The sequence below is a fragment of the Pongo pygmaeus genome, chromosome 22 (assembly GCF_028885625.2).
Source record: "Pongo pygmaeus isolate AG05252 chromosome 22, NHGRI_mPonPyg2-v2.0_pri, whole genome shotgun sequence".
NCBI lineage: Eukaryota > Metazoa > Chordata > Mammalia > Primates > Hominidae > Pongo > Pongo pygmaeus.
Window position 1 is genome coordinate 9555537 of NC_072395.2, and position 288358 is coordinate 9843894.

Here is a 288358-nt window from a genome sequence, read left to right on the forward strand (position 1 = left end):
TTCCATTCCACATTCCATTCCAATCCATTCCACATTCCATTCCACGTTCCATTCCATTCCATTCAACATTCTATTCCATTCCATTCCACATTCCATTCCATTCCAATCCACATTCCACTCCATTCCTCATTCCATTAAACTTTCCATTCCTCTCCATTCCTCATTCCATTCCATTCCATTCCCCCTTCCATTCCATTCCACATTCCATTTTATTCCATTCCATTAAATTCCAAATTCCATTCCACATTCCATTCCATTCCACTCAACATTCCATTCCTTTCGGTTCCACATTCCATTCCATTCCATTCCCTTCTTCCCAATCCATTGTACGTTCCATTCCACTTTCCAATCCATGTTCCATTCCATTGCATTCCACGTTCCATTCCATGTTCCGTTTCACATTCCATTCCACGATCCTTTCCATTGCATTCCACTTTCTTTTCCATGTTCCATTTCACTATCCTTTCCATTGAATTCCACATTCAATTCCCTTGTGTTCCACATTCTATTCCATTCCATTCCACTTTCCTTTCCATTCCACATTCCATTCCATTCCATTTCATTAATTTCCAAATTCCATTCCACATTCCATTCCTTTCCTGTCAACATTCCATTCCATTCCGTTCCACATTACATTACATTACATTGCAATCCATTCCATTCCATTCCATTCCTCTCCATTCCATTCTACATTCCATTCCACATTCCATTCAATGCTCCATTCCATTCCGTTCCACCTTCCTTTCCATGTTCCATTTGGCGTTCCATTCCACGATCCTTTCCATTGAATTCCACGTTCCATTCCATTCCATTCCATATTTCATTCCACATTCCATTGAATTCCACTGCACATTCCATTCCATTCCACATTCCATTCCATTCCATTCCTTTTCATTCAATTCTAAATTCCACTCCACTTTCAATTACATTCCATTCCATATTCCATTCCATTCCAATCCGTTAACATTCAGTTCCATTCCTGTCCACATTCCAATTCATTCCATATTCCATTCCATTCCATTCCACATTCAATCCATTGCATTCTAATCCATTCCACATTCCATTCCACATTCCATTCCATTCCTTTGTACATTCCATTGCATTCAATTTCACATTCCATCACACTCCATTCCACATTGCATTCCATTCCATTCCATTCCACACTTCATTCCATTCCATTCAATTCCACATTCTCTTCCATTCCATTCCATGCTGCATTCCATTCCATTCCACATTGCATTCCGTTCCATATTCCCTTCCATTCCATTCCATTCCAAATTCCATTCCATTGCATTCCGTTCCACATTATTCCACTTTCCATTCCATTCCATTCCACATTTCATTGCACATACCATTCCACACCACATTCCATTCCATTCCATTGCATTCCATTCCATTACACATTCTATTCCATTCCATTCTGCATTCCATTCCATTCCATTCTTTTCCACTCCATTACACATGGCATTCCATTCCATTCCATTCCGCATTCCATTCCATTCCATTCCGTTCCAATCCATTCCACATTGCATTCCATTGCATTACGTTCCGCTTTCAATTCCATTCCATTCCACATTCCTTTCCATTCATTTGCAATCCATTTCACACTCCATTTCTCATTCCATTCCAATTCATTGCACAATCCATTCCACATTACTTTCCATTCCATTCCAATCCATTCCAACTCCATTCCACATTCTATTCCATTCAATTCCACATTCCATTCCATTCCATTCCACATTCCATTCCACTCGTTTCCACATTCCATTCCATTCCTTTCCATTCGACATTCCATTCCTTTCCATTCCGTTCCATTCCAGCTTGTACTCCATCCCATACTATTCCACATTCCACTCCATTCCATTCCGCATTCCATTCACATTCCCCTTCTTTCCTTTCCACTTTCCATTCCACCTTCTGCTCCATTCCATACCATTCCATTCCATATTAGACTCCATTCCATTCCATTGCACATTACATTCCATTCCATTACATATTCCTTTGCATTCCATACCACAATCCGTTGCATTCTATTCCACATTTCACTCCTTTCCATTCCTATTCACATTGAATTCAATTATATTATACATTCCATTCCATTCCATTCCACATTCCATTCCATATTCCATTCCACATTCCATTCCACATTCCATTCCTTTCCATTCCACATTCCATTCCACATTCCATTCCATTCCATTACAGTCCACATTCCATTCCATTCATTTCCACATTGCATTCCTTTCAATTCCACGTTCCATTCCATTCCATTCTGCATTCCATTACATTCCATTCCATTCCATTCCATATTCCATTCGATTCCATTCTACATTCCATTCCTTTCCATTCCACATTCTGCTCCATTCCATTTTACATTCTGCTCCATTCCATTCCATATTCCATTCCATTCCAATCCACATTCAATATATTTCCATTCCACATTCCATTCCATTTCACCCCACATTCCATTCCACATTCCCTTCCATTCCATTCCACATTCTATTCCTTTTTTTGTCCATTGCATTCCACATTCCATTCCATTCCATTCCATTCCACATTCCATTCCGTTCCATTCCACATTCCATTGCATTCCGTTCTGCATTCCATTCCATTCGTTTCCATTCCTTTCCATTCCACATTCCATTCCATTCCATTCCATTCTTCAGTCCATTCCATTCCATTCCACATTCCATTCCATTCAGTTCCATTCCATTGTACATTGCATTGCATTCCAATCCATTCAATACCATTCCATTCTATATTGCATTCCACATTCCTCTCAGTTCCATTGAACATTCCATTCCATTAAATTCCATTTAACATTCCATTCCATTCCACATTCCATTCAAGATTCCGTTCCATTCCATTACACTTTCCATTCCACATTCAATTCCATTTAATTCCACATTCCATTCTGTTCCGTTCCATATTGCATTCCGTTCCATTCTACATTGAATTCCATTCCATTCCGCATTCCATTCAAAATTCAATTCCATTCCATTCCACATTCCATTCCTCTTTCCATGTCCCATTCCTTTCCATGTTCCATTCCACGTTCCATTCCAAGTTCCTCTCCACGTTCCACTCCACATTCCTCTCCACATTCCATTCCACTCTATTCCACATACCTTGCCACATTCCATTCCACGTTCAATTAAACTTTCCATTCCACCTTCCTTTACACGTTCCACTCCACGTTCCAATCCATCATCCATTTGACTTTCCTTTCCACGTTCCACCCCATGTTCCACTCCACCATCCATTCCATACCATTCCACATTCCATTCAACATTCCTTTCAACGTTCCATTCCATTCCATTCCACATTCCATTCCATTCCATTCCACGTTCCATGCCATATTCCATTCCATTCCATTCAATTCTTCATTCCACTTGGTTACCTTCCACATTCCATTCCACATTCCTTTCCATTCCATTGCACCTTCCAATTCATTCCATTTCATTCCACATTTCATTCCATAGCATTCCACATTCCATTCCATTCCATTCCACATTCCATTCCTTGCCATTTCAATTTCCATTCCGTTACTTTCCAAAATCCATTCCATTCCATTCCACATTCGATTCCATTCTATTCCATTCCCCATTCCACTACATTCCATTCCAAATTCCATTCCACTTTCCATTCCACATTCTATTCCACATTCCATTCCATTCCATTCCTCATTCCCTTCCATTCCATTCCACATTCCAATCCATTTCATTCCACATTCCATTCCATTCCATTTCATATTCCATTCCATTCCATTCAGCATTCCATTCCACGTTCCATTCCACCCAATTACATAACCTATTGCTTTCCATTCTATTACAAATTCCATTCCATTCCATTACACATTCCATTGCATTCCATTTCAAATTATATTCCGTTCCATTCCATTCCGTTCCATTCCACATCCCATTCCATTCCATTCCATATTCCATTCCATAAATTTCCATTACATATTCCATTCCACTCCATTCCACGTTCCGTTCCACATTCCATTCCACATTCCATTCCATTCCATTTAAAATTCCATTCCATTGCATTCCATTCCATTCCACATTCCCTTCCATTCCATTCCTCATTCCATTCCATAACATTCCATTCCACATTCCATTCCATTGCATTCCACGTTCCATTCCACGTTCCATTCCATTGCATTCCACTTTCGATTCCACATTCCCTTCCACATTACATACCTTTCCATTTCACCTCCCATTCCACATTCCATTCCTTTCAATTCCATTCCACATTGCATTCCACAGTCCATTCCACGTTCCATTCCACGTTGCATTCCATTCCTTTACACATTCCATTCAACATTCCATTCCATTCCACTCCGCCTTCCATTGCACATTCCATTCCGTTCCATTACACATTACAGCCCATTCCATTCCATTCCATTGCACTTTCCATTGCATTCCACTCCACATTCTTTCCACATTCCACTTCATTGCATTCCACATACCATTCCACATTCGATTCCACATTCCATTACAGATTGCATTCCACATTCCACTCCAGTGCATTCCATTCCTCATTCCATTGCATTCAATTCCACATTCCATTCCATTCCATTTCAAATTGTCTTTCCTTCAATTCCAGCCCATTCCACATTCCGTTTCATTCCCTTTCACGTTACATTCCATTGCATTCCATGTTCCATTCCATTCCGTACCATGTTCAATTCCACATTCCATTCCGTACCATGTTCCATTCCACATTCCATTCCACTTTCCATTCCATTCCATTCTGCATCCCATTCCATTCCATTCCACTTTGCATTCCACATTCTATTCGATTCCATTCCACTTTCCATTCCACATTCCATTACATTCTGTTCCTCATTCAACTCCATCAGTTTCCATTCAAAATTCCATTACATTCTATTTCACTTTCGATTCAGTGTTCCAATCCATTTCATTCCATTCAATTCCACATTTCATTCCAAATTCCGTTCCATTCCATTCCACATTCCATTCCACAATCCATTCAATTCCATTCCACTTTCCATTCCATTGCATTCCATATTCCATACCACATTCCATTCCACATTCCAGTGAATTCCATTCCACGTTCCATTCCATTCCACATTCCATTCCACATTCCATTCCTCATTCCCTTCCATTCATTTCCACATTCCATTCCATTCCACATTCCATTCCACATTCCATTCCGCATTCCATCCCATTCCATTACATTCCATTCCATTCAACATTCCATTCCATTCCATTCTACATTCCATTCCATTCCATTCCACGTTCCTTTCCACATTACATTCCACTTTCCAATCCATTCCATTTCATTCCATTCCATTCCAGTCCACATTCCATTCTATTTAATTCCATTCCATTCCACATTGCCTTCTATTCCATTCGACTTTCCATTCCCTTCCATTCCACATTCTGTTCAACATTCCATTCCACCTTCAAATACACTTTCCATTCCACGTTCCATTCCACATTCCACTCCATTCCGTTCCACATTCGCTTCCACATACCATTCCATTTCATTTCACATTCCATTCCATTTCATTACACATTACATTCCAATCCGTAAAATTCCACATTCCATTACATTCCTTTGCAGATTCCATTCCATTCCATTCCACATTACATTTCCTTCCACATTCGATTCCATTCCCCATTCCATTTCATTCCATTCCACATTTCATTCGATTCCATTCAATTCCAGTTTCCATTCCATTCCATTCCGCATTCCATTCCATTCCATTCCACATTGTGTTCCACATTCCATTCCACATTTCATTGCATTCCGTTCCACATTCCATTACATTCTAATCGACATTCCATTGCTTTCCATTTCTCATACCATTCTATTCCATTGCATTCCCTTCCATTCCACATTTCATTTCATTCCATTCCACATTCCATTACACGTTCCATTCCACGTTCCATTCGACGTTCCATTCCACTTTCCTTTCCATTTTCCATTCCTCATTCCATTCGACATTCCATTCCACATTCGATTCCATTGCGTTTCACATTGCGTTCGCTTCCATTTCACATTCCATTCCATTCATTCCACATTCCATTCCCCATTTCATTCCATTTCATTCCATATTCCATTCCCCTCCTTTCCACATTCCATTCCACACTCCGTTCCATTCCATTCCATATTCTATTCCCTTCCATTCCACATTCCACTCCATTCCCCATTGCATTCCATTCCATCACAAATTCGATTACATTGCATTCCATTCCACTTTCCATTCCAATCCATTCCAAATACTATTCCACTCCATTCCACATTCCTTTAGATTCCATTCCATTCCACATTCCATACCATTGCATTCCACATTAATTTCCACATTCCATTCCACATTCCATTCAATTCCATTCCACATTCCATTCGATTATAATCCACATTCCTTGCCATTCCATTTCACATTCCATTCCATTCCACATACCCTTCCACATTTCATTCCATTCCATTCCACTCCATTCCACATTCCATTCCGTTCCATTAAATATTCCATTCTGTTTCCATTTCACATTCCATTCCATTCCATTACTTTCCACATTCCAATCCATTCCTTTCCATTCGACATTTCATTCCACATTAAGTTCTATTCAATTCTACATTGCGTCCCACATTACAATCTATTGGTTTCCACATTCCACTCCATTCCATTCCACATTCCATTCCATTCCAATGCATTTCACATTCTGTCCCATTCCATTCCATTCCATTCCACATTCCATTCCATTCCATGGCATTCCACATTCCATTACATTCCCTTCCACATTCCATTCTGCATTCCAAGCCATTCCTTTCCACTTTACCTTGCACATTCCATTCCATTACATTCCACTTTCCATTCCAAATTCCATTCCATTCAATTCCGCATTCCATTCCAAATTCTATTCCATTCCATTCCACATTCCTTTCCACATTCTATTCCATTCCATTTCACATTCCATTATATTCCATTCCACTTTGAATTCCATTTCATTCCAGGTTGCTTTGCATTCCTTTCCACGTTCCATTCCACCTCTCTTTCCATCTTCCATTCCACGATCCATTACACGTTCCATTCCACGTTCCATTCCATTCCATTTCATATTCCATTCTACATACCATTGCATTCCAGTCCACAATACATTCCACATTCCATTCCATTCCCTTCCACATTCGTTTCCATTCCATTCCACTTTCCATTCTACTCAATTTCCAACTCCATTCCTTTCCATTCCATTCTATTGCGATCCATTCCACATTCTATTCCACATTCCATTCCATTCCATTCCGCATTCCATTGCACGTTCCATTTCACGTTCCATTCCAGGTTAAATTCCACGTTCCTTTCCATGTTCCATTCCATTCCATTCAACAGTCCATTTCATTCCGTACCACATTCCATTCCATTCCATTCCACATTCCATTCCCTTCCATTGCATATTCCATTCCTTTCCATATTCCATTCCATATCATTCCAAGTTCCATTCCGTTATATTTCACGTTCCATTCCATTCCATCTCACATTCCATTCCATTCCATTCCACGTTCCATTCAATTCCATTCCACATTGCATTTCACATTCCATTCCTTTCCATTCCACGTTAGTTTCCATTCCATTCCACGTCCCATTCCACATTCCATTCCATTCCATTGCACATTCCATTCCCTTCCATTGCATATTCCATTCCATTCCATATTCCATTCCATATCATTCCGAGTTCCATTCCATTATATTTCCTGTTCCATTCCATTCCTTCTGACGTTCCATTCCATTCCATTCCACGTTCCATTCAATTCCATTCCACATTGCATTTCACATTCCATTCCTTTCCATTCCACGTTAGTTTCCATTCCATTCCACGTCCCATTCCACATTCCATTCCATGCCATTCCACATTCCATTCCATTCCAGTCCATTCCATATTCCATTACCTTCCATTCCATTCCATATTCCATTCCATTGCATTCCATTCCACATTCCATTCAATTCCTTTCCATTCCATGTTCCATTCCATAGTCCATTCCATTCCATTCCACATTCCATTCAATTCCTTTCCATTCCACGTTCCATTCCATAGTCCATTCCATTCCATTCCACTTTCCTTTCCATTCAATTCCACATTCCATTCTATTCCATCCCACATTCCATTCCATTGAATTCCACATTCCATTCCATTCTATTCCTTTCCACATTCCGTACCATTCCATTCCATATTCCATTCCATTCCATTCCACGTTCCATTCCATTCCAGTTTCCTTTCCAAGTTCCATTCCATTCCATTCCACATTTCATTCCATTCCATTCCACATTCCATTCTGTTCTATTAAACATTCCATTCTCTTTCCATTTCACATTCCATTATATTCCATTACATTCCGCATTCCACTACAGTGCTTTCCATTCCATTCCACATTCCATCCCACTTTCCTTTCTATTCCATTTCACATTCCATTCCAATCCAATCCACATTCCATTCCACATTCCATTCCTTTCCATTCCACATTTCGTTCCTTTCCATTCCACATTCCATTCCATTCCACTTTCCATTCCCCTTCCCATTCCATTCCATTCCACATTGATTCCCAAATTCCAATCCATTGCTTTCCAAATTCCATTCCATTGTTTTCCACATTCCATTTCATTCCATTCCACATTCCATTCCATTCAATTCCAAATTCCATTCCAAATTCCCTTCCATTCCATTCCATTACACATTCCGTTCCATTCCACTCCATTCCACTCCACATTCCATTCCCTTCCATTCCATTGCACATTCCATTCCATTCCCTTCCCCATTCGGTTCCACATTCCATTCCATTCCTTTCCATATTGCACTGCACAATCCATTCCTTTCCACATTCCATTCCATAACATTCCACTTTGCATTCCGTATTCCATTCCATTCCATTCCACATTCCATAGCACTCCATTCTACTTTCTATTCCATTCCATTCCAAATTGCTTTCCTATCAATTTCACACACCATTGAATTCCATTTCCTTCCACATTCCATTCCATTCCATTCCACATTCCATTCAATTCCTTTGCATTCCATTCCACATTCCATTCCACATTCCATTCTACATTCCGTTCCATTCCACTCCACATTCCATTCCATTGCATTCCACATTCCATTCCACATACTATTCCATTGTTTTCCAACTTCCATTCCATTCTATTCCATTGCATTTCACATTCCATTCCATTCCACTCCACATTCTATTCCATTGCATTCCACATTCCATTCCACATACTATTCAATTGTATTCCAACATCCATTCCATTCCATTCCATTGCATTTCACATTCCATTACATTCCATTACATTCAATGGTGCATTGCATTTCATTCCACATTCCATTCCTCTGCATTCCCCTTTCCATTCCACATTGCATTCCATTGCATTCCATATTGCAATCCACTTTCCATTCCATTCCATTCCACATTCCTTTCCATTCTATTCCACGTTCCATTCCATTCCATTCCATTCCACATTCCATTCCATTCCATTTCTTATTCCATTCGACATTCCATTGCATTCCATTCCACAATCCATTCCACATTCCATTCCATTCCATTCCACATTCCATTCCTCATTCCTTTCCATTCAATTCCATTCCGTTCCAAATTACATTCCACATTCCATTCCATTCCATTCCACATTCCATTGCACGTTCCATTTCACGTTCCATTCCACGTTCCATTCCACGTTCCAATCTACGTTCCATTCCGTTCCATTTCACTTTCCAATCTACATTATATTCCATTCCATTCCGCATTCGTTTCCTTTCCTTTCCATTCCCCATTCCATTCCATTCCATTCCAAATTCCACTCAAATTTCCATTCTATTCCATTCCACATTCCATTGCGTTCCATTCAAAATTCCATTCCAGATTCCTTTCCATTCTATTCCAAATTCCATTCCATTCCACATTCCATTCCATTCCATTCCACATTCCATTCCACACTCCATTCCACTCCATTCCACATTCCATTCCATTCCATTCCGCATTCAATGCCATTCCATTCCACATTCCATGCCATTCCATTCCATTACACATTTCATTCCATTGCATTCCAGTTTCAATTCCATCCCATTCCACATTCCATTCCGTTTCATTCCACCTTCCTTTCCACTCCATTCGAAGTTCCATTCCATTCCATTTCACATTCCATCCCTTTCCATTCCACGTTCCATTCCATTCCATTCCACATTCAATTCCTTTGAATTCCACATTCCATTCCATTCCACGTTCCATTCGAGATTCCCTTCCACATTCCATTCCATTCCTTTCCACATTCTATTCTACATTCCGTCCCACTTTCCATTCCTTTCCATTCCACATTACATGACATTCCACACTCCATTCCACATTCCAGTCCCCATTCCATTCCATTCCATTCCACATTCCATTCCACGTTCATTTCAACGATCTATTCCAAATTCCATTCAATATCATTCCACTTTCCATTCCACATTCCATTCCATTCCAGTCCAGTTTCCTTTCAACATTCCATTCCACATTCCATTCCACATTACATTTCACATTCCATTCCGTTCTATTCCACATTCATTCCACATTCCATTCCACATTCCATTCCACATACATTTCCACATACCATTCCATTCTATTCCACATTCCATTCCACAATCCATTCCACATTCTATTCCATTACATTCCACATACCTTTCCACATTACTTTCCGTATTCCATTCCACATTCCATTCCACATTCCATTCGACACTCCAATCCACATTCCATTCCACATTCCATTCCGTAACATTCCACGTTCGTTTCCACATTGCATTCCAGATTCCATTCCTTTCCATTCTACATTTCATTCCAAATTCCATTCCATTCCATTTCACATTCCATTCCGTTCCATTCCACATTCCTTTCCAAATTCCATTCCACATTCTGTTCCATGTTCCGTTCCATATTCCTTTCCACATCCCTTTCCATTCCATTCCACATTCCATTCCATTCCATTCCACATTCCATTTTACATTCCATTCCATTCGATTCTACGTTCATTCCACATTCCATTCCACATTCCTTTCCACCTTTCATGCCATTCCATTTCACATTCCATTTCACATTACATTCCACATTCCATTCTATTTATTTCCGCATTCCATTCCAGATTACATTTAACGTTAGATTCCTTTCCATTCCACTTTCCATCCCACGTTCCCTTCTACTTCCCATTCCATTTAATTCCACGTTCATTTCTACAATCAATTGCATTCTATTTCACGTTCCATGCTACATTCCATTCCACATTCCTTTCAATATTTCATTCCGTCCATTCCACATTCAATTACAAACTCCATTCTACTTTCCATTCCACAATCCATTTCGTTCCATTTCACCTTCCATTCCACATTCCACTGCACATACCTTTCCGTTCCATTCCACATTCCTTTCCACTTTCCATTCAACATTCCATTCCATTCCATTCCACATTCCGTTCCACAAACCACAACATTGCATTCCACATTCCATTCCATTCCATTACACATTCCTTTCCACATTCCCCTCCGCATTCCATTCCGTTACATTTCACTTTCCATTCCACATTCCATTCCACGTTCCATTCCACGTTTCATTCCATTCCTCGTTCCACTATATTCAATTCCAGGTTCCGTTCCACATTCCATTCCATTCCCTTCCACATTGTGTTTCACATTCGTTTCCACATTCCATTCCACATTGCTTTCCATTGCATTCCTCATTCCATTCCACATTCCATTCCACCTACAAAACCAAGTTCCATTCCACGTTCCATTCCATTACATTCCACGTTCCATTCCATTACATTCCACGTTCCATTCCACGTTCCATTTCACATTCCATTCCACATTCCATTCCATTCCATTGCATTCCACATTCCATTCCACATTCCATTCCACATTCCATCCCATTCCATTCCACGTTCCTTTCCACTTTCCATTCCACGTTCCATTCCACGTTCCATTCCATTCTTTTCCATGTTCCATTCCATTCCATTCGACATTTGTTTCCACTTTCCATTTCACATTCCATTCCACATTCAATTTGACATACCATTGCATTCCCTTCGACATTCCATTCCACATTCCTTTGCACATTCCATTCCATATTCCATTCCATTCCATTCCACGTTCCTTTCCACTTTCCATTCCACATTCCATTCCATTCCATTCCACATTCCATTCCACATTCCATTCCACGTTCCATTCCACGTTCCATTTTATTGCATTCCACATTCCATTCCATGTTCCATTTCACATTCCATTCCACATTCCATTTCGCATTCCTTTCCATTCCATTCCATTCCACATTCCATTTTACATTCCATTCCACATTCCATTCTACATTCCATTCCACATTCCTTTCCATTCCATTCCACATTCCATTTCACGTTCCATTCCATTCCATTCAACATTCCTTTCCACATTCCTTTCTATTCCATTCCACATATCATTCCTTTCAATTCCACTTTCCATTCCATTCCACTACACACTCCATTCCGCATTCCACTCCATTAAATTCCACTTTCCATTCGACATTCTATTCCATTCCATTCCATTCCACATTCCATTCTACTCCATTGCCCAATCCATTCCACATTCCTTTCCACAGTCCTCTCCACATTCCATTCCATTCCACTCCAACTTCAATTCCACATTACATTCGATGACTTTCCATTCCACTTTACATTACATTACTTTCCATTCCACTTTGCTTTCCATTCCATTCCAATCCACATTCCATTCCACAGTCCATTCTATTCCATTCCATATTCCATGCCTGTCCATTCCACATTTCATTCTATTCCATTGCACATTCCTTTCCACGTTCCATTCTACGTTACTTTCCTCTTTCCATTCCTCATTCCATTCCACATTACATTCCACATTGCATTCCACATTCCATTCTACATTCCATTCCAATCCACATTCCATTCCATTCCATTCCACATTCCATTCCACATTGCATTCCACATTCCATTCTACATTCCATTCCAATCCACATTCCATTCCATTCCATTCCACATTCCATTCCATAACACATTCCATTCAATTCTATTAAACATTCCATTCCACGTTGCATTCCACGTAACATTCCACATTCCATTGAATTCCGTTCCACATTCCTTTCCACTGTCCATTATACATACATTTCCACATTACTTCCGTACCATTCCACATTCCATTCCACATTCCATTCCACATTCCATTCCATCTTCCTTTCAAAATTCCATCCCAGATTGCATTCCATTCCATTTCACCTTCCATTCCAAATTCCATTCCATTCCATTCCCCAATCCATTCCATTACATTGTAAATTCCACGCCACATTCCATTCCATTCCATTCCACATTACATTATACTTTCCATTACATTCCATTCGACGTTCCATTCCACATTCCATTCTATATTCCATTCCATTCCATTCCACATTCCATTCCACATTGCATTCCATTCCTTTCCACATTGCATTCCACATTGCATTCCACATTCCATTCCATTGCATTCCATGCTCCATTCCACGTTCCATTCCACTTTTCATTCCATTCCATTACACATTGAATTCCCCTTTCAATTCCTCTCCTTTTCACGTTGCATTTCACATTCCATTCAATTCCATTCCACATTCCTTTCCGTTTCATCGCAAATGCCATTCCACATTCCATTCCATTCCATGCCAGTCCACATTCACTTCCATTCCATTCCATTCCAGTCCACATCTTCTTCCATTCTGTTCCGTTCCACTTTCCATTCCAATCCATTCCACATTCCATTCCATTCCATTCCATATACAATTACACATTCAATTCCATATTCCATTCCACATTCCATAACATTCTATTCCACAAATCATTCCATTCCATTCTTTCCATTCCACATTCCATTCCATTCCTTTCCACATTCCATTCCACTACATTCCACATTCCATTCCACATTCCATTGCCTTTCATTCCACATTTCACTCCATTCCATTCCACTTTTCATTCCACTTTCCATTCCACGATCCATTCCATGTTCCATTCCATTCCATTCCACATTCTATTCCACATTCCATTCCGTTCCATTCCACGTTCCATTTCACAATCCATTCCATTCCATTCCACGTTCCATTTCACATTCCATTCCATTCCATTCCCCGTTCCATTCCACATTGCGTTACGTTCCATTCAATTCCATTCCACTTTCGACTCCACATTCCATTCCACATTCCATTGAATTCCATTCTACATTCCATTCCACTCCATTCCATTCCATTGCATTCCACATTCCTATCCATTCGATTCCATTCCACATTCCTTTTCCTTACATTCCACATTCCATTCTATTTCCATTTCACATTCCATTCTATTTCCGTTTCACATTCCATTCTATTCCACATTCCATTTCATTCCATTCCAAATTCCATTCCACATTCAATTCCATTCCATTCCACGTTCCATTCCAATCCACTTTGCATTACTTTGTGTTCAATTGCATTCCACATTCCATTCCAAGTTCCATTCATCTCCATTCCACTTTCCATACTATTACATTCTACATTTCATTCCACTTTCCATTCCATTCCATTAAAGATTCCATTCCACTTTCTGTTCATTCGATTCCACATTCCATTCCATTCAATGCCACATACCATTCCATTCCATTCAATTCCACATTCCATTCCAAGTTCCATTCATCTCCATTCCACTTTCCATACTATTACATTCTACATTTCATTCCACTTTCCATTCCATTCCATTAAAGATTCCATTCCACTTTCTGTTCATTCGATTCCACATTCCATTCCATTCAATGCCACATACCATTCCATTCCATTCAATTCCACATTCCATTCCACATTCCATTTCATTCGATTCCTTATTCCATTCTATTTCCTTTTCACATACCACTCTATTTCCATTTCACTTTCCTTTCCATTCCACATTACTTTCCACATTCCATTCCATTACACTCCACATTCCATTCCACATTCAATTCCATTCCTTTCCAGGTTCCATTCCATTCCACTTTGCATTCCGATCCGTTCCATTCCAATCCACATTCCATTCCACGTTCCATCCTACTCCATTCCACTTTCTGTACTCTTCCATTCCACTTTCCAGTCCATTCCATTCCACGTTCCATTCCATTCCACATTCCATTCCATTGCACGTTCCATTCCATTCAATTCCACGATCCACTCCACGTTCCATTCCACGTTCCATTCCACGTTCTATTCCATGTTGCATTCCATTCCATTAAACGTTCCATTACTCATTCCATTCCACATTCCATTCCATTCCATTCCACATTCCATTCCAAGTTCCATTGCTCGTCATTCCACGTTCCATTACATTCCACTTTCCATTCCATTCCATTCCACGTTCCATTCCATACCATTCCACGTTCCATTACTTATTCCATTCCAGATTCCATTCCATTCCATTCCACATTCCATTCCACATTCCCTTCTGCACTCCATTACGTTCTGTTCCACATTCCATTCCATTCTACATTCCATTCCATTCAATTACACATTCCATTACATTCGATTCCATTCCATTCTATTCCACATTCTATTCCACATTCCATTCCATTCCGTTCCATGTTCCATTCCACAATCCACTCCACATTCCATTCCATTCCTATCCATTCCATTACACGTTTCATTCCACGTTCCATTCCATTCTATACGGTTCCATTCCTCATTCAATTACATGTTGCACTGCATTCTATTCCACTTTCCATTCCATTCCACTCCACATTCCATTCCACATACCTCTCCATTCCTTTCCACGTTAGATTCCATATTCCTTTCCATTCCATTCCACATTCCATTCCATTCCCTTCCATTCTACATTCCTTTCCATTACATTTCAACTTCCATTCGGTTCTAATTCATTCCATATTCCATTCCACATTCCATTCCATTCCATTCCACATTCTATTCCACATTAAATTCCATTCAATTCCACATTCCATTGCATTCCATTCCACATTCCATTCCATTCCATTCCACATTACATTCCCTTCCATTCCACATTCCATTCCCTTCCATTCCACATTCCATTCCATTCCATTGCATTCCAAATTCGATTCCATTCCATTCCACATTCCATTCCACATTCCATTCTCTTCCATTCCATTCAAAGTTCCATTCCACATTCCATTCCAAATTCCATTCCATTCCATTCCACATTACATTCAACATTCCATTCCATTCGACTTTCCATTCCCTTCCATTCCACATTCCATTTCATTCCATTCCACTTTCCATTCCACGTTCAATTGCACGTTCAATTACTCGTTTCATTCCATGGTCTGTCCATTTTCCATTCCATTCCATTGCACATTCCATTGCATATTCCATTCCATTCCATTCCATATTCCATACCATTCCATTCCACTTTTCATTCTATTGCATTCCACTTTCCATTCCACGTTTCATTCCTTTAAATTCCACGTTCCTTTCCAATCCACTTTCCATTACATTCCATTCCACATTCCATTCCACATTCCATACTACATTCCCTTCCTTTGCATTCCACGTTCCATTACACATTCAATTACACAATCCTTTCCGTTCCATTCCACATTCCATTCCATTCCATTCCACATTCCATTACACATTCCATTCCACATTCTATTCCTCTTTTCATTCCAAACAATTCCACGTTCCATTCAAAGTTCCATTCTACATTCCATTCCACATTCCATTCAACGTTAAATTCCATTACCTTCCACGTTCCATTCCCCATTCCATTCTATTCCGTTCTACGTTCCTTTCTACATTTTTATCCTTTGCATTCCACGTTCAATACCACTTTCAATTCCAAATTCCATTCCTTTCCATTCCACATTTCGTTCCATTCCAATCCACATTCCATTCCACTTTCCATTCCATTCCATTCCACATTGCTTTCTACGTTGCATTCCACATTCCTTTACACATTCCATTCCATTCAATTGCATATTCCATTCTACATTCCATTGCATTCCATTCAACATTCCATTCCACATTCCATTCCACTTTTCATTCCACTTTCCGTTCTTTTCCATTCAACATTACATTCAATTCAATTCCACATTCCATTCCATTCAATTGTATTGTACGTTACATTCCATGTTCCATTCTACGTAATTTGCATTCTATTCCACTTTCCATTCCATTCCATTCCACATTCCATTTCACATTCCATTCCACATTCCATTTCACATTCCGTTCCACCTAACTTTCCATTCCATTCCACAATCCATTCCTTTCCATTACACGTTCCATTTCATTGCATTCAACATTCCATTCCACCTTCCGTTTCACATTAATTTCCATTTCACATTCCATTCCGCATTCCATTCCATTCCATTCACATTCCATTCCAATTCATACCACATTCCATTACATTCCACATTCTATTCCACTTTCCATTACATTCCATTCCTCTGCAAATTCTATTCAATTCCATTCCACATTCCATTCCACATTCGATTTCACATTCCCTTGCACATTCCATTCTGCATTTCTTTCCTCAATCCATTCCATTCCATTCCACATTCAATTCTATGCCATTCCACTTTCCATTCCATTCCATTCCATGTTCCATTCCATTCAATTCCACGTTCCATTGCATTCTGTTTAACATTCCATATTCCATTCCACATTCCATTTCTCATTCCATTCCCTTCTTTTCCACTTTCCATTCTATTCCATTCCACGTTCCATTCAATTCAATTGCACGTTCCATTCCATTCTATTCCTCTTTCCATTCCACATTCAATTCCACATTCCTTTCCACATTCCATTCCCTTCCATTCCACATTCAATTCCATTCCATTCCACGATCCGTTCCATTCTATTCCACATTCCATTCTATTCCATTCCATTCCACATTCCATTCCATTCCATTCCACATTCCATTCCATTCCATTCCATATTCCATTCCACATTCCATTTACCTTTCCATTCCTCATTCCATTATACATACCATTCCACCTTCCATTCCACATTCTCTTCCACGGTCCATTCAATTCCTTTCCACATTCCATTCCATTCCATTCCATTCCGCATTCCATTCCATTATATTGAACTTTCCGTTCCATTGCATTCCATCTTCATTTCCATTCCGTATTCCATTCCACATTCTTTTACGCATTCCACTCCGTTGCATTCCACAGTCCTTTCCATTACCTTCCACGTTCTGTTCAATTCCATTCCACGTTCCATTAAATTTCATTCTACTTTCCATTCCACATTCCATTCCATTCCATTCCACATTCCTTTCCATTCCATTCCATGTTCCATTCCTTTCCATTCCACATTCCATTCCATTCCATTCCACAATCCATTCCATTTCATTCCACTTTCCATTCCACGGTCCATTCCATTCCATTCCATGTCCTATTACATTTCATTCCACTTTCCATTTCATTCCATTCCACAATCCATTCCACATTCCATTTCATATTACATCCCACATTCCATTCCACATTCCATTCCACATTAAATTCCACATTCTATTCCATGATCCATTCTATACCATTCCACATTCCATTACACTCCATTCCATTACACTTTACATTCCATTCCATTCCACATTCCATTCCATATTCCATTCCACATTCCATTCTGCATTCCAGTCCCTTGCATTCCACACTCCATTCCCTTCCCTTCCACGTTCTATTCAGTTCCATTTTACGTTCCATTAAATTCCATTCCACGTTCCATTCCATATTCCTTTCCATTCCATTCCACCTTCCATTCCACCTTCCATTCCACATTCCTTTCCATTCCACTCCACATTCCATTTCACATTCCATTCCATCCCATTCCACATTACATTCCACATTCCAGTCCATTGCATTCCACATTTCATTCCACATTCCATTCCATTCCATTCCACCTTCGATTACACGTTCCTTTCCATTCCATTACACGTTCCATTCCACTTTCCATTCCACGTTCCATTCCACATTCCAATCCACATTCCATTTCACATTCCATTCCATTCTATTTCACGTTCCATTCCACATTCCACTCCATTCCATTCCTCATTCCATTCCTCATTCCATTCCACATTCCATTCCACAATCCATTTCACATTTCATTCCATTCTGTGCCACATTCCATTCCACGTTCCATTCCATTCCTTTCCATGTTCCATTCCACGTTCAATTCCATTACATTTCAGATTCCTTTCCACATTCAATTGCACATTCCATTTCATATTTCATTCCATTCCATTTCACATTCCGTTCCACATTGCATTCCTTTCAATTTGACCCTCTATTCCACATTCCATTCTACATTCCATTCCTTTCCATTCCGCATTCCTTTCTACATTCCATTCAGCATTCTATTCCACATTCCATTACACATTCGATTCCACACTCCATTAAAGATCCCATTCCACATTCCATTCCGTTCCATTCCACATTGCTTTCCACATTCCATTCCACATTCCATTCCTTTCCATTCCACATTCCGTCCACATTCCATTCAATTCAATTTCACATTCCATTTCTTTCCATTCCATATTCCTTTCCACATTCCATTACACATTCCATTCCACATTGCGTTCCACATTCCATTCCACATTCCCTTCCATTCCATTCCTCTTTCCATTTCACATTCCATTCCACCTTCCTTTCTACGTTCCATTCCAAGTTCCATTCAACTAAATTCCACGTTCCATTCCCTATTACATTGCATTCCATTCCACTTTCCTTTCCACATTCCTTTCCCCATTCCATTCCATTCCTTTCCATTCCACATTCCGTTCCATTCCATTCCACATTCCATTACACGTTCCTTTCCATTCCTTTCCACGTTCCATACTACGTTCAATTCCACGTTCCATTCCACTTTACAATCCAAATTCCATTTCACCTTCCATTACATTCCATTTCACATTGCATTCCACATTCCACTCCATTCCATTTAACTTTCCATTCTGCATTCCATTCCACAATCCATTCCACATTCTTTTCCATTGCATCACACATTCCGTTCTACGCTCCATTGCATTACATTCCACGTTCAATTCCACATACCGGTCCATTTTATTTGACATATTATTCCACCTTCCATTGCACATTCCATTTCACATTACATTCCGTTCCAACACACATTCAATTCCACACTCCATTCCACTTTCCATTCCATTCCATTCCATATTCCCTTCCATGATCCATTCTCCATTACATTCCACATTCCATTCCACGTTCCATTAAATTCCATTCCACATTACATTCCATTCCATTCAACTTTCCATTCCACGTTTCATTCAACGTTCTATTCCAAATTCCATTCAATATCATTCCACGTTGCATTCAGCATTCCATTCCATTCCATTCCACTTTCCTTTCAACATTCAATTCCCCATTCCATTCCATATTACTTTTCACATTCCATTCCTTTCCATTCCACATTCATTCAACATTCCGTTCCCCATTCTGTTCCATGTTCCATTCCACATACGATTCCATTCCATTCAATATTCCATTAAATTCCGTTCCACATTCCAATCCACACTCCAATCCACATTTCATTGCACATTCCATTCCATTCCATTCCACATTCCTTTCCACATTCCATTCCACTTTCCATTCCACATTCCATTCCATTCCATTCCACATTCCATTACACATCCCATTCCATTCAATTTCTTATTCCATTCCACATTCCATTCCACATTGCATCCCATTCCATTACATATTCCATTCCACAATCTTTCCATTCCATTCCACATTCCATTCCATTCCATTGCATTCCACTTTCCATTCCATTCCACAATCTTTCCATTCCATTCCACATTCCATTCCATTCCATTGCATTCCACTTTCCATTCCATTCCATTGAATTTCACATCCCATTCCATTCTATTCCACATTCCATTCCTTTCCATTCCATTCCTCAATCCATTCCACATTCCATTCCACATTCCATTCCACGTTGCATTCCACGTTTCTTTCCATTCCATTCTACTTTCCATTCCACGATCCTATCCATTCAATTCCACTTTCCGTTCCATGATACATTACATTATATTCCACTTTGCAATTCACATTCCATTCCACATTGCATTTCACTTTCCTTTCCACATTCCATTCCACATTCTTTTCCATTCAATTCCACGTTGCATTCCACGTTCCATCCCACATAACACTCCATATTCCATTCCATGTTCCATTCCATTCCATTCCACATTGCATTCCACGATCCTTTCCACATTCCATTCCACATTCCATTCCGTTCCATTCCTCATTCCATTCCACCTCCCATTCCACATTCCATACCTTTCAATTCCACGTTCCTTTTCACGTTACATTCCACTTTCCATTCCACGATACATTCCATTCCATTCCACATTCCATTCCATTCCATTCCTTATTCCTTTCCACATTCCATTTCACATTCCATTCCACATTCCATTCCACAATCCATTCCATTCCATTCTACTCCACTTTCCATTCCATTCCATTCCTTATTCCTTTCCACATTCCATTTCACATTCCATTCCACATTCCATTCCACAATCCATTCCATTCCATTCTACTCCACTTTCCATTCCATTCCATTCCATATTCCATTCCTTTCTATTCCAGATTCCATTGCACTTTCCTTTCCACTAGCCTTTGCGTTCCTTTCCAGATTCCAATCCACACTGCATTCCACATTCCACTCCACATTCCATTCTGTTCCATTCCACATTCGTTTTCACATTCCATTCCACATTCCATTCCATTCCATTCCACATTCCTTTCCACATTGCATTCCATTCCATTTCACATTCCATTACATTCCATTCCACATTCCTTTCCACATTCCCTTCAACATTCCATTACATTGCAATGCACATTTCATTCCATATTCCATTCCATTCCATTCCACGTTCTATTCCATTACATTGCATTGCACATTTCATTCCATATTCCATTCCTTTCCATTCCACATTCAATTCCATTCCATTCCACAATCCATTCCGCTTAGTTCCATATTCCATTCCACATTCCATTAAATTCCATTCCACATTCCATTCCACGTTCCATTCAACGTTCTGTTCCAAGTTTCATTCAATATCATGCCACGTTTCATTCCGCATTCCATTCCATTCCATTCCACTTCCTTTCAACATTCCATTATCCATTCCATTCAACCTCCTTTCAACATTCCACTCCTTTCAACATTCCTTTATCCATTCCATTCCACTTCCTTTCAACATTGCATTATCTGTTCCATTCTACATTTCATTCCGTTCCTTTCCACATTCCATTCCACATTCCGTTCGTCATTTCATTCCATTGCATTCCACATTCCATTTCATTGCATTCCACATTCCGTTTCATTCCATTCCACATTCCTTTCCATATTCCATTCCATTCCATTTCACATTTCATTGCACCTTCCATTCCACATTTCATTCCACATTCCATTCCGCTTCGCTTTCCACATTCCAATCCTCATTCCATTCCAAATTCCACTCCACAATCCATTCCACATTCCGTTCCATTCCATGCCACATTCCATTCCACTTTCCATTCCATTCCATACTATGTTCAATTCCGCATTCCATTCCATTACATTTGACCTTCCAATCCACATTCCATTCCGTTCCATTGCACATTCCATTTCACACTCTATTCCAGTCTCTCTTCCACTTTCCATTCCTTTCCATACCACATTCAATTACACATTACATTCCATTGCACTAGTCATTCCATTCCACATTCCATTCCAAATTCCATTCCACGTTCCATTCCGTTCCATTCCACAATACATTCCACAATCCATTCCACATTCCATTCCACATTCCATTCCACATTCCATTATGTTTCATTCCACATTCCATGCCAGACTACATTCCACAGTATATTCCACATTCCTTGCCATTCCATTCCACATTCCTTTACACATTCCATTCCGTATTCCATTCCACATTCCGTTCCACATTCCGTTCCACACTCCATTCCACATCCCATTCCACATTCCATTCCGTTCCATTCCACATTTCATTCCATATCCCATTACATTCCATTCCACATTCCATTCCTCATTGCATTCCATTCCTGCCCACATTGCATTTCACATTCCATTCCACATTCCATCCCATTCCTTTCCACGTAACATTCCACGTTCCATTCCACTTCCCATTCCGTTCCATTCCACTTTGAATTCCACATTCAATTCCTTTCCATTTCACGTAGCTTTCCACATTCCATTCAGTTCCATTCCACATTCCTTTCCATTTCATCACACATTCCATTCCACATTCCATTACATTCCAATCCACATTCTCTTCTATTCCATTCAATTCCAGTCTACATTCTATTCCATTCTATTCCATTCCACATTCCATTCCAATCCATTCCACATTACATTCCATTCTACTCCATAAACCATTCCATTCCATTACACATTCCATTCCATTCAATTCCATTCCACATTCCATTCCACATTCCATTTAACGTTCCATTCCTTTCCATTCCACGTTGCATTCCACAATCCTTTCCAAATACCATTCCATTTAATTCCACGTTCAATAACACAGTCTATTCCATTCCATTTCACATTCCATGCTACATTCCAGTTCACATTTCATTACACGTTACATTCCTTCCATTCCACATTCCATTCCACACTCTATTCCACATTCCATTGCGCATTCCATTCCGTTCCATTCCATATTCCTTTCCACATTTCATTCCACATTCCATTCCACATTCCATTCCATTCCATTCCGCATTCTATTCCACAACCCACTACATTACATTCCATATTCCATTCTATTCCATTCCACCTTCCTTTCCACATTCTATTCCACATTCCATTCCATTACATTTTACGTTGCATTCCCCAATCCATTCGACATTCCAGTCCCCATTCCATTCCATTAAATTCCACATTCCATTCCACTTTCCATTCCATGTTCCATTCCACATTCCATTTCATATTCCATTCCACGTTTCATTCCATTCTATTCCAAATTATATTCCATTCCATTCCAAATACCTTTCCATTCCGTGCAATTCCATTCCACATTACATATCATTCCATTCCATTCCACATTCCATTCCTTTACATTACACATTCAATTCCATTCCTTTCCATATTCCATTCCATTTCATTCCATTCCATTCTGTATTCCATACCATTCCATTCCATTCCACATTCCAGTCTTTCCCTTCCTCATTCCATTCCATTCCTTTCTACATTCCATTCCTTTCCACATTCCATTCCATTACATTCTACTTTCCATTCCACATTCCATTCCCTTTCATTCCACATTCCATTCCATTCCATTCCACATTCCATTCCACTTTCCATTAAATGATCCATTCCACGTTCCATTCCATTCCATTCCAGTTTCTATTCTGCACTCCATTCAATTCCATTCCACGTACCTTTCCAGATTCCATTCCATTCCATTGCTCGTTCCTTTCACATTCCATTCCACATTCGATTCCACGTTCCAATCCACGTTCCATCCATTCAATTCCACGTTCCATTCCATGTTGTATTCTGTTACGTTCCACGTTCCATTCCACATTCCATTGCACATTCCATTCCACTTTCCATTCCACATTCCATTCCACTCCATTACACAATCCATTCCACGCCATTCGAAATTCCATTCCACTTTCCATTCCATTGCATTCCACTTTCGATTCCACATTCCATTCCATTCCATTCCACATTCCGTTCCACATTCCATTCTACTCCATTCCGCATTCTATTCCACATTCCATTGCATTCCTGTCCACATTCCATTTCAAATTCCATTCCACATTCCATTCCATTCCATTCCACAATCCATTCCACATTCCAATGCATTCCAGTCCACATTCCAATCCACATTCCATTCCATTTCATTCCATTCCATTCCACATTCCATTCAAGTCCAGTCCACATTCCATTCCACATTTCATTCCATTCCATTCCACATTCCATTCCATATTCCATTCAATTCCATTCCACATTCCATTCCACATTCCATTACATACCACTCCAAATTCCATTCCACGTTCTATTCCACATTCCATTCCTCATTCCATTCCGCGATGCATTCCGTTCCGCTCCATGTTGCATTACAGATTCCATTTCTTTCCATTCCACGTCCCAATCCATATTCCATTGCACATTCCATTTTATCTTGCATTCCACATTAAATATCACGTGCCTTTCCACGTTCCATTCAACGTTCCATTCCACGTTCCATTCCATACCATTCAACGTTCCATTCCACCTTACATTCCATTCCATTCCACGTTCCATTCCACCTTACATTCCATTCTGTTCCATGTTCCATTCCACATTCCATTCCCCATTCTATTCCACATTACTTTCCATTGCATTCCACAATCCATTCCATTCCATTCGACATTCAATTCTATTCAATTCCACATTACATTCCACCTTCCATTCCATCCAATTCCATATTGCATTCCACACCATTCCATGTTCCATTCCACATTCCATTCCACAGTTTATTTCTCATAGCATTCCACATTCCATTATTTTCCATTCCACATTCCATTCCACATTCCATTCCATTCCATTCCACATTCCTTTCCGCATCCCATTTCACATTCCATTCCACATTCCAATCCATTCCATTCCACTTTCCATTCCACATTCCATTCCATTGCATTCAACATTGCATTCCATTCCATCCGACATTCCATTCCACGTTCCATTCCACATTTCATTTCACGTTCCATTCCGTTGCATTACACTTTCCATTCCATTCCGTTCCACATTCCAATCCACATTCCATTTCACCTTCCATTCCCTTCCATTCCACATTCCATTCCATACCTTCCCACATTACAATCTTTTCGACATTCCATTCCACATTCCATTCCACTTTCTATTCAATTCCATTCCACGTTCCATTCCAATTTCCATTCCATGTTCCATTCCATTCCGTTCCACGATCCATTCCACATTCCATTCCGTTCCATTTAATGTTTCTTTCCAATCCATTCCACTTTCCATTCCATATTCCTTTCCACATTCCATTCCACCTTCCATTCCAGGTTCCATTCCGTTACATTCCACATTCCATTCCACGCTGCATTCCACATTCCATTCCACGCTGCATTCCACATTCCATTCCACATTCCAGTCCATTCCTTTCCACATTCCATTCCACATTCTATTAAACATTCCATTCCATTCCTTTCCACATTGCATTGTATTCCCTTCCACATTCCTTTCCACATTCAAATTCATACCATTCCACATTCAATTCCATTCCATTCCACATTCTATTCCACATTCCGTTCCACATTCCATTAAATTCCACATTCCATTCTACATTCTATTCCACTTTCTATTCCACATTCCATTCCACATTCGATTCCATTCCATTCAACATTCGATTCCACATTCCATTTCACATTCCATTACAGATTACATTTCATTCCATTCCACATTCAATTACATTGCATTCCATTCCACATTCCATTCCACGTTCCATTCCACGTTCCATTAATCTTTCCATTCCACGTTCCTTTCCATTCCATTCCACATAACGTTCCACATTCCAATCCATTGCATTCCACTTTCCATGCCACATTACCTTCCACATTCCATTCCATTCCTTTCCACATTCCATTCCACATTCCATTACCCATTCCACTGCTTTCCATTCCTCTTTCCATTCCACATTCCATTCCACTCCATTTCAGAATGCATTTCACATTCCATTCCACTTTCCATTCCAAATTCAATTCCACATTCCATTCCATTCCATTCCTCATTACATTCCAATTTCCATTCCACTTTCCATTCCACGTTCCATTGATTTCCATTCCATGATCCATTCATTCTGTTCCATTCCACATTTCATTGCACTTTCCATTTCGCATTCCATTCGACATTCGATTACACATTCCTTTCCATTCCATTCTACTCTGAATTCCATTCCATTCCACATTCCATTCCATTCCATTCCATTCCACATTCCATTACATTCCATTCCAAATTACAATCCTTTGCACATTCCATTCCACATTCCATTCCACGTTGCATTCCATTCCATTCCACGTTCCATTCCACGTTCCATTCCACCTTCTATTCCACATTCCATTTCACATTCCATTCCATTCCATTCTATTCCTTTGCATTCCATTCCACATTCCTTTCCATTCTATTGCATTTCATTCCACATTCCATATCATTCCATTGCATTCCACATGCCATACCTTTCCAATTCACATTCCATTACTTTCCTTTCCACGTTCCATTCCATTCTATTCCACCTTCCATTCCACTTTTCATTTCAACTTCCATTCCTCGTTCCATTCCACGTTCCATTCCACGATTCGTTCCATTCCAATCCACAATCCTTTCCACATTCCTATCCATTCCATTCCAAATTCCATTCCATTTCATTCCAAATTCGATTCCACATTCCATTCCATTCCATTCCATTTCACGTTTCATTCCACATTCCAATCCATTCCATTCCACATTCCATTGCACATTCCATTCCATTCAATTCCTCCTTCCATTCGACATTCCGTTCCATTCCATGCCACAATCAATTCTACATTCCATTCTTCATTTCTCTCCACATTCCATTCCATTCCACTCCTACTTCATTTCCACATTACATTCCATGACTTTCCATTCCACTTTCCATTCCTTTACTTTCCATTCCACATTCCTTTCCATTCAATTCCATTCCACTCAATTCCATTCCACATTCCATTGTATTCTATTCCCCATTCTTTTCCATTCCTTTCCACATTCCATTCTGTTCCTTTCCACATTCCATTCCACGAAAAATTCTACGTTACATTCCAATTTCCATTCCACATTGCATTCCACATTCCATTCTACATTCCATTCCATTCCACATTCCAATCCATTCCATTCCACAATTCGTTCCATTCCACTCCACATTCCATTCCATTCCATTCCATTCCTGATTCCATTCCATTGCATTAAACATTCTATTCCACGTTGCATTCCACTTTCCACTCCATGTTCCATTCCATTCCATTCCACGTTCCATTCCATGTTGCATTAAATTCCGTTGCACATTCGTTTCCACATTCCATTACACATACCTTTCCACATTACATCCATTCCATTCCACATTCCATTCCACATTCCATTCCACTTTCCATTCCATTCGATTCCACATTCCATTTAACCTACCATTCAAAATTCCATTTCACATTCCATTTCATTCTATTCCACATTCCATTCCTCATTCCATTCCATTACATTCCACAATCCACTCCACCTTCCATTCCACATTCCATTCCATTCCATTCGACATTCCATTCCACGTTCCATTCCATACCCCATTCCATTCCATTCCCCATTCCATTCCATTCCATTCCACATCCCATTCGACATTGCATTCCAATCCTTTCCAAATTGTATTCCGCATTGCTTTCCACATTCCATTCCATTCCACGTTGCATTCCACGTTCCACTCCATATTGCATTCTATTCCATTCGAAATTCCATTCCTTTCCATTGCACATTCCATTGCATTCACGTTCCATTCCATTCCTTTACACTTTCCAGTCCATTCCATTCCACATTCCATTCTACATTCCATTAAATTCCATTCCTTTCCAAATTCCATTCCGTTCTACTAGTCATTCCATTCCACGTTCCATTCCACTTTGCATTGCACATTCCATTTTAGGTTCCATTCCACGTTCCATTCCATTCCATTCCACATCCCATTCCACATCCTATTCCATTCCATTCCATTCCATTCCTCATTCCGTTGCTTTCCATTCCACATTCCATTCCACATTCAATTCCATTCCACTTTCCATTCCATTCCAATCCGCATTCCTTACAATTCCATTCCATTCCATTCCACATTCCATTGTATTCCATTATACATTCCATTCCACATTCCATTCTGTTCAATTGCACATTCCATTCCACATTCCATTCCACATTCCATTCCACTAAATTTCACACTCCATTCCAATTCATTCCAGATTCGTTTCCACATTCCATTCCACATTCCATTCCACATTGCGTTCCTCCATCCATTGCACATTCCATTCCATTCCATTCCACATTCCAATTCCCATTCCATTCTGTTTCATTCCACATTCCTATCCGCATTCCATTCGACATTCAATTCCACATTCCATTCCGCATTGCATTCAACATTCCATTCCATTCCATTCCACACTGCATTACATTCCACTCCACTTTCCATTTCGCATTCCATTCCACTTTCCATTTCACATTCCATTCCCTTCAATTCCCCATTCCATTCCATTCCATTCCACTTTTGATTTCACATTCCATTCCATACCACTCCATTAACATTCCATTCACATTCCATTCCCTTCAATTCCCCATTCCATTCCATTCCATTTCACAATCCCTTCCATTCCATTCCACATTCCATTACACATTCCGTTCCGTTCCATTCCACATTCATTCTATGTTAAATTCCACATTCCATTCCACTTTCCATTCCACATTCCATTCCAGATTTCATTCCATTCCATTCCATATTCCATTCCATTCCACTGCACATTGCATTCCATTCTGTGTCATTCCACGTTGCATTCCGCATTCCATTCCATTCCTTTCCACATTCCATTCCGCCTTCCATTTAACGTTCCATTCCTTTCCATTCCACGTTCCATTGCACGTCCCAGTCCATTTCATTCCACGTTCAATTCCACAGTCAATTCCACTCCATTTCACGTTCTATGCTACATTCCATTCCATATTCCATTCCACCTTCCATTCCGTCCATTCCACATTCCATTCCACACTCCATTCCACATTCCATTCCACATTACACTCCGTTCAATGCCACATTACATTCCACACTCTATTCCACATTCCATTGCACATTCCATTCCTTTCCATTCCATATTCCTTTCTACATTCCATTCCACATTAAATTCCACTATTCATTCCATTCCATTCCACGTTGCATTCCACAACCCACTAAATTCCATTCCACATTCCATTCCATTGCATTCCCCATTCCTTTCCACATTCCATTCCACTTACCTTTCCCTTTCATTTCACATTCCATTCCTCATTCCATTCCACATTCCATTCAAGATTCCATTCCATTCCTTTCCACATTCCATTCCACGATCCATTCCACGTTTCATTCCATTCCATTCCACGTTCCATTCCACGTTCCGTTCCACATTACATTCCATTCCATTACACATTGCATTTCACGTTCCATTCCACATTCCATTCCACATTCCTTTCGATGCCATTCCTCATTCCATTCCACGTTCCATTCCACGTACCCTTCCACGTTCCATTCCACGGTTCATTCCATTCTATTCCACGTTCTATTCCAGGTTCCATATCAGAATCCATTCCACATTTCATTCCATTTCATTCCATTCCACATTCTATTCAACATTCCATTCCACATTCCATTCCATTCCATTCCACATTTCTTTCCATGTTCCATTCCACGTTCCATTCTGCGTTACTTTCCATTACATTCCACGTTCCATTCCATTCCATTCGACATTCCTTTCCATATTTCATTTCACATTCCATTCCACATTCCATTTGACATACCATTGCATTCCCTTCCACATTCCATTCCACATTCCTTTCCACATTCCATTCCATTCCCTTGCATATTCCATTCCACATTCCATTCCATTCCATTCCACATTCCATTCCACGTTCCATCTCATTCCATTCCACATTGCATTCCACGTTCAATTTCACATTCCATTCCACATTCCATTTCACATTCCATCTCATTCCATTCCACATTGCATTCCACGTTCAATTTCACATTCCATTCCACATTCCATTTCACATTCCATACCTTTCCATTCCATTCCACACTACATTCTACATTCCATTCCACATTCCTTTCCATTCCATTCCACATTCCATTCCACGTTCCATTCCATTCTATTCCACTTTCCATTCAACGTTGCAGTCCACATCCCATTCCACTTTCCATTCCATACCATTCCACTATTCATTGCACTTTCCATTCCACATTCCATTCCATATTCCATTGCGTTCCATTCCACATTGCATTCCACTTTCCATTCCATATTCTTTTGCATATTCCTCTCCATTCCATTCCACATTCCATTCCATTCCATTCCACATTCCATTCCACATTTCATTCCACGTTCCATTACCAGGTCCATTCTATTCCATTCCACTTTCCATTGCATTCCATTCCACGTTCCTTTTCATGCCGTTCCACATTAAATTCCACATTCCTTTCCACATTCCATTGCATTCCATTCCACAATCCATTGCACATTCCATTTCATTTTCCTTTGCACATTCTTTTCCGTTCCATTCCACATACCCTTCCACAATCCATTCCACATTCCATCCCACATTCCATTCCACATACAATTCCATTCCATTCCACGTTCAATTCCACATTACATTGCATTTCGCTTGACATTCCATTACACATTCCATTCCACACTCCATTTCACATTGCTTTCCATTCCATTACACTTTCCCTTCCACACTCCATTCCACATTCCATTCCACATTCCATTCCACATTCCATTCCACGTTCCTTTCCGTTCCATTCCACATTCCATTCCACGCTCCTTTCCACATTCCATTCTGTTCAATTCCACATTCCATTCCACACTCGAATCCACATTCCATTCCACACTCGAGTCCGCATTCCATTCCACATTCCATTCCGTTGCATTCCACATTCATTTCCACCTTCCTTACCGCATTGCATTCCACATTCCATTCCACATTCCAATCCACACTCCATTCCACCTTCCATTCCACATTCCATTCCGTACCATTCCACATTGCTTTCCACTTTCCATTTCACATCCCATTCCGTTGCATTCCACATTCCAATACATATTCCATTTCATTGCATTTCACATTCCATTCTGTTCCATTGCACATTCCTTTCCACATTCCATTCCACGTTCCTTTCTGCATTCCGTTCCACATTCCTGTCCACATTCCATTCCATTCCATTCCACATTCCAATTCATTCCATTCCACATTCCATTCCATTCCATTCCACTTTCATTTCACATTCCATTCTGTTCTATTCCGCATTCATTCCAAATTCCATTCCACACTCCGTTCCACTTTCCATTCCACATTCCATTCCATTCCATTCCACATTCCATTCCATTCCATTCCACATTCCATTTCACATTCCATTACACATTCCATTCCAAATTTCATTCCATTCCTTTCCACTTTCTATTTCATATTCCATCTAACGTTCCATTCCTTTCCAATCCATGCTCCAGTACACGTTCCATTCCACGTCCCATTTAATTTCATTCCACGTTCAATTCCACAGTCAATTCCATAGTCAATTCCATTCCATTTCACGTTCCACGCTACTTTCCATTCCACCTACCATTCCGTCCATTCCACAATCCATTCCACACTCCATTCCTCATTCCATTTCACATACCATTCTGTTCCATTCCACATTACATTCCACATCCCTTTCCTTGTTCCATTCCACATTCCATTCCATTGCATTCCACGTTCCATTCCACATTCCATTCCACAACCCACTAAATTTCATTTCACATTCCATTCCATTCCATTCCACATTCCTTTCCACATTCCATTCCACATTCCATTCAATGACATTTCACATTCCATGCCACATTCCATTCCACATTCCATTCTTTTCCTTTCCACGTTCCATTCCACGTTTCATTCCATTCCATTCCACATGCCATTCCACTTTCCATTCCACTAAATTCCACGTTCCATTCCACATTCCATTCCATTACATTCCACGTTGCATTTCACATTCCATTCCACATTCCATACCACATCCAATTCCATTCCATTCCTCATTTCATTCCATTCCTCATTCCATTCCACGTTCCATTCCATGTACCATTCCATGTTCCATTCCATGTTCCATTCCACGTTCCATTCTATTCCTTTCCACTTTCCATTTCTCGTTACTTTCCACACTCCACTCACCATTCCATTCCACGTTCCATTCCATTCCATTCCACTTTCCATTTCTCATTACTTTCCACACTCCACTCACCATTCCATTCCATTCCATTCCATTCCATTCCAATTTCCATTCCACATTCATTCCACATTGCATTCCATATTCCATTCCTTTGCACTCCACGTTTGTTTCCACGTTCCATTCCACATTCCATTCCATGATCCATTCCGTTCCATTCGACCTTTCTTTCCAGATTCCATTTCACAATACAATCCACATTCAAGTTGCCATACCTTTGCATTCCCTTCCAAAGTCCATTACACATTCCTTTGCACATTCCATTCCATTTCATTCCATTCCACATTCCATTCTAAGTTCCATTCCATATTCTATTGCATTCCACTTCACATTCCATTTCATATTCCTTTGCACATTCCTTTCCATTCCATTCCACATTCCATTCCACGTTCCATTCCACATTCCATTTCACATTCCATTCCACGTGCCATTCCACGTTAATTTCCACGTTCCATTCAATTCCATTCCACGTTGCATTCCATTCCAATCCACCTTCCATTTCATGCCCTTCCACGTTCCATTCCACATTCCATTTCGCATTCCATTCCGTTCCATTCCATTCCATTCCACACTCCAATCCGTTCCATTTCACATTCCATTCCATTCAATTCCACATTCCATTCCATTCCATTCTATTTCACTTAAAATTCCATTCCATTCCATTCCACATTCCATTGCATTCCATTCCACATTCCATTCCACTTTCCGTTCCAAATTCCATTCCATTCCTTTTCACAATCCATTCCACACTCCATTCCACATTCCATTCCACATTTCATTCCGTTCCATTCCGCATTCCTTTCCATTTTCCATTCCACATTCCTTTCCATTCCATTCCACATTCCATTCCGTTCCATTCCACATTCCATTCTGCATTCCATTAATTTCCATTCCACATTCCATTCCATTCCATTCCACATTTCATAACTTTCCATTCCACTTGCCATTCCACATTCAATTCCACGTTGCTTTCCACATTCCATTCCACTTTCCATTCCACGTTCCATTCCATTCCATTCCATGTTCCATTCCACTTTCCATTCCACATTGCATTCCACATTCCATTCCCAGTTTCATTCCATTCCATTCCACATTCCATTCCACATTCAATTCCATTACTTTCCAGAATCCATTCCACATTCCATTCCACATTCCATTCCAATTTCCATTACAATTTCTATTCCATTCCATTCCGCATTCCATCCCATTCCATTCTATTCCATTCCACACTCCATTCTGTTCCATTCCACATTGTATTGCATCCTCCATTCCACTTTCCATTCCACATTTCTTTCCATGTTCCATTCCACATTGCATTCCACATTGAATTCAACACTCCATTCCACAGTCCATTCCCTTCCATTCCACATTCCATTCCACATTCCATTTCATTCCATTCCACATTTCATTCCATTCAACTCCACTTTCCATTCCACATTCCATTCCATTCCACTCGACATTCCATTGTACTTGCTACTCCATGCCTATCCACGTTCCATTCCACGTTCCATTCCATATTCCATTCCACTTTCAATTCCGCATTCCATTCCGTTCTTTTCCACATTCCATTCCACATTCCATTCCACATTCCATTCCAAATTCCATTCCATTACATTGCACATTCCATTCCACATTCTATTCCATTACATTCCACATTCCATTCCACAATGCATTCCACATTGCCTTGCATTCCATTCTTTATTCCATTCAACATACCTTTCCATTTGATTCCACATTCCATTCCATTCCGTTTCACATACCATTCCCCATTCCATTCCACATTCCATTCCCCATTCCATTCCATTCCATTACACATTCTATGGGGCATTCCATTTAACGTTCATTTCACATTCCATTCCACGTTTCATTCCATTCTCTTCCACAATCCATTCCATTCCGTTCCACTTTCCATTCCATTCCATTCAATTCCCTTTCACATTCCTTATGATTCCATTCCGTTCCACATTCCATTCCTTTCCATTACACATTCCATTCCATTCCATTCCACATTCCATTCTATTTCATTCCATTCCATTCCACATTCCATTAAACATTACCTTCCCTTCCATTCCACATTCCATTACATTCCATTCCACATTTTATTCGACGTTCCATTCCCCATTCAGTTCCGCGTTCCCTTCCACGTTCAATTGCAAGTTCCATTCCACGTTCCATTCCATTCCATTTCAGATTCCACTGCACATTTCATTCCATTCCATTCCATATTCCATACCAATAAATTCCATTCCATTTCACATTCCATTCCATTCCACATTCCATTCCACATTCCATAAAATTCCATTCCACATTCCGTTCTGCATTCCATAAAATTCCATTCCACATTCCATTCCATTCCATTCCACTTTCCATAACTGTCCATTCCACATTCCATTCCACATTAAATTCCCCGTTGCATTCCACATTCCATTCCATTTCATTGCATTACTTTCTACATTCCACTACACATTACAATCCCTTTCATTCCACATTCCATTACATTCCATTCCACATTTCATTCCACGTTCCATTCCACGTTCCATTCCGCGTTCCATTCCACGTTCCGTTCCACGTCCGATTAAATTCCATTCCAGATTCCACTGCACATTCCATTCCATTCCATTCCATATTCCATACCATTAAATTACATTCCATTCCACATTGCATTCCATTCTACATTCCATTAAATTCCATTCCACATTCCATTCCCTTCCATTCCATATTCCGTACCATTAAATTACATTCCATTCCACATTCCATTCCATTCTGCATTTCATTAAATTCCATTCCCCATTCCATTCCTTTCCATTCTAAATTCATTCCACATTACATACCACGTTTCATTCCAAATTCCATTCCACGTCCCATTCCAGCTTCCATTCCATTCCACTCCACGTTACATTCCATTGCATTCCAAGTTCCATTTAATTCTGTTCCACATTCCATTCCACATTCCATTTCAAATTCAATTCCACATTCCATTTCTCATTCAATTCCCTTACATTCCATTCAATTCCACTTTCCATTGCTTTCCAATCCACATTCCATTCCTTTGCATTCCAAACTAAATTCCATTCCATTCCACGTTCCATTCAATTAAATTCTACATTCCATACCATTCCATTCCATTCCACATTCCATTCTTTCCCTTCCAAATTCCATTCCATTGCTTTCCACATTCCATTCCATTACATTCCATTCCACATTCCATTCCATATTCCATACCCTTTCATTCCACACTCCATTTCACAATCCATTTCACATTCCATTCCATCTTCCTTTCCACATTGCATTCCACCGTGCATTCCATTCCATTCCACATACCATTCCATTCCATTCGACATTCCATTCCACGTTCCATTCCACGATCTATTCCACGTTCCATTCCATTCCATTCCATGTTCCATTCATTCTGTTCCATTCCACATTTTATTCCAACTTCCATTTCGCATTCCATTCGACAATCCATTACACATTCCTTTCAGTTCCATTCCATGTTCTATTTCATTCCATTCCACATTCCATTCCACATTCCATTCCATTCCATTCCACTTTCCATAACTTTCCATTCCACATTCCATTCCACCTTCAATTCCCCGTTGCATTTCACATTACATTCCACCTTCCATTGCATATTTCCTTCTGTTCCATTCCACATTCCTTTCCACATTCCATTCCACATTCCATTCTACTTTCCATTCCATTCCATTCCACATTGCATTCCTCTACTCACTACATTCCATTCCACATTCCATTCCATTCCATTCCACATTCCTTTCCACATTCCATTCCACATTCCATTCCAGGACATTTCACATTACATTCTACATCCATTCCACATTCCATTCCATTCCATTCCATTCCACTTTCCATTACACGTTCCATTCCACGTTCCATTCCACGTTTCATTCCATTCCATTCCACGCCCAATTCCAAGTTCCGTTCCATTCAATTCCACATTCCGTTCCACATTCCATTCCATTCCATTCCACATTGCATTTCACGTTCCATTCCACATTCCGTTCCACATTCCTTTCAATTGCATTCCTCATTCCATACCACGTTCCATTCCAAATATCATTCCACGTTCCATTCCACATTCCATTCCATTCCATTCCATTCCACATTCCATTCTATTCCATTCCATTCCACATTCCATTCAACATTGCATTCAACATTCCATTCCATTCCATTCCACATTCCATTCCACATTCCAATCCATTCGATTCCACACTCCATTAAACTTTCCATTCCACATTCCATTCCACGTTCCATTTCACATTCCATTACCCACTCCTTTCTATATTCCGTTTTACATTCCTTTCCATTCCATTCCAATTTCCTTTCGACGGTCCATTCCATTCCATTCCACTTTCCATTCAACGTTCCATTCCACATTCCATTCGACTTTCCATTCCTCTTTTCATTCCACATTCCATTCAACATTCCATTCCCTTCCTTCCCATTCTATTCCACATTCCACTACATTCAATTCCATTCCACATTCCATTCTATTCCATACCACATTCCATTCAATTCCATTCCAGATTCCATTCCATTCCATTCCATATCCATTCCATTCCCTTCCATTCCATTACACATTCCATTCCGTGTTCCATTCCCTTCAAATCCACATTCCCTTCCAGTACATTCCACATTCCATTCCACTTTCCATTCCACGTACCAATCCACATTCCATTTCACGTTCCATTCCATTCCATTCCACATTAAGTTCAATTCCATTCCACATTCCATACAAATCAATTCCATTGCATTCCACATTCCATTCCATTACATTCCACTTTCCATTCCACATTCCAATCCATTCCATTCCACATTGCATTCCATACTCCATTCCACATTCCATTCCACATTCCAAGACATTCCATTCCACATTGCATTCCAGTTTCCATTCCACTTTCCGTTCCATTCCATCACTCTTTGCATTCCACATTCCATTCCATTCCTTTCCACATTCATTTGCATTCCATTCAACTTTCCATTCCACATTCCATTGCATTCCATTCCACTTTCGATTCCAGATTCCATTCCATTCCATTCCATTCCACATTCCATTCCGTTCGTTTCCACGTTCCATTCCTTACCATTCCACTTTCCACTTCATTCCATTTCACATTCCTCTACACATTCCAATTCACATTCCATTCCACATTCCATTTCACATGCCGTTTCATTCCACTCTATTCCATTCCACATTCCATTCAATTCTATTCCACATTCCATTCAACATTCCATTCATTTCCATTCCACATTCCATTCCATTACATTCTACATTCCATTCCATTCCATTCCAAATTCCATTCCTTTCCATTACGTTACATTTCACATTTCATTCCATTCCATTATATTCCACATTCCATTCCATTCCTTTCCGCATTCCATTCCATTCCATTGCATTCCTAATTCCATTCCACATTCAATTCCATTCCATACCACATTACATTCCTTTCCATTATACGTTCCATTCCAAAATTCTTATTCCATTGCTTTCCATATTCCATTCCTCGTTCCATTCCATTCCATTCCACATTCCGTTCCAACTTCCATTCCGTATTCCATTTCACATTCCATTCAATTCCATTCCACATTCCACTCCATTCCATTGCACATTTCATTCCACATTCTATTCCATTCCATTCCACATTCCATTCATTATCCCATTCTATTCCATTCCTCATTGCGTTCAACATTCCATTCTATTCAATTCCTTTCCATTCCACATTCCATTCCATTCCATTCCATTCCACATTCCATTCCATATTTCCTTCCATTACATTCCACAATGCATTCCATTCCATTCCACATTCCATTCCATTCCATTCCACATTCAATTCCATTCCATCCCACATTGCATTCGATTCCATTTCATTCCATATTGCATTCCATTCCCTTCCACATTCCATTCCATTCCATTGCACATTCCACTCCATTCCATTCCACATTGCATTCCATTTCATTCCACATTCCGCTCCACATTGAATTCCACTCCATTCCGCATTCCATTCCATTCCATTCCACATTGCATTACACATTCCATTCCACATTCCATTACATTCCATTCCACATTGAATTCCATTCCATTCCACATTCCATTCCATTCCATTGCACATTGAATCCCCTTCCATTCCTTTCCACGTTTCATTCCATTCCATTCCAGATTCCATTCCATTGCATTCAACATTCCATGCCATATTCCTTTCCATTCCATTCCATTTCACATTCCATTCCATTACATTCCACATTCATTTCCATTACATTCCACATTCAATTCCATTCCGTTCCACATTCTGTTCCATTGCATTCCATTTTCCATTTCACTCCATTCCATATTCAATTCCATTTCATTCCATTCCTTTCCACATTCTATTATAATCTTTTCCACATTCCATTCCATTCTACTCCACATTGCATTCCATTCTATTCCATTCCAAATTCCATTCCATTCCGTTCACATTCCACTGCATTCCATTACACATTACATTCCATTCCTTTTGCAATCCACTGTCCATTATACCTTCCAATCCATTCCAATCATCTTTCCATTCCACGTTCCATTCCATATCCTATTCCATTCCATTTCCCATTCCATTCCTTTCAATTCCACATTCCATTCCACATTGCATTCCATTTATTTTCCACATTGCATTCTACTTTCCATTCCACATTCCAGTCCATTCCACGTTACGTTCCACGTTGCATTCCATGTCCCATTCCATTTCCTTCTACGTTTAATTCCACGTTCTATTCCATTCCATTTCACGTTGGATTCAACATTCCTTTCAATTCCATTCCACATTCCATACCATTCCATTCCATTCCATTCCATTCCACATTCCATTCCACATTCTACCCATATTCCTTTCCATTCCATTCCACATTCCATTCCATTCCATTCCACATACCTTTCCATTTCATCCTGCATTCCATTCCACATTCCATTCAATTGCAATCTACATTCTGTTCCATTCCATTGCATTCCAGTCCACATTCTATTCCTTCACATTCCATTCCACATTCTATTCCATTCTATTCCATTCCACATTCCATTCCATTCCATTCCGCATTCAATTCCATTCAATTCCATATTCCATTCCATTCCGTATTCCACTCCATTCCATTCCACATTCCATTCCATTCAATTCCACATTCCATTCCATTCCATTGCACATTCCATTCCATTCCATGCCATTCCACGTTCCATTCCATTCTGTTCCATATTCCATTGGATTCCTTTCCACATTCCATTCCACATTCCATTTCACATTCCATTAAATTCCATTCCATTCCACATTCCGTTCCATTCTATTTCTCATTCCACTCGACGTTCCATTCCAATTTCCGTTGCATGTTCCATTAGACGTTCCATTCCACGTTCCATTACACGTTCCATTGCATTCCATTCCACATCGCATTCCACATTCCATTCCATTCCATTCCACTTTCCTTACCTTTCAATTCCATTTCATTCCACATTCCATTCCGTTCCTTTCCACATTCCATTCCACACTCCATTCCACATTCCATTACCCATTCCATTCCGTTCCATTCCACATTCCTTTCTACATTCCATTCCACATTCCATTCCATTCCATTCCACATTCCATTCGACAACCCACTACATTATATTCCACATTCCATTCCATTCCGTTCCACATTCCTTTCCACATTCCATTCCACATTCCTTTCCATTATATTTCACATTCCTTTCCCCATTCCATTCCACTTTCCAGTCCCCTTTCCATTCCATTATATTCCACATTTCATTCCACGTTCCATACCATATTCCATTTCATATCCCATTCCACGTTTCATTCCATTCTGCTCCACATTACCTTCCATTCCATTCCACTTTCCATTCCATTCCGTTTAATTCAATTCTACATTCCATATCATTCCATTCCATTCCACATTCCATTCCTTTCCATTACACTTTCCATTCTATTCCATTCCACATTCCATTCTATTTCTTTCCATTACATTCTACATTCCATTACACATTGCAATCCCTTCCATTCCACATTCCATTCCATTCCATACCACATTTCATTCCACGTTCCATTCCACGTTCCATTCCGCGCTCCATTCCATGTTTCATTCCACGTCCGATTCCATTCCATTCCACATTCCACTGCACATTCCATTCCATTCCATATTCCGTACCATTAAATTACATTCCATTCCCCATTGCATTCCATTGCACATTCCATTAAATTCCATTCCACATTCCATTCCCTTCCATTCTGTATTCCGTACCATTAAATTGCATTCCATTCCACATTCTATTCCGTTCTGCATTCCATTAAATTCCATTCCCCATTCCATTTCCTTCCATTCTACATTCATTCCACATTACATACCACGTTTCATTCCAAGCTCCATTCCAAGTCCCATTCCAGCTTCCATTCAATTCCACTCCACATTCCATTCCATTCCATTTGAATTTCCATTTAATTGTCTTCCACATTCCATTCCACATTCCATTTCACATTCAATTCCACATTCCTTTTCACATTCAATTCCTTTACATTCAATTCAATTCCACTTTTCTTTGCTTTCCAATCCACATTCCATTCCTTTGCATTCCAAACTAAATTCCATTCCATTCCACATTACATTCAATTCCATTCCACATTCCATACCATTCCATTCCATTCCACATTCTATTCTTTCCATTCCAAATTCCATTCCATTGCTTTCCAAATTCCATTACTTTACATTCCATTCCAAATTCCATTCAATATTCCATACCCTTTCTTTCCACACTCCATTTCACAATCCATTTCGCATTCCATTCCACCTTCCATTCCACATTGCATTCCACAGTCCATTCCATTCCATTCCACATACCATTCCATCCCATTTGAAATTCCTTTCCACGTTCCATTCCACGATCTATTCCACGTTCCATTCCATTCCGTTCCATGTTCCATTCATTCTGTTCCATTCCACATTTCATTCCACCTTCCATTTCGCATTCCATTCGACATTCCATTCCACATTCCTTTCAATTCCATTCCACGTTCAATTTCATTCCATTGCACATTCCATTCCATTCCATTCCACGTTCCATTCCATTCCATTCCACATTCCAATCCTTTCATATTCCATTCCACATTCCATTTCACGTTCCATTCCACATTCCATTCCATTCCTTTGCACATTCCATTGCATTCAATTCCACATTCCATTCCACATTGCATTCCATTCCGTTCTGTTCCAAACTTCATTCCATTCCATTCAATTCTACATTCCATTCCATTCCATTCCACATTGCATTCCATTCCATTTCACATTGCATTCCATTCCATTGCACATTGCATTCCATTCCATTCCATTCCACATTACATTACATTCCATTCCACATTCAGTTCCATTCCAATCCACATTCCATTCCATTCCAATCCATTCCATATTCCAATCCATTCCATTCCACATTCCATTCCATTTCACATTCCTTTCCACATTCCATTCCATTCCATTTCACATTCCATTCCATTCCATTCCACATTCAATTTCATTTAATTCCACATGGCTATACATTCCATTCCTTTATACTTTCCATTCAATTCCATTCCAAATTACATTCCATTCCATTTCACATTCCATTACACATTCCATTCCATTCCATTGTACATTCCATTCCACGATCCATACCATTTCACATTACATTCCAGATTCCATTCCATTCCATTCCACATTCCATTCCATTGCTTTCCAAATTCCATTCCATTCCTTTCCTTTCCACATTCCATTCCACTTTCCATTCCATTCCATTCCTTTCCATTCCACATTCCTTTGCATTCCATTCCACATTCCATTCCAATCCACATTGCATTCCATTCCATTCCACATTGCATTCCATTCCACATTCCATCCCATTCCTTTCCATTCAAATCCAACTTCCATTCCAAATTGCATTCAATTTCATTGTACATTCAAATTCATTCTATTCCACATTCCATCACATTCCTTTCATTGAAATCCAACTTCCATTCCACATTCCACTCCATTCCATTGCACATTCAATTACATTCTATTCCACACTCAATTCTATTCCATTGCACATTCCATTCCTTTCCATTCCATTCCTTTCCAAGTTCCATTCCACGTTCCATTCCACATTCCATTGCATTCCATTCCATATTACATTCCATTCTATTCCACATTCCGCTCTATTCCATTCCATTCCATTCCAGATTCCAATCCACATTCCATTCCATTCCATTCCAAATTCCATTGGATTACATTGCACATTCCATTCCATTCCATTGCAGTTTGCATTCCATTCCATTCCATTCCACATTGCATCTCACTCCACTCCATTCCACATGCCATTCCATTCCATTTCACATTTCATTCCATTCCATTCCACATTGCTTTCCATTCCATTCCATTCCTCATTCCTTTCCACATTCATTTCCGTTCTATTCCACATTCCATTCAACATTCCTTCCCATTCCATTCCACATTCCATTCCACATTCCATTCCATTCCATTCCACATTCCATTGCACATTCCAATCCTTTCCATGGCACTTTCCATTCCAAATTCCATCCCATTCCATTCCCCATTCCATTCCACGATCCATTCCATTCCACATTCCATTCCACATAGCTTTACATTCCACTCCTCATTTCATTCCACCTTCCATTCTGCGTTCCATTCGACCTTCCATTGCATGCTTCACTCCATTCCATTTCACTTTTCATTCCAGATTTCATTCCATTCCATTCCACTTTCAACTCATGCTTCCATTCCAGCTTGCATTCCATTCCATTCCACATTCCATTCCACATTGCATTCCACATTCCATTCCACATACCATTCCATTCAATTCCACATTCCATTTCATATTCCATTCCAGATTCCATTCGATTGCATTCCACATTGAATTCCACATTCCATTCCATTGCATTCCTCATTCCATTCCAAATTCCATTCCATTCCATTCCATAGAACATTGCATTCCATGCCATTCCAAGTTCCATTCCATTCTATCGCATTCCACATTTCATTCCATTCCAGTCCGCATTCCATTCCATTCCATTCCATTCCACATACCATTCCAATCCAATCCACATTCCATTTCATTCCATTCTACATTCCTTTCTATTCCATTCCTTTACACATTCCATAGCATTGCATTCCATTCCACATTCCTTTAATTTTCTTTCTGCATTCCATTCCATTCCATTCTGCATTCCATTCCATTGCATTCCACATTCCATTCCACATCACTTTCCTTTCCATTCCACATTCCATTCCGCATTCCATTCCACGTTCCATTCCACATTCCCTTCTCCGTTCCATTCCACATTCCATTACATGTTCCCTTCCATTCCTTTCCACATTACATACAATTCCATTGCATTCTATTCCACTTTCCATTCCATTCCAATCCACATTCCATTCCACATTCCATTCCATTCTATTTCACTTTCCATTCCATTCCATTCTACCTTCCATTCCATTCAATTTAACATTCCATTGCATTCCATTCCACATTCCATTCCATTTCATTCCACATTCCATTCCATTCCACATTACATTCTATTCCACATTCTCTTCTATTCCTTTACATTTCAATCCTAATTCCATTCAAAATTCCATTCAAATCCATTCCTCATTCCGTTCCATTCCATTCCACATTCCATTCCTTTCCATTTCACATTCCATTCCTTTCGATTCCACATTGTATTCTATTCCATTCCACATTCCCTTCCATTCCATTTCATTCCTCATTCCATTTCATTTATTCCACATTCCATTCCATTCCATTCCACAATGCATTCCATTCCATTCTGTTCCACATTCAATTCAATTCCATTCCACTTTCAATTCCATTCCATTCCACATTCAATTCCATTCCATTGCATTCCATTCCATTCAATATTACAATCCGTTCCATTCCACATTCCATTCGATTCCATTCCATTCCATTCCACATTACTTTCCACATTCCATTCCTTTGCATTCCATTCCTTTCCACGTTCCATTCCACATTCCATTCCACATTCCATTCCATTCCATTCCATTCCATTCCATTTCATGTTCAATTCCATTCCATTCCAATTTCCATTCCATTCCATTGCATGTTCCATTCCATTCTATTCCACGTTCCATTCCATTCGACATTCCATTCTAACCCATTCCATTCCATGATACATTCCATTCCATTCCACGTTGCATTCCATTCCATTCCACGTTCCCTTCCATTCCACTCCACTTTCCATTCCTTTCCATTCCAATCCATTCCACATTCCCTTCAATTCCACATTCCATGCCATTCCATTTCATTCAACGTTCCTTCACATTCCATTCTATTCCAGATTCCATTCCGTTCCATATTCCATTCCATACCACTTTCCATTCCATTCCACGTTCCATTCCATTACACGTTCCATTCCATTCAATTCCACCTTCCATTCTACATTCCATTCCAATCCACATTCCGTTCCATTCCACATTCCATTAAATTCCATTCCATTCCACATTCCCTTCCTCTTTCCATTCCATTCCTTACCACATTCCATTCCATTCCATTACACGTTCCATTCCATTCCATTCCAAGTTCCATTCCACATTCCTTTCCATATTCCATTCCACTTTCTAGTCCTCGTTCCATTCCACTTTCCATTACATAATTCATTCCATTCCATTTCACATTCCATTACACATTCCACTCCATTCCATTCCACTTTCCATTCACATTCCATTCCAATCTATTCCACACTGAATTCCACATTCAATTCAATTCCATTCCGCATTCCATTCCAAATTCCATTCCATTCCATTAAATTTCATTCCACATTCCATACCGTTCCACATTCCATTCCACATTCCATTCCACACTCCATTTCATTCCATTCCACATTCCATTCTAGTCCACTCCACATTTCATAAGACGTTCAATTCCATTCAATTCCACGTTCCATTCCACATTCCATCCCATTCCATTCCACATTCTTTTCCATTCCTATCCACTTTCCATTCCAGCTTCCATTCCATTTTATTCTTCGTTCTATTCCACATTCAATTCCACATTCCGTTCTGCATTGCATTCCACACTCCATTCCATTCCATTCCACAATGCATTCCATTCCACTCCACATTCCATTTCGCATTCCATTCCACATTCCATTTCATATTCCATTCCATTCATTTCCCCATTACGTTCCATTCCATTCCAATTCACATTCAACTTTCCATTCCATACCATTCCACATTCCATTCCATTCCATTCCACATTCCATTCCATTCCATTCCATATTCAATTCCGTTTCATTGCACATTCCATTCAACGTTCCAAACTACCTTCCATTCGAAGGTCCATTCAATTAAATTCCACGTTCCATTCCTCATTACATTCCATTCCATTCCACTTTCCTTTCCACATTCCATTCCACACTCCATTTCATTCCATTCCACATTCCATTCTAGTCCACTCCACATTTCATAAGACGTTCAATTCCATTCAATTCCACGTTCCATTCCACATTCCAATCCAAATTCCATTTCACATTCCATTCCACATTCCACTACATTCCATTCCACTTTACATTCCACGTTCCATTCCACAATCCATTCCACATTCCATTACATTTCATCTCACATTCCATTGCACGTTGCATTCCATTCCATTCCACTTTCAATTCCACATTCCATCCTATTACTTCTGACATAGTATTCCACAATCCATTACACATTCCCTTTCACATTCCATTCCGTTCCATTACACATTCCATTCCACACTCAATTCCACTTTCCTTTCCACATTCCATTCCGTTCCATTCCATATTCCGTTCCTCATTTCATTCCACATTCCTTACCACATTCGATTCCACATTCCATTCCACATTCCATTAAATTCCATTCCACATTCCATTCCATTCCATTCCACATTACATTCCACGTTCCATTCAATGTTCTATTCCGTGTTCCATTCAATATCATTTCACTTTCCATTCCGCATTCCATTCCATTCCATTCCATTTCCTTTCAACATTCCATTCCTCATTACATTCCGTTTCATTCCACATTCCATTCCACATTTCATTCCACATTCCATTACAGTCCATTTCACATTACATTGCATTCCACTCCACATTCTATTCCACATTACTTTCCACATTCCATTCCACATTCCATTCCATTCCATTCCACGTTCCATTCTATTCCCTTCCACGTTTCATTCAACGTTCCATTCCACGTTCCATTCCATATTCCATTCCAAATTCCATTTCACAATCCTTTCCACATTATGTTCCATTCCATGCAACATTCCATTACACAATCCAATCCATTCCATACCAAGTTCAATTCAACTTTCCACTGCATTACATTTGACATTTCATTCCACATTCCATTCCAAAGTCCATTTCACATTCTATTCCGTTCCTTTACACATTCCATTCCACACTCCATTCCACATTCCTTTCCACAATCCATTCCACGTTGCTTTCCATTGGATTCCACATTCCATTCCACACTCCATTCCACATTCCATTCCACTTTCCATTCCACATTCCATTCCGCTCCATTCCACATTCCATTCCACGTTCCATTCCACATTCCATTTGACATTCCATTCCGTTCCATTCCACATTCCATTCCACGCTCCATTCCAAAGTGCATTCCAAACTCCTTTCCGTTGTATTCCACATTCAATTCCCTTCCATTCCACATTCCTTTCCGCGTTCCATTCCACATTCCATTACACATTCCATTCCACATTCCATTCCACCGTCCATTCCACATCCCATTTCACATTTCATTCTGATCCATTCCACATTCCTTTCCACATTCCATTCCGCATTCCTTTGCATTTCATTCCACATACCGTTAAACATTCCATTCCATTCCATTTCAAATTCCGTTCCATTAAATTCCACATTCCTTTCCACATTCCATTTCACATTCAATTCCAATTTCCGTTCCACATTCCATTCCACATTCCATTCCACATTCCGTTCAACATTCCATTCCACATTCCATTTCACCTTCTTTTCCACATTCCATTTCACCTTCCATTCCACATTCCATTTCACCTTCGGTTCCACATTCCATTTCATATTCCACTCCATTCCATTCCCCATTACATTCCATTCCATTCCACATTCCATTCCACATTCCATTCCACATTCCATTCCACATTCCATTCCATTCCATTCCACATTGCATTCCATTCCATTCCCCATTACATTCCATTCAATTCCATGTTCCATTCCACTTTTCATTTGAAGGTCCAATCAATTCCATTCCACTTTGAATTCCACATTACATTCCATTCAATTCCACTTTCCCTTCCACATTCCATTCCACATTCCATTCCTTTCCATTCCACATTCCATTCCATTCCATTCCACATTCCATTACTTTCCATTCCACGTACATTTCCACATTCTGTTCCACATTCCATTCCACGTTCCACTCCATGTTCCATCCATTCAATTCCACTTTCCTTTCCACGTTCCATTCCACATTCCATTGCACCTTACACTGTATCTTGCATTCCACATTACATTCCACTTTCCTTTCCACGTTCCTTTCAATGTTCCTTTCCATGTTCCTTTCCATTCCATTCCACATTCTATTCCACCTTCCATTCCAATCAGTTCCATCATCCATTCCACACCATTCCATATCCCCTTCTGCATTCCATTCCACAATCCATTTCACATTCCATTCCACATTCCATTCCACATTGCATTCCATTCCATTCCACATTCCTTTCCGCATTCCATTTCACAATCCATTCCACATTCCATTCCATTCCATTCCAAATTCCATTTGACATTCCATTCCATTGCATTCAACATTGCACTCGTTTCCATCCGACATTCCATTCTACGTTGCATTCCACATTTCATTCCACGTTCCATTCCTTTCCATTCCTCATTCCATTCCATTCCGTTTGTCATTCCAATCCACATTCCATTTCACCTTCCATTCCCTTCCATTCCACATTCCATTCCATTCCTTTCCACTTTCCAATGCTTTCAACATTCCATTCCACATTCAATTCCACGTTCCTTTCCATTCCATTCCACGTTCCATTCCACGTTCCATTCCATGTTCCATTCCATTCCATTCCACATTCCATCTGACTTTCCTTTCCTTTCCATTTAACTTTCCATTCCAATCCATTCCATTTTCCATTCCACATTCCCCTCCACATTCCATTCCACGTTCCATTCCACATTCCAGTCCGTTCCATTCCACATTCATTTCCACACTGCTTTCCACATTCCATTCCACATTCTGTTCCATTCCTTTCCACATTCCATTCCACAGTCTATTCCACATTTCATTCCGTTCCATTCCACATCAGATTGTATTCCCTTCCACATTCCTTTCCACATTCAAATCCATTCCATTCCACAGTCAATTACATCCATTCCACATTCCATTCCACATTCTCTTCCACATTATATTCCACATTCCATTCGATTCCATTTAACATTCCATTCCACATTCAATTCCATTTCATTCCACATTCCATTCAACTTTCCAATCTACCTTCCATTCCAAGGTCCATTCAATTAAATTCCACGTTCCATTTCTCATTACATTCCATTCCATTCCACTTTCCTTTCCACATTCCATTCCACATTCCATTTCATTCCATTCCACATTACATTCTACATTCTATTCCACATTCTATTCCACATTCCATTCCATTCCATTCTATGTTCCCTTCCACATTCCATTCCACATTCCATTGCCCATTCCATTCCATTCCATTCAACATTATATTCCACATTCAATTTCACATTCCATTACACATTCCATTCCTTTCCATTCCACAATCAATTCCTTTACATTCCATTCCACGTTCCATTCCATGTTCCATTAAACTTTCCTTTCTACATCAAATTCCATTTGATGCCACATTCCATTCCACATTCCATTCCATTCCATTCCACATTCCATTCCACATTCCATTCCTCATTCCACTGCATTCCATTCCACTTTCCATTCCACATTCCATTCCACTCCATTGTACAATCCATTTCACATTCCATTCCACCTTCTATTCCACGTTTCATTCCACATTCCATTCCATTCCATTCCAGAATCCATTCCATTCCATACGACATTCCATTCCATGTTCCATTCCACGTTCTATTCCACGTTCCATTCCATTCCTTTCCATGTTCCATTCATTCTGTTCCATTCCACATATAATTCCACCTTCCAGTTCGCATTTCATTCGACATTCCACTACACATTTCTTTCCATACCATTCCACGTTCAATTCCATTCCATTACACATTTCATTTCATTCCAATCCACATTCTTTTGCATTCCGGTCCACATTTCAATCGTTTCCACATTCCATTCTACATAACATTCCACGTTCCATTCGATTCCATTCCATGTTCCATTCCACGTGCCATTCCATGTTCCATTCCATTCCATTATACAATCTCCTCCAAATTCCATTCCATTCCATTTCACCTTCCATTCCACAATTCCATTACAAATTACATTCCACTTTCCATTCAGTTCCATTCAACATTCGATTGCACTCTCCACTTCACATTCCATTCCAAATTGCATTCCGTTCCATTCCATATTGCATTAAACATTCCATTCTGTTCCATTGCACTTTCCATTGCATTCCATTCCACATTGCTTTCCACATTCCAATCCATTCCGTTCCACATTGCATTCCACATTCCATTCCAAATTCCAATCCATTTCGTTCGACATTCCATTCCACATTACATTCCACATTCCATTCCACATTCCATTTCATTCCATTCCACATTACAATCCACAATCTATTCCACATCCCATTCCACATTCCATTCCATTCTATTCCATGTTCTCTTTCACATTCCATCCCACATTCCTTTCCATTCCATTCAACATTCCATTCCAAATTACATTTCTCTTTCCCTTCCACAATCCATTCCATTCCATTCCACTTTCCATTCCACGTTCAATTCCACGTTCCATTTCATTCCATTCCAATTTCCATTCCACATTCCATTCCATCTTCCATTCCACATTTCTCTGTATTCCATTACATATTCCATTCCACATTCCATTCCATTCCACATAACGTTCCATCTTCCATTCCACATTCCATTCCACATTCCATTCCATTCCATTCCACATTCCATTCCACATTCCATTCCATTCCATACCACATTCCAGTCCACATTCCATTCCACTTCTTTCCATTCCACATTTCATTCCATTCCGTTCCAATCCACATTCCATTCCATTCCATTCCACATTCCATTGCTTTGCATTCCACATTGCATTCAATTCCATTCCATTCCACTTTCCATTCCATTCAATTCCTTTCCATATTGCATTGCATTCCATTACACATTCCATTCTATTCCATTACATTCCACCTTCCATTCCACATTCCAGTCCATTGCATTACACATTCCATTCCACATTCCTTTCCTTTCCATTCCACATTCCATTCCATTTCTTTCAATTCCACATTTCATTCCATTCCGTTCCAATCCACATTCCATTCCATTCCACTCCACATTCCATTGCATTCCATTCCACATTGCATTCCATTCCATTCAATTCCACATTCCATTCCATTCCATTCCATATTCCATTCCACATTCCATTCCATATTACATTCCATTCTATTCCACGTTCCATTCCGTTTAATTCCGTTTCTTTTTCCATTCCATTCCATTCCACATTCCATTCCACATTCCAGTCCGCGTTCCATTCCATTCAACATTCCATTCGACACACCATTCCTTTCCATTCCACTTTCCATTCCTATCCATTCCACATTCCATTGCATTCCACTCCATTCCACATTCAATTCCACAGTCCATTCCATTCCATTCCACATTCCATTCCATTCCCTTCCACATTGCATTCCAATGCATTCCACATTGTATTGCATTCCATTCCATATTCAGTTCCACATTCCACTCCATTCAATTCCACATTCCATTCGATTCCATTCCACATTCCACTCAATTCCATTCAACACTCCATTCCATTCCATTCCATTCCATTCCACATTCCTTTCCTTTCCATTCCATTAAAAATTCCATTCCACATTCCATTCCACGTTCCATTGCATTCCATTAAACATTCCATTAAATTCCATTCCACTTTCCATTCCACATCACATTCCCTTCTATCCGGCATTCTATTCCATTCCATTCCATGTTGTATTCCACGTTCCATTCCACGTTCCATTCCACGTTCAATTTCATGGTCCCTTGCACATTCCATTCCATTCCATTCCTCTTTCCATTGCAATCTATTCCATCTTCCGTGCCATTCCATTCGTCTTTCCACTTCACCTAGCATTCAACGTTCCATTCCAAGTTTCATTCCATGTTTCATTCCACATTCCATTCAATTCCATTCCACATTCCATACCATTCCTTTCCATATTCCATTCCACATTCCGTTCCATTCCATTCCCCTTTTGATTCCATTCCATTCCACGTTGCATTCCACATTCCCTTCCATTATATTCCTCATTAAATTTTACATTCCATTCTACATTCCATTCCTTTCCATTCCACATTCCATTCCACGATGCATTCCATTCCACATTCCACTCCACATTCCATTCCATTCGACGTTCCTTTCCATATTCCATTCCATTCTATTCCATATTCCATTCCATTCCATTCCATATTCCATTCCATTCCATTGCACATTCCATTCTATTCCATTCCATATTCTATTCCATTAAATTTCACATTCCATTCCATTCCATTCCACATTCCATTCCATTCCATTCTATTCCACATTCCATTCCATTCCATTCCATTCCACATTCCATTCCATTCCATTCCATTCCACATTCCATTCCATTCCATTCCATTCCACATTCCATTCCACACTCCAATCTGCGATCCATTCCATTCAAAATTCCATTCCACATTCCATTTCGTTCCATTCCAATCCGTTCCACATTCCATTCCATTCCACTCCATTCCATATTCCATTCCACATTCCATTCCATTCCTTTACACATAGCATTCCTTTCCATTCCACATTCCATTCCATTCCACATTCCATTCCATTCCTTTACACATAGCATTCCTTTCCATTCCACATTCCATTCCATTCCATTCCACCTTCCATTGCACGTTGCATTCCATTCCATTCCATTCCATTGCACATTCCATTCCACATTTCATTCTATTCAATTCCACTTTCCATTCCATTCCATTCCACATTCCATTCCATTCCATTCCACAATCCATTCCATTCCATTCCACATTCCATTCCATTCCATTCCACAATCCATTCCATTCCATTCGACATTCCATACCTTTCTGTTTTACATTCTATTCCATTCCACATTGCATTCCATTCCTTTCCATTCAATTCTAAATTCCATTCCACATTCCATTCCTTTCCATTAAACATTCAATTCCATTCCAGTCCACATTCTATTTCATTCCATATTCCATTCCATTCCATTCCACATTCCATTCCATTCCATTCCATTACCAATTCCATTCTGCGTTTCATTCCCTTCCAATCCACATTCCCTTCCATTCCATTCCGCGCTCCATTCCATGTTGCATCCCACGTTCCATTTCACGTTCCTTTCCATTACTTTGAACATTCCATTCCACATTCTACTCCATTCAATTCCACATTTCATACTGTTCAATTCCATTGCATTCCTCTTTGAATTCCATTCCATTCCACATTGAATTCCACATTCCATTCTACATTCCATTCCATTACTTTCCACATTCCATTCCACGATCCATTCCATTCCACATTCCACTCCACATTCCATTCCATTCCACGTTCCATTCCATGTTCCATTCCGTTGTATTCCACATTCCATTCCATTCCATTCCATTCCGTTGTATTCCACATTCCATTCCATTCCATTCCATTCCACATTCCATTCCACCATCCAATCTGCGATCCATTCCATTCCACATTCCATTCCACATTCCATTCCATTCCATTACACATTCCATTCCACATTCCATTGCAATCTTTTCCAGTTTCCATTCCATTCCACTACATTCCATATTCCATTCAACATTGCATTCCATTCCTTTGCACATAGCATTCCTTTCCATTCCACATTCCATTCCATTCCACATTCCATTGCACGTTGCATTCCATTCCATTCCTTTCCATTGCATTGCACATTCCATTCCACATTTCATTCCATTCAATTCCACTTTCCATTCCATTCCATTCCACATTCCATTCCTTTCCATTCCACATTCCATACCTTTCCGTTATACATTCTATTCCGTTCCACATTGCATTCCATTCATTTCCATTCAATTCTAAATTCCATTCCACATTCAATTCCATTCCTTTCCACATTCCATTCCATTGCATTAAACATTCAATTCCATTCCAGTCCACATTCAATTTCATTCCATATTCCATTCTATTCCATTCCACCTTCGAATCCTTTCCATTCCACTGCATTCCACATTCCATTCCACATTCCATTCCATTCCTTTGCACATTCACGTGCATTTGATTCCAAATTTGATTCCACTCCATTCCACATTGCCTTCCATTCCATTCCTTTCCACACTTCAATCCATTCCATTCAATTCCACATTCCATTTCATTCCATTCCACATTGCATTCCATTCCATTCCACGTTGCATTTCATTCCATTGCACATTGCCTTCCATTCCATTCCATTCCATATTACATTCCTTTCCATTTAACATTCCATTCCATTACATTCCACATTTCATTCCATTCCATATTCCATTCCATTCCATTCTTTTCTATTCCACATTCCATTCCATTCCATTCAACATTCCATTCCATTCCATTCCCCATTCCATTCCACATTCCTTTCCATTCCATTCCATTCCAAATTCTTTTCTATTCCATTCCACATTCCATTCTACGTTCCATTCCTTTGTATTCCACATTACATTCCACATTCCATTCCATTCCTTTCCACTTTCCAATCCATTCCATTCCACATTCAATTCCATTCCATTCTGCATTGCATTCCACATCCCATTCAATGTTATATTCCATGTTCTATTCCACGTTCCACTCCATATTCCATTCCTTGTTCCACTCCCTTCCATTCCACATTCCATTCCACATTCCATTCCATTCCATTCTACATTGCATTCCACTTTCTATTCCATTCCTTTCCAATTTCCATTCCACTTTCCATTCAACATTCCATGCCACATTCCATTGCACATTCCGTTCCATTCGATTCCACATTCCATTCCACATTCCATTCCATTTTCCATTCCACATTCCCTTACGTTCCATTCCACATTCCATTCCACATTCCATTACATTCCGTTCCTCATACCATTCCACATTCCTTTCCATTCCATTCCACATACCATTGTATTCCATTTCCCATTCCATTACATTCCATTCCGCATTCCATTCAATGCCATTCCGTTCCAGTCCATTCCACATTGCATTTCATTCCATTCCATTCCGCTGTCAATTGCTTTCCATTTCACATTCCATTCCATTCCATTCCATTCCATTTCACATTCCATTCCACATTCCATTCCATGCCATTCCATGTTGCACTTCATTCCATTCCTTTCCACATACCTTTCCATTCCATTACACTTTCCATTCCATTCCATTCTACATTCCATTCCACGTTCCAATACACGTTCCTTTCCACATTCCATTCCATTACAATATATTCCGTTCCACTTTCCATTCCTCATTCCATTGTATTACATTCCACATTGTTTTCCAGGTTCCATTCTACATTCCATTCCACGCTCCATTCCACGTTCCGTTCCATTCCATTGCACATTCCATTGCGCATTCCATTCCATTCCATTCCACATTGTATTCCACATTCCATTCCACGTTCTATTCCATTCCACGTTCCATTCCACATTCCATTCCACATTGCATTCCAAATTCTATTTCATTCAATTCCATTCCACATTCCATTCCACATTCCCTTTCATTCCATTTCAAATTCCTTTGCATTCCATTCTACGTTCCATTCCATTCCATTCCACATTCCTTTCCACATTCCATTCCATTTCATTCCACCTTCCATTCCATTCCATTCAATATTCCTTTGCACGTTCCATTCTACGTTCCATTCCATTCCATTCCAATTTCCGTTCCACATTCTATTCCTTTCCACGTTACTTTCCACATTCTATTCCACATTCCATTCCACATTCCATTCCATTTCACTTTCCATTCCATTCCTTTCCACATTCCATTCCATTCCACATTCCATTCCATTCCATTCCACATTTATTCCACATTCCATTCCATTCCATTCCACTTTCCGGTCAACGTACCTTTCCATTCCATTCCACCTTCCATTCCACGTTGCATTCTTTTCCATTCCACGTTCCATGCCACATTCCATTCCACATTCCATTCCATTCCATTCCACATTGCCTACCACATTCCATTTCATTCCTTTCCACATTGCATTCCACGTTCCATTCCATTCCATTCCACATTATGTTTCACGTTCCATTCTGTTCCATTCCACTTTCCATTCCACGTTCCATTCCACGATCCATTCCATTCCTTTCCACGTTCCATTCCACGTTCCCCTACACATTTCATTGCACATTCCATTAACTTTCCATTCCACTTTACATTATATTCCATTCCACATTGCATTCCACTTTGCGTTCTATGCCAGTCAACATTCCATTACACATTCCATTGCATTCCCTTTAAAAATTCCTTTCCATTCCATTCCACATTCCATTCTATATTCCATTCCATTCCATTAATTTCCACATTCCATTTCACATTCCATTCCATTCCACGTTCTGTTCCGCGTTCCATTCCAAATTCAATTCCTCATTCCATTCCTCATTCCATTCCATTCCATTCCATTCCATTCCACATTCCATTCCAAATTCCATTCCATTGCATTCCACATTCCATTCCACTTTCCATTCCACGTTCCATTCCACATTCCTTACCATTCCGTTCCATTCCATTCCATTGCATTCCACTTTCTATTCCACGCTCTGTTCCATTCCTGTACACATTCCATTCCACATTCCATTGCATTCCATTCCTCATTTTATTCCTTTCCGTTCCATATTCCATTCCTTTCCAGTCCACATTAGATTCCACATTCCATTCCACGTCCCATTCCTCATTCCATTACATGTTCCATTCCACTTTCCATTCCATTCCATTCCATTCCTCGGTCAATTCCACTTTTCATTCCAGATTCCATTCCGTGTTCCTTTACACTTTCCATTGCTCTCCATTCCACATTCCATTCCATTCCATATTCCATTCCATTCGTTTCCGCATTCTATTCCAAATTCCAATCCATTCCACTCCACTCTCCTTTCCATTCCATTCCTCGTTCCATTACACATACCATTCCATATTCCAATATATTCCAATCCACATTCATTTTCACATTCCTTTCCATTTCATTCCACATTCCATTCCGCATTCCATTCCACATACTATTACACATTCCATTCCATCCCATTCAACATTCCATTCCACATTGCATTACATTCCACTCCACATTCCATTCCACATTCCATTCCATTCCATTTCACATTCCATTACATTCCACATTCCACTCCAGGTTCCGTTCCATGTTCCATTCCATTCAATTCCAAATTCCATTCCCTTTCATTCCACATTCCATTCCCTTCCATTCCACATTCGATTCCACACTCCATTTCATTCCATAACACATTCCATTCCACATTCAATTCCCGATTCCATTCCATTCCATTCCATTGCATTCCACGTTCCATTCCATTCCACATTGCATTCCACATTCCATTACAGATTCCATTCCACATTCCATTCCATTCCATTCCATATTTCATTCCAGATTCTCTTCCACATTCCATTCCATTCAATTCCACATTCCACATTCCATTCCCTTCCATTCCACATTATATTACAATCCACTTTCCATTCCACATTCCATTCCACATTCCATTCCGTTCCATTCCATATTCCATTCCACATTCCATTACACATTCCAATCAATTCGGTTCCACGTTACATTCCACTCCACATTCCATTCCACGTTCCATTCCATTCCATTCCATTCCGTTCCATTACACATTCCAGTCCATTACATTCTGTTCCATTCCACATTACCTTCCATTCCATTCCACTCTCCATTCACTTCCATTCCAAAACACTGGAATTTCCATTTCATTCCATTACACATTCCAATCCATTCCATTCCATTCCACATTGCATTCCATTCCATTCCACGTTCCATTTCACATTCCAATGCATTCCATTTCACATTCCATTCCATTCCACATTCCACATTCCATTCCACTATCCAAACCACTTTCCATTCCACATTCCATTCCATTGCATTCTATGATATATTCCACTTTCCATTCCACATTCCATACTACGTTCCATTGCTCTTTCCATTGCACGATGCATTCCATGTTCCATTGCATTCCATTCCACGTTGCCTTCCACTTTCCATTCCATTGTATTCCACGTTCCTATACATTCCATTCCACATTCCATTCCATATTTCATTCCATTCCATTCCACGTTCAATTCCACATTCCCTTCCATTCCATTCCACATTCCATTCCATTCCATTCCAAATTCCTTTGCACATTCCATTCCATTTGATTCCATTCCATATTCCATTACATTCCATTCCAAATCACATTCCATTCAACATTCCATTCCACATTGCATTCCATTCCATTCCACAATCCATTTCACATTCCCTTCCACATTCCATTCCATTACATAAGGCATTACATTGCATTCCATTCCACATTCTATTCTATGCCATTCCATATTCCACATTTCATTCCATTTTCCATTCCACGTTCGATTCCACATTTCTTTCCACTTTCCATTCCACGTTCCGTTCCATTCCATTCCATGTTCCATGCCACCTACCATTCCATTCCATTCCACGTTCCTTTCCACATTCCATTCCTTTGCATTCCACATTCCATTCCGTTCCATTCCACATTCCATTCCATGCCACTTTCCATTCCACCTTGCATTCCATTCCGTTCTACATTCCATTCCACATTACATTCAATTCCATTCCACATTCCATTCCATTTCGTTCCACATTCCATCCTATTTCGTTCCACATTCCATTTCATTCCATTCCATATTCCATTCCATTCCATTCCACATTACTCATACCATTCCACGTTCCATTCCACGTATAATTCCACTTTCCATTCCACGTTCTGTTCCATTCCATTCCACGTATAATTCCACGTTCCATTCCACGTTCTATTCCATTCCATTTCACGTTCCATTAAATGTTCAATTCCACATTGCATTACTTTGCATTCCACATTCCATACCATACCATTCCATGTTCCATTCTATGCCATTCCAGTTTCCATTCCACATTCCATTCCATTCCAATCCACATTCTATTCCATTTCATTCCCTTACAGTCCACATTCCATTCCATTCAATTCCATTCCACTTTCCATTCTTTCCATTACACATTCCATTCCATTTGATTCCACATTCCATTCAATTCCATTCCAAATAACATTCCATTCCATTCCATTCCAAATACCATTCCATTCCATTCCATTCCACTTGCCATACCATTCCATTCCATATTCAATTCCATTCCATTCCATTCCACTTTCCTTTCCATTCCATTCCACATTTCATTCAACATTCCATTCCGTTCCAACCTATTCCATTCCACGTACCATTGCACATTTCATTCCACATTCCATTCCGTTGCATTCCATTCCATTACAAGTTCTATTCCACATTCCTTTTCACTTTCCATTCCATTCCATTCCACATTGCATTCCTTTACGTTCCCTTCCATTCCATATTCCAATCCATTCTATTCCACATTTCATTCCATTGCATTCCATTCCACATTCCTTTCCATTCCAATCCACCTTCAATTCCATTAAAATCCATTCAATATTCCATTCCGCATTCCATTCCATTCCATTCCAAATTGCATTCCATTCCATTCCAGATTCCATTCCATTCCATTGCATTCCAAATTCCATTCCACATTCCATTCCACATGACATTCCATTCCATTCCACGTACCATTCCATATTCCATAGCATTCCATTCCACACTCCATTCCACATTCCATTCTATTTCCATTACACATTCTGTTCTATTTCCATTTAAAATTCCATTCCATTCCACATTCCCTTCCAGATTCCATTCCATTACATTGCACATTCCATTCCACATTCAATTCCTTTCCTTTCCACATCCATTCCATTCCACTTTACGTTCCATTCCTTCCATTCCATTCCACATTCCATTCCACGTTCCATCCACCTCCATTCCACTTTCCATACTATTCCACTCTGTGTTCCATTCCATTCCACTCCACATTACATTCCATTATATTCCATGCTCCATTCCATTCCACGTTCCATTCCATTCCATTCCACCATACATTCCACGTTCCATTCCACGTTCTATTACATCTTCCTTTCCATTCCATTAAATGTTCCATTAATCATTCCATTCTGCATTCCATTCCATTCCATTCCATATTCCATTCCACGATCAATTCCCTCCATTCCACGTTCCATTACATTCCACTTTCCATTCCCTTCCACTCCACTTTCCATTCCATTCTATATTCCATTCCATTCCATTGCATTCCATTGCTTTCCACATTCCAATCTACTACATTCCATTCCATTCCACCTTCCATTCCATTCCATTCCACTCCACATTCCATTCCATTCCATTCCACATTCCATTCCATTCCATTCCATATTCCATTCCACATTCCATTCCATTCCTTTCCATTGCATTCCACATTGCATTCCATTACATTCCACATTCCAATCCATTTCATTGCACATTCCACTCCATTTCATTCCACATTCCATTCCATGCGCTTTCCATTCCATTCCATTCCACATTCCATTTTGTTCAATTCCACTTTTTTTTCCATTCCATTCCACATTCCATTCCGTTCCATTCCGCATTCAATTCCATTCCACTTTCAAATTCCATTCCATTCATTTCCATTCCACATTCCATTCCATAAAATGCCTTTCCACATTCCTTTCCATTCCATTTCATATTCCATTCCTTTCCATTCCATTTCTTAGTCCATTCCATTCCATTTCACATTCCATTCCTTTCCCTTGCATTCCACATTCCATTCCATTCCAGTCCAGTTTCCATTCCCTTCCACTTTCCATTCCATTTCATTTCACAATCCTTCTTTCCATTGCAATCCACATTCCATTCCATTCCATTCCACTTTCCATTCCCTTCCACTCTCCTTTCCATTCCATTCATTTCCATCCCACATTCCATTCAATACCATTCCTTTCCACATTCCATTCCATTCCATTCCACATTCCATTCCATTCCATTCCACGTTCCTTTCCAAATTCCACTCCACATTGCATTCCATTCAATTACATTCCACATTCCATTCCATTCCATTCCATTCCTTTCCATTCCATTCCACGTACCATTCCACATTCCATTCCACATTCCATTCCAGTCCATTCCACGTTCCATTACACGTTCCATTCCACATTCCATTCCACATTCCATTCCATTCCACATTCCTTTCCACTCCATTACATTGCATTCCACGTTGCGTTCCATTCCATTCCATTCCACATTCCATTCCATTCCATTCCACATTCCATTATATTCCACATTCTATTTCACATTCCAATGCATTTCATTTCTCTTTCCATGCCACATTCAATTCCATTTCATTCCACATTAAATTCCATACATTCCACATTAAATTATATTTCCATTTCACTTTCCGTTGAATTCCATTCCACATTCAATTCCATTCCATTCCACATTAAATTCCATACATTCCACATTAAATTATATTTCCATTTCACTTTCCGTTGAATTCCATTCCACATTCCATTGCATTCCATTCCACATTCCATTCCATTCCATTGCATTGAATTCAATATTCCATTCCATTTGATTCCACATGCCATTCCCTTCCATTCCACATTGCATTCCACATTCAATTCCATTCAATTGCACTTTCCATTCTACATTTCATGGCACGTTCCGTTGCATTCCACTTTGCATTCACCATTCCATTCCCCATTCCATTCCATTCTACATTCCATTCCATTCCACATTCCGTTACGTTCCATCCATTACACATTCCATTCCACATTCCATTCCATTCCACATTCCATACCATTCCAAATTCCATTCCATTCCACATTCAATTCCATTCCATTGGGCATTCCATTCCATTCCATTCCACATTCCATTCCATTCCACTCCGTTATACATTCCATTCCTCTTTCCATTCAATTTCACATTCCATTCCTTTCCATTCCATTCCACATTCCATTCCATTCCATTCAATTCCACCCAACATTCCTTTCCATTCCATTCCATAATCCATTCCATTCCATTCCATGTTCCATTCCATTCCATTTCATATTCCTTTCGATTCCACTACATTCCATTCCACATTGCATTCCATTCCATTTCATTCCACTTTCCATTCAATTCTATTCCACATTCCATTCCATTCCATTCCATTCCATTGCTCATTGAATTCCTATTCCATCCAATTCCATTAGACATTCCATTCCATTCCATTCCATTCCACTTTCCATTCCATTACATTGCATTCCACATTCCATTCCATTCCACTCCACTTTGCATTCCACATTCCATTCCACTTTCCATTCCGTTCCTTTCCACCTTCCATTCCATTCCATTCCATTCCACATTCCTTTCCATTCCATTCCATTCCATTCCACATTCCATTCCATTCCATTTCACCATCCATTCCATTCCGTATTCGATTCCTAATTCCATGCCACATTCCATTCCTTTCCATTCCACATTCCATTGCACATTCTATTCCATTCCATTCCATTCCACATTACATTCCATTCCATTCCACATTCCATTCCATTCCATTCCAGATTCTATTCCACATTTCAATCCACTTTCCATGCTACATTCCATTCCATTCCATTCCACATCATTTTCCGCATTCAATTCCACATTCCGTGACACATTCCATTCCATTCTATTCCACAATCTATTCCACATTCTATTCCACATTCCATTCCACAATCCATGACACATTCCATTCCATTCTATTCCACAATCTATTCCACATTCCATTCCACATTCCATTCCCTTCCATTCCACTTTCCATTCCATAAGCCATTCAATTCCACTCCATGCCACTTTCCATTCCATAATCCATTCAATTTCATTCCCCATTCCATTCCACATTCCATTACATTCCATTCCACATTCCATTCCTCTTTCCAATCCACTTTCCGTTCCACATTTCATTCTATGTTCCATTCCATTCCATTCAATTTCATTCCACATTCCTTTCCTTTCCATTCCTAGTTACATTCCATTCCATTTCGCATTACATTCCTTTGCATTCCACATTCCATTCCATTCCATTCTACTTTCCGTTCCTTTCCATTCCACATTCCATTCCATATTCCAGCCCATTCCATTCCACATTCCAATCCACACTTCTTTCCATTCCATACCACATTCCATTCTACATTCCTTTCCATTTCATTCCATTTCATTCAACATTCCATTACACATTGAAGTCCACATTCCATTCCATTCCACATTCCATTCCATACCATTCCACATTCTATTCCATTGCATTCCATTCCATATTCCATTCCATTGCATTCCACATTCCATCCTGTTCATTAAATTCCAAATTCCATTCCATTCCATTCCACGTTCCATTTGATTCCATTCCATTCCACCTTCCATTTCGTTCCATTCCACATTCCATTCCATTCCATTCCATTCCATTCGAGTCCACATTCCACACCACATTCCATTGAATTCCAATCCGCATTCCATTCCACATTCCTTTCCATTCCTTTCCACTTTCCGTGCCATTCCAATCCACATTCCATTCCACATTCCATTTCATTCCATTCCACATTCCGTGCTATTCCATTACACTTTCCATTCCACATTCCATTCAACATTCCATTCCACATTCCATTCAATTTTATTCCACATTTCATTCCACATTCCATTGCACATTCCATTTCACACTCCATTCCATTCCATTCCACGTTCCATTCCGCATTTCATTCCATTCCATTCCATTCCTTTCCATTCCGCATTCCATTCCACATTCCATTCCACATTTCTTTCCACGTTCCATTCCATTCCATGCCACATTGCATACCATTCTATTCCAAATTCCATACCATTCCTTTGCATTAAATTTTGCATTTCATTCCATTCCGTTCCATATTCTATTCCATGTTCCATTCCAATCTATTCCACATTCCATAACATTCCATACCATTCCAGTCCACATTCCATTCCATTCCATTCCACATTCCATTCAATTCCTTTCCACATTCCATTCCTTTCCATTGAACATTCCATTCCACATTCCATTCCATTTCCTCTTCTACATTCCGTTCCACATTCAAATCCATCTTCCATTCCATTCCATTCCACTTACCATTCCACGATCCATTCCACATTCCATTCCACATTCCATTCCATTTCAATCAACATTCCATTCTACATTCCATTCCGCGTTCATTCCACCTTCCAATCCGTTCAGTTCCACATGCCACTCCACATTCCATTCCACATTCCATTCCACATTCCAGTCCACATTCCATTCCATTCCATTCCACTTTCCACTCTATATTCCATTATATTCCATTCCACATTCTCTTCCACATTCCATTCCACATTCCATTCCATTCCGTTCCAGATTCCTTTCCACATTCCTTTCCATTGCATTCCACATTCCATTCCAAATTCCATTCCATTCCACTCCACCTTCAATCGCACATTCCATTCCACATTCCCTTCCACATTCCATTCCATTCAATTCCACATTCTATTCGACATTCCATTCCATTCCATTCCAAGTTCCATTCCACATTAAATTCCATTCCATTCCACGTTCCATTCCACATTCCATTCCACGTTCCATTCCACGTTCCTTTCCTTTCCATTCCACGTTCCATTCCACATTCCATTCCAGATTCCATTCCACGTTCCGTTCGTTGCATTCCACGTTCCACCCCAATTTCCATTCCATTCCATTTCACTTTCCATTCCACATTCCATTGCACATTCCATTCCACTTTCCATTTCAGATTCCATTCCACGTTCCATTACACGTTCCTTTCCATTCCATTCCACTGTCCGTTACAGTTTCCATTCCATTCCATTCCACGATCCATTCCACATTACATTCCACGTTCCATTCCACATTCTATTCCATTCCATTCTACGTTCCGTTCCACATTCTATTCAATTCGATTCCTCGATCCACTGCACATTGCATACCACGTTCCATTCCACATTCCATTCCACTCCATTCCAACATCAATTCCACATTCCATTTCACATTCCATTCCACATTTCATTCCATTCCATAGTACTTTCCACTGCACCTTCCATTCCACATTCCATTCCACATTCCATTCCACCTTCCATTTCGTTCAATTCCACATGCCACTCCACAATCCATTCCACATTCCAGTCAACATTCCATTCCATTCCATTCCACATTCCGTTCCACATTCCATTCCAGTCCATTCCACATTCCATTCCACATTCCATTCCATTCCATTCCACATTCAATTCCACATTCCTTTCCATATTCCATTCGATTCCATTCCAGATTCCTTTCCACATTCCTTTCCGTTCCATTCCACATTTCATTGCATATTCCATTCCATTCCATTCCACATTCCATTCCACATGACATTCCACATTACCTTCCACATTCCATTCCGTTCCATTCCACATTCCATTCCACATTCCATTGCATTGCAATCCACATTCCATTCCACATTCCATTCCACTTTCCATTCCACATTCCCTTCCACACTCCCTTCCATATTCCCTTCCACATTCCATTCCATTCCATTACATATTCCATTACACTTTCCATTCCACATTCCCTTCCACACTCCCTTCCATATTCCCTTCCACATTCCTTTCCATTCCATTACACATTCCATTACATATTCCATTCCATTCCATTCCACCTTACATTCCACTTTCCATTCCTCTTTCCCTTCCACATTCTATTCCATTCCATTCTACGTTCCGTTCCACATTCTATTAAATTTGATTCCACGATCCATTCCACATTGCATACCATGTTCCATTCCATATTCCATTCCACTCCATTCCAACATCAATTCCACATTCCATTTCACATTCCATTCCACATTTCATTCCATTCCATAGTACGTTCCATTGCACATTCCATTCCACATTCCATTCCACCTTCCATTACGTTCAATTCCACATGCTACTCCACAATCCATTCCACATTCCAGGCAACATTCCATTCCATTCCAATCCACATTCCATTCCATTCCATTCCACATTCAATTCCACGTTCCTTTCCATATTCCATTCGATTCCATTCCAGATTCCTTTCCACATTTCTTTCCATTTCATTCCACATTTCATTGCACATTCCATTCCATTCCATTCCACATTCCATTCCACATTCCATTCCACATTCCCCTCCACATTCCATTCCGTTCCATTCCACATTCCATTCCACATTCCATTGCATTCCAATCCACATTCCATTCCACATTCAATTCCACTTTCCATTCCACATTCCCTTCCACATTCCCTTCCATATTCCTTTCCATATTCCATTCCATTCCATTACACATTCCATTACACATTCCATTCCATTCCATTCCACCTTACATTCCACATTCCATTCCTCCTTCCCTTCCACATTCTATTCCATTCCATTGCACATTCCATTCCACTTTCCATTTCAGATTCCATTTCACGTTCCATTATCCATTCCATTCCATTCCATTCCACTTTCCTTTCCTTTCCATTCCACTTTCCATTCCATTCCATTCCATTCCATTGCACATTCCATAAAATTCCATTCCATTCTGCATTCCATTTGTTTCCATTCCATATTCCATTCCTTTCCGGAATCCATTCCATTCCATTTCACATTCTATTCCATGTTCCATTCCTTTCGATTCCACATTACTTTCCACATTACATGCCACTTTCCATTCCACATTCCATTCCACATCCCATTCCACGTTCCATTCAACTTTTCATTCCACAATCTGTTGCACATTCCTTTCCTCCTTGCATTCCATTCCATTCCACGTTCAATTCCACCTTCCATTCCATTCCATTCCACGTTCCATTCCACATTCAATTGCACATTCTATTCCACGCTCCATTCCACATTCCATTCCACGTTCCATTCCACGATCCATTACAAGTTCTGTTCGACGTTCCATTCCATTCCATTCCAAGTTCCATTCGACATTCCATTGCATTCCTTTCCAAATTCTATTCCACACTCCATTCCACATTCCATTCCACATTCCATTCCGTTGCATTCCACATTGCACTCCACAATCCATTCCATATTCCTTTCCACTTGCCCTTCCACATTCCATTAAAGTCCATTCCACATTCCATTGCACATTCCATTCCATTCCATTCCACACTCCATTCCACATTCAATTCCACATTCCATTCCATTACTTTCCACATTCCATTCCACATTCCATTCCACATTCCATTCCATATTCCATTCCACTTTCCATTCCACGTTCCATTCTGTTTCATTCCGTGTTGCATTCCACATTCCATTCCATTCCATTCCACTTTCTATTCCATATTCCACTCCACATAGCATTCCACATTCCATTCTGTTCCATTAAACATTCCATTCAACATTCCTGTCAATTCCATTCCACATTCCATTCCACATTCCATTCCATTCCATTCCACATTTCATTCCACTTTTCATTCCACATTCCATTCCGCAGTCCATTCCGCATTCCATTTCATTGCATTCCACATTCCATTCCACAGTCCATTCCATGGTCCATTCCACATTCCATTCCCTATTCCATTCCATTCCATTCCATTCCTCATTGCATTCCATTCCACATTCCATTCCATTCCTCATTGCATTCCATTCCACGTTCCATTCCATTCCATTCGAAATTCCATTCCACATTCCATTCCACGTTCCATTCCATTTCATTCCTGTCCATTCCTCATTAAATTCCACATTCCACATTCCATCCCACTTTCCATTCCACGTTCCATTCCATTCCATTCCACATTTTATTCAATTCCATTCCACATTCCATACATTTGCATTCCATTCCATTTTGCTTTCCATTCCCTTCCATTCCACATTCTATTTCATTCCATTCTATTCCATTCCATTTCCCTTCCACATTCAATTTCTCATTCCATTCAACATTCCTTTGCCTTCCATTTCAGATTCCATTTCACCTTCCCTGTCAAATTCCATTCCGCATTCCATTCCATTCCATTCCATTCCATTCCACATTCCACTCCATTCCATTGCATTCCACATTCCATTCCTTTCCAATCCACATCCCTTTCCATTCCATTCCACATTCCATTCCATTCCATTCCACATTCCATTCCACTTTCCATTCCACGTCGCATTCCATGTTTCATTTCCCCCCCATTCCATGTTCCACTCCTTTCCATTCCACATTCCATTCCATTTCATTCCACAATCCATTTCATTCCATTCCACATTCCATTCCATGCTCCATTCCTTTCCATTCAACGTTCCATTGCATTCCATTCAATGTTCCATTCCATTTTCCTTTCCACATTCCATTCCACATTGCATTCCAAGTTCCATTCCATTCCATTCCACATTCCAATCCACGTTCCATTCCATTCCACATTCCAATCCACGTTCCATTCCATTCCATTCCATCTTCCATTCCACGTTCCATTCCACGTTGCATTCCTTTTCCTTCAGCATTCCATTCCATTCCGTTCCACTTTCCATACCTTTGCATTCCACATTCCATTCCACGTTCCACTCCACATTGCATACCATGTTCCATTCCACGTCCCTTTCCATATTCCATTCCTTTCCATTCCACATTCCATTCCATTCCATTCCAAATTCCATTTCGTTCCATTCCACCTTCCTTTGCACATTCCATTCCATTTCATTCCACTTTCAATTCCACCTTCCAGTCCACATTCCATTCCACATTGCATTCCAAGTTCCATTCCATTCCTTTCCACATTCCATTCCCGTCCATTCGACGTTCCGTTCCACGTTCCATTACACATTCCATTCCACATTGCAATCCAAGTTCCATTCCATTATTTCCAAAATCCATTCCACTTTCCATTCCATACAATTCCACGTTCCATTCTACTTCCCATTCCATTATATTCCACATTCCATTCCACAGTCCATTGCCCATTGCAATCCGCATTTCATTCCTCGTTCCATTCCATTTTCAATTCCACATTGCATTCCACATTCCATTCCTTTCCATTCCAAGTTCCATTCTACATTACTTTCCATAACATTCCTGTTTCCTTTCAAGATTCCTTTCCACAGTCCATTCCATTACCTTCCACATTTCATTCCACATTCCATTCTAAATTCCTTTCCATTCCATTCCACGTTCCATTCAGCATTCCATTACATTCGATTTCATGTTCCATTCCATATTCCATTCCACATTCCATTCCACATTCCATTTTACCTTCCATTCCTTGATCCATTCCTCATTCAATTCCACGATACTATGCACGTTCCATTCTACATTCCATTCCATTACATTCCTGTCAATTCCACATTCCCTTCCACATTCCATTCCACATTCAATTCTACGTTCCATTCCACATTCCTTACCACGTTCCCTTACACGTTCCATTCCACGTTCCATTACATTCCATTCCACTTTCAATTCCACGTTAGATTCCATTGCATTCAACTTTCCTTTCCACATTCCATTACACATCCCATTCCATGTTCCATTCCATTTTCCATTCCACTTTCCATTCCGCGTTCCATTCCACGTTCCATTCCATTCAATTCCACGTTGAATTCCACGTACCATTAAATTCCATTCAACTTTCCATTCCACATTGCATTGCACATCCGATTCCACGTTCCATTCCATGTTCCATTCCACTTACCATTGCACGTTCCGTTCCACATTTCATTCCACATTCCATTCCTTTCCATTCCACTTTCCATACCACATACCATTCCACATTCCATTCCACATTCCATTCTGTTCAATTCCACATTCCATTCCACATTACATTGCACATTCCATTCCATTCCATTCCACATTCCATTCCACATTCCAAGGCATTCCATTCCATTCCACTTTGCATTCCACATTCCATTCCACATTCCTTTCCATTCCATTCCACGTTCCGTTCCATATTCCATTGCACATTCTATTCCACGTTCCTTTCATTGCATTCCACGTTCCAGCCCACTTTCCATTCCATTCCATTCCACGTTCCATTCCACATTCCATTACACATTCCATTCCATTCCATTCCATTCCGTTACACATTCCAATCCACATTCCATTCCAAGTTCCTTTCCATTCCATTCCACGTTCCATTCCACAGTCCATTCCGCATTCCATTCCATGTTCCTTTACATTCCATTCCACGTTCCATTCCACTTTCCATTCCATTCCGTACAACGTTCCATTCCACATTCCATTGCACATTCCATTCTAGGTTCCGTTCCCCATTTCATTCCACGTTCCATTCCACTTTCCATTCCTTTCCATTCCACGTTCCATTCCGCTTTCCATTCCCCATTCCATTCCATTCCGTTCCACTTTCCATTGCATTGTTGTCCACATTCCATTCCACATTCCGTTCCATTCCCTTCCGCATTGTATTCTATGTTCCATTCTATTCAATTCCAAGATCCATTCCACTGTTCATTCCACATTCCATTCCACATTCCATTCCACATTCTATTTCACATTCCATTCCACATTCCATTACTTTCTATTCTGTTTTCCATTTCACATGCCATTCCACATTCCATTCCTTTGTATTCCACATTCCATTCCACATTCTTTCCACATTCCATTCCATTCCATTCCACATTCCATTCCACATTCCATTCTATTCCATTGCACGTTCCATTCCACCTTCCATTCCTCGATCCATTCCAAGTTACTTTCTATTCCATTCCATGTTCCGTTCCACATTCGATTCCACATTCCATTCCACGTTCCTTTCCGTTCCATTCCATTCCACGTTCCTTTCCGTTCCATTCCATGATCCACCCCAGTTTCCATTCGATTAAATTTCACGTTGCATTCCACATTCCATTGCACATTCCATTCCACTTTCCATTCCACATTCCTTTCCACGTTCCGTTCCACGTTCCATTCCACGTTCCGTTCCATTGAATTCCACGTCCATTACAGATTTCATTCTATTCCTTTCCACGATCCATTCCACATTGCATTCCATTCCATTCTACGTTCCATTCCACATTCCATTCCACTCCATTTCACGTTCCATTCCACATTCCATTCCACATTGTATTCCACGTTCCATTCCATTCAATTCCACATGCCACTCTCCATTCCATTCAACATTCCATTCCACATTCCAGTCCAAGTTCCATTCCAAATCCCATTCCATATTCCGTCACATTCCATTCCACATTCCATCCCATTCCATTCCACATTCTATTCCACATTCCTTTAAACATTCCATTCCATTCCATTCCAGATTCCTTTCCACATTCCATCCATACCATTCAACTTTCCATTCCATTCCATTCCACATTCCATTCCAATTTTAAGTCCATTGCATTCCACTTTCCATTCCATATTCGATTACATTCATTTCCACATTCCATTCCATTCCATTCCATATTCTATTCCATTCCATTCCACATTCCATTCCACATTCCATTCCACGTTCCATTCCATTCCATTCCACTTTCCATTCCAGCTTCCATTCCACGTTCCATTCCATGTTCCATTCCACGTTCCATTCCATTCCATTCCATATTCCTAACCATTGCATTCGATTTCTTTCCGCATTACATTCCATTACATTCCACATTCTACTGCACATTCCATTCCATGTTCCATTCCACATTCCATTCCATTCCATTCCACATTCCATTCCACATTCCCTCCCACATTCCATTCCATTCCATTCCACATTCCATGCCACATCCCAATCCATTCCTTTCCACATTCCATTGCACATTTGATTACATTCCCTTCCACATTCCATTCCATTCAATTCCACATTCCTTTCCACATTCCATTTCACTTTCTGTTCCATTCCATTCCACGTTTCATTCCACCTTCCATTCGAGGTTCCATTCCACTTTGCATTCGACGTTCCATTCCATACAATTCCAAGTTCCATTCCACATTCCATTGCATTCAATACTATTCCAGTCCACTTTCCATTCCATGCCATACTACATTCCATTCCTTTCCATTCAACATTCCTTTCCACTTTCCATTCCACTTTCCATTCCACATTCCATTCCACATTCAAACCCAAGTACCATTCCATTCCATTCCACTTTGCATTCCACTATTCATTAGGGAATCCATTCCACGTTCCATTCCATTCCATTCCATGTTCTATTCCTCGTTCCATTCCATTCCATTCCACGTTCCATTACACATTCCATTCCATTCCATTACACTTTCCATTCCACATTGCACATTGCATTCCATTCCATTCCACATTCCATACCATTCCATTCCACTACATTCCGCATTCCATTCCATTCCATTCCATATTCTATTCCAGATTCCATTCCATTCCATTCCACATTCAATTCCACATTCCATTCCATTCCATTACACATTCCATTTCAATCCATTGGACATTCCATTCATTTCAATTCCAATTTCCATTCCACTTTCCCTTCCATTACATTCCACATTCCTTTCCACATTTCATTACACATTCCTTTCCACTCCATTCAATTCCACATTCCATTCCACATTCCATTCCAAATTCCATTCCACATTCCATTCCAGAATCCATTCCATTCCATTCTTCATTTCATTCCACATTCCATTCCAAGTTCCTATCCATTCCATTCCACGTTCCATTCTGCTTTCAATTCCACATTCTATTCTACGTTCCTTTACATTCCTTTCCATGTTTCATTCCACTTTCCATTCCATTCCATTCAACTATCCATTCCACATTCCATTGCACATTCCATTCCACGTTGCATTCCACATTTCATTCCACATTCCATTGCACGTTCCATTCCAGTTTCCTTTCCTTTCCATTCCACATTCCATTCCACATTCCATTCCATCCTATTCCATGAACCATTCCCCATTCCATTCCACATTTCATTCCGTTGAATTGCACATGCCACTTCACATTCCATTACACTGTCTGTTGCACATTGCAGTCCACATTACATTCCATTACATTCAACATTCTATTCCACTTTCCATTCCATTCCATTCCACATTGAATTCCACGTTACATTCCACATTCTATTCCACATTCCATTCCACATTGCATTCCATTCCATTCCACATTCCATTCAAAATTCCATTCCATTCAATTCCACATTCTATTCCACATTGCATTACACAATCCATTTCATTCCATTTCACATTCCATTAGACATTCAATTCCATTCCATTCCACATTTTTTTCCACATTCCATTCCACTTTCAATTACGTTCCATTCCACGTTCCATTCCATATTCCATTTCACATTCCATTCCACATTCCATGACATTCCATTCTATTTACCATTCCACATTCCATTCCACTTTCCATTCCGTTGTATTCCCAATTCCATTCCACATTCCTTTCCACATTCCATTACAGATTCCATTCCATTCCATTCCTTTCCACATTCCATTCCTCATTCCATTCCATATTCCATTCCACATTCCATTCCAGTCCATTCCACGTTCCATTCCACATTCCATTCTACATTCCATGCCACGATCTTTTCGATTCCATTCCAAGATTCATTCCACATTTCATTCGAGATTCCATTCCACGTTGCTTTCCGTTCCATTCCATGATCCACCCTGCTTTCCATTCCAAACCATTCCGCATTCCATTTCATATTCCATTGCACATTCCATTCCACTTTCCATTCCAGGTTCCATTCCATGTTCCATTCCACGTTCCCTTCCATTCCATTCCACTTTCCATTACACATTCCATTCCTTTCCATTCCACGAGCCATTCCACATTCCATTCCACTCTCCATTCCACAATCCATTCCATTCCATTCTACGTTCCATTCCACATTCCATTCCACTCCATTTCACGATCCATTCCACGTTCCATTACACCTTCCATTCCGTTCAATAGCACGTTGCATTCCACATTTCATTCCACATTGCATTCCACATTGCATTCCGTTCAATTCCACATGCCACTCCATATTCCATTGCACATTCCATTCCACATTCCAGTACACTTTCCAGTCCAATCCATTCCACATTCCATTCCACATTCCATCCCATTCCATTCCACATTCTATTCCACATTCCCTTCCCCATTCCATTCCATTCCATTCCAGATTCCTTTCCACATTCCAATCCATTCCATTCCACATTCCATTACACATTCCATTCCATTCCTTCCACATTGATTCCACTTTCCATTCCATTCCATTTCAGATTCCATTCCACATTCCATTCCTTTCCATTCCACATTCCATTCCAGATTCGATTATGCTCCTTTCCACTTTCTATTGCGTTCCATTCCACATTCCTTCCACATTGCATTCCACGTTCTATTCCATTCCATTCCACGTTCCATTCAATGTTCCATTCCACGTTCCATTCCACGTTCCATTCCACATTCCATTCCATTTCATTCCACGTTCCATTCCACCTTCCATTCCATGTTCCATTCCACCTTCCATTCCACGTTCTATTCCATTCCATTCCACGTTCCATTCTACCTTCCATTAAAAATTGCATTCCATTCCATTCGATTCCATTCCAGTCCACATTGCATTCAATGCCATTCCACATTCCATTCTATTCCATTCTACGTTACTTTCCATGCACCATTCCAATTTACAGTACATTCCTATCAAAGTTCCATTCTATTCCATTCCACGTTCCATTTCATTCCATCCCACGTTCCATTTCATTCCATTTCATATTCCATTCCGCATTCCATTTCACATTCCATTCCATTCCATTCCATTGCTTCCACATTCTATTCCATTCCAATCCACATTCCATTCCTTTCCATTCCATTTTCCATTCCATTCCACATTCCATTCCAATCCATTCCCCATTCGATTCCATTCCATTACACATTCCATTCAACCTTCCATTCCATTAAATTCTATTCCACATTCCATTCCACTTCATTCAACATTCCATTCCACATTCCATTCCATTTCATTTCACATTCCATTCCAGATTCAATTCCATTCCATTTCACATTCGATTCCATTCAATTCCACATCCCATTCCATTCCGCAATCCATTCCATTCCATTCCACATTCCAAACATTCCATTCAACATTCCATTCCACCTTCCATTCCATTCCATTCTATTCCACTTTCCATTCCATTCCATTCTATTTCACATTCCATTCAATTCCATTACACATTCCATTCCATTCCATTCCACATTCCATTCCTCATTCAATTCCATGTTCGTCTCGACGATCCATTGCATTCCATTCCACATTCCATTCCATATTCAATTCCCTTGCATTTGACATTCCTTTCCATTCCATCCCACTTTCCTTTCCACAATCCATTCCATTCCATTCTACGTTCCGTTCCACAATCCATTCCACTCCATTTCACGATCCATTCCACATTCCATTCCACTCAATTTCACGATCCATTCCACATTCCATTCAACGTTCCATTCCACATTCCATTCCACTCCATCCCACGATACATTCCACATTCCATTCCACGTTCCTTTACACCTTCCATTCCGTTCCATAGCACGTTCCATTCCACATTCCATTCCACATTGCATTCCACATTGCATTCTGTTCAATTCCACATGCCACTCCACAATCCATTCCACATTCCATTCCACATTCCAGTACACTTTCCATTCCAATCAATTCCACATTTCATTAGACATTCCATCCCATTCCATTCCACATTCTATTCCAAATTCCATTCCACATTCCATTCCATTCCATTCCAGATTCCTTTCCACATTCCAATCCATTCCATTCCACATTCCATTGCACATTACTTTCCATTCCATTCCACATTGATTCCACATTCCATACCATTCCATTCCACATTCTATTCCACAATCCATTCCATTCCATTCCACGTTCTATTCCACCTTCCATTAATCGTTCCATTCCACATTCTGTTCCATTCCATTCCACATTCCATTCCATTCCTTTCCAAATTCCATTTCATTCCATTCCACATTCCATTCCACGTTTCATTCCATTCCATTATACTTTCCATTCCACGTTCCATTCCAGATTCCATTCCAAGTTCCATTCCATTCCATTCCATGTTCCATTGCAGTCCATTCCGCGATCCATTTCATTCCATTCCACGTTCCATTCCACATTCCATTTCACAGTCCATTCCACCTTCCATTCCGTTCCATTCCATTCCATTCCATTCCAAATTCAATTCGATTCCATTCCCCTTTCCATTCCATTCAATACCACATTCCATTCCATTCCACATTCCATTCCATTCAATTCCACATTCCTTTCCGTTCCATTACTTTCCATTCCACTGCTTTCCATTCCACATTCCATTCCGTACCATTCTGCATTCCATTCTATTCCATTCTTTCCACCTTCCATTCCATTCCATTCCACATTCCATTCCATTCTATACCTTTGCATTCCACATTCCATAAATTTCCATTCCATTCCACATTCCAATCCTTTCAATAGCACATTCCATTTCCTTTCATTAAACATTCCATTCCATTCCATTCCATTCCATTCCACATTCCACTCCACATTCCATTTTCCTCCATTCCACACTGCATTCCCATCCATTACACATTCCATTCCACGTTCCATACCATACTTTTCCACATTCCATTCCACCTTCCATTCCACGTTCCATTCCACATTCCATTCCACGTTCCATTCCATTCCATTCCACATTCCATACAATTCCATTCCATTCCATTCCGGATTCCATTCCATGCCAATCCACATTCTATTCCACATTTCATTCTTTCCATTCCACATTACATTCAACATTACATTCAATGTTTCATTCTACGTTCCATGCCACGTTGTTTTCCAGGTTCCATTCCATTCCATTCCACGTTCCATTCCACATTCAATTCCATTCCATTCCACGTTCCATTCAACGTTCCATTCCACATTCCATTCCACATTGCATTCCACGCTCCATTCCACATTCCATTCCACGTTCCATTCAACGTTCCATTGCAAGTTCCATTCCACATTCCATTCCATTCGATTCCGTTACACTTTCCAATCCACATTCCATTCAATTACATTCCACATTCCATTCCATTCCATTCCACATTCCATTCCACATTCCAGTCCATTTTTTTCCGCATTCCATTCCACATTCGATTACACTCCTTTCCACTTTCCATTCCATTCCGTTCTACATTCCTTCCACATTACATTCCACGTTCTATTCCATTCCATTCCACGTTCCATTCCACCTTCCATTCCACGTTCCATTCCACGTTCCATTCCACCTTCTATTCCACGTTCCATTCCACCTTGCATTCCACTTTCCATTCTACTTTCCATTCCAGGTTCTATTCCATTCCATTCCACGTTCCATTCCACCTTCCATTAAACATTGCATGCCATTCCATTCGATTCCATTCCAGTCCACATTCCATTCCATGCCATTACACCTTCCATTCTATTCCATTCCAGGTTACATTCCATGTACAATTCCACATTCCAATACATTCCTCTCCAAATTCAATTCTATTCCATTCCGCATTCCATTTCATTCCATCCCACGTTCCATTTCATTTCATTTCAAATTCCATTCCGCATTTCATTTCACATTCCATTCATGCCATTCCATTACTTCCACATTTCATTCCATACCAATCCACATTCCATCCCATTCCATTCCAGTTTCCTTTCCATTGCACATTACATTCCAATCCATTCCACATTCAATTCCATTGCATTCCACATTCCTTTCCACCTTCCACTCCATTAAATTGTATTCCACATTCCACTCCACTTCATTCCACATTCCATTCCACATTCCATTCTATTTCATTCCACATTCCATTCCACGTTCCATTCCATTCCATTCCAAATTCGATTCCATTCCATTCCACATTCCTTTCTATTCCATTCCACATTCCATTCCATTCCATTCCACATTCCAAAACATTCCATTCCACATTCCATGGCACCTTCCATTCCATTCCATTCTATTCCACATTCCATTCCATTCCGTTCTATTTCACATTCCATTCCATTGCATTACACATTCCATTCCACATTCCATTCCACATTCCATTCCATTCCATTCCTTTCCACATTCCATTCCATATTCCATTCCATATCATTCGACATTCCTTTCCATTCCATTCCACATTCTATTCCACATTCCATTCCATTCCATTCCATTCCACGTTCCATTCCATGTTCTATTCCGTATTCCATTCCATTCCATTCAACATTCCTTTCCATTCCATTCCACATTCCTTTCCACATTCCAATCCATTCCATTCCATGTTCCATTCCACGTTCCATTCCACAATCCGTTATTCGTTCCAATCGACGTTCCATTCCATTCCATTCCACGTTACATTGCATGTTCCATTCGATTCCATTCCACGTTCCATTCCATTCTTTCGACGTTCCATTCCACATTCCATTGCAATTCCAATCCGTTCCATTCAACCTTCCTTTCCACATTCCCTTCCACATTCCATTCCATTCGATTCCACATTCCATTCCACATTCCAATCCATTCCATTCCACATTCCATTCCACATTCCATTAGATTCCATTCCACATTCCTTTCCCTTCCATTCCATGTTCCATTCCACTTTCTGTTGCATTCCATTCCACATTCCATTTCAATCCATTCCACATTCCATTTCATTCCATTCCACATTCCATTTCATTCCATTCCACATTCCATTTCATTCCATTCCATTGCATTTTACGTTCCATTCCACGTTCCTTTCAAAGTTCCATTTCATGCCATTCCACGTTCCATTCCAGTCCATTCCATGATCCATTTCATTCCATTCCTCGTTCCATTCCACATTCCATTTCATAATCAATTCCACCTGCCATTCCATTCCATTCCATTCCATTCCACATTCAATTCCATTCCATTCTGCTTTCCATTCCATTCAATACCACATTCCATTCCATTCCATTATATTACATTCCCCATTCCATCACATTACATTCCCCATTCCATCCAATTCCATTCCTCATTCCATTCCATACCATTACGTTCCATTCCACATTCCATTCCATACCATTCTGCATTCCATTCCATTCCATTCCATTCCACCTTCCGTTACATTCCATTCCTCTTTCCGTACCATTCCATTTCATTCTAATCCACATTCCATAAAATTCCATTCCATTTCGCATTCCATTCCTTTCTTTTCCACATTGCATTCCCTTTCGTTAAACATTCCATTCCATTCCGTTCCGTTGCATTCCACATTCCATTCCACATTCCATTCTATTCCATTCCACATTGCATTCGATTCCATTACACATTCCATTCCACGTTTCATACCGTACCTTTCTACATTCCATTCCATATTCCATTCCACATTCCATTCCACGTTCCATTCCATGTTCCATTCCATTCCATTCCACATTCCATACAATTCCATTCCATTCCATTCCACTCTAGATTCCATTCGATGCCAATCCACATTCTATTCCACATTCCATTCTTTCCATTCCTCATTACATTCCACTTTACATTCCATGTTTCATTCCACATTCCATGCCATGTTACTTTACACGTTCCATTCCATTCCATTCCACTTTCCATTCCACAATCCATTCCACATTCCATTCCACGTTCCATTCCATTCCATTTCACGTTCCATTCCACATTCCATTCCACGTTCCATTCCACATTCCATTAAACGTTTCATTCCACTTTCCATTTCAAGTTCCATTCCACTTTCCATTCCATTCCATTCCACGTTCCATTCGACATTCCATTCCATTCCATTCCACTTTCCATTCCATATTCCATTCCACATTCCATTCCACATTTCTTTCCATTCCATTCCACGTTCCATTTGACATTCCATTCCATTTCATTCAACTTTCCATTCCACATTCCATTAAACTTTCCATTTATTTCCATTCCACATTCCCTTCCACATTCCTTTCCACATTCCATTCTACATTCCATTCCATTCCATTCCACATTCTATTCCATTGCATTCCACATTCCATTGCATTCCATTCCGCATTCCATTCCATTGCTTTCCACATTCCATTCCATTCCATTCTACTTTCCATTCCACATTCCATTCCACATTGCATTCCATTCCAGTACACATTGCATTCCACATTCCTTTCCATTCCATTCCATCTTCCTTTCCATTCCATTCCACATTCCATTCCACATTCCATTCCATATTCCACTCCTTTCCGCTCTACATTCAATTCCACATTCCATGCCATTCCATTCCACATTCCATTCCACTCTCTATTCCATTCCATTCCAGTTTCCATTCCATTCTGTTCCACATTCCATTCCAGATTCCATTCCGCGTTCTATTCCACTATTCAATGCACGTTCCATTCCATTCCATTCCACGTTACATTCCACATTGTATTCCATTCCATTCCACTTTCCATTCAACATTCCATTCCACATTCCATTCCATTCCATTCCACATTCCATTCAACATTCCATTCCATATTCCCTTCCATTCTGTTCCATTTCCATTCCTCATTCCATTTCATTTAATTCCACATTCCACTCCATTCCACTCCACATTCCATTCCACATTCCTTTCCATTCCATTTCTCATTACTTTCTGAATTCCATTCCACATTCCATTCCATTTCTTTCCACATTCTCTTCCTCGTTCCATTCCATTCCATTCCACTTTCCTTTCCACATTGCATTCCATTCAAATCCACATTCCATTCCACATTCAATTCCATTCAATTCCACATTCCATTCCATTCCATTCCAATCCATTCCACATTCCATTCCATATTTCATTCCATTCCATTCCACAATATATTCCACGTTACATTCTACATTCCATTCCACATTCCAATCCACGTACCATTCCATTCCATTCCACTTTCCATTCCAGTTTCCATTCCACGTTGCATTCCACTTTCCAGTCCATTCCATTCCACGTTCCATTCCACATTGCATTGCACATTCCATTCCACGATCCAATCTACATTCCATTCCACGTTCCATTCCACGTTCCATTCCATTCCATTCCATGCCATTCCACATTGCATTCCACATTCCATTCCTTTCCATTCCACATTCCATTCAGTTCCATTCCATATTATATTCCACCTTCCTTTCTACGTTCCATTCGACGTTCCATTCCACTTTCCATTTCATTCTACATTTCATTCCATTCTATTCCACTTTCTATTCCACATTCAATTCCACGTTCTATTCCATTCCACGTTTCATTCCACATTCCATTCCACATTCCTTTCCATTCTACTCCAGTCCACCTTCCATTCCACATTCCATTCCATTCTATTCCGCCTTCCACTCCAAGTTCCACTCCACTCCGTTCCACTTTCCATTCCACGTTCCATTCCACTTTCAATTCCACCCTCAATTCCACATTCCATTCCACGTTCCATTCCATTCCATTCCATGTTCCCTTCCACATTCCATTACATTCCATTTAACTTTCCATTTCACGTTCCATTCCATATTCCATTCCACATTCCATTCCGTTACATTCCACATTCCATTCCATATTCCATTCCACATTCCCGTCCACATTCCTTTACATTACTTTCCACATTCCATACCATATTCCATTCCATTCCATTCCACATTCCATTCTCTTCCATTCCACATCCCATTCCATTAAATTCTACATTCCATTCCATTCAATTACATTCCATTCCAAATTCCATTCCATACCATTCCGCATTCCATTCTATCCAATTCCATTCCACATTCCATTCCATTCCATTCCACATCCCATTCTATTCCATTCCACGTTGCATTCCATTCCATTCCTTTTCATTCCACATTCCATAACATTCCATTCAATTCCGTATTGCATTCCATTCCATGAAACATTCAATCGCATTTCATTCAACATTGCATTCACTTCCATTTCACGTTCCATTCCATTCATTTGCCTATTCCATTCCATTCTACATTCAATTCCACATTCTATTCCATTCAATTCCACATTCCATTTCATTCCATTCCATTCCACATTCCATTCCACATTCTATTCCCTTGCATTCTGCGTTCCATTCCATTCCATTCCACATTCCATTCAACTTTCCATTCCACATTCCATTCCACATTCCATTCCTCATTCCCGTCCATATTCTGTTACATTACCTTCCACATTCCTTTCCACATTCCATTCCATTCCATTCCACATTCCATTCTATTCCATTCCTTTCCACGTTCCTTTTCATTCTGTTTCACATTCCTTTCCACATTCCATTTCACCTTTCATTCCACATTTGATTTCACTTTCCGTTCCATTCCATTCCATTCCATTCCCCATTCCACACCAATCCATTCCATTCTGCATTCCATTCCACTTTACATTCCATTCCACATTCCATTCCATTAAACTTTCCATTCCATTCCTTTCCACTTTCCATTCCACTTTCCACTCCATTCCATTTCACTTTCCATTGCGTTCCATTCCACATTCCATTCCACATTCCATTACCTTCCATTGTACATTCCATTCCATTCCATTCCTTTCCATTCCACGTTCCATTCCAATTTCCTCTCCAGGTTCCATTCCACGTTCCATTCCATTCCATTCCACATTCCATTCCACATTCTATTCCATTGCATTACTCTTTCCATTCTGCATTCCATTCCACTTTACATTCCGTTCCATTCCACATTGCATTGCACATTCCACTCTACATTCCATTCCATTCCATTCCACATTCTATTACACATTCCATTTCACATTCCATTCCATTGCATTCCACATTACATTTCACATTCAATTCCTTTGCTTTCCACATTCAAATCCACATTTCATTCCATTCCACATTCCATTTCACTTTCCATTACACTCCATTCCATTGCATTCCACATTCCATTCCATATTCCATTCCTTTGCATTACACATTCCAATCCACATGCCATTCCATTCTTTTCCACATTCCATTCCATTCCATTCCACTTGCCATTCCATTCCACTGCATTCCTCATTTCATTCCATTCAATTCCGCATTCCATTCCATTCCATTTCATTCCACATTCCATTCCATTCCGTTCTATTCCACAATGAATTACATTCCATTCCACATTCCATTCCATTCCATTCCAAATTCCGTTCCGTTCCATTCCACATTCCATTTCATTCCATTCCATTCCATTCAGCATTTCATAGCATTCCATTCCTTTCCACATTCCATTACTTTCCTTTCCGCATTCCATTCCATTACATTCCACATTCCATTCCCCATCGCTTTCCTTTCCATTCCACTTTCCCCTCCACGTTCCACTCCACGTTCCTTTCCACGTTCCGTTCTACTTTCTATTCCATATTCCATTACAGATTCCATTCCCTTGCTTTCCACATTCCATAACATTCCTTTGCATTCTATTCCACATTCCATTCCATTCAATTCCACATTCCATTCCACATTCCTTTCCATTCCTTTCCAAATTCCACTCTATTCCTTTCCACATTCCATTCCACTCCATTCCACATTCCATTCCATTCCATTCCACATTCCATTCCATTCCATTCCACATTCCATTCCATTCCATTCCATTCCATTCTGTTCCATTCCATTCCTTTCTACATTGCATTGCATATGCAATTCTTTTAGATTCCATTCCACATCCATTCCACTGCATTCCTGATTCCTTTTCATACCATTCTACATTCAATTCCACATTCCATTCCGCATTCCAGTCCATTCTGTTCCACATTCTATTCCACATTCAATTACACTCCTTTCCACATTCCATTCCATTCCATTCTACATTCCTTCCACATTACATTCCACGTTCTATTACATTCCATTCCACTTTCCATTCCACCTTCCATTCCACGTTCCATTCAGTTCCGTTCCACAGACAGCACGCAAATAAATATAGCAAATTATTAATTTATATCTCATTGGGTGGGATTTATAAAATTGCAGTAAATACAGTCTTTAATCAACTATAGACTTTTAAAAAAAACAGTTTATATTAGGATTCATACCTTGTTTATCTTCCTTAGTTGCATATTTCTATATTTGCATATTAGCAGATATAAGCTACATTTAAAAATAGTATACATATATTTCTTTTTCTTTTGTAGAGATGAAGTCTCTCTATGTTGCCCAGGCTGGTCTCAAATTCCTAGTCTCAAGAGATCCTCCTGCCTTGGCCTCCCAAAGTGCTGGGATTATAGGCATGTGCCACCATACCAGGCTAGTATACATATTTTTTTAAAATAATATAAATAATATAATATAGTATAATATAAAATAATATGTAGGAGATATCACTCAGAAAACAGGTTTATTGAAAATGTAGGCAAAGATAGTGAGTAAATTAATGAATTCACTTTGGCTAAATCCACTATGTAGGACTCAGCTTGTATAGCCGTTGCTGAGGATGTATAAATTATATTGAACTTGAAGTTGACAGAGTACAAATTATTTTGCATGCATTTTACAGCAAGGACACAGCCTCATCTTTTTTTTTTGGCATTATGAGAATTGAAATAAAGACATTTATATAGGAGTTAAGGAGAAATTGCTTAGGCAGATGGTAAGGATATGGAAGTCCTTAGTAAGGCTTTTCTCTTTAATGAAAAGCAGCCCCAAAACATTTTCTAACAAAGAGCAGTCTGTAAAATTGAGCTGCATTCGAGCTGCAGACATAGACAAGCCAGCTGGGAGCTTGTACGGGTGAATGCCGGCAAAACCTACGGACTAGACACGTTCAAGATGGCGGCCCCATCTTCCCGACAGGAACTACGGACTAGACACCTTCAAGATGGCGGCTGCATCTTCCCGGCAGGAACTAGGATCTACACACGTTCAAGATGGCGGCTCCATCTTCCCTCCTCTTTGTCAACCACATGTGCCGTAAGAAAAGCCAACAAGATGGCTCTGATCAACTGGAAATGCCATTTGATTAAGATGAGGGTGGGGCGACCGGCTTTCCTCACGCCCTCTGTGGATATCATACCTGATGGAACAAATCTTTGAGCCCTAAGTAAATTAAACACGGCCTTCACCAGCCTGCCTATAAAGTCTGCAGAGGTCAGGTGCCTCCCCCATTTTTGGCTCTCTTTCTCTCTCTGTCTCTCTCTCTCTTTCCCTCCCCTACCCTCCTTCCTTCCCTCCCTCTCCCTCCCTTCCTCCTTCCCTCCCTTCCTCTCCCTCCCTTCCTCTCCCTCTCTTCCTCTCCCCCTCCCCCTTTCTCTCTCTGTCTCTGTCTCTCTCTCTCTGTCTCTCTGTCTCTCTCTCTTGCAAGGAGCTGCTCTCGTCCTTTCTTCTGTTGGGACGTGTGTGTCTGACTGTCTTTCTGTCTCTCTCTGTCCCTCTGTCTCTCTCTCTGTCCCTCTGTCTCTCTCTCTGTCTCTCTCTGTGTCTCTCGGTCTGTCTCTCTCTCCCTCTCTGTCCCTCTCTCTCTCTGTCTGTTTCTCTCTCTCTGTCTCTCTCTGTCACAAAGAGCTGGTCTCCTCTCTCCTTTCTTCTGTTTGGACGTGTGTCTGTGTCTGTCTGTCTGTCTGTCTGTCTCTCTGTCTCTCTCTGTCCCTCTGTCTCTCTGTATATCTCTTGGTCTGTCTCCCTTTCTGTCTCTCTCTCTCTCTCTCTGTCTCTCTCTCTCTCTCTCTCACAAGGAGCTGCTCTCCTCTCTCCTTTTTTCTGTTCAGACCTGTGTGTGTGTGTCTGTCTGTCTCTCTGTCTCTCTCTGTCCCTCTGTCTCTCTCTCTGTCTCTCTCTTTTTCTATCGCAAGGAGCTTCTCTCCTCTCTTCTTTGTTTGGACCTCTCTGCTTGTGTGTGTCTGTGTGTATGTTTGTCTTCCTCTCTCTCTCTCTCTCAAGGAGCTGCTGTTCTCTCTCCTTTCATCTGTTCGGACCTCTGGGTGTGTGTGTGTGTGTGTGTGTGTGTGTGTCTCTCTCTCTCTGTCCCTGTGTGTGTCTGTCTCTCTGTTTCTCTCTCTGTGTCTCTCTCTGTATTTCTGTGTGTGTGTGTGTCTGTCTCTCTGTCTCTGTCTGTCTCTGTCTCCCTCTCTCTCTCTTTCCCTCACAAGGAGCTGCTCTCCTCTCTTTTCTCCTGTTAGGACTTCTGTGTGTGTGTTGTCTGTCTCTCTATCTCTGTCTGTCTGACGGTCTCTCTCTGTCTCTGTCTCTCTCTATCTGTCTGTCTCTGTCTCTCTCACAAGGAGCTGCTCTCCTCTCTCCTTTCTTCTGTCCATTAAACTTTTCACTCTTTAACCCATCCACATCTGTCATCTGTCCCTGTCCTCAATTCTTTCTCAGTATGAGACAACGAACTCCAGGTTATATACCCCAGACAATGTAGCTGTTTCCAACACAGGGAGTCTTAGCTAGAAAAAGTGAGTGTGTGTAATCGTCAGCATTTGCTACTGATAACAGAATAAAACAAATTATGCCAAGATATTTAAAGAGGTTTATTCTGAACCTATATGAGCACCTGTGCTCCAGGGTTACATGGTCTCAAGAGATCCTGAGAAGGTATGTTGAGGAGGTCTTGTTACTGTTCCATTTTCGTTTATTTATTTATTTATTTTTTAATTGAGATGGAGTCTCACTCTGTCATCCTGGCTGGAGTGCAATGGCATGATCTCGGCTCACTGTAACGTCTGCCTCCAGGGTTCAAGCGATTCCCCTGCCACAGCCTCCTGAGTACCTGGGATTACAGGTCCCCGCCACCACATCTGGGCATTTTTATATTTACTAGAAACGGTCAGGCTGGTCTTGAACTGAACTCAGTTGATTTGCCAGCCTCGGCCTCCCAAAGTGCTGGGATTACAAGTGTGAGCCACTGCGCCCGACCTACAGTTCTATTGTATATATTTCAGGGAGACAGGAATTGTAGGTAAAATCATAAATCAATACATAGAAGGTATACCTTGTTATGGCCCTAAAGATGAAACATCTCAAAGTGGGTTCCTATGAGTCATAGGTGGGCTTTAGGGATTCTTTAGTTGGCAATTATGTTTTATGTATAAAACATAAAAGTGTAAGGCTGGGCATGGTGGCTCAAGCCTGTAATCCCAGCACTTTGGGAGGGTGAGGCAGGTGCATCATCTGAGGTCAAGAGTTTGAAACCAGCCTGGCCAATATGGTAAAACCCTGTCTCTACTAAAAATACAGAAATTAGCTGGGCCTGTAATCCCAGCTACTTGGGAAGCTGGGGCAGGAGAATTACTTGAATCCAGGAGGTGGAGGTTGCAGCGAGCTGAGATTGTGCCACTGCACTCCAGCCTGGGTGACAGAGTGAGGAAAGAAAAGAAAGAAAGGAAGGAAGAAAGAAAGAAAGACAAAAAGGAAAGAAAGAAAGAATGAAAGAAAGAAAGAAAAAGTAAAGGAGGGAAGGAGAGGAAGGAAAAAGAGAGAAAGAAAGAGAAACAAAGGAAAGAAAGAAAAAACAAAGAGGGAAGGAAAGGAAGGGTAGGGAAGAGAAGGGAGAAGGGAAAGAAAGGAAGAAAGAAAAGAAAGAGAGAAAGACAAAGAAAAGAAAGAAAAAGAAAGAAAGAAAGGAGAGGAAGGAAAAATAAAGAGAAAGGAAAGAAAGAGAGGGAAGGAAGGGAAGGGTAAGGAAGAGAAGGGAGAGGGGAAAGAAAGAAATGAAGGAAAGAGAAAGAGGGAAGGAAAGAAAGAGAGAGAGAAGGAAGGAAGGAAAGAAGAAGGAAAAGGAAGGAAAGAAGGAAATATTTTGTAGACGCAGCGATATTGTTTGGCTGTATCCCCACCTAAATCTCAAATTGCAGCTCCCAAAGTTCCCACGTGTCATCGCACTTACCCAGTGGGCGCTAACTGAATCACAGGGGCAGGTCTTTCCCTTGCTGTTCACATGATATGAAGATGTCTCACGAGATCGGATGGTTTTATAGAGGGCAGTTCCCCTGCATGCACTGCCATGATTGTGAAGCCCTCCTCAGTCATATGGAACTGTGAGTCCATTAAACCTCTTTCCTTTATCTTTTACCCAGTATCAGGCCGGGCGCGGTGTCTCATGCCTGTCTTCCCAGCATATTGAGAGGCCGAGGCAGGAGGATCACCTGAGGTCGGTAGTTCAAGACCTCCCTGCCCAACATGGAGAAACCCTGTCTGTACTAAAAATACAAAATTAGCTGGGCGTGGGGGCACGTGCCTGTAATCCCAGCTGCTCAGGGGGTTGAGGCAGGAGAATCACTTGAACCCGGGAGGCGGAGGTTGCAGTGAGCAGCGATGGCAGCATTGCACTCCAGCTTGGGTGACAAGAGCGAAACTCCGTCTCAATCAATCAATCAATCAATAACCTAGTTTCAGGTATGTCTTTGTTAGCAGCCTGAGAACAGAGTTATATATACAGAGTCTTGCTATGTTGCCCAGGCTGGTCTCGAACTTCTGGGCTAAGTGATGCTATCACCTCAACCTCTGAAAGTGGTGGGATTACAGGCGTGAACCACCACACCCAGCCTCCATGAGTCTGATTCTAACCCATCTCTTTTGTATTTCTCAGTCCTTGTCCACACATCTCATCACACACGTGCGCAGCAAACAGACACGCTGTGTGAACCTAGGCACATCTCTCCAAGAGAACTCTAGTCAACTTGTCGTCCGTGGGACATCGGCTGTATTTCTGTTCCTTTCCTTCTTTTCTGTCTCTTTCTCCTATTTCCCAAAACTCCGTTGTGTTTCTGATTTGTTTACTTCGCTTTCGGCAAAAGGAAAACACAATGGTAAGTGGGGTTTATAAATCTATCTTCGTTATGAAGGGAAGATTGAAACGGCATGGAGGCAAATGAAATTAACCGTGCATGGGACACGCCGTTGATAAAACGCTGATAAGTGCAGAAAGACTGTTTAGAGGGAAACATATGTCCAAAAAAAAAAGAAAAAAAAAGGATCTTAATCATGGTTTAAGCTTATCTGATGGATTTCAACAGAAACACATCAAGTCTAATTGAATGTTTACATGCACTTTTGATGGTTTCTGCATTCTGTGTGATGAGATAACGTTTAAAAAAACGTTGAAACGCAAAGAACTCAAGGATTCTTCTAAAGGGAGAGTGGAGTTTACTACATTCAACATGGACGGCTTCACTTCTGTATTTCAACAGGGTTATCATCTGCGAATTTGGAGATTCTCTGAGAGCTTCACAGCATCCTGGGTGTCAAACTCTTTCAAAATTCATACTTTAAACTATCTGACAACATGGGATTGGGTTTTGGCATTCTCTAGGTCTACTGAGAGAGGTTCTGGAATGCAATTTAACTTTAAATGCCTGCCTATCATCTATCTATCTATCTAACATCTATCTGTCTTTCAATCATCTATCCATTCCTCTCATCTATCTACCTACCTATCTATCTATCTATTCATCCATCTCATCTATCTATCCATCCATCCATCCATTCATCCTTCCATGTATCCATCTATGTATCTATCTGTGTATCTATCTATATATCTATCTATCTATGTATCTATCTATCATCTATATCTATCTATCTATCTACCTGTCTATCTATGTATCTATCTATCTAGTCATCCATCTCATCTATCTTCCTATCTATCTATGTATCATCTATCTACTTACCTATTTTCTATCATCTGTCAATCAATCTATCTATAGATCCAGCATCTATCTACCTTATCTGTTATCTATCTATCGTGTGTCCATCTATCTACTATCACCTATCAATCTGTCATCTACCATCTCTTTATCTACCCATCTCATCATCTGTCTATCAACTACCCATCCATCTTGATCTATCTATCTATCTATCTATCTATCTTTTTTTGTTTTGTTTTTTTTTAGACAGAGTCTCGCTCTGTCGCCCAGGCTGGAGTGCAATGGCACAATCTTGGCTCACTACAAGCTCCACCTCCTGGGTTCACACCATTCTCCTGCCTCAGCCTCCGGAGTAGCTGGGACTACAGGCGCCCACAACCGTGCCCAGCTAATTTTTTGTATTTTTAGTAGAGACGGGGTTTCACTGTGGTCTCGATCTCCTGACCTCGTGATCCGCCCGCCTTGGCCTCCCAAAGTGCTAGGATTACAGGGGTGAGCCACCGCGCCCGGCCCTATCTATCTATCTGTCTATCTATCATCTGTCCATCCATCACATCTCTTTATCTACCCATTCATCTTATCTATTTGTCTATTTATCTATAATCGGTCTATCCATTTCATCTATCTATCTATCTATCTATCTATCTATCTATCTACCAACCTATCATCTATCTATCCATTCATCTATGTATATCTATCTATCTATCCATCTATGTGTCTATCTATGTATCTATTATCTATCTATCCACTATCACTAATCTATCATCTATATATCCACCTATATCATCTATCATCTCTCCAGTCATGTCATCTATCATCCATCTATCTATGTATCTCTGTATGTGTGTGTCTATCTATCAATCTATCTATCTATCTATCTATCTATCTATCTATCTATCTATCATGTATCTATCTATCATGAACGCAAAATATCTGAGACAGGTGTCAATGAATTTAGCAAGTTTATTTTGCCAAAGTTAAAGACACACCCATGAGACGGCCTCAGGAGGTCCTGACCAGAGGTGTTCAAGGTGGTTGGGGCACGGCTTGGTTGTATACATTTTAGAGAGACATGAAGCATCAATCAATATGTGATATTGTAAGTTGTGCATTGGTTTGGTCCGGAAAGGTGAGACAGCTCAAAGTGAGGAGGGGGCTTATAGGTGATAGGTAGGAATTCCCTTGTGGACAGATTGTGAGGGACATACGTGATCTTTGTATCTCTGTAGCGATCTTATTTACGAATAAAATAGGAGGCAGGTTTGCCTGATGCAGTTTCCATATTGACTTTTTCCTTTGGCTTAGTGATTTCGGGGTGCTAAGATTTATTTTTCTTCCTATCAATCAATCTATCTATCCATCCATCCATCTATTCATCCTTCCATCTATCCGATTATGTATGTATGTATGTATGTATGTATGTGTGTATGTATATATGTATGTATCTATCTATGTATCTGTCTGTCCATCCATCCATCTATTCATGTATGTATGTATCTATGTATCTATCTATCATCAATCTATCTATCTATCTATCTGTCTGTCTGTCTGTCTGTCTGTCTCTCTATCCATCCATCCATCTATTCATGTATGTGTGCACGTATCCATCCATCCATCTATTCATCTATGTATGTATGTACGTATGTATCTATCTATCCATCCATCCATCCATCCATGTATGTATGTATGTATGTATCTATCTATCCATCCAGCTATCCATCTATGTATCTATGTATGTGTCTGTCCATCCATCCATCCATCTATTCATGTATGTATATATCTATCCATCCATCCATCCATCCATCCATCCATCTATGTATGTATGTGTGCATCTATCTATCTATCTATCCATCCATCTATCCATCTATGTATGTATGTATGTATGTGTCTGTCCATCCATCCATCCATCTATTCATGTATGTATGTATCTATCCGTCCATCCATTTATTCATCTATGTATGTATGTATGTATCCATCCATCCATCCATCTATCCATGTATGTATATAGGTATCCATCCATCTATCCATCTGTGTATGTATGTATGTATCCATCCATCCATCCATCCATCCATCTATCCATGTATGTATATGCGTATGTATGTATGTATGTATCCATCCATCCATCCATCCAACTATCCATGTATGTATATGCGTATGTATGTATGTATGTATCCATCCATCCATCCATCCATCTATCCATGTATGTATATGCGTATGTATGTATGTATCTATCCATCTATGTATGTATGTGTTTATCCATCCATCCGTCCATCCATCTATCCATGTATGTATAAGCGTATGTATGTATGTATCTATCCATCTATGTATGTATGTATGTGTCTGTCTATCCATCCATCCATCCATCCATCCATGTATTCATGTATCTATCCTTCCATCCATCTATGTATGTATGTATCTATCCATCTATTTATGTATGTATGTGTCTGTCTATCCATCCATCCATCCATCCATCTATCCAAGTATTTATGTATCTATCCTTCCATCCATCTATGTATGTATGTATATATTTATCTATCCATCATCTACCATCTATTTATCTGTCTCATCTATCTTTCTATTTATCGTGTATCTATCAATCATCTATCCACCCATCTCTTGCCCCTTCCCCTGTGTATGTACTTGCGAACTTACCTATCTATGGCAACCAGAGATATTTTACCACCAGGAGATATTTTGCAAATATCTGGTGACAATTTTGGTTGTCACAACTGGGGAGGGGGTGGTCCTGGCACCTGGTGGGTGAAGCCCAGGGTCTCTGCTCAACACCATACAGTGCCCAGGACAGCCCCACCACAGAGTATCCTCCATCCCCAAATGTCAGCAGAGCGTGGGCTGAGAGACCCTGAAATAGACAAGCATTAACTTCTCTCAGCTCTAGATTTGATAACTCTACAAAATGTCTGTTCCCTGACACATTCTCTGATTTTTCACTATTACAGTTCCCCCAAATAGAACGCTGTAACTAACCACAATCACAAATACACTCAGAGCTAAAGCCACTTGGACCCTATTGGAGGAAAAACAGGACCCAAGAAACAATTCCTGGCATCCAGCTGACCCTTACAGGTTTGCTAGGACATTCAGAAGTCACTGTGGCTATCCCCAGGGGCCCAGAGTCATTGTGAGAAGCTCAGAGAAGCTGGAGAACCCACGGATGGCAGCTGGGCATGGGGTCCTGCCTTTGTGCAAAAGTCTTTTATATTCAAATCTCCCTCCATCCCCTGGGCTGTAAAATCCCTCCTCCTGCCAGTAACACAGCTCTCCCTGGATTTACAGCTGCAATGTTTACCACCAGCCTGCTGAGCTCAGAGCTTAGAGCCAGGCTTACCTTTTCAGAGCGAGTTTTCTTTTTTATTTTAATTTTTTTATTATTTTATTTTATTATTATTACGCTTTAAGTTCTAGGGTACATGTGCACAATGTGCAGGTCAGTTACATATGTATACATGTGCCATGCTGGTGTGCTGCACCCATTATCTCATCATTTAGCATTAGGTATATCTCCTAAAGCTATCCCTCCCCCCTCCTCCCACCCCTCAACAGTCCCTGGTGTGATATTCCCCTTCCTGTGTCCATGTGTTCTGATTGTTAAATTCCCACCTATGAGTGAGAACATGCAGTGTTTGGTTTTTTGTTCTTGCGATAGTTTACTGAGAATGATGATTTCCAATTTCATCCATGTCCCTACAAAGGACATGAACTCATCATTTTTTATGGCTGCATAGTATTCTATGGAGTTTATGTGCCACCGAGTTTTCACGAGGCCAGTCTACTTTCCAAGCAGAGACTCTAAGAATGTCTTCTAAGCTCTGCCATAAGTGTCCAAGTGGTTCTTCCTGCCTGCTGAATAAAGACTCACAGCATTGCTGTAGACAAGGAATTTAAGAGACACAAGGCCAGCCATGCCATGCAGGAGGTGGAGTACCTACTCAAAGCTCAGAGATAGGGGTTTTTCAAACACAGTGTTGTTACCAGAAAGGGGTCTTGATCCAGACCTCAAGAGAGGTTTGTGGTTCTTGTGCAAGAAACATTCAGGGTGAGGTCATAGAGTAAAGTGAGAGCAAGTTTATGAAGAAAGTAGAGGGGCCAGGCGCGGTGGTTTGAGCCTGTAATCCCAGCACTTTGGCAGGCTGAGGCACGTGGATCACCTTAGGTCAGGAGTTCGAGACCAGCCTGGCCAAAATGGTGAAACCCTGTCTCTACTAAAAATACAAAAATTAGCTGGTCGTGGTGGGCGCCTGTCATCCCAGCTACTTGGGAGGCTGAGGCAGGAGAATCGCTTGGATCAGAAAGGTGGAGGTTGCAGTGAGCGGAGAACTTGTCATTGTACTCCAGCCCAGGTGAAAGAGCAAGGCTGTCCCCCAAAAAAAAGAAAAAAGGAAGAGAAATAATGAAAATTTTAAAAAATAGCATAAAATGGAAATGTGAAATTTAAAACATATAAATATGAATACATATAAATAAAAATAATATAACACAAATACATATAACGATACATATAATATAAATATAATTTAATTATACTTTAATTTTATTTATATTTTATTTTAATTGTATGTTAAACTTATAAAACATAATGTAATAAATACATAGAAATATAGATACGTATATACATATAATGTACATATAATAAATATAATTTTAACTTTAACTTTTAATTATATTTTAATTATAAAATATAGTAAATACATATAAATACATGGAAATACAAATACATGTATACATATAATATAATGTAAATACATATAACAAATATAATTTTAATTGTATTTATATTTTATTTTAATTATATTTTAATTATCTCATCAAATACAATATAATAAATACCTATAATATATACATATAAATATAAATACATATACACATATAATATAATGTAAATACATATAATAAATATAATTTTAATTTTATTTATATTTTATTTTAATTATATTTTAATTATCTCATCAAATATAATATATCAAATACCTATAATATGTACATAGAAGTATAAATACATATATACATATAGTATAATGTAAATACATATAATAAATGTAATTTTAATTTTATTTATATTTGATTTCAATTATATTTTAAGTATCTTATAAAACAATAAACACATATAATATAAATACGGACATATAAATACATGTATACACATAATATAATGTGAATACATAATTTTAATTTTATTTATATTTTATTTTAATTATATTATAATTATCTTATAATATATAATAAACAAATATAGACATAAATATAAATACATATATAATAATGTAAATACATATAAGCATATAATTTACTTTTAATTTTATTTGTATTTTATTTTAGTTATATTTTAATTATCTTATAAAATGTAAATACATGTAATATAAATACATATAAATATAAATACAGATATACATATAATATAATCTAAATACATAATAAATACAATTTAATTTTAATGTTATTTATATTTTACTTTGTATTTCAATTATTTTATAAAATATAATACATATGCATATAAATATAAGTACATATCAGTATAAAAATGGCTGTGATCATCGCAAGGAAATATCAAATGCCCAGGAGTAAAGTCAATAATAAACACCCTGAGTGACTAGAGAGGCAACTGCCGATCTTGCAGGCACGTGAAAAAATCCTTTGAGTAGAGAAGGTGGGAAATGCAGAAGAGAAACATCTTGAGGTCCCCAAAATCACAAAACTAAAGGGAAAATGGAAGCTGGAAACCGAGGAGGGTAAAGCTGCCTCCCGATCTATTCAGTCACCTCTGACCTGGAGGTCCCCTCGCTGCTTTCAGTTGCCTCTACCTCTCTTGACAGACCTAATATACCTCTTCTATATATATTGATGGAGACCTTATGTCTCCCTAAAGTTTATGAAGCCAAGCTGTGCCCGGTCCCCTTTGGCCCCATGTCACTAGGACCTCCTGAGGCTGTGTTATGGGTGCACGTCCTTAACTTTGGCAAAATAACCTTTTTAAATGAACTGAGACCTGTCTCGGATATGGTGAAACCCCGTCTGTACTAAAAATTCAAAAATTAGCTGGCTGTGGTGGGCGCCTGTCATCCCAGCTACTCGGGAGGCTGAGGCAGCAGAATCGCCTGGATCAGATAGGCGGAGGTTGCAGTGAGCCGAGACCTTGTCACTGTACTCCAGTCTCGGTGACAGAGCTGTCACCTGTGGAGTAACTGTACTAGTGGTTCTCTGTGCCTGCTTAGGAAGCTCAGTAAGGGTACTCAGGAAGCAAATGAAAGAAGGCTTTGGCCAGGTGCGGTGGCTCATGCCTGTAATCCCATCACTTTGGGAGGCTGAAGCAGGCGGATCACCTGAGGTCAGGAGTTCGAGACCAGCCTGGTCAACATGGCGAAACCCTGTCTCTACTAAAAATACAAAAATTAGCCAGGCGTGGTGGCGGGCGCCTATAATCCCGGCACTTTGGGAGGCCAAGGCAGACGGATCACCTGAGGTCAGGAGTTCGAGACCAGCCTGGCCAACATCGTAAAATGCCATCTCTACTAAGAATACAAAAATTAGCCAGGCATGATGGCTCACACCTGTAATCCCAGCACTTTGGGAGGCTGAGGAGGGCGGAACACCTGAAGTCAAGAGTTTGAGAGCAGCCTGGCCAACGTGGTGAAACCCCGTCTCTACTAAAAATACAAATATTAGCTGAGAGCAGTGGTGGACATATGTAGTCACAGCTACTCGGGAGACTGAGACAGGAGAATCGCTTGAATCCTGGAGGCAGAGGTTGCAGTGAGCTGAGATGATGCCATTCATTGCACTCCAGTCTGGGCCACAGAGCGAGACTCTGTCAAAACAAAATGGAACAAAAAGAATGCTTTAAGAAGTGGGTGGATCACAAGGTCCAGAGATTGAGACCATCCTGGCTAACACAGTGAAACTCCATCTCTACTAAAAATACAAAAAATTAGCCGGGTGTGATGGCAGGCACCTGTATTCCCAGCTACTTGGGAGGCTGAGGCAGGAGAATGGTGTGAACCCAGGAGGTGGGCAGTGAGCTGAGATCATGCCACTGCAGTCCAGCCTGCGCGACACAGTGAGACCCTATCTCAAAAAAAAAAGAAAAAGAAAAAAATGTAGAGAAGCCTGTGGTCACGTGGGATGTATAGATTTCATTTTGTAAATATATCACTATTTCCCAAATTAAAATACAGCCTTAATCCCTGCAGAAAATTTCTTTTTCAGGTCTGGAAATCAGTACACTGATTTCCAAAAGTTTCTGCAGAAACATTAGCCTGGCTAACATGGTGAAACCCATCTCTACCAACAATACAAAATATTGGTTGGGCGTGGTGGCAGGTGCTTGTAATCACAGCTACTCGGGAGGCTGAGGCAGGGGAATCACTGGAACCCAGGAGGCGGAGGTTGCAGTGAGCTGAGATCACGCCACTGCACTCCAGCCTGGGCGACAGACCTAGACTCTGTCTCAAAAAAATAAACAAATAAATAAATAAATAAATAAATAAAATAAAATAAAATAAAATAAGAATCCCCTGTCCCTTCCTTTTGTGGTTCAAGACACCGGGTGTGACGTTTGCAATGCAACAGAACCAGGTATAACTGGTGATTCTTTCCACATCCTGGTCATGGAGGTCTTCATACCTCAGAAGGAAAAGTTATCTTTATTTATTTATTTCCTAAAGTTCTCTTTATTTATTTATTTATTTTCCAAAGTTCTCTTGATTTATTTCTTTATTTCCTGAAAACCAGCGAAAATCAGGTCTCAGCAAGAACAGACAAGAAACTCCTTTATAAAGATAATAATCAATGAATGCTGTAAGGCAGCATCCCGTAAACAGACAGACAGATCAGTAACGAGAAGTAACACAAAGGGCCAGGCACGGTGCCTCCCGCCTGTAATCCCAGCACTTTGGGAGGCTGAGGCGGGCGGATCACGAGGTCAAGAGATCGAGACCATCCTGGCTAATGTGGTGAAACCCCGTGTCTACTAAAAATACAAAAAATTAGCTGGGTGTGCTGGCGTGCACCTGTCATCCCAGCTACTCAGGAGGCTGAGGCAGGAGATTTGCTTGTACCCGGGAGGTGGAGATGGCAGTGAACTGAGATTGCACCACTGCACTCCAGCCTGGGCCACAGAGTGAGACTCCATCTCAGAAAATAAAATAAAATAATAATAATAAGTAACACACTGAGAGTTTATGACGTGACAGAGGTGGTTTTTCAAATTTATTCCATTAAAAAAAAAAAAGATTTCTGTGTGTCACAAAATATATACAAAATTAAAGGGAAGTTCAGAGACCACATGGAAAATACATTCTAAACCAAAGCATCATTAGTACACATGGGGCTGTTTCAAATCAAACATGAAGTTTCCCGCAGTGAAAAAGTCAAACGGTACAAGATAAATGGCCGGAATCAAAAGAACACGTTCGATTTCAATAAAGATTACAGAAATACTTTCTTTAAAACAAGGAGACTCCAGTTGAATTTTCTACGTTGCATAATGCTTTTGTGCCCTGAAGGTCCTCCAGAGGCCGCACACAACAAGAACATTTTTTGCTGGGAGAGAATTTTGTTGAAAACTCGGAAGCTTTGAAAATGCCCATTCTCTTGCCTGGGCGTGGTGGCTCACACCTGTCATCCCAGCACTTTGGGAGGCCGAGGTGGGCGGATCTCCTGAGGTCAGGAGTTCGAGACCAGCCTGGCCAACATGGTGAAATCCCGTCTCTACTAACAATACAAAAATTAGCTGGGTGTGGTGTCAGGCGCCTGTAGTCCCAGCTACTCAGAAGGCTGAGGCAGGAGAATCTCTTAGAACCCGGGAGGTGGAGGTTGCACTGAGCCAAGATCGGGCCATTGCACTCCAGCCTGGGTGAGAAGAGGGAGACTGTCTCAAAAATATATATATATAATAAAAATAAATAAATAAATAAAAATAAAATAGGCAGGGCGGAGTAGCTCACGCCTGTAATCACAGCTCTTTGGGAGGCCGAGGCAGGTGCATCACCTGAGGTCAGAAGTTTGAAACCAGCCTGGCCAACATGGTGAAACCTCGTCTCTACTAACAATACAATAATTAGCTGGGTGTGGTGTCAGACGCTTGTAATCCCAGCTACTCAGACGGCTGAGGCAGGAGAATCTCTTTGATTCTCCAACCGGGAGGTGGAGGTTGCAGTGAGCAGAGATCAAGCCACTGCACTCCAGCCTGGGTGTGAAGAAGGAGACTGTCTCAAGAAAAAATAATATAATAAAATAAACAAATAAAAAATAAAATAGGCCAGGCGCAGTAGCTCACACCTGTAATCCCAGCACTTTGGGAGGCCGAGGTGGGCAGATCACCTGAGGTCAGGAGTTTGAGAGCAGCCTGGCCAACACAGTGAAACCTTGTCTCTACTAAAAATACAAAAATTAGCTGGGCGTGGTGGTGCACAACTGTAATCTCAACTACTGGGGAGGCTGAAGGAGAAGAATCGCTTGAAGCCGGGAGGCGGAGGTTGCAGCGGGCCGAAATTGCACCACTGCACTCCAGCCTGGGTGACAAGAGTGAAAAAACAGAAAGAAAAGAAAAGAAAAGAAAATGCCTATCCCATTGGATCCAGGCATTGCATTTTTTACTAAGTGTTACAAAGTCAAAACGAGCAAGGAGAAATCACAGCAAAAAGAAAATTACACAGTGCAAACATGCCCAAAATGAGAAGCATGTCTGTGTGGAAGGAGAGAAGAAGAGAAGATTTGTGGGGAAGAATTTTGTCTTTTTTATTGTGTACTTTAGAGATTTTCTACATGTATGGGTGAAAAATAGATATATGTAAAAATAGAATATGTGAAAAATGGAATAAAATCACGTATATGAAAAATAGAATTAAAAATGACAGGCTGAGTGTGGTGTTTCGCGCTGGTAATCCCAGCACTTTGGGAGACTGAGGCGGGGAGATAGATTGAGCCTAGGAGTTTGAGGCCAGCATGGGCAACAAATAATACAAAATGATAATCTCTACAAATAATACAAAAAAATCCATCCTCCTGCCTCAGCCTCCAAAGTAGCTGGGACTACAGGAGTGTGGAGTCCCAGCTACTTGGGTGTGTTGGCCCACACCAATGGTCCTGGCTAATTGGGAGGCTGAGGCAGGAGGATTGTTTGAGCCCAGGTGGTGGAGGCTGCTGTGAGCTGTGGTCATGTCACTGCACTCCAGCCTGGGTGACAGAGCGAGACTCTGTATTTAAAATAAAACAGCAGGCCAGGCGCGGTGGCTCATGCCTGTAATCCCAGCAATTTGGGAGGCCAAGGCAGGTGGATTATTCGAGGTCAGGAGTTCGAGGCCAGCCTGGCCAACATGGCGAAACCCCATCTCTACTAAAAATACAAAATTAGCCGTGCGTGGTGTCACACACCTGTACTCCCAGCTACTCAGGAGGCTGAGGCAGGAGAATCGCTTGAACCTGGGAGGCGGAGGTTGCAGTGAGGCAAGATCATGCCACTGCACTCCTGCCTGGTCTCCAGAGCGAGACTCCCTCTCAAAAAAAGTTGCAGCGAGAGAGAAGGGAGAGACAGAGGAGCCAGGAGAACACATGAGGAATAGAGAATGGAAGAAAGAGGCTCAAGCTCACACCCTGGAGAAGGAGAGGAGCAGGCTTGGCCATCCAGAACCGTATCCACGTGCAGAGAATGCTGTAGTTACAAGATACGAATAGGAATGTCTTGATCTCCTTACCTCAGTGAACATGGCAATGCATAGTTATCCTATTTATTTATTAATTATTATCATTGTTATTTTGAGACAGTGTCTTACCCTGTCACCCAGGCTCGAGTGCAGTGGTGCCATCTCTGCTCATTGCAACCTCCGCCTCCCAGGTTTAAGCGATTCTCCTGCCTCAGCCTCCGCAGCAGCTGGGACTACAGGTGCGTGCTACTGCGTCCGGCTAACTTTTATATTTTTAGTAGAGGTAGGTTTCACTATGTTGGCCAGGCTGGTCTCAAACTCCTGACCTCAGGGGATTCGCCCGCCTTGGCCTCCCAAAGTGCTGGGATGACAGGTGTGAGCCACCACACCCGGCCAGTTATCCCATTTAAATAAACAATTAAGTGTGCAGCAGTGGATGACTTCAGCAATGAGTTAGAAGAGGACTGAGAGACCAAGAGGAGGTGAAAGAGATTTCATTTCAATTCCTCGTCCACGCTGGCTGTCCGGCCTCCATCCGTCCCTCAGAAGACGATGCTGAAATCCCGTTGTGTCTATGGTGATGGCAGATGGGGAACAGCCAGATTCTCAAGGCGTCCCCGGCCACATCTGTTCCCGTTTTCTCCTCAGCCAGGCCATACCAGCGAGAGAGGAAATGCGGTTTTAATAAGACGGTTCCCCCAACCTATTTCTGAAGGCATTTTGCAGGGTGACCTCAGTGTGGATTGTAAATATAGAATTCATATGTGCTGGGCTTCCTGACTGTAATTACCTATCAAAAGTTTAAGGGTTTCAATGAAATTCTTTATGAAGCATCAAATGGTCTCACGGCGGAATCTCACCCCCACCTCTCCATCTCTATACATTCCTGGGACAGAGAATTGATTCTCACGTTTCATACACAGGACAGACAAGCGTATTTGGTATTTTAATCCCATCCCAAGATGTTTGTGTGGAATTAATTTTCCTCATGGAATATTTCTTTTCTCCTCATGTGCTGGAGAAGAGCTACCCACTACTCTCCAGGCAGTGTGGCAGGAGGAGAGAGAAGGGCTGGCTCTGCAAAATCCTTCATCTTGGCTGGGTGCGGGGGCTCACACCTGTCATCCCAGCACTTTGGGAGGGTGAGGTGGGCGGATCACCCGAGGTCACGAGTTCGAGAGCAGCCTGGCCAACATGGTGAAACCCCATGTTGGGTGAAACCCCAATTTGTTAAAAATAGAAAAAATTAGCCGGGCGTGGTGGCAGGTGCCTGTAATCACAGCTACTCGGGAGGCTGAGGCAGGAAAATCACTGGAACCCGAGAGGAGGAGGTTGCAGTGAGATGAGATCATGCCACTGCACTCCAGCCTGGGAGACAGGGCGAGACTCTGTCTCAAAAAATAAAATAAAGTAAAATAAAATAAAATAAAGTAAAATAAAATAAAATAAAATAAAATAAAATAAAATAAAAAGAATCTACTGTCCCTTCCTTTTGTGGTTCAAGACACTGGGTGTGACGTTTGCAATGCAACAGAAGCAGGTAGAACTGGTGATTCTTTGCACGTTGTAGTCATGCAGGTCTTCATACCTCAGAAGGAAAAGTTCTCATTTATTTATTTATTTTGAGAAGGAGTCTCGCTCTGTCAACTAGGCTGGAGTGCAGTGGCGCGATCTTGGCTCACTGCAAGCTCTTCCTCCCGGGTTGATGCCATTCTCCTGCCTCAGCCTCCGGAGAAGCTGGAACCACAGGTGCCCGCCACCACGCCCAGCTAATTTTTGCATTTTTAGTAGACACATGGTTTCACCATGTTGATCAGGCTTGTCTCGAAGTCCTGACCTCAGGCGATCTGCCCGCCTCAGCCTCCCAAAGTGCTGGGATGACAGGCGTGAGCCACCTTGCCTGGCCGGAAGTCCACTCTTAAATACAGGTGGACTTTCCAGGTTGACCCTTCTGGCTGGTGAACTTACAGGTGCAGCAAATCCCATTATTTCATTCCTTTCATTGCTTAACTCTCCTATTGAGTTCTCAGAGTCCATTATATCATTCTCGTGCCTTTGCGTCCTCATAGCGTAGCTCCTACTTATAAGTGAGAACATAGTGATGATTGATTTTCCATTCCTGAGTTACTGCACTTAGAATCATGGCCTCCAGCTCCATCCAGGTTGCTGCAAACGCCGTCACTTCATTCCTCCCTATGGCTGAGTAGTATTTGGGGTAGATACCAAACTTCCAAGTATCTTAGTCAATTTCAGGGCTGGGACTAGAGTGAGGCATTCATCTAGGGCAATAGATTTATTTCATTATTATTATTATTATTATTATTATTATTATTATCTGAGACGGAGTCTCACTCTTGTTCCCCAGGCTGGAGTGCAGTGGCGTGATCTCAGCTCACTGCTACCTTCGCCTCCTGGGTTCAAGAAATTTTCCTGCCTCAGCCTCCTGAATAGCTGGGACTACAGGCACCTGCCACCAACCCCAGCTAATTTTTGTATTTTTAATACAGATGGGGTTTCACCTTGTCGGCCAGGATGGTCTCGAATTCCTGACCTCTGATGATCCACCGTCCTTGGCCTCCCAAAGTGTTGAGATTACAGGCATGAGCCCGTGACTGGCTGGGCACCAGATTCAAAACCTGAGTCACTAACACAAGTAATAATTTATGGCAAAGATTTTGAAAAATCCAGAAGAATGCCACGAGTCTGCAAAGAACACAGTAGCCACATCTTAAAGAAACAGGTGCAGGTAAAGACAGGTAGAAGTGGCTGGCTGCAGTGGCTCACAGCTGTTATCCCAGCACTTTGGGAGGCCAAGGCAAGGCACGAGGATCGCTTGAGCCCAGGAGTTTGAGACCAGCCTGGCCAATATAGCAAGACCCCATCTCTACAAAAACTGTGACACATTAAGTGGGCATGACGGCATGACCCTGTAATCGGAGCTACTTTGGAGGATGAGGTGGGAGGAGGGCTTGAGTCACAGTGAACTGTGACTCAGCCTCTGCACTCCAGCCTGGGTAACAGGGACCCTGTTTTCTAAAAACAAAAATCAAGAGAAATCCAACAACGGTGTGATGAACACAATGGCAACATTTTATAAGTAGATGGATGCGTGTACATACAGATAGGGTAACTTACTGAGACCTAAGTGAGCTTAAAGAGCGAAAAATAGGCCAGGTGCGGAGGCTCACACCTGTCATCCCAGCACTTTGGGAGGCTGAGGCGGGCGGATCAGGAGGTCAGGAGATCGAGACCATCCTGGGTAACATGGTGAAACACCGTCTCTACTAAAAATACAAAAAAATTAGCCTGGCGTTGTGGCAGGTGCCTGTAGTCCCAGCTACTCGGGAGGCTGAGGCAGGAGAATGTCGTGAACCCGGGAGGCAGAGCTTGCCGTGAGCCGAGATTGCACCACTGCACTCCAGCCTGGACGACAGAGCGAGACTCTGTCCAAAAAAAGAAAGAAAGAAAGAAAAGAGAGAAAGAAAGAAAAGAGAGAAAGAAAGAAAGAAAGAAAGGAAGAAAGAAAGAAGAAAGGAAGGAAGGAAGGAAGGAAGGAAGGAAGGAAGGAAGGAAGGAAAGAAAGAGAAAAAAAGAAAGAAAGAAAGAGAGAGGGAAAAATACCGTGATCCTCCTTTTTTTTTGTTTTTTGAGATGGAGTCTTGCTCTGTCCCCCAGGCTGGAATACAGTGGCGTGATCTCGACTCACTGCAACTTCCACCTCCCAGGTTCAAGCGATTCTCCTGCCTCAGCCTCCCGAGTAGCTGGGATTACAGGCACCTGCCACCACACCCAGCTAATTTTTGTATTTGTAGTAGAGGCGAGGTTTCACCATGTTGGCCAGGCTGGTCTCGAACTCCTGAAATCAAGTGATCCGCCCAACTTGGATTCTCATAGTGCCAGGATTACAGGCATGAGCCACCGCGCCTGGCCAGTGCTGCTTTTTATAATGACAAAACAGGTGACTGTCCCACCTCACAACTCAGCCCTTGGGTAGGGGTTGAGCCCCAAGTAGCTTCATTCACACCTGTCAGAGTCATAACGAAATGTTTCTTATTTTAGAAGCACATTCTCTGGTTTTCTTTTCTGTTTTTCTTTTTTAACACACAAACATATTTTTAATATAGTTCTAAGAGAAGAAAAAGCAGGTCATAAAACTGTAATATGTTTTCCTAATATTTTGTTTATTTTTCATTATTACTATTTTTTATATTTGCCAGCATGTCGAAAAGAACCTTTATTACTTTCTATAATTGCCTCTTATGCTTTGTTACCAGATGCCTTTGGAGCAGGAGCCTCTGTGGCAGGTGTTTCTTCTATTTTAGGACTGGAGCCTTTTTTGTTGTTGTTTTGTTTTGTTGAGAGGGAGTCTTGCTCTGTCCCCCAGGCTGGAGTGTAATGGCACGATCTCGGCTCACCGCAACCTCCGCCTCCCAGGTTCAAGCGATTCTCCTGCCTCAACCTCCCGAGTAGCTGGGATTACAGGCACCTGCCACCACGCCTGGCTGATTTTTGTATTTTTAGTAGAGACGGGATTTCACCTTGTTAGCCAGGCTGGTCTTGAACTCCTGACCTCGTGATCCACCCACCTCAGCCTCCCAAAGTGCTGGGATTACAGGCATGAGCCAGTGCGCCTGGCTGGAGCTGAAGCTTTTTGACCCTTCTGAGCTTTTGGAGCAGGTGCCTCTGTGGATGTAACCATCTTCTCACTCTATTGACAGGTGTTTCTTCTATTTTAGGAGCTGGAGTTTTTGAGTCCTCTGAACTTTTGGAGCAGGCGCTGCCTTCTGGCCTGTGGTTTTCTGGGAAAGAATCTTCTGGGCTGAATCTTCTGGGCCTTCTTACCCACAGCGGTCATCTTTTTTGCTGGAACTTTAGCAGCAGCTCCTGCCACAGCAGCAGGTGCTTTTTTGGAATAAGCTTTCAGGATAGCTGCCTTTTGAAGCTTCTTAACTTTATTCTTGATGATTCTGTTCCTCATTTTCTTTGCCTTCATAACTTTAAAATGATCCAAATCTGTCATCTTGGCTTTTTGGAGAAGCTTTCAGGAGAGCTGTCTTTCGAAGCTTTTTTTTTTTTTTTGAGATGGAGTCTTTCTCTGTTGCCCAGGCTGGAGTGCAATTGCACAATCTCAGCTCACTGCAACCTCCCCCTCCCAGGTTCAAGCGATTCTCCTGCCTCAGCCTCCTGAGTAGCTGGGATTACAGGCATGCACCACTACACCCAGCTAATTTTTGTATTTTTAGTAGAGACAGGGTTTCACTGTGTTAGCCAAGCTGGTATCAAACTCCTGATCTCTTGGTCTGCCCACCTTGGCCTCCCAAAGTGTTGGGATTACAAGTGTGAGCCACCACACTCAGCCGGATAACTTCTTGAGTGGTGATTTCAGAGGTGTTGGCGCATACCCGTGTCGTGTACACCATACCCAATGCATGGTCTTTTATTTCCGGCCACCCCCGAGCCTGTCCGCCAGATTCCCCAAAATCCATATATCATTCTTATGCCTTTGCATCCTGCTAGCTTAGCTCTCACTTATGAGTGAGAACATAGGATGTTGGTTTTCCATTCCTGAGTTACTTCACTTAGAATAATGGTCCCCAACTCCATCCAGATTGCTGTGAATGCCGTTGATTCATTTCTTTTCATTCATTCCTTTTCATGGCTGAGTAGTATTACATTTTATATATACAGTGCTGTGTATATATACAGCACTATATACATAGACATATGTATATATTGTGTGTATATATATTCAGCACTATATATATAGACATATGTACAGTGTGTGTATATATATTTAAACACACATATTGTGTGTAAATATATAAAAACACACACACTATATATATATATGTATATATACCACAGCTTCATAAGCTCCCACTTATGAGAGAGAACAAAGGATATTTGGTTTTCCATTCCTGAGTTACTTCACTTAGAATCATGGTCCCTAATTCCATCCAGGTTGCTGTGAATGTCATTCATTCATTCCTTTTCATGGCTGAGTAGTATTCCAATATATATATAGTGTGTGTATACATATATTCATCACTATATATACAGAAATATATATAGTGTGTGTATATGTATACACACACATTGTGAGTAAATATATATACACACACTGTAAATATATATATACACACAACATATCTATATATATATATACACCACAGTTTCATAAGCTCCCACTTATGAGGGAGAATAAAGGATGTTTGGTTTTCCATTCCTGACTTACTTCACTTGGAATAATGGTCCCCAATTCCATCCAGGTTTCCGTGAATGCCATTCATTCATTCCTTTTCCTGACTGAGTAGTATTCCATTATATATATAGTGTGTGTGTGTATATATATACATAGCACTATATATATAGACATATGTATTTATTATGTGTATATATATTCAGCACTATATATATAGACATATGTATAGTGTAAATATATAGACACACACAACATATATATGTCTACATATATATATATACATACACCACAGTTTCATAAGCTCCCACTTATGAGGGAGAACAAAGGATGTCTGGTTTTCCATTCCTGAGTTACTTCACTTACAGTATTGGTTCCCAATTCCATCCAGGTTGCCATGAATGCCATTCATTCATTCCTTTCCCTGGCTGAGTAGTATTCCATTATATATATACAGAGTGTGTATACATATATTCAGCACTATATATATATAGACTATATATAGTGTGTGTGTATATATATACCCTATATATGTATCTCATATATATCATATATATATATCGAGATATATATCACGTTTTTCTTTTTTAGATGGAGTCTCACTCTGTCGCCCAGGCTGGAAAGCAATGGTGCGATCTCAGCTCACTGCAACCTCCACCTCCCGGGTTCAACTGATTCTTGTGTCTCAAACTCCCCAGTAGCTGGGATTACAGGTGCCTGCCACCACACCTGGCTAATTTTTGTATTTTTAGTAGAGATGCTGTTTCACCATATTGGTCAGGCTGGTCTTGAACTCCTGACCTGGTGATCCCCCCACTTCAGCCTCCCAAAGTGCTGGGATTACAGGGGCGATTCACCACTCCCGACCTGTACCGCATTTTCTTTATTCACTCGTTGCTGGATGAGTCTTGGGGCTGGTTCCATGATTTTGCAGTTGCAAACTGTGCTGCTATAAATGTGCCTGTGCAAGTGTCTTTTCCACATAACGACAGCTTTTCCTTTGGTAGATACCCAGTCGTGATATTGCTGGATGTAATGGTACTTCTATTCTCATTATTTTAAGGAGTGTCCGTGAGCTCTCCTGTCCTAACAAATTTTTAAGTGCAGGAGACAATATTGCTGGCTGTAGGCATGGCACTGTACAGCAGATCTTTAGAATGTAAGGACGTCTGGCCGGGCACGGTGGCTCACACCTGTGATCCCAGCACTTTGGCAGGAGGAGACCAACGTATCACCTGAGGTCAGGAGTTCAAGACCAGCCTGGCCAACATGGTGAAATTCTGTGTCTACTAAAAATACAAGAATTAGGCCGGGAGCGGTGGCTCACGCCTGTTATCTCAGCACTTTGGGAGGCCGAGGCGAGCGGATCAAGAGGTCAGGAAATCAAGTTCATCCTGGTTAACATGGTGAAATCCCGTCTGTACTAAAAATACAAAAGTTAGCCGGGTGTGGTGGCAGGTGCCTGTAGTCTCATCTATTCAGGAGGCTGAGGCAGGAGAATGGTGTGAACCCAGGATGCGGAGGTTGTAGTGAGCCAAGATTGCACCACTGCACTCCAGCCTGGGCAACAGAGCGAGACTCCATGTCAAAAAAAGAAAAAAAAAAAAGAATTAGCTGGGCATGGTGGCGGGGGCCTGTAGTCGCAGGTACTTGGGAGGCTGAGGCAGGAGAATCGCTTGAACCCGGGAGGTGGAGGTTGCAGAGAGCTGAGATTGTGCCACTGCACTACAGCCTGGGTGACAAAGCGAGACTCCATCTCAAAATAATAATAATAATAATACTGATAAAATAAAAAATAAAAAAGAACATAAAGACATCCTCAGGGAAGCATGCATCTCCTTTGCCCTATAGTTTGAGCTACTGACTGACAATCCCTTCTCCTTGCAAATGCTCAACACAGAATTGCTGAGGCCATTGGAACATCACAGAGCGCTCCCTCCATGCTTCATGAATCTTGCCTCTTTCTGTTTCTTTTATTTGTTGTAGAGTTAGCGGAGGGGGGAATCTCACCATATTGCCAGGCTGTTCTCGAACTTCTGGCCTCAAGCCATCCTCCTGCCTCAGCCTCACAAAGTACTCACAGGCATGAGTCGCCGCCACGTGGATGAATCATGCGTCTTTTTACCTGCAACCATATCCATCAACCCTCGTCGGTGTTCGTCAATATTATCAAACATTATTATTGTTATCATTAAATATAAAATAATAATTATTAAATATAAATTAAATATTTAATTTATATTTAATAATATATATAACATTATAATATATATAATATATAATATATATAATATATTATATATTATATATAATATTATAATATATATAATATATAATATATTATATATAATATATAATATTATTTATAATATATTATATAACTATTAAGTGATGATAAATAAATTAAATATTAATTAAATATTTAATTTATATTTAATCGTATTTAATCAATATTTCTATTGATTTATATTTCTATTTTATATTGCATATATTGCAATATGCATATAGTTGCATATCTATTGCATAGATATATATGCATAGCTATATATGCATATACAAATATATGGATATATTCAAATATATGGATATATAGATATATGCATGTTTATATTTTAATTAAATATTTAATTAATATCTAATAATAATCACGAATATTTAATATTAATAATTAAATATTAATTATTAAATATTTAATTAAAATATAGGTATATGCATATATATTAAATGTTGCTCAACATTTTCCACATCTCACAACTTTCACAGCCGATCCAGCCATATGTTGTGATGTCAGGGGACCCGCCCCCAGTATCCCTCTCTTTCATTGCCAGGTGCCCACACCGAGGTGACCCGGGGACCCCCGCTTTCACAGGCCTGGATTGTGACAGAGTCTGAAGCATTCACCATTGGTGGGGCACGCTCAGGTGATCAGTGGGACGTGAGTGTGGAAGGTGGGACAGCCAGGAGACAGAAGATGTCTCCTGTAACACAGCAGGAGCACAGGAGAAAAGAAGGAAAGAAAAGAAAGGAAAGAAAGAAAAGAAAGAAAGAAAGAAAAGAAAGGAAAGAAAGAAAAGAAAGAAAGAAAGATGACACCACAGCCTGGGCATGGTGGTGTACGCCTGTAATCCCAGCACTTTGGGAGGCGAGGCAGGTGGATCACCTGTGGTCAGGAGTTCAAGACAAGCCTGACCAACATGGTGAAACCCCGTCTCTACTAAAAATACAAAAATTAGCCAGGCATGATGGAGGGTGCCTGTAAACCCAGCTACTTGGGGGGCTGAAGCAGGAGAATCACTTGAACCCGGGAAGCGGAGGTGGCAGTGAGCTAGGCATGGTGGCAGGTGCCTGTAATCCCAGCTACTCGGGAGGCTGAGGCAGGAGAATCGCTCGGACCCGGGAGGTGGAGGTTGCATTGAGCTGAGCTCGTGCTACTGCCCTCCAGCCTGGGCGACAAGAGCAAAACTCCATCTCTAAAATATATGATCAAAAAATAATAATAATAAAATAAAATATATGATCAACACAATGTAAATTAGACAATTTATAGTCATACAGCGTCCATCGTGACCTCACCCACAGTGGGAGAGAAAAATTAAAAAAAAAAAAACCGTTTAAGGACGATCCCCATGAAATTGTCAAAACCAGCCGTCTTCTAAATATCTGACTGGGGCTGTCAGAAAACAGACTTCAGAGAAGAATACAAATCATTGTTTTCAGCCCTAATAACAGAGTTCAAAGCTGAGAGGATATGAAAAATTCATCGTGTGTCTACTTGAAACGAGGGATGTAAATTATGACACTTTGTCTATATTTGTACAATATGTTCTCATTGGCAAATACGGGATCCGTTCATTGTTTCGTTAAATTCCTGACAATTCTGTAACAGTTGAAAAAATGGGTGCTTAAATCACTGTTTCCCACTCTAGGACGGCAAGAAAACAAAAATAAAGAAATAAAACAGGGTCAGAGAGAATGAGAGCCGGGGGAATCTTTATCTAAATCAGTTGTTTGGACCGGGTGTGCGGTGGCTCAGGCCTGTCATCCCAGCACTTTGTGAGGCTGAGACGGATGGATCACCTGAGGTTGGGAGTTCAAGACCAGCCTGGCCAACTTGATGAAACCTCGTCTCTACTAAAAATACAAAAATTTGCCAGGCGTGGTGGCAGGTGCCTGCAATCCCAGTTTCTTGGGAGACTGAGGCATGAGGATAGCTTCAACGCGGGAGGTGGAGCTTGCAGTGAGCTGAGATCGGGCCAGTGCACTCCAGCCTGGGCGAACAGAATGAGATTCTGTCTCAAAAAAAAAAAAAAGAATTTCTTGAATTCTTTCTCAAGGTCAGGGTATGTGACGCGAAGCTCTCCTAAATGCTGAGAAGATGCAAACACCGTTTTGGTGCATGTCTGTTATCCCAGCTACACAGGAGGATGAGATGGGAGAATTGCTTGAGCCCAGGAGGTTGAGGCTGCAGTGAGCTGAGATTGCACCAGTGCACTCCAGCCTGGGTAACAGAGGGAGACCCTGTCTCAAAAAAAGAAAAAAAGACATGGAAATAACAGTTGATGAAGAAGATGAGTAAAGCCCACACTTTAGCTTTCAAACTGCTCCAATTTTTTTTTTTTTTGAGACAAAGTCTTGCTGTGTTGCCCAGGCTGGAGTGCAGTGGCGTGATCTCAGCTCACTGCAACCTCTGCCTCCCGGGTTCAAGCAGCTCTTCTGCCTCAGTCTCCCGAGTAGATGGGATTACAGGTGCCTGCCACCACGCCCAGCAAATTTTTGCTTTTTTGGTCGAGACCAGGTTTAGCCATGTTGGCCAGGCTGGTCTTGAACTCCTGACCTCAGGTGATCCACCCGCCTTGGCCTCCCAAAGTGCTGGGATTACAGGCATGAGCCACCGCGCCCAGTGCAATTTTTCCAAAATCTTAAGTCACATGTACCCCAGATGCAAGTACTCATACCTCAGACAAGGCAAGAAATTATGATTTTTCCTGCTGACTAAGATATTCTCGTAGCAAAGTATCCCTTGAATAATATAGCCTGGTTATACCAGTTTGCTTATCTTTTGTATTTTTGAGATGGTGTCTCACTCTCTCACCCAGGCTGGAGTGCCATGGCTTGATCTCGGATTGCTGCAAACTCCGCCTCGTAAATACGATTCTCTGGCTTCAGCCTTCTGAGTAGCTGGCATTAGAGGTGCCCGCCACCACACCCGCCTAATTTTTGTATTTTTTTTTTTGTTGTTGTTGTTTAGTACAGACCAGGTTTTACCATGCTGGCCACGTTGGTCTCAAACTCCTGACCTCAAGTAATCTGCCTGCTTCGGTCTCCCAAAGTGCTGGGATTACAGGTGTGAGCCACCGTGCCCAGCCTCCAGTTTGCATATCTTGCTGATAGGTTTAATTAGCTGAATGAGCCCAATTTGATAATGCAGGTGGGCAATATTGCTTTCCTGCTGCACACAGTGTCATAGATGAAATGACATCTATCCTCGGTATTCAAAGCAGTTGAATACATTCTGGTTTGCAATTTTGACTGATTTGGTAGGAGGTGGGGGCTGAAGAATCTCAATCCAGTGTTTTAGGTTAGTGTTTTTTTTCGTTTCTTTTTGAGACTGAGTCTTGCTCTGTTGCCCAGGCTGGAGTGCAGTGATACAATCTCAGCTCACTGCAACCTCCACCTCCCGGGTTCAAGCGATACTCCTGCCTCAGCCTCCCAAGTAGCTGGGATTACAGGCACATGCCACCATGCCGGGCTAATTTTTGTATTTTTAGTAGAGACGTGCTTTCACCATGATGGTCGGGCTGATCTCGAACTTCTGACCTCTGGTGATCCGCCTGCCTCGGCTTCCCAAAGAGCTGGGATTACAGGCATGTGCCACCACGCCCAGCTAATTTTTGTATTTTAGTAGAGACGGGCTTTCACCATGATGGTCAGGCTGGTCTCGAACTCCTGACCTCAGGTGATCCGCCCGCCTTGGCCTCCCAAAGTGCTGGGATTACAGGCGTGAGCCACCGTACCAGGCCTCTGGTTTGCAATTGTGACTGAGCTGGTAAGAGGTGGGGGCCAAGGATTCTCAATCTATTTTTTTAGTGTTTGTGTTTTGTTTTGTTTTGTTTTTGAGACAATATCTTGCTCTGTTGCCCAGGCTGGAGTGCAGTGGTGCAATCTCAGCTCACTGCAGCCTCCACCTTCTGGGCTCAAGCCGTCCTCCTTCCTCAGCCTCCCAAGTAGCTGGGAATATAGGCATACATACCACATGCAGATAATTTTTTTTTCTTGGTGCAGACAGTGTTTCACCATGTTGCCCAGGCTGGTCTCAAACTCCTGACCTCAAAGTGATGCACCCGCCTCGGGCTCCCAACGTGCTGAGATTACAGGCGTGAGTCACCGCACCCGGCCACTTTTTTCTTTTCCTTTTTTTTAAATAATAGCACAATTGCACAGCTCAAGAGTGCCACAGAAAACACACGTTAAATGCTTTCCACCAAATTTTGACTTTTTATTGCGGTTAAAAATAAACAAGTACCAGAAAATCAGATCTTTTTGTAAAATATTAAGCACGCATTATGCTTAATGTACACAGGGTAATTGAATTTGATTCGAGTTCATTTACTCTTGCCAAATCAAGCCCCACCGAACAGGTTTTAGTTGTTGTTAGAGACTCAGCTTTGAAATGTCCATTTATCTCTTCCTTTCAACTTCTGGATGTGTTGAAGTGGGGAAAATCCTGTGAGTATAATTTACATGTTACTGCTGCTTTCCACGCTAAGGAGTGCCTGATGAATTCTTTATATGGCGCATCTGAAAGCAAACTCTGAAATGAGGCCGGGCGCCTTGGCTCAAACTCTGAAATGAGGCCGGGCGCCTTGGCTCAAACTCTGAAATGAGGCCGGGCGCCATGGCTCACGCCTGTCATCCCAGCACTTTGGGAGACCGAGGAGGGCAGATCGCCTGAGGTCAGGAGTTGGAGACCAGCCTGGCCAACATGGTGAAACTCCGTCTCTACTAATAATACAAACACTAGCCTGGCGTGGTTGTGGGCGACTGTCATCCCAGCTACTTGGGAGGCTGAGGCAGGAGAATCGCTTGAACCCGGGAGGCCAAAGTTGCAGTGAACAGAGATCGCGCCATTGCACTCCAGCCTGGGCAACAGCAAGACTCTGTCTCAAAAAATAAAAATAGTCACTGATGAGCATCGCCTTATTTTCCATTGTTACTGGTTATTGATAAATTCAGGGAAATACTGGTTTTATAATTTTACTGTTGCTAGAAGTTGCGTCTCACTTTATTTGATGATTTGGTGGTCTTGCATTCTTTTAATTTATTCTGGGTTAATTATCTATGTCTATTCTTTCTTCAACTTCAAATTTTGATCTCTGCACAATTTTCTGCAATTTGTTTTTTATTTTTTGTTTTTTTTGTTCTTTCACGCCCCCTATCGTCTTCTTGGGCTCTTCGCCATATTAGTCGTGTTTTATTTTGTCTTTTCTATATCATTCTTTGTTTCATTTCTATTTTTCTATCCTCTATTTCTCTCTCTCTGTTTTCTCTTTTGAAACAGTGTCTCGCTCTGTCACCCAGGCTGGAGTGCAGTGGCGTGATCTCGGCTCACTACAACCTCCGCCTCCTGGGTTCAAGCGATTCTCCTGCCTCAGCTTCCCGAGTAGCTGGAATTACAGGCGCCTGCCACCACGCCTGGCTAATTTTTGTAGTTTTAGTAAAGACGCAGTCTCACCATTTTGGCCAGAATGGTCTCGAACTTCTAACCTCAGGTGATCCACCTGCCTCAGCCTCCCAAACTACGGGTATTTTGTTGCTGTTGATTTTGAGATGGAGTCTCACTCTGTCGCCCAGCCTGGAGTGCAATGGCACGATCTCGGCTCACTGCAACTTCCATCTCCCAGGTTCAACTGATTTTTCTGCCTCGGCATGCCGAGTAGCTGGGATTACAGGCATGCGCCAGCATGCCTGGCTAATTTTTCTATTTTTTAGTAGAGAGGGGTTTCAACATGTTGGCCAGGCTGATCTCGAACTCCTGATCTCTGGTGATCTGCCCACCACAGCCTCCCAAAGTGCTGGGATTACAGCCGTGAGCCAATGCACCCAGCCAAAAAGATATCTTAAAAGATCTCAGCATCTCACCTCACTGTAACCTCCACCTCCTGGGTTCAAGTAATCCTCCTGCCTCAGCCTCCCAAGTAGCTGGGATTACAGGCGTGCGCCACCACGACCAGCTAATTTTTGTATTTTTAGTAGAGACGGGGTTTCACCATGTTGGCCAGTCTGGTCTCGAACTCCTGATCTCATGTAATCCACCTGCCTTGGCTTCCCAAAGTGCTGAAATTACAGGTGTGAGCCACCACGCCCAGCAAAGCTTTTTCTAACTCGATAGCTTGAGAGCTTGCTTTCCTCTTGTTTTTGTGAAGTGCTTAACCCCAGGATTACTTTCTAAAAGATTCTGCTCTTCCCTACACCATTCTTTTTCATTATGGCAAAATACGTATAATGTCATATGCACCATTTTAACTGTTTTTCTTCTTCTTGAGACCACTCTTTTGTGTCTTGTTGTGGTTGTTGTTTTCTTGTGTTTTTTAGAGACAGGGTCTTCTCTTTTTTTTTTTTTTTTTGAGATGGAGTCTTCCTCTGTCGCCCAGGCTGGAGTGCAGTGGTGCGATCTCCACTCACTGCAAGCTCCGCCTCCCAGGTTCACGCCATTCTCCTGCCTCAGCCTCCCAAGTAGCTGGGACTACAGGCATCCAACACCGCACCCGGCTAATTTTTTGTATTTTTAGTAGGGACGGAGTTTCACCGTATTAGCCAGGATGGTCTCGATCTCCTGACCTCGTGATCCGCCCCCCTCGGCCTCCCAAAATGCTGGGATGACAGGCGTGAGCCAACGCGCCTGGCCAAGACAAGATCTTGTCTTTTTGCCCAAGCTGGAGTGCAGTGGCGTGATCACACCTCACTGCAGCCTCCACTTCCTGGGCTAAACGGATCCTCCAACCTCAGCCTCTCAAGTAGCTGGGAATCCAGGTGTGAGACGCTGTACCCTGCTGAGAACAACTTTTTGCATTTTTAAAATTTAATTCTGTGCAATGTTCGTTGTTGCCAACCAAATGTACCCTTTTCCACAAAAGAAAGCATTTTTTTTTCCTGTGTATAGCAATAAAATTTTTTAAGATCGTGGTAGAGCACACATAATATAATCTCTGCCATTTTTGCCATTGTAAATAAGAGTACAATTTGTCTGGGCATGGTGGTTCACATCTGTAATCCCAGCACTTTGGGAGGCTGAGGCAGGCTGATCAGGAGGTCAGGAGATTGAGACCATCCTGGCCCACATTGTGAAACTCTGTCTTTATTAAAATACAAAAAATTAGCTGGGCACGGTGGTGCGCACCTGTAGTCTCAGCTACTCGGAAGGCTGAGGTAGGGACGTTGCTTGAACCCAGGAAGTGGAGGTTGCGGTGTGCCAAGATTGCGCCACTGCACTCCAGCCTGGGGAAGAAGAGCGAGACTCCATCTCAAAAAAACAAAAAGAAAAAAATTAAATATTCTGCAATGTTCATTGTTGCCAACCGAATGTACCCCTTTCCTCAAAAGAAAGCTTCTTTTCCTGTCTATAGCAATATATACTTTTTAAAACTTGTGGTAGAGCACACATAATATAATCTCTGCAATTTTTGCGATTTTAAAGAGTATAATTTGATCGGGTGCGGTGGCTTATGCCTGTAATCTCAGCACTTTGGAAGGTCAAGGCGGGTGGATCACCTGAGGTTGGGAGTTCAAGACCAGCCTGGTAAACATGGCAAAACCCTGTCTCTACTAATAATACAAAAATTAGCCCGGTGTGGTGGTGTGTGCCTGTAATCCCAGCACTCTGGGAGGCCGAGGTGGGTGGATCACATGAAGTCAGGAGTTCAGGACCAGCCTGGCCAAAATGGCAAAACCCCGTCTCTACTAATAATACAAAATTTAGCCAGGCGTAGTGGCACATGCCTGTACTCCCAGGTACTCGGAAGGCTGAGGCAAGAGAATCACTTGAACCCGTGAGGCAGAGGTTGCAGTAAACTGAGATTGCGCCACTGCACTCCAGTCTGGGCAAAAAGAGTGAGACTCTATCTCAAAAAAAAGAAAAAAAATTAAATATTGTGCAATGTTCATTGTTGCCAACCGAATGTACCCTTTTCCTCAAAAGAAAGCTTCTTTTCCTGTCCATAGCAATATATATTTTTTTAATTGTGGGGGAGCACACATAATATAATGTCTACCATTTTAGCCATTTTAAAGTGTACAATTCAGCCAGGCATGGTGCCTCACGCCTGTAATCCCAGCACTTTGGGAGGGCAAGGCGAGTGGATCACCTGAGGTTGGGAGTTCAAGACCAGCCTGGTCAACATGGCAAAACCCCGTCTCTAATAATAATACAAAAATTAGCTTGGTTTTGTGCTGCGTGCCGGTAATCCCAGCACTTTGGGAGGCCGAGGTGTGTGGATCACCAGAGATCAGAAGTTCGAGATCAGCCTGGCCAACATGGTGAAATCCTGTCTCTACTAAAAATACAAAAAATTAGCTGGGCCTGGTGGCAGGTGCCTGTACTCTCAGCTACTCAGGAGGCTGAGGAAGGAGAATCACTTGAACCTGGGAGGCGGAGGTTGCAGAGAGCTGAGATCGCACCATTGCACTCCAGCCTGGGGAACAAGATCAAAACTCTATACCCCTCAAAAAAAAAACAGTACATTCAAATAATTGTGCAACAATTGTCACTAACCACCTCCAGAATGTTTTCATCTTCCCAAACAGAAACTCTCTCCCCATGAAACACCAGTTCCCCATTTCACCCCCCAGCCTCTGCCACCCATAGTTCTAGTTTCTGTCTCTATGAAATCTTTGCCTGTTCCAGACATTTTGGATAAGTGGAGTCATACACTATGGGGTCTCTCCAGTCTGGCTTCTCTCACTGGGCCTGATGTCCTCAAGGTTCACCCATGCCACAGCCAGCGTCTAACCCTCATTCCTTTTCCTGGCTGTATAGTATTCCACTGTGTGTCTCTTCTCTCACTGGGCCTGAGACCTTCCAGGTTCATTCACACTGCAGCCTGCATCTGACCCTCATTCCTTTTCCTGGCTGTATAGTATTACATTGTGTGTCTCTTCTCCCACTGGGCCTGATGTCTTCAAGGTTCACCCATGCCGCAGCGTGCGTCTGACCCTCATTCCTTTTCCTGGCTGTATGGTGTTCCGTTGTGTGTCTCTTCTCCCACTGGGCCTGATGTCTTCAAGGTTCAACCATGCCGCAGCCTGCGTCTGACCCTCATTCCGTTTCCGGGCTGTATAGTATTCCATTGTGTGTCTCTTCTACCACTGGGCCTGATGTCTTCAAGGTTCACCCATGCCGCAGCCTGCGTCTGACCCTCATTCCTTTTCCTGGCTGTATAGTATTCCACTGAGTGTCTATTCTCTTACTGGCCCTGAGTCTTCAAGGTTCACTCACACTGCAGCTTGCGTCTGACCCTCATTCCTTTCCCTGGCTGTATGGTATTCCATTGTGTGTCTCTTCTCCCACTGGGCCTGATGTCTTCAAGTTTCACCCATGCCGCAGCCTTCGTCTGACCCTCATTCCTTTTCCTGGCTGTATAGTATTCCATTGTGTGTCTCTTCTACCACTGGGCCTGATGTCTTCAAGGTTCACCCATGCCGCAGCCTGCATGTGACCCTCATTCCTTTTCCTGGCTATATGGTATTCCATTGTGTGTCTCTTCCTTCACTGGACCTGAGATCTTCCAGGTTCATTCACAGTGCAGCCTGCATCTGACCCTCATTCGTTTTTGCTGGCCATATAGTATTACATTGTGTGTCTCTTCTTCCACCGGGCCTGATGTCTTCAAGGTTCACCCATGCCGCAGCCTACATCTGACCCTCATTCCTTTTCCTGGCTGTATAGTATTCCATTGAGTGTCTATTCTCTTACTGGGCCTGATATCTTCAAGGTTCATTCACACTGCAGCCTGAGTCTGACCCTCATTCCTTTTCCTGGCTGTATAGTATTCCATTGTGTGTCTCTTCTCTCACTGGGCCTGATGTCTTCAAGGTTCACCCATGCCGCAGCCTGCTTCTGACCCTCATTCCTTTTCCTGGCTGTATGGTATTCCATTGTGTGTCTCTTCCTTCACTGGGCCTGAGATCTTTCAGGTTCATTCCCACTGCAGCCTGCATCTGACCCTCATTCGTTTTTGCTGGCCATATAGTATTCCATTGTGTGTCTCTTCTCCCACCTGGCCTGATGTCTTCAAGGTTCACCCATGCCGCAGCCTGCATCTGACCCTCATTCTTTTTCCTGGCTGTATAGTATTCCATTGTGTGTCTCTTCTTTTACTGGGCCTGATGTCTTCCAGGTTCACTCACACTGCAGCCTGTGTCTGACCCTCATTCCTTTTCCTGGTCATATAGTATTCCATTGTGTGTCTCTTCTCTTACTGGGCTGATGTCTTCCAGGTTCATTCACACTGCAGCCTACATCTGACCCTCATTTCTTTTCCTGGCGGCATAGTATTCCACTGTGTGTCTCTTCTTTCACTGAGCCTGAAATCTTCCAGGTTCATTCACACTGCAGCCTGCATCTGACCCTCATTCCTTTTCCTGGCTGTATAGTATTCCATTGTGTGTCTCTTCTCCCACTGGGTCTGATGTCTTCAAGGTTCACCCATGCCGCAGCCTGCATCTGACCCTCATTCCTTTTCCTGGCTGTATGGTATTCCCTTGTGTGTCTCTTCTCCCACTGGGCCTGATGCCTTCAAGGTTCACCCATGCCGCAGCCTGCGTCTGACCCTCATTCCTTTTCCTGGCTGTATGGTATTCCGTTGTGTGTCTCTTCTCTCACTGGGGCTGATGTCTTCAAGGTTCACCCATGCCGCAGACTGCGTCTGACCCTCATTCCTTTTCCTGGCTTTTGGGTATTCCACTGTGTGTCTCTTCTCCCACTGGGCCTGATGTCTTCACGGTTCACCCATGCCGCAGCCTGCGTCTAACCCTCATTCCTTTTCCTGGCTGTATAGTATTCCTTTGAGTGTCTCTTCTCTTACTGGGTCTGATGTCTTCAAGGTTCATTCACACTGCAGCCTGCGTCTGACCCTCATTCCTTTTCCTGGCTGTATAGTATTCCATTGTGTGTCTCTTCTCTCACTGGGCCTGATGTCTTCAATATTCACCCATGCCGCAGCCTGCTTCTGACCCTCATTCCTTTTCCTGGCTGTGTGGTATTCCATTGAGTGTCTCTTCCTTCACTGGGCCTGAGATCTTCCAGGTTCATTCACACTGCAGCCTGCATCTGACCCTCATTCGTTTTTGCTGGCCATATAGTATTCCATTGTGTGTCTCTCCTCCCACCGGGCCTGATGTCTTCAAGGTTCACCCATGCCGCAGCCTGCATCTGACCCTCATTCCTTTTCCTGGCTGTATGGTATGCCATTGTGTGTCTCTTCTCTCACTGGGCCTGAGTTCTTCCAGCTTCATTCACACTGCAGCCTGCATCTGACCCTCATTCCTTTTCCTGGCTGTATAGTATTCCATTGTGTGTCTCTTCTCCCATTGGGCCTGATGTCTTCAAGGTTCAGCCATGCTGCAGCCTACGTCTGACCCTCATTCCTTTTCCTGGCTGTATGGTATTCCATTGTGTGTCTCTTCTCTCACTGGGCCTGAGAACTTCCATGTTCATTCACCCTGCAGCCTGCGTATGACCCTCATTCATTTTTGCTGGCCATATAGTATTCCATTGTGTGTCTCTTCTCCCACTGGGCCTGATGTCTTCAAGGTTCACCGATGCCGCAGCCTGTGTCTGACACTCATTCCTTTTCCTGGCTGTATAGTATTCCATTGTGTGTCTCTTGTCTCGCTGGGCCTGAGGTCTTCGAGGTTCATTCACACTGCAGCCTGCATCTTACCCTCATTCCTTTTCCTGGCCATATGGTATTCCATTGTGTGTCCCTTCTCTCACTGTGCCTGGTGTCTTCAACGTTCAGCCATGCCGCAGCCTGCTTCTGACCCTGATTCGTTTTCCTGGTTGTATAGTATTCCATTGTGTGTCTCTTCTGTCACTGGGCCTGAGGTCTTCGAGGTTCATCCACGCTGCAGCCTGCATCTGACCCTCATTCCTTTTCCTGGCTGTATAGTATTGCATTGTGTTCCCAGAGCAAATTCTGTTTACCTGTTCATCCAGTGATGGACGCCTCGGTTGCTTCCACGTTTGAACTGTTGTGAGTCATGCCGCTAAGAACTTGGGTATAGCAGTATGCTATGTTTTTCTAGGAAAATTTGGAGATGAAAAAAATATCTTCACCCATGAGATCATGTCCTTTGCAGGGACGTCGATGGAGCTGGAAGCCATTATCCTCAGCAAACAAACACAGGATCAGAAAACCAAGCACTGCATGTTCTTTCGCATAAGTGGGAGCTGAACAATCAGAACACATGGACACAGGGAGGGGAATATCACACACTGGGGCCTTCCGGGGTGGAGGGGTGGGAGGGAGAGCAACAGGAAAAATAACTAATGCATCGTGAGCTTAATACCTAGGCGACAGTTTGACAGGTGCAGCAAACCACCATGGCATGTGTTTACCTATGTAGCAAACGTGCCCACCCTTCCCCCATACCCGAGAGCTTAATTTTTTTTTCTTTTTTTTTAAGATGGAGTCTCACTCTGTTTTCCAGGCTGGAGTGCAGTGGCGTGATCTCAGCTCACTGCAAGCTCCACCTCCCAGGTTCACGCCATTCTCCTGCCTCAGCCTCCTGAGTAGCTGGGACTACAGTTGTCTGCCACCGCACCCGGCTAATTTTTGTGTTTTTAGGAGAGATAGGGTTTCACCATGTCAGCCAGGATGGTCTCGATCTCCTGACCTCATGATCCGCCTGCCTCGGCCTCCCAAAGTGCTGGGATAACAGGCGTGAACTACTGTGCTTGGCACCCCAGAGCTTAAAATAACATTTTTTAAAAAGTTTACATAGTACAAAGAAAAAAAGCGTAATTATTTTCACAGTCATTAACTAGAGAATAAGACAGAGACTAATAGAGACACAAAAGTGTTGTGTGATTGTCACAGCTAAGTGGAAACAGGGCTGGTATAATTTGCATCTTCACCTTTTCAAGGCTGGGATTGCAGTGGTCCACGTCTGTGATTTCAGCACTTTGGGAGGCCAAGGCAGGTGGATCACCTGGGGTCAGGATTTCGAGACCAGCATGACCAACTTTGCAAAACCCCATCTCTACTAAAGATACAAAAATTAGCCGGTCGCAATGGCTGCTGCCTAGAATCCCAGCTACTCGGGAGGCTGACGCAGGAGAATGGTGTGAACCCAGGAGGCGGAGCTTGCACTGAGCTGAGAAGGCGCCATTGCACTCCAGGCTGGGAGACAGAGTGAGACTCTGTCTCAAAAATAACATAATATCCGACTCTGAGTTGAACAGTCAATTAAAAACATAGTCCGTAATTTCCCTTCTATCAGAATCTGCAGCCTACGCTTTCATTTCTTTCTTGTCGGCTAGTCGTTCCATCAAGGTAGGACATTTCTCCCTTGCGAACCATGCCCTGTGTTTTGGGCACCCGTAAAATACGTCTTTAAAATCGCTTGAACTCTTTTTATTTATTTATTTATTTATTTATTTTGAGACAGAGTCTTGCTCTTGTCACCCTGGCTGGAGGCCAGTGTCACGATGTTGGCTCACTGCAACCTCCGCCTCCCGGGTTCAAGCAGTTCTCCTGCCTCAGCCTTCCGAGTAGCTGGGATTACAGGTGCCACACCGCCACACCCAGCTAATTTTTGTATTTTGTAGTAGAGACGGGGGTTTCACCACGTTGGCCAGGCTGGTCTCGAACTCCTAACCTCGTGATCCACCCGTCTCGTCCTCCCGAAGTGCTGAGATGACAGGTGTGAGCCACCGCACCCAGCCAGAAAAAATCATCCAAACTCTTTTTAAGGTTTGGAAAGAAGTCCCTGGTTGTCTTCCGAATGTTGGAGCACCACGATGGAATGGAAACCGTCTGTGCCAAAGGCACCCGTCCTCGCTTTTCACAACAAATCCGTCTGGCCTCTTGCTGTGCTCGTGTGCTCTCTGCAGAGAAAGCTTGTTCATCCCGGCTCTTTTCTACTCAGCTCGCATTCAGGTTCCTGCAGAACTGGGATAATCTCTTCTGGAGGAGGGTCTTTTCCAAACCTTTGATCTGCCCTGTTTTATTTATGTCTAGTAATTCCTGTGTCTGCAGAATCGGTGGGGAGGATCAAGCCAGCTCTGTCCTTATCCAACACGTGCAGTCCCCCGTTAGTGCACAAGCCTGGGGTCAGCTTTTTCGGGAGGCGCCCCCCACCGAGTCTGAAGCGGGCATCTAATCCTCAGGCGAAAGAACTTCCCGCTTTTATACACAGGAAATACTGGACCCCGGGTTCTAATACAGTGATCTGTGTCTTTTCCGAGGCTGTCTTGGCGAGGGTATTACTCAGCCTATTAACCGTGTCAATGTTAGGTCAATAATATCTCTCACCTGTGATAACTTCAGCCTGCCAGGCAGAAATTTGCCGTGGTGATCAAAAGACATTCTCCCAAGGCAAACATTGGAAATTAATGTTTTAAAAACCGGTTCTGATTCCAGAAGGAAAGGCTGTTTTAGAAAGACAACCGGCGTTCTAGGGGGAAAAGATGGTCCTCGTTGAAATACACGGATTGTGCATGACAAATACGGAATTGGATGTTTCCAGGAAATGAAGAGAGCTGTTTGGAAAAGTCTGGTAAAGAGGAAGGTTTTCTGTACCAAGAGAAGCGACTCACACGTTTAAGAGTTTATGCAGCCAGGAGACACATGAAAGAATTCTCATCATCACTGGCCATCAGAGAAATGCAAATCAAAACCACAATGAGATACCATCTCACACCAGTTAGAATGGCCATCATTAAAAAGTCAGGAAACGACAGGTGCTGGACAGGATGTGGAGAAATAGGAACACTTTTACACTGTTCATGAGACTGTAAACTAGTTCAACCCTTGTGGAAGTCAGTGTGGCGATTCCTCAGGTATCTAGAACTAGAAATACCATTTGACCCAGCCATCCTGTTACTGGGTATATACCCAAAGGACTATAAATCATACTGCTATAAAGACACATGCACACGTACGTTTATTGTGGCACTATTCACAATAGCAAAGACTTGGAACCAACCCAAATATACAACAACTATAGACTAGATTAAGAAAATGTGGCACATATACACCATGGAATACTATGCAGCCATAAAAATGATGAGTTCATGTCCTTTCTAGGGACATGGATGAAATTGGAAACCATCATTCTCAGTAAACTATCACAAGGACAGAAAACCAAACACCGCATGTTCTCACTCATAGATGGGAATTGAACAATGAGAACACATGGACACAAGAAGGGGAACTTCACACTCTGGGACTGTTTTGGGGTGGGGGGAGGGGGGAGGGATACCATTAGGAGATATACTTAATGCTAAATGGCAACAACTCCAGCTCGGGAACAAAGATATTCTGTGTGTGTTTTTAAAACTTTTTATTTTACATAAAATTGGCAACTAATAATTGCATATTTTTAAGGTGCACAAGATGACGTTTTGATATATGTATCACTGTGGAATAATTACATCAGGTTAATTCACGTATCTGTCACTTCAACTGCTTAATCTTTTTTTAGTAAAAACATGTAAAATCTGTTCTTTTATCAGTTTTGAATTATGCATCATCTATTAACTGTTGCCACCATGCTGGTCTAGAATGTTTTCTTCTGTCACTAGAATGCATCCTTTCTGTCACACTGAAACTTTGTATCATTTCAAAAATGTTTCCCCCTTTTTTTCTTCTTCTTCCTCCTCCTCCACCTCCCCCTCCTCCTCCTCCCTCCCCTCCCCACCCTTCTCTTCCCTCCCCTCCCCTCTCCTGCCCTCCCCTCCCCTCTCCTCCCTCCCCTCCTGTCTCCTCCCTCCCCTCCCCTCCCTTCTCCTCCCTCTCCTCCCTTCTCCTCCCTCTCCCTTCCAATCTCCTCCCTCCCCTCCACTCTCCTCCCCTCCCCTCCGCCTCCGCCCTCCCCTCCCCTCCCCTCCCCTTTCCTCCCCTCCCCTCCCCTCTCCTCCCCTCCCCTCCCCTCTGCCTTCTCCTCCCCTCCACTCTCCTCTTTCCCCTCCCCTCTCCTCCCTCCCCTCCCCTCTCCTCTCTCCCCTCCCCTCCACTCTCCTCCCCTCCCCTCCCCCTCCGCCCTTCCCTCCCCTCCCCTTTCCTCCCCTCCCCTCCCCTCTCCTCCCCTCCCCTCCCCTCTGCCTTCTCCTCCCCTCCCCTATCCTCTTTCCCCTCCCCTCTCCTCCCTCCCCTCCCCTCTCATCCCTCCCCTCCCCTCCCGTTTCCTCCATCCCCCCACCTCCCCTCCCTTCTCCCCCTCTCCTCCCTCACCTCCCCTCTCCCGTCCCCTCTCCTCCCTCCCCTCCCCTCACCTCCCTTCTCCCGCCTCTCCTCCCTTCTCCTACCTCTCCCCTCCCCTCCCCTCTCCTCCCTCTCCCCTCCCCTCCCCTCCCCTCCCTCCCCTCCCCTCTCATCCCTCCCCTCCCCTCTCCTCCCTCCCCTCCCCTCCCGTTTCCTCCATCCCCTCACCTCCCCTCCCTTCTCCCCCGTCTCCTCCCTTCTCCTCCCTCTCCCCTCCCCTCCCCTCTCCTCCCTCTCCCCTCCCCTCCCCTCTCCTCCCTCCCCTCCCCTCTCCTCCCTCCCCTCTCCTCCCTCCCCTCCCCCTCTCTCTCCCCTCCCCTCCACTCTCCTCCCCTCCCCTCCCCCTCCTCCCTCCCCTACCCTCCCCTTTCCTCCCCTCCCCTCCCCTCTCCTTCCCTCCCTTCCCCTCTGCCTTCCCCTCCCCTCCCCTCTCCTCTTTCCCCTCCCCTCTCCTCCCTCCCCTCCCCTCTCCTCCCTCCCCTCCCCTCCCGTTTCCTCCATCCCCTCACCACTCCTCCCTTCTCCCCCCCTCCTCCCTCCCCTCCCCTCTCTCCTCCCCTCTCCTCCCTCCCCTCCCCTCCCTTCTCCACCCTCTCCTCCCTTCTCCTCCCTCTCCCCTCCCCTCCCTCTCCTCCCTCTCCCCTCCCATCCCCTCTTTCCCTCTCCCCTCCCCTCCCCTCTCCTCCCTCCCCTCCCCTCTCCTCCCTCCACTCCCCTCTCCTCCCTCCCCTCCCCTCTCCTCCCTCCGCTCCCCTCCCCTCTCCTCCCTCCCCTCCCCTCTCCTCCCTCCCCTCCCCTCCACTCTCCTCCCCTCCTCTCCATTCCCCTCCCCTCCCTCCCCTCCCCTCCACTCCCCTCCATTCCCCTCCCCTCCCTCCACAGTCCTCCCCTCCCCTCCCGTCTCCTCCCCTCCCTTCCCCTCCCCTCCCCTCCCCTCTCTTCCCTCCCCTCCCCTCCCCTCTCCTCCCGTCCCCTCACCTCTGACTTCCCCTCCCCTCCCCTGTCCTCCCTCCCCTCTCCTCCATTCCCCTCCCCTCCCTCCCCTCTCCTCCCCTCCCCACCCCTCCCCTCCCCTCTGCCTTTCCGTCCCCTCTCCTCCCTCCCCTCTTCCTTCCCCTCCCCTCCCCTCCCTCCCCTCTGCCTTCCCCTCCCCTCCCCTCCCCTCACCTCTGACTTCCCCTCCCCTCCCCTCCCATCTCCTCTCCTCTCCTCTCCTCTCCTCTTGCTTTTCTTTTCTTTTTTCCTTTCTTTTTAGACAGAGTCTTACTCTGTCACCCAGGCTGGAGTGCAGTGGTCTGATCTCAGCTCACTGCAACCTCCGCCTCCCGGGTTCAACCACTTCTCCTGCCTCAGCCTCCCGAGTAGCTGGGATGACAGGCACCTGCCACCACACCCGGCTAATTTTTCTGTTTTTAGTAGAGACAGGGTTTCCCTGTGTTGGCCAGGCTGGCCTCGAACGCCTGAGCTCGTGATCCACCTGCCTCGGGTTACACTTTTTTACATTCCATGTAGAGGTGAGAGCACGCGGTATTTGTCTGTCTGAGCCTGGCTTATTTCCCTCAACATCACGTCCTCCATGTTCATCTTGTTTTTTCAGGCTGAAGACTATTCTGTTGTGTGTGTCACACATCTTGTGGCCTGAGTCATAGAAAACGTTTTCCCCCCAAACCCATACCCTGACCGGGACGCTCCAAGCCCTCTCACTGTGCTTATAGGCCCCACGGGAAGGCTGTTATTGTCTCCCCTACTTTTAGTGTTAAGCATATACAACTGTTGTTTTGCTAAATTTGCCTTTTCTTTCTTTCTCTCCTTTCTTTCTCTTTCTTTCTTCCTTTTCTCCTTCTTTCTCCTTCTTTCTCCCTCTCTTCTTTCTTCTTTTCTCTTTCTCTCTCTCTTCTTTGTTCTTTTTTATTTCTCCCTCTCTTCTTTCTTTCTTCTTTCTCTTTTCTTTCTTTCTCTCTTTCTCTCATTTCTTTCTTTTTTCTTTCTTTCTTTCTCTCTTTCCTATTTCTCTCTCTGTCTCTTTTTCCTATTTCTCTCTCTGTCTCTTTTCTTTCTTTTCTTCTTTCTCTTTTCTTTCTTTCTGTTTCTGTTTCTTTCTCTTTCTCTCTTCTTTCTTTTTTCTTTCTTTCTCTTTTTTTCTCTCTCTCCTTTCTTTGTCTTTCTCTCTTTCCTTCTCCTTTCTTTCTCTTTCTCTTACTTTCTTTATCTCTCTCCTTTCTTTCTCTCTGTTTTCTTTCTTCCTCTTTCTTTTCCTCTCTTTCTTTTTTCTTTCTTTCTCTTTCTTCTTCCTTTCTTTCTCTCTCTTTTCTTTCTTTCTCCCTTCCTTCCTTTCTTTCTGTTTCTTCTTTCTTTCTTCCTCTCTCCTTCCTTCCATCTTTCCTTCCTTCTTTCCTTCCTTTCAAGACAGAGTCTGACTGTCACCCAGGCTACAGTGCACTGGCACAATCACAGCTCACTGCAACCTCTGCCTCCTGGGTTCAAGAGATTCTCCTGCCTCAGCCTCTTGAGTAGCTGGGATCACAGGCACTCGCCACCACACCCAACTAATTTTTTTATATTTTCAATATAGACAGGGTTTCACCATGTTGGCCAGGGAGGTCTCAAACTCCTGGCCTCAAGAGATCCACCCGCTTCGGACTCATAAAATGCTTGCATTACATGAACCACCCTGCCCAGTCCTAAATTTGCTTTTTATGGGGGATGCCTTTGCAAAGGTAGCCTGAAGCAACATTAAGGCTGTTGTACATGAGCTGGTCACATGACATTCTGCGTAAAAGTAGAAGAAGGAAAGGAAAATTGCAATCCTCCAAAGGCTGTGATAACCAAGGGTAGAGTCATATTCCAACACGTGTATGTGGCTGGATTCTCCATCCGTCCCGGAGAGAGGATCAGGGGTCACTGGGAACAAGGTTTATTATGAGACAACTTGAGATGTCTTCCAGCAGGAAAAGGACCGAAACACTCTGGAATAGGATTGCTTGGGGCAGAAACGTCTTCACCAGACCACATGCTTTGTAAGCACCTGGCTGTATGCAGAACCCTGTCCGGGAAACCCTGGGTGAACGGAACACGCTGTCCAGTGGTCTTGGGAGGGCCTCATCTTGTGCCAGCTTCAGCCAATTGGAAAAAAATAAAAGATGAGCCGATTATGTAAGGCCTGACATGGTACTGAGGGCTCTCCGAGCATAAATTAACTTCCCCACACAGCCTGGCTGTGAGGTGGGTAGGAAGGTGGATGGTAAACCTGTGTGCCAGTTTTCTTCTGGACCTCAGAGACCCATGTCAGCAAAGGTCACACAGTGAGCCTGATGGAGGTAGCGTACAAACTCTCAGGCATCTGCCAGGCCCAGTCTCATACTTTGGCAGGGAAGTTTTTATTAAAATGATTAAGGACCGACTTGGTGATCCTGGGAAATGTTGTTGAATAATGAAAGTTTGGGCCTCTGAGTTAATGGTTTAATTATGCGTCTCAGGATTTGCAAAGAGCACAGTAACCTTATGTGTGGGGCGGTTTCTGACTTCCCTTCCAGCCTTTCATTTCTAGAGACAATCGGCCAATTTATACTTAGGGGAAAATGAAGGAAGAGCTGAAAGAATGGCAGAAAGTCCATCCTCCAAGCTCTTCCTGGAAATACAGAAAAGAAAAAGGTGTCCTCAAAAAACACCAGCCCACACGTTGACGTCGGCACCTCCTGCGAGATGAGCCGGGCACATTTATTAAGCAGCCGTTTGGCTGGAAAAATGGCCAGTGCAACTCGGTCTGAATTTCTCTCCTGGGTGTCCAAGGATTAAGGCAGGCAGTGAGGTTGGCAGAATTATGAATCTCAATCAAATTTGTTCTATGACCTGATAGAAACACCAGCGCTCTGTATGAGTCTGTTGTCGAAGTCTAACTTCCAAAATGCAATGCACACTCCCAATCATAAACACAGAGATACAAGTATTCACGAATCATCCCCTGGCTCCAGCCCAGGATTTCTCTAGAGGAGCTAATGGAGGCCGCTCACATTTGTGGGATAAAAAGGTTTGTGATGAACAGTCTTGCCTGGGGCGTAGAAGGTGAGGAGCTGTGTGTGGCTTTTGCGTTTTCCTTCATGATGGAATGTGAATCTTTCATGCTGGCTGGATCCACGTTTTACGAGGCGGAATTTTTAATGTTGAAAGTCAGAAAGGGCTAGATGGTCTTTGGAGTCCCAGTGGGTGAAGTCAAAGTAAAGGAATGTGGTCAAAAAAAAAAAAAAAAAAAAAAAACCTTGATTTTTCTTACCCAGAGGTTGCTAAACGGTGAGTCTAATTTTTTCAAATGAAATCTGATATCAGACCAATTTGGAGTGTGGTTACCTGGGATCTGCCTCCAACGGGCCCACATCACCAGCCCTCATGTTCGGCGCTGAATTTCCATCACTATTCTGCAAGACGAGCTCACGCCAGGAATACTTCCACCTACCCAATGTCTGACTCAAAACTTTGCAGACTAGGAAAGACTCGAAAGTATGAAATCGGGGCCAGGTGTGGTGGCTCACGCCTGTCATCCCAGCACTTTGGGAGGCTGAGGTGGTTGGATCACCTGAGGTCAGGAGTTCAAGAGCAGCCTGACCAACATGGTGATACCCTGTCTTTACTAAAATACAATTAGCCAGGCACAGCTGTGGGCACCTGTAGTCCCAACTACTCGGGAGGCTGAGGCTGGAGAATTGCCTGAACCTGGGAGGCAGAGGTTGCAGGGAGCAAATATCACGCCGCTGAACTCCAGCCTGGGCAACAGAGTGACATTTCATCTCAAAAAAAGAGAAAGAAATGGCCAGGCGTGGTGGCTCACACCTGTAATCCCAGCACTTTGGGAGGCCGAGGCGGTGGATCCCCTGAGGTCAGGACATCCAGACCAGTCTGACCAACATGGAGAAACCCCATCTCTACTAAAAATACAAACAAAATTGATCGGGCATGGTAGTGGGTGCCTGTAATCTCAGCTTCTCAGGAGGCTGAGGCAGGAGAATTGCTTGAACCCTGGAGGCGGAGGTAGCAGTGAGCTGAGATCGCACCATTGCACTCCACCTTGGGAACAGAGTGAGACTCCATCTCCAAAAGAAAAAAAAAAGTTAACATTCTTTCACCCAGATTTCCTAGTGTTTATTTTAGCTGTAACATCCCCTGTAGGAAAAACACCTGTTTCCATCTTTCTAAAGACATATTCCTAAATCCACACTTGGAGAGTTTTACAGAGCTGGAGCTGCAGAGAGGAATAAAAAATCCTGGCTGCGCACAATGGCTCATGCCTGTCATCCCAGCACTTTGGGAGGCCGAGGTGGGCAGATCACCTAAGGTCAGAAGTTCAAGACCAGACTGACCAACATGGAGAAACCCTGTCTCTACTAAAAATACAAAAATTAGTCAGGCGTGGTGGTGCATGCTTGTAATCCCAGCTACTCCAGAGGTTAAGGCAGGAGCATTGCTCGAACCCGGGAGGCAGAGGTTGCCATCAGCCAACATCGTGCCAATGCACTCCAGCCTGGGCAACAAAATCAAAACTCCGTCTCAAAAAAAAACAGAAAGAAAGAAAGAAAAAAGAAAATCAGAGACTCCCTGGCAGATCTCAGTATATGACTCCCCCAGGGTCGCCAGAGCTGACTGCATTAGCATGGCCCTGTGATCACCGGATGAATTGTCTTGGTGGGACAGGTGGCTGGCGTGAGCAAACGGTGTGTCCGCCGGTGCTGACAGGTGAGGTGCAGAGTTACCCACATGGCCAGCCTGGGCCTGGTCCAACAGCAGCAGGGAAGGAGGAGCAGAGCCCAGCTCGGTGCGTTTGGAGGCGGTTACCAGGGAAACCAGGGGACAAGCTTAGACGCTCGGGGACGGCCTCTCCACCCAGGCACGTGGAGCCTCATATTAATCAGCAGCCGGGCAGGAGCTGGCAGCCCCTTACCCAGACGGATACACGCAGAACTGGGGCTCCCGGCGGTCGCTCCTCACGGCTGATATCTGCCCCAGTGGTCGTGTTGAACCGGGACGTCATGTCTGTAGGAAAGGGGGGACGGATGTCTGTCTGGACACGGTGCAAGGTACATCGCTGTCTGAACTTTCCGAAAAGTCAGCGTTTGTGGCTTCAGCTGGAGGCTTTGAAAGGCGAGGGCGTCGGAAGCTTCATCTTAGGGAGCTGTCGTGTGGTATTACCTTGTAGCAGCACCAACCGGCTCTGTCCAGACTGACTTCTCCGGGGCGGGTTTTCCAGGAAGAAGAGCACAGTGACTCTGTTTCCCCAGCGGCTTCCAAGCACTCCTGGGGACCTCTGTTTGTGAGAAGGCCAACATCTGTGTCTGTTTGATGGGCTCGGTGGGATACTCTGATCCATGCACCTGCCACTGGAGCTCTCTCTGCAAACGTTCTATGATGACTTAGGGGAGGCAAAGACACACAGTTGGAGACCAAGGCTGGTTTGTTCTTCAGCCTTTTGACTCTTCATCTGCGGCATCATTGCAACTGTTTGAATATTTTTCAAAAAGTTTATCAAAAACACAGCTGCACTCTGATGAAGATCCCCACACTATTCATAAGGGGAAACATACAGAATCGACCGACGTGTGTTTCATTTGCTTTTCCCTGATGATTATTGATTGTCTTAGTCTGTTTTCATGCTGCTGATAAAGATACAACCGAGGCTGGGGATGGTGGCTCACGTCTGTCATCCCAGCACTTTGGGCGGCCGAGGCAGGCGGATCACCTGAGGTCACGAGTTCGAGACCATCCTGGCCAACATGGTGAAACCCGTCTCTACTAAAAATACAAAAATTAGCTGGGCATGGTGGTGAGCGCCCGTAGTCCCAGCTACTCGGGAGGCTGAGTCAGGAGAATGGCATGAACCTGGGAGGCGGAAGTTGTAGTGAGCCGAGATAGCACCACTGCACTCCAGCCTGGGCGACAGAGCAAGACTCCGTCATAAAAAAAAAAAGAGAGACATACCCGATAGTGGGTAATGTATAAAAAAGAAAGAAAAAGAGGTTGAATGGACTCACAGTTCCTTCCCAAAATCTCACTGCAAAAACACAACGTGGGGATCACTGCAGCAGTACAAATTTTTTGTTTGTTTGTTTTGAGACAAGTTCTTACTCCATCACCCAGGCTGGAGTGCAGCGGCACAGTCTTAGCTCACTGCACCCTCTGCCGCCCAGGTTCAAGCGATTCTCCTGCCTCAGCCTCCCGAGTAGCTGGGACTACAGCTGCCTGCCACCACGCCTGGCTAATTTCTTGTGTTTTTAATAGAGATGGGGTTTCACTATGTTGACCAGGCTGGTCTCGATCTCCTGACCTCATGATCTGCCAGCCTCGGCCTCCCAAAGTGCTGGGATTATAGGCGTGAGCCACCGCGCCCTGCCTAAATGTTTTTTGGTTGGATGGATGGTTGGTAAATCTAGGCTGTTAGTGCACCTGTGCACTGGGTAGTGTACATTGAACCCCAGAGGTAATTTTTCATGCCTCAGTGCGCTCCTGTCTTCCCATCTTCTGAGTCTCCCATGACCACTAGTCTATACTATATGTCCCCGGGTACCCAGAGCATAGCGTCTTCTTATAAATGAAAACATGTGGTATTTTTTTTTCTGTTCCTGAGTTACTCTAGTTGGGAAAGTCATCTCCAGCTCCATCCAAGTTGCTGCAAATGACATTATTTTGTTCTTTTTCATGGCTGAGTAGTATTCCATGGTGTATATGCACCACATTTTTTTTTTTTTTGAGATGGAGTCTCGCTCTGTTGCCCAGGCTGGAGTGCAGTGGTGCAATCTTGGCTCGCTGCAACCTCCGCCTCCCAGGTTCAAACGTTTCTCCTGCCTCAGCCTCCCGAGTAGCTGGGATGACAGGTGCCCGCCACCATGTCCAGCTCATTTTTTTTTTTCTATTTTTTTTTGTATTTTTAGTAGAGACGGGGTTTCACCATGTTGGCCATGCTGGTCTTGAACTCCTGACCTCAGGTAATCCACCCGCCTCGGCCTCTCACATTGCTGAGATGACAAGTGTGAGCCATCTCACACCTGTTTCTTTTCCTTCTTAATGGGCATGTTAAATTGTTCTGCAACAATCCTGACTCTTCTATAGAAGTGTGATGTCCTCAAGAAGGAATTTAGGGAGAGCAATTTCGCTTCTGCACTCTCCGGGAAAGGCAGGTCTGCACAGCTAGGGGGGTCAAGCTCTTGTTGGAAGGAAAGAATGCTCCAAGACGTGCTCTGAACCCAGGAAGAACGCAAACTTCAGCTCTGAAGCATTCCGAGGAGGGCAAGCTCCCACTAATCACCCCGAATTATCCGTAAGGGGAGGCGTTGGGGAGCTGGTAATCCGTGGGGATGGAAGGTAATTACTTAATCAATGGCATTTGTAAATCGCATTATTGGAAAAGAAATTACTCTGGTGATCGAATTACAGATATTTTTCTGCTAATAGCCCTGATTAACTGGCGATGTTAATCTGTCATTTTGAAAGCTAATATTAACAGCATCAATCTCGCCAAAAAAATACACAGTTTATGGGAAATAAAACCGGGTGTAATGGAAAGTACTGCATGTCGGAGGTGCCAGATCTAGGGTGCTGCTGAGTGGAGTGGCCGGGGTCCCCGTAAGCCCTTTATGAGCTGCAAAATACCCTCTGGCTGGGAATGGTTCAGACAGGGCTGACTCTAACAGGCTTAGAGAAGCTGAGGAAAAACACCCAGGGAAAATGCATTTTGAGAAAAATCCCAAAGATTCTAAATAGGGGTCCCCCAGGGAACACCCTGCACGTGTACTTACGCAGTTCACGCTCCATAAAAAGGATCCCCTGGAATTCCAAGCAAGAAAGGATTGAGTTATCCAGCAGACACCCGGTGGGTGTGTTTTACGTCCACTTTAGCCAAATCGATAATCTCAGAGTGAGACTCCGTCTCAAAGAAAAAAAAATTACCAAATAGTGTCAAAAGAATAGCTATGTCTTTTTCAGACAACGATTTGATGCTTCTTTTTGGAAAATTAGCAAGATTTGAGGATGGGGTTTGGATTTGCTCAAGAAATTATTATGGCAGGATCTGGACCTTTAGCAACTCCCTCTCTACTAAAAAAAAAAAAAATTAGTCAGGAGTGTTGGTGGGTTCCTGGAATTCCAGCTACTAGGGAGGCTGAGGCAGGAGAATCACTTGAAAGGGAGTTGATTGGCTGTAAATGTAAAGGAATCCTCCACAATCTGAAAACCGTGGGCTGAACGGTGTCTCCCCTGGAAAGCGTGTTGAAATCCAGACTCTGGTGAACGTCACCTGATTTGCAACATGGTCTTTGATTTGGAAAGTTAACATGATATCCGCAGGGTGGGCCCTGATGCAGTAGGACTGGTGTCTTTCTAAGAAGAGGAGATGAGCCGGGCGCGGTGGCTCACGCCTGTAATCCCAGCAGTTTGGGAGGCTGAGGCTGGGGGATCACTTGAGGTAGGGAGTTGAAGACCAGCCTGACCAACATACAGAAACCTCGTCTCTACTAAAAATGTAAAGTTAGCCGGGCGTGGTGGGGCGTGCCTGTAATCCCAGCTACTCAGGAGGCTGAGGCAGGAGAATCTCTTGAACCCAGAAGGCAGAGGTTGTGGTGAGCCAAGATCACGTGATTGCGCTCCAGCCTGAGCGACAACAGTGAAACTCCATCTTAAAAAACAAAAACAAACAAAACAAAGAAACAAACAAACAAAAAAAAAACAGAAGGGAGGTGAGAACACAGACACACAGAGGGACGACCCTGTGAGCACACAGGGAGAAGATGGTGTCTCCAAGCCCAGGAGAGAGGCCTCAGGAGGAACCAGCCCTGCCCATACCCTGATCTCAGATGTCCAGCCTCCAGGACTGTTGGAGAATCAATGTCTTGTTTCTAAGCCACCCATCCTATGATATTCTGTGACAGCAGCCTGAAATGGACTAAGACTTCTCATAAGAAGAGGAGATGAGGACACAGACACTCACAGAGGGAAGACGCTGTGAGGACACAGGGAGAAGACGGCGTCTCCAAGCCCAGGAGAGAGGCCTCAGGAGGAACAAGCCCTGCCCACACCTGGATCTCAGACTTCCAGACTCCAGGACTATGGAAGAATCAATGTCTGTTGTTTACAATCCACCCAGTCTATGGTATTGTGTGACAGCAGCCTCAAACGGAGTAAGGCATCTCATCAGAAGAGGAGATGAGGACACAGACACACACAGAGGGATGACCCTGTGAGGACACAGGGAGAAGATGAAGTCTCCAAGCCCAGGAGAGAGGCCTCAGGAGGAACCAGCCCTGCCCATACCTGGATCTCGGACCTCCAGCCTCCAGGACTGTGGGAGAATCAATGTCTGTTGTTTACAATCCACCCAGTCTATGGTATTCTGTGATAGCAGCCTGAGACTTACTAAGACATCCCATAAGAAGAGGAGATGAGGACACAGACACACACAGAGGGACGACCCTGTGAGGACACAGGAAGAAGATGGCATCTCCAAGCCCAGGAGAGGGGCCTCAGCAGGATCCAGCCCTGCCAGCATCTTCGCTGGAGGCTTCTGTTCTCTGAAAGAGTGAGAGGAAAGTATTATATCTTTAAAAGCCCGCCAGTGTGTGATAGTTGGTGACGGCCACCCCGGGGAACCAGTGCAACAATCTCTCTGCATTTTGCTTTTTGCATTTTCTCAGCCGACTCTCAGAAACAGAAGCAAGGAGATGCACAAGGAGACACACACCAGCCCTTTTTTTTTTTTTTTTTTTTTGAGAAGGAGTCCCGCTCTGTCGCTCAGGCTGCAGTGCAGTGGTGCAATCTGGGCTCACTGCAGGCTCCGCCCTCCGGGTTCACGCCATTCTCCTGCCTCAGCCTCCTGATTAGCTGGGACTACAGGCACCCACCACCACGCCTGGCCCATTTTTTTGTATTTTTAGTAGAGACGGGGTTTCACTGTGTTAGCCAGGAGGGTCTCGAACTCCTGACCCCGTGATCCGCCCGCCTCGACCTCCCAAAGAGCTGGGATGACAGACGTGAGCCGCCGCGCCCGGCCCCACCAGCCCATCTTAAACTGCATCCATTGTCAGCCCTGGCTGGCCGGGAGTCGTGTTTGGAGAGGTCCCTGGCAAAGGCTGTCGTTGCCATGATCTGCCTACCTGCACTCCCACACCCGAGAGAGGAATGAATGGATGATGTCACCCTCTGCACAGAGCACCCGACATTATCTGTTGGGGAGAAGAGATGGTGTTTCCTTCCTTCCTCTTTAATTTTTTAATTTTTTAAATGTCACCGTGTGCACAGAGCACCCAGCATTATCTGCTGGGGAGAAGATACATTGCTTCCTTCTTCCTCTTTTAAAATTAAAGATACTGGCAGGGCGTGAGGACGGAGTGATGTCTATCTGAGTTAGCTTTACAAAGTGTGCATCTTCCAAAACTCTGTTCATCCTTCTCACAGCCGGTTTCTCCTGTGGTGGATGCTTCCTGCCTTCAAACATCAGATTCCAAGTTCTTCAGTTTTGAAACTCGGACTGGCTGTCCTTGCTTCTCAGCCAGCAGACGGCCTATGGTGGGACCTTGATATCATGTCAGTTCATACTTAGTAAACTCCCCTTTATTTATATATGCATACATGTAAGTATTCCATTAAGAATACCATATATAGGCTGGGCACAGTGGCTCACGCCTGTCATCCCAGCGCTTTGGGAGGCCCAGGTGGGCGGATCATTTGAGGTCAGTAGTTTAACGCCAGTCTGGCCAACATGCTGAAGCCCCTTCTCTACTAAAAATACAAAAACTAGCAAAGTGTGTTGGTGGGTGCCTGTAAACCCAGCTACTGGGGAGGCAGAGGCAGGAGAATTGCTTGAACCCAGGAGGCGAAAGTTGCAGTGAGACTCTGTCTCAAAAAATAAATACATTAATTAAAAACAATGCAGCACCATGAGACTCCTGCCAATGAGAAAGAAATAGATAATCAGGCACGCTGCATGGAGAACACATTAAAACAGTGAGTCACATTCTCTCTGACTCATGCAGCTATGATCACCTGTTCTGGATTGAATCGTGTCCCATACTCGTGGGTATAACCTAATTTGGAAATAGGATCTTCAGAGGTATAATCAAGTAAAGACGAATTCAAGAGCATGAACCCCCATGCAATAGCTCTGGGCTTATTATGAAAAGAGGAGTTGTTTATTGCAGCACTATTTACAACAGCAAAGACTTGGAACCAACCCAAATGCCCAACAATGCTAGACTGGATAAAGAAAATGTGGCACATAGACACCATGGAATACTATGCAGCCATGAAAAAGGATGAGTTCATGTCCTTTGTAGGGATGTGGATGAAGCTGGAAACCATCATCCTCAGTAAACTCACACAGGAACAGAAAAGCAAACACCGCATGTTCTCACTCGTAAGTGGGAGTTGAACAGTGAGAACACATGGACACAGGGAGGGGAACATCTCACACCGGGGCCTGTCAGGGACTGGGGGGCAAGGGGAGGAAGAGAATTAGGACAAATACCTAATGCATGCAGGGCTTAAAACCTACATGACACGGTGACAGGTGCAGCAAACCACCCTGGCACATGTATACCTGTGAAACAAACCTGCACGTTCTGCACATGTATCCCAGAACTTAAAGTAAAATAAAAATAAATAAATAAAAAGAGGTGAAACTTTGAGGAGACATTCTCCAGAGTCTCGTTCTGTCGCCCAGGCTGGAATGCAGTGGCACGAACTCAGCTCACTGCAACCTCCACCTCCCAGGTTGAAGTGATTGCCCTGCCTCATCCTCCTCAGTAGCTGTAATTACAGGTGCCCACCACCACGCCTGGCTAATTTTTATATTTTTTAGTAGAGAGGGGGTTGCACCATGTTGACTAGGCTGGTTTTCAAACTCCTGACCTCAGGTGATCCACCCACCTTGGCCTCCCAAAGTGCTGGGATGACAGGCGTGAGCCACTGCACCTGGCCCTGGTTTTCCTTTTTTTAAATTAATTTTTATTCATTTATTTATTTTTCTTTAGAGATGGGGTCTCACTGTTTTGCCCTGGCAGGTCTCGAATTCCTGGGTTCAGGTTATCTTCCTGCCTGAGTCTCCCAAAGTACTATATTTCTTGTTTGCACATTCCCTTCTACAAATTTTTCTTTCTTCCTTCTATTCACATCAATTTTCTTGGTAGGTCCATGGGAACCTCTTTCAATTGAAATGTCCAGAACCTTCCATAATATTATTCTTGAGCAAATCTAAACCCCGTATTCAAATCTTGCTAATTTTCCAAAAAGAAGCATTATCAAATAATTGTCTGAAAAAAGCACAGTTATTCTTTTGACAGTATTTGGTAATATTTTTTTTTTTTTTTGAGATGGAGTCTCACTCTGTCGCCCACGCTGCAGTGCAATGGTGCCGTCTCAGCTCACTGCAACCTGTGTCTGCCAGGTTGAAGCAGTTCTCTGCCTCAGCCTCCCAAGTAGCTGGGACTACAGGCACCCGCCACCACGCATGGCTAATTTTTGTGTTTTTAGTAGAGACGGGGTTTCACCATGTTGGCCAGACTGGTCTCGAACTCCTGACTTCAGGTGGTCCACCCACCTCAGCCTCCCAAAGTGTTGGGATGACAGGCGTGAGCCACCGTGCCCGGCCAGGATGGTTTTTTGTTTGTTTGTTTGTTTGTGTGTTTGTTTTCAGGTTTTGTAAACTGGAATGAGAGCAATGTGGATATTCATTGACTTCATCTGTCCAATAATTGGCTAATTGTTCCTTTTAGTCCAAAACATCCATTCAGAATCAGATGAATGGCACCCACAAGGCATATTAAATATACAATGTTTTCACCTTAAATAATTTCATTTCAACTCCCTTTACCTTTTGGGTTTTTGTTTTTTTATTTTCCTGGAGGTTTCAGAAATGGTGAGGTGCTGGCCAGCCTGTTCCACTTTAGGTGCTTAAGAGAATCTTTGTTCCCATCACCCAAAAATGTTTTGACATCTCAGGTCTAGACAGATGAATCTTTGCCGTTCTCCCCTGGTGTTTCGTAGATTTGTTAACTCGTTTTCTCTAATAACCTTGACTTTCTATTCTATCTTGTGAGTTTCTAAGTGGGTCCCATAGCATAAGTGGTGTCTCCTCAGAAAAACTAATTTCACTTGGATTAAGTTGTACGTTTTCATCTATCTTCTCTTTCTAAGTACCTGACACCCCGAAGCACGTTTTTCATCTGTTTCTGTAACCTGCCCAAAGTGGTCACCAATATTTTTTGATCAATGAATTCTAACATTCCACCCTGTGTAAAAAAAAAAAGTGTTATATGTAATAAATATATTCACTTTTATATATTATATTCCATTAGAAATATTTATATTCTATATTATATAATATTATATATGGAATAGCTATAAATATTCCATTACAAATATTTTGTATTATATATATTATATATTGTATATATATGTATTTCCATTAAGAATGTTTTATATTTTATATATATATTATTGTATTATATATTGTATATATATGTATTTCCATTAGGAATATTTTATATTTTATATATATATATCATATATTGTATTATATATTGTATATATGTGTATTTCCATTAAGAATATTTTATATTTTATATATATCATATATTGTATTATATATTGTGTATATATATGTATTTCCATCAGGAATATTTTATATCTTTTATATATATCATATATTGTATTATATATTATATATATATGTATTTCCATTAGGAATATTTTATATTTTATATATATATCATATATTGTATCATATATTGTTTATATGTGTATTTCCATTAGGAATATTTTATATTTTATATATATATCTTATATTGTATTATATATTGTTTATATATGTATTTCCATTAGGAATATTTTATATTTTATATATATCTTATATTGTATTATATATTGTATATATATATGTATTTCCATTAGGAATATTTCATAGTTAATATATATATATATCATATATTGTATTATATATTGTATATGTATGTATTTCAATTAGGAATATTTTATATTTTATATATATATCATATATATATATAAATAAACATTTTACATACAACAGGGAGTGAGTCATTTGTCGCCTACCAGACTTTGGTGTGGAATCTTACAGGGAGGTGGTTTTTCTCCTACTGCAGAATTATTGCTGGCAGAGAGGTTGGAGTCCTGGTCATTTATAATGATCCCCTGGGTCCAGTCTCTGATCACATGCAGATGTGGGCCCTGGTGAGCCACAGGCCCTGGCAGGAAAGGCAGTTCTTGAAGGCACCAAAACAGGGGTTTGTCTGCACCAAAGAAGAGCCATCATTGAAGGTCTGGGCCGAGGAGGAGGCTTGGGGGACACAGCCATGAAGAGGAATGCAAGGTGTTTATTCCAAGCGTGGATGGAAGCAAGCCTGTGTCCACAACACCTCAAGTTACCCCAAAGGAAACAAAGACATGTCATTACCTGTGTTCTGGGCACTGTTGCCTGGGACCTCCTTGAGACTATCTGAAATCTTCGCTAAGAAAATGTCATCAAGGATATGGGGGAAGCCAGCCTTCTTTCCTGTAAGCCAGAGAGCGTTGTTATCACAGAAGCATGACCTGCAGTTACTCAAAGGAACACAAAACAGGAATTTACCCCTGCATATGGTGTACGAGAACTTCCCACATCTACAAAACACGAGGATGCTCTCTGTCCTACCTTTTGGGCAAGAAAAAAATGTTGCAGAATGTGGCCGGGTGTGGTGGCTCACACCTGTAATCCCAGCACTTTGGGAGGCCAAGGCAAGCCGATCATAAGGTTAGGTGACCAAGACCGTCCTGGCTAACACGGTCTCTAATAAAAATACAAAAAAAAAAAAAAATTAGCTGGGAGTGGTGGCACACACCTGTAGTCCCAGCTACTTGGGAAGCTAAGGCAGGAGAATCACTTTAACCCGGGAGGCGGAGGTTGCAGTGAGCCAAGATTGCGCCACTGCACTCCAGGCTGGGTGACAGAGTGAGACCCTGTCTCAAACAAACAAAGAAAATTTTGCAGAATGTTAAATATAAAGAAATTATGAAATAAATCTCCATAGAGGACTCCTTTGAATATCTCATTGGACAGATCCAGAAATTGCAAGAAGTAGCAATAAAATGGAGTCTTTTACAGAAAAAAAAAAAAAAATCCAGCCACAAGGACAATGTCACAAATGTAATTCAAAATATATAGACACATTATGTCCTAGAGTGATTGATATGGTTTGGCTGCGTCCGCACCCAAATCTCATCTTGAATTGTAGCTGCCATAATTTCCACGTGTTGTGGGAGGGACCTAGTGAGAGATAATCAAATAATGGGGGCAGTTTCCCCCATACTGTTCCCATGATAGTGAATTACTCTTGGCCAGGTGCAGTGGCCCACGCCTGTAATCCCAGCACTTTGGAGGCCGAGGCAAGTGGATCACCTGAGGTCAGGAGTTCGAGACCAGCCTGACCAACATGGCCAAACCCCGTCTCTACTAAAAACACAAAAAATAGCTGGGTACGGTGGCGGGCGCCTGTAGTCCCAGCTACTCGGGAGGCTGAGGCATGAGAGTCACTTGAACTGGGAGGTGGAGGTTGCATTGAGCCGAGATCACGCACTGCACTCCAGCCTGGGTGACAGAGTGAGACTCCGTCTCAAAACAAAGAAATGAAACCTCTTCCCTTTATTAACTACCCAGTCTGCAGCATGCCTTTATCAGCAGCATGAAAACAGACTAGTACAGTAATTAATATCCTTAAATAGTGATGGAGACATGTCAGTGAGAACTATCAAGAAAACCGGTCCTGTGATTTCTCTCTAGACTGTCCAAAGCAAACCCAGCCATCTCTCCTTAGAACCCAAAGTTAGTTTTAGTTGACATCAGAGGCTTCTTTTGTTCGCTACCACATAACAGCAATTTTCAAGTCCAATTTGCCATTCACAAAAATCGAGTAATAGAGCCATAATGCTTTTCTGATCTGCATTCACATATAGAGTCATCCCCAAAACAGGTGTCCTTTCTTCACAGATCTCCCCAGAAAGACTCACAGATTTCTCCACAGGTTTTCGTTTTTGCTCTAAAACTGCATTTTGTACAGACTCTATTAGATGCATGGCACTGAAAAAATATTTTGCTTTACGTGCCGAGCACTCTTTCTGGTGTTGTAGACATTTCAGCCAAATTGCTCTAACATGCGTTACTGGTGACTTTCGATTCTTTCTCACAGCTTCTTTGGTGAACAATTGGAGGTTTGGGGTTGTGCCCGTCTGTGGAGGAAAAGTTAAACATTAAATTTGAACTCTTCCGGGCACAGTGGCTCACACACCTGTCATCTCAGCACTTTGGGAGTCCGACGCGGATGAATCACCTGAGGTCGGGAGTTCGAGACCAGCCTGACGAACATGAAGAAAACCCGTCTCTACTAAAAATACGAAATTAGCCAAGTGTGGTGGTGGCAGGTGCCTGTCATCCCACCTACTCGTGAGGCTGAAACAGGAGAATCACTTGAACCCGAGAGGTGGAGATAGAGCCATTGCACTCCAGCCTGGGCGACAAGAGCAAAACTCCATCTCAATAAATAAATAAATAAATAGATTCAAACTCAGTTGAACGTGGACACAAACAATGGTCACCAAATCCTGGAACAGGTTGTGTGAGCCCCCTTGAGGCATTCATCCAGCGCTATTTCGGAGAAATCTCTATTTCAATCTATTCCTACACATCAGTTATTGAAAAACAACAGACAATCACAAAAACAAGTTGACCTTCTTCTGTTCCTTGAGCCCAGTCGAGAGGGGCCCTCATGACGGGGCCTCATGCCAAACAACTAGTTACAAAAAGAGCTAGGATCCCAAACCACGCCAAAGCTTCATGAGACCTCTCCTCATCTGTGCATGGATGACTGGCCGAGTCTGGAGCTGTTGCTTCCCAGTCTGGTGGTGAATCCTCCATAGTCTGGTGAGTGTAGCTATCTTTTCCCTTCTCTCTTCTCATTACAATTTGCTTATTATATCAATCTGCTTATTGTGTCCATCTATTTATTATATCATTTGCTTATTATTCTATCATTTGCTTAATTATTTGCTTATTGTTGTTATTACTATTATTATAATTTTCTTGAGACAGAGTCTTGCTCTCTTGCCCAGGCTGGAGTGCAGTGGTGCAATCTCAGCTCACTGCAAGCTCCGTCTCCCGGATTCACGCCATTTTCCTGCCTCAGCCTCCCGAATAACTGGGACTACAGGCACCTGCCACCACGCCCCGAAAATTTTTTGTATTTTTAGCAGAGACGGGGTTTCATCGTGTTAGCCAGGATTGTCTCGATCTCCTGACCTCATGATCCACCCGCCTCGGCCCCGCAAAGTGCTGGGATTACAGGTGTGAGCCACTGCACCCAGCCTATTATTTGCTTATTATATCTGCATTGCCATTGACATGGGATAAAGGTTGTTTACCCCTTCAAGGTATTGCGTGTGTATTTTCTTCTCCCCTCACACGTTTCTTTGCAGAGAACACAGTCTTGTGTGGTGGTTAATGTCATCCACAACCTTAACACTTGCAGTTAGCCTGTGAGTTCTTTGGGGATTAAAATTCTGTCTTCTTCTTGTCTTTGGTTCTTAAAGTTATTTTCTCATCCCTTTGCATTATAGCAAGTAAAACAAAAAATAAAAATGGGTGGCCGGGAACGGTGGCTCACGCCTGTCATCCCAGCACCTTAGGAGCCCGAGGCGGATGGATCACGAGGTCGGGAGATTGAGACCATCCTGGCTAACGTGGTGAAAACCCGTCTCAACTAAAAATACAAAAAATTAGCCGGGCGCAGTGGTGGGCGCCTGTTGTCCCAGCTACTTGGGAGGCTGAGGTAGGAGAATGGTGTGAACCCGGGAGGCGGAGCTTGCAGTGAGCCGAGATTGCACCACTGCACTCCAGCCTGGGTGATAGAGCGAGACTCTGTCTCAAAAAAAAAAAATGGGCATAAGTTTGATGATTAGGAAACAGATGAATCAATTTATTCAGAAAGTGTTGAAGAGTTTCATAACTAGGAACTCTGTGCACATTGCATAAAACTAAGAGATACATTCCTTGCCTTCATGGAGCCCATGGTCTTTACAGGGTGTTGGGCAATACACAGGTAACCACAAAGAAGGGCATGTGACTCTAGCTTGTGCTAAAGTGGACACAGGGGTGGATGTCAGTGGCCACCACAAAGATTCATCTTTGGATCTGATATGGTTTGGCTGTGTCCCCCCCCAAATCTCACCTTGAATTGTAGCTCCCATAATTCCCACGTGTTGTGGGAGGGACACAGTGGGAGATCATTGAATCACGGGCTTGAGTCTTCTCAGAGTTGTTCTTGTGATAGTGAATAAGTCTCACAAGGTTTGATGCTTTGATAAGGGGAACCTCTTTCTCTTGGCTCTCCTTCTCTTCTCTTGTTTGCCAGCATGGAAGACATGTTTTTCCCCTTCTGTCATGATGGTGAGGCTTCCCCAGCCACTTGGAACTGTGAGTCCACTACACGCTTTTCTTTTTTTTTTTTTCTTTTGAGACAGTCTCACTCTGTCGCCTGGGCTGGAGTACAGTGGCGTGATCTCAGCTCACTGCAACCTCCACTTCCCGGGTTCAAGCGATTCTTCTGCCTCAACCTCCCGAGTAGCTGGGATTACAGGTGCCCGCCACTACGCCCAGCTAATTTTTTGTATTTTTAGTAGAGACGGGGTTTCACCATGTTGGCCAGGCTGGCCTCAAACTCCTGACCTTGTGATTCGCCCGCCTCAGCCTCCCAAAGTGCTGGGATTACAAGCATGAGCCACCATGCCCAGCCATTACATGCCTTTCTTTTGTAAATTTCCCAGTGTTGAGCTTGTCTTTATCAACAGCATGAAAACGAATTAATACAGGGTCACACACACATGAGGTTGCAAGATAATCTGAAAAACATCTTTTTCCATTCTTCCCATTGAGTAGATCTCTTCCCAGACTTTCTTCCTCTCATCCTCTTTGCTCCTGTCCTTCCCCTACCTATACCCAACGGCTATGAGATCAGGAGGTCTTCAACTTGGAGAACATTGATTTATACCAACCACAGAAGATGGCACCACAGAGTCTTCTGCCACTGGTAGGATGGCTTTCATGTTTGCTGATTTCTTAGACGTCCACATCACCAAAGCGAACACACCTTTTTTTTTTTGTAATATCAGCTCTGTCCGTGCAGTTCAGGAGGTCTTCAAGGTCACCTACAGGTCTAAAAATGTGCTAGAGAGACTCACAGAGCTCAGAACAGCTGTTAGACTCAAGGTTATGATTTATTACAACAAAAGAATACAGGCTAAAGTCAGCAAAGACTAAAGGCTTACAAGGTGGAGTCCAGGAGACTCCAGGTATGAGATTCCCAGTGTCCCCTCTTGGTGAAAGCATGCAGATGGTCATTAGTTCTTCTAAGACTCTCCTAGGTTCTTCTAATACACTCCTGGAGTATTTCCAATCAGGGAGGCTCCCATGAGTTTGATATCCAGTTTTCATTGAAGGTCAGTCACAGGTATGGCTGATCAACAGTGTGACTAATCTGTCTCCAGCCTCTCCAGAGGTCAACCTGATAAAGGAGGGTGCAGGTCCCCCACCATCAATTACATTCTGTTTTTATTTTGTTTTTGTTTGAGATGGAATTTTGCTCTTGTTGCCCAGGCTGGAGTGCAACAGCACAATCTCGGCTCACTTCAACCTTCGCCTCCCAGGTTCAAGTGATTCTCCTGCCTCAGCTTCCCAAGTAGCTGGGATTACAGGTGCCCACCACCATGCCAGGCTAATTTTTGTATTTTTAGTAGAGACAGCATTTCACCATGTTGGCCAGGCTGGTCTCGAACTCCTGACCTCTGGTGATCCACCCACCTCAGCCTCCCAAAGTGCTGGGATTACAGGCATGAGCCACTGCACCCAACCAATTGCATTGTTAACATGGACTCTCTGGCGTAGCCCTAAGGGAGTAGGTAAGCAAAGATACTCTTATCCAACAAGGGTTTTAAAGCTACCTCCCAGAAGCCAATCAAGTGCCAAATATTTCACTGGGCAAGACAAATCCTTTGCCACATGACCCTAGAAATTAATACATGTGGTAGTTTCCTTCCACAGCAATGATGCATGACCTTAACTTACTTAACTAACCTTGTAGTATAGCATTTGTGCATGAAAACACTGAAGATTGGGCTGGGCGCAGGTGCTTAAGCCTGTATTCCCAGCATTTTGGGAGGCTAAGGCAGGCGGATCACGAGGTCGGGAGATTGAGGCCACGGTGAAATCCCATCTCTACTAAAAATACAAAAAATTAGCTGGGCGTGTTTGCGGGCACCTGTAGTCCCAGCTACTCGGGAGGCTGAGGCATGAGAGTCACTTGAACTGGGAGGTGGAGGTTGCATTGAGCCGAGATCACACCACTGCACTCCAGCCTTGTTGACAGAGAGAGAGTCCATCTCAAAAAAAAAAAAAATTAAAGATCGGATCACAAAGTCAAGAGATCGAGACCATCCTGGTCAACACAGTGAAACCCCATCTCTATCTAAAATACAAAAATTAGCTGGGCATGGTGGCCCATACATGTAGTCCCAGCTCCTCAAGAGGCTGAGGCAGGAGAATGGCATGAACCTGGGAGGCAGAGCTTGCAGTGAGCTGAGATCTCACCACTGCACTCCAGCCTGGGTGACAGAGAGAGACTCCATCTCAAAAAAAAAAAAAAAATTAAAGATCGGATCACAAGGTCAAGAGATCAAGACAGTCTTGGTCAACGGGGTGAAACCCCATCTCTAGTAAAAATACAAAAATTAGCTGGGCATGGTAGCCCATACCTGTAGTCCCAGCTCCTCAGGAGGCTGAAGTAGGAGAATCGCTTCAACCCAGGAAGTGGAGATTGCAGTGAGCTAAGATCGCAGCACTGCACTCCAGCCTGGGTGACAGAGCGAGACTCCATCTTAGAAAAAAAAAATTAAAGATCTGTCTTGATAACCCCCTGGATGCCCCATGAGTGAGGGAGGGAGGGATCTCCTACCCTAAATAGTATCCGATAGCCAGATGCACCACACCCAACACTGCATAGGTGAGATTGAGATCTATCCACAGTTTACTAGTCATAGATGGTTACTGCTGGAGTAAGAGGACACCGTCTGCCATGCAGGACCCTGGGAAGTTTGCATTTGAGAGCAGAGTGAACCAGCAGAAGTTGTAGGAAGTAGACTTTGTAGTCACAAGAGGGTGTGGTGCCCCCTGGTTCCCGTAAGAAGACGTGATTGGCCCCTTGCAGCTCTGAGTAGAAGAGTGTTTGTGCAGCTATAACAAAATATCCAAGACTGGGCAATTCAGAAAGAACAGGCATTTATTTCTTACAGTTCTGGAGGCTGAGAAGTGGCAGATCGAGGTCCCGACAGATTCAGTTTGAGTAATTTTATGGGCTAGGTGAGAGGGGAAATCCATGAGTTTGAAAAGTTCTCATAAGGTATGCCGCATGCTCAACAGGAATGGCTCCCCACCCGTTCAGTTCTGTTTTATCTATTCTATCTATCTGTCTATCTGTCTGTCTGTCTGTCTATCTATCCTCTATCTATCTATCCTCTATCCATGTATCTATCAATCTTTCTTCCCATCATCAATTATCCATCTATCTATCCACCTATCCATTATCCATATATTCATCTATCATCTATCTATCATCTATCTATCTACCCTATATCCATGTATCTATCCTTCTATCCTTCCATTATCTATCTATTATCCATCTATCTATCCATCATCTATATATTCATTTGTCTATCATCTATCTATCTATCCTCTATCCATGTATCTATACATCCATCTTTCCATTATCAATCTATTATCCATCTATCTATCCATCATCTATATATTCATTTGTCTATCATCTATCTATCTATCCTCTATCCATGTATCTATACATCCATCTTTCCATTATCAATCTATTATCCATCTATCTATCCATCATCTATATATTAATCTATCATCTGTCTACATATATCTATCATCTATCATCTGTCTATCATCAATCTTTCTATCATCTATCTATCATCTATCTATATACCTATGTATCATCTATCTATGTGTCATCTATCTATCTATGTATCTATCTATCTATCTATCTATCATCTAGCTAGCTAGCTAGCTATCATCTATGTATCTATCTATCATCTATCTAGCTATCTATCATCTATCTATCTGTTATCTATCTAGCTATTATCTGTCTATTTATCTATGTATCTATCATCTATCTATCTATGTATCTATCATGTATCTATCAATTACCTGTCATCTCTCTCTCTCTCTCTCTCTCTCTCTCTCCCTCTATCTTATCTATTCTAGCTATTCTAGTTGATGGGAGAACTCACTACATGGGGAGCCATTTCTGTTGACTAGGGGGCATATCTTATGAGAACAGAGAAACTCATGGTTAGGTTTTGGGGTCTCCTAAGGCTCTAAGACGTAAAAGCATCAGCACTTGAAACTTTCAGTCTTACAATGTAACAGCCCCTTTCCTTGCAGTAATGAGTAGAACAGTGTCATTATCTGTTTGGGCTGCTGTAACAAAACAACAAAGACTGGGTAATTTTAAAAGAACAAAAATGTATTTCTTACAGTTCTGGAGGCTGGGAAGTCCAAGAACCAAGTAGCCAAGCATCAATTGATTCTGTTGTCCGGTGAGGGCTCCTGTCTGCTTCCAAGATGAAAACTTGTCACTGTTTCCCCTTCAGGGGAGGAATGCTATGTCCTCACATAGCAGAAGGCAGATGAGCAAGAGAAAGCTAAATGCTGTATGAAGCCCCTTTATAAAGCCTTAATCCACCCTATGAGGGAGGAGCCATCATGGTCTAATCACCTCTTTAAGGCCTGTTAATACCATCACTTTGGCCATCAAATTTCAACACTTGCATTTTGAAGGAAATACGTTCAAACCATATCAGACAGAAATTATATGGCCAGCTCTATGGTTCCTCTACTTATGCTAACCATTATTTAAATAAGTAAAATGTATGCTGGCTGGGTGCAGTGGCTCACATCTGTAATCCCAACATTTTGGGAGGCTGAGGCAGGAGGATTGCTGGAGCCCAGAAGTTTGAGGCCAGCCTGGACAACATAGCAAGACTCTGTCTCTACAAAATAAAAATTTTTAAACGAATTAGCCAAGTCTGTTGGCATATGTCTGTAGAAAGAGCTACTTGGAAGGCTGAAGCAGGAGGATTGTTTGAGTCCAGGAGTTTGAGGCAGCAGTGAGCTATGACCACACCACCACACTCCAGCCTGGGAGAAAAAGCGAGACTCCCAACTCTAAAAAAAAAAAAAAAAAAGAGGATGGTGACCTTATATAGGAGATAGATGGTGGAAGGCATTCCAGAGAAGGCAAGCAGTGAGTAGATGTTGCAGGTCCATTCTCAGCCCTGAGACAGGAGGCCCATTAATTTCTTTAGCTGGAATGCATTGTAAAGAAAAGAAAAAGAAGCTGAGAGATGCTGTGGTGTCCTTGTGGGCCTGAGCTGTAGTTTTGTCTTTCTTTCAACAGCAACAGGGAAGGTGTTGCATGGTCTTCAGCAGCTGGGCAATGTTAGCAGGAGTGCCCCCCAATTTCAAGTAGGCCTTCACCACCAAATGGCCTCCACCTCCAAGTTAGTCTCCAACTTCTAAATTGGCCTCCACCTCCAAGTTAGCCTCCAGTTTCCCAGTTGGAGTCTACCTCCTAGTTGGCCTCCACAACCAACTTGGACTCAACTTCCAAACTGGCCTCCACCTCCAAGTTAGCCTCCCACCTCCAAATTGACCTCACCTCCATGTTAGCCTCCAAGTTGAAATTAGCCTCCAATCTCCTAACTGGACTCTACCTCCTAGCTGGCCTCCAACCTACATGTTGGCCTCCACATCCAACTTGGACTCCAACCTCCAAATTGGCCTCCACCTCCAAGTTAGCCTCCCACCTCCAAATTGACCTCAACTCCATGTTAGTCTCCACCTTGAAATTAGCTTCCCATCTCCTAACTGGACTCTACCTCCTAGCTGGCCTCCAACCTACATGTTGGCCTCCACATCCAACTTGGACTGCAACCTCCAAATTGGCCTCCACCTCCAAGTTAGCCTCCCACCTCCAAATTGACCTCACCTCCAAGTTAGCCTCCACCTTGAAACTAGTCTCCAATCTCCTAACTGGACTCTAGCCTCCTAGCTGGCCTCCAACCTACATGTTGGCCTCCACATCCAACTTGGACTGCAACCTCCAAATTGACCTCCACCTCCAAGTTAGCCTCCACCTTCAAGTTAGCCTCCAGTCTCCCACCAACTGGACTGTACCTCCTAGTTGGCCTCCAACCTACATGTTGGACTCCACTTCCAACTTGGACTCCAACCTCCAAACTGGCCTCCACCTTCAAGTTAGCCTCCAACCTCCAAACTGGCCTCCACCTCCAAGTTAGCCACCACCTGCTAGTTAGCTAATTTACCAACTGGGAGATTATCAATCTGCTTATTATGTCTTATTATGCCTCCAAGTTGGCCTCCACCATGAAGTTCACCTTCACTTCCACATTGGCCTCCACCGCCAAGTTGAGTGGCCTCCACCTCCAAGCTGGCCTCTACCTCCAAGCTGGCTCTAACCTCCAAGTTGGCCTTCACCTCCAAGATGACCTCCAACCATCCAAATTGACCTCCAACTTCCAAGTTGACCTCCACCTTCAAGTTGCTCTGAACATGGTTTGGAGAATATATCAATGGATGTATATGAAAGTATTGTGACCAGTGGAGAAGTTGGTGTGGCCACTTGGACGTGATTGATGGACAGGGCTCCAATGGTTCATCAACCCGAGGCTCCTTTCCTTAGAAACCACACTGACTCAACAGACCAGAGACCACATCTAAAGTCTACAGAAGAGCTGATAGCAGGCTCTTTCTGAGATAAACCACTGTCTCAATTTCTCCCCATGTCCACCCGGTTCTGATCATGGTGCCTGGGTAAAGGTAGCCTGCCCTGTGTTTGTCTATTGTCTGAACAATTTCCAAATCACTGCCTCATCTGTAGCTCATTCTCCAAGGTCACTAACCTGTGTCCTGACTGTCCACAAGGAAAGAGTGAGATTTCTCTTTCCGTCCTTGCTCCGTCCTCAAAGCTTGGGCACCTCGTCATATGAACTTTCCCTTTGATGGTCTTTTTGCTTCTTGCACTTCAAATCTGGCGGCCCAGGAAGTGTGGGCTTTGTCCTAGGCACCAATTGTCACATGCCTTCTCCACGCTTAGTAAGGGGTTTTTGTACAATTAACCAGGATTCTCTGATTCCTTCATTCTTTGCACCTTGGAAAAACTGCATGAACACAATCTTATCTGTTCCCAATCTTAACTGTTCTTTGATTCTCTCAAGCTCCTGCATCATTACCTATCTGGCCTGTGGATTTAGCTCTTTGTCTGATTGCTTTGTGTTATTTTTCTTACAGTTGCCTTTTCCATCTGCCCCAAAGACTCAACTCATGAAAGCAAGACGACGAAGAAGGAGACGGATTAGGGCAAAGGCCGGGCAGGGAGGCGGGAGACGTGGGCTTCTTCTAAATAAGGTGTGAGATCTGCTGTAGAAGCCAACTTACCAAGGGGTTTAGGCAATACAGCCAAGCCAGCCAAGATCTCCGGGGCTGTCCTGGGAGTGCTCCCAAACCCGAGGTTGGACTTGGGAGGTCTAGAGAGGAACACCATAGGCTCATGTTTCACTAGCCTGTTGGGACCACAGCTAATTCCACAGCCTTTTGGCTCCTTGGGAGGATATCACACCTCTCCTGGAACCCGAACACTTGCGGCCCTCCCGTGATCCAGCACCACCTCCCTAAGAACCTTTATAAGAAGAAGACATGAGGATCTTTGATCAGCTTCCTTCTTTTGCAGCTGAAAATATATTTAATGTCAGTAAAAGGTCTCATCTATTTTTATATATCTATCTCTGTCTGTCTATGTGTCTAGCTATCATCTATCTATCTATCTATCTATCTCTCTATCTATGTGTCAATCTATGTACTTATCTGTTTGTCTGTCTGTCTATCTATGTATCGATCTATCTATGTGTGTATCTATGTATCTATCTATCTATGTGTCTATTTATCTATCTGTGTATCGATCTATCTATCTGTCTGTCTGTCTATGTGTCTATCTATCTATCTATCTATTGGTCTATCTATCTATCTGTGTATCTATCTATATATATATCTATCATCTATCTATTTATCTACCTATTAGTCTATCTATATATCTGTCAATCTATGTATCTATTTGTCTATCTATCTATCCATCTATTTATCTATCTATCTATCAATTGGTCTATCTATCTATGTATCTATCAATCTATCCTTCTATCTATCCATCCATCTATCCATCTCCATCCATCTATCATATCAATTGATCTATCTATTCATCTATCCTATTGATGTATCAATCTATCCTCCATCTATCTGTCCATTTCTACGCATCTATCCTATCAACTTATCAGTCTATCCTTCTATTTATCTATCTCTCTATGTATCTCCATTCATCTATCCAATTGATCTATCAATGTATTCTTCTCTCTATCCATCTATCTATCTAACTACCTACCTACCTATCTATTTTATCTAATCTATCTATCTGTCCATCTATCTACCCATCTATTATCTTTATCTATCTCTATCTATCATCCATCATTTTATGTCTTTATCTAGCTCTCTATCGATCTCTATCTATCTATCTCTTTCTCTATCTGTATCTATCCATCCATTCTTCTGTCCATTCATCTGTCCATCCATCTGTCTATCTATCTATCTCTATCTGTCTCTATCTATCTATCTATCTATCTATCTATCTATCTATCTATCTATCTATCTAACTATCCATTCTTCTACCCATTCTTGTGTCTGTCTATCTGTCTATCTATCCGTCTATCTATCATCTATCTGTCCATCCATCCATCCATCTATCCATCCATCCACCCATTCATCCATTCATCTATCCATCTATCAATCCATCCATCCATCCATCTATCTTATGCATCACAGCCGGACCATGCAGAAGACAGACGGCTGAGGAATGGGAGCTTCTGGTGAGGTCTGTGGGTGCAGCCATGAACCCCTCCAGTTAATGTGACTGTATTGGGGAGAACTGGCACCATTGAGAGGGAAGTTGTAGCTGTGAAGAGAACAGGACCCAGTGATTGTTGTTGAAGACCATCTGTGCACGATCTGAGGCAGAGCTGGAACACTCAGGTGACGAGTTCCTCACTGAAGGTCAATTTGGACCATCCCAAGAGTCCCCTTGGTAGCACAGAGAGATACTGATCTCCCACAGCAGGTACAAAGAAAGTAAAAGATCAGGAACAAAGTGTGCTGGGACTGCCTGATGTCAAACCCCAGCTAACGGGCAGTATCAGGATATGATGGACACCACCTCAAGACATGGGATGGGGTGTCCTGGAATCTGTACCTTTGAGAGCTTTATTTTATTTTATTTTATTTTATTTTATATTTTATTTTATTTTATTTTATTATTTTATTTTATTTTATTTTATTTATTTATTTTTTTATTTTATTTATTTTATTTTATTTTTTGAGACGGAGACTCACTCTGTCACCCAGGCTGGAGTGCAGTGGTGCAACCTCAGCTCACTGCAACCTCCACCTCCTGGGTGACAGGCCCCACCGGGTAGCTGGGATGACAGGCATGAGCCACCATGCCCAGTCCCAGCTTGGGTTCTGAACCCTTCAACACAGACTCTTTCTGAGAAAAAACAGGCCAGGCACAGTGGCTCACGCCTGTCATCCCAGCACTTTGGGAGGCTGAGGCTATTGGATTATATGAGGTCAGGAATTTGAGACCAGCCTGGCCAACATGGAGAAACCCCATCTCTACTAAAAATAAAAAAAATTAGTCAGGCATGGTGACGGGCGCTTGTAATCCCAACTACTCAGGAGGCTGAGACAGGAGAATCACTTGAACCCAGGAGGCAGAGGTTGCAGTGAGCCAAGATCACACCACTGCACTCCAGCCTGGATGACAGAGCAAGACTCTGCCTAAAAAAAATAAAAAATTAAAAGTAAATAAATAAATATGAAGTTGGCAACTAAAAAAAATCAAACTTGGCCAGGCGCAGTGGCTCACGCCTGTAATCCCAGCACTTTGGGAGGCCGAGGTGGGCAGAGCACAAGATCAGGAGATCGAGACCATGGTGAAACCCCATCCCTACTAAAAATACAAAAAATTAGCCAGGCGTGGTGGCAGGCACCTGTAGTCTCAGCTACTCAGGAGGCTGAGGCAGGAGAATGGCCTGAACCCGGGAGGTGGAGCTTGCATTGAGCTGAGACCCCACCACTGCACTCCAGCCTGGGTGACAGAGCGAGACTCTATCTCAAAAAAAAAAAAAAAAGAAAAAAATCAAACTTTACTAGGTAGGAGAACTGCTTAAAAAACAGAAAAAACCCTACAAATCACATTTTCTAATTATAAAAATATGATCATTTACATGAAAATGCTCTGTCTTACCAATAATGAAGCTTATTAGTTAAAAGAAAAGAAACTGCATATCTGTATATGCACATATGTGTGCGGGCATGTGTGTCTGTACGTGTGTACATATGCAGTTGCCTTCCTCCACCAAAAGGTAAACTTTTGTTTTTTTTTTTTGAGACGGAGTCTTGCTCTGTCGCCCAGGCTGGCGTGCAGTGGCGCGATCTTGGCTCACTGCAACCTCCACCTTCCAGGTTCATGCCATTCTCCTGCCTCAGCCTCCGGAGTAGCTGGGATTACAGGCACCCACCACCTCTGGCTAATTTTTTGCATTTTCTGTAGAGATGGGGTTTCCCCATGTTGGCCAGGCTGGTCTCTAACTACCGACCTCAGGTGATCCGCCCACTTCAGCCCCACAAAGTGTTGAGATTACAGGTGTGAGCCACCGCACCTGGCCTAAATTTTTTTTTATTGGGATAAAATTCGCATACCATGAAATTCCCCTTAACTATCTTGCAGAGAACAGCTCAATGGTATTTAACACTTTTACCATGCTGTGAAACCATCAGTCTATTTCCTTCTAGAACACTCTCTTCAACCCAAGGAGATCCTGCACCCATTATCACTCATGCCCATTTCCTCTCCCCACACAAAGTCTCTTGAAATTTGTGACTTTGTGTGTCTTTCCTCCACAACGACCATTCTCCTTAACTTTTAAAAAGCCATTTGCCCTCTCTTCTTTCTTTTTTTTTTTTTCCGAGACAGAGTCTCGCTTTGTTGCCCAGGCTGGAGTACAGCGGTGTGATCTCAGCTCGCTGCAACCTCTGTCTCCCAGGTTCAAGAAATTCTCCTGCCTCAGCCTCCTGAATAGCTGGGACTACAGGCTCACACAACCACGTCCAGCTAATGTTTGTATTTTTAGTAGAGACGGGGTTTCACCATGTTGGCCAGGATGGTTTTGATCTCTTGACCTCATGATCCACCCTCCTCAGCCTCCCAAAGTGCTGGGATTACAGGCGTGAGCCACCATGCCCTGCCCCCTCTCTTCTCTAATAAGACCCTGATTTCCTTTACAGGATCCTGCCCCAACCCAGGGGATGAACCTGGCAGGTCAATCTGTTCCCCGTTTCTGCTGGCCAAGCTTCAGACTTGATAAAGTGTGTGGGACAAGCAAGGCAAAAGAGGAACAGGGGAAAAACTATCTTTGCCTACGCCCTCCCTTTCTGCTAAGAATGCTATCTTGAGGATGTGATGTCTGGAGCTTCAGCAGCCACTTTGTGACTATGAGAAAACTCTGCTGTGCCCATGCCTTTCCTTCCTACCATGAATGCTCTCTTGAGGGTGTGATGTCCAGAGCTTCAGCAGCCATTTTGTGACTATGAGAAAACTCTGCCATGCCCATGCCCTCACTTCCTGCTAGGTATGCTTTCTTCAGGGTGTAATGTCTGGAGCTTCAACAGCCACTTTGTGAGTATGAGAAAACTCTGTTGTGCCCATGGCCTCCCTTCCTTCTAGGAATGCTCTCTTGAACATGTGATGACCGGAGCTTCAACAGCCACTTTGTGAGTATGAGAAAACTCTGTTGTGTGCATGCCCTTCCTTCCTGCTAGCAATACTGTCTTGAAGGCATGATGTACGGAACTTCAGTAGCCACTTTGTGATTGTGAGAAAACTCTCTTGTGCCCATGGCCTCCCTTCCTGCTAGGAATGCTCTCTTAAGGGCTTGATGTCCAGAGCATCAGCAGTCACTTTGTAAGAATGTGAAAACTGTGTTGTGCCCATGCCTTTGCTTCCTGCTAGGAATGCTCTTTTGAGGGCAGGACATTCAGAGCTCCAGCAGCTGCTTTGTGACTATGAGGCACACTATCAGACTGTGAGGCGTTTCCATGCAGGAGGATGTCATTACCCGTTCTTTATTTGCATTACTGTTCTTTTATTTGCATTACCTGTTCTTTATTTGCACTACTGTTCTTTTATTTGCATTACCTGTTCTTTATTTGCATTATTGTTCTTTTATTTGCATTACCTGTTCTTTATTTGCATTACTGTTCTTTTATTTGCATTACCTGTTCTTTATTTGCATCACTCTTCTTTTATTTGCATTACCTGTTCTTTATTTGCACTACTCTCTGTTCTTTATTTGCACAAACGGCCTAGATTTCTCTGCCTGCATCACTGCAGCAAACACTCTAAGGGACATTGGCAAGAGCAAGAAATATTCTCACTTCACGTCTCCTCAATGCCTCCCAGCCATTTGTGCTGCTGTGATGATAGGTCTGTGGTAACGAATATTCCTTCTCCCCAGGCTCCAGCAGGTACCTGGAACAGGCATTCCTCGTAGTACTTCTGTTTGGTACTTTTCATCTCCAGGAAAGGAGTGGGAAAATCGCCTGCCTAAGTGTAGCCATACAGAGTAGCTAATGAAGTTCTTGCATGAGGGTGTATGGGTCATCAAGCCCCTTTTAAGATTTACATTCCTCCAACTTCTTCTAAAGAACAGCATACTGGCCAGGTGCATCAGCTCACGCCTGTAATCCCAGCACTTTGGGAAGACAAGGCAGGCAGATCACGTGAGGTCAGAAGATTGAGACCAGCCTGGCCAACATGGTAAAACCCTGTCTGTACTAAAAATAGAAAAATTAGCCAGGTGTGGTGGCACGTACCTGTAGGCCCAGCTACTTGGGAGGCTGAGGAAGGAGAATCGCTTGAACCCGGGAGGCAGAGGTTGCAGTGAGCCAACATCTTGCCACTGCACCCCAGCCTGGGTGACAGAGAAAGGCTCCATCTCAAAAAAAAAAAATAGAAACATATAAGAAAGAAAGAAAGAAAGAAAAGAAAGAAAGAAAAGAAAGAAAGAAAAGAAGAAAGAAAGAAAGATGAAAGAAAGAAAGACGAAAGAAAGAAAGAAAGAAAGAAGAAAGAAAGAAAGAAAAAAGAAAGAAAGAAAGAAAGAAAGAAAGAAAGAAAGAAAGAAAGAAAGAAAGAAAGAAAGAAAGAAAGAAAAAGAAAAGAAAAGAAAGAAAGGGAGGGAAAAAAACACACAAAATACCTCCTGCATTCATTTGTTCCAGCGCCAGGCACAATGAGGTGCTGTTAAAATCCTAAGTTATTTCTCTTCCGGCAAAGAAGAGATGCTGACTTATGTTTTATTAGGTAGCTCATAAATTACCTTTTCTTAGGCGACCACAATGCTGACATCTCGTGTGCATTCTTGTCTAGACCAGCGCCTTTTTCCTTCCAATTTCTGTAAGGGGGTCTTTTTTTTTTCCAATGTGCATCGGCCAGCTACTCACTTAAGCAGCTTCTCAGAAACCCTTTCAAGTTCTGAACCGTCTGCTAATAACACAGCCTTCCATCAAGGCTGTGTCTCCAATCATTCTTTCCAACGCAACCATCTTCCTTCTGCTCCCATAACATATGTTTGTAATCATGTAACACTCTCAGCCTGTTGCAGCAGCCCGTCGTCTCTGCAAACCAGAGCTGCTCTTCTGAACGCTGTCCAATGTCATTTACGCCAGATTTTAAATGCATTTTTCCTCTAGCAGTCCTGGCTCTTTTAGGATCTCTCTCTCTCTCTCTCTCTCTCTCTCTCTCTCTCTCTGTTTTTTTCACCTTGTACATGATTTCCTTTGTTTTATGCATGTTGGAAACTCAGACCTTTTTGCAAGAATTCCATTTACCCAGATGCAGACAGCAATCATAAAAGATGATGCTGGCTTTCAGAAAGGAAAAAAAAAATTACAAAAGAATTCTTTGACATTTAGCCATGTCACGACTGATTTTTTTAAATGCAATCATTTTCCATTTGTCTTTAACGCTAGCATTTTTACATGTGGGTTTAAATATTTGATAGATTTATATTTTAAACCTTTTAGCCCAGGTGCAGTGGCTCACGCCTGTCATCCCACCACTTTGGGAGGCCGAGGTGGGTGGATCACCTGACGTCACGAGTTCGAGACCATCCTAGCCAACATGGTGAAACACTGTCTCTACTAAAAATACAAAAATTAGCCAGGTGTGGTGACGGGCGCCTGTAATCCCAGCTACTCAGGAGACTGAGGCAGGAGCATCACTTGAGCTTGGGAGGCAGAGGTTGCAGTGAGCCAACATCTTGCCACTGCACCCCAACATGGGTGACAGAGAAAGACTTCATCTCAAAAAAAAAAGAAAGAGAAAGAAAGGAAGGAAGGAAGGAAAAGAAAGAAAGAAAGAAAGAAGAAAGAACGAAAGAAAAAGAAAGGAAGGAACGGAAAGAAAAAAAAAAGCATACCTCCTGCATTCATTTGTTTAAGTGAAAGGCACAATGAGGTGGTGTTCAAATCCTAAGAGCCGAGATCATGCCACTGCACCCCATCCTAGGCAACAGAGAAAGACTCCATCTCAAAAGAAAGAAAGGAAAGAAAGGAAAGAAAGAAAGAAAGAAAGAAAGAAAGAAAGAAAGAAAGAAAGAAAGAAAGAAAGAAAGAAAAAGAAAGAAAGAAAGGAAGGAGAAAGAGAAAGAAAGAAAGAGAGAGAAAGAAAGAGAAAGAAAGAAAGAAGGAAAGAAAGAAGAAAGAAAAAAACCCAGCATTTCTCATGCATTCATTGGTTCCAGCACCAGGCACAACGAGGTGCTGTTCAAATCCTAAGAGCCGAGATCATGCCACTTCACCCCAGCCTGGGCGACAGAGAAAGACTCCATCTCAAAAAAAAAAGAAGGAGAAAGAAAGAAAGAGGGAGAGAAAGAAGAAGAAAGAAAGAGAGAGAAAGAGAAAGAAGAAAGAAAAAGAAAGAAAGAAAGAAAGAAAGAAAGAAAGAAAGAAAGAAAGAAAGAAAGAAAGAAAGAAAGAAAAGAAACAAAAAAGGAAGAAAAAAAAAACCAACATACCTCCTGCATTCATTTGTTCCAGCGCCAGGCACAGTGAGGTGCTGTTCAACTCCTAAGAGCCGAGATCATGCCACTGCTTTCCGCCTGGGTAACAGAGAAAGACTCCATCTCAAATAAATAAATACATAAATGAATAAAATGACCTACTCTCCAATTGACTTTGACTAGTCTACGTCTTTCTGGGTAGTGCTTTCACTCCTGTCTGACCCTTAGTGAATACCTCTAGGAATCTGTAATCAATATATTTGTAATGAATCACCATCAGCTGTCCATGGTCCCAATGATTCCCATTGAATTTACCTCCAAGGGTGAAGATGCCCATGTTTTCTGAGGGATCTCTTCCTCCTTGTGCCTTCTGCACCAAATCAAAATGTCCAATCTCAATGCTGGGGCTGGGATCATTGATGATTATCACGTGGGTTTCTCACATAGACTGTGGGTTGCATTTTTCTAAAATACATGGTCCAACAGCGTTTAAGGTCACTGTCATTGCCCCTAAACACACAGAGCGAGGCGTAGAACACAGAATCGAATGCACATACGTGCACACACAAACACACACGCACTTCTTTTCCTAACTACATGAGAAAAATCATTCGGTGCTTATCAAAAATGACTCTCCGGCCGGACACGGTGGCTCATGCCTGCAATCCCAGCACTTTGGGAGGCTGAGGCAGGCGGATCACCTGAGGTCAGGAGTTCGAGACCAGCCTGCTCAACAGGGTGAAACCCCCGTCTCTACTAATAATACAAAAATTAGCTGGGCGTGGTGGTGGGCGCCTGTAATCTCAGCTACTTGTGAGGCTGAGGCAGGAGGATCACTTGAACCCAGGACGCGGAGGTTGCATTGAGCTGAGATGCTCAGATCTTTTAAGATACCTTTTTGGCTGGGTGCGGTGGCTCACGGCTGTAATCCCAGCACTTTGGGAGGCTGAGGCAGGTGGATCACCTGAGATCAGGAGTTTGAGACCAGCCTGGTCAACATGGCGAAACCCATTCTCTACTAAAAATACAAAAATTAGCCAGGCGTGGTGGCTTGTGCCTGTAATCCCAGCTACTTGGGAGTCTGAGGCAGGAGAATCACTTGAACCCGGGAGGTCGAGGCTGCAGTGAGCTGAGATCATGCCACTGCAATCCAGCCTGGGAGACACAGCGAGACTCTATCTCAAAAAAAAAAAAAAAAAGGAAAAGAAAAACAAAGGAAGGTGTGATTATGGGAGAGCAGCCTAAACATTGAGGGGAACATCATAAATCCCAGCAGCAAGGGAAGAAAGGCCAGGTGACAGGGCTTTTTTCTGCACAGAAGTAACTGATGCCTGACTCCATTTCTATGAAACGTGCTCAACAGGCAAATCCACAGAGAGGAAGTGAATTTGTGACTCTCAGAGGTTGGGGAGGGGGATGTGGAGTGACTGCTTGGTGGGAATGGGGGTTTCCTTTTAAAGGGAATGAAGATTTTCTCAAACTACATAGAACTGGTGGTTGTACAGCACGGTGAATGTACAAAATGCCCGGTTCGTATAATTTAAAATAACTAACTTGATGTAATTTTTTTTTTTTTGAGACAGAATCTTGCTCTGTCACCCAGGCTGGAGTGCAATGGTGCGATCATGGCTCACTACAAGCTCTGCCTCCCGGATTCAAGCTATTCTCCTGCCTCAGCTTCCCGAGTAGCTGGGATTACAGGCACCTGCCCCCACACCAGTATTTTTAGCAGAAATGGGGTTTCTCCGTGTTGGCCAGGCTGGTCTCGAACTCCTGACCTCAAGTGCTCCACCCACCTCGGCCTCCCAAAGTGCTGGGATGACAGGTGTGAGCCACTGTGCCCGGCTATGTGATGTGTGCAAGTTTTTATTTGATAATTGTGAGTATTTCACACAAACGTGGGAGTACGGGGTATGCAACAAGCTTTTTAAAAAACAGAGGTATGTGATGTGAATCTTTCCTCTATTTTTAAAAAAGCTTGTCACATGTCTCACACTCACAAGTTTGTGTAAAATAGTCACAATTATCAAATAAAAACTTGTACAGGGATATTCATAGCAGTGGTATTCACAGTAGCCAAAAAGTAGAAACAGCCCTACTGCCCATTTATGAATAAATGGGTAAACACAATGTGGCTTATCCATGCAATGCAATATGATAATGGAATATTATGCAGCCTGGAAAAGGAAGAAGGCTCTAACAAAAGGCTGCAACATGAATGCATTTTTGGAAACAGCCCTACTGCCCATCTATAAAGAAATAGATAAACACAGCATAGCTCATCTATGCAATGCAATATTATAATAGAATATTATGCAGTGTGGAAAAGGAAGAACTCTCTAACAAAAGGCTGCAACATGAATGAATTTTTGCAACAGCCCTACTGACCTTCTATGAAGGAATGATAAACACGATGTGGTTCATCCATGCAATGGAATATTATGCAGCCTTGAAAAGGAACAAAGCTCTGACAAAAGCTGCAACAGGAATGAATCTTTGGAGCAGCCCTACTGCCCATCTATGAAAGAATGGATAAACACAGCATGGTTCATCCATGTGATGCAATATTATAATGGGATATTATGCGGCCTGGAAAAGGAACAAGGCTCTGACAAAAGGCTGCAACATAAATGCATTTTTAGAAACAGCACTACTGCTCATCTATGAAGGAATGATAAACACAATATGGTTCATCCATGCAATGCAATATTATAGTGGAATATTATGCAGGCTGGAAAAGGAACAAGGCTCTGACAAAAGCAGCAACATGAATGAATTTTGGAAACAGCCCTACTGCTCATCTATGAAGGAACGGATAAACACAACATGGTTCATCAACGCAATGGAATATTATGCCACCTGGAAAAGGAATGAGGCTGTGACAAAGGCTGCAACATGAATGAATTTTGGAAACAGCCCAATGCCCATCTGTGGATGAATGGATAAACACCACGTGGTTCATCCATGCAGTGCAATATTATAATGGAATATTATGCAGTCTGTAAAAGGAACAAGGCTCTGACAAATGCTGCAATGTGAATGAATTTTTGGAAACAGCCCTGCTGCCCATCTATGAAGGAATGACAAACACACCGTCATTTATCCATGCAATGGAATATTATGCAGTCTGGAAAAGGAACAATGTTCTGACAAAAGCAGTAACATGAATGAATTTTGGAAACAGCCCTACTGCCCATCTATGAAAGAATGATAAACACGATGTGGTTCATCCATGCAATATTATAGTGGAATATTATGCAGCCTGGAACAGGAACAAGGCTCTGACAAAAGACTGTATTATGAATGAATTTTTGGAAACAGTCCTACTGCTCATCTATGAATGAATGATAAACACAATGTGGTTCATCCATGCAATGCAATATTATAATAGAATATTATGCAGCTGGAACAGGAACAAGGCTCTGACAAAGGCTGCAATGTGAATGAATTTTTGGAAATAACCCTAATGCTCATCCATGAAAGAATGATAAACACAGCATCGTTTATCCATGCAATGGAATATTATGCAGTCTGGAAAAGGAATAAGGCTCTGACAAAAGGCTGCAACAGGAATGAATTTTGGAAACAGCCCTACTGCCCATCTATGAAGGAATGGATAAACACCACATGATTCATCCATGCAATGCAATATTATAATTGACTATTATGCAGCCTGGAACAGGAACAAGGCTCTGACAAAGGTTGCAATGTAAATGAATTGTTGGAAGCAGCCCTACTGCCCATCTATGAAGGAATGATAAACACAGCGTTGTTTATCCATGCAATGGAATATTTATGCAGTCTGGAAAAGGAACAATGTTCTGACAAAGGCTGTAACATGAATGAATTTTGGAAACAGCCCTACTGCCCATCTATGAAAGAATGATAAACACAATGTGGTTCATCCATGCAATGCAATATCATAATGAGATATTATGCATCCTGGAACAAGAACAAGGCTCTGACAAAGGCTGCAATGTGAATGAATTTTTGGAAATAGCCCTAATGCTCATCTATGAAGGAGTGATAAACACAGCATCCTTTATCCATGCAATGGAATATTATGCAGTCTAGAAAAGGAATAAGGCTCTGACAAAAGACTGCGATATATATGAATTTTGGAAACAGCCCTACTGCCCATCTATAAAGGAATGGATAAACACAGCATAGTTCATCTATGCAATGCAATATTATAGTGGAATATTACACAGCCTGGAACAGGAACAAGGCTCTGACAAAGGCTGCAATGTGAATGAATTTTTGGAAACAGCCCTACTGCCCATCTATGAAGGAATGATAAACACAGTGTGATTCCTCCATGCAATGGAATATTATGCAGCCTGGAAAAGGAACAAGGCTCTGACAAAAGCTGCAACATGAAAGAATTTTTGGAACAACCCGAACAACCCGACTGCTCATCTATGAATGAATGGATAGACATAGCATGGTTCATCCATGCAATGGAATATTATAGTGGAATATTATGCAGCCTTGAAAAGGAACCAGGCTCTGACAGAAGACTACAACATGAATGAATTTTGGAAGCAGCCCTACTGCCCATCTATGAAGCAATGGATAAATAAAGCATAGTTCATCCATGCAGTGGAATATTATGCAGCCAAAAAAAAAGAACAAGGCTCTGACAAGGGCTGCAATGTGAATGAATTTTTGGAAACAGCCCTACTGTCCATCTTTGAATGAATGATAAACACAGTATGGTTTATCCATGCAATGGAATATTATGCAGCCTTAAAAAGGAGCAAGGCTCTGACAAAGGCAGAGACAGGTTGCAATGTGAATGAATTTTTGGAAACAGCCCTACTGCACATCTATGAATGAATGATACACACAATGTGGTTCATCCATGCAATGCCATATTATAATGGAATATTATGCAGCCTTGAAAAGGAAGGAGGCTCTGACAAAGACTGCAACCTGCATGAATTTTTGGAAACAGCCCTACTGCCCATCTATGAAGGAATGATAAACACAGTGTGATTCCTCCATGCAATGGAATATTATGCAGCCTGGAAAAGGAACAAGGCTCTGACAAAAACTGCCATGTGAATGAATTTTTGGAAACAGCCTTACTGCCCATCTATGAAATTATGATAAACACAATGCAGTTCATCCAGGCAATGCTATATTATAATGGAATATTATGCAGCCTAGAACAGGAACAAGGCTCTGACAAAAGACTGTATCATGAATGAACTTTTGGAAACAGCCCTACTGCCCATCTATGAATGAATGATAAACACAATGCGGTTCATCCATGCAATGCAATATTATAATGGAATATTATGCAGCCTGGAACAGGAACAAGGCTCTGACAAAGGCTGCAACATGAATGAATTTTTGGAAATAGCCCTACTGCTCATCTATGAAGGAATGATAAATACGGCATGGTTCATCCATGCAATGGAGTATTATGCAGCCTTGAAAAGGAACAAGGCTCTGACAAAATCTGCAACAGGAATGAATTTTTGGAACAGCCCTACTTTCCGTCTATGAAAGAATGATAAACACAGTATGGTTCATTCATGCAATGCAATATTATAATGGAATATTATGCAGCCCGGAAAAGGAACAAGGCTCTGACAAAAACTGCAATGTGAATGAATTTTTGGAAAGAGTCCTACTGCCCATCTATGAAAGAATGATAAACACAATATGGTTCATCCAGGCAATGCAATATTATGATGGAATATTATGCAGCCTGGAAAAGGAATAAGGCTCTGACAAAGGCGGTAACGTGAATGAATTTTTGGAAATAGCCCTACTGCCCATCTATGAAGGAATGACAAATACACTGTCGTTTATCCATGCAGTGGAATATTATGCAGTCTAGAAAAGGAACAATATTTTGACAAAGGCTGTAACATGAATGAATTTTGGAAACAGCCCTACTGCCCATCTATAAAAGAATGATAAACACCATGTGATTCATCCATGCAATGCAATATTATAATGGAATATTATGCAGTCTGGAAAATGAAGAAGGCTCTGACAAAAGGCTGCAATGTGAATGAATTTTTGGAAACAGCCCTACTGCCCACCTATGAATGAATGAAAAACACAGTGTTTTTCATCTGTGCAATGCAATCCTATAATGGAATATTATGCAGCCTGGAAAAGGAATGAGACTATGACAAAGACTGCAATGTCAATGAATTTTGGAAACAGCCCTACTGCCCATCTGTGAATGAATGGATAAACATCACGTGATTCATTTGTGCAATGCAATATTATAATGGAATATTATGCAGCCTTGAAAAGGAACAAGGCTCTGACAAAAGGCTGCAATGTTGATGAATTTTGGAAACAGCTCTACTGTCCATCCATGAAGGAATGGAGAATCACAGTATAGTTCATCCATGCAATGGAATATTATAATGGAATATTACACAGCCTGGAAAAGGAACAAGGCTCTGACAAAGACTGCAACGTGAATGAACCTTGAGGACATCATGCTCAGGGAGAAAAGCCAGGCACAAACACAAAAGCACACGTAGTGTATGATTCCCTTTCAATGAAACGTGTTGAACAGGTAAACTCCTAGAGAAAGATAGTGGATTTGTGGGTGCCAGGGCCTGGGAAGGAGAAATGGAAGTGACTGTTTAATGCATACAGGGTGCGCTTTTGGGGGTGATGAGAAATTTCTGGACCTAGAGATTGGTGATGGTTGTACAACATTGTGAATGCACTAAATATCACTGACTCATTGAGTTTAAAACAGTTATAATGCTGAATTTTATATATTTGTATTTTGTCATCATAAAAAAGAGTGTACATTCTGAATTTTCTTTTTTAACAGGTGAGAGGTTGGGTAAAGAATCTTCCAGAATGGACGGACGTGGTGACTCACCCCTGAAATCCCAGTACTTTGGGAAGTCAAGGTGGGCAGATCACCTGATGTCAGAAGTTCTAAAGTAGCCTGGCCAACATGGCAAAACCCCGTCTCTGCTAAATATACAAAAAAATTAGCCAGGTGTGGTGGTGCACGCCTTAATCCCAGCTACTTGGGAGGCTAAGGCGGCAGAATCGCTTGAACCTGGGAGGCAGAGGTTGCAGTGAGCTGAGATTGTGCCACTGCACTCCAACCTGAAGGACGGAGCAAAAGCTCTGTCTAAAATTAAAAAAAAAAAAAAAACTTCCAAATGCTTGCCTTCTCCACACGCTATGTCACTTTTGCTGGTTGACCTAGAATCCATCCTTTTTTTTTCTTTTTTTTTTTTTTCTCTAATGCAATCCAAACATACAAGCTGAAGCTGGCCACAATCGCCACTTATAAACTGTCATTGGTGTAATAGAGTTGAACTTCCATTTTTACTTACTTATTTTCATCATACCCAGAACGATTTATGTGGTTTCACACTTAGATGTCCAAAGGGTGCCAGCATTAAAGTGGTTTGTGCTGAATGCCATTGTAATTCGGAAGGGTTGGGGGCGTCCACTGGGGTAATTGATACTCTAACCCGTAATTGGCACTCTAACTTGAAACACATTTTATTTATAATTTTTATTTATTTATTTATTTATAAAGTAAAATTTTATTTACACAATGTGTTTCATTCACGTTGCTGTCTTTGTCAGAAACCTGTTCCTTTTCCAGGCTGCATAATGTTCCATTATGAGTCCACGGTTTCTGTGAAGGTATCGCCCAAAAAGCCATAACAAAACAAAATGAAGTTCAGAGCCGTCATCAGAGCCCGAAATGCTGGTGTTCACTTTGGCCCCATTAAGAGTCTAAGATGTTTTGGTGGGGAGCCCTGATATTCATTTCTGTGCTGCTGGAGACCTTGTAGAGAAATCTCAGCTTACCAAAGGCCAGAAGAGAAACGGCAGAAACGATTTGACATTCTCTGGCTGGGATGCCTAGAGAATTACGCAATGATCCAGAATCATGTGGGTAAAGAAGGAGTTTGGGAAACTTTTGCTGTTTTTGTTTGCTGTTTGTTTGTTTTTGAGACGGACTTTCACCCTGTCACCCAGGCTGGAGTGCAATGGTGTGATCTCGGCTCACTGCAAACTCCACCTCTGGGGTTCAAGAAATTCTCCTGCCTTAGCCTCCCGAGTAGCTGGGATTACAGGCGCACGCCACCAAGCCCGACGAATTTTTTTTTTTTTTTTTGAGATGGAGTCTTGCTCTGTCTCCCAGGCTGGAGTGCAATGGCATGATCTTGGCTCACTGCAACCTCCGCCTCCCGTGTTCAAGCCATTCCCCTGCCTCAGCCTCCAGAGTAGCTGGGACTACAGGCATGCGCTACTGCACTCAGCTAATTTTTATATTTTTAGTAGAGATGGGGTTTCTCCATGTTGGCCAGGCTAATCTCGAACTCCTGACCTCAGGTGATCTGCCCGTCTCGGCCTCCTGAAGTGCTGTGATTACAGGCGTGAGCCCCTGCAACTGGCCCAGCTAATTTTTTTTTCTTTGAGACAGAGTCTTTCTCTGTCGCCCAGGCTGGAGTGCAGTGGCACAATCTCGGCACACTACAACCTCCGCCTCCAGGGTTCAAGCAATTCTCCTGCCTCAGCCTCCCAAGTAGCTGGGATTACAGGCACCCGCCACCACACCTGGCTAATGTTTGTATTTTTAGTAGAGACGGGGTTTCACCATGTTGGCCAGGCTGGTCTCGAACTCCCGATCTCTGGTGATCCACCCACCTCAGCCTCCCAAAGTGCTGGAATGACAGGCGTGAGCCACCACGCCCGGCCGAGTCTGGGAAGGCTTTGACAAAAACGTCGCTTTTCCTGGGAGTTGGTGGCACTCAATGACTGTTGACAAATTCTGTCAGGGTGAAATTGAGCCAGTTGTCACCTTCGGTCACCAGCAAATAAGCCAGTGTGACAGTTGTCACATCTTCTGTAGGCCTTAGCTCAAAGCAAATGTGGCTTGGTGTTTTCCTGGCCTGGTACAAATCTGACCATCTCCCTGTAAACTCTGCCCTCCTCTTTGGGCCTGAAGCAGACCCTGTCCCTTGTCAAACCTCATAGCAGGCTGGGCGTGGCTGCTCACGCCTACGATCAAAGCACTTTGAGAGGCTGAGGCAGGAGGATTGCTTGAGACTTGAAGTTCAAGACCAGCCTAGGCAACACAGTGAGGTCCCGTCTCTACAAAAAATGAAAAAATAGCTGGGCATGGTGGTAAGTGCCTGTGGTTCCAGCTACTCGGGAGGCTGAGGGAGGAGAATCACTGGAGCCCAGGAGGTTGAGGCTGCAGTGAGCTATGATAATGCTGCTGTATTCCAACCTTGGACAACAGAGCAAGACCCTGTTTTTCTTCCTCAAAACACACACACACACACACACACACAAACTCCTTAGGAATTATGGTTCACATATGATGTTTTTTTTTTTTTTTGAGACAGAGTCTTGCTCTCTTCCCCAGGCTGGAGTGCAGTGGGGTGATCTCAGCTCACTGCAACCTCTGCTTCCCCAATTCAAGTGATTCTTCTGCCTCAGCCTCCCAAGTAGCTGGGATTACAGGCACCTCAGCTCACTGCAACCTCTGCTTCCCCAATTCAAGTGATTCTCCTGCCTCAGCCTCTCAAGTGGCTAGGACTAGAGGCACCTGATACCACGCCCGGCTAATTTTATATTTTTAGTAGAGACGGGGTTTCGCCATGTTGGCCGGGCTGGTCTCAAACTCCCGACCTCAAATGATCCACCCACCTCAGCCTCATAAAGTGCTGGGATTATAGGTGTGAGCCACCCCACCCGGCATTTCTTTTGTAAGTATTTTAACGCTGGTTGTACTCAAGGGCGACTAGTCCATGGAGTCAAGGACGATCAGTACTTTCCTTTGGATTTTTTTACATTTTAATTTTAATTTGTGTAGATTTACCGGTTCCAGTTCCAGTTTTGCTCCACGGATATTGTGCGTGGTGAAGTCTCCGCCTTCAGCATCACCAAAGGTTTTGTTCAGTCTTCAAATCATTGATTCAAGGTACTGTTTAAAACCATTTTTTCAGGATAAATGTTAACTTGTTAAGTAAAGTAAGGCTAAGCAGGGAAAAAAAGGAAAAACACCTTTGGACTCAAAAGAGGCATGATATATTTTATATCGTGTTCTGCCTGATGGAGGGAAATAAATATTTCTGTGCTTGTGCCTTGGAGGACCAGGTGAAGCCCCAGAGTGGACGCCCATCACTGTGTTAGAGGCTGTTTACTGAGGTCCTACTATGTGCAAAGCGCTGAGCGGCACGTTGTGAGGAAGAATGAATGATTTGACCTCTGAAACTCATGTCCCTACTAGGCTAATCCAACACGGGACAGATACAGAAAGGAGATAACGGCCGGGCACGTTAGCTCACACCTGTAATCCTAGCACTTTGGGAGGCCGAGGCAGGAGGATCATGAGGTCAGGAGTTCGACAGCAGTCTGGCCAACATGGAGAAACCCCATCTCTACTAAAAATGCAAAATTAGCTAGGCGTGGTGGTGGGTGCCTGTAATACGAGCTACTGTGGGGGCTGAGGCAGGAAAATCACTTGAACCCAGGAGGTGAAGGTTGCAGTGAGCTGAGATCATGCCACTGCACTGCAGCCTGGGCAACAGAGCAAAACACCATCCCCCAAACGAAAACAGAAACAAAACAAACAAACAGAAACACAGGAGGGAGAGCTCAGCCTTATTCCTGCTAGGGTGACCAATGTGAGTCACGAGGGATCAGGTAAATGGGATTTTGCAGACTGCATAGGAGTTTGCCAGGGAGATTTAGGAGAGTTTGTGGAGAGGGATCAATACTTGCAAATGCTTAGAGGTGTGGTTGTGGGCACCTTTAATGAGAATAGCAGAAAGGGGGTTGTATGAAGACAGAATCAAAGGGAATGTTATTATTTCTCCCAACAAAGCAGGTACCGCCCAAATCAGGGCATTTTTCTTTATCGTTGTTCTTATTTTAATTTGTCCTCCCAGGTTCTGCCGTTAGGACTCTCGGCTCTTGAGCCTTAATTTTTGCCTTCACTTTTATCTTAATAGTTATATATATATTTAAGATGTTAGTTAGGTATTCTTAATACCCCAACACAATTTTATAGTTGATTTTTTTTCATGGGGGTTAGGTAGAGGTCCCTTTTAACACTCTAATGCAATCTGTCCAACCGTCACCAATATATAAACTGAGACATTAAGAATAACGGACACCCATCGCTTCTCCCACCCCATCCAGCCCTCTGCGACGCTACCCACAACCCAAGGTGACCCTGTGTGGAGTTTGGTATCCTTCATTTTCTGAATTTCCTTTGATACTTCACTTTATTGCATTTCTCTATTTTAATTGTCTCTAACTTTATGAAAAGTGTATATCATGCTCTATGTAATTTTTTGAGACCAGTATTTCCCACTGAAAACGTCATTTCAAAGATTCATCCATACTGGATTTCTGCTGTGTCTTCATTTTGGTGGCTCCATAATATCCCAGTGGGTGAATATTCCACAAGTTATGGATGCGTCCTTCTGCCTATGGGCATTAGTTTATTTCCTCGTAGAAACACGAAATGGAAATAGGAATATTTCTATGGGGTATTTTGGGGCAGGGCTACTGTAAACATTTTTAGACATGTTACCTGATGGGCAAATCAAGACTGCCGTGAGACACCCTTTTCACACCAATATTGAAAGACAGGACTAGCTGGATTTCCTAGGCCAACTCGGAATTCCTAAGTCTAGGTGGCGAAGGTGATCACACCCACCTTGTAACTCAGCTCACACCCAACCAATCGGGTAGCAAAGAGGGAGCTCACTAAAATACAAATTAGGCTAAAAGCAGGAGGTAAAGAAATAGTCAAATCATCTATCACCTGAGAGCACATGGGGAGGGACAATTATTGGGATATAAACCCAGGTATTTGAGCTGGGAGGGGGCAACCTCTTTTGGGTCCCCTCCCATTGTATGAGAGCTCTGTTTTCAAGCTGTTAAGTCTTGCAACTGCACACTCTTCTGGTGAATGTTTGTTCCGGCTCGAGCTGAGCTTTCGCTCGCCGTCCACCGCTGCTGAACGCCGCCGTTGCAGACCCACCATTGACTTCCACCCCTCTGGATAGGGCAGGGTATCTGCTGTGCTTCTGATCCAGCAAGGCACCCCCTGCCACTCACAATCGTTGTTCCTGCGTGGCTAAGTGCCCAGGTTTGTCCTAATGGAGCTGAACACCAGTCGCTGGGTTCCAGGGTTCTCTTCCGTGACCCATGGCTTCTAATAGAACTACAACACTCACTGCATGGCCCAAGGTTCCATTCCTTGGAATCCATGAGGCCAAGAACCCCAGCTCAGAGAACAAAACACTTGTCACCATCTTGGGAGTGGCCGGCTGCCATCTTGGGAGTGGCCCACCCCCATCTTGGGAGTGGCATGCCCCCATCTTGGGAGCTCTAAGACCAAAGACCTGCCCGTAATGATATGATTGGCAAAAATGTTAAAAATGAAGCATTCTGACAGTTGCAGATGTTGCCGTAGGTGCCAGAGATTGGCTTTCCTCAACATTGTAGGGTGAAATGTCTGTCTCGACCACCATTTTGGAAAGGGGTTTGGCCTCATCTTAAAGTTGAGAAACACGGGTTCCCCAGCCCAGCAATTGTACTCTGGATGTGTCCCCAAGATGAACTCCAGCCTTTGGGTATTGTCAGACGCACTGGAACTGGAACAACTTTGGCTTGAATAGGGGCTGGGTAAAATGAGGCTGAGATGTACTGGGCTTCATCCCCAGATGGATAAGTCATCCTAAGCCACAGGATGAGTTAGGAGGTTTGCACAAGACACAGGTCACAAAAACCTTGCTGATGAAACAGGTTGCAGTAAAGAAGCTGAATGAAACCCACCGAAACCAAGATGGCAATGAGAGTGACCTCTGGTCGTCCTCACTGCTACACTCCCACCAGCGCCAACACAGTTTACAAATGCCATGGCAACGTCAGGAAATTACCCTATATGGTCTAAAAAGGGGAGCCATGAATTATCCGCCCCTTGTTTAGCATAAATTCTTTCCTGGGGGCTCCAGGCCTCCTCCCTCTCTGGGGGGTCTGGAATGGCATCCCTGGGCTTGTGACCTCATCACTCCAGTCTCCACCTCCACTCACAGGTTTTTGGGTTAGAATATGAAACATATCTTTTTTGGGATACATAGTTCAATCCACTTCAAATGTATCAAGCTCTCTCTGGAGGCTCTAGGGAGGATCCTTCCTGCTTCTCCCAGCTCCTAGGGGATCCAGAGTCCCTGAGCTTGTGGCTGCATCACTCTAGTCTCTGCCTCCGTCTCCAGGTGGCCTTCTCCTGTGTGTCTGTGTCTCCTCTTCTGTCTCTTGAAAAGACACTTGTCATTGCATTTAGGGCTTACCCTACTCTATTCCAGGATGATCTCATCTCAAGGCCCTTCACTTTATCACATCTACAGAGACCCTATTTCGAAATAAGTTCTCATTCCAGGTTCTGGGCTTTCAGATGTGGACAGATCTTTCTGGGGGCCACTCTTCAATCCAGTACAATTGTATCCAGTTCCCTCTGGAGGCTCTAGGGGAGGATCCTTCCTGCCGCTCCCAGCTCCTGGGGGATCCAGCATCCCTGGCCTTGTGGTCCCATCACTCCAGTCTCTGCCTCCGTCTCCACGTGACCTTCTCCTCTGTGTCTGTGTCTCCTCTTCTGTCTCTTATGGGGACAGTTGTCATTGGATTTAGAGTCCACCCTAATCCAATACGACCTCACCATAACTTGACTAAAACTGCGAAGAGCGTATTTCCAAAGAAGGTGATGATCAGAGATTCTGAGTGGATGCGAATTTTGGAGAGGATGCAGTTCCATCCTCTGTAGAGTGTCTTGTGCTGTCTCCAATGTCCTTATCTGCTGGAGACCCTGTGGGCATTGAACAAGGTGGTCCTCCTGCGTCACCACCTCCGGGGTCTTACCTTTCGCCAGGTGTGCCCACCTGGTGGCCGAATGGTGCAATGTGAAATGATCTTTGCTCTCTGCTCCCTCGTCTCTCTCTCTCTGTCTGTCCCTCTCTCTCTCTCTCTCTCTCTCTCTCTCTCTCTGGTTCTCCAGCATGCTGGTCCTGTCCACAACACCTCATCCAGCCGGGTGGACCCCATTCTCATCCACTCAGCAAGGGAGGAAAGTGCTCACGTGAAAACAGGTGAGGATGTGCAGAGGGGCTTCGGAACATGGAGTCAGGGCAAGAGGGTGGGTAACACTGGGAGGGAGCCCACAGCATTCTGTGCTCATCCCTGCAGCTGCCTGGGGGCTTTGTCTGCATTCGCTCCTCTCCACCATCCAGAGCTTCTCACTCTTCCTCCATGTGGTACACATTTTCCTGCCCAGGAGCTGCTCCCTGAGCTCAGGATGCTCTCCCTCTAGATCCCTGCGTGGCTGTCACCTTCCTGTCCACACTTAGCAAGACTCACAGTTGTTTCGTTCAGTCTTTGGGGGCAGCTGTCTCCTGAGCAAGACCACCTCTCTCAAGCCTAGAATGTGAGTCAAGGAAGCAGCCAGGAGCTGAACCAGCAGCACTAAAGCTACATCCGCCTCTTCCCAGGAAACGATAGTTTAGAATCATCCTTGTGCACCTGCCAGGATTTTTAGACTCAAAACATAAAGAAAGAAAAATAATAAGTGGGCTGGACACAGCGGCTCACGCCTGTAATCCCAGCACTTTGGGAGGCCAAGGCGGGCGGATCACCTGAGGTCAGGAGTTCGAGACCAGCCTGACCAACATGGAGAAACCCCATCTCTACCAAAAATACAAAACTAGCTGGGCGTGGTGGTGCACACCTGTAATCCCAGCTACTTGGGAGCCTGAGGCTGGAGAATCGCTGGAACCTGGGAGGAGGAGATTGAGGTGAGCCGAGATCGGGCCACTGCACTCCAGCCTGGGCGACAGAGCGAGACTCCATTTCAAAAAAAAAAAAGAGGAACCGTATTTGCAAACTATGCCTCTCTGAAATGCGTTAATTTTAATATATAAGACACTTAGGGCCGGACACACTGGCTCACGCCTGTAATCCCAGCACTTTGTGGGGCTGAGGTGGGCAGATCACGAGGTTAGGAGATCGAGACCATCCTGGCTAACACGGTGAAACCCCGTCTCTACTAAAAATATTTAAAAAATTAGCCGGACTTGGTGGCGGGCACCTGTAGTCCCAGCTGCTGGGATGTCCGAGGCAGGAGAATGTCATGAACCCGGGAGGCGGAGGTTGCAGTGAGCTGAGATCGCACCATTGCACTGCAGCCTGGCTGACAGAATGAGACTCCATCTCAAAACAAAACAAACAAACAAACAAAAATTCACAAGGTGAGTGAGATGGCTTGGCCCCTGTGCGCTGACAGTCCCTTGCAGAGAAAGCTTTCATGGGATTTTCAGAACCGGTCAGCTGCTCAGGAAGCTCCTCCTGTAGCAGGAAGATGGGGAGGATATTGAAGTAAGACGTGTCCACTGGGAATAGGCCATCAATGCACGCACTTCCATTCCAAGTTCCATTCCATGTTATATTCCACGTTCCATTCCGCGTTCCATTCCACATTGCACGCCATTCCATTCCACACTCCATTCCATTCCATTCCCCATTCCATTCCACATTCCATTCCATTCTAAACTCCATTCCATTCCATTCCACATTCCATTCCATTCCATTCCCTTCAACATTCCGTTCCAGATTCCATTCAATTCCATTTCACATTCCATTCCATGTCATTCCATATTCCATTCCACATTCCTCTCCAATACATTCCATATTTCGTTCCATTCCATTCCTCATTCAATTCCATTCCATTCCATTCCACATTCCATTCCATTCCATTCCACATTACACATTCCATTCCACGTTCCATTCCACGTTCCATTCCACATTCCATTCAATTCCATTCTACGTTGTATCCCACGTTCCATTCCATTCCATACCACATTCCATTCCGCATTTCATTGCATTCCATTCCACCTTCCTTTGCATTCCATTATACATTCCATTCCACATTCCATTCCATTCCTTTCCACATTCCATTCCACATTCCCTTTCATTCCATTCCACATTCTAGTCCACATTCCCTTCCTTTCCATTTCACATTCCCTTCCACATTCCATTCCTTTCCATTCCACGTTCCATTCCACATTCCATTCCATTCCGTAACAAATTCCTTTCCACATTCCATTCTACATACCATTCCATTCGATTCCATTCCACATTCTATTCCATTCCATTCCATATTCCTTCCCATTCCATTTCACATTGCAATCTATTGCTTCCATATTCCATTCCATTCCATACCATATTCCATTCGATTCCATTCCACTTTCCATGCCATTCAATTCCATATTCCATTCCATTCCATTCCACATTACCTTCCATTGCATTCCACATTCCATTCCATTCCAGATGGCATTCCGTTCCATTCCACATTCCATTTCATTACACATTCCATTCCATTCCATTCGACATTCCATTCCATTCCACATTCCATTCCATTCCATTTCACATTCCACTGCATTCCATTCCACATTGTATTCCACATTCAATTCCATTCCATTCCATTCCATTTTCCATTGCATTCCATACAAAACTCCATGGCATTCAATTCCACATTCCATTCCAGTTCATTCCATTCCACATTCCATTCCACATTCCATTCCATTGCATTCCAATTTCCACTCTATTCCATTCCACATTCCATTCCATTCCATTCCAATTTCCACTCTATTCCATTCCACGTTCCATTCCATTCCATTCCACATTCCATTATACTCCATTCCATTCCGTTCCATTCCACATTCCATTATACTCCATTCCATTCCGTTCCATTCCACATTGCATTCCACATTCCATTCCATTGCTTTCCACATTCCATTCCATTCCATTCCACTTTCCATCCCATTCCATTCCACATTCCATTCCATTCCATTCCATTCCATTCCACTTTCCCTTCCGTTCCATCACACATTCGATTCCATTCCATTCCACATTGAAGTCCATTGCATTCCACATTCCATTTCATTCCATTCCACATTCCATTCCATTCCATATTGCATTCCTTTCCATTTCACATTCCATTTCATTCCACATTCCATTCCATTCCACATTCCATTCCTTTCCATTCCATTCCATTCCACATTCGATGCCACATTCAATTACATTGCATTCCACATTCCATTCCATTCAATTCCAATTTCCATTCCATTCTATTCCACATTCCATTCCATTCCATTCCACGTTCCATTCCATTCCATTCCACATTGCATTCCATTCCATTCCACATTCCAATCCATTCCATTCCACATTCCATTTCATTCCAATCCATTCCATTCCATTCCATTCCACGTACAATTCCATTCCATTCCACGTTCCACTCCATTACATTCCAAGTTCCATTCACTTCCATTCCACATTCCATTCCATTCAATTCCACATTGCATTCCACATTACATTCCATTCCATTCTACATTCCATTCCACCTTCCATTCCAATCCATTCCACATTCCCTTCCACATTCCACTCCATTCCAGTCCACATTCCATTCCATTCCATTCAATTACACATTCCGTTCCATTCCATGCCATTCCACATTCCATTCCATTCCATTGCATTCCGCATTCCATTCCATTCTATTCCACATTCCATTCCATTCCATTCCAATACACTTTCCATTTGATTCCATTCCACATTCCATTCCATTCCATTCCACATTCCATTGCATACCATTCCACATTCTATTCCATGACATTGCACATTTCATTCCATACTCCATTCGAATGCATTCCATTCCATTCCACATTCCATTACATTCCATTCCGCATTCCATTCCACAGTCCATTACACATTCAATTCCGTTCCATTCCAGATTCCATTTCTTTCCATTCCACATTCCAATCCATTCCATTCCACATTCCATTGCTTTCCAGATTGCAATCCATTCCATTCCACATTCCATTCCATTCCACATTCCATTCAATTCCATTCCGCATTCTATTCCATTCCTCATTCCGTTCCATTCCATACCATTCCATTCTACGTTCCATTCCATTCCATTCAAAGCTGCATTCTCTTCCATTCCACATTCCATTCCATTCCATTCCACATTCCATTCCATTCCATTACACATTCCATTCCACATTGCATTCCATTCCATTCTACATTCCATTCCAGGTACCGTTCCAATCCATTCCAAATTCCTTTAAACATTCCGTTACATTCCATTCCATTCCAGTCCACATTCCATTCGAGTACATTCCATTCCACATTCAAATCCAAATTCCAAACCTTTCCGTTCCACATTCCATTCCATGCCCTTCTACATTCCATTCCTTTCCATTCCACATTCCATTGCATTCCATTCCACATTACTTTCCATTCCACATTCCATTCCATTCCATTCCACATTCCATTCGATTCCATTCCACATTCCATTCCTTTCCATATGGCATTCCATTCCATTCCACATTCCATTCCATTCCATTCTACATTCCATTCCATTCTGTTGCACATTCCATTCCATTCCTCATTCCAATGCATTCCATACAATTTCATTCCATTCCATTCCACGTTCCATTCCATTCCATTCTACGTTCCAATCCATTCAATTCCACTTTCCATTCCCTTCCATTCCAAGATACATTCCATTCCGTTCCACATTCCATTACTTTCCTTTCCACATTCTATTCCACTTTCAATTGTACATTCTATTCTATGTTCCATTCCATTCCATTCCACACTGCATTCCACATTCCATTCCATTTTATTCCATTCCAGTCCACATTCCATTACATTCCATTAAATTCCTCTTTCATTCCATTCCATTCCACACCACATTCCATTCGATTCCATTCCACATTCCATTCCGCATTCCGTTCCACATCCCATTCCATGCAATTCCATTCTGCATTCCATTGCATTCCATTGCACATTCCATTCCATTCCTTTCCATTCCATTCCATTCCATTCCACATTCCTTTCGACTCCATTCCACATTGCATTCCATTCCATTCCACATTCCATTGCATACCATTCCACATTCTATTCCATGCCATGCCACATTTAATTCCACGTTCAGTTCCATTTAATTCCGCATTCCATTAGATTCCATTCAATGCATTTCCATTCCACGTTCCATTCCATTCCATTCCAAGTTCCATTCCATTCCATTCCAAATTCCATTCCATTCCATTCCACCTTCCATTCCATTCCGTTCCAATTTCCATTAAACATTCCATTCCTTTCCATTCCAGATTCCATTCCATTCCATTCCACATTCCATTCAATTCCATTCCACATTCCATTCCAATCCACGTTCCATTCCATTCCATTACACATTCCTTTCAGCATTCCATTCCACATTCCATTCCGCCTTCCATTCCACATTCAATTCCATTCGATTCCATTCCACATTCCTTTCCATTCCATTCCACATTCCATTCCATTCTATTCCACTTTCCATGCCATTCCATTCATTTCCCTTCCGCATTCCATTCCACATTCCATTACATTCACTTCTATTCCACATTCCATTCCATTCCATTGCATTCCCTTCCACATTCCATTCCATTCCACATTCCTTTCCATTCAATTCCATTCCACATTCTATTCCACTTTCTATTGTACATTCCATTCTATGTTCCATTAAATTCCATTCCACACTGCATTCCACATTCCATTCCATTTTATTCCATTCCAGTCCACATTCCATTACATTCCATTAAATTCCCCTTTCATTCCATTCCATTGCATTCCACATTCCATTCGTTTCCATTCCACATTCCAATCCGAATTCCATTCCACATCCCATACCTTTCCATTCCATTCCGCATTCCATTGCATTCCATTCCACATCCCATACCACTCCATTCCATTCCGCATTCCTTTGCATTCCATTCCACATTCCATTCCATTCCATTCCATTCCATTCCATTCCTTTCCATTCCACATTTCTTTCGATTCCATTCCGCATTGCATTCCATTCCATTCCACATTCCATTGCATACCATTCCACATTCTATTCCATGCCATGCCACATTTAATTCCACATTCCGTTCCATTTAATTCCGCATTCCATTAGATTCCGTTCCATGCAATTCCATTCCACGTTCCATTCCATTCCATTCCAAGTTCCATTCCATTCCATTCCAAATTCCATTCCATTCCATTCCACCTTCAATTCCTTTCCGTTCCAATTTCCAATAAAATTTCCATTCCTTTCCATTCCAGATTCCATTCCATTCCATTCCACATTCCATTCAATTCCATTCCACATTCCATTCCAATCCACGTTCCATTCCTTTCCATTGCACATTCCTTTCCGCATTCCATTCCACATTCCATTACATTCGATTCCATTGCACATTCCTTTCCATTCCATTCCACATTCCATTCCATTCCATTCCACTTTCCATGCCATTCCATTCATTTCCCTTCCGCATTCCATTCCACATTCCATTGCATTCACTTCTGTTCCACATTCCCTTCCATTCCATTGCATTCCCCTCCACATTCCATTCCATTCCACATTCCTTTCCGTTCAATTCCATTCCACATTCCATTCCATTCCACATTCAATTCCATTCCATTCCACATTCCTTTCCATTCCACAGTCCATTCCACTCCTTTCTGGATTCCATTCCATTCCACATTACTTTCCATTCAATTCCATTCCACATTCCATTCCATTCCACATTCCATTCCATTCCATTCCATTCCATTCCACATTCCATTCCATTCCACAGTCCATTCAACTCCTTACCGGATTCCATTCCATTCCTTTGCACATTCCATTACTTTCGATTCCATTGCATTCCACATTCAATTCCACTCCATTCCATTCCTCATTCTGTTCCATTTCATTCCTCATTCCAATCTATTCCATTCCACATTCCATTTCACTCGTTTCCATTCCATTCCATTCCACATTCCATTTCTTTCCATTCCGTTCCATGCCATTCCACAATCCATTTAACATTCCATTCCGTTCCATATTGCTTTCCACATTCCATTCCATTCCATTTCACATCCCATTCCATTCCATTCCATTCCTTATTCCCTTCCATTTCTTTCCATATTCCAATCTATTCCATTCCACATTCCATTTCATTCGTTTCCATTGCATTCCATTCCACATTCCATTCCATTCCACATTCCATTCCACATTCCATTCCACATTCCTTTCCATTCCATTCCACATTCCATTCCACGTTCCATTCCACATTCCATTCCATTCCATTCCACATTCCATTCCACATTCCATTCCCTTCCATTCCACATTACATTCCTTTCCATTCCAAATTCCATTCCATTCCATTCAACTTTGCATTCCATTCCATTCCACGTTGCCTTCCTTTCCAATCCACATTCCATTCGAAATTCTGTTTCATTCCATTCCACATTCCATTCCATTCCATTTCATTCCATTCCACACTCCATTCCTTTCCATATCACATTCCATTCTACATTCCATCAAACGTTCCATTCCACGTTCCTTTCCACATTCCATTCCACATTCCATTCCACCTTCCATTATATTCCTTTCCACATTCCATTCCACTTTCCATTCAGCGATCCATTCCATTCTATTCCACATTCCATTCCACATTCCTTTCCATTCAATTCCTCATTGCATTCCACTTTCCATTCCACATTCAATTCCACCTTCCCTTGCATTCCTTTCCACATACCATTTCACATTCCATTCCACGTCCCATTCCACGTTCCATTCCACTTTCCACTCCACGTTCCTTTCCACGTTCCATTCCATGTTCCATTCAACATTCCATTCCATTCCATTCCACATTCTTTTCCACATTCCAATGCATTCCATTCCACATTCCATTCCATTCCACATTTCATTCCACATTCGATTCCATTCCATTACACATTCCATTCAACATTCCATTCCATTCCATTCCACATTCCATTCCACATTCCACTCCATTTCATTCCACATTCCATTCCACATTCCATTCCATTCCATTCCACATTCCATTCAATTCAATTCCACATTCCATTCCATTCCATTCCATTCCATTAAACATTCCATTCCATTCCATTCCACATTTTACTCTAATTCATTCCACATTCCATTTCACATTCCATTCCATTCCTTTCCATATTCCATTCCACATTCCGTTCCACATTCCATTCCACGCCCTTTCCCATTGATTTCCACATAGCATTGCATTCCATTCTACATTCCATTCCATTCCATTCTGCATTCCTTTCCATTTTATTACCCTTTGCATTCCATTCCATTGCATAAATCATTCCATTCCAAATTCCATTCCACATTCCATTCGATTTCATTCCACATTCCATTGATTTCCAATCCACGTTACTTTCCACATTCCATACAAAATTCCATTCCATTTCATTCCACATTACATTCCACATTCCATTGCACATTCTCTTCCACTTCCCATTAAATTCCGTTCCACATTCCATTCCATTCCACTCCACATTCGATTCCACATTCCATTCCATTCCATAACACATTCCATTTCATTCCATTCCACATTCCACATTCCATTCCACTTCCCATTCCACGATCGTTTCTATATTCCATACGATGTACCCTTCCACGTTCCATTCCATTCCATTACACGTTCTATTCCACGTTCCATTCCGTTCCATTCCACGTTCCTTTCCAGTTTCCATTCCGTTCCATTCCATGTTCCATTCCACGTTCCATTCCATTCCATTCCACGTTCCATTCCATGTTCCATTCCATTCCATTCCATTCCAATCCACAAAAAATTCCATTCCATTCCACATTCCATTCCATTCCTTTCCATATTACTTTCCATTCCACATTCCACATTCCATTCCACGTTCCATTCGATGTTCCATTCCATTTCATTCAACTTTGCATTCCACTTTCCATTCCATTCGATTCCTCATTCCATTCCACCTTACATTCCTTTCCATTTGAAGTTACATTCCACCTTCCCTTCCATTCCATTCCCCGTTCCATTCCACATTCCATTCCATTCGTTTCCAAGTTCCATTCCACGTTCCATTCCATTCCATTCCAAGTTCCATTCCACACTCCATTCCATTCCCGTCCATTACACATTCCATTCCATTCCATTCCACATTCCATTCCACTCCACATTCTATTCCACTTTCCTTTCCCTTCCATTCTACATTCCATTACACATTCCATTCAATTACATTACACATTCTATTCCTCAATGCTTTCCATTCCATTCTACATTCCATTCCAAGTTACGTTCAATTCCATTCCACATTCAATTCCATTTCATTCCACATTGCATTCCATTCCACTTTCTATTCCAAATAGCTTTCCATTCCATTGTACATTCCATTCCACATTTCATTCAATTCCATTCCACATTCCATTCCATTCCATTCCACATTCCACATTCCATTCCAGGTTCCATTCTACCTTCCATTTCACGTTCCTTTCCTCGTTCCATTTCACGTTCCATTCCTCGTTCCATTCCATGTTCCATTCCATTCCATTCCAAGTTCGTTTCCACGTTCCATTCCAGTCCATTCCAAGTTCCTTTCCACGTTCCATTCCACATTCCATACCTTTCATTCAACATTCCATTCCATGTCATTCCACATTCCATTCCACATTCTTTTCCTTTCCGTTCCACATTCCATTCCACATACCTTTCCATGCCATTCCATTTTCCATTTCACATTGCATTCCTTTCCAATCCACATTCCATTCCATTTAATTCCATTCCACATTCTATTCCATTCCATTCTTCATTCTATTCCATTCCATTCCACATTCCGATGCATTCCATTCCACATTCAATTCCACATTCCATTCCATGCCACTCCAGTTTTCATTCTACATTCCATTCCATTCCAATACACATTCAATTACATTCAATTACATTCCACATTCTATTCCATTCCATTCCAGATTCCTTTGCGTTCCATTCCACATTCCATTCCATTCCTTCCACATTCCACTTGTTTCCATTCCATACCAGTCCAAATTCCATTCCATTCCATTCCATTCCACATTCCATTCCATTCCATTCCATTCCACATTCAATTCCATTCCATTCCAAGTTCCATTCCATGTTCCATTAAACGTTCCGTTACATTCCATTCCAAATTCCATTCCACATTCCATTTGATTTCATTCCACGTTCCATTCAATTCCATTCCACATTCCTTTCCACATTGCATTCCATTCCATTCCTGATTCTATTCCACATTCCATTCCATTCCATTCCATTCTATTCCATTCTATTCCATTCCACATTCCACATTCCATTCCACTTTCCATTCTACATTCGATTCTACATTCCATTCGATGTACCATTCCACATTCATTTCCACTCCATTACACGTTCTATTCCACGTTCCATTCCATTCCATTCCATGTTCCATTCCTCGTTGTATTCCATTCTATTCCACGTTCCATTCCACGTTCCATTCCATTCCATTCCGTTCCATTACACATAACATTCCATTCTATTACACTTTCCATTCCATTCCATTCCACATTGCATTGCATTTCATTGCATTCCACTTTCCATTCCATTCCATTCCAGATGCCATTCCATTCCATTCCACATTCCATTCCATTCCATTTCAAGTTCCATTCCATTCCGTTCCATTCCATTTAATTCCACATTCCATTGCATTCCATTTCACACTCCATTCCATTCCAATCCATTCCACCTTCCATTCCATTCCATTCCACTTTCCATTATAAGTTCCATTACTCTTTCCATTCCATTCTATTCCACATTCCTTTCCACTTTGCATTCCATTCCATTCTATATTCCATTCCACATTCCATTCAATTCCATTGCACATTCTCTTCCACATTCCATTCAATTCCAGTCCACATTCTATTCCATTCCTATCCACACCATGCCATTCCATTCCACATTCCATTCCATTCAATTCCATTCCATTCCATTCCACATTCCATTCCTTTCCTATCCACATTCCTTTTCATTCCATTACATTTCATTCCACATTGCATTCCATATCATTCACTGTTCCATTCCACATTGCATTCTATTCCATTACACATTCCATTCCACATTCCATTCAATTCCATTCAACGTTCCATTCCATTCCAATCCACATTCCATTCTCTTCCATTCCATCTTCCATTCCATTCCATTCCATTCCATTCCATTCCACATTCCATTACATTCCACATTCCTTTCCATTCCATTCCACATTCTATTCCATTCCATTCCATTCCACATTCCATTCCATTCCATTCCATTCCACATTCCATTCCATTCCATTACACATACCATTCCATTCCATTGCACATTCCATTCCAGATTCCATTCCTTTCCATATCACATTCCATTCCATTCCTTTCCATATTCAATTCCATTCCACATTCCACATTCCATTCCACGTTCCATTCAATATTCCATTCCATTTCATTCCACATTGCATTCCACTTTCCATTCCATTCGATTTCTCATTCCATTCCACGTTATATTCCATTCCATTCCGCGTTACTTTCCACGTTCCTTCCATTCCATTCCCCATTCCATTCCACATTTCATTCTATTCATTTCCAAGTTCCATTCCACGTTCCATTCCATTCCATTCCAAGTTCCATTCCACATTAAATTCCATTACCTTCCATTACACATTCCATTCCATTCTACATTCCATTACACATTCCGTTCAATTACATTCCACATTCCATTCCATTCCGTTCCATTCCATTTAATTCCACATTCCATTGCATTCCAATTCTCACTCCATTGCATTCCAATCCATTCCACATTCCATTCCACATTCCATTCCACATTCCATTCCACTCCATTCCCTCCCACGTTCCATTCCATTCCATTCCACGTTCCATTACACTAAATTCCATTCCAATTTCCATTCCTTTCCATTCCACATTCCATTCCACATTCCATTCCATTAAATTCCATTGCACTGCACATTCCATTCCGCATTCCATTCCACGTTCCATTCCACTTTCCATTCGACGTTCCATTCCACGTTACATTCCATGTTCTATTCCACGTTCCAATCCACGTTCCATTCCACATTCCATTCCATTCCATTCCATTCTATTCCACTTTCCATTCCACATCCCATTCCACATTCCATTATATTTCATTCCGCATTCCATTCAACATTCCATTCCGCAGTCCATTCCATTCCGTTTCATTCCAGATTCCATTCCATGCTATTCCTCATTCCATCCCATTCAATTCCACATTCTATTCCATTCCACATTCCATTCCATCCCGTTCCATTCCACATTCCATTCCATTCAATTCCATTCCACTTTCTATTTCACATTACTTTCCATTCCATTCCATTCCATTGCACATCCCATTCCACTTTCCATTCCTTTGCATTCCATATTCCATTCCATTCCATTGAATTCCAGTCCACACTGCTTTCCATTCCATTCCATTCCATTCCACATTCCTTTCAATTCCATTCCATTCCTCATTCCATTCCATTACATTCCACAATCCCTTCCATTTCATTCCACATTCCATTCCATTCCATTCCACTTTAGATTCCATTCCATTCCACATTCCTTTCCATGCCATTCCACATTTCATTCCACATTCCCTTCCATTCCAATCCATTCCAGTCCTCATTCCATTCCATTCCATTCCACATTCTACTCCATTCCACATTCCATTCCATTCCACGTTCCTAGCCATTCCATTCCACTTTCCATTCCATTCCATTCCACGTTCCATTACATTCCATTCCACGTTCCATTGCATTCCATTCTATTCCATTGCACATTCCTTTCAATTTCATTCCACATTCCATCCCATTCCATTCCACATTCCATTCCAATCCACTTTTCATTCCACATTCCATTCCATTGAACTTTAAATTCCGTTACATTCCATTCCACATTCCATTCCATTCCATTCCGTTGCAACTGAAATTCCATTAAACTCTTTCCACGTTCCATTTAATTCTATTCCACGTTCCATTCCATTCACCTCCCTTCCACATTCCATTCCATTCCATTCCACATTCCATTCCATTGCATTCCACATTCAATTCCATTATATTCCACATTGCATTTCAATTAACCTTCCATTCCATTTCACATTCCATTCCATTCAATTCCATTCCATTACATTTCACATTCCTTTCCATTCCACATTCCATTCCATTCCATTCCACATTACATTCCATTCAATTCCTCTCAATTCCACATTCCTTTCCGTAACATACCACATTCCATTCCATTTGATTCCATTCCGCATTCCATTCCATTACATTACAATTTACATTCCATTCGATTACATATTCCATTACTGTAAATTCCACATTCCGTTCAATTCCATTCCACATTCCATTCCACTCCATTCCACTTTACATTCCACTTTCAATTCCATTCCATTTCACATTCCATTCCACATTGCATACCATTGCATTCCATTCCACATACCATTCCATTCCATTTCACATTCAACTCCATTCCACATTCCATTCCATTCCATTCCACATTCTATTCCATTCCGTTCCAACTGAAATTCCATTTAACTCCTTTCCACGTTCCATTTAATTCCATTCCACTTTCCATTCCATTCATCTCCCTTCCACATTCCATTCCATTCCATTCCACATTCCATTCCATTCCACGCCAATTTCCAGTCCATTCCATTCCACATTCCATTCCCTTGCATTCCGCATTCAATTCCATTATATTCCACATTGCATTTCAATTAACCTTCCATTCCATTTCACATTCCATTACATTCAGTTCCATTCCGTTACATTTCACATTCCTTTCCATTCCACATTCCATTCCATTCCACATTAAATTCCAGTCAATTCCACTCCATTCCACATTCATTTCCATAACATACCACATTCCATTCCATTCGATTCCATTCCACATTCCATTCCATTCCATTCCATTACAATTTCCATTCCATTCGATTACATATTCCATTACTGTAAATTCCATATTCCGTTCCATTCCATTCTACATTCCATTCCACTCCATTCCACTTTACATTCCACGATCAATTCCATTCCATTTCACATTCCATTCCACATTGCTTACCTTTGCATTCCATTCCACATACCATTCCATTCCATTTAACATTCCATTCCATTCTACATTCCATTCCATTCCATTCCACATTCCATTCCGCTTTCCATTCCATTCCACGTTCTATTCCACATTCCATTCCATTCCAATTTCAATTCCACTTTCCATTCCACGTTCGATTCAACATTCCATTGCATTCCATTCCACGTTCCTTTCCACAGGCTATTCCATTCCAGTACACATTCCACTACATTCCTTTCCATTCCACATGCCATTCCATTCCTTTCTGCATTCCATTCCATTCCATTGCATTGCAAAATATATTCAAATCCAATCCACATTCCATTCCATTCCATTCCATTCCACATTCCATTCCATTCCATTCCACATTCCTTTCCATTCCATTCCACATTCCATTCCATTCCATATTCCATTCCATTCCATTCCATTCCACATTTCATTCATTTGCATTCCATTCCACAATCCATTCTATTCCACATTCCATTCCACGTTGTATTCAATTCCACTCCAAATTCCATTCTACATTCCATTCCATTCCATTCCGAATTCCATTGCTTTTCATTACACCTTCCATTCCATTTCAATCCTCTTTCCATTCCATTCTAGCATTCCATTCAAATTTCTATTTCACATTCCGTTCCATGTTCCATTCCACATTCCATTTGCTTCCATTCCACTTTGCATTCCAAATCCTATTCCATTCCATTCCACATTCCATTCCATTCCACATTGGATTCCATTCCATTCCACATTCCTTTCCATTCCATTCCACGTTCCATTCCATTCCATTCCATTTCACGTTCCATTCCACATTCCATTCCATTATATTCAACATTCCATTCCAGATTACATTCCACAGTCCATTCCAAATTGCACTCCATTCCATTATATTCCACATTCCATTCCATTACATTACACATTCCATTCCATTACATTCCATTCCATTCCACAATCCATTCCACATTCCATTCCATTCTACTATCAATTCCATATTCCATTCCACAATCCATTCGATTCCACATTCAGTTCGATTCCACATTCAATTCCACATTGCATTCCATTCCATTCCACATTCCATTCTACATTCCATTCCATTCCAATCCACATTCCATTCCAGATTAAATTCCACAGTCCATTCCACATTGCATTCCATTCCATTCCATTCCACTTTCCATTCCATTTCATTCCACATCCCATTCCATTCCATTCCACATTCCATTCCCTTCCATTCCATTCCATTACACAATCCATTCCACATTCCATTCCATTCCACTTTCCATTCCATACTCTATTCCACAATCCATTCGATTCCACATTCCATTTGATTCCACATTCAATTCCACATTGCATTCCATTCCATTCCACATTCCATTCTACATTCCATTCCATTCCTTTCCACATTCCATTCCACATTACATTCCACAGTCCATTCCACATTGCAGTCCATTCCATTACATTCCACATTCCATTCCATTACATTCCACATTCCATTCCATTCCATTACATTCCACATTCCATTCCATTCCATTCCACATTCCATTCCATTCCATTCCATTCCATTACACAATCCATTCCACATTCCATTCCATTCCACTTTCCATTCCATACTCTATTCCACAATCCATTCGAATCCACATTCCATTCGATTCCACATTCAATTCCACATTGCATTCCATTCCATTCCACATTCCATTCTATATTCCATTCCATTCCTTTCCACATTCCATTCCACATTACATTCCACAGTCCATTCCACATTGCAGTCCATTCCATTACATTCCACATTCCATTCCATTCCATTCCAAATTCCACATTCTATCCCACTTTCCATTTCGCGTTCCATTCCACGTTCCATTCCAATACATTCCACGTTCCATTCCAAGTTCCATTCCTTTCCATTCTATGTTCCATACCACATTCCATTCCATTCGATTTCACGTTCCGTTTCACTTACCATTCCTTTCCGATCCAATCCACATTCCATTCAAATACTTTCCACATTCCATTCCAGTCGACATTCCATTCCATATTTTATTCCATTCCACATTCCATTCCAATCCGTTCCATTCCACATTCCACTCCATTCCATTCCCCATGACATACCATTCCATTCCACGTTCCTATCCATTCCATTCCACCTTCCATTCCATTCCATTTCACCTTCCATTCCATTCCATTCTACCTTCCATTCAATTCCATTCCACGTTCCATTCCACATTCAATTCCATTTAATTCCAAGTTGCATTCCATTCCATTCCACATTCCAATCCATTCCATTCCACATTCCATTCCTCTGCACATTCCATTCCATTCCAATCCACTCCATATTCTATTCCATTTCACATTCCATTCGATTCAATTCCATTCCACATTCCATTCCATTCCTTTCCACATTCCATTCCATTCCATTCCACTTTGAATTCCACGTTCCATTCCACGTTCCATTCCACGATCCACTCCGTTCCATTCCACGTTCCATTCCACGTTCCATTATACGTTCCATTTCACCTTCCATTCCATTAAATTCCACGTTACATTCAACTTTCTCTTCCATGTTACATTCCATTACATTCCACGTTCCATTGTACTTTCCATTCTATGTTCCATTCCATTCTATTCCACCATGCTTTCTACGTTCCATTCCACATTCCATTCCATTCCACTCCACATTCCATTGCAAATTCCATTCCATTCCATTCCACATTCCATTGTACATTCGAATCCATTACATTCCACATTCCACTCCATTCCATTCCACATTCTTTTCCATTCCATTCCACATTCCATTGCTCTTTCCATTATATTCCATTCCACATTCCCTTCTACCTTCCATTCCATTCCATTCCACATTCGATAACACATTCCACTCCACAATCCATACCACATTCCATTCCATTCCAAGATCCATTCCACATTCCATTCCACATTCCATTCCTTTCCATGTTCCGTTCCACATTCCATTCCACGTTCAATTCCACATTCCATTCCATTCCACGTTCCATTCCCCATCCCATCTCATTCCATTCCATACCCCATTTCGTCTCATTCCACATTCCGTTCTACATTCCATTCCATTCCACATTCCATTTCACATTACCTTCCACAATCCATTCTACATTCAACTCCTTTCCAAGTTGGATTCCACGTTCCATTCCACTTTCCATTCCATGTTCCATTCCATTCCATTCCACTTTCCGTTCCATTCCATTCCACATTCCTTTCCAGTCCATTCCACATTCCATTCCACATTCCGTTCCATTCCATAACACATTCCATTCCACATTCCATTCCACATTCCAATTCACATTCTATTCAATTAGATTCAATTCCATTCCACATACCATTCCATTCCATTCCATTCCATTCCATATTCCATTCCACTGCATTCCATTCCATTACACATTCCATTAGACATTCCATTCCATTCCACTTCATTCCATTGCATTCCGTTCCATTTCATTCCATTGCATTCCATTCCACATTCCATTCCATTCCATTCCGTTCCACATTCCATTTCATTCCATTCCACATACCATTACTTTCCCCATTTCATTCTTTCTATTTCATTCCATTCCTTTCCTCATTCCACTTCAGATTCCATTCCACTATCCGTGCCACATTCCATTCTATTCCATTCCATTCCATTCCATTCCATTCCTTTCCACATTCCATTACACAGTACATTCCATTCCATTCCATTCCACATTCCATTCCTTTCCACTCCACTTTCATTTGCATTCCATTCCACATTCCATTTCATTAAATTCCACATTCCATTTCAGATTCCATACCACATTCCATTCCATTCCATTCCATTGCACATTCCTTTCCAGATCACATTCCATTCCATTCCATTCCACATTCCATTCCATTCCATTCCACATTCCGTTCAATATTTCATTCCAAATTCAATAACATTTCTTTCTATATTTCTTTTCATTCTATTTCATTCCATTCCACATCCCTTTCCATTCAATTCCATTCCAGATTCCATTCCATTCCATTGCACATTCCTTCCCATTCCATTCTACACTCCATTCCGCATTCAATTCCACTACATTCAACATTCCATTCCTTTCCACATTCCATTCCAATCCATTCCATTCCACATTCCGTTCAACACTCAATTCCACATTCAATTCCATTCCTTTCCACATTCCATTCTATTACTTTGCCTTCCACATTTCATTCCATTCAATTCCATTAAACATTCCATTCCAGTGCATTCTACATTCCGTTACATTACTATCCAATCCATTCCACATTCCATTCCACATTCCATTCCATCCAATTCCACATTCCATTCCATTCCATTCCACATTTCATTCCATTCCATTCCACATTCCATTCCGGTACATTTCACATTCCATTGCATTCCACTCCGTTCCACATTCAATTCCATTCCATTTTACATTCCATTCCATTCTATTCCATTCCATTCCACAGTACATTACGCATTCCACTCCTTTCCATTCCACATTCCCTACCACATTATATTCCGTTTCTTTCCACATTCCATTCCATTCTACATTGCATTCCATTCAATTCCTCATTCAATTCCATTACATTCCACTTAATTCCATTCCACATTCCATTTAATTTCTTTCCAAATTTCATTCCATCCCATTCCACATTCCATTTCATCCCATTCCATTCCACATTCCATTCTACATTCCATTCTATTCCTTTCCACATTCCATTCCATTCAATTTAACATTCCGTTCTATTACATTCCACATTCCATTCCACATTCCATTCCAATTTCCATTCCACGTTCCATTCCACGTGCCATTCCACGTTGCATTCCATGTTGCTTTCAACGTTCCATTCCACGTTCCATTCCATTCCATTCCACATTCCATTCACCGTTACTTTCCATTCTATTTCACATTCCATTCCACATTCCATTCAACGTTCCATTCCATTCCATTCCACATTCCATTCCATTCAATTCCACATTCCATTACACATACCATTCCGCATTCCATTCTATTCCATTCCACATTCCATTCCACATTCCATTCCTTTCCATTCCACATTTCATTCCAATCCATGCCATTCCATATTCCATTCCATTCCATTCCTCCTTACTTTGCACTCCATTCCACATTGCATTCTAATCTATTTCACGTTCCATTCCACGTTCCATTCCACCTTCCGTTCCACGTTCTCTTCCACTTTCCACTCCACGTTCCATTCCTTTCCATTCCTCGTTCCACTCCACTTTCCATTCCAGTTTCCCTTCCACTTTGCATTCTAAAATCCATTCCACTTTCCTTTCCACATTCGAATCCATTCCATTCCGCATTCCATTCCACATTCCATTCCACTTTCCATTCCACGTTCCTTTCCACGTTTCTTTCCATGTTCCATTCCCCTTTCCATTCCACATTCCATTCCACATTCCATTCCACATTCCATTCCTTTCCATTCCACATTCAATTCCACGTTACTTTCCATGTTGTATTCCATTCCCTTCCACTTTCCGTTCCATGTTGCATTCCACATTCCATCCCATGTTCCATTTCGTTCCTTTCCACATGCCATTCCACATTCCATTCCATTCCTTTCCGTTTCATTCCACATTCCATTCCATTCCATTCCACATCCCATTCCATTCCATTCCACATTCCATTCCATTACATTCCATTCCATTTCACATTCCATTCCATTATTTTCCACATTCCATTCCATTGTATTCCACATTCATTTCCAATCCATTCCACATTCCATTACTCATTCCAATCCAAATTCCATTCCATTCCATTCCACATTCCATTCCACATTCCAATCAATTCAATGGCACATTCCATTCCATTGCATTCCACATTCCATTCAATTCCATTTCACATTCCCTTGAATTTCATTTCTCATTCCATTCCAGACCTTTCCACTCCAGTCCACATTCCTTTGTATTCCATTCCACATTCCATTCCAATCCATTCCACGTTCCATTCCATTCAATTCCATTCTACATTCCATTAAATTCCTTTCGTTTCCATATTCCATTCTACATTCCATTACAAATTCCATTCCATTCCTTTCCACATTCCATTCCATTCCATTCCACATTCCATTCCATTCCATTCCACATTTTATTCCCTTCCATTAAACATTCCATTCTATTTCCATTTCCATTCCAATCCACTCCATTAAATTCCACATTCCGTTTCATTCCATTCCATTCCTTTCCACATTCCATTCCATTCCACTTTCCATTCCACATTCCGTAGTATTTCAATCCACATTGCTTTCCGCATTAAATTCCATTGCATTCCATATTCCATTCCATTCTGTTCCACATTCCATTCCATTCCATTGTACATTCCATTCCATTCCATTCCACTCCACATTCCGTTCCAATTGATTCCATTAAATTCCACATTCCATTCCATTCCATTTCATTGCATTCCACATTCCATTCCATTCCACTTTCCTTTCCAGATTCCGTTCTATTCCATTCCACATTGCTTTCCACATGAAATTCCATTGCATTCCACATTCCTATCCATTCCATTCCACATTCCATTCCATTCCATTCCATTCCAATCCACATTCCATTCCTTTCAATTGCATTCCACATTCCATTCCATTGCATTCCACATTCCATTCCACATTCTATTCCATTTCATTCCACATTGCATTGCATATTCCATTCCATTCCATTCCACCTTACTTTCCTTTGCATTCCACATTCCATTCCATGTTCTATTCCATTCCATCCCACGTTCCATTCCATTCCATTTCACTTTCCATTCCATTACATTCCACGTTCCATTCCATTTCAAATTGCATTCCATTCCATTCCATATTCCATTCCATTCCATTCCACCTTCAATTCCATTCCAAATTCCAGTCCACTTTACATTACATTCATTCCACATTGTATTTCACAGTCTATTCATTTCCACATTAGATTCATTTCCCATCCACATTCCATTCCTCATTCCATTCCATTCTGTTCCTTATTGCATTCCTCATTGCATTCCCTTTCTTTCCACATTCCATTCCGTTCCATTCCACCTTCCATTCCATTCCATTTCACATTACATTCCATTCCATTGCCTTTCATTTTCCATTCCATTCCTTTCCACATTTCATTTAATTCCATTTCATTGCATTCCGCATCCATTCCTCATTCCATTCCACATTCCATTGCATTTCAGATTTCATTCCAATCCATTCCAATCCACATTCCATTCAATTATATTCAACATTCCATTCCATTCCTTTCCATTCCACATTCCATTCCACATTCCTTTTCACATCCCATTCCACATTCCATTCCATTCCACTTCACATTCCATTCCATTCCACATTCCATTCTATTGCATTCCACATTCCATTGCATTCCACATTCCCTTCCACATTCCATTATATTCCGTTCCACATTCCGTTCCACATTCCATTCCATTCCATTCCACATTCCATTCCGTAACATTCAACTCCATTCTACATTCCATTCCATTCCATTCCGCATTTCATTCTACATTTCATTCCATTCCATTCCATGCCATTCTACATTCCATTCCACATTCCATTCTATACCGTTCCACATTCCATTCCATTCTAAAGCACATTCCATTCCATTCCATTCCATTCCACATTCCATTCCTTTCCATTGTATTCCACATTCCATTCCATTCCATTCCACCTTGCCTTCCCTTCCATTCCAATGTCCTTTCCATTTCATTCCATTCCACTTTCCAATCCATTCCATTCCACCTTCCATTGCATTCCATTCCATATTCCATTCCCTTGCATTCCACATTCCGTTCCACATTCTATTCCATTCAATTCCACCTTCCATTCCATTCCATTCCACATTCCATTCCATTCCATTTCACATTCCATTCCATTCCTTTTCACATTCCATTCCATTCCATTCCACATTCCATTCCATTCCATTTCACATTCCATTCCATTCCATTTCACATTCCATTCCATTCCACTCCATTCCACATTACATTCCAGTCCATTTGATATTGCATTCTATACATTCCATTCCACATTCCATTTCACCTTCCATTGCATTCCATTCCACATTCCATTCCACATCGTACTCCACATTCCTTTCCATTACATTTCACATTCCACTCCATTCCACTTTCATTCTATTCCGTTCAACATTCGATTCCATTGCATTCCATGTTCCATTTCACAATTCATTCCACCTTCCTTTCCAGTACATTCCACGTTCCATTAAATTCCATTCCACATTCCATTCCACGTTCCATTCCACGTTGAATTCCACATTCCATTCCATTCCATTCCACATTCCATTCCATGTTCCATTCCACTCTTTACACCTTCCTTTCCATTCCATGATGCATTCAAGTCCATTCAACTTTCCATTGCGTTCCATTCCACGTTCCATTCCACTTTCCATTCCAGGATCAATTCCACGTTCCTGTCCACTTTCCATTTCACGTTCCATTCCATTGCGTTCCACGTTCCATTCCTCATTCCATTCCACATTCCATTCCATTCCATTTCTCATTTCATTCCATTCTATTTCACATTCCATTCCATTCCATTCCAAATTAAATTCCACTTTCCGTTCCATTCCATTCCACATTCATTTCCATTCCACTCCATTTCACATTCCTTTCCACTCCATTCCACATTCCATTGCATTCCATTCCACATTCCATTCCACTTCCCATTCTTACATTCCACTTTCTATTACATTACACGTTCCATTCCATTCAATTCCACTTTCCATTCCACATTCCATTCCACATTCCATTCCACTTTACATTCCACTCCTCATTCCATTCCATTCCATTGCACATTCCTTTCCACATTCAATTCCACATTCCATTCCATTCCATTCAATTCCATTCCACATTCCATTCCATTCTATTCCACATTCCTTTGCACATTCCATTCCTTTCCATTCCACATTCCATTCCGTTCCATTCCACATTCCATTGCATTCCATTCCACATTGCATTCTATTTCCATTTCACAGTTCATGCCATTCCATTACTTCCCATATTCCATTCCATTCCATTCTGCATTCCATTCCATAACGTTCCATTACATTCCACATTAATTTACACATTCCATTCCATTCCACTTTCCATTCCACATTCCATTCCATTCCATTCCACATTCCATTCCATTCCACATTCCATTCCATTCCACATTCCTTCCATTCCATTCCATTCCACATCCCATTCCATTCCATTCCACATTCCATTCCAATCCATCCCACATTCCATTCCATTCCAGATTCCATTCATTTCCATTCCATTGCACATTCCATTCTACTCAATTCCAAATTCCTTTCCATTCCATTCCACATTCAATTCCACGTTCCTTTCCATTCCATTGTATGATCCATTACACATTCCATTCCACGTTCCATTCTACTACATTCCACTGCATTTCACGTTCCATTACAGATTCCATTCAATATTTCATTCCACTCTGTTCCACATTCCATTCCTCATTCCATTCCATTGCATTCCACATTCCATTCCACATTCCATTATATTCTGTTCCATTCCATTCAACATTCCATTCCATTTCATTCCACATTCCATCCCATTCCATTCCGTTCCACATTCCTATCCATTCTATTCTATTCTATTCCACGTCCCATTCCACAACCCATTCCACATTCCATTCATTCCACTCCATTTCACATTCCATTCCTTTCCATTTCATTCCACGTTCCATTCCATTCCATTCCGCATTCCATTCCCTTCCTTTTCACTTTGCTTTACATCCCATTCCATTCCAAATTCCATTCCATTCCATTCCACATTCTATTCCATTCCTTTCCACATTACATTCCAAATTCCATTCCACATTCCATTACATTCCATTCCACATTTTATTCAACATTCCATTCCATTCTATTCTACATTCCATTCCATTCCATTCCACATTCCATTCCATTCCTTTGCACATTGCATTCCACATTGCATTCCATTCCTTTACACATTCCATTTCGTTCCATTCCACCTTCCATTCCATTCAGTTTCACATTCCATTCCATTCCATTTCATTCCACATTCCATTCAATTCCATTTTATTGCGTTCCACATTCCTTTCCACATTCCATTCCAAATTATATTGCATTTCACTTTCCATTCCACTACATTCTATTCCACTTTCCTTTCTATTCCATTCCACATTCCTCTCCATTCCTTTCCATTCCACATTCCATTACATTCCATTTCACATTCCATTCCATTCCATTCCATTCCCCATTCCGTTCTATTCCATTCAATATTCCGTTCCATTCCATCACAATCCACATTCTGTTCCACATTCCATTCCATTCCATTTCACATTCCATTCCATTCCATTCCATTCCACAATCCATTCTATTCCATTCCACATTCCAATCCATTCCATTCCACATTCCATTCCTTTCCATTCCACATTTTATTCCATTCCATTCCATTCCATTCCAGATTCCATTCCACTCCATTCCAGCTTCCATTCCACATTCCATCCCATTCCATTCCGTATTCCATTCCCTTCATTTCCACATTCCATTCCATTCCACATTCCACATTCCATTCCATTAAACATTCCACATTCCATTCCATTCCATTCCATTCCGCTTTCTATTCCGCTCCACATTCCACATTCCATTTCATTCCACATTCCTTTCCATTCCATTCCGATTCATATTCTTTTACATTGCATTCAATTCCACTTTCCATTCCATTGCATTCCATTACACATTCCATTCCATTCCATTCCATTCCACGTTCCATTCCACATTCCAATCCATATTCCATTCCATTCTATTTCATTCCACGTTCCATTCCAAATTCCATTCCATTCCATTCCAGGTTCAATTCCATTCAATTCCACATTCCATTCCGTTCCTTTCTACTTTCCATTCCACTTTACATTCCACATTCCATTCCTTTCCATTCCACGTACAATTCCATTCCATTCCACATTCCGTTCCGTTCCATTCCACATTCCATTCCATTCCATTTTACCTTGTATTACATTCCAATCCGCATTCCATTCCATTCCATTGCATTCCACATTCCATTACATTCCATTCCACATTCCATTCCATTCAATTCCACATTCCATTCCAGTCCATTCCCCATTCCATTTCATTCCATTCCATTCCACGTTCCATTCCACGTTCCATTACATTCTATTCCACATTGCATTCCATTCCAATCCATGTTGCCTTCCATTCCATTTAATATTTCTTTCTATTTCCATTTCACATTCCATTCCATTCCATTGCATTTCACTTTCCACTCCATTCCGTTCCATTCCATTCCACATTCCATCCCACTTTCCATTCAATTCCATTTAACCTTCCATTCCATTCCATTCCACATTCCATGCCACATTCCAAACATTCCATTCCACATTCGATTGCATTCCATTCCACATTCCATTCCATTCTATTCCACTTTCCATTCCATTCCATTAAACATTCAATTCTACTTCCATTTCTCATTGCCTTTTATTTCATTCCAGTGCACATCCGTTAAATTCCATTCGATTCCATTCCACATTCCATTCCGTTCAACATTCCATTCCACATTCCATTCCTTTCCATTCCACATTGCTAATCCATTCCATTTCACTTTCCATTCCTCATTCCATTCCACATTCCATTCCCTTCCATTCCACATTCCACTCCACATTCCTTTCCATGATCCATTCCATTCCATTCAACGTTCCATTCCATTCCATTTCACATTGCATTTCTCATTCCATTCCATTTCATTCCACATTGCATTCCACATTCCATTGCATTCCATTACATCCCATTCCACATTCCAGTCCATTCTACTTTCCATTCCGTTCCATTCCATTCCACAATTCAATCCATTCTATTTCATTCCATTCCACGTCCCTTTGCACAATCCATTCCACATTCCGTTCCATTCCATTCCATTCCGCGTTCCATTCCACATTCCATTTCACATTCCTTTCCATTCCATTCCCCTTTACATTCCTTTTTATTAAACACTCCATTCCATTCCATTCCATTCTACATTCCATTGTATTCCATTCCATTCCACATTCCATTCCATTCCATTCCTTTCCACATTCTATTCGATTCAATACCATTCCATTCCATGTCCCATTCCGCAATCCATTCCACATTCCATTCCATTGCAATTTCAATTCCACATTCCATTTCCCATTCCATTCCATTCCACTGCACTTTCTATTCAATTCCAGTAAATATTGCATTCCATTCCATTCCATTGCATTCCACATTCCATTCCATTACATTCCATACCACATTCCATTCCATTCCTTTCCACATTCCATTCCATTCCATTCAACATTACATTCCACATTGAATTTCATTCCGTTCTATTCTACATTACATTCCATTCCATGAAACATTCCATTCTATTTCCTTTTAAAATTCCATTCCATTCCATTCCATTCCACATTTCATTCCATTCAATTCCACATTCAGTTCCATTCCGTTACATCCCATTCCTCATTCCATTTCTTTCCACATCCATTACACATTCCATTCCATTCCATTCCACATTGTATTAAACATTCCATTCCATTCCATTCCACGTTCCATTCCATTCCATTCCACTTTCCATTCCATTCCAATCCACATCCCATTCCATTCCATTTAATTCCATTCCACATTTCAGTCCATTCCATTCCATTCCACTTTCCATTCCATTCCACAATCTGTTCCACATTCCATTCCCTTCCATTCCATATTTCGTTCCACATTACAATCCACTGATTTCCTCATACCATTCCATTCCTTTCCGCACACAATTCCATTCCATTCCACATTCCATTCCACATTCCATTCCATTCATTTCCTCATTGCATTGCACTTTCCATTCCATTCCATTCCACTTTCCATTCCATAGCATTCCACATTGCTTTACATTCCATTTCACATTCCTTTCAATTCCATTGCATTCCACATTCCATTCCATTCTATTCCACATTCCATTCTATTCCATTGCAGTCCATTCCACATTCTATTCCACATTTCATTCCACATTCCATTCCACATTCCATTTCATTCCTTTTCCCATTCCATTCCATTCATTCCATTCCACATTCCATTCGATTCCATTACACATTCCTTTCCATTGCATTCCACATTCCATTCCATATTCCTTTCCTCATTCCATTCCATCCTATTCCACCTTCCATTCCATTGTATTCCATTGCATTTCACATTCCTTTCCATTGCATTACCTTCCACGTTCCATTCCATTGCATTCCACATTCCTTTCCATTACATTCCACAATCCATTCCACATTCCATTCCATTCCATTCCACATTCCATTCCAGATTCCATTAAATTCCATTCCACTTTCCATTCCACTCCATTCCACATTCCATTACTTTCCATTCCACAATCCATTCCTTTGCATTCTACATTCCATTCCACATTCCCTTCCATTCCATTCCATTCCACATTCCATTTCACTTTCCATTACACTCATTTCCACCTTCCATTCCACTTTCTATTCCGTTTCATGCGACATTCAATTCCATTCCATTCCACGTTCCATTCCATTCAATTCCGCATTCCATTTCAATTTGCATTCCATTTCTTTCCACATTCCATTCCACATTCCATTGCATTCCATTCCACATTCCTTTGAAAATTGCCTTCCATTCCTTTCCACATTACTTTCCACATTCCATTCCTTTCCATTCAACACTGCATTCCATTCAATTCCACGTTCCACTATTTTCCCTTCCACGTTCCTTTCCACATTCCATTCCACTTTCCATTCAACGTTCCATTTCACATTCCATTCCACGTTCCATTCCATATTTCATTCCTTTCCATTTTATATTCCATTATACATTCCATTCCATTCCATTTAACGTTCCATTCCACATTCCATTCCCTTCCATTCCACATTCCATTCCCTTCCATTCCACATTCCATTCCATTCCATTGCATTCGATTAGTTTTAACATTCCATTCCATTCAATTCCACATTCCATTCGATTCCATTCCATTCCACATTCCATTCCATATTCCAACACTTTCCATTCCACATTTCGTTCCATTCCAATCCACGTTCCATTACACTTTCCAGTTCATTCCATTCCATATTCCGTTACACATTCCATTCCACTTTCCATTACATTCCAAGTCCAATTCCACATTCCATTCCATGTTCCATTGCACATTCCATTCCTTCCCATTCCACATTCCAGTCTGCAATCCATTCCATTCCACATTTTATTCCATTTCGTTCCACATTCCTTTCAACTTTCCATTCCATTCTATTCCACATTCCATTCCATATCCCATTCCATTCCATTCCATATTCCTTTCCACATTCCATTACATTCCATTGCACATTTCATTCCTCATTATACTCCATTCCATTCCACATTCCATTCCATTCCATTCCACATTCCATTCCATTCCATTCCATGTTCCATTCTATTCCATTCCATGTTCCATTCCACATTCCATTCCATTCCATTACACCTTCCATTCCATTCCATTCCACATCTCATTCAATTCCATTCCATTCCATTCCACTTTCCATTCCATTCCATTCCAACTACCATTCCTTTCCATTCTATTCCACTTTACGTTCCATTCCATTCCACCTACCATTCCTTTCCATTTCATTCCATTCCACATTCCATTCCACTTACCATTCCATTCCATTCCACGTTTCACTGCATTCGAGTCCACATTCAATTCCATTCCATACCACATTCCATTCCATTCCGTTCCATTCCATTCCACATTCCACTCTATTCCATTCCATTCCACATTGCATTCCACATTCCATTCCATTCCATTCCACGTTCTATTCCCCATTCCATTCGATTGCATTGCACATTCCATTCCACGTTCCATTCCACTTTCCATTCTATTCCATTCCACGTTCCATTCCGCAAACGAATCCATTCCATTCCTCATTCCATTGCATTCCATTCCATATTGCATTCCTTGTTCTATTCGGGTCATTTCCAATGCATATTGAACTCCACATAGCTCTCCATTCCATTCCACGTTCCATTCCATTCCATTCCACATTCCATTCCATTCCATTCCACATTCCATCCCATTCCATTCCACATTGCATTCCATTCCGTTGCTTTCCACATTCCATTGCAAATTCCATTCAACCATCCGTTCGATTGCATTCCACATTCCATTCTTTCCATTCGACATTCCGTTCATTCCATTCCACATTCCATTCCATTCCAAACCACATTTCATTCCGTTCCATTCCACATTCCATTCCATTCCACATTCCATTCCACATTGCATTACATTCCATTCCACATTTCCTTCCATTCCATACCACATTCCATTCCATTCCATTCCACATTCCATTCCATTCCACATTCCACATTCCATTCCACTTTCCATTCCACGTTCGATTCCGCATTCCATTTGAGGATCCATTCCACGTTCCATTCCATTCCATTTCACGTTCCATTCCACTTTCCATTCCATTCCATTCCACGCTCCATTCCACATTCCATTCCATTCCATTCACCTTCAATTCCATTCCACACTCCATACACCTTCAATTCCATTCCAATTTCCATTCTTCTTTCCATTCCACATTGCTTTCCTCTTTCCATTCCATTACATTCCACATTCCATTCCATTCCATTCCACATTCCACATTCTATTCCTCTTTCCATTCCACGATCGATTCCCCTTTCCATTGCACTTTCCATTCCATTCCGTTCCAGGTTCCATTACACATTCTATTCCATTCCATTCCACATTCCATTCCTTTCCACATTCCCTTCCACATTTGTTTCCTTTCCATTATATATTCCATTCCACATTCCATTCAATTCCATTCCACAATCCATTGCATTCCATTCCACTTTCCATCCCATTCAAATCCACATTCCATTTCATTCCATTCCAGATTCCATTCCATTCAATTCGAATTTCAACATTCCATTCCACGTTCCTTTCCACGTTCAATTCCTCCTTTCTCCACGTTCTATTCCATTCCATTTCACGTTCCATTCCACATTCCATTCCACGTTGCATCCCTTTCCATTCCACATTCCATTCCATGCCATTCCACGTTCCATTCTACATTCCATTCCATTCCATTTCACATTCAATTCCACTTTCCATTCCATTCCATTCCACTGTGCTTTCCACATTCCATTTCATTCCAATCCACATTCCATTCCATTTCTTTCCTTTCCAGTACACATTCCATTCCATTCAAATCCATTTCACTTTACATTCCATTCCATTCCACTTTCCATTCCATACCATGTCTCATTCCATTCCATTCCATTACACATTACAATACGTTCCATTCCACATCTCATTCATTTCCATTCCATTCCATTCCACTTTCCATTCCATTCCATTCCAAATACCTCTCCTTTCCATTCTATTCCACTTTACTTTCCATTCCATTCCACATACCATTCCATTCCATTTCATTCCATTGCACATTCCATTCCACTTACCATTCCATTCCATTCCATATTTCAGTGTATTCCAATCCACATTCCATTCCATTCCATTCCACATTCCATTTTATTCCATTCCATTCCATTCCACATTCCATTCTATTCCATTCCATTCCACATTCCATTCCACATTCCATCCTACATTCCATTCCATTCCATTCAACGTTCGATTCCACATTCCATTCTATTGCATTCAACATTCCATTCCACATTGCATTCCATTCCGTTGCTTTCCACATTTCATTGCAAATTCCATTCAACAATCCATTCGTTTTTGTTCCACATTACATTCTTTCCATTCGACTTTCCATTCCATTCCATTCCACATTCCATTACATTCCAAACCACATTTCATTCCGTTCCATTCCACATTCCATTCCATTCCACATTCCATTCCACATTGCATTACATTCCATTCCACATTCCATTCCATTCCATTCCACATTCCATTCCATTCCAAACCACATTTCATTCCGTTAAATTCCACATTCCATTCCATTCCACATTCCATTCCACATTGCATTACATTCCATTCCACATTCCATTCCACATTCCATTCCATTCCGTAACACATTCCATTCCATTCCATTACACATTCCATTCCATTCCACATTCCACATTCCATTCCACTTTCCATTCCACGTTCGATTCCGCATTCCGTTTGAGGTTCCATTCCACGTTCCATTCCATTCCATTCCACGTTACATTCCAGTTTCCATTCCATTCCATTCCACACTCCATTCCACAATTCATTCCATTTCACTCCCCATTCAATTCCGTTCCACATTCCATTCCATTCCATTCCACACTCCATTCCATTCCATTCCATTCCACATTCCACATTCTATTCCACTTTCCATTCCACGATCGATTCCACATTCCATTGCCCTTTCCATTCCATTCCATTCCACGTTCCATTACACATTCTATTCCATTCCATTCCACATTCCATTCCACATTGCTTTCCTTTCCATTCTACATTCCATTCAATTCCATTCCACAATCCATTTCATTCCATTCCACATTCCATCCCATTCCAATCCACATTCCATTTCATTCCATTTCAGATTCCATTGCATTCCTTTTGACTTTCAACATTCCATTCCACGTTCCTTTACACATTCAATTCCACATTCCTCCACATTCTATTCCATTCCACTCCACGTTCCATTCCACATTCTATTCCACGTTGCATCCCTTTCCATTCCACATTCCATTCCATGCCATTCCACATTCCATTCTACATTCCATTCCATTCCATTACACATTCCATTACACTTTCCATTCCATTCGATTCCCCTTTCCTTTCCACATTCCATTGCATTCCAACCCACATTCCATTCCTTTTCTTTCCTTTCCAGTCCACATTCCATTCCATTCAAATCCATTTCACATTACATTCCATTCCATTCTACATTCCATTCCATACCATTTCTAATTCCATTCCGTTCCATTCCACATTTCAATACATTCCATTCCACATTCCATTCCATTCCATTCCATAACACTCCAAATTCCATTTCATTCCCTTCCATTCCACATTCCATTCCATTCCGTTCCATTCCGTTGCATTCCATGTTCCATTCCAGTCCCTTCCATGTTCAATTCCACTTTCCATTCCACGTTCCATTGCAGTCCATTCCACCTACGATTCCATGCCATTCCACGTTCCTTTCCATTCCATTCCATTTCACATTCCATTCCATTCCATTTCACATTCCATTCCATTCCATTCCACTCCCTTCCACATTCCATTCCACATTCCATTCCGTTTCATTCCACATTCCAATCCATTCTATTCCACTTTCCATGCCATTATATTCCACATTCCATTCCATTACACATTCAATTAAATTCAATTCCACATACCATTCCGTTCCACATGCCATTCCATTCCATACCACATTCCATTCCATTTCACATTCCCTTCCACACTCCATTCCATTACACAATCTATTCCATATTCCATTCCACTCCACATTCCTTTCCACATATCATTCCATTCCATTCAGCCTTCCCTTCCATTCCATTCGACATTCCATTCCATTACATTCCACGTTCAATTTCAATCCATTCCGTGTTCTACTCCATTATATTCCATGTTACATTCGATTTGATTCCATTCCATTCCATTGCATTGCACCTTCCATTCCATTTCATTCCACATTCCATTATATTGCATTGCACATTCCATTCCATTCCATTCAATATTCCATTCCATTCTATTCCATTCAATATTCCATTCCATTGCATTCCACTTTTCATTCCATTCCTATCCAATTTCTATTCCATTCCATTCCACATTCTATTCCATTCCATTCCACAATCCATTCCATTCCACAATCCATTCCATTCCACAATCCATTCCATTCCAGATTCCATTCCATTCAACATTCCATTCCATTCCACTTTCCATACCACGTTCCAATCCTCGTTACATTCCACGTTGCATTCCATTCCATTCCATTCCATTCCACTTTCTATTCCACATTCCATTCCACATTCCATTCCATTCTATGCCACATTCCATTCAGCATTCCATTCCACATTCCGTTTAAAATTCCATTCCAACCCATTCCACATTCCATTCCATTCCAACCCATTCCATATTCCATTCCATTCTATTCCATTCCGCTTTCCATTCCATTCGGTTTTACATTCCAATCCATTGCATTCCACAATGCATTCCATTCCATGCCGTATTCCATTCCATTCCACATTCCTTTCCTTTCCACATTCCATTCCACATTCCAATCCATTCCATTCCATTCCAGAAAATTCCACATTCCATTCCATTCCGTTTAATTCCATTCCAATTTCCATTCCATGTTCCATTTCAAGTTCCATTCCACTTTCCATTCCAGCCTCCATTTCATTCCATTCCATTCCATTCCACATACCATTCCACGTTCCTTTGCATTCCATTCAACATTCCATCCAAGTTTTCATTGCGCATTCCATTCCACATTCCATTCTGTTCAATTCCACATTCCATTCCATTCCATTCCACTTTCCATTTCACATTCCATTCCACTGCAACTTCCATTCCACGTTCCACTCCACATTCCATTACATTCCATTCTGTTCCATTCCACTCCATTCCACATTCCATTCCATTCCATTCCCACTCCAATCCACATCCTATTACATTCCCTTCCAAATTCCAGTCTAGATTCCATTCCATTGCATTCCATATTCCAATCCACATCCTATTCCTTTCCCTTCCACATTCCAGTCTAGATTCCATTTCATTCCATTCCACATTCCATTCCATTCCGTTCCACTTTCCGTTCCATTTCATTCCACATTCCATTCCATTGCCTTCGACATTCCATTACACATTCCATTCCATGTCATTCCACATTCCATTCCATTCCTTTCCACTTGCCACTCCACATTCCATTCCTTTCCATTCCACTTGCCATTCCGTATTCCATTCCACTTTCCTTTCCATTGAATTCCATATTCCATTCCGTTTCATTCCACATTCCATTCATTTCTACTCCACGTTCCATTCCTTTGCATTCCACTTTCAATTGCACATTCCATTTCATCCCATTCCACATTCCATTCCATTCCATTGCACATTCCATTCTATTCCGTTCCACATTCCATTCCATCCCATTCCATATTCCATTCCACATTCCATTCTATTCCGCTCCACATTCCATTCCATCCCATTCCACATTCCATTCCACATTCCAATTAATTGCATTCCACATTCCATTCCACATTCTATTCCATTCCCTTCCACATTGCTTTCCATTCCACATTCTGTTCCATTCCATTCCTCATTCCATTCCCTTCCACATTTATTTCCATTCCACATTCCATTCCATTCTGCATTGCATTCCATTCCATTCCACATTCCATTCCATTCCATTCGTCATTCCATTTCATTCCACATTCCATTCCATTCCACATTCCACTCCACGTTCCATTCCATTCCATTCCACGTTTCATTTCATTACATTCCACGTTCCATTTAATTCCCTTCCACTTTCCATTCCAAATTTTATGGCATTCCATTCCACATTCCGTTCCATTAATTTCCACATCCATTGCCTTGCTTTCCACACTCCTTTCCACATTCCATTCCATCCCATGCCACATTCCATTCCATTTTCCTCTCCATTCCGTTCCACATTCCATTCCACATTTCATTCCATTCCATTCCATTCCATTCCAATTTCCATTCCACTTTCCAATCCATTCCATTCCACATTCCATTCGAATACATTGCATTCCAGTCCACACTCCATTCCAATCAATTTCAATCCACATTCCATTCCATTCTATTCCACATTCCATTCCATTCCGTTCCACATTCCATTCCACATTCCATTCCATTCCATTCCGCATTCCATTCCATTCCATTCTTCATTCCATTCCACATTCCATTCAATTCCATTCCCCATTCCATTCCATGCCATTCCACATTCCATTCCACATTGGATTCCTTTCCATTGGTCCATTCCATTCCAAATTCCATTAAATTCCATTCCACATTCCATACCATTCTCCTGCATTCCATTCCAAATTCCATTCCATTCCATTCCATGCCACGTACTAGTCCATTCCATTCCACATTCCATTCCATTTCATTCCGCATTCCATTCCACTTTCCTTTCCATTCCATTCCACATTCCATTCCATTCCATTCCACATTCCATTCCATTCCATTCCAATCCACATTCCATTCCATTCCATTCCAGTCCACATTCCATTGCATTTCATTCCAGTCCACATTCCATTCCATTCCATTCCAGTCCACATTCCATTCCATTTCATTCCTGTCCACATTCCATTCCATTCCATTCCATTCCATATTCCATTCCATTACATTACACTATCCACTCCTCATTTAATTCCATTTCATTCCACATTCCATTCCTCATTCCATTCCATTCCATTCCACATTCCTTTCCATGCAATTCCACATTCCATTCGTCATCCCTTTCCTTTCCATTCCACATTCCATTCCACATTCAATTTCACAACATTCCATGGCATTCCACATTCCATTCCACTTTCCATTCCACAGCATTCAACGTTCCATTCCATGCCATTCCATGTGGCATTCCACATAATTTGCATTCCACGTTGCTTTCCACGTACCATTCCATTCCATTCCACTTTCCTCTCCACATTCCATTCCACTTTCTGCTCCACATTCCATTCCATATTCCATTCCATTCGATTCCACCATGCACTTCATTCCATTCCACCCTCCACTTCATTCCATTCCATTCCATATTCCATTCCATTCCATTCCACATTCCATTCCATTCCATTTCAAATTACATTCTATTCCATTCACTTCCTTTCCACATTCCATTCCATTCCATTCCATTCCACATTCCATTCCATTCAATTACACATTCCATTCCATTCCATTCTACACCATTCTACATTCCTTTCCAATCTATTGCAACTTCCATTCCATTCCATTCCACTTTGCATTCCATTCCGTTTCACGTTCCATTCCACTTTCCATTCCACATTCCATTCCACGTTCCATGCCACTTTCCACTCCAGGTTCTCTTCCATTCCCTTTCATGTTCCATTCCACGTTCCATTCCACGTTAAATTCCACGTTCCTTTCCTCCTTCCATTCCACTTTCCATTCAAGTTCCATTCCATTCCATTCCACATTCCATTCCACATTTTATTCCTTTCCATTCCACTTTCCATTCCAGGTTCCATTCCACTTTACATTACACGTTTCATTAAATTGCATTCCACGTTCCATTCCTCGTTCCATTCAATTTTTCATTGCATGTTACATTCCACCTTCCATTCCACGTTCCACTCCACTTTCCATTCCACTTTCCATTCCACGTTCCATTCCACATTCATTGCTACCTTCCATTCCACGTTCCATTCTTTCCATTCCACATTCCATTCCATCCCATTCCACATTCCATTCCATCCCATTCTACATTCTATTCCACGTTCCGTTCCATGTTCCATTCAATTCCATTCCACATTCTTTCCACATTCCTTTCCATTCCATTCCAATTTTAACTCCAATCCATTCTATTCCACATTCCCTTGCATTGCATTCCACATTCCATTCCACATTCTATTCCATTCCATTCCACATTCAATTCCACATTCCATTCCACATTCCATTCCATTCCATTCCACATTCAATTCCACATTCCATTCCACATTCCATTCCACGTTAAATTCCTCTCCATACCTCATTCAATTTCATATTCCATTCCTTCCATTCCACATTGCATTGTACATTCCATTCCATTCCATTCTACATTCCTTTCCAAATTCCATTCCATTCCATTCCACATTCCATTCCATTCCATTCCACCTTCTATTCCATTTCATTCCACATTGCATTCCATTCCATTCCACGTTCAATTTCACGTTCCATTCCACTTTACACTCCACGTTCCATTCCATTAAATTCCACGTTACATTCCAGGTTCCATTCCATTCCATTCCACATTCCATTCCACATTCCATTTCATTCCATTCCACATTACACTCCATTCCATTCTATTCCACATTCCACTCAATTTCATTCCACATTCCAATCCATTACATTCCATATTCCATTCCACATTCCGTTCCATTCCATTCAACATTCCACTCCATTCCATTCCACATTCCACTCCATTCCATCCCACATTCCATTTCAAATTTCACTTCATTCCATTATACATTCCATTCCACATTTCCTTCCACATTCCAATAAATTCCATTCCACATTCCGTTCCAGATTCCATTCCACATTCCATTCGATTCCATTCCACATTCCACTCCATTCCATTCCATTCCATTCCACATTCCATTGCATTCCATTCCACATTCCATTCCATTTCATTCCACATTCCATTCCATTCCTTTTCAAATTCCATTTCATTCCATTCCATTCCATTCCACACTCCATTGCATTCCATTCCACATTCCATTCCATTCCATTCCACATTCCGCTCCAATTCATTCCATTCCACATTCCAATCCACATTCCAACTCAGATTCCTTTCCATTCTGTTCCCATTCCACTCTTTTCCATTCCATTCCACATTCAATTCCATTGCATTCCACATTCCCTTCCACAATCCTTTCCACATTCCATTCGACGTTCCATTCCTTTCCATTCCACATTCCATTCCACATTCCATTTCATTCAATTCCACATTATATTCCAAATTCCATTCAATTCCATTCCACGTTGCATTCCACATTCCCTTCCATTCCATTCCACATTTCATTTCATTCCATTCCATTTCAAATTCCATTGCATTCCACATTCCATTCCATTCCATGCCACGACTATTTCACTTTTTATTCCACATTCAATTCCACGTTCCGTGGCATTCCATTCCACGTTCCAGTCCACGTTCCATTCCACGTTTCATTTCACGTTCCATTCCCCATTGCATTCCACGTTACATTCCACGTTCCATTCCGCATTCCTTTCAATTCCATTCCACATTCCATTCCAGATTCCTTTCCATTTCATTCCGCATTCCATTCCACATTCCACCCCATTCCATTCCACTTTCCATTCCACATTGCATTCCATTCCATTCCAGCATTCCATTCCATTCCATTCCATTCCACATTCCATTCCACATTCCGATCCACATTCCATTCCATTCCATTCCGCGTTTCATTCCATTCCATTCCATGTTCCATTCCATTCCATTTCAGGTTCCAATCCACATTCCATTCCATTCCACTCCACGTTCCATTCCATTCCATTCCACATTCTATTCCACATTCCACTACATTCCATTCCACATTCCGTTCCAGCTTCCATTCCTCATTCCACTCTGTTCCATTCCATTCCACATTCCATTCCATTCCATTGCACATTCCATTCCATTCCATTCCACATTCAATTCCTTTCCTTTCCACACTCCGTTGCATTCCATTCCACATTCCATTCCATTCCTTTCCACATTCCACTCCATTCCATTCCATTCCATATTACACTCCATTCCATTCCACATTCTATTCCACATTTCATTCCATATTCCATTGCACATTTCATTCCACATTCCTTTCCATTACATTCGACATTCCACTCTGTTCCATTCCATTCCACATTCAATTCTATTCCATTCCACATTCCATTCCTCATTCCTTTCCACATTCCATTTGACGTTCCTTTCCTTTCCATTCTACATTCCACTCCACATTCCATTCTATTCCATTCCACATTCCATTGCGTTCCATTCCACATTCCATTCTATATTTCATTCCATTCCATTCCACATTCCATTCCACTTTCCATTCCATTGCATTCCACATTCCATTCCATTCCATTCCACATTTCATTGCACATTCCAAACCACTCCATTCCACTTTCCATTCCGTTCCATTCCAGATAACATTTCACATTCCATTCTCTTCCATTCCACATTCCATTTCATTCCTTTCCACATTCCATTCCATTGCATTCCACATTCCATTCCACATTATATTCCATTACATTCCACATTCCATTCCATTGCATTCCACATTCCATTCCACAGTCCATTCCCTTCCATTATACGTTTCATTGCATTCTGTTCCACTTTCCATTACTTTCCATTCCACTTTCCATTCCACGTTGCATTTAACATTCCATTCCATTCCATTCCACTTTCCAATCCACATTCCTTTCCATTCCATTCCACATTCTATTCCACAATGCACTCCATTCCATTCCACTCCATTCCGCATTCCCTTCCATTCCATTCCAAGTTCCATTCCACATTCCATTCCACATTCCATTCCATTCCTTTCCACGTTTCATTATGTTGCATTCCACTTTCCATTCCATTCCATTCCACGTTCCATTCGACATTCCAATTCATTCCACTCCACGATCCATTCCATTGTATTCCACTTTCCATTCCCCATCCTGTTCCATTCCTTTCCACATTCCATTGAATTCTATTTCACATTCCATTCCACATTGCATTCCATTTCATTCCACTTTGCATTCCACATTTCATTCCATTTCATTCCCCATTCCATTGAGTTCCATTCAACATTCATTCCACATTCCATTCCATTCTATTCCACATTCCATTCCACGTTCCACACCATTAAATTTCACGTTCATTCCATTGCAATCCGTTCCATACCATTCCTCATTCCATTCCATTTCATTCCATTCCATTCCACTTTCCATTCCACATTCCTTTCCATTCCATTCCACATTCCATTCCACATTCCATTCCAATCCATTTCACATTGCCTTAAATTCATTCCAGTCCATTCCACATTCAATTCCATTTGCACTTCACGTTCCATTCCAAGTTTCATTCCATTTTCCATTTCACATTCCATTCCACGTTGCATTCCTCATTTAATTCCATTCCACTTCATATTCCATTCCACATTCAATTCTGTTGAATTCCACATTGCATTCCACTCCGTTCCATTCCACATTGCATTCCATTCCATTCCGTTTCCCATTCCTTTCCATTCCACATTCCATTCCATTCCACATTCCATTTCATAACATATCATTCCACATTCTTTTCAATTCCATTCCACTTTCCATTTCATCGCACATTCCATTGCATTTCATTCCATATTCCATTCCTTTCCATTCCACTATCCATTCCATATTCTATTCTATTCCACGTTGCATTCCACATTCCATTCCACATTCTATTCCATTTCACGTTCCATTTCACGTTCCATTCGTCCTTCCATAAAACATTGCATTCCATTCCACTCCACAATCCATTCCACATTCCACTTCTTTCCACGTTCCTTTCCACATTCCATTCCATATTCCATTCCATTCCATTACACATTGCTTTCCATTACACATTCGATTCCATTCCATTCCACATTACATTCCATTCCATTCCATACCAGTCCACATTGCATTCCATTACATAGCATTCCAGATTACATTCCTCACCATTCCACTTTCCATTCCATTAAATTCAACATTCCATTCACGTTCCATTCCACGTTTCATTCCCTGTTCCATTCTACGTTCCATTCCACATAAAATTTCACGTTCCAATCCCTGACATTACACTTTCCATTCCACGTTCCATTACACGTTCCAATCCATTGAATTCCACGTTCCATTCCACGTTGCATATCAGGTTGAATTCCACGTTCCATTCCATTAAATTCCACGTTACATTCCACTTTCTATTCCATTTTACATTCCATTCCATTCCACGTTCCATTGCACGTTCCATTCCATATTCCATTCCATTCCATTCCACACTCCACTTTACATTCCATTCCATTAAATTCCACATTCCTTTGCACATTCCATTCCATTCCATACGACTTTCCTTTCCGCATTTTATTCCATTACATTCCACATTCCTTTTCACATTCCATTCCATTCCGTTCCACATTCCATTGCACATTCCATTCCATTCCATTCCACTTTGCATTCCACACAGCATTCCATTCCATTCCATTCCATTCAACATTCCATTCCTTTCCTTTCCACGGTACATTCCATTCCATTCCGAATTGCATTCCACATAAAATTCCATTCCGCATTCCATTCCGCATTCCGTTACATTAAATTCAACAAACCATTTCACATTCCATTTCATTGCATTCCGCATTCCATTCCACATTCCATTCCATTAAATTCCGCATTCCATTCTGCATTCCATTCCATTCTATACTCCATTCCATTACACATTCCATTCCATTCCTTTCCACATTCCATTCCATTCCATTCCATATTCCATTCCACCATCCACTCCATTCCATTCCACGTTTCCTTCCATTCCATTCCACATTCCATTCCATTCCACTCCATGTTCCATTCCACATTCCATTCCATTCCATTCCACATCCCATTTCACATTCTATTCCATTCCATTCCACTTTCCATTCCACACAGCATTGCATTCCATTCCACATTCCATTCCATTCCATTCCACATTCCATTCCTTTCCTTTCCACGGTACATTCCATTCCATTCCGCAATGCATTCCACGTTAAATTCCATTCCGCATTCCATTCCGCATTCCATTCCTTTAAATTCAACTTACCATTTCACATTCCATTTCATTGAATTCCGCATTCCATTCCACATTCCATTCCATTCCATTCCACGATCCTTTCCATTACATTTCATTTCATTCCACGTTGCATTCCATTCCACTACACCTTCCATTCCACACTGCATTCCAATCCATTGCACATTCCATTCCACATTCCATTCCATTCCATTCCATGCCACATTCCATTCCATTCCATTCCACCTTCTGTTCGATTGCACATTCCATTCCACATTGCCTTCCATGCCATTCTGCATTCCGTTCTACATTCCATTCCATTCCATTCCACATGCCTTTCCATTCCATTCCACATTGCATTCTATTCCTTTTCACATTCGATTCTACATTACATTCAATTCCGTTCCGCATTCCATTCCATTCCATTCTTCATTCCATTCCATTCCATTCCATTCCACCTTCCATTGCATTTCATTCGGCATTCCTTTATATTCCAGCATTCCATTCCTCATTCCGTTCCATTCCATTCAACATTCCATTCCATTCCACTCCACATTACATTCCATTCCACGTTCCATTGCATTTCATTCGGCATTCCATTACATTCCAGCATTCCATTCCTCATTCCATTCCATTCCATTCAATATTCTATTCCATTCCATTCAAAATTCCATTCCATTCCACTCCACATTCCATTCCCTTCCATTCCATTCCATTCGACATTCCATCCCATTCTATTCCACATTCCATTCCATACCACTGTATATTGCATTGCATTCCATTCCACTCCACAATCCATTCCACATTCCATTCCATTCCATGTTCAATTCCACATTACATTACACATTCCATTCGATTCCATATTCCATTCTATTCCATATCACATTCCATTCCATTCCACATTAGATACCACATTGCATTCCATTAAATTCCAAATTCCATGCTACATTCCATTCCATTCCATTCTACCTTCTATTCCATCTCACTCGGCATTCCATTCCAGCATTCCATTCAAAGTTCCATTACACATTCCGTTGCAGGTTAAATTCCACATTCCATTCCATTCCATTCCACGTTCTATTCCACATTCCATCCCATTCCATTCCACATTACATTCCATTCTACTCCAAATTCCATTCAATGTTACTTTCCACAATCCATTCCACATTGCATTCCATTCTGTGTTCCATTCCACATTCCACTGCATTCCACGTTCCACTCCACATTCCATTCAACATTCCATTCCACATTCTATTCCACGTTCCATTCCAATTTCCATCACACATTCAATTCCATTCCATTCTACTTTCCATTCCATTCCATTCCACATTCCATTCCATTGCATTTCACATTCATTCCACATTCCTTTCCCTTCCATTCCACATTCCATTACATATTCCATTCCATTCCATTCCACATTCCATTCCACATTCCTTTCCACATTCCATTCCACATTCCAGTCCATTCCATTCCCCATTCCATTCCACTTTCCAATCCATTCAATTTCACATTCCATTCCATTCCATTCGACATCCGATTACATATTCCATTCCATTATATTCCACATCCCATTACACATTCAATTCTCTTATATTGCACTTTCCATTCCACATTCCGTTCCATTCAATTCCATATTCCATTCCACTTTCCATTCCTTTCCGTTCCACTTTCCATTCCACATGCCATTCATTTCCATTCCACATTCCTTTCTATTCCACATTCCAGTACACATTCCATTCCCTTCCATTCCTCATTCCATTCCACATTCCATTCCACTGTATTCCGCATTTCATTCCACATTCTATTCCGTTCCATTCCACCTTCCAAAACATTCCATTCCACATTCCAATCCATTTCATTCAGCATTGCATTCCACTCCTTTCCACATTCTATTCCACCTTCCATTCCATTCCATGCCACATTCCATTCCATTCCATTCCATTCCATATTCCATTATATTCCACTCCATTGCACTTTCCATTCCATTCCATTCCACATTCCATTCCAGTACACTTTCCATTCCACCATCCATTTCACATTCCATTCCATTCCATTCTACGTTGCATTGCACATTCCATTCCATTCCTTTCCAAATTCCATTCCATTCAATTCCATTCCACATTCCATTCCATTCCATTCCATTCCATTCCATTCCATTCCATTCCATTCCACATTCCATTCCTTTCAATTCCACATTCCATTCCAAATGCCATTCCACTCCATTTCAGTTTCCATTAAATTCCATTGCACTCCTTTCCAATTTCTATACCCATTCCATTCCATGTTCCTTTCCACGTTCTATTCCACGTTCCATTTGACGTTCGATTCCACATTTCCTTTCATTCCATTTCATTTTCCATTTCACGTTCCATTCTATTCCATTACACATTCCATTTCACATTCCATTCCATTCCATTCCACATTCCATTCCGTTCCATTCCCCATTCCATTCCACATTCCATTACATTCCATTCCGCATTCCATTCCACATTCCTTTCCATTCCATTCCGCTTTCCATTATACATTCCTTTCCATTCCATTCCACATTCCATTCCACTTTCCTTTCCATTGCATTATGCATTCCATTCCAAATTCCTTTCCGTTCCATTGCCCATTCCATTCCACATTCCATTCCATTGAATTACACATTCCATTCCATTCCATACTGCATTCCAATACACATTCCATTACATTCCATTCAACATTCCATTCCATATTCGTTTACATTCCATTCTGCATTCCATTCCACATTCCGTTCCATTCCATTCCATTCCCCATTCCATTCCACATTCCATTCCATTGCATTCCAGATTCCATTCCACATTACTTTCCATTCCATTCCGCATTCCATTCCACATCCCTTTCGATTCCATTCCCCATTCCATTCCACTTTCCATTCCATTCCATTCAACATTCCATTCCATTACACTCCGCATTCCATTCCACATTCCATTCCATCCAGCATTTCATTCCACATTCAATTCAATTCCATTCCACATGCCATTCCACTTTCCAATTCATTACATTCCACTTTCCATTCCACATTACATTGCATTAAATTCTGCATTACATTCCACATTCCATTCCATTCCCTTCCCCATTCCATTCCATATTCCTTTCCGTTCCATTCCACATACCATTCCACAATATATTTCATTCCATTCCACATTCCATTCCATTCCATTCCTTTCCATTTCACATTCCATTCCATTCCATTCCACATTCTGTTCCTTTCATTTCCACATTCCATTCCATTCCATTCCACGTTGCATTCCATATTAAATTCTATTCCGCAATCCATTCCACATTCCATTCCATTCAATTCCATCTACCATTCCACTTTCCATTTCATTGCATTCCGCATTCCATTCAAGATTCCATTCCAATAAATTCTGCATTCCATTCCGCATTCCATTCCATTCTTTACTCCATTCCATTCCACATTCCATTCCATTCCATTCCACATTGCATTCCACATTCCATTCCATTCCACCTTCCCTTCTATTGCATTCCATATTCCATTCCATTATATTCTCTTCCATATTTCATTCCATTCCACTCCATTCCATTCCACATTCCATTCCAAATTCCGTTTCATTTCACTTTATTCTATTCCACATTCCATTCCACATTCTAATGCATTCCATTCCACATTCCATTCCACATTCCATTCCACATTACAATCCATGCTCCATTCCATTCCATTCCATATTCTATTCCATTCCATTCCACATTCCATTCCATATTCCGTAGCATTCTTGTCCATGTTACATTACATTCCATTCCACAATCCATTCCATTTTCCATTCTAATTCATTCCACATTCCATTGCACTCCATTCCACATTCCATTCCCTTCCATTCCATTCTACATCCCAATCCATTCTGTTCAGCATTCAATTCCATTCCATTCCACATTCAATCCATTCCATTCCACTTTCCATTCTACTTTCCATTCCATTCCATTCCACATTGCACTCCTTTCCATTCCGCATTCCACTCCATTCCATTCCATTTAACATTCCATTCCAATCAGTTCCACATTCTGTTCCATTCCATCTCACATTCCATTCCATTCCATTCCACATTCCGTTCCAAATTCCATTCCATTCCATTCCACATTGCATTCCACTGAATTCCACATTCAATCCCACTCAGTTCCACTTTCCGTTCCACATTCTATTCCATTCCTTTCCATTTCACATTCCATTCCATTCCATTCCACATTCCATTCAACATTCGATTACATTCCATTCGACATTACATTTCATATTATATTACATTCTATTTTACATTCCATTCCATTTTATTCCACTCAGAATTCCATTCCAACTTCCATTGCATTCCGTTCTGCATTCCATTAAATTCCATTCCACATTGCATTCCATTCAATTCAATTAAATATTCTTTCCACATTCCATTCCTTTCCACTTTCCATTCCACATTCCATTCCACATACCTTTCTACATAAATTCCACATATCTTTCCACTTTCCATTCCACATTCCATTCCACATTCCATTCCACATTCCATTCCATTCCATTCCACATTTCATTCCACATTCCATTCCATTCCATTCCACATTCCATTCCATTCCATTCCACACAGCATTAAAATCCATTCCACATTCCATTCCATTCAATTCCACATTTCATTCCATTCCACGTTCCATTCCTCTTTCCATTCCACGTTCCATTCCACATTCCATTCCATTCCGTTCCATGTTCTATTTCACATTCCCTTCCACATTCCATCCCATTACACATTCCTTTCCACATTTGATTCCCCTTTAAATTCCACACTCCATTCCATTCCATTCCACGTTCTATTCCACATTCCATTCCATTCAATTCCACATTTCATTTCATTCCATTCGATGTTCCATTCCACATTCGTTTCCATTTCTTTCCACATTCCATTCCATTCCACATTTGATTCCATTCCTTTGCACATTCCATTCCATTCCACATTCTATTATATTGTATTCCACATACCAATCCACGTTCCATTCCATTCCCTTCCACATTCCATTCCACATTCCATTCCATTCCATTCCACATTGCATTCCATTCAATTCCCTTCCATTAAATTCCATATTCCGTTCCATTCCATTCCACATTCCATTCCATTCCATTCCAAGTTCCATTCCATTCCTTTCCATGTTCCATTACTCATTCAATTCCACATAACATTCTACTTTCCATTCCACATTTTATTCTACATTCCATTCCACATTCCTTTCCATTCCATTCCACATTCCATTTCACAATGCATTCCATATCATTCTGCATTTCTTTACAATCCATTCCGCAATCCATTTCATTCCATTCAACATTGTATTCCATTCCATTCCACATTACATTCCATTTTCCATTCCACATTTCATTCTATTTCAGTCCATTCCATTCCACATTCCATTCCATATTCCATTCCATGCCACTCCATTCCATTCCACATGCCATTCCACATTCCATTCCATTCCATTCAACATTCTGTTCCCTACCATTCCACATTCCGTCCAGTTGCATTCCACATTCCATTCCGCATTCCATTCTCTACCATTCCACATTCCATTCCATTCCATTTCACATTCCATTCCATTCCATTCCACATTCCATTCCAAATTCCATTCCATTCCATTCCATTCCAGTCCATTCTACTTTCCATTTCATTCCACATTCCAGGCCATAACACGTTTCATTCCACATTCCATTGTGCATTCCATTCCACGTTCCATTCCACCTTCCATTCCATTACATTACCATTTCCACTCCACATTCCATTCAATTACATTCCACATTCCATTCCATTCCACTCCACTTTCCATACACATTCCTTTCCATTCCATTCCACATTCCATTCCACATTCCATTCCATTCCACGTTCCATTCCACAATGCATTCCATTCCATTCCAACTCCTTTTCATTCCACATTTCATTCCATTCCATTCCACTTTGTATTCCCCTGCATTCCATTCCAAATTCCATTCCACATTCCATACCATTCCGCATTCCATTCCACGTTCCATTCCATTCCGTTCCACATTCCATTCCATTGCATTCTGTTCCACATTTCATTCCTTTCCATTCCACATTCCCTTCCATTCCATTCCATTCCATTCCACATTACATTCAACGTTCTATTCCATTCCATGCCACATTCCTTTGCACTTTCCATTCCACATACCAGTCTCCATTCCATTCCAATTCATTGCACATACCAGTCGAAATTCCAATCTATTTCATTCCACTTTCCATTCCACACTCCATTCTATTTCACTTTCTATTCCACATTCCATTCCACATTCCATTCCAAGTTCCTTTCCATATTCCATTCCATTCCATTCCACATTCCATTCCACATTTCATTCAATTCCATTCCACATTCCATTCAGTCCAATCCACTTTCCACTCCATTGCATTCCATATTCCATTGCATTCCAATCCACATTCCTTTCCTTTCCATTCCATATTCAATTTCATTCCCTTCCACCTTCCATTCCCTTGCTTCCATTCCACATTCCATTCCACTCGATTCCACATTCACTTCCACATTCCATTCCATTCCACTTTCCATTGCATTCCATTCCACATTCCTTTCCATTCCATTCCACACTGTGTTCCAATCCATTGCAAATTCCATTCCATTCCATTGCACATTTCATTCCATTGCATTCCAAGTTCCATTCCACATTTTATTCCACATACCATTCCATTGCATTCCGCTTTCCATTCCATTCGGTTCCACATAGCATTGCACACTCCATTCCATTCCACATTCCATTCCTTTTGATTCCATATTTCATTCCATTCCATTGCACATTACATTCCTCTTTCCTTTCTACGTTCTATTCCACTTTCCATTCCACTTTCCACCCACGTTCCATTTCATTCCATTCCACATTCCATTCCATTCCATTCCATTCCACATTCCGTTACAAACTCCATTCGACATTCCATTCCATATTCCAATCCATACTCCATTCCATTCCATTCCACATTCCATTCCACTCCATTCCATATTCCATTCCACTCCATTCCACATTAAATTCCAAATCCATTCCACATTCTATTCCACATTCCATTCCATGCCATTTTCCATTACATTCCATTCCACTTTCCATTCCATTGCATTCCACATTCAATTCCATTCCGTTCCACACTGCATTTCATTCCATTCCATATTCCATTGCATTCCATTCCACATTCCTTTCCATTCCATTCCACATTCAATTCCATTCCATTAAACTTTCCATTCCACATTCCATTCCTTATTCCATTCCATTCCATTCCACACTCCCTTCCACATTCCATTCCATTCCATTCTACATTCCATTCGATTCCAATCTGCATTCCATTCCACTTTCTGTTCCATTCCATTACACATTTCATTCCACATTCCATTCCATTCCATTCCATTCTATTCCAATCCACATTCCATTCCAAATTCCATTTCATTCCTCCATTCAACATTCCATTCCACATTCCATTCCATTCCTCCATTCCACATTCAATTCCATTCCATTCCACATTCCATTCCATTCCATTCCACATTCCACTCCACATTCCAATCCATTCCATTCCACATGCCATTCCACATTCCATTCCACATTCCCTTTCACATTCCATTCTATTACATTCCATACCCCATTCCGTTCCACATTCCATTCCATTGCATTCCACATTGTATTCCGTTCCATTCCATTCCATATTCCATTCCACATTCCATTCCATACCATGTTCCATTCCACTTTCTATTCCACATTCGTTTCCACTTTCCATTCTATATTCCATTCCATTCCACATTCTATTCCACATTCTATTAAATTCTTTTCCACATTACATTCCACATACCATTCCACAGTCCTTTCCATTTCATTCCACCTTCCATTCCACATTCCATTCAATTCCATTACACCTTCCATTCCACATTTCATTCCACAGTCCATACTGCATTCCATTCCATTCCATTCCACATTTCATACCACATTACATTTCTTTCCATTCCACATTCCATTCCATTCCATTCCACATTCCATTCCATTCAATTCCACATTCCATTCCACATTCCATACCACATTCCATTCCTTTCCATTCCACATTCCATTCCTTTCCATTCCACATTCCATTACATTCCATTCCACGTTCCATTCCACATTCCATTCCACAATCAATTCCATTCCACTCCATTCCATTCCATTCTACTTTTCATTCCATTCCTTTCCATATTGCATTCCATTCCACTCCATTCCACATTCCATTCCACACCACCTTACATTCCACATTGCATTCCACATTCCATTCCAAGTTCCATTCCATATTCCATTCTATTCCGTTACACTTTACATTCCACATTCCATTCCATTCCATTCCATATTCCATTCCATTCCATTCCACACTGCATTCCATTTCATTCCATATTGCATTTCTTTCCATTCCACATTCTATTCCATTCTATTCCACATTCCATTCCATTCCATTCCATTGCATTCAATTCCCTTCCACATTCCATTCCATTCCATTCCACCATCCATTCCATTCCATTCCACCATCCATTCCATTCCATTCCACATACAATTCCACATTCCATTCAATTCCATTCCACATTCCATTACTGTTTCTATTCCATTCCATTTTACATTCCATTCCATTCCATTTCAAATTCCATTACATTCCATTCCTCAGTCCATTACATTCCATTTCATTTCACATATCATACCGTTGTATTCCACGTACCATTCCACTATCCATTTCACATTGCATTCCATTCCATTCCGCATTCCATTCCAAATTCCATTTCATTCCATTCCATTCCACATTCCATTCCAAATTCCATTTCATTCCATTCCATTCCACCTTCCATTCCATTCCGCATTCTATTCCAAATTCCATTTCATTCCATTCCATTCCACATTCCATTCCAAATTCCATTTCATTCCATTCCATTCCACATTCCATTCCATTCCATTCCACTGCATTCCAGTCCATTCTACATTACATTCTACATTGTATTCCATTCCATTCCACTTTGCATTACACATTCAATTCCACGTTTCATGCCACATTCCTTTCCAATTAATTCCACATGCCATTCCACATTCCGTTCAATTCTATTCCACATTCTATTCCATTTCACGTTCCATTCCACATTCCATTCCATTCCACGTTCCATTCCACATTCCAATCTATTCCATTCCACATTCGATACCATTACATTCAACATTCCATACCGCGTTTCATTCCATTTCATTCCACATTCTATTCGAAATTCCATTCTATTCCATTCAACGTTCCATTTCATTGCATTCCACATCCCATTCCACATTCCTTTCCATTCCATTGCACATTCCATTACATTCCACATTCCATTCCATTTCATTGCACATTCCATTTCACTTTCAATTCCATTCAATGCAATATTCCATTCCATTCCATTTCACATTCCATGCCTTTCCATTTCACATTCCATTCTACATTCCATGTGATTCCTTTCCATTCCACATTCCATTCCATTGTATTTCACTTTCAATTCCATCACATTCCACATTCCATTCCATTCCATTCCATTCCACGTTCCGTTGCATTCCATTCTAAGTTCTATTCCATTCCATTTCGTGTTCCAATCCATTCCATTCCACGTTCCATTCCATTGCATTCTACGGTCCATTTCACATTCCATTCCATTCCATTCCACATTCCATTCTATTCCATTAGACGTTCCATTCCACATTCCATTGCATTCCATTCAACATTCCATTCCATTCCATTCCATATTCCATTATATTCCAGTGTATTCCTCATTCCATTCCATTGCATTCCATTCGACATTTCGTTCCAAACCTTCCCATTCCACGTTCCATTCCACATTACATTCCGCATTCCATTCAATTCTATTGCATTCCACGTTGTATTCCACATTCCATTCCATTCCATTCCACATTCCTTTATATTCCATTCCACATTCCATTCCATTCCATTTCATTCCAGATTCCATTCTATTGCATTCCACATTCCAATCCATTCCATTCAATTCCTTTCCACATTCCATTCCATTCCATTCCACATTCCGTTCCATTCTATTACACATTTCATTCCATTCCATTCCAACTTTGGTTCAATTCCATTAAAGATTCCATTCTATTTCAATTTTACATTCCATTACTTTCCATTCCATTCCAAATTCCATTCCATTCCATTCAACATTCCATTCCCTTCTACAGTCCATTCCATTCCATTTTACTTTCCATTCCATTCCATTCCATTCCACATTCCATTCCATTGCATTCCACATTCCATTCCGTTCCATTCCATGTTCCATTCCATATTCAATTCCATTCCATTCCTCTTTCCATTCCATTCCATTCCACATTCCATTCCATTCCATTCCACATTCCATTCCATTCCACATTCCAATCCATTCCATTTCATTGCATTCCACATTCCATAGCATTCCATTCCATTCCACATTCCATACCATTACATTCCACATTCCATTCCATTCCATTCGACATTCCATTCCATTCCATTCGACATTCCATTCCATTCCATTCCACATTCCATTCCATTGCGTTCCACATTCCATTTCACATTCCATTCCATTCCATTCCATTCCATACCATTCCATTCAACGTTCCATTCCATATTCCATTCCACATTCCATTCCATTCCATTCCGCATTCTATTCCACGTTCCATTCCATTCCATTCCACCTTCCATTCCATTCCAAATTCCATTCCATTCCATTCCACATTCCATTCCTTTCCACAATCCATTCCATTCCATTTTACTTTCCATTCCATTCCACATTCCATTCCATTGCATTCCACATTCCATTCCTTTCCATTCCGCGTTCCATTCCATATTCAATTCCATTCCATTCCCCATTCCATTCCACATTCCATTCCATTCCATTCCACATTCCATTCCGTTCCATTTCACATTCCATTCCATTCCATTCCACATTCAATTGCATTCCATTCACCATTCCATTTCATTCAATTCAGCATTCCATTCCACTTTCCATTCCACTTTCCATTCCACATTCCATTCCATTCCATTCCACATTCCATTCCACATTCCATTTTATTCCATTCTGCTTTCCATTCCACATTCCATTCTTTCCATTCCACATTGCATTCCACATTCCTTTCCATCCCATTCCGCATTCCATTCCGTTCTATTCCACATTCCGTTGCATTCCACATTCAATTCCGTTCCATTCCACATTCCTTTGAATTTCATCGCACATTGCCTTCCATTCCATTCCACTTTCCATTCCTTTCCATTCCCCATAGGATTCATCATTCCATTCCATTCCATTCCACATTCCATTATACATTCCATTCCATTACATTCCACATTCTATTCCACCTTCCATTCCATTCCATTCTATTACACATTCACATACATTCCATTCCACATTCAATTCCACATCTCATTCCATTCAATTCCACATTCCATTCCACGTTCCATTACACATTCCAATCCACATTCCATTCCATTCCGTTCCATTCCACATTTCATTCCAGATTCCATTCCATTCCATATTCCATTCCATTCCATTCCACATTGCATTCTCTTCCATTCCATATTCTATTCTATTCCATTCTACATTGCAATCCATTCCATTCCATATTCTATTCTATTCCATTCCACATTCCCTTCTATTCCATTCCACTTTCCTTTCAAGTCTATTCCACTTTCCATTCCACATTCCATTCCAGATTCCATTCTCTTTCATTCCTTTCCACATTCCATTCCATTCCATTCCACATTCCATTCCGAATTCCATTCCGTTCCATATTCAATTCCATTCCATTCCACATTCCATTCCATTCCATTCCACATTCCATTCCATTCCTTTCCACATTCCATTCCATTCTATTCCACGTTCCATTCCACATTCAATTTCGCATTCCATTCCATCCCATTTCAAATTCCATTCGAAATTTCATTCCACATTCCATTCCATTCCATGCCATTCCACATTCCATTACATTTCATTCCACATTCCATTCCCTTCCATTCCACGTTGCATTCCATTCCATTCCATTCCACATTCCATTCCATTCCATTCCACGTTCCAATCCACATTCCATTCCATTCCATTCCATTTCACATTCCATTGCGTCTCATTCCGCATTCCATTTGACTTTCCACTCATTTCCGTTCCACATTACGTTCCACATTCCATTCCACAATCCATTCCTCATTCCATTCCTTTCAACGTTCCATTCCACATTCCATTCAATTCCTCATTCCATTCCACTTTCCATTCCATTCCAATCGACTTTCCATTTCACTTTCAATTCTATTCCATTCTACTTTCCATTCCATTCCATTCCACTTTCCATAACTTTCCATTCCACGTTCCATTCCACATGCCATTCCATTCCATTCCACATACCATTCCACATTCCATTCAATTCCATTCCACATTCCATTACATTCCATTCCATATTCCATTCCTCATTCTATTCAATTCCATAGCACATTCCGTTCCATTTCATTTCACATTCAATTTCACATTCCATTCCATTCCATTCCACATTCAATTCCATTCAATTCCACGTTGCATTCCATTCAATTCCACATTCCATTGCATTCCACATTCCATTCCACAATCCATTCCGCATTCCGTTCCATTCCACAGTACATTCCACGTTCCATTCCACATTTCATTCCATTCATTGTTCCATACCACATTCCATTCCACATTCCATTCCATTCCACGTTCCATTTGACAATCCATTCCATTGCATTCCACGTTCCGTTCCACATTCCATTCCATTCCATTCCACATTCCATTCCATTGAATTCCACATTCCATTCCATTCCATTCCACATTCCACTCCTTTCCATTCTACATTGCATTCCATTCCATTCCACATTCAATTCCATTCCATTCCACATTCCATTCTATTGCTTTCCACTTTGCATTCCATTCCATTCCATTCCACATTGTATTCCATTCCATTCCATTCCACATGACATTCCTCCATCTATTCCATACCACGTTCCATTCCACATATCATTCCACATTCCATTCAACGTTCCATTCCACATTCCATTCCATTCCATTCCCTTCCACATTCCTTTCCACATTCCATTCCATTCCATTCCACAATCTATTCCAGATGCCCTTCAATTCCATTCTGCATTCCATTCCATTCCATTCCACATTCCATTCCATTGCATTCCATATTCCATTCCACATTCCATTCCATTACACATTGCATTCCATTCCATTCCATGAGGCATTCCATTCCACATTCCATTCTATTCCACTTTTCATTCCACATCCCTTTGAACATACCATTCCACTTTCCATTCCACATTCCATTCCATTCTATTCCACATACCATTCCACATTCCTTTCAATTCCATTCCACATTCCATTCCATTCCATTCCACATTCCATTCCATTACACATTGCATTCCATTCCATTCCTTTCCACATTCCATTCTATTCTGTTCTGCAATCCATTCCACATTCCATTCAAACATCCATGCCATTCCTTTCAACATTCCATTCCATTCAATTCCACATTCCATTCAATTCCATTACACATTCCAATACATTCCATTCCGCATTCAATTCCACATCTCATTAAATTTGGTTCCACATTGCATTCCATGTTCCCTTCCACATTCCAATCCGCATTCCATTCTATTCCATTCCATTCTACATTCCATTCCTTTCCATTCCACATTCCATTACCTCCCATTGCATTTCACATTCCATTCCATTCCATTCCACATTCCATTACACTTCCCGTTCCATTCTATATTCCATTCCATTCCATTCCACATTGCATTCCATTAAATTCCATATTCCATTCCATTCCATTGCACATTCCCTTCCATTCCATTCCACATTCCATTCCATTCTATTCCGCTTTCCATTGCACATTCCATTCCACTTTCCTTTACCTTCCATTCTGTTCCACATTCCATTCCATTTAATTCCATTCCATTCCATTCCACATTGCATTTCATTGCATTCCGAATTGCATTCCATTCCAATCCACATTCCATTCAATTCCATTCCAAATTCCATTCCATTGCATTACACATTACATTCCATTCCATTGCACGTTCCGTTCCATTCCACGTTCCATTCCACGTTACTTTCCATATTCAATTCCATTGCACTCCATATTCCACTCCACATTCCATTCCATTCCTTTCCACTTTCCATTACATTTCATTCCACATTCCATTTAATGTTCCATTCCATTCGTTTCCACATTGCATTCCACAATCCATTCCACACACCATTACAATCCTCGTTGCATTCCACTCCATTCCTCTTTACAGTCCACATTCCCTTCCACATTAAATTCCATTCTACGTTTCTTTTCACATTCCACTCCATTCCACTCCACGTTCCATTTCACATTCCATTCTATTCTATTCCACATTCCATTCCACATTCAATGTCACAATCCATTCCACATTCCAGTACATTCCTCGTTCCATTCCACTTCATTCCACATTACATTCCACATTCCATTCCATTCCACGTTCCATTCCACATTTCATTTCATTCCACTCCATGTTCCATTCCAAATTCCATTCTTTTCCGTTCCACATTCCTTTCCATTTCTTTCCACATTCCATTCCACATTCCATTCCATTCCATTCAACATTACATTCCACAATCAATCCAACAATCCATTGCACATTCCATTGCAATCAGCGTTCCATTCCACATTGCATTCCACATTCAGTTCCATTCAACGTTCCATTCCACATTCCATTCCATTCTATTCCACATTCCATTACACATTCCCTTTCATTCCATTACACATTCCGTTCCATATTCCTTTCCATTCCATTCCACGTTCCATTCCATGTTCCATTCCATTCCATTCCAAATTGCATTCCACAGTACGTTCCATTCCATTGCACATTCATTTCCATTCCGTTCCTCATTGCATTCCTATCCATTCCACATTCCATTCCATTCCATTCCATTCCATGTTCCATTCCATTCCATTCCACATTCCTTTCCATTCCATTCTACATTCCGTTCCACTTTCGTTTACATTCCATTCCACATTCCATTCCACATTCCATTCCACGATCCATTCTATGTTTCCTTCCACGTTCCATTCCAAGTTGCATTCCACATTGCATTCGACATTCCATTCCATAACATTCCACGTTCCATTCCACGTTCCATTCCACTCCATTCCACATTCAATGCCACATTCCATTCAATTCCATTCCATATTCCTTTAGACATTCCATTCCATTCCATTCCATTCCACATTCAATTCCATTCCATTCAATGTTACATTCCACATTCCATTGCATTCCATTCCTTTCCACATTCCAATCCATTCCATTCCACATTACATTCCACTTTCCATTCTCCAATTTATTCCACATTCCATTCCATTCCACGTTCCTTTCCCATTCCATTCCACATTCCTTTCCACAATCCATTCCACATTGCATTCCATTCCACGTTCCATTCCACATTTCATTCCACATTCCATTCCATTCCACATTCTGTTCCAAATTCCATTCCACATTCCATTCCACATTCCATTCCACATTCCATTCCACATTCCATTCCATTCCGTTCCAAGTTCCAATCCACATTCCATTTCATTCCATTTCACATTCCATTGCGTCCCATTCCGCATTCCATTCCGCATTCCATTCGACTTTCCATTCCACATTACGTTCCACATTCCATTCCACATTCCATTCCATTCAACGTTCCATTCCATTCCTTTCCACATTGTATTCCATTCCATTCCAAATGCCATTCAACCTTCCATTCCATTCCACGTTACATTCCACATATCATTCCACGTTCCGTTCCACGTTCCATTCCACATTCCATTCCATTCCATTCTACATACCTTTCCACATTCCATTCCATTCCATTCCACATTCCATTCCACATACAATTCAATTCCATTCCACATTCCATTCTATTCAATTCCAATCAACATTCCTTTCCATTCTATTCCATTCCATTCCGCATTCCATTCCATTCCATTCCACATTCCATTCCACATTCCATTGAACATTCCATTCCTCTTTCCATTTCGCATTCCATTCTATTCCATTCCACATACCAATCCACATTCCTTTCAATTCCATTCCACATTCCATTCCATTCCATTCCACATTCCATTCCATTACACATTGCATTTCATTCCATTCCATTTCATACTCCATTCCACATTCCATTCCCTATTTCATTCCACATTCCATTCCATTCCATATTCCATTTTATTCCATTCCACCTTCCATTCCACATTACACTGCACATTCCATTCCATTCCATTCCATGTTCCAATCCATTCCAGTCCATTTTCTATTCTATTCATTCCAGATTCCATTCCACATTCCACTGCACTTTCAGTCCCACGTTCCAATCAACGTTCCATTCCACTTTTCATTTCATTCCATTTCACGTTCTATTAAACGTTCCGTTGCACATTCCATTCCACATTTCATTCCATTCCATTTCATACTCCATTCCACATTCCATTCCCTATTTCATTCCACATTCCATTCCATTCCATATTCCATTTTATTCCATTCCACGTTCCATTTCATTCCATTCCACGTTCTATTCCATTCCATTCCACGTTCCATTCAACATTCCATTCCATTACATATTCCATTCCATTCCATTATACTTTCCATTCCACATTCTATTCCATTGCATTCCACATTGTATTCCATTTCACATTCCATTCTTTCCATTCCACATTCCATTCCATTCCATTCCACTTTCCATTCCATTCCGTACACCTTCCAATCCATTCCATTCCATTCCACTCCATTCCACATTCCATTCCATTTCATTCCGTATACTAATCCAGTTTCCATTTCATTTCAATCCCCGTTCCATTCAATTTAATTCCACATTCTATTCCATTCAGTTCTACATTTCATTCCACTCCAATCCATTCAAGTCCTCATTCCATCAAATTCCATTCCATTCCAAACTATATTCCATTCCATTCCAGTCCACATTCCACTCCATTCCATCCCATTCCGTTCCATATTCCATTTCAGTACATTCCACATTCCATTCCATTCTTTTCCACGTTCCATTCCACATTAAATTCCATTCCATATTCCATTCCATTCCATTCCATTCCATTCCACATTCCATTCCATTCAATTCTACCTTCCATTCCATTCCATTTAACATTGCATTCCATTCCATTTCACATTCCATTCCATTCCACATTCCATTCCATTTAAATCCATTCCATTCTACCTTCCATTCCAGTTTCCATTCCATTCCATTCCGCATTCCAATTCACCCTCAATTCCATTCCGTTCCACATTACTATCCATATTCCTTTCCACATTCAATTTGTTTCCATTCCATTCCACATTCCATTCCATTCCATTCCACATTCCATTCCATTCCATTCCACATTCCATTCCATTCCATTCCACATTCCATTCCATTCCATTGCGCCTTCCATTCCATTCCATTCCACATTCCATTCCATTCCATTCCACATTCCGTTCCATTCTTTACACATTCCATTCCATTCCATACCTCATTCCATTTCATTACATATTCTGTTCCATTCCAGTTTCCGTTACATATCCATTCAACTTTCCATTCAACGTTCCGTTCCATTCCATTCCTGATTCCATTCCACATTCCATTCCTTTCCATTCCACATTCCATTCCATTCCATTCCACATTCCATTCCATTCGCTTTCCATTGCATTCCATTCCACATTCCATTCCATTCCATTCCACATTCCATTCCATTCCATTCCTCATTCAATTCCATTTCCCATTCTTTCCACTTTCCATTCCATTCCATTCCTCATTCCACTCCTTTCCAATACATTGCATTCCATTCCATTCCATTCCATTCCACATTCCACTCCTCTCCATTCCAATCCACATTCCTTTTCATTCCATTCCACATTCCATTCCACATTCCATTCCATTCCACATTGCATTCGCATCCACTCCATTCCATTCCACATTCCATTCCATTCCATTTCACATTAGATTCCACATTCCATTGCATTCCATTCCACGCTGCATTCCACAATCCTTTCCACATTCCATTACAAATTCCATTCCGCATTCCATTGCATTGCATTCCACATGCATTCCATTCCGAATTCCATTCCATTCCATTCCACGATCCATTTCTTTGTATTCCACATTCCATTCCGCATTCCATTCCATTCCACATTCCATTCTATTCCATTCCACCTTCCATTCCACATTTCATTCCATTCTATTCCACATTCCGTTCAATTCCATTCCATTCCACATTCCATTCCATTCCATTCAATGTTGTATTCCATTCCAATTCACTTTCCATTCCATTCCATTCCACGTTCCATTCCACATTCCATTCCATTCCATTCCATATCATTCCATCCCTTTCCAGATTCCATTCCATATTCTATTCCATTCCATATTCCATTCCGCATTCCATTCCATTCCGTTCCATATTCCATTCCACATTCCATTCCCCATTCCATTGCAAATTCCATTCCATTCCATTCCATGTTCCAATCCATTGCCGTCCATTTTCTATTCCATTCATTCCACATTCCATTCCACTTTCCATTCCACTTTCAATCCCACGTTCCATTCCACGTTCCATTCCACTTTTCATTTCATTCCATTTCACGTTCTATTAAACGTTCCATTCCACGTTCCATTCCACATTTCATTCCATTCCGTTTCATACTCCATTCCACATTCCATTCCATTCCATTCCATTCCTTTCCACATTCCATTCTATTCCATTCCATGTTCCATTCCATTCCATTACACGTTCCATTCCTTCTCATTCCACGTTCCATTCCACATTTCATTCCATTCCGTTTCATACTCCATTCCACATTCCATTCTACATTCCATTCCACATTCCTTTCCACTTTCCATTCCATTTCATATTCCATTCTACATTCCATTCGATTCCATTCCACATTCCAATCCATTGTATTCCACATTCCATTACATTTCGTTTCACATTGTATTCTACATTTCATCTCATTTCATTGCACATTCCATTCAATTGCGTACCACATTCCATTCCATTCCATTTCACATTTAATTGCATTCCATTCCATTCCTGTCCACATTCCATTCCATTCCATTCCACTTTCCATTCCATTCCATTCCACATTCCATTCCATTCCATTCCACATTCCATTCCATTCCATTCCACATTCCATTCCATTCCATTTCATTCCAAATTCCATTCCATTCCATTCGATTACCCATTTTATTCCAATCCATTACATTCCATTACACATTCAATTCCACATTCCGTTCCATTCCATTTCACATTCGATTCCACATTCCATTCCACCTTCCGTTCCACTTTCCACTCCACATTCCATTCCACCCCATTTCACATTCCATTCCCTATTTCATTCCACATTCCATTCCATTCCACATTCCATTTTATTCCATTGCACGTTCCATTCCATTCCATTCCACGTTCTATTCCATTCCATTCCACGTTCCATTCAACATTCCATTCCATTACATATTCCATTCCATTCCATTACTCTTTCCATTCCACATTCCATTCCATTGCATTCCAAATTGTATTCCCTTTCACATACCATTCTGTTCCATTCCACATTCAATTCCATTCCACATTCCATTCCTTTCCATTCCACTTTCCATTCCTTTCCATACACCTTCCAATCCATTCCGTTCCATTCCACTCAATTCCATTCCTTTCCACTCCATTCCACATTCAATTCCATTCCATTCCGTGTTCTAATCCAGTTTCCATTCCATTTCATTCCACGTTCCATTCCATTTAATTCCACATTCGATTCCATTCAATTCTACATTTCATACCATCCATTCCATTCAAGTCCTCATTCCATTCAATTCCATTCCTTTCCAAGCTATATTCCATTCCATTCCTTTCCACATTCCACTCCATTCCATCCCATTCCATTCCACATTTCATTTCAGTACATTCCACATTCCATTCCATCCCTTTCCACATTCCATTCCACATTAAATTCCATTCCATATTCTATTCCATTCCATTCCTTTCCACATTCCATTCCATTCCATTCCATTCTAACTTCAATTCCATTCCATTTAACATTGAATTCCATTCCATTTCACATTCCATTCCAATCCACATTCCATTCCTTTCTAATCCATTCCATTCTACATTCTGTTGCATTCCAGTTTCCATTCCATTCCATTCCGCATTCCAATTGACCCTAGATTCCATTCTGTTCCACATTCCTATCCACATTCCATTCCACATTCAATTTGTTTCGATTCCTTTCCATTCCACGTTCTGTTCCATTCCATTCCATTCTACATTCCATTGCACATTCCATTCCATTAGATTCCTTTCAACATTCCACATTCCATTCCATTACTTTCCACATTCCATTCCATTTTCCAATCCATTTCCCATTCCATTCCATGTTCCATTCCATTGCATTCCACATTCCATTCCACGTTCCATTCCATTCCATTCCACATTCCATTAAGATTGCATTCCACATTCCATTCCATTCGATTCCATTCCACATTCCATTGCATTCTCCTCCACATTCCATTAAATTCCATTAAACTTTCCATTCCATTCCGTTCCTTTACACATTCGATTCAACTTTCCATTCCATTCCATTCCACATTCCATTCCACATTCCACTCTTTTGCATTACATATTCCATTCCATTCCATTCCACTTTCCATTCAATTCCATTCCACATTGCCTTCCATTCCATTGCATTCCGCATTCAATTGCACATTCCATTTCACATTCCATTCCTTTCCATTCCAGTTTCCTTTCCAATCCATTCCACATTCCTTTCCACTTTCCATTCCATTACATTCCATATTCTACTCCATTCCAATGCATTCCAGTCCACACTCCATTCCAATCCATTCCATCCCTCATTCCATTACATTCCAATCCATGCCATTCCACATTCCATTCCATTCCACATTCCATTCAATTCCATTCCACATTACATTACATTCCATCCCACATTCAATTCCATTCCAATCCACATTCCATTCCTTTCCATTCCACATTATATTCCTTTCCATTCCACATTCCACATTCCATTACAAGTTCCATTCCACGTTCCATCCCATGTTCCATTCCACGTTCCATTTTCCATTCCACTTTCCATTCCACATTCCATCCACATTCCATTCCATTTCTTTCCATTCCACTTTTCATTCCATTTCATTCCATTTCACATTCCACTCCATTCCATTTCAATATCCATTTCACATTCCAGTCCATTCCATTCCACATTCCATTCCGTGTCATTCCACATTCCATTCCACTTTCCATTATATTTCAATCCACATTTCATTCCATTCCATTCCATTCCAGTCGACATTCCATTCCATTACACATTCCATTCCATTCCATATCAAATTAAATTCGATTCCATTGCACATTCCATTCCGTTTCATTCCACGTTGAGTTCCAATACATTCAACGTTCCATTCCATTCCATTCCATTCCATGTTTCATTCCACGCTCCATTCCACTTTCCATTCCACGTTCCATTCCATGTTCCATTCCACGTTCTATTCCATTATACTTCATGTTCCATTCCACGTTCCATTCCACATACAATTCCATTCAATTCCACGATCCATTCCATTTTCCATTCCGCGTTCCATTCCCGTTTCCATTCCATTCCATTCCACGTTACATTGCAAGTTCCATTCCACATTCCATTCCACATTCCATTCCACCATCCATTCCATTCCATATTCCATTCTACATTCCATTCCATTCCATTCCACATTCCAATCCATTGTATTCCACATTTCGTTCCATTTTGTACCACATTCTATTCTACATTTCATCCCATTTCATTGCACATTCCATTCAATTGCGTACCACTTTCCATTCCATTACATTTCAACTTTTATTGCATTCCATTCCATTCCTGTCCACATTCCATTCAATTCCATTCCATGTTCCATTCCGTTCCCTTCCACATTCCATTCCATTCCATTTCATTCCAGATTCCATTCCATTCCATTCCATTACACATTTTATTCCAATCCATTACATTCCATTACACATTCCATTCCACATTCCGTTCCATTCCATTTCACATTCGATTCCACATTCCATTCCATTCCATTCCACCTACCATTCCACTTTCCACTCCATATTCCATTCCACCCCATTCCACATTCCATTCCCTATTTCATTCCACATTCCATTACATTACATTCCATGTTCGATTTTGTTCCATTCCACGTTCCTTTCCATTCCATTCCACGTTCTATTTCAATCCATTCCACGTTCCATTCAACATTCCATTCCATTACATATTCAATTCCATTACATTAGTCTTTCCATTCCACATTCCATTCCATTGCATTCCACATTGTATTCCATTCCACATTCCATTGTGTTCCATTCCACATTCCATTCCATTCCACATTCCGTTCCATTCCACATTCCATTCCATTCCATTCCACTTTCAATTCCATTCCATACACCTTCCAATCCATTCCATTCCATTCCACTCCATTCCACATTCCATTCCATTCCATTCCGTGTTCTAATCCAGTTTCCATTCCATTTCATTCCACGTTCCATTCCACTTAATTCCACATTCGATTCCATTCAATTCTGCATTTCATTCCACTCCATTCCATTTAAGTCCTCATTCCATTAAATTCCATTCCATTCCAAACTATATTCCATTCCATTCCAGTCCACACTCCACTCCATTCCATCCCATTCCATTCAATATTCCATTTCAGTACATTCCACATTCCATTCCATGCCTTTCCACATTCCGTTCCACATTAAATTCCATTCCATATTCTATTCCATTCCATTCCATTCCACATTCTATTCCATTCCATTCCATTGTAACTTCCATTCCATTCCATTTAACATTGCATTCCATTCCATTTCACATTCCATTCCATTCCACATTCGTTTCCATTCAAATCCATTCCATTCTACATTCCATTGCATTCCAGTTTCCATTCCATTCCATTCCGCATTCCAATTCACCGTCGATTCCATTCTGTTCCACTTTCCTATCCACATTCCATTCCACATTCAATTTGTTTCCATTCCATTCTACATTCGATTCCATTCCATTCCACATTCCAATCCATTCCATTTCACATTCCTTTCCATTTTACATTCCATTCCACATTCCGTTCCATTCCTTTCCACATTCCACTCCACTGCATTGCACATTCCATTCCACATTACATTCCATTCCATTGCATCTTCCATTCCATTCCATTCCACGTTCCATTCCATTGCGTTCCACATTCCATTCCATTCATTATGCCTTCCATTCCATTCCATACTTCATTCCATTTCATTACATATTCTATTCCATTCCACTTTCCATTCCATTCCATTCAACTTTCCATTCAACATTCCATTCCATTCCATTGCTGGTTCCATTCCACATTCCATTCCTTTCCATTCCACGTTCCATTCCATTCCATTCCACATTGCATTGCACATTCCATTCCATTCGATTCCTTTCAACATTCCACATTCCATTCCATTACTTTCCACTTTCCATTCAACTTTCCATTCCGTTTCACATTCCATTCCATGATCCATTCCGTTCCATTCCACATTCCATTCCACGTTCCATTCCATTCCATTCCACATTCCATTTGAGATTGCATTCCACATTCCATTCCATTCGATTCCATTCCACATTCCATTGCATTCTTTTCCACATTCCATTAAATTCCATTAAATATTCCATTCCATTCCGTTCCATTACACATTCGATTCAACTTTCCATTCCATTCCATTCCACATTCCATTCCACATTCCACTCTATTCCATTACATATTCCATTCCATTTCCATTTCAGTTTCCATTCCATTCCATTTCATTTTCCATTCCTATCCATTCCACATTCCTTTCCACATTCCATTCCATTCCATTCCACATTCTACTCCATTCCAATGCATTCCAGTCCGCACTACATTCCAATCCATTCCATTCCATATTCCATTCCATTCCAATCCATGCTATTACACATTCCATTCCATTCCACATTCCATTCCACAATCTATACAATTCCATTCCACATTACATTCCATTCCATCCCACATTCAATTCCATTCCAATCCACATTCCATTCCTTTCCATTCCACACTACATTCCTTTCCATTCCACATTCCACTTTCCATTCCACTTTCCATTCCACGTTCCATTCCACTTTCCATCCCATGTTCCATTCCACGTTCCATTCTTTCCATTTCACGTTCCATTCCACGTTCCATTCTATTCCATTCCACGTTCCATCCACATTCCATTCCATTCCATTCCACATTCCATTCCAGTTTCCATTCCATTTCATTCCGTTCCACCTTTCATTCCATTTCATTTCATTTCACATTCCACTCCATTCCATTTCAATTTCGATTTCACATTCCATTCTATTCCATTCCACATTCCATTCCGTGTCATTCCGCATTCCATTGCACATTCCATGCCACATTCCATTGCATTCCATTTCACATTGCTTTGCACATTCCATTCCACGTTCCATTCCATTCCATTCCACGTTCCTTTCCACATTGCATTCCATTTCATTCTACATTACTTTCCACATTCCATTCAAGTGCATTCCACATTCCAATCCATTCCCTTTCACATTCCATTCCACATTCCATTCCACGTTCCATTCCATTCCATTCCAGATTCCATACCGCATTACAATCCATTCCATTCCACGTTCCATTACACTTTCCATTCCACAATCCATTCCACACTGCATTCCACGTACCATTGCATTCCATTCCACCTTCTATTCCACTTTCCGTTCCTTTCCATTCCACAATCCATTCTACATTCCATTGCCCATTCCATTCCACGTTCCATTCCACATTCCATTCCTTGTTCCATTCCACATTCCATTCCACCTTCCATTCCATTCCATTCCCCGTTCCATTCCACGTTCCATTCCACTTCCTATTCCACGTTCCATTCCGTTCCACTCCCCATTCCATTCCACATTCTATTCCGTTTCATTCCACTTTCCATTCCACTTTCCATTCCACATTCCATTCCATTCCATTCCAGTCCACATTCCATACCATTCCATTCTATTCCCTTCCACAATCCATTCCACTCCTTTCCACATTCCATTCCACATTGCATTCCATTCCATTCCACATTCCATTCCATTCCATTCCATTCCACTTTCCCTTCAACGATACATTCCACATAGCATTCCTTGTTCCACTCCACGTTCTATTCCACGTTCCATTCCACGTTCCATTCCATTCAATTCCATGTTCCATTCCACAAGCCATTCCATTATATTCTACATTCCATTCCACATTCCATTCAACATTCCTTTCCACATTCCATTCCATTCGTTTCCACATTCCATTCCACATTCCATTCCATTCCATTCCGCTATGCATTTCACATTCTATTCCATTCCTTTCCAAATTGCATTGAACATTCCCTTCTATTCCATTTCTGCCTCCATTCCAGATTCTATTCCATTCCATTCCATGATACTTTCCACGTTCCATTCCATATTCCATTGTACACTCCATACCACATTGCATTCCATTCAATTCCACGTTCCATTCCATACTAAATTCCACATTCCATTCCACACTACATTCCACATTCCATTCCACATACCATTCCACGTTCCATTCTACGATCCATTCCACATTCCATTTCACGTTGCATTCCATTCCATTTCGCGTTCCATTCCACATTCCTTTTCACCTTCTAGTTCACATTCCGTTACACATTCCATTCCTTTCCACATTCCATTCCACATTGCATTCCACTTTCCATTCCATTCCATTTCTCTTTCCATTCCACATTTTATTCCACATTTCATTGCGAATTCCATTCAAAACTCCATTCCATTCCATTTCACATTCCATACCACATTCCATTCCATTGCATTGTATTCCATTCAATTCCACATTGCACTCCATTCCGTTCCTTTCTGCATTCCATTCCTTTCCATTCCACATTCCATTCCATTCATTTCCACATTTCATTGCATTCCATTGCATTCCATTGCATTCCATTGCATTCCATTATACATACTATACAATTCCACATTTCATTGCATTCCATTGCATTCCATTGCATTCCATTGCATTCCATTATACATACTATACAATTCCACATTCCATTCCACATTCCATTCCACGTTCCATTCCACATTCCATTCCATTCCATGCCACTTTCTATTCCATTCCATTTAGCTTTCCATTCCCTTCCATTCCACATTCCATTCCATTTAATTCCACATTCCTTTCCACACTTGATTCCATTCCACTCCACATTCCATTCCACATTCCATTCCCTTCCATTTCATTCCACGTTCCATTCAACATTCCATTCCTCATTCCTTTCCACATTCCATTCCACATTCCATTCTCATTCCATTGCATTTCATTCCACATTCCATTCAACATTCCATTGCATTCCATTTCACATGGCATTCCACGTTCCATTCCATTCCATGCCATTCCATTCCACATTCCATTCCACATTTCATTCCGCAGTGCATTCCTTTCCATTCCACATTCCATTCCATTCCAATTCATATTCCATTCCACATTTCATTTCACTGCTTTCCACATTCCATTCCACATTCCATTCCACATGCCATTATATTCCCTTCCACATTCCATTCCATTCCATTCCACATTCCATTCCATTCTATTCCATTCCATTCAACATTCCATTCCAATTGCCATAGAATTCCATTACACATTTCTTTCCATTCCATTCCACAATCCATTCCATTCCAATCCACATTTCATTCCACATTTCCTTCCTTTCCATTCCACATTCTATTCCACATTCCTTTCCACAATCTATTCCACATTCATTTCCGTTCCATTCCTTTCTATTCCATTCCACATTCTATTCCACGTTCCGTTCCAAGATCCATTCCACGTTACACTCCACGTTCCATTCCATTGTATTCCACGATCCATTCCACGTTCCATTCCACATTCCATTCCATTACATTCCACCTTCTATTTCACTTTCAATTCCATTGCATTACAAGTTCCATTCCATTCCATTCCAGGTTCCATTCCACTTTCCATTCCACATTGCATTCCACATTCTATTCCACATTCCATTCCATTCCATTCCACATTCCATTCAATTCCATTCCACATTCCACTCCATTCCATTCCACATTCCATTCCATTCCATTCCACGTTACATTCCACATTCAATTCAACCTTCCGTTCCACATTCCATTCCATTCCATTCAAAATTCCATTCCATTACATTCCACATTCCTTTCCACATTCCATTCCATTCCATTCAAATACCATTCCACTTTCCATTCCATTGCATTCCACATTGCATTCCACATTTCATTACATATTGCATTCCACATTCTCTTTCCGATTCCATTCTATTCCTTTCCACATTCCATTCCACCTTCCATTCCATTCCATTCCACATCCAATACCACATTCCATTCCACATTCCATTCCATTACATTCCCTGTTGCATTCCATTCCATTCCACATTCAATTCCACGTTCCATTCCATTCCATTCCACGTTCCATTCTACTTTCCATTAGACCTTCCATTCCATTCCATTCCACGTTCCATTGTACATTCCATTAGTTGTTCCATTCTTCGTTCCATTCCATGTTCCGTTTCTTTCCATTCCACGTTACATTTCGTATTCCATTCCATTCCATTCCACATTCCATTCCATTCCATTCCACATTCCATTTCATTCCACGTTCCTTTCCACGTTCCATTCCACGTTCCATTCCACATTCCATTCTACGTTCAATTCCATTCCATTCCACGTTCCATTCCATTCCATTCCATGTTTCATTTCATTCCATTCCACGTTGCATTCCACATTCCATTTCACTTTCCATTCCATTTCCCATTCCACATTCCATTCCATTCCATTCCACTTTTCATTCCATTCCACGTTCCATTCCATTCCATTCCATTCTATTCCTCTCTATTCTATTCTATTACATATTCCATTCCATTCCATTCCACGTTCCATTCCACATTCCATTGCATTCTATTACACAATCCATTCCATTGCATTCCACGTTTCATTCCACGTTCCATTCCATATTCCATTCCACTTTCCATTCCACGTTCCATTCCATTCCATTCCACATTCCCTTCCACTTTCCAGTCGATTACTTTTCACGTTCCATTCCAGATTCCATTGCCCATGGCATTCCACGTTCCATGCCACATTCCATTTCACGTTGCATTCCACGTTCCTTTCGAAGTTCCATTCCATTGGAATCCACGTTCCATTCCACATTCCATTCCACATTCCATTCCTTTCCATTCCACATTCTACTCCACATTCCATTCCATTCCATTCCACATTCCATTCCATTCCATTGCATTGCACATTCCATTCCACATTCCATTCCACGTTCCATTCCACCTTCCATTCCACGATGCGATTCCACGTTCCATTCCATTCCATTACATGTTCCATTCCATTCCATTCCATTCCATTCCATTCTGTTCCATTCCATTCTGGATTCCTTTCCTTTCCATTCCAAGTAATATTCGACATTCCATTCCATTCCATTCCACGTTACATTCCGTTCCATTCTACTTTCCTTTCCATTCCATTCCAGATTCCATTCCTTTCCATTCCAAATTACATTCTACTTTCCATTCCACTTTCGATTCCACTTTGCATTCCACGTTCCATTCTACTTTCCATTCCATTCTATTCCACGTTCCTTTCCTCGTTCCATTCCACATTCCATTCCATATTCTATTCAATCCCATTCCACATACGATTCCATTTCGTTCCACATTCAATTCCATTCCAATCCACATTTCATTCCATTGCTTTCCACATTCTATTGCATTGTATTCCACATTCCACATTCCATTCCACGTTTCATTCAACTTTCTTTTCCACGTTGCATTCCATTCCATTTCACATTGCATTGCACATTCTGTTCAATTCAATTCCAATTTCCATTCCATTCCTTATTCCATTTCCCGTTCCATTTTATTCCATTCCACATTCCATTCCATTCCATTACCCATTCCATGCCATGCCATTCCCCATTGTATTATATTCCATTCCGCATTACATTCCACATTTCATTTCCCATTCCATTTGACGTGCCATTCCACTTTCCATTTGATTTTCCATTCCACGTTCCATTCCACATTCCATTTCTTTCCATTCCACATTCCATTCCTTTCCATTCCATATTCCATTAGATTCCACATTCCATTTCATTTCATTCCACATTCCATTCCATATTCCTTTTCATGCCATTCCACATTCCATTCCAATTTCCTTTCTATTCCATTCCACATTCCAATCCATTCCATTCCACATTCCTTTCCATTCCACATTGCATTCCATTCCATTCCACACTCCATTCATTTCCACTCCACTCCGAATGCCAATCCATTCCACATTCCATTGCAAATCCATACCATTCCACATTCCATTCCTCATTCCATTCCATTCCATTCCGTTCCACATTCTATTCCATTCCATTCCATTCCACATAGCATTCCAAAGCATTCCACATTCCATTCCATTCCATTCCATTCCACATTCTGTTCCATTCATTTCCATTCCAGGTTTCATTCCATTCCATTTCATTCCACATTCCTTTCCATGCCACATTCCATTCCATTGCATTCCACATTCCATTCCATTTCAAATTTCATTCCATTACACATTCCGTTCCACATTCCATTCCACTCCACATTCCATTCCACATTTCATTCCATTCCATTCCATTCCACATTGCATTCAATCCCGTTCAATTCCACATACCATTCCATTCCATTTCACATTCCTTTCCATTCCATTTCATATTGCATTCCATTCCATTCCAAATTCCATTCCATTCCACATTCCATTCCATTCCATTCCAAGTTCTATTCCATTCAATGCCAGATTCCATTCCATATTCCATTCCATTCCATTCCACATTCCATTCCACATTCCATTCCATTCCTTTCCACATTCCATTCCATTCCACTTTCCATTCCATTCCAAATTCCATTCTATTCCACATTCTATTCCACATTCCATTCCATTGCTTTCCACATACCTTTCCCTTCCATTCCGCATTCCGTTCCATTCCATTCCACTTTCCACTCCATTCCATTACACATTCCATTCAATTACTTTCCACATTCCTTTCCATTCCACAGTGAATTCCATTACATTCCACATTCCATTCCATTCCACATTCCATTCCAATCCATTGGACATTGTATTCCATTCCACATTGCATTCCACCTTTCATTCCATTTCACCTTCCATTCCACATTCCATTCCATTCCAATGCACATTCCTTTCAATTCCACTCCATTCCACATTGCATTCCATTCCACATTCCATTCCATTGCATTCCATTCGGTTTCGTTCCATTCCACATTCCGTTCCATTCTATTCCATTCCAGATTCAATTCCATTCCATTATATTCCACATTCTATTCCATTCAACATTCCATTCTGCATTCCATTCCTTTCCATTCCACATTCTATTCCACATTCCATTCCATTCCATTCCACATTCCATTACATTCCATTCCATTCCACATTCCATTCCACATTGCATTCCACGTTGCATTCCACATTCCGTTTCTCATTCCATTCCACGTTCCATTCCAAATTCCTTTTCACGTTCCGTTCCATTCCATTCCACGTTCCATTGCCCATTCCATTACATTCCATTCCCTTTCTCTTCCACATTACGTTCCACATTCCATTCCACAATCCATTACGTTCCATCCCATATTCCATTCCACATTCCATTACATTCCATTCCATATTCCATTCCACAACCCATTTCATTCCATTCCACATTCCATTCCACTTTGCCTTGTATTCCATTCCACATTCCATTCCAAACAATTCCCTGTTAAATTCCAAGTTCCATGCCATTCCATTCTATTCCATTCCACATTCCAATCCACATTGCATTCCACATTCCATTCCACGTTCCATTCCACATTCCATTGCACATTCCGTTCCACATTCCATTCCATTCCATTCCTTTTTACATTCCATATTCCATTCCACTTTGCATTCCATATCCCATTCCATTTCATTCCACATTCCATTCCATTTTTTTCCACGTTCCATTCCATTCTATTCCACGTTCCATTCCACGTTTCATTCCACGTTCCATTACACATTCCATTCCACGTTCCATTCCATTCCATTCCACATTCCATTCAATTCCATTCCACATTCCACTCCATTCCATTCCTCATTCCTTTCCACATTAAATTCCTTTCCATTCCACGTTCCATTCCACATTCCATTCCACGTTACGTTCCAAGATCCATTCCTCGTTCCACTCCACGTTCCATTCCATTGCATTCCACCATCCATTCCATGTTCCATTCCACATTCCATTCCATTACATTCCACCTTCCATTTCACTTTCAATTCCATTGCATTACACGTTCCATTCCATTCCATTCCAGGTTCCATTCCACATTCCTTTCCACATTGCATTCCACATTCTATTCCACATTCCACTCCATTCCATTCCACATTCCATTCCGTTCCATTCCATGTTACATTCCACATTCAATTAAACCTTCCGTTCCACATTCCATTCCATTCCATTCAAAATTCCATTCCATTACATTCCACATTCCTTTCAACATTCCATTCCATTCCATTCAAATTCCATTCCACTTTCCATTCCATTTCATTCCACATTGCATTCCACATTTCATTACATATTGCATTCCACATTCTCTTTCCAATTCCATTCCATTCCTTTCCACATTCCATTCCACCTTCCATTCCATTCCATTCCACATCTGATACCACATTCCATTCCACATTCCATTTCATTACATTCCCTGTTGCATTCCATTCCATTACACATTCAATTCCATGTTCCATTCCATTCCATTCCACGTTCCATTCTACTTTCCATTAGACCTTCCATTCCATTCCATTCCACGTTCCATTGTACATTCCATTAGTGGTTCCATTCTTCGATCCATTCTATGTTCCGTTTCTTTCCATTCCATGTTCTTTCCATTCCATATTCCATTCCATTCCATTCCACATTCCATTCCATTCCATTCCACATTCCATTCCATTCCATTCAACACTCCATTTCATTCCACGTTCCTTTCCACGTTCCAGTCCACGTTCCATTCCACATTCCATTCTACGTTCAATTCAATTCCATTCCACGTTCCATTCCATTCCATTCCATGTTTCATTTCATTCCATTCCACGTTGCATTCCACATTCCATTCCACTTTCCATTCCATTTCCCATTCCACATTCCATTCCATTCCATTCCACTTTTCATTCCATTCCACGTTCCATTTCATTCCATTCCATTCTATTCCTCTGTATTCTATTCTATTACATATTCCATTCCATTCCTTTCCACGTTCCATTCCACATTCCATTCCACATTCCACTGCATTCTATTACACAATCCATTCCATTGCATTCCACGTTTCATTCCACGTTCCATTCCATATTCCATTCCACTTTCCATTCCACGTTCCATTCCATTCCATTCCACATTCCCTTCCACTTTCCAGTCGATTACATTTCACGTTCCATTCCAGATTCCATTGCCCATGGCATTCCACGTTCCATGCCACATTCCATTTCACGTTGCATTCCACGTTCCTTTTGAAGTTCCATTCCATTGCAATCCATGTTCCATTCCACATTCCATTCCACATTCCATTCCTTTCCATTCCACATTCTACTCCACATTCCATTCCATTCCATTCCACATTCCATTCCACATTCCATTCCGTTCCATTGCATTGCACTTTCCATTCCACATTCCATTCCACGTTGCATTCCACATTCCGTTTCACATTCCGTTCCACGTTCCATTGCAAATTCCTTTGCACGTTCCATTCCATTCCATTCCACGTTCCATTGCAAATTCCATTCCATTCCATTGCGCTCTCTATTCCACATTCCATTCCACATTCCATTCCTTTTCATTCCACATTCCATTACGTTCCATCCCATATTCCATTCCGCATTCCATTGCATTCCATTCCATATACCATTCCACAATCCATTCCATTCCATTCCACATTCCATTCTACAATCCATTCCACATTACATTCCCTTCCATTCCACATTCTATTCCACGTTCCATTCCACCTTCCATACCATTCCATTCCACGTTGCATTGCACTTCCCATTCCATTCTATTCCACGTTCCATTCCACCTTCCATTCCACCTTCCATACCATTTCGTGCCAAGTTCCATTCCACTTTCCATTTCATTCCATTCAACATTCTATTCCACATTCCTTGGCACATTCCATTCAATGTTCCATTCCACATTCCATTCCACATTTCATTCCACGTTCCATTCCTTGTTCCATTCCATTCCATTCCATGTTCCATTCCACATTCGTTTCCATTCCTTTCAACGTTCCATTCCACATTCCATTCCACATTGCATTCCACATTCCTTTTCAAATTCCATTCCATAATCCATTCCATTGCATTCCACATTCCATTCCACATTCCATTCTCTTCCATTCTGCATTCCATTCCACATTGCATTACATTCCATTCCACATCCCATGCCGCATTTCATTCCACACTCCATTCCTTTCCATTACACATTCCATTGTGCATTTAATTCCACATTGCATTCCACAGATCCTTTCACATTCCATGCCATTCCATTGCACATTCCATTCCACATTCCTTTCCATTTCTTTCCACATCGCATAACACATTCGATTCCACATTCCTTTCCATTCCATTCTACATTCCATACCACATTCCGTTACACTCCATTAAACATTGCATTCCATTATATTCCACATTCCATTCCACATTCCGTTCCACGTTCCATTCCATTCCATTTTCCATTCTACTTTCCATTAGACGTTCCATTGCATTCCATTCCACGTTCCATTCTACGTTCTATTAGAAGTTCCATTACAAGTTCCATTCCATTCCATTCCACGTTGCATTCCATATTTCCTTCCATTCCATTTCACCTTCCATTCAATTCCATTCAACATTCCATTCCATTCCATTACAACTTCCATTCCACTTTCCATTATACGTTCCATTCCACGTTCCATTCCATTCCATTCCATGTTCCATTCCATTCCATTCCAAGTTCCATTTCATTCCATTCCACTTTCCATTCCAAATTCCATTTCACATTCCAATCCACTTTCCATTCCATTACATTCCACATTCCATTCCCTACCATTCCGCAATCCTTTCCCTTCCATTCCATTCCACATTCGATTCCAAACCATTCCACATTGCATTCCACTACATTCCACAATCGATTCCATTCCATTCCATTCCATTCCACATTCAATACCGTTCCATTCTATTCCACATTCCATTCCACATTCAATTCCATATTCCATTCTATTCCATTCCAGATTCCATTCCATTCCATTTCATTCCAATCCATTACACATTCGATTCCACATTCCATTCCATTCCACGTTCCATTCCACATTCCATTTAACGTTCCATTCCACCTTCCCTTCCACGTTCCATTGCATTCCATTCCATGTTCCATTCCATTCCATTCCATTCCACTCCATTCCGTTCCATTCCATTCTGGATTCCTTTCCTTTCCATTCCAAATAATATTTGACATTCCATTCCATTCCATTCCATGTTACACTCCATTCCATTCCACTTTCCTTTCCATTCCATTCCACATTCCATTCCTTTCCATTCCAAATTACATTCCACTTTCCATTCCACTTTCGATTCCACTTTGCATTCCACGTTCCATTCTACTTTCCATTCCATTCCATTCCATGTTCCATTCCACGTTCCATTCCTCATTCCACTCCACGTTCCATTCTAAGTTCCATTCCATTCCGTTCCACGTTCCTTTCCTCGTTCCATTCCACATTCCATTCCACATTGTATTCAATCCCATTCCACATACAATTCCATTCCGTTCCACATTCAATTCCATTCCAATCCGCATTTCATTCCATTCCATTCCACATTCTATGGCATTCTATTCCACATTCCACATTCCATTCCACATTTCATTCAACTTTCTTTTCCACGTTGCATTCCATTCCATTTCACATTGCATTCCACATTCTGTTCAATTCAATTCCAATTTCCATTCCATTCCTCATTCCATTTCCCATTCCATTTTATTCCACTCCACATTCCATTCCATTCCATTCCGCATTCCATGCCATTCCATTCCCCATTGCATTCCATTCCATTCCACATTCCATTCCACATTTCATTTCCAATTCCATTTGACGTGCCATTCCACTTTCCATTTGATTTTCCTTTTCACGTTCCATTCCACATTCCATTCCTTTCCATTCCACATTCAATTCCTTTCCATTCCATATTCCATTAGATTCCACGTTCCGTTTCATTTCATTCCACATTCCATTACATATTCCTTTTCATGCCATTCCACATTCCATTCCAATTTCCTTTCTATTCCATTCCACATTCCAATCCATTCATTTCCACATTCCTTTCCATTCCACATTCCATTCCATTCCATTCAACACTCCATTCATTTCTATTCCACTCCGAATGCCAATCCATTCCACATTCCTTTGCACATCCATACCATTACACATTCCCTTCCACATTCCATTCCATTCCATTCCATTCCACATAGTATTCCAAAGCATTCCACATTCCGTTCCATTCCATTCCATTCCACATTCTCTTCCATTCCATTCCATTCCAGATTTCATTCCATTCCATTCCATTCCACATTCCTTTCCATGCCACATTCCATTCCATTCCATTCCACATTCCATACCATTTCAAATTGCATTCCATTACACATTCTCTTCCACATTCCATTCCACTCCACATTCCATTCTACATTTCATTCCATTCCATTCCATTCTATTCCACATTGCATTCAATCTCATTCAACTCCACATACCATTCCATTGCATTTCACATTCCTTTCCATTCCATTTGATATTCCATTCCATTCCATTCTAAATTCCATTCCATTCCATTCCACTTTCCATTCCATTCCATTCCAAGTTCTATTCCATTCCATGCCAGATTCCATTCCATGTTCCATTCCATTCCATTCCACATTCCATTCCACATTCCATTCAATTCCTTTCCACATTCCATTCCATTCCATTCCACTTTCCATTGCATTCCAAATTCCATTCCATTCCACATTCCATTCCACATTCCATTCCATTGCATTCCACGTTCCTTTCCCTTCCATTCCACATTCCATTCCATTCCATTACACTTTCCACTCCATTCCATTACACATTCCATTCCTTTCCATTCCACATTCCATTCCTTTCCATTCCATATTCCATTAGATTCCATGTTCCGTTTCATTTCATTCCACATTCCATTCCATATTCCTTTTCATGCCATTCCACATTCCATTCCAATTTCCTTTCTATTCCATTCCACATTCCAATCCATTCCATTCCACATTCCTTTCCATTCCACATTCCATTCCATTCCATTCCACATTCCATTCCATTCCACACTCCATTCATTTCTATTCCACTCCAAATGCCAATCCATTCCACATTTCATTGCACATCCATACCATTACACATTCCATTCCACATTCCATTCCATTCCATTCCATTCCACATAGCATTCCAAAGCATTCCACATTCCGTTCCATTCCATTCCATTCCACATTCTCTTCCATTCCATTCCATTCCAGATTTCATTCCATTCCATTCCATTCCACATTCCTTTCCATGCCACATTCCATTCCATTCCATTCCACATTCCATTCCATTTCAAATTCCATTCCATTACACATTCTGTTCCACATTCCATTCCACTCCACATTCCATTCCACGTTTCATTCCATTCCATTCCATTCTATTCCACATTGCATTCAATCTCATTCAATTCCACATACCATTCCATTCCGTTTCACATTCCTTTGCATTCCATTTGATATTCCATTCCATTCCATTCTAAATTCCATTCTATTCCATTCCACTTTCCATTCCATTGCATTCCAAGTTCTATTCCATTCCATGCCAGATTCCATTCCATGTTCCATTCCATTCCATTCCACATTCCATTCCACATTCCATTCCATTCCTTTCAACATTCCATTCCATTGCATTCCACTTTCCATTCCATTCCAAATTCCATTCCATTCCACATTCCATTCCACTTTCCATTCCATTGCGTTACACGTTCCTTTCCCTTCCATTCCACATTCCATTAAATTCCATTCCACTTTCCACTCCATTCCATTCCACATTCCATTCAATTACTTTCCACATTCCATTCCATTTCACAGTGAATTCCACTACATTCTACATTCCATTCCATTCCACATTCCATTCCATTCCATTGGACATTGTAGTCCATTCCACATTGCATTCCACATTTCATTCCATTCCACATTCCATTCCACATTCCATTCCATTCCAATGCACATTCCTTTCCATTCCACTCCATTCCACATTGCATTCCATTCCACATTCCATTCCATTGCATTCCATTCGGTTTCTTTCCATTCCAGTTTCCGTTCCATTCTATTCCATTCCACATTCAATTCAATTCCATTCTATTCCACATTCTATTCCATTCCACATTCCATTCCATTCCATTCCACATTCAATTCCCTTCCTTTCCATTCCACCTTCCTTTCCATTACATTCTACATTTCATTCCATTCCATTCCACGTTCCATTCCACTTTCCATTCCATACCACTCCACATTCCATTCCATTCCATTCCACATTACATTCCACTTTCCTTTCCATTACCTACCACATTCCATTCCACATTCCGTTCCATTCCATTCCAGTCCTCTCTCCATTCCATTCCATTCCTTTCCACATTTCATTCCATTCCATTCCATTCCACATTCCTTAACATTCCATTCCACATTCCACTCCATTCCAAATTCCATTCAATTGCATTCTACATTCCTTTCCACTTTCCATTCCATTCCTTTCCACATTCCTTTCCACTGCAATCCATTCCATTCCATTCCACATTCGATTCAATTTTATTGCATTCCACATTCCATTCTATTGCAATCCACATTCCATTCCATTGCATTTCATATTCCATTCCATTCCATTCCACTTTACATTCCACTTTCCTTTCAATTACATTCCACATTCCATTGAAAGTTCCGTTTCACTTTCTATTCCCTGTTCCCTTCTGCGTTCCATTGCACATTCCATTCCATGCACTTCCACATTCCTTTCTACATTCCATTCCATTCCTTTCCAATTTCCATTCCACATTCCATTCCATTTCATTCTACTTTCCATTCCATTCCATTCCACATTGCATTCCATTGCATTTCACATTCCATTCCATTCCACATTCCATTCCATTCCACATTTCATTCCATTAGATTCCATTCCATTCCACATTCCATTCCATTCCATTGCACATTCCATTCCATTCCATTGCACATTCCCTTGCATTCCATTTCAACTTCCATGCCATTCCTTTCACATTTCATTCCATTCCATTCTAAATTCCATTCCTTTCCGTTCCACATTCCATTCCATTCCATTCCAAATTTCTTTCCATTCCATTCCACATTCCATTCCATTCCACATTCCTTTCAATTACATTCCAAATTCCATTCAACGTTCCATTCCACGTTCCATTGCACGTTCCATTCCATTCCCTTCCACATTCCATTCCACTTTCCATTCCATTCCATTCCACATTCCTTTCCACATTCAATTGCATTCGATTCCAGTCCACATTACATTCGATTACATTCCACATTCCATTCCATTCCATTCCACTTTCCGTTCCATTCCACATTCCATTCCGTTCCACTTTCAATTCCATTCCATACCATTCCATTCCATTCCTTTCCATCTTCCATTTCATTCCATTCCAAGTTCCATTGCATTCAATTCCACATTCCTATCCATTCCATTCCACTTACCTTTCTGAATTCAATTCCGTTCCATTCCACATTTCATTCAACTTTCCACTCCACATTCCATTCCACATTCCATTGCAATTCATTCCATCTCCCATCCCATTCCATTCTGCATTCCATTCTTTTCCATTCCACGTTCCATTCCATTCCATTCCACGTTGTATTCAATTTCATTCGACATTGCATTCCATTCCATTCCACATTCTTTGCATTCCATACCACGTTCCATTCCGTTCCATTCCGTTCCATTCCATTGTGGAATCCTTTCCTTTCCATTCCAAATAATATTTGACATTCCATTCCATTCCATTCCACATTCCATTCCATTCCATTCTACTTTCCTTTCCATTCCATTCCACATTCCATTCCTTTCCTTTCCAAATTACATTCCAATTTCCATTCCACTTTCAATTCCACTTTGCATTCCACGTTCCATTCTACTTTCCATTCCATTCCATTCCACGTTCCATTCCACATTCCATTCCTCATTCCACTCCACGTTCCATTCTAAGTTCCATTCCATTCCATTCCACGTTCCTTTCCTCGTTCCATTCCACATTCCATTCCACATTCCATTGAATCCCATTCCACATACTATTCCATTCCTTTCCACTTTCAATTCCATTCCAATCCACATTTCATTCCATTCCATTCCACATTCTATTGCATTCCATTCCACATTCCACATTCCATTCCACGTTTCATTCAACTTTCTTTTCCACGTTGCATTCCATTCCATTTCACATTGCATTCCGCATTCCTTTCGATACAATTCCTATTTCCATTCCATTCCTCATTCCATTTCCCATTCCATTTTATTCCATTCCACTTTCCATTCCATTCCATTCCCCATTCCATTCTATTCCATTCCAGATTGTATTCCATTCCATTCCGCATTCCATTCCACATTTCATTTCCCATTCCATTTGACGTGCCATTCCACTTTCCATTTGATTTTCCATTCCACGTTCCATTCCACGTTCCATTCCTTTCCATTCCACATTCCATTCCTTTCCATTCCATATTCCATTAGATTCCACCTTCCGTTTGATTTCATTTCACATTCTATTCCATATTCCTTTGCATGCCATTCCACATTCCATTAGATTCCTCATTCCGTTTCATTTCATTCCACATTCCATTCCACATTCCTTTGCATGCCATTCCACATTCCATTCCAATTTCCTTTCTATTCCATTCCACATTCAAATCCATTCCATTCCACATTCCTTTCCATTCCACATTCCATTCCATTCCATTCCACATTCCATTCCATTCCACACTCCATTCATTTCCATTCCACTCCTAATGCCAATCCATTCCACATTCCATTACACATCCATACCATTCCACATTCCATTCCACATTCCATTCCATTCCTTTCCGTTCCACATTCTATTCCATTCCATTCCATTCCACATAGCAGTCCAAAGCATTCCACGTTCCGTTTCATTCCATTCCATTCCATTCCATTCCATTCCACATTCCATTCCATTCCACATTCCATTCAATTCCATTCCAAATTCCATTCCACCTTCCATTCCACATTCCATTGCACGTTCCATTCCATTCCATTCCACATTCCATTCCACTTTCCATTCCATTCCATTCCACATTCCCTTCCACATTCAATTGCATTCGATTCCAGTCCACATTACATTCGATTCCATTCCACATTCCATTCCATTCCATTCCACTTTCTGTTCCATTCAACTTTCCATTCCATTCCACTTTCAATTCCATTCCATACCATTCCATTCCATTCCTTTCCATGTTCCATTGTATTCCATTCAATATTCCATTTCATTCCATTCCAAGTTCCATTGCATTCAAATCCTCATTCCTTTCCATTCCATTCCACTTACCTTTCTGAATTCAGTTCCATTCCATTCCACATTCCATTCAACTATCCATTCCACATTCCATTCCACATTCCATTGCAGTTCATTCCGTCTCCCATCCCATTCCATTCTGCATTCCATTCTTTTCCATTCCACGTTCCATTCCATTCCATTCCACGTGCTGTTCCATTTCATTCGACATTACATTACATTACATTCCACGTTCTTTCCATTCCATTACACGTTCCATTCCATTCCGTTCCACATTCCATTCCATTCCATACCACGTTCCATTCTATTGCATTCCACTTTCCATTCCGTTCCATTCCATTCCATTCCACATTCCTTTCCATTAAGTTCCACCCACATTCCACTCCATTCCATGTTCCATTCCATTTCATTCCATTCCATTCCACATTCCATTCCATTCCACATTCCATTCCATTCCATATTCCATTCCACTCCATTCAACATTCCATTCCGTTACATTCCACGTTCCATTCCATTCCATTACCCATGGAATTCCATTGAATTCCAGGTTCCATTATATTCCATTCCTTTCCACGTTCCCTTCCATTCCATTCCACATTCCCTTCAATTGTATTCCACATACTATTCCATTCCATTCCGCATTCCTTTCCATTCCAATCCACATTCCATCCCATTCCATTCCTCATTCCATTGCATTCCATTCCACGTTCCACATTCCATTCCTCCTTCCATTCCACATTCCATTCTGCATTCCATTCCATTCCTTTCCACGTTGCATTCCATGTTCCATTCCATTCCATTCCACATTCCATTCCACATTCCATTCCATTCCATTCCACATTCGATTCCTCATTCGATTCAACATTCCATTCTATTCCATTCCACATTCCATTGCATTCCATTCCACATTCCTTTCTATTCCATTCCTCCTTCCATTGCATTCGATTCCACATTCCATTCCCTTCCTGTCCCCATTCCATTCTATTCCATTCCCCACTCCATTCCATTGCGTTCCACATTCCATTCCACATTTCTTTCCTGATTCAATTCGACGTTCTTTTCCACTTTCCATTCCACATTCCATTTCATTCCATTACATTCTATTCCACATTCCATTCCACATTCCATTCCAAATTAGATTGCCTTCCATCATTCCATTCCACATTCCATTCCACATTCCATTTCATTCCATTCCACATTCCATCCCATTCCTTTCCACATTCCAATCCATTTTCCCTTCCTATCCACATTCCTCTCCATTGAGTTCAATTCCTCATTCCATTCCATTCCATTCCATATTACATTCCACTCCATTCCACATTCCATTCCATTCATTTCCACTTTCCAGTCTAAATTCCATTCCATTTAATTCCACATTGCACTCCACATTGCATTACATTCCTTTAAACATTCAGTTCTACATTCCATTTAACATTCCATTCCATTCCTTTCCACGCTCCATTCCACCTTCCATTCCATGTTCCATTCCACGTTCCATTCCACGTTCCATTCCACGTTCCATTCCACGTTCCATCCCACAATCCATTCTACGTTCCATTCCACGTTCGATTCCACTATCCATTCCATTGAATTCCACTTTCCATTCCTGTTTCCATTCCACATTCCATTCCATTCCATTGCTTTCCACTCCACATTCCATTCCATTCCATGTTCCATTCCTGTTTCCATTCCACATTCCATTCAATCGCATTCCATTCCACGTTCCATTCCTGTTTCCATTCCACATTCCATTCAATTCGATTCCATTCCACTCCACATTCCATTCCATTCCATTCCACATTCCATTCCATTCCATTCCACATCCCATTCCACATTCCATTCCACATTCCATTCAATTTCATTCCACATTCCATACCACATTCCATTCCATTCCATTAAACATTCCTTTCCATATTCCATTAATCATTCCATTCCATATTCCTTTCCATTCCGTTCCACATTCTGTTCCATGTTCCATTCAATTCCATTCCACATTGCATTCCATTCCGTTCCACATTCCTTTCCATTCCGTTCCACTTTCCATTCCGCATTCCATTCAATTTAATTCCAAATTCCATTCCACGTTGCATTGAATTCCATTCCACATTCCAGTGCATTCCACCTTCCATTCCACGTTCCATTACACCTTCCATTCGATGTTCCTTTTCACTTTCCATTCCATTCCACTCCAAGTTCCATTCCGTTCCATTCCACTTTCCATTCCATTCCATTCCATTGCAACCCATTCCAATCCTTTCCACGTTCCATTCGATTCCATTCCACATTCCATTCCATTCCATTCCACATTCCATACCATTCAATTCCGTTCCACATGCCATGCCTTTCCATTCAAAATTCCTTACCTTTCCTTTCCACATTTAATACCATTCCATCCCATTCCACATACCATTCCTTCGTTCCTTAACATTCCACATTCCGTTCCATCCCATTCCACATTCCATTCCATTCCATTTCATTCCACTGCACATTACATAAAATTCCTTTCCATTCCACATTCCATTACTTTCCATTCCAGATTCAATTCCATTCCATTTCACATACCATTCCATTCCAGTCCACTTTCCATTCCAATCCTTTCCACTTTCTATTCCACATTGCATTCCATTCCAGTACAAACTCCATACCACATTTCTTTCAATTCCATTCACATTCCATTCCATTAAATTCCATATTCCTTGCCACGTTTCTTTCCCCATTCCATTCCACATTCCATTCCACTTTCCATTCCATTCCATTTCACTTTCCATTCCAATTTACATTCCATTCCATTCCACGTTCCATTCCACATTCCATTCCACATTCTATTCCAAGTTTCTTTCCACATTCAATTCCACGTTACATTCCATGTTCCATTCCACGTTCCATTCCATTCCATTCCACGTTCCATTCTACATTCCATTCCACAGGCTTCCACTTTCGTTTCCACAATGCATTACATATTCCATTCCTTTCTGTTCCACATTCCATTTCACTTTCCATTCCACATTCAATTACACATTCCATTCCTCATTCCATTCCTCATTGCATTCCACATTCCATTCTGCATTCCATTCCATTCCACTCCATTCCACATTCCATTCCGGATTTCATTCCACTTTCCATTCCTCATTCCATTCCATTCCTTTCCACTTTCCATTTCACAGTCCTTTCTTTTCCATTCCATTCCATATTCCAATCCAGATACTATACCACATTCCATTCCACATTCTAATCCATTCCATTCCACATTCCTTTCCCCATTCCATTCCATTCCTTTCCACATTCCATTCCATTACATTCCACATTTCCTTCCACATTCCTTTGCATTCCATTCCACATTCCATTCCACACCCCATTCCATTCCATTCCATTCCACATTCCATTCTTTATTCCATTCCACATTACATTCCGTTCCATTCCACATTGCATTCCACATTGCATTGCACATTCCATTCCATTGCACTCCACTCCACATTCCATTCCACATTTCATTCCACATTACATTCCTCTTTCCATTCCACATTCCATTCCACATTCCATTACATTCCACTACATTCCACATTCCATTCTTCATTTCATTCCACATTCCATTCCTCTTTCCATTCCATTCCCTTCCACATTCCATTCCATATACCATTCCATTCCACATTCCATTCCTTTCCACATTCCATTTAAACATTCCAATCCATTCCATTCGGTTCCACTTTCCATTCAATTCCATTTAATCCTACATACCGTTCGAAAGCATTGTACATTCCATTCCATTCTGATCCATTCCATTCCAGATTCTGTTCCATTCCATTCCCTTCCATATTCCATTCCATTCCATTCCATTCCACATTCCATTCGATTCCACATTCCATTCAATTCTATTCCACACTCCATTCCATTCCATTTCAGTGGAATGTGGAATGGATTGTGGAATGGAAGGGAATGGAATGGAATGGAAGGTGGAGTGGAATGGAATGGAATGTGGAGTGGAATGGAATGGATAGAGGAATGCAATTGAAGGCAATGTGGAAGGGAATGGAATGGAATGCGTAATGGAATGTTGAATTTAATGTTTAATGGAAAGTGGAAAGAATTGGAATGGAATGTGGAATTGAATGAGGAAGTAAATGGAATTGAAAGGAATGGAAGGTGGAATGGAACGTGGAATGGAATATTGAATGGGACGTGGAATGGAATGTATAATTCAGTGGAATGGATTGTGGAGTGGAATGGAATGGAGTGGAATGGAATGGGATGTGGAATTCAATTTAATGGAATGTGGAATGGAATGTGGAATGCAATTCAATGGAATGTGGAATCGAATGAGTAATGGAATGGAATGAGGAATTTAATAGAATGGAACAGATTGGCATGTGGAATAAAATGGAATTTGGAATGGAATCGGATGCAATGTGGAATGGAATGGAAGGAAATATAGAATGGATTGGAATGGAATGTGGAATGGAATGTGGAAAAGAATGTGGAATCGAATGGAATGGCATGTGGAATGGAATGTAAAGGATTATGAAATGAAATGAAATGGAATGTGGAATGGAATGTGGAATGAAATGTGGAATCGAATGTGGAATGGAATGTGGATTGGAGTAGAATGGAGTGGAATGGAATTGGAATGGAATGGAATGGAAACTGGAATGCAATGGAATGGAAAGAAATAAGCAATTGAATGGAAAGCAATGTGGAATGGAATGGAATGGAATGTCGAATGAAATGAATGGAAAACGGAAAAGAATGTGGCATGCAATGGGGAATGGAATGTGGAATGGAATGGAATGAAAAGTGGAATGGAATGGAATGCAATGTTTAATAGAAGGGAATGGAATGGAATTTAAGGCAGAATGGTATGCAATTTAATGTGGAATGCATTGGAATTGAATGAAAAGTGGAATTCAATGGAAAGGAATGTGGAATGGAATGGAATGCAATGTGGAATGGAATGGAATGGAACGTGGAATGGAATGTGGAATTGAATGTGGAATGGAATCTGGAATGGAATGGAATGGAATGGAATGGAATGGAATGTCAAAAGCAATGTGGTATGGAATGTGGAATGGAATGTAATGGTATGTGGAATCTAATGGAATGGAATGTGGAATGGAAAGGAGTGGAATGTGGAATTGAATGGAAGCTTGGATGGAAAGGAATGGAATGTGGATTGGAAAGGAATGGAATGTGGAATGGAATGTGGAATGTAATGGAATGGAATTTGGAATGGAATGTGAAATGTAGTGGAATGGAATATGGAATTTAATGTGGATTATAATGGAATGTAAGGTGGAATGGAATGCAACGGAATGGTATGTAATATGGAAATGAATGGAATGGAATATTTAATGGAATGAGGAAAGGAACGTAGATTGGAACATGGAAAGGAATGTGGAATGTAATGGAATGGAATGCGGAATGGAAAGTAATAGAATGTGGAAAGGAATGGAATGCCATGGAATGTGAAATGGAATGGAAGGGAATGAAACGGAATGTTGAATGGAATGGAATGGAGATTGGAATGGAACGGAATGGAATGTGGAATGGAATGAAATGCAATGTGGAATAGAATGGAACTGAAAGGAATGTGGAATGAAATGGAATGGAATGGGATGGAAAGCAGAATGGAATGGAATGAAATGTGGAATGCAATGGAATTGTGTGAAAAGTGGCTTGGAATGGAAATGAATGGAATGTGGAATAGAATGGAATGGAATGTGGATTGGAATGTGGAATGCAATGGAATGGAATGTGGAATTTAATGTGGAATGCAATGGAATGGAATGTGGAAGGGAATGTGGAATGGAATGTGGAAAGGAATGTGGAAACGAATAGAATGGAATGTGGAATGGAATGTGTAATGAAATGGAATGGAACGTGGAATAGAATGTGGAATGGAATGTGGAATGGAATATGTAACAGAGTGGATTGTAATGTGGTCTGGAGAAGAATGGAGTGGAATGGAATTGGAAAGGAATGGAACGGAGGGTGGAATGCAATGGGATGGAAAGAAATAAACAATTGAATGGAATAGAATGTGCAAAGGAATGGAATAGAATGTGGAATCGAATGGAATAGAACGTGGAATGGAAAGTGGAATGGAATGCAATGGAATGTGGAATGAAATGGAATGGAAAGCAGAATAGAATGTGGAATGCAATGGGAAATGGAATGCGGAATGGAATGGAATGGAAAGTGGAATGGAATGGAATGGAATGTGGAACAGAAGGGAATGGAATGGATTTTTAAGGTGGAATGGTATGTAATTGAATGTGGAATGCAATGGAATAGAATTAAATGTAGAATTCAATGGAATGGAATGTGGACTGGAATGGAATGTAATGTGGAGTGAAATACAGTGGAACGTTGAATGGAAAGGAATGTGCAATGGAATCTGGAATTGAATGAAATGGAATGGAATGGAATGTGGAATGGATTGTGGAATGGAATGTGGAATGGAATGTAATGGAATGTGGAATCTAATGGAGTGGAATGTGGAATGGAACGGAATAGAATGTGGAATGGAATGGAATGTAATATGGAATAGAAGGGAATGTAATGCAAATTATAGCGGAATGGTATGTAATTGAATGTGGAATGCAATGGAATTTAATTAAATGTGGAATTCAATGGAAAGGAATGTGGATTGGAATGGAATGCAAAGTGGAGTAGAATGGAATGGAACGTGGAATGGAATGTGGAATGGAATGTGGAATGGAATCTGGAATGGAATGGAATGGAATGGAATGTGGAATGGAATGGAATGGAATGTAGAATGGAATGTTGAATGGAATGGAATGGAATGGAATGGAATGTGGAATGGAATGGAATGGAATGGAATGGAATGTGGAATGGAATGTGGAATGGAATGGAAGTTTGGATGGAATGGAATGGAATGTGGATTGGAAAGGAATGGAATGTGGATTGGAATGTGGAATGTAATGGAATGGAATGTGGAATGGAATACGGAATGGAATGGAATGGAATCTGGAATGGAATGTGTAATGGAAGGGAATGGAATATGGAATGGAATCTGGAACGTAATGCAATGGAATGTGGAATGGAATGCAATGGAATGGTATGGAATATGGAAAGGAATGGAATATAAAGATTAATGGAATGTGGAATGGAACGTAGAATGGAACGTGGAAAGGAATGTGTAACAGAACGTGGAATGGAATGTTGAATGGAATTGAAAGGGATGTGGAATGGAATGTGGAATGCAATGGAACGGAATACGGAATGGAAAGTAATTGAATGTGGAAAGGAATGGAATGCTATTGAATGTGGAATGGAATGGAATGGAATGAAATGGAAAGTGGAATGGAATGGAATGGAATTTGGAATGGAACGGAATGGAATGTGGAATGGAAAGAAATGCAATGTGGAATAGAATGGAATGGAAAGGAATGTGGAATTAAACGGAATGGAATAGAATCGAAAGCGGATTGGAATGGAATGCATTTTGGAATGCAGTGGAATGGAATGGAAAGTGGAATGGAATGGAATGGATGGAATGTGGAATAGAATGGAATGTAATGCGGAATGCAATGGAATGGAATGTGGAAGGGAAGGTGGAATGCAATGGAATGGAATGTTGAGTGGAATGTGGAATGGAATGGAATGCAATGGGGAATGAAATGTTGACGGTAATGTGGAATGGAACGGAATGCAATGTGGAATGGAATGTGGAATGGAAAGTGTAATGGAATGGAATGGAATGTGGAATGGAATGTTTAACGGATTGGAATGGAAAGTGCAACGGAACATGGAATGGAAAGTAATGGAATGGAATGGAATCTGCAATGGAAGTGAATAAAATGTGGAATGCAATGTGGAATGGAATGGAATGCAATGGAATGAGGAGTGGAATGGAATGGAATGGAATGTGGAATGGAAAGAATGGAATCCAGAATAGAATGGAATGGTAGGGAAAGTGGAATGGAATGGAATGGAATGTGGAATGGAATTGGGGATAGAATGTGGAATGGAAGGGAATGGAATGTGGAATGGAATGTGGAGTGGAATGGAATGGAATGTGGAATGGATTGTGGAATGGAATGTGGAATGGAATTTGGAATGGAATCGAATGGAATGTGCAATGAAAAGTGGAATGGAACGCAGAATGGAACGTGGAATAGAAAGTGGAATGGAATGCAATGGAAAGTGGATTGGAATGGAATGGAATGGAATGGAATGTGAAATGGAATGTGGAATGTAATGTGAAATGGAATGTGGAATGGAATATGAAACACAATGAGAAGGAACGTGGAATGAAATGTAATGGAACATGGAATGCAATGGAATGGAAAGTAGAATGGAACTTGGAATGGAACGTGGAATGGAATTTGGGGGGAATGTGGAATTTAATGGAATGGAATGTGTAATGGAATGTGGAATGCAATGGAATGGAAAGTGGAAAGCAATGGAATGTGGAAAGTAATGGAATGGAATGGAAAGAGGAATGGAATAAAATGGAAGGTGGAATGGAATGGAATGGAAGGTGGAACTGAATGTGGAACGGAAATGGAAAGTAATGGAATGGAATGATGGATGGAATGTGGAATGGATTGCAATGGAACGTGGAATGGAATGGAATGCGGAGTTGACAGTGGAAAGGAATGGAATGGAAGGTGAATTGGAATATGGAATGGAAAGTGGAATGGAACTTGGAATAGAACGAGAAATGCAATGGAATTTAATGGAAAGCGGAATGGAATGGAATGGAAAGGAATTTGGAATGCAATGTAATGGAATGTGGAATGGAACGTGGAATGGAATGTGGAATGGAATTGGGAGTGGAATGTGGAATGCAATGGGATGTATTGGAATGGAATGTCTAATGGAATAGAATGTGGAATGGAATGGAATGGAAAGTGGCATGGAATGGAGTTGAATGGAATGGGGAATGCAATGGAATGGAATGTGGATTGGGAAGGAATGTGGAATGCAATAGGATGGAAAGGAAATGGAATGGAATGGAATGGAATGTGGAATGGAATGGAATGTGGAATGGAGTGGAAGGGAATGGAATGGAAAGGGAATTGAATGGAATGGAATGGAATATGGAATGGAATGGAATGTGGAATGGAATGGAATGGAATGTGGACTGGAATATGCAATTGAATGGAATGAAATGGAATGGAATGTGGAATGGAATGGAATGGAATGTGCAATGGAATGGAATGGAAGGTGGATTGGAATGGATTGGAATGAATTAAGGAATATAATGTAACGGAATGTGAAAGGGAACGTGGAATGGAATGTGGAATGTAATGGAATGGAATGTGGAATAGAATGGAATGGAATGTGATATGGAATGTGGAATGAAATGGAATGGAATGTGGAATGGAATGTGGAATGTAATGAAAAGTAATGTGGAAAGTAATGTGGAATGGAATGTGGAATGGAATGGGATGGAATGTTGAATGGAATGGATTGTAATATGGAATGCAATGGAATTGAATGTGAAATGGAATGTGGAATGGAATGGAATGGGAAGGAATGTGGAATGGAATGGAATGGAATGGAATGGAATATGGAATGGAATGTCGAATGGAATGGAATGGAATGTCGAATGGAATGTGGAATGGAATGTGGAGTTGATGGAATGGAATGTGGAATGGAATGCGGAATGGAATAGAATTTAAAGTAATGTGGAATGGAATGTCGAATGGAACGGAACGGAATGTGGAATGTTAGGGGAAATGGAATGGAATGGAATGTGGAATGGAAGGAAGAATGGAATGTGGAATGGAAGGTGGAATGGAATTGAATGGAATGTGGAATGGAATGTGGAAGGGAATGGAATCAAATGTGAAATGGAATGTGGAATGGAATGGAATCGAATGGAATGTGGAATGGAATGGAATGGAATGGAAAGTGGAAAGGAATGGAATGGAATGTGGAATGGAATGGAATGTGGAATGGGATGTGGAATGGATTGGAATGGAACGTGGAATGAAATGGAATGGAATGTGCGATGGAATGTGGAATCGAACTTGGAAAGAAACGTGGAATGGAACGTGGATTGGAACGTTGAATGGAACGTGGAATGGAATGGAATGTAAAGGAAAGTGGAATGGAATGAAATGGAAAGGAATGTAGAATGGAATGGAAAGGAATATGGAATGAATTGGAATAGAATGTAGAATGGAACTTGGAATGGAACGTGTAATGGAAAGTGGAGCGGAATGTGGAATGCAAAGTGTAATGGTACGGAATGCAACGGAATATGGAATGGAAAGGAATGTGGAATGGAATGGAATGGAAAGTGGAATGGAATGGAATTGAATGGAACGTGGAATGGAATGTAATGGAATGTGGAATGGAGACGAATGTGGAATGGAATAGAATGGAAAGGGAAAAGAATGGAATGGAATGGAATGTGGAAAGGAATGGAATGTTGAATGGTGTGGAATGGAATGGAATAGAAAGTGTATGGAATGGAATGGAATGGAATGTGGAATGGAATGGAATATGGAATGGAATGGAATGGAATGTGGAATAGAATGGAATGGAATGTGGAATGGAATGTGCAATTGAAAGGAATGGAATGGTATGGAATGTGGAATGGAATGGAATGTGGAAGGGAATGGAATGGCATGTGGAATGGAATGGAATGCAATATGGAATGGAATAGAATGGAATGTGGAATAGAACGTGGAATGTAATGGAACGGAACATGGAATGGAAAGTGGAAAGGAACGTCTAAAGGAAGGTGGAATGGAACTTGGAATGGAATGGAATGGAATGTGGAATGGCATGTGGAATAAAATGTGGAATGTAACGGAATAGAATGTGGGGGAGAATGGAATCGAATGTGGTATGGATTGTGGAATGTAATGGAATGGAATGTGTAATGGAATGCGGAATGTAATGTAATGGAATGTGGAAGGGAACGCGGAATGGAATGTAGAATGAAATAGAATGAAATGTTGAATGGAATGTGGAATGGAATGGAATGGAAAGGAATGCGGTATGGAATGTAGAATAGAATGGAAAGGAATGTCAAATGGAAAGATATGGATTGTGGAATGGAATATGGAAGGGAATGGAATGGAATGGAATGTGGAATAGAATGGAATGGAATGGAATGAAGAATAGAATGTGGAATGCACTGTGTAATGGAATGCAGTGGAATGTGGTATGGAATGGAATGGAATGTGGAATAGAATGGAATGGAATGGAAGGTGAAATATAATGTGGAATGGAATGTGAAATGGAATGTGGAATGGAAAGTGGAACAAAATGAAATGGAACGTGGAATGGAATGGAATGGAAGGTGGAATGGAATGTAGCGAAACGTGCAATTAATCGTGGAATGGAACATGGAATGGAAGTTGGAATGTAATGTGGAGTGGAATGTGGAAAGCAATGGAATGGAATGTGGTAAGAAATGTGTATTGGAATGGAATAGAATGCTGAACGGAATGCGAAGGATTGTGTAATGGAATGTGGAATGTAATGGAATGGAAGGTGGAATGAAATGGCAAGTGGAATGTAACGGAATGGAGCATGGAATGGAGCATGGAATAGAACGTCTAATGGAACCTGGAATGGAACGTGGAATGGAATGTGGAATGGAGTGGAATTGATTGTGTAATGGGATGTTAAATGGAATGGAACGAAAAGTGGCATGCAATGTGGAATGGAATGTAATGGAATGTGGAATGCAATTTGAAATGGAATGGAATAGAATGTTTAATAGAATGTGGAATGGAATGGAATGGAATGTGGAATGGAATGTTGACTGGCATGTGGAATGGAAAGTGGAATGGATTGGAATGGAATGTGGAATGTATTTTGGAATGGAATGTGGAATGGAACAGATTGTAACGTGGAATGTAAAGTGGAATGGGATGTGGAAAAGACAGTGGAATGGAATGGAGTAGAATGGAATGTGGAGCAGAAAGTGGAATTGAATGGAAAGGAACGTGGAATGGAATGTGGAATGTAAAGTGGAATGGAACGAGGAATGGAATGCGGAAAGGAACGTGTAATGGAAAGTGAAATGGAATGTGGAATGCAATGGAAAGGAATGTGGAATGGAATGGAATGGAATCTGGAATGAAATAGAATGGAATGTGGAATGGATTGTGGAATGGAATGGAATGGAATGGATTGTGGAATGGAATGGTATAGTATGTGGAAAGGAAGGGAATGGAATGTGGAATGGAGTGGGGAATGTAATGGAAATGAACATGGAATGGAACGTGGAATTGAATAGAATGGAATGTGGAATGGATTGGAATGGAATGTTGAATGGAATGTGGAGTGGAATGGAATGGAATGTGGAATGGAATGGAATGGAATGTGGAATGGAACGTGGAATGGAATGTGGAATGAAATGTGGAATGCAATGCTGTGTGGAATGGAATGGAATGGAATGCAATGAAATGTGGAAGTAAATGGAGTGGAATGTGGAATGGAATGGAAAGGGAAGTGGAATGGAATGGAAAGAATAGAATGTGGATTGGAATGGAATACAATGCAATGGAATGGAAAGGGGAATGGAATGTATTGGGATGTGTAATTGAATAGAATGTGGAATGGAATGAAGTGGAATGGAATGTGGAATGGAATGGAATGGAATGTGGAATGGAATTAAATGGAATGGAATGAAGTGTGGAATGGAATGGAATGGAATGTGAAATGGAATAGAATGTGGAATGGAATGGGTAATGGAATGGAATGGAATTGAATGGAATGTGGAATGGAATGGAATGGAATGGAATGGGGAATGGAATGGAATGGAATTGAATGGAATGTGGCATGGAATGGAAAGAACTGGAATGGAACGGAATGGGGAATGGAATGGAATGGAATTGAATGGAATGTGGCATGGAATGGAAAGAATTGGAATGGAACGTGGAAAGGAATGGAATGGAATGTGGAATGGAATTGAATGGAATGTGGAGTGGAATGGAATGGAATGGAATGTGGAACGGTATGTGCAATGGAATTGAATGTAATGGAATGGAGTGGAATGGAATGGAATGGAATGTGGAATGGAGTGGAATGGAATAGAATGTGGAATGCAATGTGGAATGCAAAGCAATGGAATATGAAATGGAATGTGGAATGGAATGGATTGGAATGCAATGAAATGTGAAAGTGAATGGAATGGAATGGAATGGAGTGTGGAATAGTTTGGAATATAATGTGGAAGGGAAGTTAATGTAATGGAATGTGGAATGGAAAGTAATGGAATGGAATGGAAGGTGGAATTGAATGGAATGGAGAGTGGAATGGAATAGGATACGGAATGGAAAGAAATGGAATGAAATGTAGAACGGAATTGAATGGAATGTGGAGTGGAATGGAATGGAATGAAATGGAATGTGGAACGGAATGGAATGGAATGAGGAATGGAATAGATTGAGGAATGCAATGGAATGGAATGGAAAGTGGAATGGAATGGAATGGAATGGATTGGAATGGAATGTGGAATGGAATGGAGTGGAATGGAATGGAAAGTAATGTGGAATGGAATGTGGAATGGAATGGAATGGAATGGAATTAAATGTGGAATGGAATGGAAAGGAAGGTGGACTGGAATGTGGAATGGAATGTGCACTGCAGATTGGAATGGAAAGGAATGGAATGTGGAATGGAATGGAATGGAATGTGTAATGGAACTTGGAATGGAATGGAATGGCGTGTGGAATGGAACGTGGAATGGAACGTGGAATGGAACATGGAATGGAACGTGGAATGGATTAGAATGGAACGTGGAATGCAATGGAATGGAATGGAACGTGGAATGCAATGGAATGGAATGTTGAATGGAATGGAATGGAATGTGGAATGGAATGTGGAATGGAAGGGAATGGAATGCGGAATGGAATGTGGATTGGAATCGAAAGGAATGTCAAACGGAAAGAAATGGATTGTGGAATGGAATGTGGAAAGGAGTGGAATGGAATGGAATGGAAATTGAAATGGAATGGAAGGGAATGTGGAATGGAATGCGCAAAGGAATGGAATGGAATGGAATGTGGAATGGCATGTGCAATGGAATGGAGTGGAATGCGGAACGGAATGTGGAATGGAATGGAATGGAATGCGGAATGGAATGTGGAATGGAATGGAATGGAATGGAATGTGGAATGGAACGCGGAAAGGAATGTGGAATTTAATGTGGAATGGAACGTGGAATGGAATGTGGAATGGTATGTGGAATGGAAATTGGAATGGAATGGCATGGCATGTGGAATGGAACGTGGAATGGAACGTGGAATGGAACGTGGAATGGAATGTGGAATGGATTAGAATGGAACGTGGAATGCAATGGAATGGAATGTGGAATGGAATGTGGAATGGAAGGGAATGGAATGCGGAATGGAATGTGGAATGGAATGGAAAGGAATGTCAAAGGGAAAGAAATGGATTGTGGAATGGAATGTGGAAAGGAATGGAATGGAATGGACTGGAATGTGAAATGGAATGGAAGGGAATGTGCAATGGAATGTGCAAAGGAATGGAATGGAATGGAATGTGGAATGGCATGTGCAATGGAATGGAGTGGAATGCGGAACGGAATGTGGAATGGAATGGAATGCGGAATGGAATGGAATGTGGAATGGAATGGAATGCAACGGAATGTGGAATGGAAGGCTGAAAGGAATGTGGAATTTAATGTGGAATGGAACGTGGAATGGAATTTGGAATGGAATGTGGAATGGTATTTGGAATGGAATGAAATGTGGAATGGAATGTGAAATGGTATGTCGAATGGAATGGAATGGAATGTGGAATGGAATGTAATGGAATGGAATGCAATGGAATGTGGAATTGAATGGAATGGAACGGAATGTGGAATGCAATCTGGAATGCAATTCAACGGAATATGTAATGGAATGTGGAAGCGAATGGAATGGATTGCTATGAAATGTGGAATAAATGGAATGGAATGTGGAATGTAATGGAATGAAATGTGGAATAGAATGGAATGTAATATAGAATTTAATGGAATGGAATGGAATGGAATTTGGAATGGAATCGAATGGAATGGAATGGAATGTGGAATGGAATGGAATGTAATGTGGAATGGAATAGAATATGGAATGGAATGAAATGGAATGCAATGTAGAATGGAATGGAATGGAATGTGGAATGGAATGGAATGGAAAGGAATGTGGAATGGAATGGAATGGAAGGTGTAATGGATTAGAATGTCAAATGCAATGGAATGGAATGGTTTGTAACGGAATGTGGAATGGAATGGAAAGGAATGTGGAATGGAATAGAATGTGGAATGGAATGAAATGGAATGGAATGTGAAATGGAACGGAATGGAATGTGGAATGGAATGGAATGGAATGTGGAATGACATGGAACGGAATATGGACTGGAATAGAATATGGAATTAAAGGAATGGAATGAAATGTGGAATGGAATGGAATGGAATGTAATGGATAGGAGTGGAATGTGTAATGGAATGGAATGGAATGTGCAATGGAATAGAATGTGGAATGGAATGATATGGAATGGAATGTGACATGGAATGGAGTTGAATGTGGAATGTAATGGAATGGAATTTGGAATTGAATGGAATGAAATGGAATGTGGACGGAATGTGTAATGGAATGTGGACTGCAATGTGGAATGGAATGGAATGGAATGTGGAATGGAATGTGAAATGGAATGTGGAACGGAATGTGGAATGCAATGTTGAATGGAATGGACTGGAATGTGGAATGGAATGGAATGGAATGTGGAATGGAATAGAATGTGGAATGGAATGAAATTGAATGGAATGTAGAATGGAATGGAATGAAATGTCAAGTGGAATGGAATGGAATGGAATGGAATGTGGAATGTAATGGAATGGAATGTGGAATGCACTCATCCCAAAGAAGTTTTTATGTGAAGATATTTTCTAGACAGAAGCATTCTCAGAAACTTGTTTGTCATTTGGGGATTGAACTCACAGAGTTGAAACTTGCTTTTCATAGAGCAGTTCTGCAACACACTTGTTGTGGAAACTGCATGTGGATATTTAGTGCGATTGCTGCATCTAGTGGAAAAGCAAATACATTCAGACGAAAACTAGATAGAACTGTTCTCTAGAAACTTCTTTGTGATGTGTGCATTCTACTCACAGAGTTGAACCTTCCTTTTGACAGAAGAGTTTTGAAACACTCTTTTTGTGGAGTCTGCAAGTGGATATTTGGAGTGCTTTGAAGCCTATGGTGGAAAAGGAAACATCTTCATATAAAAATTAATAGAAGCATTCTCAGAAACTTCTTTGTAATGTGCGCATTCAACTCACAGATTTGAAACTTCCTTTTGATATAGCTGTTTTGAAACACTCTTTCAGTAGGATCTGCAAGTGGATATTTGGAGTGCTAAGAGGCCAACAGTGCAAAAGGAAATATCTTCACATAAAAACTAGACGGAAGCATTCTCAGAAACTTCCCTGTGCTTTATGCATTCAAGTCACAGAGAGTAACCTTCTTTTTGAAAGTGCAGTTTTGAAACACTCTTTTTGTAGAATTTGCTAATGGATGTTTGGAGCGATTTGAGGCCTATGCTGGAATACGAAATATCTTCCCATAAAAACTAGACAGAAGCATTCTCAGAAACTTCTTTGTGATGAGTGCATTCAACTCACACACTTGAACCTATATTTTGAAAGAGCAGTTTTGAAACACTCTTTTTGAAGAATCTGCAAGTGGATATTTTGAGCGTTTTGAGGCCTTTGCTGGGAAATGAAATATCTTCACCTGAAAACTACACAGAGGCATTCTCAGAAACTTCTTTGTGATGTGTGCATTCAACTCACAGAGTTGATCCTGCCTTTTGATAGAGCAGTTTGGAAACAGCCTTTTTGTGAAATCTGCAAGGGGATATTTTGAGGGTTTTGAGACCTATGCTGCAAAAGGAAATATCTTCACAGAAACACTAGAGAGAAGCATTCTCAGAAACTTCTGGGTGAATAGTGCATTCAATTCACGGACTTGAACCTTCCTTTTGATAGAACAGTTTTGAAACACTCCTTTTGTAGAACCTGCAAGTATTTATTTGGAGTGCTTTGAGGCCAATGATGGAAAAGGAAATATCTTCAAATAAAAACGAGACAGAAGCATTCTCAGAAACTTCTGTGTGATGAGTGCATTCAACTCACACACTTGAACTTTCCCTTTGATAGAGCAGTTTTGGAACACTATTTTAGTAGCATCTGTAAGTGCATATTTGAAGGGACTTTATGCCAATGCTGGAAAACGAAATATCATCACATATAAACTAGGCAGAAGCATTCTCATAAACTACTTCGTGATAGGTGCATTCAACTCACAGAGTTGAAAGTTCCTCTTGATAGAACAGTTTTGAAACACTCCTTTTATAGGATCTGCAACTGTTTAATTGGAGGGCTTTGAGGCCTATGTTGGAAAAGGAAATGTCTTCACAAAAAACTAGACAGAAGCATTCTCAGAGACTTCCCTGTGCTTTCTGCATTCAACTCACATAGTTGAACCTTCCTTTTGTTAGAACAGTTTTGAAAAACTCTTTTCGTAGAATCTGCAAGTTGACATTTGGAACGCTTTGAGGTCTATGGTGGAAAAGGAAATATCTTCACATAAAAACTAGATAGAAGCATTCCCAGAAACTTGCTTGTGATGTGCACATTCAACTCACAGAGTTTAAGCTACCTTTTGATATAGCTGTTTTGAAACACTCTTTTAGTAGGATCTTCAAGTGGATATTTGGAGTGTTAAGAGGTCAACACTGGAAAAGAAAATATCTTCACATAAAAACTACACGGAAGCATTCTCAGAAACTTCCCTGTGCTTTATGCATTCAAGTCACAGAGAGGAACCTTCCTTTTGAAAGCCCAGTTTTGAAACACTCTTTTTTTAGAATTTGCTAGTGGAGGTTTGGAGTAATTTGAGGCCTATGCTGGAAAACGAAATATATTCCCATAAAAACTAGACAGAAGCATTCTCAGAAACTAATTTGTGATGAGTGCATTCAACTCACAGACTTGAACCTCATTTTGAAAGAGCAGTTTTGAAACACTCTTTTTGTAGAATCTGGAAGTGGATATTTGGAGCATTTTGAGGCCTTTGCTGGGAAATGAAATATCTTCACCTACAAATTACACAGAAGCATTCTCAGAAACTACTTTGCGATGTGTGCATTCAACTCACAGAGTTGAACCTGCTTTTTGATAGAGCAGTTTGGAAGCAGCCTTTTTGTAAAATCTGCAAGTGGATATTTGGAGCGATTTGAGGCCTATGCTGCAAAAAGAAATATCTTCACAGAAACCATTGACAGCAGCATTCTCAAGAATTTCTGTGTGATGAGTGCACTCAACTCAGGGACTTGAACCTTGCTTTTGATAGAACAGTGTTGAAACCCTCCTTTTGTAGAATGTGCAGGTGTTTATTGGGAGCGTTTTGAGGCTTATGATGGAAAACGAAATATCTTCACATAAAAACGAGACAGAAGCATTCTCAGAACCTTCTGTGTGATGAGTGCATTCAACTCACACACTTGAACTTTCCTTTTGATAGAGCAGTTTTGAAACACCCTTTTAGTTGCATCTGTAAGTGGATATTTGAAGCGTTTTTATGGCAATGCTAGAAAAGGAATTATCATCACATAAAAACTAGGCAGAAGCGTTCTCAGAAACTTCTTTGTGAAGAGTGCATTCAACTCACAGAGTTGAACGTTCCTTTTTATAGAACAGTTTTGAAACACTCTTTCAGTAGAATCTGCAAGTGGATATTTGGAGTGCTAAGAGGCCAACACTGGAAAAGGAAATATCTTCACATAAAAAGTAGACAGAAGCATTCTCAGAAAATTCCCTGTGCTTTGTGCATTCAACCCACATAGTTGAATCTTCCTTTTGATAGAAAAGTTTTGAAAATCTCTTTTCGTAGAATCTGCAAGTCGACATTTGGAACGCTTTGAGGCCTATGCTGGAAAAGGAAATATCTTCACATAAAAACTAGATAGAAGCATTCTCAGAAACTTGTTTGTGATGTGCACATTGAATTCACAGAGTTGAAGCTTCCTTGTGATATAGCTGTTTTGAAACACTCTTTCAGTTGAATCTTCAAGTGGATATTTGGAGTGTTAAGAGGCCAACACTGGAAAAGGAATTATCTTCACATAAAAAATAGACGGAAGCATTCTCAGAAACTTCCCTGTGCTTTATGCATTCAAGTCACAGAGAGGATCCTTCCTTTTGAAAGCGCAGTTTTGAAACACTCTTTTTGTAAAATTTGCAAGTGGATGTTTGGAGCGATTTCAGGCCTATCCTGGAAAATGAAATATCTTCCCATAAAAACTAGACAGAAGCATTCTCAGAAACTTCTTTGTGCTATGTTCATTCAACTCACAGAGTTGAACCTGCCTTTTGATAGAGTAGTTTGGAAACAGAAATTTGGAAAATCTGCAAGTGGATATTTGGAGCAATTTGAGACCACTGCTGCAAAAAGAAATATCTCCACATAAAACCTAGACAGAAGCATTCTCAGAAACTTCTTTGTTATTTGGGGATTGAACTCACAGAGTTGAACCTTCCTTTTCATAGAGTAGTTCTGGAACACTTTTGTTGTGGAAACTGCAAGTGGATATTAGGTGTGATTGTGGCATACAGTGGAAAAGGAAATACATTCAGATGAAAACTAGATAGAACCGTTCTCAGAAACTTCTTTGTGCTCTGTGCATTCAACTCACAGACTTTAACTTTCCTTTTTAAAGAGCAGTTTGGAAAAAACTCTTTTTGTAGACTCTGCAGAGTGGATGTTTTGAAAGTTTTGAGGCCTTTGCTGGGAAATGAAATATCTTCACCTGAAAACTAGACAGAAGCACTCTCAGAAACTTCTTTGTGATGTGGCATTCAACTCACAGAGTTGAAACTTCCTTTTGAGATAGCTGTTTTGAAACACTCTTTCAGTAGAATCTGCAAGTGGATATTTGGAGGTCTAAGAGGCCAACACTGGAAAAGGAAATACCTTCACATAAAAATTTGATGGAAGCATTCTCAGAAACTTCCCTGTGCTTTATGCATTCAAGTCACACAGAGGAAACTTCCTTTTGAAAGTGCAGTTTTGAAACACTCCTTTTCCAACATAGGCCTCAAAGAGCTCTAAATAAACACTTGCAGATTCTACGAAAACAGTGTAGAGTGGATTGGAGATTCCAATCCATTCCATTCCATTGCATTCTACTCACAGAGTTGAACCTTCCTTTTGATAGAACAGTTTTGAAACACTCTTTTTGAAGAATCTGCAAGTGTTTATTTGAAGTGCTTTGAGGCCTACGTTGGAAAAGGAAATATCTTCCCATAAAAACTAGACAGAAGCATTCTCAGAAACTTCTTTGTGATGAGTGCATTCTAGTCACAGAGTTGAACCTTCCTTTGATAGAATACTTTTGAAACACTCTTTTTGTAGAATTTGCAAGTGGATAGTTGTGCGCTTTGAGGCCTATGTTGGAAAAGGAAATTTCTACCCATAAAAACTAGACCAAAGCATTCTCAGAAACTTCTTTGTGATGAGTGCATTCTACTCACAGAGTTGAACCTTCCTTTTGACAGAACAGTTTTGAAACACTCTTTTTGGAGATTCTGCAAGTGTGTATTTGGAGCGCTTTGAGGTCTATGCTGGAAAAGAAATTATCTTCACATAAAAACCAGACAGAAGCATTCTCAGAAACTTTTTCTGATGTGCGCATTCAACTCACTGAGTTGAACCTTCCTTTTGGTAGAGCATTTTTGAAACACTCTTTTTCTAGAATGTGCAAGTGGATATTTGGATTGTTAGGGGGCCAACACTGGAAAAGGAAATATCTTCCCATAAAAACTAGACAGAAGCATTCTCAGAAACTTTTTTGTGATGAGTGCATTCAACTCACATACTTTAACTTTTCTTTTGAAAGAGCAGTTTTGAAACACTATTTTTGTAGAATCTGAAGGTGGATATTTTGTGTGCTTTGAGGCCTAAGCAGCAAAAGGAAATATCTTCATGTAAAAACTAGACAGAAACATTCTCCAAAACCTCTTTGTGATGTGTGCATTCAAATAACAGAGTAGAACCTTCCTTTTGATAGGGCAGTTTTGAAACACCCTTTTTGTAGAATCTGCAAGTGGATATTTGGAGAGATTTGAGGCCTATGCTGAAAAAGGGGATATCTTCACATAAAAACTAGATAGAAGCATTCTCAGAAACTTCTCTGTGCTTTATGCATTCAACTTACAGACTTGAAACTTCGTTGTGAAAGAGCAGATTTGAAACACTGTTTTTGTAGAAATTGCAAGTGGATATTTGGAGTTCTTTGAGGCCTATGCTGGAAAAGGAAATATCCTCACACAAAAACTTGACAAAAGCATTCTCTGAAACTTGTTATGATGAATGCATTCAGCTCACAGAGTTGAACTTTCCTTTTGATGGAACAGTTTTGAAACACTCTTTTTGTAGAATCTGCAAGTGGATATTAGGAGCGCTTTCAGGCCTATGCCGGAAAAGGAAATATCTTCACATAAAAACTAGACCGAAGCATTGTCAGATACTTCTCTGTGATGAGTGCATTCACCTCACAGAGTTCCACCTTCCTTTTTGTAGAACAGTTATGGAACACTCTCTTTGTAGAATCTACAAGGGATCATTTGGAGCACATTGAGGCCTATGCTGGAAAGGGAAGTATCTTCCCATAAAAAAATAAGCAGAATCATTCTGAGATACTTTTTTGTGATGAGTGCATTCGACTCACAGACTTGAACCTTCCTTTTGATAGAACAGTTTTGAAACACTCTTTTTGTAGAATCTGCAAGTGGATATTTGGAGCACTTTGAGGCCTACACTGGAAAAGGAAGTATCTTCCCAGAAAAACTAAGCAGAATCATTCTCAGAAACATTTTTGTGCTGAGTGCATTCAACTCACAGCCTTGAAGATTCCTTTTGATAGAACAGTTTGGAAACACTCTTTTTGTCAAATCTGCAAGTGGATATTTGGAGCGCTTTGTGGCCTATGCTGGAAAAGAAAATATCTTCATATAAAAACAAGACGGAAGCATTCTCAGACACTTCTCTGTAATGAGTGCATTCAACTCACGGAGTTCAACCTTTCTTTTGGTAGAACAGTTTTGAATCACTCTCTTTGTGGAATCTACATGAGATTATTTGGAGTGCATTGAGGCCTATGCTGGAAAAGGAAGTATCTTCCCATAAAAACTAAGCAGAATCATTCTCAGAAACATTTTTGTGATGAGTGCATTCAACTCACAGACTTTAACATTCCTTTTGATAGAGCAGTTTTTAAACACTCTTTTTGTAGATTCTGCAAGTGGGTATTTCGAGCGCTTTGAATCAAAGATGGAAAAGGAAATATCTTCATATAAAAACTAGACAGAAGGATTCTCAGAAATTACTTTGGGATGAGTGCATTCAACTCAAAGAGTTGAACCTTCCTTTTGATAGAACAGTTTTGAAACGCTTTTTTTGTAGAATCTGGAAGTGGATATTTGGGGCAATTTGAGGCCTATGCTGGAAAAGGAAATATCTTCACATAAAAACTAGATGGAAGCATTCTCAGAAATTTCTTGGTGATGAGTGCATTCAACTCACAGGTTTGAACTTGCCTTTTGATAGAACAGTTTTGAAACACTCTGTTTGTAGAATTTGCAAGTGGATATTTGGAGAGATTTGTGGCCTGTGCTGCATAAAGGGAATATCTTAACTTAAGAACTAGACAGAAGCATTCTCAGAGACTTCCCTGTGCTTTATGCATTCAAATCACAGGCTTGAACCTTCCTTTTGAGAGAGCAGTATTGAACCACTCTTTTTGTATAATCTGCAAGTGGATATTTTGAGTGATTTGAGGCCTATGATGAAAAAGGAAATATCTTCACCTAAAAACCGGACAGAAACATTCTCACAAACTTCTGTGGGATGGGTACATTCAACCAACAGAGTTGAACCTTCCTTTTGATAGACTAGTTTTGAAACACACTTTTTGTAGATTCTGCAAGTGGATGTTTGGAGGGCTTTGAGGCCTATGCTGGAAAAGAAAATATCTCCACCTAATAACTAGACAGAAGCATTCTCAGAAATTTCTTTGTGATGAGTGCATTCAACTCACAGGGTTGAAAGTTCCTTTTGATAGAACAATTCTGACACAATCTTCTTGTAGAATCTGCAAGTGCATATTTGGATTGCTTGAGGCCTATGCTGGAGTAAGAAATAATTTCACATAAAAACTATATTGAAGCATTCTCAAAAACATCTTTGTGATGTGTGCTTTCAACTCACAGAATTGAAACTTCCTTTGGATAAAGCAGTTTTGAAACACCATATTGTAGAATCTGCAAGTGGATAGTTTTAGCACTTTGAGGCCTAGCCTGGAAAAGGGTATATCTTCACATAAAAACCAGACAGAAGCATTCTCAGAAACTTCCCTGTGCTTTATGAATTCAACTCACAGACTTGAACCTGCCTTTTGATAGAACAGTTTGGAAACACACTTTTTGTAGAATCTGAAAGTGGATATTTGGAGCTCTTTGAGTCCTATGCAGGAAAAGGAAATACCATCACATAAAAACTAGACAGAAGTATTCTCAGAAATTTCGTTGTGATGTGTGCATTCAACTCACAGAGTTGAACCCTGCTTTTGAAAGAGCAGTTATGAAACACCCTTTTTGTAGGATCTGCAGGTGGATATTTTTGGTGCTTTGAGGCCAACGCTGGAAATGGAAATATGTATTCATAAAAACTAGACAGAAGCATTCTCAGAAACTTCTCTATGTTTTATGATTTCAACACACAGAGTTTAACCTTCCTTTTGATAGTGCAGTTTTGAAACATTCTTTTTGTAGAATTTGCAAGTGGATATTTGGAGCACTTTGAGGACTATGCTGCAAAAGGAAACATCTTCATATAAAAATTGGACAGAGGCCTTCTCAGAAACTACTTTGTGATGAACGCATTCAGCTCACAGGGTTGAACCTTCCTTTTGATAGAACAGTTGTGAAGCACTGTTTTAGTGGAATCTGAAAGTGGATATTTGGAGCTCTTTGAGGCTTATGATGGAAAAGGAAATATCTTCACATAAAACCTAGACGGAAGTATTCTCAGAAACTTCATTGTGATGAGTGAGTTCAAATCACAGAGTTGAACCAACCTTTTGATTGAACAGTTTTGAAACACTTTTTGTAGAATCTGCAAGTGGATATTTGGAATGCTTTGAGGCCTATGCTTGAAAAGGAAATTTCTTCATGTAAATACTAGACAGAAGCATGCTCAGAAACTTCTTTGTGATGAGTGCATTGTACTCACAGACTTTAAATTTCCTTTTGATAGAGCAGTTTTGAAACAGACTTTTTGTAGAATATGCAAGTTTATATTTGGTGCGATTTGAGGGCTAAGCTGGAAAAGGAAATACCTTCACATAAAAACTGGACAGTATTCTCCTATCTTCTTTGTGATGTGTGCATTAAACTAACAGAGTAGACCTTCCTTTTGATAGAGCAGTTTTGAAACACCCTTTTTGTAGAATCTGCAAGTGGATATTTGGAGCGATTTGAGGCCTATGGTGAAAAATGGGATATCTTCGCATAAAAACTAGACAGAAGCATTCTCAGAAACTTCCCTGTGCCTTATGCATTCAACTCCCAGACTTGAAACTTCCTTTTGAAAGAGCAGGTTTGAAACACTTTTTTTGTAGAAACTGCAAGTGGATATTCGGAGCGCTTTGAGGACTACGCAGGAAAAGGAAATATCCCCACATAAAAAGTAGACGAAAGCATTCTCCGAAACTTCTTTGTGATGAATGCATTCACCTCACAGAGTTGAACCTTCCCTTTGATGGAACAGATTTGAAACACTCTTTTTGTAGAATCTGCAAGTGAATATTTGGAGCGCCTTGAGGCGTATGCTGGAAAAGGAAATATCTTCACATAATAACTAGACAGAAGCATTCACAGAAACTTCTCTGTGATGAGTGCATTCAAATCACAGAGTTCAACCTTCCTTTGGTAGAACAGTTATGAAACACTCTCTTTGTAGAATCTACAAGAGATTATTTAGAGCTCATTGAGGCCTATGCTGGAAAAGGAATTATCTTCCCATAAAAACTAAGCAGAATCATCCTCAGAAATATTTTTGTGATGAGGGCATTCAACTCACAGACTTGAACATTCCTTTTGATAGAGTAGTTTTGAAACACTCGTTTTGTAGAATCTGCAAGTGGATATTTGGAGCGCTTTGAAGTCTATGCTAGAAAAGGAAATATCTTCACATCAAAACTAGACCGAAGCATTCTCAGAAATTTCTGTGTGATGAGTGCATTCAACTCACAGACTTGAACATTCCTTTTGATAGAACAGTTTTGAAACATTCTTTTTGTAGAATCTGCAAGTGGGTATTTCGAGCGATTTGAGGCCTATGCTGCAAAAGGAGAAATCTTCACATAAAAACTAGACAGAAGCATTCCCAGAAACTTCCTCATGCTTCATGCATTCAACTCACAGACTTGAACCTTCCTTTTGATAGAGCAGTTTTGAAACACTCTTTTTGTAGAATCTGCAATTGGATATTTGGAGCGATTTGATGCCTATGATGAAAAAGGGAATATCTTCACCTAAAAACTAGACAGAAGCATTCTCAGAAACTTCTTTGTGATGAGCGCATTGAACCCACAGCGTTGAAACTTCCTTTTTTTAGGACAGTTTTGTAACACTCTCTTTGTAGAATCTGAATGTGGATACTTGGTGCGCTTTGAGGCCTATGCTGGAAATGGAAATATGTCCTCATAAAAACTAAGCAGAAGCATACTCACAAAGTTCTTAGTGATGAGTGCATTCAACTCAGAGACTTAAACCTTCCTTTTGATATAGCAGTTTTGAGACACTGTTTTTGTAGAATCTGCAAGTGGATATTTGGAGCATTTTGAGGCCTAGGCTGAAAAGGAAATATCTTCACATAAAAACTATACAGAAGCATTCTCAGAAACATCTCTATGATGAGCGCATTGTACTCACAGACTTGAACTTTCTTTTTGATAGAGCAGTTTTGAAACACTCCTTTTGTAGGATTTGCAAGTGGATATTTGGTGTGCTTTGAGGACTAATCTGGAAAAGGAAATATCTTCACATAAAAGCTAGACAGAAGCATTCTCTGAAACTTCTTTGTGATGCGTGCATTCATCTAACAGACTAGAAACTTCCTTTTGATAGAGCAGTTTTGAAACACCCTTTTGGTAGAATCTGCAAGTGGATATTTGGAACGATTTGGGGCCTGTGGTGTAAAAGGGAATATCTTCACATAAAAACTAGACGGAAGCATTCTCAGAAACTTCAGTGTGCTTTATGCATTCAACTCACAGACTTGAACCTTGCTTTTGAAAGAGCAGATTTGAAAAACTCTTTTTGTAGAAATTGCAAGTGGATATTTGGAGTGCTTTGAGGCCTATGCTGGAAAAGGATATATCCTCACATAAAAACTAGACAAAAGCATTCTCCGAAACTTCTTTGTGATGAATGCATTCAGCTTACAGAGTTGAACCTTCCTTTTGATAGAACAGTTTTGAAACACTCTTTTTGTAGAATCTGCAAGTGGATATTTGGAGTGCTTTGAGACCTATGCTGGAAAAGGAAATATCTTCACATAAAAATTAGACAGAAGCGTTCTCAGACACTTCTCTGTGATGAGTGCATTCAGCTCACAGAGTTCAACCTTCCTTTTGGTAGAAGAGTTTTGAATCACTCTCTTTGTAGAATCTACAATAGATTATTTGGAGCGCATTAAGGCCTATGTTGGAAAAGGGAATATCTTCCCATAAAAACTAAGCAGAATCATTCTCAGTAGCATTTTTGTGATGAGTGCATTCAACTCAGAGACTTGAACATTCCTTTTGATAGAGCAGTTTTGAAACACTCTTTTTATAGAATCTACAAGTGGATATTTTTAGCAATTTGAGGCCTATGCTGGAAAAGGGAATATCTTCACATAAAAACTAGACAGAAGCATTCCCAGAAATTTCTTTGTGACGAGTGCATTCAACTCACAGAGTTGAACTTTCCTTTTGATAGAACAGTTTTGAAACATTCTGTTTGTAGAATCTGCAAGTGGATATTTTGAGCGATTTGAGGCCTATGCTGCAAAAAGAGAAATCTTCACATAAAAACTAGACAGAAGCATTCCAGAAACTTCCCCATGCTTCATGCATTCAACTCACAGACTTGAACCTTCCTTTTGATAGGGCAGTTTTGAAACACCCTTTTTGTAGACTCTGCAAGTGGATATTTAGAGCGATTTGAGGCCTATGGTGAAAAAGGGGATATCTTCACATAAAAACTAGATAGAAGCATTCTCAGAAACTTCCCTGTGCTTTATGCAGTCAACTCACAGACTCGAAACTTCCTTTTGAAAGAGCAGATTTGAAAAACTCTTTTTGTAGAAATTGCAAGTGGATATTTGGAGCGCTTTGAAGCCTGTGCTGGAAAAGGAAATATCCTCACATAAAAACGAGACAAAAGCATTCTCTGAAACTTCTTTGGGATGAATGCATTCAGCTCACAGAGTTGAAACTTTCCTTTGATGGAACAGTTTTGAAACACTCTTTTTTTAGAATCTGCAAGTGGATATTTGGAGCGCATTGGGTCCTATGCTGGAAAAGGAAATATCTTCACATAATTCCTAGATGGAAGCATTCTCAGAAACTCCTCTGTGATGAGTCAGTTATGAAACACTCTCTTTGAAGAATCTACAAGAGATTATTTGGAGCTCATTGAGGCCTATGCTGGAAAAAGGAATATCTTCATATAAAAACTAGACAGAAGCATTCTGAGAAACTTCCCTGTGCTTTGTGCATTCAACTCACACTCTTGAACCTTCTCTTTGAAAGAGCAGATTTGAAACACTCTTTCTGTAGAAGCTGCAAGTGCATATTTGGAGCGCTTTGAGGCCTAAGATGGAAAAGGAAATATCCTCACAGAAAAATTAGACAAAAGCATTCTCAGAAATTTCCTTGCGATGTGTGCATTTAACTCACCGAGTTGAACTTTCCTTTTGATAGAACAGTTTTGAAACAGTCTTTTTGTAGAATCTGCAAGTGGATATTTGGAGCATTTTGAGGTCTATGCTGGAAAAGGAAATATCTTCACATAAAAACTAGACAGAAGCATTCTCAGAAATTTCCTTGTGATGAGTGCATTCAATTCACAGGGTTGAACTTTCCTTTTGATAGAACAGTTTTGAAACACTCTGTTTGTAGAATTTGCACGTTTATATTTGGAGCAATTTGAGGCCTATGCTGCATAAAGGGAATATCTGAACATAAGAACTAGACAGAAGCATTCTCAGAGACTTCCCTGTGCTTTATGCATTCAACTCACACTCTTGAACCTTCCTTTTGATAGAGCAGTTTTGAAACACTCTTTTTGTAGAATCTGCAATTGGATATTTGGAGTGATTTGAGGCCTATGATGAAAAAGGAAATATCTTCACCTAAAAACTAGACAGAAACATTCTCAGAAACTTCTGTGGGATGAGTGCATTCAACCAACACAGTTGATCCTTCATTTTGATAGACTAGTTTAGAAACACACTTTTTGTAGTATCTGCAAGTGGATGTTTGGAGGGCTTTGAGGCCTATGCTGGAAAAGGAAATATCTTCACCTGAAAACTAGACAGAAGCATTCTCAGAAACTACTTTGTGATGAGTGCATCCAACTCACAGGGTTGAAACTTCCTTTTGATAGAACAGTTTGGAAACAATATTTTTGTGGAATCTGCAAGTGGATATTTGGAGCACTTGAGGCCTATGCTGCATTAAGAAATAACTTCACATAAAAACTATATTGAAGCATTCTGAAAAACATCTTTGTGATGTGTGTCTTCAACTCACAGACTTGAAACTTCGTTTTGATAAAGCAGTTTTGAAACACCATTTTGTAGAGTCTGCAGGTGGATAATTTTAGCACTTTGAGGCCTAGGCAGGAAAAGGAAATATCTTCACATAAAAATTGGACAGAAGCATATTCAGAAACTTCCCTGTGCTTTAGGAATTCAACACACAGACTTGAACCTTCCTGTTGATTGAGCAGTTTTGAAACACTGTTTTGGTAGTACCTGCAAGTGGATATTTGTAGCGCTTTGAGGCCTATGCTGGAAAAGGAAATACCATCATATAAAAACAAGACAGAAGCATTCTCAGAAACTTCTTTGTGATGTGTGTATTCAACTCACACAGTTGAACCTTCCTTTTGAAAGAGCAGTTACAAAACACGCTTTTTTTAGAATCTGCACGTGGATATTTTTGAATCTTTGAGGCCAGTGCTGGAAAAGGGAATATCTACACATAAAAACTAGACAGAAGAATTCTCAGAAACTTCTCCGTGTTTTATGATTTCAACTCACAGAGTAGAACCTTCCTTTTGATAGAGCAGTTTTGAAACACACTTTTTGTAGAATCTGCATGTGGACATTTGGAGCGATTTGAGGCCTATGCTGGAAAAAGGAATATCTTCATATAAAAACTAGACAGAAGCATTCTGAGAAACGTCCCTGCACTTTGTGCATTCAACTTACACTCTTGAACCTTCTTTTTAAAAGATCAGATTTGAAACACTCTTTTTGTAGAAACTGCAAGTGCATATTTGGAGCGCTTTGAGGCCTATGATGGAAAAGGAAATATCCTCACAGAAAAATTAGACAAAAGCATTCTCAGAAATTTCTTTGTGATGAGTGCATTTAACTCACCGAGTTGAACTTTCCTTTTAATAGAACAGTTTTGAAACGTCTTTTTGTAGAATCTGCAAGTGGATATTTGGAGCATTTTGAGGTCTATGCTGGAGAAGGAAATATCTTCACATAAAAACTAGAAAGAAGCATTCTCAGAAATTTCTTTGTGATGAGTGCATTCAACTCACAGGGTTGAACTTTCCTTTTGATAGAAGAGTTTTGAAACACTGTTTTTGTAGAATCTGCAAGTGCATATTTGGAGCGATTTGAGGCCTATGCTGCAAAAAGGGAATATCTTCACATAAAAACTAGACAGAAGCATTCTCAGAAACTTCCCCATGCTTTATGCATTCAACTCACAGACTTGAGCATTCCTTTTGATTGAGCAGTTTTGAAACACTCTTTTTGTAGTATCTGCAAGTGGATATTTGAAGAGATTTGAGGCCTATGATGAAAAAGGAAATATCTTCACCTAAAAACTGGACAGAAGCATTCTCAGAAACTTCTTTGTGATGAGTGCATTGAACTCACAGAGTTGAAACTTCCTTTTGATAGAACAGTTTTGTAACACTGTTTTTGTAGCATCTGCAAGTGGATATTTGGAGTGTTTTGATGCCATTGCTGGAAAAGGAAATATCTTCACATAAAAACTAGACAGAAGCATTCTCAGAAACTTCTCTGTGATGAGTGCATTCAATTCACAGAGGTGAACATTCCTTTTGATTGAACGGTTTTGAAACACTCTCTTTATAGAATCTGAAAGTGGATACTTGGAGCGCTTTGAGGCCTATGCTGGAAATGGAAATATGTTCTCATAAAAACTAAGCAGAAGCATTCTCACAAAGTTCTTATTGATGAGTGAATTCAACTCACAAACTTAAACCTTCCTTTTGATAGAGCAGTTTTGACACACTCTTTTTGTAGAATCTGCAAGTGGATATTTGGAGCGCTATGAGGCCTACACTGGAAAAGGAAATATTTTCACCTAAAAACTATACAGAAGCATTCTCAGAAACATCTCTATGATGAGTGCATTGTACTCACAGACTTGAACCTTCCCTTTGACAGAGAAGTTTTGAAACACACTTTTTGTAGTTCCGCAAGTGGATATTTGGTGTGCTTTGAGGCCTAAGTTGGAAAACGAAATATCTTCAGATAAAAACTAGACAGAAGCATTCTCTGAAACTTCTTTGTGATGCGTGCATTCATCTAACAGAGCAGAACTTTCCTTTTGATAGTGTAGTTTTGAAACACCCTTTTTGCAGAATCTTCAAGTGGATATTTGGAGCGATTTGAGGCCTATGCTGTAAAAGGGAATATCTTCACATAAAAACTAGACGGAAGCATTCTCAGAACCTTCCCTGTGCTTTATGCATTCAACTCACAGACTTGAACCTTCCTCTTGAAAGAGAAGATTTAAAACACTCTTTTTGTAGAAACTGCAAGTAGATATTTGGAGTGCTTTGAAAAACTGGACAGAGGCCTTCTCAGAAACTTCTTTGTGATGAATGCATTCAGCTCACAGTGTTGAACCTTCCTTTTGATAGAACAGTTGTGAAACACTATTTTTGTAGAATCTGCAAGTGGATATTTGGAGCTCTTTGAGGCTTATGATGGAAAAGGAAATATCTACACATAAAATCTAAGTGGAATTGTTCTCAGAAACTTCTTTCTGATAAGTGCATTCAATTCACAGATTTGAACCATCCTTTTGATTGAACAGTTTTGAAACACTCTTTTTGTAGAATCTGCAAGTGGATATTTGGAAGGCTTTGAGGCCTATGCTCGAAAAGGAAATATCTTCATATAAAAACTAGACGGAAGCATCCTCAGCGACTTCTTTGTGATGACTGCATTAAACTAACAGAGTAGAAACTTCCGTTTGATAGAGCAGTTTTGAAACACCTTTTTTATAGAATCCGCAGGTGGACATTTGGTGAGATTTGAGGCCTATGCTAGAAAAAGGAATGTCTTCACATAAAAACTAGACAGAAGCATTCTGAGAAACTTCCCTGCACTTTATGCATTCAACTCAGAGGCTTGAATCTTCCTTTTAAAAGAGCAGATTTGAAACACTCTTTTTGCAGTATCTGCAAGTAGATATTTGGAGTGCTTTGAAGCCTATGCTGGAGAAGGAAATATCCTCACATAAAAACTAGACAAAAGCATTCTCAGAAACTTCTTTGTGATGAGTGCATTCAACTCACAGAGTTGAACTTTCCTTTTGATAGAACAGTTTTGAAACACTCTTTTTGTAGAAACTGCAAGTGGATATTTGAGCGCTTTGAGGCCTATGCTGGAAAAGGAAATATCTTCACATAAAAACTAGACGGAAGCTTTCTCAGACACTTCTCTGTGATGATTGCATTCAACTCACAGAGTTCAACATACCTTTTCATAGAACAGTTTTGAAGCACTCTCCTTTTAGGGTCTACAAGTGATTATTTGGAGTGCTTTGAGGCCTGTGCTGGAAAAGGAAATATCTTCCCATAAAAACTAAGCAGAACCATTCTCAGAAACATTTTGTGATGAATGGATTCACCTCACGGACTTGAACCTTCCTTTTGAAGAGCAGTTTTGAAACACTCTTTTTGTAGACTCTGCAAGTGGATATTTGAAGCACTTTGAGGCCTATGAGGGAAAAGGGAATATTTTCACAAAAAATGTGACACAAGCATTCACAGAAATTTCTTTGTGATGTGTGCATTCAACTAAAAGAGATGAACCTTCCTTTTGATAGAACAGTTTTGAAACACTCTTTTTGTAGAATCTGCAAGTGGATATTTGGAGCGATTTGAAGCCTATGCTGCAAAAAGGGAAAATCTTCACATAAAAACTAGATAGAAGCATTCTCAGAAATGTCCTTGTGATGACTGCATTAAACCCACAGAGTTGAACTTTCCTTTTGATGGAACAGTTTTGAAACACTCTTTTTGTTGAACCTGCAAGTGGATATTTTAGTTCTTTGAGGTCTATGCTGGAAAAGGAAATATCTTCACATAAATACTAGATAGAAGAATTCTCAGAAACAACTTTGTGAGGAGTGCATTCAACTCACAGACTTGAACTTTCTTTCTGATAGAGCAGTTTTGAAACTCTCTTTTTGTAGAATCTGCAAGTGAATATTTGGAGGTATTTGAGGCCTATGCTGGAAA